The sequence below is a fragment of the Corvus kubaryi genome, unplaced genomic scaffold (genome assembly GCF_017639235.1).
Source record: "Corvus kubaryi isolate FWS band 111438036 unplaced genomic scaffold, C.kubaryi_AGA036_p1.0 37385, whole genome shotgun sequence".
Lineage (NCBI taxonomy): Eukaryota > Metazoa > Chordata > Aves > Passeriformes > Corvidae > Corvus > Corvus kubaryi.
This window is the reverse complement of record NW_024581127.1, coordinates 33,135,050-33,398,669: the sequence shown is the minus strand read 5'-3', so window position 1 is coordinate 33,398,669 and position 263,620 is coordinate 33,135,050. Positions and strand designations below refer to the sequence as shown.

At 41.2% G+C, this 263,620-nt stretch overlaps 2 protein-coding genes and 2 long non-coding RNA genes across 17 annotated transcripts; 1 reads left to right on the top strand and 3 right to left on the bottom strand.

Moving 5' to 3' along the window:
- Positions 1–51,654: 51,654 nt before the first annotated feature.
- LOC121668552 lies at positions 51,655–55,181 on the bottom strand. 2 transcript variants are annotated; one of them, XR_006017445.1, is made up of 3 exons: positions 55,101–55,181; positions 54,907–55,016; positions 51,655–52,629 (listed from the first exon to the last, which is right to left on the bottom strand). It is a non-coding gene; the product is annotated as an uncharacterized LOC121668552 (long non-coding RNA). The 2 variants fall into 2 exon arrangements; XR_006017446.1 differs by having other exon boundaries at positions 51,655–52,626.
- A 2,283-nt stretch (positions 55,182–57,464) lies between these two features.
- On the bottom strand, positions 57,465–60,789 carry LOC121668551. Its single transcript, XR_006017444.1, has 4 exons — positions 60,223–60,789; positions 59,443–60,118; positions 58,659–58,848; positions 57,465–57,996 (listed from the first exon to the last, which is right to left on the bottom strand). It is a non-coding gene; the product is annotated as an uncharacterized LOC121668551 (long non-coding RNA).
- A 1,437-nt stretch (positions 60,790–62,226) lies between these two features.
- On the top strand, positions 62,227–256,210 carry PTK2 (protein tyrosine kinase 2). Of its 13 annotated transcripts, XM_042036271.1 has the most exons (37): positions 62,227–62,317; positions 77,748–77,806; positions 103,560–103,586; positions 146,771–146,997; positions 159,315–159,481; positions 165,441–165,528; positions 179,189–179,268; positions 180,761–180,823; positions 185,421–185,475; positions 189,095–189,235; positions 189,960–190,037; positions 191,028–191,135; positions 192,076–192,193; positions 198,700–198,730; positions 201,160–201,212; positions 209,687–209,770; positions 210,926–210,943; positions 214,614–214,670; positions 216,042–216,062; positions 217,109–217,206; positions 219,901–219,985; positions 222,775–222,875; positions 224,163–224,278; positions 225,086–225,186; positions 226,071–226,160; positions 227,437–227,641; positions 233,697–233,808; positions 236,035–236,121; positions 237,288–237,425; positions 238,730–238,861; positions 246,074–246,136; positions 249,016–249,055; positions 249,713–249,819; positions 252,077–252,085; positions 253,357–253,512; positions 253,965–254,045; positions 254,964–256,210. In XM_042036271.1, the coding sequence occupies exons 4-37, from the start codon at positions 146,803–146,805 to the stop codon at positions 255,171–255,173; spliced, it is 3,288 nt and encodes a 1,095-aa protein (XP_041892205.1). In that variant the 5' UTR covers positions 62,227–62,317; positions 77,748–77,806; positions 103,560–103,586; positions 146,771–146,802; the 3' UTR covers positions 255,174–256,210. The 13 variants fall into 13 exon arrangements, with proteins under 13 accessions (XP_041892205.1, XP_041892206.1, XP_041892194.1 ...); XM_042036272.1 differs by lacking the exon at positions 103,560–103,586; XM_042036260.1 differs by lacking the exons at positions 62,227–62,317; positions 77,748–77,806; positions 103,560–103,586 and adding an exon at positions 121,890–122,291.
- Positions 256,211–257,079: 869 nt separating this feature from the next.
- Positions 257,080–258,342, bottom strand: RPLP1 (ribosomal protein lateral stalk subunit P1). Its single transcript, XM_042036273.1, has 4 exons — positions 258,172–258,342; positions 258,003–258,077; positions 257,780–257,897; positions 257,080–257,197 (listed from the first exon to the last, which is right to left on the bottom strand). Exons 1-4 carry the CDS (start codon positions 258,241–258,243, stop codon positions 257,118–257,120), a joined length of 345 nt encoding a protein of 114 aa, XP_041892207.1. The 5' UTR covers positions 258,244–258,342; the 3' UTR covers positions 257,080–257,117.
- Positions 258,343–263,620: the final 5,278 nt, after the last annotated feature.

Below are 263,620 nucleotides of genomic sequence, written 5' to 3'. Positions count from 1 at the left end.
TTTAACAATACTCTTCAATGATATTTAAACACACTTAGACATGGTCATGAATTAACCTTCATAATCTCCATTATGAATTCATGGGTAGCATACTTACTACACAAATTAGTTACTGTTAGATGTTCAAGCAATCAATTTCATGCTTTCTCTCATGCTTTGGGCTTACAAAAATATTTACAGAGCTCTCTCGTTAGCTTTTCTCAAATCCTTCATTAAAATTTCTTCTGCAACAATAGAGAAGCCTTGGCAACAGCTCATACCCTGTGCTGGCTGCCTATCACACCCATCAGGATTGCTTCACCGTTGCCTTAAATTCCCCTCCGTGACTGTACCCATCTGTTGTTTCATGTCTTACACCTCAAAAGCAATTTGGGGCAGGATTAGCTTTTCATTTCAGATTTTTATTGCTTCAGTCACAATGGGATCATTTTCTGTGACAGAAATTCCAACATGCAACATGCACAGTAGTGAACAAATGGGGAAGACAGATAGGGAAAGGCAAAATGACTTGCTTAAAATATCCTGTGAAAGCTGGGAGTCAGAGTACTGTTCATCTTTCTGTGTTTGCATCCTTTTTCTCACAGCTGTCATCCTTCTCATTACAGAGGAAGTCCAGGCATTCTAGCAAGGATGAAAAATCAAATTTGAAAAAAAAAAAAAAAAAGGAAGATTACAATGGATAATTCTAGGGAAAGGGAAGAGTTACTAATCCCATTTCCCAAGGGCTCATAAATACGAGCAAAGCTCATATAAAACATGTCATGGGTGCCTTTAACCACTAGGAGCCGTATTCAGACCATCTCCCGCCTGTAACGGATCTGGCAAATTTTAGCGTTTAGGTCAGAGGAATAGAATAATACAATTGTTTAGATTGGAAAAGACCTCCAAGATCACGGAGTCCAACCAGTTAAGATCTTCCACCATCCAGGGCTGGAAGATGCTGTAATCACCTTGTCTCGGTTTTTGAGACAAAACTTCAGGAGGAAACACTCCGGAGTGTCTCCTCCGAAGGGAAAAGGGCCTCCCCTTTTCCTCCGTCAATGAGACAAATGGGTCACAAGAAGTGGGAAAAAGAAACCAAACTGTTTATTGACACACGAACAAAACAGGGTAGAACAGGTTAAAAAACCCCTCAAAATACAACAAATGCCCAGCGAGGGAACAGACACGTGGGCTCGGACCAGCCGGGGCAACCCCGCAGGCTCCCGGACCGGCGAGGAGGGGAGGCAGTGAGGCAAGGGGAAGGAAGGGGAAAAAAGAACAAGAGAAAAACCAACAGAACCTTCTCCCAGCTAGCTGGAACGCAAAGGAAACCCAGAAAAACAGCACTGCGCTCCCGGCGCGCTCCTTCCCAAGCCCTGCCCAGAGCCCCCAGAGCCCCCCGAGCCGCTGGGCTCAGCTGTTAAACTGCCCCGCGCTCAGGCCCCGGGCCCGGCCCCGGGTCCATCCTAAAGCCACAGCGTCCTTGGGCACTGAGCGGATGGTTAAGGAATAAAGCGGCTTCAGAACATCACCCCAGGACACATCTACACCTCATTCATCCTTTTGTTTGGGATTGCCCAGAAGGCTCAACATGTCCCAGCCTGACCCGAGTCTAGAGCTTAGGCTCTGCTTCCAGTGTAGCTTTCCTCGCTGTCCCAGTGCAATCCCATCACACCCAGCACAGACAGCCAATATTGGCAGAGCTGGAGGGGAGGGGAATTTGTTCTGCTGAATCTTAAACAAAAACTTTTGGCAATATTTTTAATGAAGGTTGTAGGCTTTTCTGGTTCTGGAGGGGTTTGTAGCTATAACTCAGGATGCCATTTCAGCTAAAGGGCCCATTCCCATTAATGACCCACCCTGTTTTCACAGCGCTCTGTGGTGGCAAGCATGGCTTGGCTGGGATTGTTAATTGCTGTGAGTTAATATATACTTTATTGCCTTCAGTTTGCCTGAAAACATGATGGCATTTGGCATTTGTTTGTTTTCAATACTTGTTCTTGCAAAACTTGGAACGTCCCCCTTGGGGGATTTTGCACTCCTGTGATATTCACCATTTCAAAGCTCAGATATCCCAAATGACTTTTGAAAAGTATGCCAGGTCACCTGCAGAATGACTGGAATCTCTCTATCCACTGCATGGTTACCAAACAGGCTTGAAAATATGAGAAGCTTAATGAAAAAAATCCTGATCTCTGCCGCTTTCCTCAATCAAATTCTGTCCAGTCTGATCAGTTCACACACACACAAGTCTGCAGGACAATTCACAGGCTGGTACAGAATTAAAAATCTCAGAAAATTATTTAGAAGCCAAAGCTTTTGTTGGCTTTTTCGCTATCCAAGGAAGTCAATAATATACACATTTTTAGATATTATAGGCATGATTTATCATAGCAACTTCCACAGCCTCACCACACCGGCCACTTCCCTGGAAGCTGAAATACATCATCTTATATTTCCTTACTACAAATGTGAATGAGGACCATTAATTATGACACTTTGAGAGATATTTAATTTCTGTGTGATGCAGCAGGATTGCAGAGCTGTGCGGTTCTCACATAAAGAAGCAGCACTCAATGAACATCTGAATAACCTACAGATTAAACTTGGTCCCATGAAGTTTAGAGTTCAACAGGTATGAGCCAAACACCACTTGGTACAATTGCAGGTATGAAAAGCAGCAGCACTGAAGGCATCCTTAGTGAAGGGTGTGGAAGAGACTGACCACCGTGTGCTGTTTCGATGTGGCTTTGAATTGAAGTGCTTTGCAAACCTCTGATTAGAGGGGTAAATTTGGATGTTTTGTTAAATAGTATATGAATTATTTCAAAGATCAGACTGTGTTTGCATCATGTGGTGTGGACACACTGATAGCCTTTTCTAAAAAGAAGCAAAGACATAGCTGTGCACCAAGTTTTTCTAAACCAGTTACAAAGAGAAGTCTTCATAGCAACCTGCAAAACCTGTAATGTACTTGCACAGGTAATTTTTGAGCACCAGTACCAGTGAATCCTGGTTTCCTGAAGATTTGTGCCCTGATTGACTAACTTCAAAGCAAAATCACCAAGTGAAGGTTTTCCCATAATAGCAGCACCTACAAGATGTCCTTCCCACCTGGATTCTCTAATGATGCATGAGTTTGCAGCCTTTACTTTACTAGCTACGCATACAGGTGCTTTGTTTTTCTACCCATCTGCCTGTTTCACAAAGGCATGAACTTCTGTTCAGCATTTTGCCCTTCTGTCTTATGTGACTGAAAACAGATATAAATATTATTAGCAAGAAGAGGAAGGATGGCAAAATCCACCAGGTGCCATGGTTCTGCAAGTCTCCACAGAAAATCAATCAGAAAATAAGGAATTTAGCTCCAGCCAGCATCGGAGAAAGACAGGAAGACACAGCTGTCATTAGACAGAATGAAAATGCTCTGACAGTACAAAAGAACAACTATTTCACTCTCTGTGCAGGTTTCTTTCTGGGCAGCACAGAATATCCAAACCTTTTCCTCTGTAATCCAGCACTGAATGGACTTCTTGCTCAGCTTGCATATGCTGTTGCTGTACGCAGGAAGCACCTATGTCTTTATCTGATCTTCATGTCAAAAAGCAAGGATAGATAGGTAAATTTGCAACATCTGCTTTTTATTCCCTGCTTAGAGAAAATAAATTCTGTTGAGGGGGCATGGAGAGAAGGGCTGACAACTTTGTGGAGACAGCTCAAAACCTCCTTTGGCTGCATTCCCAGTAGAAAAACATTCACTGTCATGATGTTAATTGTATCACACACATCCACACCTTTTTGTGCTTTTCCAGGAGTTAATACTGGCTGTTGCAGATCCAGCTCTGGTGGCACAAGCCTCCCTACTCTGCAGGGTTAATGTCTGCAGACAAGTGCACAATCATTTGTTTCTGCTCAGCTGCAGGGACAATGCAGACACAGTTATGTGCAAACAACTCCTCGCCTTGTAGGCAGCGAGTCACATGCCTGACATTAAGTGTAAATCATGTGCAATCTCATCTCTGGCCCTTGTCCAAAAGCCTGCTTACCCTCCCGTATCTGAATGTACAGCATTAGGTGGCACTGAACACCTCAACTGAAACTCTGCTTGGTTTTATTGGAGTAACAGATCATAGTTCCTTTGGTCTTCACAGGCCCACAGGTGGGAACAGCCATGTTGATCCCAAACTACACGCAGAATGAAGTGCACTTAAACATTTTACTGCATTACTACACCATCTTTACTTCTAGCAACAGTTCAGAGACTTCCTACAGGGCCTTGGCAGAACCTGGCCCCCATGGCCTGGTAGCTGTGGGTAGCAGGTGGCCTGAATTGCTCTCCTAAACTCAGGGTGCCCTGTTATTCCATCTGTCACTGACACCATAAGGTATGTCCATGCTATATATTACACCTGCTGTGCAGGGTGAGCTGCCCAGCTGGGACTGCTGCCTGCTTGTGGGTTCCTCCAGCCCTCCCTTCTCTATCCTCTGGATCACTGAGCAGAGCTGAGCACAGGGATCAGCTGAACCAGAGGAAGCAGCAGCTGAACAGCAATTAGGAACGGTTCAGTGTCATTCCAGCCCACCCCACCCCACTCCACCAAGTTCTAGCCCTAGGGTCTCCTAAAGCCTTTGACCCTTGGCTAAGGGGCTCTGTGGCCTAGGGATACAGGTTTTATGGTGTGATCAACAGGGCCAGGTTTAATCTGTGACATGAACACAGCCAGAGTAAGCAGGTGGGTGAAGTTTTTGAAGTTACATATTATAATAAAGTTATAATTAAATATACACAATTATAGCTATTTAGACCCATTCTAGGAGGTTGCTGAGACCCACCTTTGAAATTTTCTGTTTGACAGTCCAAGTGCTGTTTGTGCACTGCCTACATAGTGGCAGGGGCCAGCACAGCACTTCACCTGGGAAGAATTTCCTCCAGGCTCCCGTGAGAGCAGAGGTTGCTCGTACCCATGGCTCAGCAGAGCATGAGGGCAGCTGAGTGCCATCCCCTCGCTTAACAGGCTCTGAGATGTGGATACTCACTAATTTAAATATTCTGGCTAGAGGTTGTAGCACTTCAGATACGCTTTTTAACTTCAAAAAAGGCACACCTGACAGCACAAATTAGTCACAGCTAAGGAGAACCTAAGAAAATGCATTAAAATTAGAGCAAAGACTTGGCTCCCAGGAGAGACTAGTGTTTTCATTAGCTGCAAAGTACAGATAAGATTTTGTGACTGTTTCTTATTTACATTTTGAAAGCCAGAGTTGCTGGATATTCCCTTCAACTAGGAGCTCTCGAGTTGTTTTCCATGATTTCTGCACTAATCACTTCTCTTCTGGAAAATTCAATTCAAGCCCATGTCTAATCTAATGTAGGGAATCTTCAAGGACCTGAAGGAATTCTTTTTGCGTCTGTCTATTTTTGTATCACTAAAACATTTTCCTGCTCCGGGGGCCTGCAACAAAGTCCTTGCTGTGAAATTCTTACCATCTGAGGTACAATGAGAAGGAAAACTGGAGGGAAACATCCCTCTTGCAGGTTGTGGGAAGCCCTTGTGGGCCAAGCAAGAACACAGACACACAGGTGCCAGACATGACCACCTCTCACCACTCGTGCTGTCCTGCTGCAGCTGGAGCAGGATATTTTGCCAGGAAGGAAATCACCTCCTCACCCCGGTGGGATTTCACCCGGTATGCAGATGGCTCTGGCGTGATGAGAAAACCCCACCACTTCCTAAGCAATTCCTCATCCCCCTCCTGTACCATCAGCTGCTGTTACCTCACTGCTGAGGCTGCCCACATTTTACAGGGAGTAAAAGGCTGCTGGGCAACTCTCTCAGCCCTGCCCAGGCAGCAGGATCTGTGGGATGAGCGAGGATCTGGCTACAACAAGGAGATCATAAGGCCTTTGATTTATGGTACTCTGCCAAGAAAGGATTTCATTGAGTTATGTTCAGGACCACTAATTAGACTGTTTCCAGATGTTGCCCAGAGAGGAACTGTGAAGGATGAAAGGAGGTGGTGGATTTGGTATTTTTATAAAAGGGAGAAGTTTGTTTTCTGACAGCTGGATTGCATTTAAACAGCTTGGCAAAACCTTACCTTAGTTTTAGAGACACGCTTTGCTACAAAGCGATTTCTGCTACAAAAAAAAACTCCACTGGGGAAATAGGTTGGGGTTTATACAAATATTTCAAATTATTATTCTAGCAGAGGAAGTGAGAAAAAGACCAGCTCAAAATTTCTCATTGTCTTCGCCATGAATAATCCATCACTGTCTGTCACACACAGTACAGGTGGATGGGAAGGGAGGAGATGAGCTCCTGCTGGACCAGAACATGAGAGTTCAGACTCAGAAGAAAGTTCTTTGGTGTTATGGTATATGGAGGCAGAGCTTAGCCAGCAGTGATGTCCCAAGAGCACAGAAAACCACAAGATTTTAATAACAAAGACAGAATTGTAGCCACGAAGAAACAGTTGGTTTAAAGGACAGATAAATTACAGTCTGGCCATTTACCTGAAGCCTCAAATCAACACATTAATCAGGTGGGGAGAAAGGAACGGATCCCAGCATGAAGGAAGCGGACAGTGCCAAACCCAGGTCTATGAAGAGAAATTATCACAGAAGAAGAACATGAATATTAATTTACTAATGAATATTAATTTGTGTACATGTGGTTTTTAGGTGCTTGAGATAAATCCCATTTGAGATGCATTACCAGAGTCCTGTGCAGTGCTGGGGAATTTGCTCCTTAAATTCAAGGCTGATATCAGAAACACTGTGTTCATACATATGAGAATTTTTGTAGATAGATTGATAGATAGATACAGTTTTTCACTTTGGAGAGATGGCAAGTATGGTCTGTAACAGCTTTAAATTGCTTAAATTTTATAGTGGACTGAAAATATGAGGTGAGGGAAATGGGCTGGACAAGGATGAATGACTCTGGACCAAAGGGTTTGAGTAAGGTAACTGAAAGTAAGGATTTGAGCGAGAGTTCCTAAGATACTGGATCAGGAAAAGAGGTCAGGACCTGGGAGATTCCATGTCAGAGCATTACTGTCCTTTCCATTGCAGCTGAGATAGCAGTCTCCAACTTGAGCTGTAAGCATGGGAGCTCATTCCTGGTGACAAATGTGTTTCTTTCTGTCCACCCTGCTGCTAGCATCCTGCATCACCTCTCACGTGGCTTTTGGACAGGCCCTGGAAGATGCAGCACTTGATGGTTCTGGTTGTGAACTGCCTCATGACTGCAGAAGCACCTTGTACAGGCTGTGCTGAGGTACCTGCCAGACTACCTGCCCTCATCCTTCTCCAGGCAGCAGCAGACCTTGCCTTTTGTGTGTGGGCCCTTCGGCACGTGGCCTCTCCCTGCTTCCTGCAATATGGAGGGAGATGATCTTTTCCTCTCCTTGGGTCCCTTCCCTTCCTCCCTCTGCATGGGCGTTGCTGCCCGCTCGCTGCAGCAGTACTGGATACCAGCACTGTGAGTAAAAGCTGGGAGACTACCAGCAGAGGAAATGCTTTGAAAATGAGATCTCCTGTGTAGAGGAACAGGCTATTTTAGGAGCAGATTGTGTTGGAGATATGGGCTGGGACAGGATTATTGCAGCTGCTGAGGGAAGTGCTGCTGTATCCAGAGCTTCCCAATAAGCAAGGCAATAGATATCTCATAAAGAAACTCTCCAGTTCATCAGCTCCTCTCCTCTCTTTGTGGCATGGCCTCTGGACTCAGATGTGGTTTTCCCCACCACAGAGACCATTGCTGGTGTACAGCAATGTAAGAGACCAAGCCCACCATTCGCACCTTCCCAAAAGAATACAATTTCCACACAAGTTCCAAATTACAGCAGAAAGAAAGGGTTGTCCTGCTGTCAGTCTGAGGGCAGCACAAAGGAGCATGGTAACACAAAATTCCAGCAGTTCTGGGCACATTTAACAACATTATTAAGAAAAATTCAGTCCTGAGCAGCTCTGAAGGAAGTAACACCCCATTGTCTGCCTCAGATTCACAGATTCCCCTTCTAACTGCAGCTCCCCAGCCATTTAAATTACTTCTGATAATTAAACATGCTGTGAAAGCAGCTTCAGTGCCTGTCAAAGCTCTGTTGAGTTTCACCAGAGATGCTTCAGCTGAAGCCTTCAGTTCTTAAATTTCTGGTAAGTGGTCTGTTGGGACTGGCAGTGCACATACGTTTGTCATCACCTGTATCTTCAGTACACAGGTCTTGCCTGCTGAGGCAGTGGTCTCCAGCCTGCAGTACCCAAATGCAATGCCAGTAGCCTGACCTGGTGTATAATTCTCTGAGCTAAATCTACGAGCAGGAGGAGCTGCAAGCCAGGCTGCAGAGGCCTGCAGACCTTTGTTGGTCAGCGTGCTGAACAGTCACTCCAAGAATTACCTGCAAATTTATTGCCCTTCACTGTAACTTGAGAAGAACGTTGCTGTCTCTATTCTCACAGAGATTTACAGCTCATTCTGACTAGAAATGGGGCTTTTTCTCTTTTTTAATTGAGTGATCTGTCTTTTGGAGAAATATTTTATTTTGTGCTGCATGTTTCAAGGTCTTTCACTGTGTCACTTCCACTTTATTTAGCCACCCTGTCACACCAGCCTTGTGCACTCCCTGGTCCACTATCCATGGCAACATTCACTGCTCGTACATTTATTTTTCCTTTACGCAGCTCCATGATTCTTCCCAAACTGACTCTCAAGACTGGAATGTGGCCCTAAATTAGGCCTTATCTACATGGGAAACCATTCCAGAGATTTTGGGATAACTCCTCTCTGTGGAAAGCCTTGGTGTAGCATACGTGTGCACAGCTGGGAGTTATACCACGGAGCTGTCACAGTTCAGTGTGCCTTTGTGCCACGATAAATTAGGATAAGCACTGACTCAGGAAAAGTCCTTGGCTATTACTGGAGAAAGGTCAGTTGAGAATTGCGTTCGCTGTGTGGCCGCATCCAAAAAGCAAACATAGATGAGGCTATATAAAGGATGGGATGAAGGGTTATATAATTCAGTTACACAATGTATGTGATTGCTGTCATCAGAAGACGGTCTTCAGTGCTTGTTAGTCTGTTTCAAAAATAAATAATGGGATTGGGGAGTTCAGGGACAAGCAGCGTTCTCACAGCGATAAATAAAAAAACCTAAAGGATTGGAACCATTTATCTGGGAAGGAAGGATAAGATGTGATAAATCAAACTATGAACAGTCTAGGACACATGGATTAAGAGTGCCTGTTTTCCCTTTCATATAATAAAAGAGCAAAGTGTCATTCAAAGAGATGAGAAATAGCAAATTACGATTTTACAGAAGCACTTGCTCGACATAGTTACAAAACACAGAGCACTGGAATTTACTGAAAACCAAAACATGAGAAATCTTGATGTGGTAACAGGAACATATGCAGTTGCAACATTGAAAACTAAAAACTTGACCCCCAAATCCAGAAGGGAGATAAATGCTTTGGTATCTATTTTATATAGGGAATTATATTACACCATCAGGAAAAAAGAGATATCAGGGCTTGTTTCCACCCTCTATTGACATCTCCATTACTAAACACTCAGAAACAAGTGATCCCACCAAATGGCCATGGATCCAACAGTACAGTGATGTCTGTGTTCCCAAGGAACAATAACAGCTGTGAAGGCAAAGGAGCTGCCTCTTATTTCCAGAAATGTGTAACGTCTGTCTATTGTGCCCATGCTGGTGCTTGACATGGCCACACACACCAGAGCCACTGTTCAGAAACAACTTCCAAAGATGCCAGTTCAGTCGGTGAAAAATGTTATGTCTGAAAGAGCTCGAATTTGGTGAACTTTCATCAGAACTGAATTCCAGCTCTGGTTGCCCTGGAAACACTGGGATGCTAAAGACACCTCATCTCAGAGCAGCTTTGTCCAAGGGGTTTGCTCGGCACTGAGGCTCCTCTCAGCCTCTGCAGCACTTTCTGGCACATTGACTTCAGTTTGACTCAGCAACTGCAGGGTGGGTCATATTGCTCCTCCCTGGAATTAATACTGGTTCATATCCAGCCCAGACCTTTTGAGCTGAGTTTTCTTAGTTCAAATGCACATCTGTGCCATATGGCAGCTGCACCTGACTTTGGATTCCTCACTCCCCAAGGTGGGTGTCTCTTATTTGCCTGACAAAGTGGCACAGGGAGCTCAGACAGTTCAAACCCATCCCAAAAGAAAGGGAATGGTGAATAGCCTTCTGGCCACTGTATCACAGTTTGCTACCAAACACAGCTGCTCTCCAGTTGCATTGTGAGATGGATCCAGACTGACCCTGCTCAGCTCCATTATGAGTTTCCCCCTGATCTTTCCAGCCCCCTGACCTCTGTGCTACATGAAGCTGAGAAACTGCAGGATTCATTGATTTCATTAGGAGTTATGTGTGCTTGGTGCCTCTTGGACCAGGACCATCTTTTATCCTTTTCTAGAGGATATTTTGTGGCCAAGTTTCTCCCTCAATCCCAAGGTTTTACAAAACTCTAATGACAAATTTATGCAGCCAGAATCTATTTCCACAGGACATTATAGGAGTTAATCACAGAACCATTTAGGTTGAAAAAGACCCTTAAGATAATTGAGGCCAACCATTAACCCATCATTGCCAAGTCCACCACCAAACCATGTCCCTAAGTGCCATGGCTCCATGTCTTTTAAATACCTCTACGAATGGTGAACCCACCACTCCCTTGGACAGCCTGTTCAAATGCTTGACAAGCCTTTCAGAGAAGAAATGAAGAAATTTTTCTTAATATTGAATTTAAACCTCCCCTGGTGCAACTTGAGGCCACTTCCTTTTGTCCTCTCACTTGTTACTTGGGAAAAGAGGCTGAACCCCACCTGGTTACAACCTCCTTTCAGGTCATTTCAGAGAGCAATGAGGTCTCCCCAGAGCCTCCTTTTCCCCAGGCTGAGCATCCCCAGCTCTCTCAGCCACTTCTCATCAGACTTGTGCTCCAGAACCTTCCCCAGCTCTGTTGCCCTTCTCTGGACATGTTCTAGCACCTCAATGCCTTTTTGTAGAAAGCATCAAGTACCTCAGCCTATTCCTCATCCTTTGTCATTTATGTTTTCCCCTGCATCCAATAAAAGATGAAGATTCTTCTTAGGCATCCTTCTGTTATGAATTTATTTACAGAAACATTTTTTTATTGTCTTTTACAGAAGTAGCCAGATTAAGTTCTAGCTGGGCTTTGGCCCAAATTAGACATTTTCTCCCTGCATAACCTCACACCATCTTTGGGGTCTTCTGGAGTTGCCTTTCCCTTCTTCCAAAGGTCATAAACTTTTTTTTTTTTTTTCCCCTGAGTTCCAGCCAAATCTCTCTGTCCAGACAGGCTGGTCTTCTTCCCCTCTGTCTTGTGGCACATGGGAACAGCCTGCCCCTGTACCTTTCAGACTTCCTTCTTGAACAATGTCCAGCCTTCCTGGACTCCTTTGCCCTTCAGGACTGCCTCCCAAGGGACTGTGTCCACCGGGCTCCTCATTTTGGGCCCTCTGTCCCCCTCAGAAGGGAGTCTCCTATGACAGTGACCCATCTTTATTTCTTTATGGAAGCAGCTTTGACTTAGGGTGACTTAGCCTTGGCAACACTTCCAACCTGGAGAAACCATTAACTCAGGAACACTTCCCACCTAGAGAAACCATCATGCTCATCATTGTTCAGTTCCACTTGCAGAGCCTCCTACCTGTTACACTGGGGTACCTGGGGAGGTGGGGCAGTCACAGAGGAGACGTCCCTGCTGTGCCAGGCAGGGGCTTAGTGCCACTGCTCCCCGTCTCTTAAGTCGCTCAGTTCAGCCAGGCAGAGAGAGGACAAGTAATCCTCTGTGTCATCTGTCCTGTCTGCCTCTGGGCCTGTCCCAGGGAGGGTAGAGTGTGATTCCAACAGTCTGTTTCTCTCTCAGACTCCCTGATAATCCTCAAGCTCCTCCCCTCCTCCAGGAGCTCTGTCACTCTGTCACTGGGGTGTCTCTCTACCCAGGCACACTCCCACAGGGATGTTCACTGGTCAAGCTGGCAAAGTCACAGCACCCTGCCACATGACTGCCTTAATTAATCATGATAATTACTGTTCTCTCTGGAGGGCCTTCCACTCCAGAATTTCCAAAAGGTTTTTCTGCACTTGTTTAATTGATGGCCCTGCTCTGTGAGGTACTTGATACCTGTGACCATGGTGAGTCCCACATTGATAGAATGAGGTTAATAACAACATCCTGTTTCCCTGGCAGAAGGTTTCAAGATTATGGGATGTTCACCTTAGAAGAAGCAGTAGACCATATCAGTATCTAAGTAAAAAGAATCATGGAGGAAATAGAGGCAGAGTAAAGCACCAGAGTGGGAAGCTTGACTGTCCTCACTTGCTGTCAGGCCACCCCAGTGGCACACCAGCCAGAGGCCACCCAGAGGCAAAGTGGAATTGGAAACTGTCTGCAGGCAAGGTTTCCACAGAAATGTTTCTGGTAAATGCATTCAGACCAAAAAGTCATTAGGACTAAACACAAGCTTTGGTTTAGATTTTTGTTTTCTCAACCTATCCAACCCAACATGGACTTCCCAGTTGTTCCTTAGTAACCAGTCCATATGTCAGGATAGTTAAGATTATTATGTATGAGGTAAAAAACTTGAGATTCAAACAGCAGCCCATATCTACCTCATTTAGTCAAGAAACGCACAGAATTTCCTCCATTTTTATTAATTCTTTTACATAGATGGGAGGAAGTATCATGGATTAAAAATCATGAAACTGTCATCTCTGCTGTGGATTTATTGTCTGGGTAGAGAAAGAAGCAATTACAGTTAAGGGAATGGTATGAAAAATAACTGCTTCTGAATATTTCTTTGCAATTTTAATCAATGTTAGATATAACAGTGGAAAAGTCAGTGTTTATATTTAATGTCTAAGTTCATAACTCTGCAAATTATAAATTTATTTTCAGGTAAAAGCATTGATAGGGAGCACATTCCACATTCAGGATGAATGGCTAAGATCAGACAGCTATGCATGCTTGATCTTTCATGTCCTTGAATATGCAGGGAATGAAAACAGCATCACATTACTTCTCCAACTAGGTGGAAATAACACAGCCCTAATGTTGAATCAATTCACAGAATAAACCCTGTGAATAGCTGCTGAGGAAATCAATAGGAGGAAACAGTGAACTGAACATCTATTCTCCAAATGGTCAGAAAAAGGAAAAATAGATTGTGGCTGTCCTGGTTTTGGTATCCCTGGAAAATCTAGGCCTAAAATCCCCATCTAGATTAACAAACTAATTAAGAACCAAGTGAGGAGATGATGAAGAAAGAAACAAAGGAAAAAATTGAAAATAAAATAACATAGAAAGAAAAGAAATAGAAATAAAAGAAGAAGGATGATGGAGGGAAGCTGGGCAGTTACAGAGAAGCAGTAGCAGTAGAGATGATGGGAGAAGAGTATCAAGGGAAGAAACTGTTCAAAAGAGGAGGGTTCAAGGCAGCAGGTAGAGAATAAGTTCAATATTTTTCTTTCTGATAAAAGATGGGAGTGCCAGCAGGAAGCATCCTGTAAGAGAAAAAACTGTGAGATGAAGAGGACAAGACCTCTGAGAAGGTAGAGGGAGAAAAGTGCCAGAAATAAGCCAGATGTGACCGCTAGGTTTTATGTCCTATATAGCACAAGCCTTAAATTTCACCTGCTGCCCTCTCCCTTTTTGACAAATGGCAGATTTTCCTGAGGTGATACGGTCTTAAAGACCCAAAAAGCTGGAAAAATACCTTGGATAGCTGTGATCTTGTCTGTGATAGATGAGGGATTCCAGGGACAACATGACCAAAAGAGGAGGACAGGACAAAGATGGTTGAAAGGAGTGAGAGTACTCAGAGGTAATGGAAGGGGAGGGTCAGAAAAGAGAGAAGTGTCACAGATGAGTCAAAAAAACTGAGTGTAAATAAAGGTTTGTGCTGGTGGGAGGAGAGGAGGAATGAGGCTAAGAAGGAGAGAAGGAACAGATGACTGTTCTAATGTGAATTAAGATGACATCAGAAAAACTGTCTGTGCATTGATACTTACACAGCAACCAGTTTGCCCAGGCTTGAAGCCAATGATACCGTCCTTTGGGAGCTGCTGTTCATCAAAGCCCTTTAGTGCAACCCCAGAAACCGCCAGTCTCTCCTTGCCCTTAATTTGTTTTAATGGAACACTTTTCCTGCCTCTTCCTGTGTTTTTTAGCAACTCCTTGCAATCTTTCTTTATCCTCAGCACCTGAAGCAAGTGATAAGATGCTGGTAACCTTGTTTGTAATTTGCAGTTCATTAGAAGTTCAGCCTACAAGGGCAGCACTTGTGTGCAGGGTGAATTGTTGAGCAGGTTGTTTGATCTGAGCTTTGTCTCTGCCAGCCACTTTAAGGTGCTACCTAATCCTGATCCGTCAGCACTCACTGGGGTTTCCTGGTCTTCAACTCTGGTGTCAGTGGTGATAACCATCAAAACGGGGGAAACCCCCAAGTATTAGCTGCACAAAAAGCACGAAGTTCAACACAACATCAGTGAGAAAAACAAGGGGCAGCCGAAGATGAGCAATAAGATTAAGAGATTTATATATGAAAACACAGAGAACCCCATCTCCACCGGGTACACTGCCCTAATCATATACACAGTGTCCTGATCATATATATATTGTATATATGTCATATATACAGCGTTCTGATCATATATGCTGTGGCTTAGTTGTATCCAGGCAGAAACCTAACACCCTTCTCAGCTGTTCTGGTTTCCACTGTTGCTCCCCAAACAACATCTTTAAGCACTGAAAAAAGATGCCAGAAGGAACAGAGGCAGCTCCCTCATACCCTGAAAGAGATGCAGGGTTTGAGCCTGTCACATGGAAAATGTGTCCTCCAACACAGAATTTCTAGAAAAGCTGTGGCTCAGCAGCACAACTCCTTATCCATAATCTGTGCAACAGATGCACCAAGCAAAGCATCTCCTATATTGTCAGCTGTTGCTTTAGACTCTTGTATCTCCACAGTTTGCTCTTTTTTCTTTAATCTGCTGGATGGAGGTAATGAATATTTAAGTACTCGGTGTAAACCCGTCTGTCCTGGCGGAGTGGCTGGAGCTGCACAGAGCGGCAGAGCCGAGGATCATTGTAATCTGCTTGATGGGTGGTTCTGCCTGTGGCCAAATGGATTCCATATGTGAGATCATCTGTCATGCAGAATGCACCATCATTAGTTCCCTTTCTAGGAAGTCCTTCTGCTCTCCTAGGTGAAATACACTGTCACTGACCCCTACATGTTGATTTGCCATGACAGTGCCTTTATGGAATGAGCTCTTTGGTGGCTTTTAAAATTCAAGTGCTCCTGTTCATTTTTCTGGACTTCAGGTAGAGAATGTTGCTATTTCATTAATTTTATTCTTGATGCAATTTTAAGCCTCTGCACAGAGATCATTGGAGTGTCCAGATATCTTTGCAAAACATCACCTTGGGTGAGGAGAGTAGGCTGGATTAAAGATACGCCATACCTGTGCTTTTAATTTCAGGCTTACATCATTACCAAAGAGCAAGAAGCTGATATTCTGCAGATCTGTGTAACATAATGGACAGTTTATAGAAGCCAACATTTTCACCCTTTTTTCTCTTTTTATAGGGAAGGCAGGTTCTCCGGCCCAGAGCTGCTTGGAGGATTGTATATGAGAGTGGGCAAGTTGGCTGTGGAAAGGGAGACTGTAAACCACTCTCCATGTCTCCTGGGAGTGGGTCAGGTGTAATGAGTTTAAACTGAAACCAAATGGTTGTTAGAGATGGCAGAACCCAGTTTGCTAGAGAGGACAGTGGATATGTGTCTGGGAAGAAAGAGTGTGAAAACTCTGGCACTGGCAGTTTGTCCAATCTATCTCTCATCTCCCAAGGATTAATTGGGAGCTACTTCATTTGGATGTTTTACCATACAGGTTTTTAACTTTGCTTTCCACTGTTATTTAGTAGCAGATGTTCAGATTCTGATTTTCCAAAGCTACCCAGTTGTTATTAGGTATAATTAACACCAACATCCTTAATCCATAAGCCTCTTTTATGTTCGATTCAGTCCTATTCTGTTTACAAAATAAAACCTTCATGTGAAGACCACCTCTTCAAAAAGCAATTAGTAATCCCAGCTCCTAGGCCCTCCCTGTGAGGAAGAGAAATACTTTCAGAATATGGAAAGCAAGGAATATTACTAGGGCATGTAGCTGTTTGCTCTAGCAGCAGTACAACCTAGCTCTTACAGCTCTCCAAATTTATAGTGCTGAATTAATTACTTATCCATGTATCTAAACTCAAGTATTTAGTATTTAGTTCAGGGAAGTGATTAATATTACTCAGAAATACCAGTTTATGGATCATTGTCTGTAATCAGGCTGTGGTAGTTGAACAAGATCCCCATTTCCTGTGGTTGACAAAGGATTATTCACATAGGATGTGCAGCATAATTGAGTTAAGGTTATGGGAGCAAACACACCTTCTGGAATTTGCCCAAGCTGAGTCACATAGTTTGGTAAAGATAAAATTGCATAATTTAGGGGTATTTTTAAGCCCCTGCACTAAACAAACACCATGGTCATGCATTCTGAAGAACAACAATGTGATAGGAGCAGTCTGTTCACACTAGGATCTGGTTAAATAAATTGGAAGTGCATTGCAGTGTTTCAGAGGTTTCAGTTCTAAAGCTATTTCAAGAAACCCATGAGGATTTCACTAAAAATCTGCAGCTGCAGTATGTACAGGCAAACAGGATGCTGTTCTATCACCAAAGGAATAACAAACAATTCCAAAAGAGGGGATAATTTAGTTAAATATAGCACTTGAAATAATATACCAAGAATTCACATCTTTTGTGATCATTCTACCTTTTTAATGCAGTGGATAGGAGGAAAATCCTCAATCTTCTAATGACTGCAAATGGTGTTCCCATAAAAGAAATGAAAATTTGGAAATAATAGTCCAAAGGATGGAATGAGCACAGGCTGATGGAAATGAGCTGAAAGAAAATAGCACCTGAATGTCTGAGATCATTGCATTATCTGCTTCCCAGGCCAGGTCCTGGACGTCTGTGCTGGTTTTGCCTGGGGCAATTTTCTTCATGATAGTGATTATGGGGCTGTGTTTTGTATTTGTGATGAAAACAGTGTTGATAATTCAGGGATGTTTTCATTATTGCTGAGCAGAGCTTACACAGCGTCAAGGCCTTTTCTGCTCCTCATCTCACCCCGCCAGTGAGTGGGCTGGGGCTGCACAAAGAGTTGGGAAGGAACACAGGTGGGACAGCTGACCCTAAGTGGCCCAAGGGGCATCCCATACCACAGGACATCATTCTCAGCATGTAAAGCTGGGAGAAGAAGGAGGAGTGGGACATTCAGAGCAGCAGAGTTTAACTTCCCAAGTCCCTGTTCCATGTGCTGGAGCCCAGCTTTCCAGGTCATGCCCAAACACCTGCCCATGGGAAGTAGGGAATTAATTCCTTGTTTTGCTTTGCTTGCATGCACAGCTTTTGCTTCCCCGATTAAGCTTTCTCTGTCTCAACACACAAGTTTACTCACTTTTCCAATTCTCTCCCTCATCCCACCAGGGAGGAGTGAGTGAGCGGCTGTGTAGGGCTGAGTTGCTGGCTGGATTAAACCATGACAAGGTTTTAAATGCACAGCAACACTGAGAAAAATGTGCAACACTGACCACTGTGAAGGTGCTGATGGTCAGTGCATGAGCTTAGTCCCTGATTTAGTGCAGCCCAAGAACCAGTTGTCGTCTCTAAGATTCCTTTTCTTATATCAGCCAAAGCAGATGCTTCGGGAAGAGAGTAAAAAGCAGACTCCCTTTTTGCAATCATGTGCAGTTCAGGGACTTCCTGACAAGGTGAACTTGGTATGTTAATAGCCCTCAATCTCTCTCCTCCTCGAAGAGCCTCCTTGAAGGGGTGCTTTTGAAGCCCCATCAGCTTTTAGTTCCTGCAACACACTGTGGCAGGAAGTTCCAAAGTTTAACTACAGGCATGAAGAGTCATTTCCTTCCGTTTCCTTTGAGCTTGTCCTCTCCCACTCAAAATCACTGCTTCCTTCTTCTTTTATTGGAAAGTGCAATGAAAAATCAATCTCTTCACCTTCTCCATGATGTTCATGATGTTATAGATTTATCCTGGTCATCTCTTAAATTGAAGAGATAACGTATTTAGCTCTTCCTTACATTGAGTAGTTATGTACTTCTTATCAGCCTTTTAATCCTCTGAATCCTTTTTCATCTATTGTTTCCTTTTCAAGTGAGTGGACCAGAGCTGCTCACAGGATTCAAGCTAGAAGAGCCATAGATTTATGTATTTATATAATAATAAATTATAATTTTTAAAAATTTTATTTATTTAGCAACATTCTCTGTTTTGAGCTCTGTCCCATTTCCTGACAATTCCCAACATTTTATTTGCTTTATTGATTGCTACTATATGCTTAGCTGATGTTTTCATGGAACTATCTGTTGCAGCCCCAGCTTTTCCCTCTTGGCCAGCTCAGAGCCACGTGTGAGCTGAGGGCTGCTTTTCCCCTCAGACATCATTTCTCTGTCCAGTCACTGAGATTCTGCAATTCTTCCCACTTTTGAATCATCTTTAATACCCAGAGTACTTTAATATCATGACTAAATCTTGTCACTTTACTGTTTACTCTTTTCTGGTTCATGAATGAGTTTGTAAGAAAATAGCCCATACCTCCAGGGGACACCACTGCTGATCAGCCTCTACCACAAGACCTGACCATGAGCTCCCACTCTCTGTTTCCTGTTTTTTTAATTCATTCCTTTTTTATTCATCCAGGGACCTTTCCATTTACGCCTTGACTTTCCTTAAAAGCCTTTGGTGAGAGATGCTGTCTGCAGCTCTCAGGAAATACAAGCTGGTTATATCAACAGGATATCCTTTATCCAAAGGCTTGTTGACACCTTCAGAGAACTCCAGGGACTGTGGCAGGGCTTCCCTTTATAAAAGCCATGCTGACTTCCACAGCACATCACAATTACCTCTGCATCCAATAATTCCTTTTTTTTCTGCTTCCTACAAAGCAGCAGCACAATACCAACCCTCTCTTCAGCTCCTTATGCTGTTGAAGAGCTTACACCTCATTTTAGGCTGAGGGGCTGGGACAAAGGTGGTCCCACTGGATCTGTATTTTCCAGACTCGACTTTCGGGTGCTGGAAGTGCAGGAGTTGTGGGATATTGTTTCCAGAGTTTCCCCTTAGTGTTTATTGTTGGATTTGGTCAGGTATAGAAGTGAGTGCATGGCACTCAAAGAGCAGCACCATTTCCCCATGTCAGGATTCCTCTACCTACCCCAAAATTTTACATGCAAAATTCCATGCTGCAGTCAGTCCTTTCCATTTTGTCAGAACTGAAAGATGAGCACTTGCTTCCCTTTGTTTGCACCTCCAAGGGGCAGGAAATGCCTCTTTCTCACCATGTCCCCTAAAAACCTGGGGGTGGGGAGTCCTGCCAACGAAGGGAGGAAACACCAGACAAGTTGGTTGCTGGCAGCTGCTGGTTGCAGTCAGTCCCCAGGGAATGAGGTTATTTAGAGTATGCTGGAATGAGTCTGTGCAGTGAATCAGGAGCACAGTCTCAGCTCCCAAACAGAAAAACCTCTCTGTCCCTTTTCAGAGGGAATTTCATGCAGGTGACAGTCTGGTTTCATCGAATAAGCCAATATGAATTATTTCCTGATCATATCCTTGATGATTTTCAGTTTTGAGAATGCTTATTCATCAATCAATTTATCTGCACTATTTGCCTGGCTACACCATCTTAGCAGTCTCATACCATTCTTCTTCTTGGGGTGGTGTGGTTATGACTTCTTTAAATTTTGAAAAATATTGAAAGAAAATAAATTATGGAGAAATAACAGCTGCTAAACAGCTCAGAAAGGTCATTTCCTCAAAAATAAACCAGAGAAAGGCAAACAAGCATGCTCCCTTCCCATGAGGAATACATCTCATCCTTCTTTAAGTTTGAACAATTTTTGAATGAAGTGAAATACCAGCACTTTTGAGACTTGCACTGACTGCAGAGATCTTTCTGGACCCCTGAGCTGCCCAAGGAATGTATTGCTTTGAGTCTTCTTCCAAAACCCATTCTCACATATTTCACTGGGCTCCCATCACAAAGCTGACCTGCCTGGGAAGTTTGAAGAGGTGTAAAAATTTTAGCAGACACTGGTAGGAACCAGCTGCCACACTGCAGAGTGACTCAGGCTACAGAGCTCTGCTGGCAGGAGCACAGATATGCAGGAAGCAAACCTTGGTCAGGCTGAGTAATCCAGATGAGCACAAGAGCAGCACCTGAAGGCACGTATGTGCTGGGTGTGATGCACAAGGTTGTACCCCTGTTTCCTTGGAGAGATGATCTCAGTGGTCTGTGTTATGGCTGCCCAGTACTGTGGCTGTGAACCACTGTCCCCTGTCATGGAAAGAGCTTCCACCTGCCTGCACCAAGGGAATCGTGTCCTCCTTGCCTGCCATTCCTTCTATCTTTCTCCCAGCCCAGGGATGCTCTGATTAGCAATTCAAGAATCCTCTGGTTTGTCCCAAAGGTTCCTGAGATCAGGGTAGGCATGGGAGGCTGTGGGGGACATGGGATATGAAGGTTGGCAAACCTCAAGACTCACTTTATTGCTTATCTCATTCCCTTAAGAGGGGCAGAGGTAGCCTGAATACCACCTGATTTACCATCTCCCGAAGAAGAGAAAAGATTGCATTTGTTGAAACAAATTATTTTTGAAACCAAATTCAATACCTCACTTCTCACACTGGAACTAAAGGGCAGCTGTTACAGGATACGCAGCTCCATAGGGGTCTGGGTAACTGTGATTTTATTAAACACTGGAGCCAACCTACTTTTATGTACTGCCAAGAAGGATGTCCGGCTTCCTGATGCTGTCCCTGACCCCAACGTGCATCCCACAACTTCCCTTTCACCTCACTGCTATGTCTCTGACCCACACTGTGCCAGTCCAGGGAGCTAAACCATCACAGAGCCTTCTGTGGTTTTGTGCCACAGAAGGTTTTTGCTGGTGCAGTTCCCAGCAAGAGCATGCAGCAGAATCAACACATAGGACTTAGTGGAAATGTGCAGCCTGGTAAGCCTGACCATCCTTTCCAACAACACCTACCTGTTAATTAGGATCACAAATATAATTAAATCTCACTCTCAACCTCCTAATACCACTGTGCCATGCAGAGAACAGCAGTGGATGCCAGGGAAGAAGCAAAGGGCTGTAAGGGGAAGGAACATGCACTCATGAATGACTGTGAGAATTAATTTCCACCATAAAATATGGCTCATAATATGAAATGTCTGTGAACCATCTCAAAACCTTGTCCTCTAGCAGTTAATTTTAAAAGTATTAGTTATGGCTTGACATCACCTGGGAGCAGGCAGATGCCTCACTGCACAGCCTGACCAGGGCTGCAACCAGGGGAACCTGCAATCCCATTAAGGTGTGGGGGCACAAGGACCACCAGGGAGAAAAGAGGAAATGAAGGGCACCGGGTGAAGCTCCTGATGGCAACAGGTGCCAGCATGTGGCTTAGTAATGGGCACCATGTAATGGTTTGCTAGACAGGGAGGAGGGAGACCCTCCCATGTCTGGGAGTGAAGGGACAAGGGGAATATCTGCTTGAAAGTTTTCTGGGAGCATTTCCTACCGCTTCATCTCATGGAGACAAGTGGAGAAAGGGCAGTTGTTAGGGAGGAATCTGAAGGAAAAGGTGTGTTACAGTGTGTTACAGCAGGGATACTGCAACACATGTATCAGACAACGGGGCCCTGGAAAGAAATATCTATGGACCAATTCGTGGTAGATGTTTCAGAGATGTTTATTTCTCCAGCCGCATGGCCGGGATCTGCCGAGGAGCTGCTCAATCACAGGACCCGAGGGTCCTTGCCCGCGCAGGGGAACACAAAACAACCGATGGGGAACGAGGCTGACCAGGGGCAGGGAAACTCCGTGTCTCCCCCCCAGGGCCCCTCTCCCAGGACCCCATGGCAGGGGGAGAGACCCCGACAGCCCTGCTCGCCTGGCTCCCAGCAATACCTTGTGCTGCTGCAGGCGTTGATGCAGAAGGCAAAGTGTGCCGAATCAGTGTGCAAACTAGGGGGTGATAGGGACACATCTGCTGCCTGGAAAACTGACCTGGAGGGACAGGGAGGGACATGAGCAGCTGGATGTGTGAGCATGTAGCATATTGATTAGTGAATGGGCTCCTGGAGCCATCACAGCTGCAGCACAAATTACTGAGAGACACTTCAATGAAGAGGAAACTCAGTAACCAAAAGACCTTTGGAAATACCATCAGAAGATGGTTATTTATAACTTGCTGCCAAAACCATTTCATATTGTTTGCATAAATTACCTTGGCTTGAAGCCGAAAGTTCAGAAGCTGCCAAGGGCAAAGCCAGACACAGGTGTGAGCTCACAAGAGGCTGCCAGTCCCATGGAGTTAAGCTGGTCCCATCATGGACAGGAAAGATCTAAAGAAAAGCCAGGGTGTGAGAAGAAGGTGCACGGGGCTACCAGCTTCCCTTGGGCATGGTGCTGAGCTAGGGGCTTTGTGTGGTGACAAGAAACACCTCCAGGGGAGCAACATGGCCTAATCCTGTGTGTAACAGACACTGTGCATCCTTTACATGCAGCCCAGTGGATCAATGGTGTTATTCTGCTCCAAGCAGTACAGCAGGAAACCACTCAATGCAGACACACTTTTACATTCAAATCATCCCACAAAATAGGAGGCTTGCTGTCATTCTCAGACATGCCACTAAAATTGCACTCAACCCCCTAACCCGTGTTTAAAGAGAAATGATTCAGGTTTCTCCATTCTACTATTAGGCTTAGGAATAATCTCTGCTGCACACTTGCATCATCCCCAAGGTGTATGTGCTTTTCAAAGTCATCCAGTTCTGGCTCTTAAATAAGCTGTTATGTACTGACATCCTCTAAACTGAACCCAGAAGTGTTTACTGGACTGAAAAAGACATCACCAAATGGCTTCAATATCAGCCTAGAAGGATTTCTGTTCTTCAACAGGCACTAAATGTGTCTGAAAAAGCAGCAGGCTGCAGAGCGTCTGCATAGTCAAATCACCTCTAAGAGGCTTTGTAATTGCATTCAGTTCTGCTGTGCTGGAAAATGAGGATAATAAACTCAATGTATTACACTTACACTGGGGCTAGACTCCATATAGAGTGGTAACAAGAAACACAGGCTGAGGTTTTAACTGCAGTTAGTGGGGCTCAGCACTTTGCTTAGTGGAAAAGGAGATGCCAAGTTACCTTAGTTCCCTTGAGAGTTACAACCATGAGCTCCTAGGTTCCCAGAAGTCCCCAGAGATGGAGGGTCACCTATTTCAGAAAGAATCACAGGCTCATAGAATGGTTTGGGTTGATACTCAATTTTACTATTTTTGTCTTGATTTGCCTCATTTTCATTTCTAGCTTTTATTTTCCAGCTCTGTGCACGTGAACTGCACTGAGGAGTTTACTAAGAGTTTTCCATACGATCCGCCAAGAAGTATTGAACACATTTTCATTAACATCTTCTCTGTGCATCAAGTTCTTTTCAACAAAAACTAATAAAGAGCTGGTCTTCTACTATTTTTAGTCTGTTTTTACTGCACTGGGGATGGAGATCTGGGTGGGTAAGTCAGTAGTAGATAAGTGAGTGAGTAGACAAGTGAGTGAATAGATAAGTCACTCCAGTGAGTTTCACTTCAAAGGAGTCCTTTCCCTGCATGCCATAGGCTGGCAAACACTTTCTCTCGCTGCTATGTCAATTTGAGCAATCCCAACATCTCCTCCTGCTGCCCACTCAGTTGTGTCAGTACAACATTCCGTGGCCTGCCCAATAAATCCTGCAGAGATCGATCTGGGATAATAATAACCTGACCAAACATGACTCTCTTTTTTTTTCTTAAGCCCTTTTAACCCTACTTAGCTCAGTGCTGCCACTGAAAAATTACACACCAAGCTGCACCAAGAGCAGAGGGGAATAAATTTGAAAGTTGGTTTCAAATTACCTTTGTGAGTCAACCAGCCACATTGTGGTATGGAAATTCAGTTCAGTCTCCTGTTCTCATTTACCACCAAACTTGGGTCAGAGAATCTGCAGCCCCACAAACTCGCACTGTAGTTGTAGCTCTGTTCCAGGCAGAGCCTATTTTTATGTGCCACAAAACTTTCAGCAAAATTGGTCCCACCACGGAAGCAAAAGCCCAGTGAGAGATGCTGAAATCCTTCTGCAGCCCCTGGGGAGAGCAAGGCATTTTGTACAGACAACATGACACCACAAACACTAACCCAGGGGATGGGTGGAATGAACCAAGAGGAAACACAAAACCCATGGCTGCACCAGAACATCATTAAGGTCCCTTCCAACCCAACCCATTTATGATTCTAAGACCTCCCCTCTGTGCAGCCCATGAGCTACAAAATGGGCCCCTCTTGTCAGCCTGGATTTCGAAGCTGCTTTCCGGGCCCCAGCACCGAGGTGAGGAGTGTGGTGTTCACCAAAGTCATCCTCAGCTGGTTTGTCACCCTAAGTGCTCTCTCTGCTTTTGCTTAGGGACATTCAGAGGAATTCTGCAGAAGACTTTTTGGATCAGGCAATGACACTTGGAGTATGATTCATCTCACCTCACTTTAACAGCTCACGAAAGGCAGGGCTGGGGTACAATTGTCCATCTGGACACCCAGTGCCATATGGGCTACTCTGTGTCACCCCAGACCTCTATCCAGGGCTGGCAGGTGTGACACTGAACACACAGGAGACCTGCACATTCTGCAGTGACAGCCAGCACAGCTTTTGTCACCTTTGCTGAGGCACTTAATGTCATCCAAGACATCCACATCTGAACTAATGGTCTGGGTGCTCATTAAAGATAGAAGTGGTCCAGTCATTGGCATTAAGTATAGAGTATTGTTCACACAAACCATGCAGGTGTCTTCTTCAGGACATTAATTACACCCTGTGTTCAACTGACAGGTGCCTCTCACCCTACTGATTGCAAAAGTGACCAGGGTGCGTTCCCAGGACCCACCCTGTAGATCCACATTTAGTCAGATGGATTCTGGCACTGGAACAGGCCCTCCAGGGCAGTGGTCAGGGCACCAGTCTGCCAGAGCTCAGGAAGTGTTTGGATGATGCTCTCAGGCACAAGGTGTGATTCTTGGGGCTGTCCTGTGCAGAGACAGGACTTTGAGTTCAATGATCCTTGTGGGTCCCTTCCAGTCCAGGATATTCTATGATTCCATGATTTTATGATCCTATGTCCAGAAGTTTTCAGGATGTGGTAGCTGCTTAGGTGGGGCTGGCTGGACTGTAACTCCACCAGGATCATTGCTTTAACCAAGAAGAATTTGTGGCTCAATCATTTGAACCTCTCAGGTCACAGACTATCACCAGCTGTGATGGCAGTAAAATTGGATGTCTTGTAGTGGTCTTCAAAGCACTTGGCAAAGTTCACTACAAAGACAGTGCCTTATTCTAAAATAGTTGGCTGAACTGGTTTGCAAGTTGCTGGTTCCAGTGCAGGACCCTCTGAGGCCTTTGCTCCTTGGATGTCAGAGGAGAAGGTCATCTTGGGTCTTTAAGTCTGTTGGTGGCTGTTACCTGACCACTGCCAGTCCAGTGCTCCTGAAATTGTTGACATGGGCCACAGAAGGTCAGAGTTCCTTTCCCCAGGCTTGACTGGGAGCTCCAAAAAAGCCTGCAGAGAAAGTCAGCATGAGGTGCAGGAGCCACTTCTGACTCAAAACTCAGAATTCTGTCCAAGTTTGGCAGTTGTGCTCTCTGGGGTTTTCACGCTTCACATCTCCTTCTATGCTCATTTTCTCATCTGCACTGTATAAAACGCTACAGGATCTCCCAGTGCTCAGAACTTGGATGATCTTTCCATCGCACTTACCTGGAGTTGCACTGCAGCCACCAGCTCATCACTGGAAAGTTTCCAGCCACGCAGCTCTCTCATGCCCCACATTTCCTTCAAGCTTGTGGGATGTTTCTGTACAACCCAGACTGTAAGTCCCTGCCTAACACGGACTATTATTACACTGCCTGCATCATCCGTTTGCGTGGCTCATTCGAGACAAATCAAATAACTGGGTACTGCCTCATGCTGCAGCTTAAATTAGAAAGAATAGACCACAAAACCAACTGCAGCGGTAGCAGAAGTGCCTATAAATAAAGCAAAATGTTTCTCTTAGAAACCTTTGTGCCACAGAGGGAAATTGTAGAAGTGGTCCAGGATATTTTTGTTGCTGCTTTTTAATTTGAAATTTCATCGTTGGAAGCGCTTGCAGACGCAGAGGGTTGTGCAATGTTTTCGCTGCAGTACGGCAATTGCTAAGATTAGCACAGTAACAGATCTTTTCAGAGTAAATTGCATATAATTAATAGGAAGCAGGAGGAAAAAAGGAATAATTGTATTTAACCCAAATGCAAGTTCAGTTCTCCCAGAAGGTGGAACCAGCACTAAGGCCATGCTGAAGACGGGCCCGTTCCATTCAGCTGGGTAAGGAACAACCATTATGTGCCCATATTGCAAATTTTCATTTCCAATTTGTTTTAAAAGTGCAGGGATGTTCAAGCTGGACTTTATTTTAAGCCTTTCCTAGCAACGGTAGAGATTATTGGTTTGTGCTTCTGGCTTGTCTCCTATCCAATGTCAAAACAAGTTAAAGCATTAAAACAGCATTTCCCTGTGAAAGAGCTATAAAACATCTGTGCAACACAACTTACATTTTAGCCAAACTCTTTTGGAGTCCGTGGTTAATAGGGGACCTAAGTGTCCAACAGGTCAAGGGAGGTGATTCTTCAGTGAGACCCCCCACCTGGAGCACTGCATCCAGCTCTGGGGTTCCCAACAAAGGAGACATTGACCTGTTAGAGCAAGTCCAGAGGGGGCCACAAAAATTATCAGAGGGCTGGAGCCTCTCTGCTCTGGAGACAGGCTGAGAGAGCTGGGGTTGTTCAGCCTGGAGAGAGATGGTTCTGGGGAGACTTTAGAACCCCTTCCAGTACCTAAAGGGAGCTTATAAAAGAGAGGGGGAGTGACTTTTTTTACATGGGCAGATAGTGAGAGGACAATGGGGAAGACCTCTAAACTAAAAGTGGAGATATTTAGATTGGATGTTGGAAAGAAATTCTTTACTGGCACTGGCACAGGTTGCCCAGAGAAGTTGTGGATGCTGCATCCCTAGAAGTGTTCAAGGCCAGGTTGGATGGGTCTTTGAACAACCTGGTCTGGTGTAAGCTGTCCCTGCCCATGGCAGAGGGTTGGAACAACATGATCTATAAGGTCCCTTCCAACCCAAACCATTTGATGATCCTATGACCTGTTCTGAAGCCTCATGCCACATTGCATGATGAGCTTCCATCTTCCCTCCCACTGAGGCACACAAATTTCCCAGTGGATCGTTGTGTGCAGCAATATGGAGGGACAAGTCTACACACCTGCTTCACTCAACACATTTCTCAGCTCTTCATGTCCCCACACTGACATTCCTCCCTGAAGCTGCTGCAGCATCCCAATATTGCCAGATGCACAGCTCAATAAAAGTACCAAAATAAATCATTGCAGGCAAGGTTTCACTTAGCTGCTGTTATTAATCATTAGCAATAGCTATTGCTAATTAATGTCATTACACATCATGACTATTAATCACAATCTGCTGATGCAAGACATATTGTCTCTAGTAGATAAAGAGGAAGAAAGCAAGTGAGCAATAACCAAACTCGAAAATTATGATGGGCAGCGTTGGCAAATTCACATTGCACACTTCATGCTAAAACACATCAGACAATGTCCCTGCCTTGGTTACTGCATCTCAGCTGTGCTCAAGCAATGCCATTTGTCACAAACCCAACAAAAATGGGCATACAGATTTGATATATTAACTTAGTAGATGACATTTTTTGATGATACAAGCTCTTAAACCATGGGGGAATGAAACTTCAATTAAGCTATCTCATCGAAAGCACTACACTGCTCCCCTAAGAACACCCCAGTGTTGTCACCTTTACATCAAGGTCTTTCAAAAAGGATTAAACTGTTCAGTTCTAATACAAGCTGTTGGACTGTATGCAAAAATCCCCAAGGAAGTGCCCATGACATCTTTGCTAGGTAGAAGGTGTGATTAGCTGACCCTAAAGATCATTTGATCCATGAAGTCCACAAAATGCTATGGTGCAGCAAATCATAAAGTGCTGGGTCATTAGGAGGTGTTTGTCATTAGGATTTAAGCACTCATTAATCACTTTCTTTTTTTCATTATAAGGAAAGAAAGGGAAATTTCCTTCTTTTTATAGTTTAATCTCAAGTGAAAATTTAAATGCAAGACTGGAATCAATTCTGTAGCTCACAAAATTGATTTGCCCCAGACCTGAATTTGCAATATTCCCCTTTAAGCAGGCAGTCAGAGCTGCGAGCACTCCAGCACTCCTGGTTTCCCTGTGGTACTAGAGAGAGCTCATACAGAGCCTTCAGGTACCTGCCTTCACTCTGATGGACATGGACACTGCCTGCTCAGCAATGAAATCGCTATGCAGGAAGCTCTTGGTAGTATTTATACAGCAATTCCCTGCAGTAGGAATCTCACAAAGGTGCAGTGCAAAGGGCAGGGCACATCTGCTGGCTTTGGGTGCGCAGACTCCGGGGGAATGCGGTGCCGAGGACAGTCATGTGGAGGAAAAGGAGTCAGCCCTCTGAAACGAGGTATTTCTGCTGCACGTTCGGACGGCCACGTCTCCATCTGCTGTGGGAGAAAGGGCTGTTGGTCACAGTGGTGAGCTCATTAAAATGAGATCAATAGAGATTTAATCTAATGCTGCGGATTACTCGAAGTGGAATGCTCAATTAAGTGTGGAGAAAAAAAAAATGTAACACATCAAATGAATGGCCAGCTGATTCCCCTGCTTTATTTGGATTTTAGCCCAATATCGAGGAGGGCTGATAAGCTAAAGCAGAGCTGTGAAAAAACAGCTGATGCTGGGGGTAGCGGTCACCAAACACCAGTTAAATATGCCACATCATTACTCACACATTTTGCAGTGAACTCCACAGGTACAAAGAGTTTTGCTGGGATTATATACTTCCAATTTCCACTTCTGTTCACACCAGTGGCTCTAAGAATATTTGAAAGCTGCTAAGGTGAGGATTTGCATAAACAGGATTTGCCACGGCTTTTGGAAAATTGGAAGAGTTAAGTGCGGTGAGCGCTACAAAATTTGTCTTTTCTTTGCAGTTCTTCTGTAATCCAGCCCATTTCTCCCTCCCTGCTCCCCCACCCCCAAAACTGAAACTGCTGCCACCTCCCCAGCTCCCTCACCTCTCTGAGCAGCAGCCACGCGGGGACAAAGAGGATTCTGTTTTGAATGAAATATTTTATTCTGAAGGCACGAAAATGTGGGACCAGGCAGAAAGCCAGGAAAAAAGAGAAGAGAAACATATTCTTTAATTAAAACAAGCATTGCTTGCTTTGAACTATGAAAATCATGTTACAAAAAAACGGAGCAATGAATTCCTGCTTCTGGAAGAGAAGAACGCTCTCCAGCCCCACTAAACTGCAGTCCTGCAGGAGCAGGGAGGAGCACGGGATGCATTCCCCAAACTCTGTAATTGGCAGGCACGGGGGGCCCCTGTGCTGCTCACAGAGAGAATTCATCCCAACACGAACAGCTCTGTGGCCCGTTGGCACAATTTCACAGCATTTTTTTCTTCCATCAAGTCGCATTTAATCTTTGCCCAGACATTTCAAGGCAGAGCTGTCTTATTTCTCCCATTAGGGCAGGACACCTTCCCACGCCATTCCCCGAAGTCAGAATTTTTGGGAGCACAGCAGGATGAGGTCCAGCCAGTCACAACCTCCCTCATAAGTCTTCTCTTCCTCTAGGAGCCTCACCATCCCTAAGGCTTATGATTGCCTCTGAGAAGCTCAGCAATTTGTCATCCTGAGTATTCTGCCCAAACTTTCTCACTCTGCCCCCTCTTCCTGACCAGGGGGGTTGAAAAGACCCTGAGGCTGCACACTGTGAGCAGGGGATGGAGCAATGCTGCCTCTGAGGTTCTCCATGTTCCTCTGTGTCCTGGGTGGGAAAGGCCAAGCACAGAGTTGTCTTCTGCTGCTGGTTGCCACCTACCCATGTGTACTAGTTTGAAAGCAAACCACTGAGAGACTCAACATCAGAACTACAATTTAATAGGAAAATTAAAAATAAATGCAGCAGTACAGAAACACTGACAGAGTCAGGATACAACCTGACACCCGGTCGGGCAGGGTGGTGGTAGCAGTCCGATGAAATGGTGGCTGCAGTCCTCCTGAAGTGATAGATGTGGTGCTGTTGAAACAGTGATCCTGTAGAAGGGTCTGATCTTCCTCTGAAGGTCCAGTGGTGGTTATGTAGCTCTCGTCTTCTGGGAACCCAGTAGGTAAGGGCTGACTGTGGTCTTCCAAACCTCAGATTATATCCAGGTAGGAATGCTTAGTTCCTCCCCCTGGGCGGAGCACCTCACAATGGGATGATGTAATTTTAGGAGTCATGCAGTGAAGCTGGATGGCCCATTAACAGAAGATATCTCCCAGAGGGAGTTACCAGGGATGTGTCATGGAAGAAATAAAGAACACTGCCCCACCTGGTTTTAACAGATGGTGATAGAATACATACTTTTGGTTACATCTTACATTGTAACCTAAGACACCATGGCTATTTCTTTTCTATTTTTCACTGTTGTTATGACTATTTATCACTATTATTGTCATTTCTATTTATCTGTGGTCTGGGGTGTGCAGCAGGAGTTTTCCTCCTGCTCCCCCCCTGCGTTCCACATACTAAAGAAGGAGTTTGTTTTCTAGAGTGGTTCATGATGGGCTCATGGGTAGGAAAGCCCAAGCAGCACCTGTGGCTATAGATTCCTCAAAACAGCTGACTTTGGTATGTTTTGTTGCAATTCCCCACCAACTGGGAACAGTAGTTTTGCAGACCCCCAGCAGCAATCTCTCCACTGTCTGTTCTTCTGCAAAGTTTTTCTAGAACTTTTGACAAAGTTTTTTTGAACTCAGAGGGACAAGAGCCACACTGGCACTAGGGGGTTGCCTTACCTCATCTTGCCCCAAACAGGGCAAAATGCCTGTGGTATTTGTAGGCTCTCCTGACACTGCTCACAGGAGCCTCTCAGCTGATCCTGCAGAGAAGAAACTGTTCATCTAGGATTACAATGCAGAAGGTGCTCAGATGGTTACTCCATATCAATGTCTCTATAGCAAGCTGGCAGAACAGCAAATGAAAAAGAGCTGTTCTAGGATGAAACAGAGAGATTTGATAGAAATTTTGTCCAAAGTCTTCTCATGTATTTATATGGAGGAAGAGCATCCTGTACTTGTGGGGTAGAGCATCCTGCCTTGTCCTGGCACTGCTGATGTCATGGGACCTGCTAAGCCCTGAGAGGAGCCAGCAGGGACAGGGAACCTACCACAAGAGTTTCAGTGCCAAAAATGTCCCCACCAGTGCTTCTGGTGTCAGAACACTGTCAACAGTTTGTAAAGCCTGGGCTAAAAGCTCCAAATAAGAATGACATTTGAAATGCAAAAAAAATCCTACATTTCTTGAATCTAAGCTCCTTAACCCCGTGATGAACACACTCCACATGCCAGCAGGTGTGATACTTTCTGTGACATGAATAGACATGCAAATGGAATTCAGCAGGACCTACTACAAGGTGCAAGGAAGAAAAGCTTGAGGGACTCACTAGTTGAGTGATGGTGACTACAAAACCCAGAAGGCTTTACCTTTGTACAAATAAAACAGATAAATTCAAAGCAAACAGTACTCCCTGGAAAAACAGGGTAAATTATGAGGAAAAAAAGCACAGCAAGATTTATATATAGCATAGATCTGCATGCTTGGTTTTTACAGTCATAAATTCAAGACTTTCTGTAATATTCTGGCAGTGTTTTGTCTCAGGGTTATTTTGAGGCTGTTAGGGACAGAGAGTGCCCAGATTTGATGAAATTTGAAGCGGAAGTGAAGGGTTGCTGGTTCCACCCTGACCACGCAGTCACCTTGCAGTGGCCAAAGAGAATTGGCACCAGCCCCAATGCCTGTGTGATGTCTGTCAAGTGCCAGGATCAATACCTTCATGCAGCAATACCACTGTGGCTCAACTCTCCTTTAGGCAGCTGAGCAGTATCTGATGCTTCCATTCACCGTATACTTGCCAGAGTCAGCAGCAGGGGAAGCTTTAGGAGATGAAGAAAAATGCCCAAGCCACGGTGTTTTCAAGGAGAAGAATAAGTAGCAGGACTCAATCCTGAATTGGTACAGAATCTGGTAGGTCTGCACAGCCCCAAGCACCCTGCATTGTCCCTGGTCATGCAACTCTTTAAAAACAAGCAACTTTTTGCAATTATTTGCTGGCACTCCATGAAAAGCAATGCCTCCTCCAATTCTTTCTTTCTGGGTTTCTTTATTGAAACCAGACATTCAAAAAAATCCATTTCTATTGGAAACAGGACATGAGGACAGTTTTTGCCTGTGTGGCAATTTTTTTCTTGCGATTTGCTCCTGGGGACAGCCTATTCTTCGCCAGGACTTGAACAATGAAGGTCTCAAACAAAGGCGGCTCACACAGCTGGGGAAAGGATGCTCGAGGTCAGGGTTCCTCCCTTAGCCCCTGGTGATGTCAGTGGGGTGGGCTGTGCTGGTCCTGCTTTCCTGGGTGAGACTTCTCAGGGAGCTGCTTCAGCAAGCACCAGGGTGGGAATTCCAAGGCACGAATTCCAAGGTCTCCTGCAAGATGGGGTTCGCAGTGCTCTCAGACCTGTGGGGTTCAGGCCCTTGTGCTGCAGAGAGGTCACTTCCACCAAGGTCAATCCTGGGCTGAGGGGTTCCCTCCATCACTGTAATCTGACTCCTCTGTAAGAGTAATTTTTAAGCCACAGGTTAGACTTTCTGGCTGTGTTGGGATTTTTAAACGTTTTCTAAGCAAAATCCACCATTTAGGAAAACACACACATACAGAAATGCACAAATATGTATTTTGTGTGCAGCACTGGAACACTTAATAACACTTTTTTTTTCCCCTTTGGACTCCATGCCCCTCTTTAACATGGAAAACCCATTTGTCTACCTCATTGGATACTGAGTGGATAAATACATTAACTGCTTTGAAGCACCTTGGCCTCTTTTTTTCCTAGTCAGAGCATCAGCATATCTGCACCTCAGCCAGACTCTGGGAAAATCAGTGAACCACGTAAACCACAACACTGTAGGGAGACTGAAGTGAGCTAATGCTCAGTTCACACAAACCATGTGGTTATTGAAACTCAAGATGAAAAAGAATTCGATGACAGAGCCAGGTAAAATTGGCACGTTTCAGTGTATTCGTGTAGTTAAACTCCTATTTTCCCTGGCAAAGCAAGACACATGGCAAAGACTGTCATTGCTCTCTCTGTTTTTATTTCATCTCTGTCATTCAGGGCCAAAATGCCATATTTTGTGGGAAACTTTGTCCCTTCCATCCAAACCGTGGTGCCTGGTGCCTCCTCTTGCTGCTCTGGAGCCTTCCTGCCTCAATTTCACAGGTGCAGACATTTTCATAAAATAGTAGTGAGCAAAATCCCCAAAACAACCACCACAAGCAGACACATTTCCTTCTGCCATGTGACTTGGGAGGGACCTTACACTTTCAGGACAATGATTTCAGTCTCTGGAATCTTCCATAGCGGGAGTTCAGCAGGACCTAAAGACACTTCTGTCGTTTTCTAAGATGATGTGATTCAGGTGTGCAATAGAGCAGATTCTTGTGGCTTCATTTGGCATCAGCTTACTTTGAAATCTGGATGTTGATGCCCTGTAGGGGAGTTTTTGACTAAAGGAATGACCCAACATTAGGCATCACATATCTTGGGATGGCTGTGCTGTTATTTGTAGATAAAACCCTGGGTGCTTTCAGCTTGAACTCAAAGGGCCCCATGACAGATAACAGAAGTCCAAAATGGTAGAAAAATTAAGCATTTTAAGCCTTTAACGTGAGAAGAATTTTACCCCAGTGTCCAAGTGTACAAGCCTGCAGGTATGCATTTATGCTGTTAAAGTTGAGGGGAAAATTCCCCAGTGGTGGTAGAAATAAAGATTCCTTCAAGCTCCTACACCAAGAAATGCCCTTGACTTAAAAAAGAGCGTGTCTGGAGCATGATCCTGCAGTTCAGGATGGACAGATATGGAGATGCCCTCTCTTTGCCCCTGGCAAAGAGGTTGAGCTTTTTACTTGCAGCACTATTTGATATAAATATCCGTTTTGTGGCAGCAGAAGTAACCTACAAGTCCTGGAGTGGCTCCATCCCAGCTTGGGACTCTCTCCTCACCTCTTACATTTGTGTATAGCTGGAGGCCAAACTGGAAGTGTCCCATTCCCAGTGAACTGCTATCACAAAACCACGTTTATTTTTCATCCACTGTGTTTGCAAGTGGGATGTTTTGGTTCTTTCCTTCTGTATATTTAATGTATTTTTACTGCTGTGACAGAAAGGAGTTTGCTATCGCCAATGCATCAAAAATCAAGTCAGCACTGGTGGGTTTGTTACCTTCTGGTAATGTCTGTGTGAGGAGTGCAAGAGAAATACTGAGTCCCTGAGCAAAAAAAAAAACCATTCCTGCCTGCAAGGACAGGTCCCCCAGTGCCTCTTTTTGATGGTGCCAGCCCCAAAGCAGGTGACAGCTGAGCAGACAAGCACGGGGCTTCATTTCTCTGTTCAGAACAGAATGTGAAATGCAGTCACTTCTGCTGGTTGGGGGCTACCTGTTACTCCTAAATTTTTTAATAACCTTCTCAACTGGAGCCAGCTTCCCCTTTGATGTGGTGCTGCTTTCATTAGTACTCGTTCAAGATGAATACCTGATTAGCCATGGGGAGCTGAAGGGATTTATTCTTCCCCTTTTTCTTTCAACTTTGATAACTCTTACTATAGACAAAGAGCCCCTGCACCCTTCCTGTGTTAGAAATAAAACAAGGGGTGTTAGGCCAGAGTGAGTTTGTCCATGTCTGGCAGTTCAAATGAATTAAATCTCTCAGCCACAGATGAACTTTTTGTGCAAGTTTCTTCCATGCTGCACTTGGTGGTGTTTTCAGTCTTTTGGGGCTCTTCTCTCTCAAATCCAGGGCAGAATGGCTGGGAACAAGTATTTCAGTTCCCCTCAGCACAGAGGCACTTCTGCACGAGGACCATGAGGGATTTGTGAGCACACAAGATCTTACTGCAGGTCTGAGTTCTACACCTGTAGGAACTGAGCTCTGCAGATGGATGAGTTTCAGCAAGGTCATTCTCCCAGTTTTCTGAAACAGACCTATCAACCCACTGGGAAATAGCCCTTCTGAAATGCCAGAGAGATCCTAAATGTCTTTTCATCCCTCCTTTCCCTGGGAAAGCACTGTAATAAGAGACAGGTTATACAATATTATATGTGAGTTCAAGGAAAGGGCTGCAATTGGGGGGAAAAAAGATAAGAAAGCTTTGTTTACCAGAGAACTCCTAAGAAATAAAGTCATCTGACCCCTTGCAAAAACTTCACAGATTTCTCTCTTTGATTTCCTTCATGATTTTGAAGACAGAAGACATAGTAACAAGTACTCAGAGGCTCTCAGAGATGCTACAAGCTGTTGCCTGAATTTCAGGCCAGTTTAGACATCATTTCTTCTGCCTTTCCAGAGCCCATCAATGTCTCATTCTAGATAAGTTCAATTATTGGTGCAAAGGGAAAGAAACTTTCTCCTCTTTTGGAATCATAATGTAACCACAACAGCAAGCACTTAAAGAGCCATTCTGCACAGTGCCAATTTGCTCTCTAAAATATTGTGTTACAGCCAGGCAATGGACACATGGGAAGCTAGTGATTTGCCTGTTGCCACTCAGCAGAGCTGAGATGAGGATACAGGTCCCCTGAGGGGGATGTAGTGGCATAGCTAGAGGCAGCTTTGCATAAAACCTCCAGCCTTTTCCACAATATTTTGCCATTTCACAGTATTTCTGATTCTGAACTTATTTTTCCCATTCTCCTAGTAACATGCCAAGACTCCAGGACCCAAAATTCCCATCTACTGGCTCTAACATGGGGTTTGAAAGATAAGAGACTCCACACAAAAGCAGAGAGCTCGTTCCTCAAGTGCATCTTGCTGGAACCAGCCTCACCCAGCACCCTGCTGAGTCTGTTCCCTGTGGCAGACAATGCTGCATCATTCCAGGAAACAGTGTGGAACATTGAATAAACTTTGTATAATCAAATATCACCAGTGTTCTTACCAGCATCTCGCAGATTCAGAGGACCACCAGCTTGATTCCAAGAATGCACAGCACAATCCCCTCCTCTAGTCCCATTCCCAACCTGGTGACCTGGTGCTTTCCCCACAAAGCACACAGACACAGATGGGATGTCTGCCCTTGGCTTCTTTTGGATAAACTAAACAGACAGAGCTCCTACATCTGGCTACAAAGCATTTCTGGTGGTCTTTGGTGTTGTCTCCATCTTCCCACTTCCACCAACACCAGCTCAGCCCAGTCTTCAACCTTTTCTAAACCTGAACATACAAATGGGATGCAGCATTTCAGCCATCAAAGGCCAAAATTCCCCCTGAGCTGCTCCCAGCTTTCCCTGGCAGTGTGGGGATAGGGTAGCTTTGCATCAGTCCACTTTAATGTAGATTTTATTTGCCCCAATCAGTTTATTAAGTCATTTATCTCATACTGAGTGATATCCTGCCTTTTTTGCAGGATGGGATTTTAATTGAAATTGCCCTCTCACATCACTGTGAAATCAAGGTGGTTGGTCAGCTGGTAAAATCCTCTTATAGAAAGCCCAACTTTCATTCTTTTTATGCTGCTTCAATCCTGGGAAATTATCCCTTTGGAGCTACCCAATATATTCATAACTGTGCCTGTCCATCCTCTGCCTCTGTTGAAATGGAGTCCCAGCCATATGTTCCTCAGATACCAACCAATCTGTCAGAATGGAATCTGAAATACTGTTATCTTGTGTTGGGTGCAATATCTCCTGGGCTAGAAAATGATCACACATCATTTGAGGAACTTCAAAGAGATTTATTTCTGGTTATATGAGACTTCCAGTATACATCTTTATGATTGAAATCTCCCATTACCTGGTATTTCTTTCCATTTATTACGGATAAAAGCTCCAGGAGCAGCTCACCTCTTAATGTGAACCCATGGTCTGTAATCCCCTTTACAGGCACCACACACTCACCTCTCACTACACCCCCCCCCAACTTTGATAGTTACAGCTTTAATATCTCTGCATTTAACAACTAAACGGGTCACGGTCTCTTTTCCTTTCTTTTTCCACCTTTTCTCTTAGGCACACTCTGCTGTTCACACACAAGTTTTAGTCAGCAGTTTTAATGCTCCAGTCATACACATCAGCATCCTCTCACTCCATTTTGCCAATTATATCCAATTTCTTCTAATTAACAAATATTTGCAATTCCTGTCATTGTCAGAAACATGAAGAATGAAGGAGCAAAGTGTTCCTACAGCTACTGGAAATTAAACTATTTGCTTGGGCACCTGAATTGCCTCAATGGATGAAACAAATCTGCCAGTGGCATTTTGGAAGTTGCTTTCAGGCAAACCACTGCCTGCTTTCAGGCAAACCCTGCTGCACCAGGCAGGGTGATTGAGGAGTGCTATTAAACATTGTCAGTCAGACATCTGGGGAGTAATAAATAAAATTCATAGAAGAAATAGGATAAAAGTAGAGAGCTACAGGGGACTCTACAGCATCTGCAGAAGACATTCAGAGCCAACCTTCTGAGCATCCTGCTCCAAGGAAAACCCTTTGCCTTTGTTTGGGCCCCAGCAGGAAAGGATGTTTATAGGTTGTGTCTTTTAAAGTACACCACCACTGAGTCAGAGCATGTGTTTACATTTGGTTGTTGGGTATTTCAAGTATCAGCACAAATTCAGGGTGGGAATCAGCACAAAGTCCAAATAATAAATTACTACAATGGGAAAATAAAGCAATGCAACTTTGTACTGATGTGACAAATTTTAGTGCTGCAAAGCTGATGGGCAGCAGGACAAGTCTGTGCTTGGTGATGCACCTGGTGCAGTGCATCTGCAGTGGTTTTGCTCACAAAGCTGAGCCCTGGCAGGTCCATGGGATTTAGGGGCAGAAAAACACACATGGTGGTACCCAACACCACCTTATCAATGGAAGCAGATGTAAACTGGCCAGAGAGGAGGTGTAGCAGTATTTGCTCCAGGAGTAGCAAGCAGGCATTACTGAAAAAACCAAAACTTCTCAAAGTCTCTGAAAACACTCTTCATAAGCACAGCAAGAAGGGGATGGGACCAGTTCAAACCAGCACTACACCAGAAACTGGTATCCCTCTCCCTGAGGAGAGCTGGGGAGTAGTTCTCTCTTGTCAGACCAAAGCATCTTTGAAATCCTCAACCAGACCAGGAAGAGTTAAAATCTTACTGCAATTCATGGAATCTTAAAACAGTTTGGGTTGGAAGGGACTTTTAAAGTTCATCCAGTCCAACCCCCATGCAATGAGCAGGAACATCAACTAGATCAGGTTGCTCAGAGCCCTGTCCAGCCTGGCCTTGAATGTTTCCATGGATGAGGGATCCACCACCTCTCTAGGAAATATTTCTCTGTGTTTCATCTCCCTCTGAGTAAAGAATTTCTTCTTAATATCTAATATCTATTTTATATCTCTATTTTTTCTAACCAGCTTCCAAGAGCCTGGGCCCATCTCAAGAGAAATTGGTCTCACCTTAGTGGAGAGGCTTGGACATTGTGAAACACAAATAAATGGGCAGCAGAACCAGGTAAGAGGGTTTGAGGTGAGATCTTTAAATAAGCTGGCCCTGTTTTCATCAGGAGGGCCTTATGCACTGTTCAAAATTACTTCCTTCTGTTATGTTTGTTTTATTCTGTGTTTTTATACACCGCTGATATGGTGGAGCCCTGCCAAAAAAGGATGTTAAAATGCCAAAAGGAGGAGATGTTCTGCTGGAACCTTTCTAAATCAGTGGAAGCCAGGAAGCAGGGAAGCCACAGGCACTTCCCTTTGTGCACAAGTTCCAGCCCCAAAGTGCTGGCTCCAGAAGCTGCATTTTAGCTAACCATGGAATTAAACCCATAATGGTTCATCATAGCTTTAAGCAGGTGCACTTTTAGCAAGACTACAATTGCCCTGAGAGAGCTGCAGCCCAAAAAACCTAAGAGTCCAAATCCCTCTGCAAAGCACTAACACTCAGTACTAATTTCACACAGAAGACCTTTTTTTGTTTGTTTTTAACATGAATACTGCCCTTGGCATCCTATAAGACATGCTACATTCCCATGGGGATAAATGGAGGTTTGTTGCAGCTTTGACTGGTCTCTTGTCAGACACACAACATCTAATTCACTGCAGTATTTCTACTTGTTCTGCTCTGGTTGGATGTACATACTCCTACCATTACACTACTCCTCCTAGCTGGGAGGGTTCAGATCTTCTTTGATTACTTTATCTCCTGTAAAGCAAATGAAATGGGAAAGGAGCTGGAGATTGGTGTGTGGCTCAGCCCCAAGGCTGAGGCAACATATCTTGAGGGACCTTTCTGTTTTTACAGAATGGTATTGTGGGGTTTGCCCACAGGGAGCACCCAGTCTCTCTCCTCTCATCCCAGCCTGCAACTCTCCTATAAGTGTCTACATCTAGATTTGGTTTATGATTTAATCAGGAAAGAGAAGCAGGTTCAGGAAGGATGTGGTTCATCTCATCTTAATTTTGGTGTCTGAACCTGCTTGGGTGAACTGCCCCTGGGATGAGTCTTTGCCATCATCAGTGAAAAGGGGAGTCCAGATGCTCAGATGGGGCTGTTCTCATTGTAGACCTCACTTTTAGGTTAGGTCTGAGGGAAAATGTAGAGACCTGGCCTCTGATTGTCCTTGCTGAGCTGGGAAAGAAAGACTCTCAGATACAGTGCATAAAACCCTTCCCTTCCCACAGCCTTTTCCTCTCTTGTCAGTGAGATGACATTTATATTCACACAGCATTCAGCACAAGGCACCCCCACCCCATTTCATCCTTGGGCACCGCTCTAGTAAAAATAATAAACAGCTGAGTGTGGCAGTGGGGTTTGGGAACGATTCCAGCTCACAGTTAAAGGACAGACCCGGTCATTCCTTGATGAATAACAGCATTTACAGAAGGCCTTTCACCCTGAGGTGCTTCACAAATTATAAACATATATCGCCACATCACAGAACAGGCTAAACAGCCAACTTCAAAGTTTCAGCTGGGAAAATCCCACAGCCAGCCCAGTGCAGGGAGACACCCACCTGCCAGATAGCAAAAGGCAAGGCAGTCCTACACACACGGAGGGGCTGCTGCTAGACTGGAGGCATGTCCAAGCTGCATTATCTTTCTCCTCTCTGGAAGTTATTTGTATGGTCTCTAAATGCCTGTGTTTAAACAATGTCACTCCTCAGTGCCAAAGTTGAAACCATCAGTGTTTTATTGTGTTTCAACATGTCTGTGAGGTCCATGTGATTGTTCACCTTTATTTCCTCTCCAAACAAATGCTCCTCTCCATTTCCCTCACACGTGCTTGTGCCAGCCACAAACGACTGCTGGTTGCTGCAACTCTACACCAGTGCAAAGACCCGAAGGAGAAACTAAAAATATGCATAAAAGATGTATAAAAATGACAACTACAGGAACTTTAAAAAAGATGGCTCAGGAGTTTTAGCCGAGTGTGTCAGGAAAATGCAGCTTCCACAACTCATTGTTACACCTTTGAAAACCTCAGAGAGCGAAAGAGCCTGAACCTGAATATGGAAGTGAAGAGTGCACTCTGAGGGTGGGTAGGGAAGGACTTCAAAACCACCTGTTCCAGGGATCCAGCACCTTCCCTCTGACAGCAAACATGGGACTGAAATGCGGATACTTTTCAGCATCATTGACCATCACTGACCACCCACGTGTTTGTCCAGCTGTCTTCAGGAACCTGGAGAGGGATCAGCAAAAGGAACCTCATGTTCCAATTAAGTGACATTTTTACAGAGGAACCACAGGATAGAAAGTTTTTAAAAAGCCAATGATCCAGAAAGAAACTTCAGCATCCAGCTGGTATCCTTTAGTTTGCATCCACCAGTTTATACTGGGACTTTTTGCTTTCTAAACAACCTGTCCCAGTGAAGATCAAGAGGCTTCAGAGCTGGTGGTGAGCACAGAGCTTTGCAACTGGGATTTTTCCCATTTTAGGTAGCACAACACATGTTCATTCATTCTTAGCTGCAGCAGACTGAATCAGCAGACAGATGAGAGAGTAGCAGGATGCCATTATTATTTCTTTATTATTCCCCACTCAGGAGCAGATGGGGAATAATAAATTTAAATATTTGGATGTAACTGTCCAAAGAAAAATGCAGGTCATGCAAAAATAAATGCTTCTCAGGAGTGTAATTTATGAGACTAAAAAATAATCACAGAAATGAAATATGGGAATCCCCAAATTTGAGACATCTAGAAACCATCTGACCACTTTCTTCCCCCTCCTAGTTTTTCCCAGTGGTCTGACTGCACAGTTAGTTCTGCAAGGCCAGGTTTGGTTTGAGAGTGATTAATGATTACCAGTAGCAACAATTCTTTTCAATCCCTTCTGGAGATCAGGGGAGGAGAAAAAATGCAGTTCTGCCTCATGATTCCTGCTCTCAGCAGAGTGGGACTCTTGGAACACCACCGGGAGCTACAGGTGCAGCAAGAAGATCACCAGGAGAGGTGATTTGCTCCGTCTCCCAGCTGACCCACCTGCTTCAGAGCTGATCTTCCTTTTCTTCTCTGTTATTTATATGAATGAACTCCTCCCCAAAGAGTTTGCTGAGTGATAAGAACACAGATCATCCATTACCCACCTTATGCTGGGTGGCTGCTGTGGTTGGAATGAGATTTGCATGTGGTCAGACACATGGTCCTGCAATCTCAGCCTCCCCTAATTGCGGATTAGCATGAATCAATGCCTGGCTGCAGAGATGTTGCCTTCCTATTTCGTCCCTGTAGTGGTTTCTGTTCTGGCTGCTGCTGCTGAAAAATCCTTGCTTTGCAATCAAGCTGAACATGAAAGTGTTATTGGGCTTCACCAGAAACGAGTCAGTTCTAGGCAGCAGATCCAGTTCCCAGTGGAACAGCCTGGCCCTTGCTGAGTTATGCTCCCTGTGCCAGAGTTTCCTGTTTTCTTATGGTCTTTGGAACTTTAAGTTATATACAAGCATTAAATCAGACTTTAGGTACACTAAGAAACATTGAAATTATAAATAATCTCATGCTAATAAATGTATAGAAATAAATAGCTATGGAATATTGAAAAGGTATCTCTAGAGTCTGTCTTCAGTGTAGCACAGTGTAGAAGACATGATTATGCATTCTTGTGCCAAGAAGTGAGACCATGTCATGCCTAGACATTATCTCATTAGCATCCTGTTCATTCTCAAATCTAAATCCAGATAACAATTGTTTAATTTTAATTTTGTGTCTATATATAATTTGTTCACTGTCTACCTTTAGGTGAAGTCAAGACATCCAAGGCTGCTGCAAACACATGAATTTCATTCCTGCAGCAGACGAACAAATTCTACAAGTCCTTTCTCTGGGTTCAAAAGGTGTCTTTGAAAGGAACAATTTTTAAAATTACACTCTTTGCAGTCAAGGAAATGAATGAATTTGTGCTGACCATACCACTTACACGTCACTAAAATATGTACCATGACCTAAACCCTATTCCTTCCTTCTCCATCAGGGCAAATACATTAGGAGCATATCATGCATGTGAGATGCTGCTATAGTTGGAGAAAGGAAAGACAATCTGATTAATCTAATTCCCTGATAAAAATCACACCAAACACCCTTGGGGAAGAGGATAAGCATCCTGTCTCCAAGTTTCATTCCACTCATGTTGCCCTCCAAGTGCTGGAGCAGTCACTGAGGTGCTGCGCTATGTTGATACCTGAATGGAAGGCTGAGGTTACCTCCAACATGCCAGAATTTCTTTTATAAACACCTTCAGCTCACAAATCCTTCATGGAATTACAAACAAGAGGTTCTCTGGTTACAAAGGGGTGGCATTAGTCCTGGAAAATCAGGCTCTCCTCCAGGACATCTCTCCATGGATCATGTGGGCCAGCTTCTGAAGAGAGAGCCTGAAACACCAGCACTGTCTGCAGTAACATTTCACTTTGCCAAGAGCAAGGCTGTGGGGGCAAAGATAACTTTTATAATACTGTGCTGCTGTGCCCACCTTGCTGCTGATACCCAAATGTGGCAGTTTAACTCTGTATCTCCCATTACCCTGGTTTTAATGCAGCTCAGGGTGGTTTTGTGTTAGATTTCAAGTCTGACTGATGAGGGAATTGATGTTGGGCTTCTGTAAGAAATTTGTCTTGTAACAGTACAAAATGTTGATGAAGTAACTAAAACAGTACAAAACTACTGTGAAACACATTAAGTGGATTAAGATTTGGCTAACTTCAGGTCTTAAATATTATTATAACCAGACAAATTTTCTTTGAGTGGGTGTGTGTTTGGACAGATCCCGTAGGGACTACTTCTTGGCTCTACACTATTGTATTTTATCAACAACTTAGGAAAAACCCCTTTAAATCATTATCAACAAATTTTTCAGATGAAAAAGGCTGGGAAAATGGTCAAAAGAAGGAATCCAGGTCACTGATGCCAACGGGTAGTTAGCAATCTGAAGGTAAGCAAGTACAACCAAGTTAAGTCACAACATTGGAGAAAGAAGATATTGGCTTGGTGGGGCTGTGGTGGTTCTATACTGGAAAGTCATGACCAAAAAAGGGTTGCAAGTCATGGTGAGTAATCAACTGTCCATGAACTGACCTAATCTTTGTATGTGTAAGCAGAGGAAATCCAGGGAGAAGAGGGTGATAATGTTGTCTGGGTATTCCCCGTCTCCTGAAACTGCTGCCAAACCATTGTGCCCTGCTCTTGCATCCGCAAAGCAAGGGGAGGCTGAAAAGCTGGAGACAATTCAGGAAAGAGGCACAAGAATGTACACAAGTCTGAGAAAGATGACTTTCAGGGAGCGATTTAAGGAGCTTGGTCCATTTAGCTCATCAAAAGAAAGCTAAGGGGTGGCTGGACACTGATCCAAGAACCTCCAGGGAGAAATTCAGTATCAGTTGTCTTTAGTCTCACTAACAGGAATGTCCCATGCCACCAGCCTTGGTCTGAGTTCCCACACCAGGTGCACAGCTTGGCCATGTCCTGCCACCTTATCAGGGGGACACGCTGGCGTTTCTCTCAAAGAGAACTCCAGGTGCCTGGTCCAACCAGAGCTACAGCACATTCTGACAGGTCCTCCCAGCTGATTCAGCCAGGGACCAGAGGAGCCTGTTGCACACCAGATTTTCAGTGTGAATGTGGCCAAAGAATTTGGGGCCAGGATTCTCCAGCTCTGTTTTCATTCTGTGGTTTTTGTCTCTGTTCTGATCCCGGTGCCAAAGAAATGTTGCATTGTTTGAGAGATGTGAATCTGGTGGCATAGCCTGTCTCAGGACAAGCACTCCCAAAGCTCTTGTCTGATCTCTCAGGAGAGTAGCTAAACCAGGAGACAGAGATCACGGGCTCAGGCAGAGAATTGCTGTGCCTTTTCCCCAAAATCCAGGAAGGATTAGGCACTGACCACCTTGAGCAAGAGAAACAGGAAAAGGCTGGAGAGCAGCAACACTTCAGAACGCTGTACATGAGAAAGACATTAAAAATAAGTTATTTACTGGGCCCATAGCATTTATTTCCCTCATCCTACCTGCCCCTTTTGGAGACCTCTTATCCCATCTCTTCAAAGGCCAGTAGCCAAACACGACAGATACACAAAGGTCAGATGGGTGGTTCACATCAGGATGACTCCATCTGGCTGCAGATCCTGCCTGGAGTGCAGTCCCTCCCTTTGTGTGGGGGTTTTCTTCTCAACTCTACTGGGAGATGGCTGGAAGCACAATGAGGGGAAAAAAACAAAAACGGTGAATACGTAACAGGAACAATTTGTTCTTGGATTTAGGGCTGTCCTCGGACAATATGTAAGGCAGTGTTTGAGTGAAATATTTGACTAACGATCCCTACAAGGATTGGAGTAATTAACTCATAACTGGAAGTGATGCACAGGGATATGGAGAAGTTGGAAGTGGGTGTAACAGAGTGGGATTACGACAGTAGCTGAGAAAAGCCCACACCGTTGGAGGTAGCTTTTCATAGGAGAACAAACTGTGAAGAAAGTACGTGTCGAAGAACAAGCTGGATGCTTTACCACACTTTAAAAGTGTCTTTAACACATTATAAGAATGTGCTAAAAACAATGTTCCTGTATTTTGCAAGCTGCATATTTTTAATTGCAGCAAATTACTGACTTGCACAAGCTTTAGGCAGCTCTGCTGAAACTCAGGCTGTTATACTTAAGAATGATTGCATTAACTACTTAAATATTCAAACACTGGTGAATAAACAAGTATTGTTCTTTGTAACTTCTCAATAAATTGTTGCTTCTTCTGGTTGAACCTTGTGCTGACTGTAAAGACAACTTTCTTATGGCACTGCTAAAAGCTTCTGTGCAAGTGCAAGAGATAATTTGAGGACTTTTTCCTTAACTGCCCGCTCAGCTGAATCCTCCACAACTGCTACATTCCAAAAAGGGCAAAATCGGAGCTGTTTGTTTATTTTCTCTTCAGAGGGAAAACGAAGCTTTCCAGGGAGGAGCAACTGCAGCTGAAATGAATTCAGCATCACAATGGCAAAACAAGAAGTGCATTCATGTAGCAGCACGTTCGAGCCCCTCCGCAGTGTGGTTGCTATGGCGTCTGTGGGTGGTGGTGGAGATGACAGGAGATTCTCAGCAGAAATGCCAAACCACGCTCTAATATATCTCATACTGACCTGCTATTAATTCAGTGGCTGCTCTTTTATCATAAAAGGAAAAAAAAAAGATCAGCTCAACTTTCACTTCCAGAATGAATGTGAAATTCAAACCAGCAGTGGCTGCAGGGGTGTAAATCACATGACAGAAACTTTAAAGGTCGGGTTTTTTTGTTGCTGGGGCTTTCTGAAACCATAGAAGGATTTTAAGGAAATGGGAATAAGCTGATAGTCACACTAAAAAGTGTGACTGTGCACTTGCCCATGGATTTTGCCATAAAATGTAATGATTGCAAGAAATGTACATTAACTGAAGTACGAGGTTTTAATTCCTGTGAGTTTTTCCTAGGTGGATATCAAACCTGTAGCAGAGCTGGGTATTTCTTTGGTCCCATTCTCTTTATTTACAAAAACTTAGGAGGTTTCTTTTCCTTGATCTGGAGAAGAATCAATAAAAAACCTTAATTCTTGGTCCTTTTCCTTGTGACTATGCTTACCATCTTTGTGCCAGAGGCTGTGACTTCTTTTTCAGCGCCATGGAAGCTGTTTTCCATCCATGTGTCCTGCACATGCCTTTGTTTGGGCAGGGACAGACATAGTTTTGTGTAATTTCAATTATCTGTATCTTTAACGAAGATGACTGGCTATTTACAGTTATATTAACTCTAACACAGCCCCACACCAGCCTTGTGTATTGAAACACAATTATATAGGAAGCAGAAGGTATGGATTTGTGTTTGCTACTCCAGGTTATCCTTCCCATGAGCATCCTGTTTGGACCATTCTAGTGGATGATGGCTTTGTGCATGCAGGGAGGTGACACCCTTCCTGCAGGCACACATTTTGGAACTGCTCTGGAGTCTGGTATCAACAGGAATTCAGGTTCTGCTGGCACTGGGATCTTCCCAGGAGAGCAGCCTGCCTTAAGCCTGGGCTTCTCCGATGGTTGCGAGAGGCTGTTGTGTGGTGAAAGGTGGGAGTAGGACATTGGTGCTGCTTGCTCTGGGGAGTAAAACCACATCACAAATCAGCTCAGCAGAGGATGTGAAACCAGCTCAGAGGTGCCAAGGCTTGTCCTGTCTTTCCCTGCATAATTTCCTGCCCAGCAGATCCTGATCAAGGTCACAGCCAGGGATTTGCCTGTTTCCATCAGCCCCCAACCCTGGAGCGAGCCTGAGCAGGGAATACTGGCACCATTCACAGAGAGCACACAGGCTCACTGCACAGAGGCAGCCAGGGATTCTCTTGTTCTGTACAAGCATTTCAGTTCATCTGCCTTTTTCATTCAGGAGCATTAACCTACAGTCTAATACAATTATGTGCTATATGCTCTTAAATTTTTAATTAGTTACATGAACTTGAGAGCAAATGGTCCCTTTTTCCCCTGATACACACACAGAACTCCTCTCAGCCTTAATAGGGATTACATGGGTTTATCAAGTGATAATAAAAGCCTAAACATTGGCTTCTCCTGACATTTACTGGGTAATTCCTGCTCTCAGCACACAGGGAGTGTAACTGGACACTGTTAAGGGCAACATAATGAGGAGAAAAAACATTTAAGGTTAATGCTCAGCTTTACCCATGTTACATATGTGGTTCTTTTGGAAGTGTTACGACAAATCTCACAGAAGGAAGCAAATCAAAGGAAAAACTGAATTAAAAGTCATGGGTGGGTGTTTTCTCCCCTGCAAAGGGCACATCTGTACCTCGAAACATCTGGGTGAGTGTCTGTAGGAGGCTGTGTGTTGGAGGCTGCAGGAGCAGAGCGGGAGGCTCCATGCAGCACCTCGCTCTTGCTCTGGGGGGAAACTTGAAGGGATAACAGCAGCTGGGCTGCTTTGAGCTATTTTCATGGGCCTCCAGTCTCTTGTCAGGCAGGCGTGAAGCAACAAGTCCTTCAGTGCTACCTCGGCATTCCTTGGGGCTGGAAACAGGGTTTGTTCCCAAAGGGTGGGACTTACCTCTCCCAGCTTCAGCTCTCTGCAACACAGGTGCCTCCCACGTCCCTAAAGCCTTCTTGTCCCTAAAGCATCTAAAGTCTTTGCCCCATTACTAAGAAATGAAACTATTGCACCTAAAGTTCAGTGACAACAATTCCACCTGAACTGTGCATGAGTGTCCCTGGCTTCTCCATGATTTCTAGCTACAAAGCCATGGCCTGTTTGTCCCCCTGGAAGCACCCTGGTTTTTAATGGTGAGAAGAAACTGCTACAAATGGGTGTGCACAAGAACTCCTGTTCTGTCCAGGCAGCTTTGGGACAGAAAGGGCCACATCATAAACTGGATTATTGAGACACAGCCATTGCCACAGTTGTTCAAAACAAACCATTTAAAAATCTTTTCTTAATACCAACATTTTTTAATGCTTTGAGGTCTGAATTTTGTATTAAGAACTTACTTTCTGTGAGGGTTTCTCGTGCAACACATGGAAACATGGCCTGGATGTATTTGCTATGCAGGTTAAGTGCGGAGTCTCAATATTGTTCTCCCAGCCATTTCTGATGTGCCACATCAGAGCTGACTTACAGAATAACAGAATGGTTTGAGTTGGAATGGACCTTCAAGATCATCCAGTTCCAAACCCCCGCCACGGGCAGGGACACCTTCCACTAGACCAGGACTTTCAAAGAGGAAGCAGGATGGGAAGGGAGCACGGAAACACAAGAAAATTTATTCACTGTTCGTACAAACTCTAGTCACTGCTTAACCACCTCCCAGAGAAAATCAGATTGGTGTTAGCAACACCCTGCAGATCTGTTTATTAGAAAAATTGAACAGGAAAACCTCTGCGTGACTCCTGCAGGCTGAACTGCTGTTGGACAGATGCTGAAAACTGATCTACCCAAGCACCCCACAGCTAGGAGGGACACACATTTATTGTGCCGCCGTAACACAGCTCCATGGAATAGCCATGTGATCTGCTGCCTTTTATGCAGTGGCTGAAATAAAACAGGAGAGGATTGGGGTTTTTTTAAACTTTCATATTGGAAAACTTGCCTGTTCCAAGGGGAATGTGGTGCAGGCTCAGCTGCAGGCAAATACAGCCAGAGGCATCCCACACACATACCAGCACATACACAGGGAGCCATACACAATACGCAAACACCCTGAAATCCCAAACAAATATCTCGAAAATCAGTTGTGCTCTAGAGGGAAAAGGGGCCTGCCCACACACACAGAATTAACAAGTTAATTAGCGTTTAAATATTTCCTTGCAAGCTCTGGCACTATTACTGCTCCAGTGAGTGTAAAACTAGCAGGAACAAGTGGCTGGTGGAAGAAGAATGACTCTGGTTTTCAATATGCTCTGATAAATGATAAAAATCATGCAGGCAAACCGTGCATGGTTTTTATTACAGCTTTACTGTGGCATGATTGGGAATTGAGGGAAATGCTTCTTTTTAAAAGCATATTCCTTTTGATCTAGCAGTGACCTTTTAATATGTTCAGGTCCCTGCAGGGGAGACAAAGGTACTTGTGGTCTTGTGTAAGAAAGGATGAGGAAAAAAAGGCACTTCAAGATGACATAAAAGCAAGGATCAGCCAAGGGGAAATAAATTTTCACCCTCTGAAGTATTTCACCAGACCTGATGATTTATTCACTTTGATACATTCCCCTGTGTGACCTCATGGTGGGATGGGGTTTGTTGGCTCTGCCAAGAAGACTCACCTGGAGCTAGAGGAGATTGGGGTATCTCTGTTCTAGCTGTGGGCAGTGAATTACTGCTCACCTCTTCCTGCAGTTGTTTTAATATTTATCCACTTGGGAAGGAAGCTGTGATTTGTTTTGTTATCTCCTTTGAGTGCCACCAGCTGAGGTAGTGCTGGGAGAATCAGAGATGTGCACAGCACCTTGCTGAGGTTTTTACTCTCCCTTTACTGCTAGTGAACAACTCCCATGGGAATAGATGGATGGTGGAAAAGAGCATGGATTTATACCATAATCACCACACCTTGGGCTTTTGTAGTTTCTTTTTTTTTTTTTAATAGAATAGAATAGAATAGGACTATTTCAGTTGAAGGGGACCTACAATGAACATCTAGTCCAACCACCTGACTAATACAGGGTTGTCCAAAAGTTAAAGCCTATCTTAAGAACATTGTCTGAAGTTTTTTAACTCATTGGTTTTTAATTTACCCTTAGTTTGCCACGTTTGTAGGTTGCCTCTGAAGCAACCTTTTGCACCACTTTTGCTGCAGGTATTGAAGCTGTACATTTCTTTTCAGGCCTCTGGGGACTGAGTTATAATTTAGGTGCTTCTACTTTCAGAAACATGACTTGCAAGTCAAAATGCAGTGTCCTTGAATACTGCATTTTAAAAAAGCATGAGCAGTGAAGGGTTTGCAGGCTGAAGCACTCTGTGACCAGAATATGTGTTTACCGAGCTAAGAGTCTGGCAAATAGTTTTTCCACAGGACCAAGGCTTTATAGAAACATGCATCAAGGAGGGAGAGGGAAAACATGACCACTTTAGTGCCTAGCAATTGCTGCTTGCATTACAGTGGTGACAGCCCAGTCACCACTGGTGACTTCACAGTTTGCTTCTCTCGAGGGCTGATAAATGGTTTGATTTTATGTGAGATCCTTTATCTAGAGAAGTTCCCTCGTATCCACAAGAATCAGATCAATGTTCTGAGCACAGCTGCAGCAAGGCAGCTGGCTGCCATCAGGATGTATTAATTCACCTCTCAGTGTTCTCCAGCTTTGCCACCAACTCTTTTTCTGACCTTGAGCAAGGCATTTTATCCATTCAGGTACCTCCTGATGTGCCTGCAGATGGGCACATCAGGATGGGTGTCTTCCTTCTTTCAGTGACTGCTATCCATTAGCTAAATATGAACCTATAATGTGCTTTGAGCTCTTCAGATGACATATCACAGTAGTGCAGGTGTTACTGAAACATGCAGGTAGAAGCACTGGATGAAAAAGTCTTTCTGGAAATGACTTTCATGGCCTCGATTGCCTGTGTGCAGGATTTGTCCTCAGTGGATTCTGGACACAGAGGTCTGAGTCTGGTTTTTTTCTTTTAGGCAAGAAGAAGAGGATCAGCAGTGAGAATATGGCCCAGAAAGCAAATTGTGTCCTGAGCTGCATCAAAAGCAGTGTGGCCTGAGCGAGGGAGGTGATTCTGCCCCTCTGCTCTGCTCTGGTGAGACCCCACCTGCAGAGCTGCATCCAGTCCTGGGGTCCAGCACAGAAATGACATGGAGCTGTTGGAGAAAGGCCAGAGAAGGCCACCAGGATGATCAGAGGGATGGAGCAGCTCTGCTGTGAGGAAAGGCTGAGAGAATTGGGATTGTTCAACCTGGAGAAGAGAAGGCTTTGGGGTGGCCTAATTCGGGCCTTCTAGTACCTGGAGGAGCCTCCAGGAAAGATAGGGAGAGACTGCCAGGGCCTGGAGTGACAGGACAAGGATAAATGGCTTCAGACTGAAAGAGAGCAGGTTTAGATTGGCTATTAGGAAGAAATTCTGTATTGTGAGAGTGTTGAGACACCAGAACACGTTGCCCAGAGAAGCTTCCCATCCCTGGAAGTGTTCAAGGCCAGGCTGGATAGGATTCTGAGGAACCTGGTTTAGTGCAAGCTGTCCCTGCCCCTGGCAGGGGGATTTGGATCTGGATGATCTTGAGGGTCCCTTCCAAACCAAACCATTCTGTGAATCTATGATTCTGTGCATATTCCTTAATTTTATTAGAAAACAGTTCATCCATTTAACTGTAAGATAAAAAGTAAATAAATGGAAGTAAATCTCGAGAGTTTTCTCCTTCCTTCTGGTTTGCACAACTGATAGGCACACTTGTGGGCATTTATCTTAAAACTTTTAATTATATTTAAGAATTCTATAAGGCTGAGAAACACAATACATTTTTTTTTTTGCCAGACCGGTTCCACAGCCCAGTTCCCAACCCGGTCCCTCAAGCATCTTTACTGACACTGTTACAGTGCCCAGGGCTGGAGAGAAAAGCCAGGAATGAGAACACTTTAACTGAGTATTACTTTTGAGGACTTAACATTTCCAAACCCTGTCCCAAAGGACTGTCTCATCAGGAAACTGCAGGCCCAAGAGCACTAAAGGTGCAAAATGTATCTGCCACAACGAATGATCCCTGACCCTACACAAGGAAGGCAGGAACAGGAGAAAAGAAGGGAAAGGAAAGAACTGTTTAACCTGTACAACCTGGGGGAAAAGGCAAACACAACACCACAGACAGACTGTTTAGTGATTGAATTCCAGTTCAGGATCAGGCTCATCCCATGAGGTGGTTGGTGGCAGCAGGACACTGCACCGATGATTTATGAGCTTCCTTTCAGTTCCAACATTCAGGATGGTCCCAATCTATGTCTGCCAAACTTTTATCAGGATACAACCTCAATCCCAAGTATTTCCTTGCATAAAGATAATAATGGATGCTAAATAGTAGCATTTATTGTAAAATAAATAATAAATATGAAAAAAAGCAGAAGATAAAAGTCTTGCTCCTCAGCTGGGATGAACAGGGCCAGCTCTGTTCGCTTCTGTGTCCACACTGTGGCAACGAAGGATTTGGTTCAGATAAAATTAAGCACCAAAAAAGGACTTGATCTTCTTTCCCTCTAGGAGTATCATTAGCTCCTTCCTTAGTCCTTTCTTCCAAAATTCTGCTGAAGAAGAGAGGAAAATGGATGAGTCATTGCAAAGCTGCAAATATTTGGCCAGTCTAACAGAGTAAAAGCCGTTCTCCTATAGAATCTCTTCCTCTGTGGGCTCACTGCGGTTTATTTTAGCTCATGAATGAATGTATCAAGTTGTCTCTTGAAATTCAAGACAAATACTTTAATTCAAAGTGAAAAGGCAAAATAATGAAGGATTGTTGCTCTATGTACTTAAAAATAAACATCATCAAGCCTGTATTTAAGGATGTCAGATATTCCACAGGTGACTTTCCGGTAATTCTAATACTTCACACTACAGCTGCAGCATGAGAAAGACAACAGAAGCCCAAATTCCTCATTTATTGCGGTCAATAGCCATGCATTTGTGTTATTTTTCTGAGGCGACATTGTTCAGCACAGTAGCTTAAAAATAACACTCCTACTGCTATTGAATTTGTTCTTTTTCATTTTTGTTTCCTGTGAAGTATTTCTCAGGCAGAGACTGACTGAAGTGGGGCAGGGACTGGATCTATCCACAGAAGAACAAGTGCTGAGGAATTTCTCCTAATTTCTACTAGATGTAAATAAAACTCCTGCAACTCTTCATCAGCCCTAGAGAAAGGGTGTAGTCTGTGCTGCAGGGAAATTACAGATAAATGTGAAATTCCAAAAGCTCCACTGCCAAACTTGATGTTTATAAAATTCTCTTCTCTACCTTTCCACAACCACACTGCTTTCAAATAGGTCAGTGGTTAAATCTCTCAGGTGCTGCATTAAAGCAACTTGTGTAAGAGAGCAACCCTGTGCACAAAATATTGGAAGTTAGACTTCTTTTGGGATACAATTACTTAGGAAAAACATAAATAATTGCTTTGGAACTTTTCAACTCACAAAGAGAAATCCAATGGTAAGAGTGAACACATGCATTTGCAATCAAAATAGCAACAACTGGAAAATTAATACTATTTATATTAATACATTTTTGTAAAAGAGGAGTACTAATTTATACCATGAGTAGCTTTAAATTGAAAGAGAGCAGGTTTAGGCTGGACATTAAGAAGAAATTCTTTACACGGAGAGTAGTGAGGCCCTGGCAGAGGTTGCCTGTGGATGCCTCATCCCTGGGAGTGTTCAAGGCCAGGCTGGACTGGTCTTTGAGCAACCTGGGATAGTGGAAGGTGTCCCCACCCATGGCAGAGGAGTTGGAACTGGATGATCCTGAAGATCCCTTCCAACCTAAACCACTCTGTGATTCCATGATTCTATGAATGTGTACCACTACAGACAAGAATTTGCATTTTAAGCATGAAATCTGCCAAATGTCTTAACAGGATTTTTAATGACATATTTATACATATTTTGTAATATATTTATTACTTCTCTTTATTACATTTTGGTCACATTAATCTGATTTAAATCATAGTGCAAGACAACACTTAACAGGAGCATGAAAAATCTCTACACTTGCTGCACCTGCTTGGTAAATAAACAAAGCAGCTCAGCCTGTAACTAATTCAACATAAACAGATATTTTAAAAAGTCTGATACAGGAGCTGATCTAGCAGCATCAAAACAAAACAGTAAGGAAATCTTTGCTTCTCTGTTACACACAGCTCCAGTACCTCACTGAAACTAGAGGAGGGTTTTTATTAAGAGAAAGATAAGAGGGTTGGGAAAACAACAACTGTAGGAAGAAAGAGAAAAAATCTGACTTGTACACTTTGTTTTCAGTGTTCAGCAGCTTCAACCACTTTTCTGAACCTCTCCTAATTGTAACCCCTGGTATCTACCCATAGGATCACATTGCTATGCCATTTTTATGGACTAGAACCAGAGGCATCAAAACCCTAAATGACATTTAAGACCGCATGAAGTTCAGAGCAGATAAAAAGACCTAACACTGCACTGCTGGTTCTAACTTGTAAACAATGTGACAGCTAAAATCCTGTGTATCTGTTATGCTGAGAAGTAATGCTCTTACAAAGTTAATATTGTGATGTGTAAAAAACATGTTTCTAAATAAACAGGGTAACACTTCAAGAACAGAGGGAGAGAAACATTTCATGAACAACTTCTGATTAAAAGCTTTATTATAGAAGATACACCTGCTGTCAATTCACTTTTCTATGGCTAATGGTGACACTGATGCATGAATGTTAGATTGCCACAAAGTGCAAACCTTCAGTGCAAACTGAAATGCACCTGGCAGGGTGAGATGATCTTTCAGGTCCCTTAGCACTCCATGATTCTGTGATTTTAAGTCAAACCACAGGTCTTCTCTCTCACCTTTTTTTTGGTGTGCAATATTCTTGCTACAGAGTAAATAAACTCAGGTGAGGTATTGAGGCAGTCAGACACAAAGGCACTTCAGAGAACACCTCGGAAAATTGTTCTGCCTGTACTGAAAGAACCAGGGCAGAACTGTGAGCTACATGGAAACGAAAACGATGTCTTCTAAACATACCTGCTATGGTTTTTACCTCCATGCTTTATCTGTTCCAGAGGCTCTCTTCAAAAACTTTGTTTTACTGCAAGAGCAGTATCCTTTTTCTGCAGAACCCCAAATGAGAATAAATGATCAATTTTTAATTAGGCAACTGAAGAGCTCAAGACACAATGCTCTTTTATTCCATTTTGATTCCAGCTGTTAAAGCAGCACAGGATGAACAAATTAGAGGAATGAGAGAAATCTTTCTCCCTCCTGGCTAACTTAAATTTATGAGGTCACTGATTCAGTGGTTCCCAAGTAATGATTTCATGTGGACAGCAGGAACTCTATGCAGCCATTGTAAAATTAACTCATACAGGTCAGCAGCATCTTGCCCAGAACTTCGAGTAACTCTTTTTACCAAGAGGCGACTGTAATGCAGGAGGATTTTTTCTGAAACAGGATAGAGGATAGGAAACCCTGAGAGCTGGAGAGGGGCTTTTTCCAAGGGCATGTACAGATAAGAACAAGGGGGAATGGCTTCAAACTGACAGAAGAAATAAATTTGTAGGTAGTACAGATGAACAGACAGATTGGAAAATAAAGAAAACATTGGAAAGATCAATATTCATCTGCATTCAAAATCATTCACTAAGTGTGAGATTGATCAGCAATGACCACTAATTCCCACAGAAAATAGTCTCCCTACTTAAAGTATTTGGGTCTGTGTTGGAAAATAAATTTTCAGAAAATGATCCTCTGGTACCTAAAATGTCATTTGAAGCGTCCAAAAGAATTGCAGAAAGGGGATCTTTCCTTTTGCTGTTTGCTCAGATGTTGAAAAAAATGTGGAAGAAAAAAAGACAAGTTTTCTCAGATGTGGTCATTGTAACCTTTTAGCTGACGGGCATTCAGAACAAGTTAAAATTATCATATATGGAGAAAGCTTAACACAGTCTTAAAAATAAAGAAGTGGAAGTGTTCTGCACCAGTCATCCCTGCCCTCCTTGCTCGCTGGATTGATGTCCTGGGGGCCCAGTGGAGATGGGAGGATTGGATCCACACACTCACATCTGACTGCTGTACGTGTGCTGAAATTTGCATTAAGTACAAGAATCCCTTTGATCAAAACATCGCACACATTTTACACATCAAGGGGCTCTAGGAAAAGTGTAAGCTTGCAGAGCAGCTGGAGGAATTTGGGGAGGGATTTGACAGAGAGCAGAATATGATGCAACTGTCACAGTTCCTGCAATAACCTGACTTGATATTTTAATGACAAAGAACTGGGACTGCATAAGGACAAAATACATTTTAAAAATTAGATTTATTGATAGCAGTTTGAATAAATAAAAATAAAATAATCTCAGGTTGGCTCAGACCTAAACAAGCTGAAAGGCTATGTCTTTACTGGGAAAGCCACCAAGTGCAACCCTGGAATGTAAGCCCTGGGGCTCCAATGCTGGCAGTCCCAGGAGTGTGCTCCACTGACTGGGCACAGTCCTGAACACCCTCCTTCCCTCCTGAGCCTTCCTAGGAACAGTGGGCACCACAGCTCAAGGCAGCAAAATGACAGAAAACAGCAGAATATAAGCCAAAGAATTCACATGTTTCTAAATGTCCTTAAGACCTTTGTGCTGCTGGGTCTCCGGAGAATGCAGTTTTAAAGTACATGGCTTGATTTGGCTCAGCAACAAATTTGCCTGAGGTTTGGTTGGGAAAGAAAAAAAAAAAACCAAGAAGTTGACTTCAGTCTTGGAAGACAAAATAAAACACAAAGACATGATTCTGTGATGGGAAGTTCGGCCCTTCAGGATAGATCATGGATTTTACTTCCCTTGCTGTCGCACCAGGGCTCCACCTGAGAGAGTCCTGACTTCATTCCTTCCTTGGAACCAGTCTCACTAAGCCAGTGTGGGATCTTTCCTTTCTTTCTAGGAATCAAAGCTACCAGTCAGGAGAGGGATTTTGTTTGATTTTCTGGAAAGATAAATAAACTTCTGGGTCCCATGACTGCACCTGGTCAGCTGTGGGGTCAGGTAAGTGTTGTATGGTACCACTGGGGCAGTGATGCTGCAAACCCACATCAGAAAATGCAGACCCAGTACTGGGAGGGTTCCCTTCCTGCCATGTTTGGTTTCAGCCAGTTAAATCCAGAACAGAAATTGTCTTGTTTTTGTTTTGTTTTGCTTCCCACTGGGAAATCTAGGAGGTTATTACCCTGCCTCTAATTAACACATTAACATTTGCTTTGGAGGTCTTAGTTAACAACAGCAACTCATCAAGTGGGTCCCCCAGCTGCTGATTTGTTTTTTTTCACACCAAATTTTCTACCTGAAATTTCCTTCCTGATCCTGTGTGAGTTTGCCAGTTTCCCTTGAAGCTTTTCTTATGAATTTCTTTGCATTTTGTTTTGTTTAATAAATTAGAAAAACCTCCACTGGTGACTTTCCATTCAGCTCCTACTTCAGGCACTGCCCAATGCTGATACAATGTTTTATCTTTTTTTTTTTTTTAATCCAAAAAGAAGGATAGATGTATAAACATTCACATTTTGGTGCCTTTAATTTTATTTACTACATACTTTTCCTTCACCAATGCCAGAGTACTATGTAGACTCCTTATATATGCAGTTGACTTCTTCATCTGAGATTGATTTAGGTGATTAAAAAAAAAAAAAATCCTCTTACAATGAAGGATGTTCCTGTGTATTACGTGAAATATTTACCATCTTGTCATTTTTGCCTTTCTTTTTCCCCCCCAAATCCCCCTGTATTTCATCAGCACAGCTTGAAATAGCCCTGCAGTTCAGAGCTACCTGCTTGTTCTGGTTCCTTTAATGAATATTTACCATCCTGCAGAAAAGTGGAGGATGCCTGGCTGCAGCTGTGCTCCCAAACACCGGAAAGAACTCGTTCTCTTCAGAGCCATTACCCCCAGCTCCGTCACTTAATAGAAGGAAAGACAATACATGCTACACCATAATGAAATTTCCTACCTTTTTGTTTATACCAGGTTTAATAAGCCCTGCAAATTAAATGAGGTAATGGCATGGACTGCTCAAATAATACCAGTAGTATTAAACTAAATGTCATCCCTCCATATTAATCATTTCATAATTAATTATAGGGGACAGTTGTCTTTTCCACCTACCAACAACCTCTGTGTAGACAGAGCAGGCGAGAAAATAATTTTACATTTCTACAAAAGTTCTCAAGAATCAGAAGAAAACAAGGATCTTACAAAACAGAGGAGCAAGTCACAACTTAGAAAAGTTTAGCTGAGTCAAGATTTGGGCTAATTACCAGGGCTCTCCCTCAGTTAATTGAGAAAAATAGGGGTAATCAGACAGCAATTCATTGGATTCTCAATAGGCTGGATGGATGGATGGATGGATGGATGGATGGATGGATGGATGGACGGATGGATGGATGGACAGACGGATGGATGGATGGATGGATGGATGGATGGATGGATGGACGGATGGATGGACGGATGGACAGATGGATGGGTGGATGGGTGGATAAGCTACTGGAAGTGCCCTTCTCATAGGCAATTAGTTTGGATCAGGCCCTAAAGTTGGAGGGGAAAAAATGGCAGAGTTTTGTACCTGGCTGCCTTGTAGCGCTGACAGAATCCCTGACTATTGCCCTGCTCGCGCCTCAGGAGTTTTTGCTGAGATATCAGTTTGGATAATGAAGTAACTTCACTGGACATCACCACAGCTCCCCTCTCCCACCTGAGAGCTCAGATCATCAGCTTTTATGGAGCTTTCTCAACATTTGACTGAAACCTGCATTCTGTAACACAAAGGAGATTCCCTCACATTTTTGTTGAAGTCAGTACGTTGCTGAAGGCTTCTGCTTTTACAAGCAATTTTCTGATGAAGGAAAGGAACAAGAAACAAACAAAAAACCTGTCACCAGAACCTGAAATAGAGCCTTTTCAGGATTTACTACAAACCATCAATTTGATAGATTATTTTGGGCTTGCCTTCATCCCATTAGAACCAGTGGGAAATCTCCCAGGGACTTCAGACAACCCCCTTTTTTTTCCATATGAAAAAGTGAAACTATTAAAAGATAGAAGAGAATGTAAGGATCAGACTCACTGCTCTGGATTTAGTCTCTCTCCTCCATAAATCACCTAAATAACTCTTTAATAGTTTTTCCACCTGCAAATTGGAGAGAATTGGTACCCTGATGTTGTCCAGAGAATCTGCAGAGCATAAAGTTCTAAAAATACAGGAATAATAACTATTTATTAAAGCAAGGACATTTGAAAAAAAGCCTAAATGAAGAATGTTTATTAAACCTTTATATGACATCAATAGGACATACAATGCACGACAGAAAGTAGGTATTGCTGCTGTCCCGAATGCACAGAATACAGACCTGGAGAGGAGTTGTTTGCTTTTAGGCCTGTTCATCCAGGGAATTATGTGTGTTTTTGGCAACTCAAATACTGTCTCAGCTTTCCAGTGTGAAAAATGGGGATAAGTATCTTCTTCACAAGTTTGCTCAGAGGCTACAGCACTTTGACATCTTTGGATGAAGGAAGAAACAGAGGAGAAATGATCAGTAATTGGGATCAAATGCTGGGAAGGGTCATTTAGTGCAATTCCCTGCTGCTGGTAACAACTGTATCATAAAAATTTATGAAGCTCCATTTTCCCTTTCATTTTCTGTTTCCAGTATTTATACCACCCCTTCCCTGTATATTAATCAGAGCACACACTCCTATTTCACTCAGTCATTTCCTTCCATTTTTACCATTCCGGTCCTTAGGAGCATTTGATTTTTCTGGTGTGTTACCATGAATATCGTCTTTATTGATGTCTCCCAACTTTCTGTCATCAGTAATTTTAATTAGCACATTTCTACCTTTTCTGGCAAGAGCATCAATAATGATCCCAAGACCAATAATTACAAAATAAATGAAATAATTTTTCCCTTCTTCCTTCCTTCCTTCATTTCTGCATAGTGGTCCAGCTTCGGTGGAAAGGGTAGAGTGTATTTGGCATCCTGTCTCCAGCATATCCAACAGCCTTCTGGTTATGTCCCAGCATTTCTGTAAAAGATGAATGGGGATTGCTATACTGCTGTTTAAAAGAGAGTTTCTAGGAATCATTTTTATATGGTGCTCAATGCATTTGTATTATGCTCAGAGCTTACCTAATGGATTGGCTCCTGGAAGGGCTTGGGCCATTTCAGGTGGGATTCACCTTAAAAACTGTGTTTGCAATCTAGGTCCCTACATGTTCCATGTCTCCCTTGAGTTTCCTTTTGGTGCCTGGTAAAATAAATGTAGGTAAATAAATAAATGGAGGTAAGTTTAAGAGTGGGACTTGTCTTACCCTGAAGTAACTGCCCAGGTTTGATCAGTGAAATTCACATTCCAAACACCATTGATTATATTGAGTAGTTCTCCATCAACCTTTGTGAGATGCAGTCCAGGAGCTGGACTTGATGGTCCTTGTGAGTCCATCCAACTCAGGATATTGTATGATTCTGTGCCCCTGCCTCCAGTTTCCAGACACACTGTAACTTCCAGAGGTGGAAGTCCGGGATCTGCTCAAGCTCCAGCTGCCTGGGGCAGGCAGGACAGCAAAAACTGAGTTCAGCTGCCATGAGAGACAAGGGAAAGATTAACAGAGACATTTATTATTTCTGGCTCTTTCCCAGAATCACTGAATCATTAAGGTAGGAAAAGACCTCCAAAATCATCAAGTCCAACCTTTGACCAAATACAACCACGTCAACTAAAACCACAGCACTGAGTGCCACATCCAGTCATTTCTTGAGCACCTCCAGGGATGGTGATTCCACCACCTCCCTGGGCAGCCTCTTCCAACGCTTGACAACCCTTTCCATGAAAAAATTCTTCCTGATGTTCAACATGAACCTCTCTTAGTGCAGCTTGAGGCCATTTCCTCTTGTCCTGTCACTGGTTGCCTGGGAGAAGAGGCCAACTCCCACATTTTATCTGGAATGTCCAGCTCTGGGCTCCTCAGTATGAGACATGGAGCTCCTGGAGTGGGTTCAGCAGAGACGATGAAGGGACTGGAGCATCCCTCTTATGAGGAAAGTCTGAGGGAGCTGCAGCTGTTCAGCCTCGAGAACAGAAAACTGAGAGGGGATCTCATCCCTGCCTGTCAGTGTCTATAGGGAGGGGTCAGAGCATGGACCAGGCTCTGCTCGGTGTGGCCAGAAATGGGACAAGAGGAACGGGCAGGAACTGATGCCCAGGAGGTTCCACCATTGCCCAGAGAGGGTGTGGAGTCTCTTTCACTGGGGATATTCTAGAAATGTCTGGACACAATCCTGTGCCATGTGCTCTGGGATGACCCTGCTTGAGCAGCAAGGTTGGACCAGATGACCCCACTGCGGTTCCTTCCAACCTTTCCCATTCCATGATCCTGTGATTTCAGACTTATGTTATTAAATATACAGAATGACTGATGGGCACTCAAATGCTGTGGTCATTTTAAAGTAAATTCCAAGTATTTCCTTGAAAAGAACTATCACAGAATCACATAACCACAGACCGAGTGAGGTTGGTTGGGACCAAGTGGGTCACAGAACACAGAATATTCTGAGATGGAAGGGACCCAAAAGGATCATCAAGTCCAACTTGTAGTGGCCCATACAGGGATCGAACCCACAACCTTTGCGTTATCAGCACCAGGCTCTGACCAGGGTCATCTGGTCCGACCCCCTGCTCAAGCAGGGTCATCTCAGAGCACACGGCACAGGATCGCGTCCAGACGGCTCTGGGATACCCCCAGGGAGGGAAACTCCACAACTGGAATATCCCAGTGTTAGAACAAGGGAACAACTGTGCCAGCTGGTGCCACTGAGCGAGGACAAGGCGTCAAACTTCGCCTCTTCCCGAGCAAATTCGCCAGATCCCGTCAGGATCTGCGCTGCCTCGGGGAAGGAGCGAAGGAGAGAAAGAGGGAGGGAAGGAGGAGAGAGCCCTTGAGGCGGGCGCGGAGACGGGACGCGCCCTCTCCACCTCCTCCACCCCGCTCCCTGAGGGGCGGCACCGTGACCCCCCCGCAGCCATGTTGGGGGGGTAGCGGCGCATCCCATGGTGCAGCGCGCCGGGAGGGCGGGGAGAGAAGGACGGAGGGAGGGAGGGGAAGAAGGAGGGAGGCGGCACTGCCCGCGCAGACCCTTCGGAACCTTCTCCTCCTCCTCGTCCTCCTCCTCCACCGCGGCTTCTCCTCTTCGCCGCAGCCCCGGAGGCGGCCGTGCCCGCGGCGCGGTGAGTGCTGGTGGCGAGCGCTGCCCGGGGAGGGGGCGGGCGGAGCGGCCCCGATTTACATCACGGGGAGGGGGTGTAGGGGGGCAGCGGTGTCTCCTTCTGTGTCCCCCGCCCCAACCCCCGGCTTGGGGAGCGGCGACGGCTCCGCAGGGAAGGGAACATCGTCCGTGGTGCCGCCCGTTCCTGTGTCCTCGGGGAGGGGCTGCCGCGGACACCGGGGCGCAGGAGGCACCGCGCGGTGGGCTGGGGGTCTCTCTGGGTACGGCCGCTTCCCTCCCCGGGAAGGCAGAATGGGAAGGGGATGGGAGAGGAGGAGGCTGCGGGGAGAGGTCATCTGGTGCCCCGCCTGCCCCGTCCCCCTCCCCGGGGGATCCGGCCGCCCCCTGCGCCCTGCCCGCCCCGCAGCCCCGGCCGGTCCCACCGGATGTGTCGGGAGGCGGCGAGGTGGAGCGGGACGGTCCGTAAAGTAAACAAAGGGAAAGGGAAGGGAGGAGGAGGAGGTGTCCCCTCGCTGCCGGGGCCGGACCGCCTGGCTTTGCCCCTTCCTCTCCTCAGGCAAGCGCGTAAATCCGTGGCTGCCTCTTGGAGCCGGGGCGGGAGCGCAGGGGAAGTGGTTGAGGTTTCTTCTCTTTAGGATTTGGGGCTTTCTTTAGGTGTATGGGCTTTGGGGGTTTATTTTTGGTTTGTTCTGGTACTGCGCTCGCTGGGACCGTGTGATCCAAAGAGAATCGGGGCAGCGCTCCGGTCCCTTAACCCGGGGACAGCCCCCGGCGCCTGCAGCGGGGAAGGGGAGCGAGCGTCCCCTCAGCCCGGCTCATAGTCGGCCCGGTGGTGCCACAGAAGTTGGATCACACAGAGGAGCCTTTGCACTTCTTGGAGAAATCTGATATCTTTTCGTTTTCCGGTTGTAAACCTGATTTTGGAGTACAGTGAGAATTGCAGCTGTAACAGAGAATCGTTCTCCTCAAATCCCCGCGACTAATTCTGAAGCATATGCTGTACATTTCCAGTTCTCACATTCATTCTCTTCCCAGACCTCCTGTGCTCTGATGATGCTTTTTTTGGGACAAGGAGTAGACTTTTTTCTTTGTTTTCCCGTTCTTTTTTGTTGTCTTCTGGCTGGAGCAGTGTTGGCTATGTTGTTTCTGTGTTAGCTGCCTCGCAGTCAGTCCTGTTCCAGTGCTTTGGGAGCAGAGTATCCTGCAGGCCCTGGCACTGGAGCAGCGTCAGCCTGGAGCCCAGTTTTTGGCAGTTTCACTGGGATAAGAGCAGTGCTGTAGTAAAGGCATTAAACAAAAAGTTCACTTGAAAAGAGAAACATTTGGGAATTCATATTGAAGTATTTAATGCAAATGTTAGTGTAGGAGTGAAGTGATATTGCAGCGTCCCTTTAAAATTCACATTCCTTTGGCATTAAATTGCTTGATATATTTTTTTCCCCCTCGTGGATTAATTGGAAAAGTCCTACATTCCTCGAAGCTAATCTGCCTTTGTCGTCTCTGGTTCTGTTAAACCTGGGTAAGGTCAGGAGTGCAACTGGATTTGGGCCAGAAAATATTAAATGTTACACAGTTATTTGGAACAGTTTGTTATCTCACTGATGTTGTCCACGTCCAAAGTTCCACCGCTTCCTTTCTCTGCCTGGCCCTTTTTTTGTTACCCTTGAAATCAGGCTGTTACCTTACCCCCCTTTGTGGGAACACCTTTGTGGTGTGATTTGTGGATGGGGAACACAGCCCTTGGGTTTCTTAAAGCAGGGTTTGTGGCTAAGATTCTGTACAGAATGTGTGTGTGTCGAGATCGATCCGTGCAGGAAATTTAATGGTCCTAAAATCTGGGATCCTGTTAACAGAACAAAAAGGGAAGAGGCACTGGTTGCTGGAAAAATTGCCTCTCACAGGACTGTAAAACTCTACAGGCAACTCAGCAAGAGAAAAACAGTTCTGAAATTAATTTGTCTTTTGTGCTATTATGTCTTAAATGCAGTTTTCGTGGAACATGGCTGGGATTTATGTTTGTGTTGGTTGACCTTTTATTTTGCAGGAAGGTTAAAATGTATACATGAAAGGAAAATGACACAGTGCTTATTTGTCAAAAGCTCTAAGCTTTTTTTGGCCTCAGCCTTGGGTATTATTAAAGGTACTAAGCATGTGTAGTGACACAGCAATCAACTAGTAGCCTGTTGGAATACTTCATCCAGAAAGGAATATTCTTAGAATAGCGCTCATGTCTTGAATGTGTAATTTGCTGAAATAGCTTTAAAAATTCTTTCAAGATATCTAGTGATGTGACTTTGCTTCAGACTTTGTTGTGGAAAGGGCTTTTTTTTTTTTTGGTAATATAATGGTTTGCCATATGAGTAATAGTTGAATGGGGGATCTCAGTATTATGAACTCCACCAAGCTAATAGATATTTTGGGGAGGATGACAGGAGGAGAGAAAAGCAGGAGTGCTCTCTAGGGATTAAGTAGTACAAGAGGTGGCTTTAATGGTTTAGGAAATTATCTTCTGCTTTTTTTATGCATCTGTGAATGTGGTGGTTTGGAGGTTTTTTCCTCCACTAGGAGGGTAACTCAAAAATCAATAATTTATTTGTTGCCATTTGTATAACAAAATGATCTTTTTTTTTTTTTTTTTCCCCTGGTAGGGACTGCTGTGTGTAGTAGAATGGTCTTTATTTTGATATAATTTGTAATAACAATACAGGCTTTTCCCATTCATTTTACATCTTTTAGGATTTATGGAAAAGTCCTTTTCCCTATGAAAAAGAACCTTCTGTCTTCTCAGAGCATAGTTTTGAAGAATATTGGTAACTATAAATAGGTTGTAATTTTGCTATTAAATCTCTGTAAAAACATACAAGATTCGAATAGTCTCATGTGGTTTTATTTATCTTAAATTGGACCTTTGTACCTTTACGTTTTATGTAGATTATTGCCTAAAGTGTATTTTCACATTCTGGATAAATGCCAGTAAATGGGCAGGAGGCAGTTTAAAAGGACACTCTCGTACTGGATTCATATTCCAGATCTATTTCCTCGTGTGACTGATATTTAGCTCCATCAGATGTGGATTCCAGACTAAAGGTGTGTTTCCTCTTGTCTTGTGTTAGGGTAATAGTAAAGTTTCAAGTACCACTGAAAACATGGACATACTGACTTAATTTCTTGCGAAGGTTTTGATTAGAGGTCAGAATTTTAAAAACTGCAACGAAGAAATCCTTACTGCATCACTTTAAGTCCTTGTATGGAATAAGAGCAGAAATGATGGAGAAACCTTCTGGAAGGCAATTTAGAATGCATTTATTTAGCACCTGAACTACAGTGATCCTTGTCTCCTTGAATGGTAACTTTTGCAGGATAATTGTGTGCTAAAAGCTGTCTTTCTAATTCTAAGTGTGGAAAAAACCCAAACCTAGAACCTTGATGCAGATTACTGCAAGAGCAGAGTTTGTTGATTGTTCGCGATTTCAGGTGAATCTCTTGGTTTGTTTATAATGCCACTTAAAAGCCTTGAAAGTTGTGTGTTCTACCAGTGTTCAATGAATGTGGTTTATTGTGTCTGTTACAAAGACATGAAGCTGAAAGAATGGGAAATTAAGTGGAAAACATGGTATCCATATAGATACCTGGTTTTAAATAGGGTTTTTTGAGTGTGGGAGAGGAAGAACTTCTGTGGAGATAGAGTAGATCTTTCTGAAAGCTTTCATCCTTATGTCCTGCTCTCCATATTCAGGCAGTGCTTGATGGCTAATATGAAAAACTGTTGAAGAAAGTGGTTATTTAGGGGCTGAACAGTTTAAAAACTTGCAAGTTTGGGTTTGTAGGTTTAAATTTTTATGTTCTCTGTCCCATTCCTGTATAACGTCTGTGTTCTTTCCACCATGTAAGCTTCCAAAATAGGAGTTTGTTGCTTGTTCAGCATTGTGTTCCTGGTGCTGGGATCCAAATCTTGCATTTGGGTAGACTTCTGAGTGTTAGGGCTTTTATTTAAAAAAAACCCACAAAAATATAATCAAACAACCAAAAGCACAAAAAACTTCGTGTGGCTTTACCTGGTTTTCTGGATTTGTATTAAAGCAGGTGCAAAAGAGACAGCTGTGATTACCCAGGTGTGTGGTAGCTTTCCAAGCACCTCCATGCAAATTTTAGCAGTTCGTGCACCTTTCAGCCCATCAGAGGGATGTGTTCTTGGAGGGAGTTGACTCAGGGAGTTGTGTGTGGAAGAAAAAGTTTCAGAGGCGGCAGAAGAACCACAGAAACTGATTCTCTTTGGCTCTGACAGTGCTTGAAACGTAGAGATGCAGCTCAGTGGTGGTGTCAGTGGTTCAAGAATTGAGAAGAAAATGGAGAATAGTTTCTGAAATCTGGTTTACAGGGTGTGAATGCAACTTCCGTCAAGTGAAAATCAGAATGGAAGAGGTAATTAACAAATGCTGAAGGCAACAGGCTTTGTTAGAGAACGTCTGATTCACTTGCATTAGTGTGAATTTTGGCTGCATTTAAATGTTCTTCAGCTCTGCAACTGTCCATGGCTGAACTGGAAAAACTCTCCTGGTTTGGATTTCGTTTCTTGCCTATGGCTTCAAGACTTTTTTCTGCCATCTGATTTTCTGCATCATCCCTCTGCCCCTTTTTATGATGTTCAGTGCAGAAGGGGCATATGGAAGAACTTTAAAGTAGTTTTGGTTAGCTTCCTGTTGCATGGAAGCATTACTTCTTGTTTTTCTTCTGGGAAGGTGACCTCAAGCACTCAGCTCTGTTTCATTTTGCTGGGTTCCAACTTGGTAAGAGTGTAATATAGGTCAGTTTAGAGTTAATCCCTCTAATGCTGACCCTTTCCCTGCCCATGGAACTGTAATTTAACTCATTTCAAGATCCCAGACTAATTTCCTTGCTTTTGCCCAGAAGTGTGTAAGCAAAACCTGTGCGTCAGTGTCCTGCAGCCACTACTGTCGTTCCAGCTATGTTGAACAATAAATTTGGAAACATTTAGCCTGTGTATGTGTCAAGAGTCCTTAAATGAGGCACTTGCTGTCTTTGCAGAGATAGAAGTGACTGAGCTGAAGCTGTTCCACAGCTTGGGACAGCGAGAAAGGGGTCAGAGGACTCTGCTGATTCTGAACTGCTCCCACTTCCTGCTGCCGTGCTCGGACCTTGCATTGTTTACCCACACATAAAAATGTGCGATTCCTGCTTTTGTTTTATTTTGGTTTGGAGGAGGGGAGAGGGAGAAGACTATCTGAGCCTCTAAAGTGTCTTTGGAACGCAGAGATAATTTTTTCCTGTAGTCCCATTGAAGTTTGTAGGAAGGATTTGAAGCAGCAGATTTTTTCCCCCCCTTTTTCTTTTCTTTTTTCCTATTTTCTTGCGGCAAATGATTAGGTTTCAAGGGGATACCAGAAGTTTAATTTAGGAGAGGCTCAGAATGAATTAAATGATGTATTTTGCAGCTGTGAATGCGCCTCTTTAACCAGGTATCCACTTCTTTTCCAGGCCTTAAGCACACCTGGAATTTTTACTGATAACAATCCATAGGATGTACAGTAGCCAGTAAGGTCTCTGCTCCATTAGCATTTAATAGGTAATTTTCTAGCAGTGCATCCAAGGTTACTTCTATTGAAGGTACTGGTGAGAGACTTAGAAATCCCAATGTCTGAGTTACATCCAGTGGTGGAGATTTACATCAATCAATACCTGTTTTATCCCGTCTGTTGTAGGTTTTATGTTCAGCATGAATGCTGAGGCAAGTTTGTTCCCAGTAATACTCTGCAGCTTTGAGATTCAGAAATTCTGTGATCTTCAAAAGAGAATTTCCTCTTACTGATTTCAGGCAATCTTTTAAATTCTTTTTCTGTGAAAGATAGTGCGAAAACATGAAATCTGCCACCATTTTCCTATTTGCACACAGGTACCTGTTCTTGATTTTTTTTCCTTTGGAATTGGGCAGTTCCAATCTTTCTGTCTTCAGAGGGGAAAATAGTCTATGTTCTGGGTTAGTATGCTGGAATTTTTATTGCCTGCTTTTGTTCAAGTAAAGGTTAATACAGAAAGAAGAAAAATAAAGTTAGTGTTTAAAAGAGTACGGTTCTTTTTTATTTTTGGTTAACCAACCAAGTTGTTTACCAGTATTTCTCCCTGCTGTTTCTAATACACTTTTCAAGTACAAATTCCTTTTGCTGGCAGCTGAATGCTCTTGTGGTTCTTTTATGCCTGAGCATACCTCAGATTTTAGCAGTCTCCTCCTCCATCCCCTTTGCTGCTTTACGGATGCTCTTGTAGTGGAAGCTGTTTACAGGCGGAGGTACTTGTTCACAATGGATTTCACAGTCTAGGCACAAAAGGGATGTATAACAGGGACCTTTGTCATTCAGTTGGTGGAACTAAGTTTTTGTAAAGAGGTGAACTTCATACTTTATTGTATAAGTCCTATCCTCTCTTTCTTCACCCTTTTCCCTCACCAAGTTCCAGAACTTGGTGAAGGTGTTCTTGTATTTTTGCCACTGTCTAGGACCCTTCATGCGTGGTAATGCTGGTTTTGTCCGCCAGTGGTGCAGAGAGGTGGGAACCACCGACACAGCCGCAGTGTCAAAAGTTGAGATAATTTTATTTCTCCTCCTGTGGCGGCTTCTTTTCCTTTCAATGGCAGAACCAATTCAGCTGCTGTGCTGTTGTTTATTCCCCTTTAATATAAGGGCAGTGAACCTGGCACAAAACCACCTCAGTTCTGAGGTGCTTCCTGTGTAGGGTTTGAAGTGCCCATCACAAGGAGAAGCAGAAACAATGGTGTTGGATCCAAGTTGTTGATTTAAGGTGCCATCTTACAGCTTGGAGTGAACCATGGCATGGCCATTGCAGTTAATTCATGTTTGTCAGTGTGCTCGTTACCCCTCCTCATGCCTGACTCAGAACTGCATTTGCTAAATAAAATACATTTTGTTTTACAGGTATGGCAGAAAAAGGGCTGATAAATAATATGTACGTACAATTGTACCTCCCGAGTAATGAGCCACAAGTTGGAGAGTTTTAATCTCTTGAGTTCCATTTTTAATTATATAAAAAACTATTTAATACTGTTACATTTTTAACTTGTTTTCCATTGCCAGCTTTCACCCAGGAAACCTTCACAGACTGCTGACATGTGTTGGTCTCTCGCTCTCAGTGAATCTCTTTGCAAATGTTACAAATTACAGTTTCAGTTCTTACTCTGGTGTTAACAGCTCCATTATGGGAACACTGTTAATTAATGGCTAAAGAAGTAATTCTGAATTTTTATCAGCTCTCATTTTCTATTTCAGGCTTAAGCGCTATATCCTAGAGGCTTCTAGATTTCAGTTAGTTTATTAATTATCTTGTCATTTCCACTTCAGTTTGTATAAATCACAAAGCCAGCTGTTTTCTGCACTTCTTCAGCTCTACAGCCTCTGTTCCTACTCTGCGTTTAGTGCATTTTGAATTTTGTTGTTCAAATGTTCTGCTCAAAATATGCTTTTAAAATCCTACAGGAGCTGAGTGAACTGGGGAGTGCAAGTGATTGATTGATTGATGGGTGCTCAGTTTGTGATTAACCTTGTTCTGCTGGTGCAGGTAACAAAATGCTCTGCTGTGGTGTAGTGGGGGGGGTAAATAATTTTTCTGCTAGATTCAGCACTGGTAGGTTTTAATTAAAATTCTGTGTTCAGTTTTGGGCACTGGACATCAAGAAAGGGTTTTCCTCTTTTGGATGCTTTTGGTAGTAGATGCCTGAGAATACAACATCCAAGAACTGAACAAATTAAGATGTTAAGACTACAGAGAGATAAGAAGTTATTCCCATGTGTTAGGCCACTATGAGGATGAAGATGATAAAGGATTAAAGGGACTAAAATGAGAATTAGTTGACTTAAATAATAGGACCAAAGACATGGGCTGCTACTTGGGGAGGAAGACATCTAATTCCAAGAATAACAAACCACTGAAATAGATTAGGGAAGGGATTCATCAAGAACAAATTAGACAGCAGTCAGAAAGGGGATGCTGTTCATTCCTACCTTAGGAGTGGCAGTTTGACAAGGTCACCTCTTGAATCCTGTCCAGCACTGATTTTAATGATGAGAACAGGTAAAGAATGTGGGGTTATTTGCAGAATTATGGTGATAATCAAAAGGTAGCTGACAGTAACCCCAGCAGCTGAGAGTTCTCCCTGAGCTCATGTGCTCTCTGTTATCTCTCCGATTGCCCCAGACTGGGCTGTGGAAGAGGGCTTCAGTGGATCGATGCCGCGTTTGTTCCTGCTGGGTCCCTCATGGACCGCTGAGGCGGCGCTTTGCCAGCACCCACGCGTGCTCACAACCTCACCTTCGCAGGCAGTCGCGAACAGCCGCTCACACACACAGTCTGTGCACGAACGTTCTCTGTGTGTGATTCCGAGGTGTTTAATGACAACACACCCGAAGAGAGCAGAGGCAAGAAGAACCGCCAAACTGAAAGCCTGTGCCAGTTTTATCCCAAAAACTCCCAAAGGCAGGCAGAGCATCCAAAACCTATAGTCTGAGGGCTAGGGGGCAGAGGCAAGGTTGAATGACATAACAGGGCCCAATGGGAAAAGGGATGGGAGGGGGGGAGAGGACCAGCGACCAGCAGGATCTAGACAAAGAGAGAACTTTCTAGCACAGTGTTGTAAGGAGAGACCACTTTTAAGGCAACTTGGGGGCTGTAAAGTGGACTTAGCCACTGCAACACAGGGCAGCTTTGATGTGAATCTGTTGAAGGCAAAGGTTGTGTTTCCTTTGTGGAAGGCTGGAAAGGTCACGGGGAGTAGACCTTTTCTGTAAATGAAACTGTAGTGTTCTACAGATGCAGATGTTACCTAGATATGGCTTGGAAAACAGAATTATAAACTGGTTATTGATGTTACCACAATTAGTTTAGTTGCTGTTTTGATCCAATTTCAAGGAGTAAAACAGGTGAGACTTTTAAATTGTACAAACAAGTTGATAGAGTGGCCTTAGGATGACTTTTCTTATTTCTTTTAGTATTGTCCTTTAATTAATCATAGTATATTATTACCTATTAATAAGATGAGCTTTGTTTTCAGAATAATAGGAATTTCTGTTGACTCTTTCCTTTGTTTTTCTGTCAGTCTTTCACTCTTCAGTATAATTTGTATTTGATGTTTTACCACTAGGCTTTGTCTTAATCATAACTCACATGAATCTGTTTTAAATCAAGTCAGAATGTTTCTCAGCATTTTGCCATGGAAGGAACAAGTTGCTACTGACATTGGGAAGCAGAATTAAGTAATCTTTAGTGGAAATGTGTATGAAGACAAAATGTGGTAATCATGGCTGGCTGTACCTGGTACAGCTGCTGCTGAAAGCTGGGATTAATGGAGCTGCCTGCATTTGAGATGATCTTTAGGAAGGAGTAAATGCATGGATCTGGTAGCTTTTTAATCACTGTGTTAAAAATTAGAGGCAGAAGCTGTTGAAATTAACACTTCAGTGCTGCATCTGAGGCTTCATGGTGCCTTTAGGCTAAAAGGTGAAGCTAAGAGTGTGCGTCTGTGCAATGTGTGTGAACTTGTGTAAACTGCTGTGGTCTGGGGAAATAAATGTCATTTAAGAACCCCTGAATTGGTGTGGAAGTAAAGGGAAGCCTTTTCTTGTCATCTGCATTAAAACCTGTTTCATCAGTTCTAAAAACACATAGACTAGGTACCAACTCTTCATTATCAGGAAAATAATAATTTCAGATTTACTTGGTTTTTTTGTTTAGGATTGCCTTTGTAAATTGTGGGATTTCGACTGGTGGCTTGGGGAAATCTCCTCCAAGGAGGATTGCAGTTACTATACTCTTCAGTGCATATGCACAGAAACTGTTTTGCACGTATTAATCAATGGTTGTCAGGAAAAATCAATCAATTTCCGTAAGTGAATAATACTGTTTTTATTTTGCCCATGTATTTTGATAATGCAGTTTGAGGATTGAAGTTTATAAGAGAAACAGTGGGAAAAAAAGTATATGGGATGTGGTTCTCTGGGGGAATATTCTGACCCGGTCTCTTCTTGAACACTTTGTGAATATTAGATTGAGTTTAATATCTCTGTTTTTTGAGTGGTGGATGGAAAAAAATATCGGTCAGAACCTCTGTAAAACTTAGTCAAAGAATGGAGTTAAAAGGAGGAGTGGGATGTAAGACTGAATTCACTGCTGTTCCATTTCCTGCCTGGGGTTCCTGACAGTATTTCATTTGTATAAGAAATTGAGCTTTGGTACTGTGAAAATTTGCTACCTACATGAATTTATTAAACAACCAAGTGAATATTTTTAGAAGATTAGGTCCCTTTAGAAGAAGCTGGTGTGCAGTGCATATGATTAATCCTTGGCTGGAGATTTAAATGAAGTGAAAGTTTAGTTGTGTCATAGGCCCCCAAGCCCCTGCTCATTCAGCTCAGTGAAGGGAGGGTTTCTTTGTGTGACGGCAGCACTGTTCGTCTCACGCTGTTCCAGGGCTTCCAACAGCCAGTGTTGGGCCTTGCTCTCCTTTCATCAGGAGAGGAGAGGGAATTCTTCAAGACAGGAGTGTGTAATGTTGGCTTCATTGTACAACTGAATCAGCTTTTTCTTCTCGTAAAGGCAAACAAAACCTTTAAACTGTTTCACAATCTGAAGAGAGTATTGAACAGAGCTTCCCTTCCTAGGAAACAGATTTTGGAATTCTGTAATCTATTTATCTGTGTGACTTTTTGGTGTTAAATGGGAATTGCATTGAAGTTCTCTCTTTCAAAAGTCTTTGTTACCTCTGTTGAAATAGATACTGAGCCCCAGTATTCTCAAGTGGAATAGGAACATTGGTCATATTATACTGAGGAAGAGATCATAGAGTGAAAGTACAAGAAGGGTGAGGACTGCACAAGTTGTGAAAATAAATGTACATAAAACACATTTCCTTTAATACCTTACTCTTGAAGTTGATAGAAGTAGAAAAACAAGGCAAGACCTTGTGGGCAGCTGGGTCTAGGTCAGTTTTGGAAAGGCAAAAGGTGAGTTAGAGAAAGGATTTGGAGCACAGTCAAAAGGAAGTGGGGAGGGGGAGAGTGGTGCCCATGTGCCTATAGTGTGAGTACTTAATGCACAGCTGTCACTTGAAATATGATCGTTTTTTGCACTGAGTCTGTGTTGCAGCAGTTTGAAGTGTTATGTTGAACTTGTGTTCTGTGTTGTTAAAGCTTTGTCTCTTTGGCTCATTTTTTCTGATTACTCATGTGAATAGGGAGTGATAGTAAGTATGGACTCTTTTTTTTTTTTTGGTGTGTTTTTCATATATGGAATTGACATCTTACTGAAATTTGCACTTCTTTCTGCAGTTTAGCTATAGCAATCTAGTTAAAAGTTTCTGCAGAAGTACTAGTGGTGTAGCTTACAGTGGCCATTAGGGGACTGTCTTTTGGGGTGATGTGCTTAGGCTCTGTGTTTGGGTCCAGTGAGGTATCCAGGTTCTGCTTTATGGACTATATCCTTCTGGTGACCAAGCCACTAAGCAATGGCAAGATGAAATTAGTGCTTGTGTGCCAATTATCCTGAAGCAAGACTATTAAATGCTCACAGCATTGTCCATGCAAACACTGCTTTTGAGTCGGTCTAGAATTCAGTAACTGCCCTGACTGTTCTGGGGCTTCTCCTGAAGGCCAGTGGTCATTTATTCACAGATTGTTCTCAGGGCTGTGTTGTAATTATTCTTTTGCATGGGTGTGTTTTTGGTGCTGCTGCTGAAAGTGCTCCAGGCAGGTCTGCTGCCCTCATTGCGTGAGGTGTAGAGGAGTAGTGAGATAATCTATGGTTTCGTGTATGTACAAGTTGGAAGGCACCCAAAAGGATCATTGAGTCTGCCTAAGGCTTGGTGCCATGACTGCTTCCTTGGGGAGCCTGTTCCAGTGACTGACCACCCTCCCTGTGAAGAACCTTTTCCTCATATCCAGTCTGAATTCCCCCTGATGCAGCTTCATCCCCTTTTTTTGTGTCCTATATATATATGTTCATCCAGTCTGTATTTTTTCAAAACACCTATGGAATGCTTCATTTCTATCTTGTTAAAAAACTAAAGCTTAGTTCCTTTCTGCTTCCTTAAAACAAGTGACTGGAGAGTAATTCCCTATGAACAGTGTACAATTCCCTAATGGAAATTTGTTTGTGGTTGCTCAGTGACTGCCAAAGTTCACTTGATTCAGTTGTTTGTGCAAGATACAGGAGAGTACAGCTACAGGAATAATAACATTGCAGATAACTTGGCTATAGGCGTCTCATCTCTGCTAAAGAAGATATTACTTGTGCCCAGCAGTTGCTGTTCTCTTCTTTCCCTGCACTGACAGAGCTCTTCAAGTCTTTCCTGTCTTCTGTGATCTTTGTGGAGTTTTCCTTTGCCTCACTGTAGAGCCAAAGGGGCATCATCAGAGACCAGATTAAATGCTTTGTAAGGATAAAAACTTTGCATTGCATAAAATTGTTTATTTGCTTTCTTGCTGTGGATCAGAGTTAGGAGAGGGAAGTGAAACAAATAATGTTGGTCTTTAGTGGTCCATCGTTGGTTTTGTGGACATTAAGGTCATTGCTGTGTTGAAGTGGAGTGGAGAATCTGGGAAAGCGTTGAAGGAGAGGTATTTGTGTGTGAAGAGAGTGAAGAGGACAAGTTTTCTTGAAAAGTGTGATCAAAGAGCTTTAAAGCTCACTGGAAACATGAGGAAGCTGAGGAAGGAGCTCCGTGCCTAGAAGATAAATTAAGATTTTTACTCCTGGATACTGGTAATTGTCTAATGGCTCAGTGGTGTGGTTGGGGAAGGAATCAAGTTGGAAAGGGAATAGAATGATCCTGGAGGACAAAACTTAAAATTTCAGGCTTTGTATGTGGATGTTTAGATCTACAAGTAAATTGTCTTTTAATTACAATTACGTAGGATTCTGCATTGATTTTAAGAGAAGAATAAGGTATTACAGTGATAGATAGAACAAGAAAAAAGAAGGAAGCAAAACTGGACCAAGTGGGTTATTTGCAGCTGGTTGGGAAAAGTCTTAAAAGGAATAGTTTTACACCACAAAAAATCATTAAATTTAACATTTAAATATTGTCACTTTACTTTACTGAAAACCTTTCCCATGTGGAAAAAGGTAGAGAAATTTCAAAAGCTGTGAAAAATCCCCCTCCCCTCTAATTTTTTCCCCCTGAGCAGATGTACTCGTTTGGTTTTTTTTTACTTTAAAGAAACTATTTTGTAAGATAAGTAAGTTTTTTGTTTTTTGTTTTTTTTTTTTTACAAAAAGTTGAAATAAAAGCACAAATCTTCAACCCAAACCATTTTTTACATTTAATCTCCTTTTGACCACTTTAGAAGCTTTCAGCGTTTTATCCCTATTAGAAGGAGACTAATTGGTGTTTTAAGAAGTGTTGAAACTGGTTGGACTTGAGTTTAGCATAGGAGAGTTCTTGTCACCACTTGCTTCCTAAGTAATTGATGAATGAAGTAAATCAATAAGTAACCAGTGAAAACAAATACAGGGAAGGTATGTCTGGAAATGGCTGTTGGTGTAAGGGGGAAGAGATGATCAGTGTTTGGATTGTCCTGAATACCTTACTCGTAGCAGCTAATGAGCAAACGAGAGGCCCTTTATCTGTCCTCTGGGATTGCCTTCCAGCATCAAATCAAATCACAGTGCCATGCATTTGTACACTGAATTTTACACACATGGGTGATTCTATTGAAAATCAGTGGGAGAATTTGTGTGGAAAATTTAACATGCCTGTAAGTGTTTGCATTATTGATGCCTCAGCAATTAAAATAATATTTTTCTAGTATTTGGTGCTTTTTTGCTGCTGCATGTAAGTCCCATGGTATTGCACACACAATTATTTTAACAAATGTTTTGAGGGTGCTACTGATGTAACTTCCCAGAGCAGGGAAAGGTCATTACTACTGGCCTTGGAAATTAAAAGTAGCTTTTGCCTTATCAGAAAACATCTTTAGTTAAATCAACAAGTGCACGGGTTTCTCAGTGTGAGAAATAGTTTAATGAGCAATTTGCCTTTTCATAAAGGACTTGATATCATTCCCATTGTGTTAATCATTGGTGTTTTTACAAATTGTCCCAAATCATGACTAATTCCATAGAAATGTTCAGAGCAGACGTGATTCTGGGGAAAGCTGTCGTTTGCCACTCAGTCTGGCAGAGATGGTGGGACAATCTGACTTAGCAGATTCTGTGTTAACCATAAATCAGTATTTGGAGGCAGTGCCATTCATCTTATGTAGCACCATAAGAGCAGCCCAGGTTCCCGCTGATTTTTTTTCTCCATGGTGTGGATGTATGTTTCAGGTAAATGTCTGTGACACTTTTTTTCTGGTTTTCATGTTGAAATTAAAAATTAAATTACTTTTCTTCCACCACCAGTTTATTACAGCTTAGATGGAAACTTAAACTGTGCTAATTTGAACTTTTTATGTTACATTACGTCATGAGATTCTTTTGTGGATATCTTTTGGTGGCCTTTACGTGTGTGGAAAATTAAGTATCTAAGATGAATAAAGTTTGGGAAACAGTTCTTAGAAATCTAATTTTAAGTGCATAATATATAAGCTTGGGCTTTCTAGTGGTATTACCTTTGTCCCTATAGTATATATTTGTTTGAAAGGGAAAGAAGAAAAACAACTAGCAAAGTAGTAACCTCAACTCTCTACATTACTTGGCTCTGGATTTCTTTTAGATCAATTGTTTCCTTTTAAGAAACAAACCCACAACTTTCTGTGTATTATGTCTGTATTGAGCAATATCTGTATATATTTGTTACTTCAGCTGAGATCTGGCTTGGCTGCCCTGTGATGCACATACCCTGAGGAAATAAATGCTTTTCACTAGTTCCTCCCACACACTTTTTATTTTCCAGGGAAGCACTTTCTAATTCTAGATCTGGATGCTGCTAATGTTTTGAATCACTCATCAGGGTTTTCAGCGCTCACTTGTTTTTGCCATTAAATGTATATTATCAGTAATAAAGGTTCATTTCAGAATCCTTTAACCCTTCTCCTCCTTCAAAATAACAAATCCATATAACTAGGGAAATTTTTAGTTTGCTTTCATGGGACCAACAGGATTTCAGGCAACTTGCTTTGTAAGATGTCTGTTTTGAGTTCAAATATAAGTCCCTGGCTTCTACTTATACAAACTTCTTCTGTGTTCTGTTCTAGGTTGGGTTTTTGTTTTTTTTTTTCTTTTCCTAAGGATTTCCAGCTAAATAATCTGCACTTGTAAAATAGGATATGTTCTGCAGCTGGTTCCTTAGGGAGGTTATCTTGTCTTCATAACAAGAATATCAGTTAATTTGCTCTTAAGTTTTTTTGATGTTTGAGTATTTTGACATTAGTTAAGAAAATATCCTAATGAATTCTAAATGTTTGTTTCAGATTGCATGTTTCATCCTGTATTGAGCACCTGCTGCTGAGAGCTGGAAAGTCTACTTAGGGTATGTACAACAGCTAATGATTTCAATTTCACACAGAGGTTATTCTGGGTAAAGCAGGTCAAGATGAGATGTTGTTGTTCTTTCCTTGTAATTATTGTTGAAAATCCTGATTGTTAAACAGTGGGTGTTAAAACAGAATTTTTTTTTTTTTTTTTTCTCCTGAGCCTCCTGGAACTGGCTTTTCTCTGACAGCCTGTTCATGGTCCTTCCATTCAGCCTGAGGGTACAGAGGTGGGCAGACCTGTGCAGCAGTTAATTTATGGTGCGTGGGAGGAGTTTGTAAGGTGTTTTATCACCTGCCAAAGTCCCTTGGCTGAAAATTGTCTGGCCAGTCCCATGTGCTGCCTTTTGAAGCAACATACTAGTAATTCTCTGTTCTCATGTTCTGCTTTTCTGTAGTACAGAAAAAATGGGTCTTAATAAAGTAAAATCTTTGCTGTAGGGGCACTTGGCCTAATCTGAAGAAGTTTAACTGAAAGCAGGAGTAGAGAAGTTACAGTCACAGTATTCTTTGTACTATAGGAATTTATTTCTGTTCTGCATATTTTTTGATTCCTTTTGACCCCACCCCTCCCAGGGTGGATGTTTATACTTGCAAACTTAAGTTTTACTCCTTAGTATAGTTGGTATTTCTAACTTCTGCCTTTATTGCTGCTCATGTAGATGGATGTTTGGAATATTCTTACGTTTGAGTGTGGCTAGAATAACTTGTTGGATCCTTATTTTTTCTTTGTGGTTTGGTTCCCCCCCCCCTTCTGCAACCTTCCCTGTGGTTGGTGGTTTGGGAACATGTATTAAATTACTGGGGGTTTTTTTCCTATTGCTTAGGCACTGGCAGGTAACAAAATTCATCTCCTGCTACTTCAAGAGCACTTTTGAATCTAACTTGTGCTTGTGGTTGCCCTTATTTAAAACTTTGATATCACCTGCTTTAGAGTCGTTAATGTTCTTGCCTGGACTGTGATACACTTGAGAACAAAGGAGATGTGGCTGCTTGCATTTCACATGGAGCAGGCCCCTAATAGGACTTCAGGCTGTGATCTTGTATCCATATTTTCATCTTCAGGAATCAGTAGAGGGTCATTTAATGTTTCCTGACGATCTAAATTTGCAGGGGTAGGTATCTTTATTCTTCAGTAGCTTACTTCTGGATGTCGTCAGCCTTTTTAAAACTTCTGTTTTCAAGTTTATGGTGAATAATTGCTTCTCCTTTGCAATTTCTCCCTTCCCTTTTCTGGTATGGGATAATGTTTGTTTATATTACGCAGTTAGTTTTTTCCAAGGAATTCCGTCTACTCTCATCACTCCGAAAGACAAGTCTGAATGGTTTAAAAAATAGTAGTATTCTGTTTTGTCACTTAAATGGGAAAAAACCCAAAGTATTTCAGTTGGAACCAGTACTGATATTTTTATCAGTTAAAACCAAAATTTGTAGCCTTATGCCTCATGTTCATTCTGACTTATGATTCAGATGGAAACCCAGACACTTGAAAAATATTTCCTCGACATGGAAAACTAATAGTGTGGGAAATCCAGAAAACAAGGAGTTGGGGGGGTGGGAGCAAAGCATTTTATCGTATATAAAGGTGTGCAAATCAGATCTGTGATTTCAGGGGGTTTTAAATGCTTCCTTTAATTTTGTTTGACCTTTTGAAAGGAACAGCTCTGACTGTTGTGATGTCACAAGCGAAAAAGTGCACTTGTATGTTTTGTGAACTGAAGCCATTTGCTCCCTGGAGTACATGGTTCCAAGTGAGTCATATCCTGGTAAAACCATGACAACAAAGTATTTATTGGTTTGTTAGGTAAATATCTTGCAGTACCTGCCTAGATAAGACTTTATAGAAAACCAGCTCAGTGAATAATAAGGTTGTGAAATATAATGTAGAGTAAGAGGAAACAGTGAAAAATTATAGATGTAAATTGCAAGTACTTCTGACTTGTCAGGTTTACATTGAAGTCTGTGTTTTTTGGGTTTTTTTTCTGGCTGAGGATTTGGTAGGAGGAAGGAATTAGTGCTACTTGCTCTTTGAAAGTAGTATTGTATATGCAAATACTGAAATGACAGTTTCAGTGGAAGTGACAAAAAAATGTACTGCTTTATAAACTGTTACTTTTTGTATTCTTATTGCAAAAAGTCAAGCTGTTCCTTGGACCATGAAAGTCTTTTCATTATGTGATCACATGCTTTGTTCCACAGAATCACGATCTGTTTACTCTCAAAATACCCTGTCTATTCATGGCAGTCTTCAAGCCCTCCTCTTACAGGATGGAGTTTTCCTGTTAAGTGTGCTGTGGTAGTACTGCCTTCACCCATTCATCTTATGGCTTTATTAGTATTTGTACTGGATGGAGTCACAGAACTTAAGATGAAAGGTTTCAGCTTAGGGTCTGTGCTCTGACATGCCTGCTTTTGTTGTAGCATTTAAAATTTGCACTCAGAGCAGATCTCTTGCTGATTTGAACAGCACCTGAAATCACTTGGCAGTTCTGTGTTTAACTTCCCAGGTAGCAAGGCATAAAAGAAAGCAGGAAACTTGACAAAATGACTCTGCTAACATCATCCAAAATCCCTGAATGCCTGGAGAAAAGGAGGCTCAGGGGGGACCTTATTGCTCTCTACAACTCCCTGACAGGAGGGTGTAGCCAGGTGGGGTCAGTTTCTTCTCCCAGGTAACAAGGGACAGGATGAGAGGAAATGGCCTCAAATTGCATCAAGGGCAGTTTAGATTATGTATTAGGAAAAATGCCTTCACCAAAAGAGTGGTTAAGCATTGGAACAGGCTGCCCAGGGAAGCGGTTGAATTCCCATCCCTGGAAATATTCAAAAGATGTGTAGATGTGACACTTTGTGACATGGTTTAGCAGTGGCCTTGGCAGGGTTGGTTGATGCTTGGACTCAATGGTCTTAGAGATCTTTTCCAACCAAAATAATTCTATGATTCTCAATTAGTGAGTGCAGAAGACACATTATCAATAGGAAGAGATTATAAGCAGCAGTTCTGTTTAGCTTTGTAATTCTGACTTATTCCTCAGGCCAGTGTTTGAGCAGGGAATTGGTGCAGGCATTCTGTAGATAAAAGTAGGTGTAATTTTATGTCTACTTATTGTGTGATTTCAAAGATGCTGGTCAGCCACTGACAGTAGGTGCAGCAGCACTTCCACCTAAGGGGCAGCTTCCAAAGGATGTTCTCTGGATTGTATCTCTACTGCAAACACTTCAGGTGCTTTCCAACTTCATGGTTTTATTTCAGGTGGAATTAAGCTCGTATTGGATGAGAAATCTTGTTGTATCCAGCATAGCACTTGTTTAAATACAGTATTGCAGATAGAGAAATTAATGTTCCTTTTTATCTTTTATGGTTAGAAATATTTTCCTAGTGAAATCTCAAAGATTGGGGTTCTTTATGTAGTTTGGATGTTATGCATGTTTTAATTTTGTTTTAATACATTCGGGGCTTTTTTCTTGATACAAAATTCGTTTCAGAAGATTTCAGTTGGCACTTTAAGGTGTAAAGAACAACCACTCTCTTCTCAAGTATAAAGCTAATTAATGGATGTTGCTCCTTGCCAGTAAGACCTACATGCTTATAGCTCCTCCTGGCTTCTGGAAGTGGAATTTTGCTGGGCATCCTGACTGGTTTGTTATTCTGGACTTCTGGGTCATTGCAGAGAGGTTTACTTTGCCACCAAGGTTATGATAAACTTCAGCTTCTTCCAGGCAGGCTAGGCTCACACGTGTGCGAGTTCAGTACAGAACATCCTCTTCTCTCAGGCTGGGCCCTTCCAAGGGCTCTGTGCTCTGTCTGTGCTGACAGGCACCACCAGGGTTTTCAGAGCAATGAATGTGGATGTAAGGAACACAAACCACTCCATGTGGTGCCTGATGCCTTTCTGAGCTCTGTCCTGGCTTTTGCTTGGAAAATAGCTGATACTCCTCAGCCTGTCCCCAGAGCAACTGTTGTCTCTTACAAGGAAGTAAGTGGGCTTGGGGAAATAAATTTCAGTGTTTGGGGTATTCTCCTTCATTGTCTCATCCCTCCGTGGAGTTCAATTAAACTTCAGCCTGCCTGGAGTATCTTGGAGTATGTTATCGAGGTAGAATGAAGTAGAGTTTGTCTTCCCTCTGAAGGTGCCAAAGGTCTTCTGTATACCAAACAAAATATTTGTTTTGGTTGTTAGCCCTCTGGTAAATGTGAATAGGGAAACATCAAGCAGAAAACAAAGTCTGACTCTGTAAATAGTACTGCTTTGTAATGCAGCTTGGATGGGCCTGTAGCAGCACATTCTGATGATGCCAGGGATAGCCATAGGCAGCTGGTGCTGCTCCTTTCCAGGCTGTTTGAATGGCAGATTTAAATAATGATATTCTAGTTAATATTTGAAGTAAAGTTTGTAGCTCTGCTTCTTTGAGAACACATGGCTTGCTCAGTGGTAATGTATAGCTGGCCTTTGATCCTGCATCTTGGTTAATGGGCTATAGTCTGTACTGGCTGTTGTTTACTGCAGGAAATGCACAAAAATGTTTAACATTGGCCTAGGAAAGTTTCTAAAACAGCAGGATATTCTGAATCTTTGAACAAAACCATTCTTGTACAAAATAATCAATGATAATGTGCTCCTCACTGCTAGGTGGTAGATTTCTTAACTTTCCAGTATGTCTGGATTTCAGATGCTTAATGAATCAACTCCCTATCAGTCTTGCTCATCCAAGTATGTTACCTTGATTTTGTAAAAAGAAAACCTGAAGTGAATTTTCTGAAAACGTAAAAAGACCAAAATTCAAACCAGATGGATTCAAAGCTTTTCAAGGCTTCAAAATTTCATTTTTACCTGTAAAACTGAGTGAGGCTTTCCAGTCTTCCTGTTCTCTTTAATGGCAGTGTTTGTTACTGGTGTAGCATCTTGAGTTGTAGTTACAGGACACGTTATAATGAGTGTCCTTACAAGAGAAGGAACATTAGGGGATACAAACGTACTGACCTGTCATAAAATATTTGGGGAAAAAAAAACCAAAAAAGGCCAGCTTGATAGGCAGCAGGATCAGCAAGTGACAGCCCAGGGGCTGCTAAGGTTGGTTTGTGTGTGCTGTGGTAAGGGAAGGATCTGGGTTATTTCCTGGCAGACATTCATGGAGAACTTCCTCTGAAGGGAAGCGGGCTCAAGTGCACTTCCTGAAGTGTGTTTTAATTAGTGCCTCAGAGGCAGGGAATTTCACTCCTGGTATTTTACCCTAGCCCTTATCAGCACTGTACAAAGTAAAACCATTACTTGTCTCCCTCCTGTTTGGCACACCCTGTTGACAAGTACCAACATAAAACTGCTTTTATATTTATTTTCCCCCTTATCTCAGTAGTCTCATTAGAATCACAAAATACTCAAGTTTGAAGGAACGCACAAGGATCATCTAGTCCAGCTCTAAAGTGAATGGCCCATATGGGGATCAAACCCACAACCTTGGTTTTATCAGTATCAAACCCTGACCAACTGAGCCAATAGTCCTTGTTCCCTTTTGATTTACTAAACCCTTTCTGTTTTCTCTGGTATTACTGTCTTGCTCATAATCTCATTCTGTTCATGCAATGTTGGTTATTCTTGCTTAGTTTTAAAGCTGATGGAAAACCATGGGATGATGCTGGAAGCCTGTGATGTGACTCCTTTCCTTCTCGTGAGTTTCTAAAACTCATCAGTTACTTGTGAACACCCAGTGTAAAATGTTTCAAATCAGCCTGATTCCCCTTCATGCATGGATGCCTGTAGATAATTTGGTTTGGTTATTCTCTATTCCTTTGAGACATTGCATAGGTCTTCCTGATGCATCACAATTCCTTAGATGCCAATTTCTTTTGAAACTACTGCATTTTTGAAAGAATGCAGTGTTTTCATGTGCTTGAGTTTCATTAAATCCATTTTCAATAACAAGAATTAGAATTTTTTTTTTTTATGCTTTTGTGTCCTGCCTACACTTACTGCTGTCTTGGGTATAGAGTAGGACTATGAAAAGTGATTTATTTTATTTCTTTTTGACCAGTAGCTGTGTATCAGTACTTTCTTTTCCAGGCAAGAAGTAAAGCAGACAACTTGAATTCCCTGGCAAGAATCCAGACAAATGCAGCTTGGGCAGCATTTTTTTATTAAGAAGGAGGAAGAATGCACAAGGAGACAGTAAGAGTCTATAACCGCACCTGAAAATGAATGTGTTAAATGAGATGAAAGCTTCTGTACCAAGAGGGAGCCTTGATCACCTAGCAGGAGTTAATAGCTGTCCCAGGTGCCACTGAAATGCTGCCCTTTAACAACAAGTGGAAGGTTTATTGTTAACAGTCCACTCCCAGCTGTGTTTTGGAAGGTGCAGTCTTTAAATTGCTAACCAGGTTTCCCATTAAAAAAAAGGTCATTTCTTATTTTAGTATTTAGATTGTGCAGAGCAAAAGGGCACATAAAAAGCCATGGTTGTCAACAGGACTCCAAGTTTGGCATTCCAGGTTATTTTTGTATGTATTGTAAGCAGGTGGCTGTGTTGTCATTTCCCTCTTTCAGGATCAGTCTACCCAGCTGAACTTTTCGGATAGGAAGGTAAAAGCTTGGCAGAATTGTAGAGAGTTTTAAGGTCCAAAGGAATTGGGACACTGTAATCATCGAGTTCTTCCTTCAGCCTATTCCTTTATTCTAAATGATCTCTGTTAAGAGCAATATCCAAAAGGAGTGGTAGGATTTTTCTAATAGTAAAAATACATGAGTAATATACTTCCTTCTGTTTCTCAAACTCTTTTTGTGTTGTTTTGCTAGCAGTAGTATTCCTGGTAGTCTAAACCATATTGTATCCTAGTTATTTTAAACAGAAGAATTCAGCTGTATTCCTATGCCTTTAATGTGACTGATGCTGACTCTCGTAAATCCCTCTACATACAAATTTGCACTGGACTTTTAATATGGTGAATAATTTACCTTAGAAGCCTCTGCATAATTATTTTTGGTTGGAAAAAATCCCAAGCAAGCAGGATGTAAATTTGCACCTCCCATTTGTGTGATGTTTGGGGGTCTGTATGAATCCTTCTTAGATACCTTAAAAAAACTTCCTAGGCATTGGATGTGTTCGTATCCAGTTTGAGACTTATGCTTCTACTCTATGCTAAATCCTAAACAGGAGTGACCCTAAATGAAGGTGGTCATTGAACAGTGACTTCTGCATCTTCTTTTTGGGGGGAGGCAGTTTTTTTGGTGACTTTGTTTTTAATTTGAGGCCCACTTTCTCTAGCAGATCTGTAAGTAGTAAGTAGTCAATGATCTGTAGGAATGTAAGTAGTGAATGAAGAATAGAACATTTGGTGTTGGTGGTGAAATCTGGGCTTCAGTTCAGAGTTTTCCTCTTGATAAGGTCTGAAGAGAAGCCAAGCCAAAGCTACCTGGAAGATTTTCTTTGTGGGGGTTGTATGTGTGTATAAACATATGTGGTGTGAAACTTTCACCAGCTATTCTTCAGCTCTTTAAAGGGAAGGGTTAAGTAAGAGCTCCATAATAAATCCAGAGTTAGTGACATAAAAATCACTGAATCCTGATATTAATACAAGGAATTTGTGGTTTTGGTGTTAACTTTTGGTAATAAACACTTCGATTTGAAGACATTAACCTAATGCAGCTCTCCCCCCATAAAGGAGAAAGGAGGACATAAGGGAAACAGTAAATTACTTTGCTTAATGTCCTGAAGGTCTCTGTATTCATATATCCATATGTCCAAAGAAACCACGGAGTGCTGCTGCCATCTCTGCATTATCTGTGTACCAGGAATGTGAGAAGTAGGGGTCAGAAGATGCCAGTTTAGCTTTTCTGACTAAAACTCCCACTGAAGAATTAAAGAAGATGTGTGATTGTGATATTCAGGGAAGCATCACAGATTGAAAAAGTAGCTGAAATGTACAAATAGAGAGTTAATTTTTCTGTTGGCATCTAACGCTTTTCTGATGGAAGTTCTGCATTCCATAATTTTTAGTGGGCAAGGTGTGGAAGCACCGAGGTGGGGAAAGAGTGTTGCACTCAATTGGATGGCTCTACAAAGTCACTTCTTTCAAATTCCTCACCTGGTTTATATTTTTAAAGAAAACATTTAATTCCTCAATTTGCATCTGAACTGTGAAATATTTTTGTCAGAAGAAACCCTAATTTCTGTGTTATTTTGGTGAGCTAGGTGGAGTTTAAAATCGTTGCTTTAGTATGTACCTCTTTTTTCTGGTTTTTTTGAAATAATTTTTCAAGATAAATTAGTGTGAACCTGTGGACATTTGAAAAGCAGTTTGTAGGAAGGATACAAAGTTTGGCCTCAGGTCTAAAATTTTTCTAGTTAATTCTGGAAGATTACAGAAGCTGAACAAAAGGCTGGTTGCTTTTGGGGTGGTAGAATTACTATTTTTCTCAGACTCTCAAGTGGCAGCAATGTAGAATTTCTGCAAATTGGCCCAATTCAGTGAATCCTGGTTTTCATGTCTTCAAGCATCCATGTTTCTGTGTAGCTGATCTGGTGACTAATTGAGGTCACACATAGTCTGTTCAGAAAATCCTGGTAACTTTCCATTTTCTTATTTTTACAGTTCTCTTGTATCATTAAAATTGCCTAAAATGTGTTTTGAAGCAAGGACATATCTTAATCTGCCTGCTGTATCTCAGATTTCTGAAGAATGCAGAAATTTGAAGGAGGGATGGGGTCAGGGATGTGAACAGCCCAAGGACAAGAAAACATCTCCAGTCCTACGATACTCCTTGTGGTAAAAAGAGAAATATACAGGAAAAATATGGGCTTGGATGATGTAAATAATGATACACATGAGCCATTTGTAACTTAAATGTGGTGGTTGTTCACAAATATTTGTTAAAATCAGGAGGTGTTAAAAGAAATTACATTGAAATATTCATCTGTAACTGCTGAGGCTGTTGGTAGTGCATGTTGGTATTTATTGTGTTTTGTGGTTTATAATATATACTTTGTACATAGCTTCTGATACATTTTTAACTCCTACACTGACTGCAAATTAAATATTGATTTGTGCATTGCTGGGTTTGAGCTTCAAAGCACTTCTGAGTTGTGGTTAATTGATCTCCAAACTAACACATGGAGGTTCTGAGACCAAGGCATCTGAATTACAAATTACTCTATGTCCTACACATGTGGTTCATGTATTTAACCAGTTTCACAGACTTAAGATTAACTAGTTTTGTTGTGCAATTTGTTCTTTGAAATGCCTGTAAATATGAAGGGAAAATAAGAATAGAACAAAGTAAGACATAAGCTACCGCTGGCAAGTTTTCTAATACAAAAGTAATTTTATTTGCATGTAAAATATTTGAAAATTGCACACTTTTACCATTGACACTGTTCCACTTGTGTCATTCAGTTTCCTAAAGACCTCAAAAGTCCTTGATTTTTCTGGAGCTTTCAGTCACAAATGTCAGTATTTAGGCAGTAATGAGGGCTACAAATCCAGGAATGTTCCAAAGATAGGTTTCCACTCACTTATTCTCACGACTTAATACACAGGAATTAAATAAATTTAATCATCTGTCATGTTTTACTTGAATGAGAGGATTTTGCCCTAAAAATAAATTTTTTTAGCTGCTGTCTGAGGCCATGAGAGTTGTTTTTAATACTTTATGCTACATAAAAGTATTTGGATGTGTGTTATTTGGTTCTTAATAATGTTACAGTTGGCCAGAGGACAACAGATGTAGCGCCGTCCACTAGCAGTTTATAAGGAGAGAAAGGTGTCCATTCATGATTTGTATGGGAGGGAGCATCTTTAAAACTGTTTTGTGGAAAAAAGTCTGTATTTGCTTAACCCCACTGCAAAACCCAACGTATTTGCGTTTTGAATGACCATAGTTTTAGGGTTTGGCATAGAGGCTGAGGAGACAATGAGGAGTCAAATCCTGTGGAACTTAAAAGTCCTGGCAGAATAAAGTCAGTCCTTTGTTTCTCAGTGTATCTTGGTATTTTTGTACTTTGAGGAAGATATGGAGGAGTTGGAACTTGATAATATTAGTATTAACTTCTTCAAAAGCCAAACTTTTCAGAAATGGACATTCTGGATGTAGGACACTTCAGGAAGGTGAAACTCAGTGGTTTTTGCATTCAAGTGCTTTGGCAAGAGCTTTTGGGTTGAGTGGCAAAATCACTGCCCAGCCTCAAAGCTGCACTTTGTGATTTTTTGAACAGTGTCTAATTAATTTGTAGACTTTAAATTTTAGAGCTGTAGGTTATTAGTAAAGCTGTTGACATTGTCTAATGTCTACAGACAGATGTGACAATGTCTTAATTAGAAAATTCTGTGTGGGAAATACCTAAAATCTTTTTGGTTTTGTTTTTTCTGAGGTGAACTAAATGAGTTTTAGCTGGTACACTGTAGTCATACATCACTGGGTTAAGGCTTTTAGTGTCTGTTCTCTGTCAGAGGTAGTTTGGACCAGACGATGCCCTTGTTCCCTACGCAGAAACTCCCTTGGACAGGATGAAACCACTGCAAGTCACCACCCCTGACATCCCACTTTGCCTCTCTCTATGGTTGTTTATTTATGACAATATTGTCTGTTACATTGGTTTCCTAAATAACGAGGTTTGTGCTGCTTGCCATCTCACTGTTATCCTCTCCCCCATATTTTTTTTGGCCATAAGCGGGTTCCTACCAAACTCTGCACAGAGGCAGAAGCTTCAAACCACAGCTGAATGGAGCTGCTGATTTCAGGCTGCCAACAGCAGCATTCACACCCAGGATCATGGAATCATTTAGGTTGGAAAAGACCTCTGAGATCATAAGTTGCAGAGGTCTTTTCCAACGCAGATGATTCTGTGATTTCCCCTTGGATATCCCCCAAACTTGGTACACTTGGAACTTTGAACCATCCAGAGCACTCTGAAGGAGGGGGTTGGGGAGTCAGGTGAGTTTCATGAGCTGTGCTGGCTTTGGGATAAAGGGACCACAGCGATGCTGGTGGTGCCTTCTCCTTGCTCAAGGGTGTTCTGAACACTGCCACGGAGTTGAATATAAGGGTGTGTGGTAAATAATGCTTTGTTAATCTATTCAGAAAATTTTCTCAATTTTAATTTTAAGTTTGGCATTTTATAAGAATGTGCTGAAGTATTTTAATATTTTAAGGAGGCAAAATCATGTTGGTGGTGAGGCACCGGCAGAGGTTGCTCCGAGAAGCTGTGGATGTCCCATCCCTGGAAGTGTTCGTGTTCAAGGCCAGATTGGATGGGGCTTGGAGCAACCTGGTCTAGTGGAAGGTGTCCCTCCCTGTGGTGGGTGGGTTGGAACTTGGGTGACCTTTAAAGGTCCCTTCCAGCCCAAACCATTCTGTGATTCCAGCCTTGCTGGATTACTGGGGAATGCTTTAGGCATCTGAAAGACCTAATCCAGCTGGGTCTGTTCCAAGGACCTGAGGAGTTCAGAGGTCAGAGTTGCCCAGTATACCCCAAACTCTTCTAGCAGATTTCTGTGGTTTTTCTCTTGGCTATGGAGGCACACTTCATAGATTTCCTTTGGGCCTCATGACTTTTGTTACTCTGTGATTCAGGAACTGGGGAAAAAGGAGATAAATGGGTTTAGTTAAATTGCGTTGAGGTGGCAGCAGAGTTAACATCTGTGTCACTTTGGTTGAAAATAATTCTTTTTGGTCCTTTGAACTTCCTGTGGTTTGCTCTGAGCTTTCAGTGTCCTGTTATTAAGAACTTGTGCATTTCTTCTTCTGTGGGGCTGCAGCAGACAAATACAAGTAGAAATTATTCCAGCTCCAGTTCTCTGACAAGTCGTTTGCATATGCAGCCTGAAATTCCTTTGTACTGTCACAAATGCTTAGTTTGCAGGATGACAAAATAAATATTAACTGTACCAGAGCTGACACTGGCATAAGTACACACTGCAGTTCTCTAATTTGATCTCTTTCTTCATATCAATGAAAAAAGATGTGTTCAGAAGTTCCCGAAGTACCGGCATCCTTGTGCGGTACCTCCTTGATTTTGTGCCAGAATTACTTTAATATATTCAAGCAAATCTAAGTTTGTGTCCACTCTGAACCTGCTTAGATCTTGAAGGGCTTGAAAATGAATCTCTTTAATAATTATTGGAGATTTGAATAAGGTTTTTAATTTGGACCATTTTCTTTCTCATTTATGCCTCAAGCTTGAACTCACATGATATTTTTCAGGGTGAGTCTTATGATATGTTCAGGAGCAATTTGGAGAGGGAAGATTGGGGAACTGCAGACCTTGATGAACTCAATGTTTTTTCAATATTTTAATTTAAAAATTTTAATAAGCTTTGCATATGTATTCTGCACATTATGTGAGGCAGAATATATAGTTACAATGTATGCTAAATAATTTAATGTGCTTGGGGTACCTGACACTTCACACATGATAAATCGAAAACTAGAACATAGAGTAATTAGAAAATGTTCGCCTTCTTCACGTTACTGAGGTTGGAAGAGCGTGAAACAACTGTCAGTTCAGCTCTGGATCATCATTGTGACTAAGTTCAGTTCTTTGTTCTCACTTGGGTGGGATTCAGTGGCATCTAACTCTGTCCAAGTTGGATCAGAAGCAGAGAAAGCTGGATTGGTTTCTTTTTGCTTATCTTCCTTGCTTCCATGAGCAATGAATGATCAGAAATGGAAAAGCTTTTTAGAGAATAATCCTCAAATAATATATCCTTACTTGAAATAACCAAAGAGGTGAGCTGGTGTTTTTTCATTCTTGTGAAATGGTGGGGAAAGGAATAAACTACAGTATCAGTGAAGAATTTTAAAAGCTTACCAACGTTTTTCTTGGTTTAGGCCTTATTACTGTTGCTGTCCTTTCTTACGGATTATACTGTGGTACAAAAGATTTATGTTTTTCTGCTTCTCAGTACTCATTGCTGAGGCAAAAGCCACATTTATACTGTACACTCCTTTGTGGTTTTGAATTCTTATCTTTGTGCAGAAAATACTTGTTCACTGAGTTCAGCCTACACAGGACTGTACCAAATACACTTATATAATTAGGATATTTGTGGCTCTTTTCTATTTATTCTTAAAGGACTGCATCATGATTTGCTTTATGCTCCAGCCAGCTTGGTTTACTGATATGGAGTTGTTACACATCAGCAGGGTAGGTATTCACCATTAGTATTGCATTTTATATATCAACAAAGCAAGTTGAAGTAAGATGTAATTATACAAGTGTATATGCTATGTAATCCCTTGACATAAATGGAGAGACTTGTTACCGAAGTATTTGTACTTTTCAAGTGAAGCAGCGCTTTTTCTTAACATCAGCAGGAATAGTAAATTTCAGATTGTTTTAACAGTAGATGCATTTTGTATTTGATTTTTCTTTTCCAAGAAGTCATGTCTAGGTACAAAATTATAATAACTTTAAAATCCATTTCAAATAAACTTGTAATACTCTACTTAAATACTTACAAGGCAAGTCAGTTTCTAAGGGACTTAGTGATTCTTAGCTAAGAAAGTAATGAGTGTGCTTTGTGAGCAGCATGCTGTCAGGATTCCTCTCCCTGCCGCTGCCCTTTAAATTGGCTTGTTACTTATTTACGAGGAAAATTGGTTTGACAGCCCTGAAGGCAGAAGTGTTCCATTCCCAGTACAAGTAGTGCTGTCGTGCTGTAGCCCTGGCCATGGGATGAGAGGAGCTGCTGCTTTGAGAATCAGCTCCAATCCCAACCTGGGACCGTTTGGGTACCTCCAGCTCTGGGGCTGAGCTGTGGATGTGTCTGCTGAAACTTGAGTTATCTTGGAGCTTCAGATTGTCTGTAGAGACCTCCAAACATATTTATGTGGCAGCTTTCTGTCACTGTCTTTCCACCTTCTGTGGATAATTTAACTAGTTTAAATTGAGTTTTGGGCAGGGGTGTAAGGTGTTTGTTATTTCATCCTGGACCTAGAACGTGTTCTGTTCTGACCTGTGCCCTTATCCAACCTGAGTTTTGCCAGGAACCTACACAGGCGGTGTAAAGTGTATATAAATGAGAAGTTGTCTTTGCTGTCCTTGTTCCTTTTCCCTACTGTCTGTGGAGTTTGTCAGCATTGTACAAAACAGTGTTTTAGGAGATGTGATTTCAAAAATCACAGTCAGGGCTCGTGTAGGAAGCGTGACTTTGGTTAGCTGCTGGGGGGTAATTGCAGCATTAACTAAAGCCCACAGCTTTTAGACTTAGAGTTTATAGCATATCTAATATTTATCTGCCACCCAACGTGTAATGAATCTTAAATCTTTCCGCAAGTATTTCTGGTGGTCTTAATCTGTTTCATGCCAGAGGCAGGGAGAAATAATGCTTTCAATTTTGTCAAATTAAGTTTTTACTGTGCATTAAATTGATTAAATAGAGCAGCAGATTAAGGCGAAAAATACTATCTTAAGTTGCAATTCAGGGCTGATAGAATCTTAATGATGCCAAGCTGAAATTTTTCAGTGGGTTGTGAAAATGAGAATCCATTAATCATATGTGCTCAACTTCGCATGGTGCCGAATTGGAAACAAACTTTGCCTTGTTCCCTTTGCTGAGATGAGTAATGGCTGAGCTGGGAAGGAGCAGCCAACGGGATATGGAAGCTGCACGTGTGTTGTGTTCTGTCAAACTAACTGGGTCTCCTGTTTGATCAGGTTCTTGCAGAGAACAGATGTGTTGGGGGGTTTCCTGTTACACCAGTGCTGCTGTCTTCTGAGTCGCTCTCCGACGGCTACATGACAGAACCAATTAGGAGAAGAAAGCCCGTCTCATGTTGTGTGCTGCAGTTCTGTCTGCACTCCTGTTCTCCCACTATCCCCTCTTTACCTTCATAATCTACTGTTGTCAGTCATTTCTTTGGGTTTCTTTGTCCTGATGTATGTGTGTATTTTTCTTTGCCTGATTTTTTTTTTTTATTCTGCCCGTGGTTTCTCCCTGCCTCACTTGTCATCTTTATTTGCTGTCTTAATTCATTTTATGTCTATTTTCCATCTGAAAAACTTTATAAAAGGGGTCAGAGAAAGCAGAGGAGATGCCGGGGAAAAGCTTTTTCTCTATTTCTGCTGGTGCATCAGCCTTGTGGTGTGAGGAGGGAACCAGCCTAACACAACTAACATGCTAACATGCAACATAATAAGAAAAAATAATTTTGTCGGTTTAGATGAATACATAATGTATTGCTCTGTAATGACTTTTCTGCCCTTTCTTGATTTGTTGTCTTTACTTCTGTTGCCCCTAAACTCCTGTTTACACCCTGACGTAGGCTCTGTGTCTTTTTGGCTTACAAAGAATTGTGTATTCTTGTGTAATGATAGAAATTTGGTTTTATCTCCTTGCTAATTCTTGTTGCCTTGTGTCTGCTGTGGTGTTCAACAAATAATTTACTTGATCTATATAGTTCTTGAATCAATGTGTTTTTGTAACCTTGGTTTTGGAAATATTTTTTGACTTTTTATTAAAAAAAAAAAAAAAACGAAAACACAGAAAACCACCAGAATGACAGCTTGCAGCATGTTGTACCTCCACTACAGTAACTGGAAGCGGTGTAATCTGTGTCCCTGGGAGGATGTGTAAGACTTGTGGAAACACCCAGATGACATTAAAGGAGTTGTTCCTGTGCATATGGTGGTGAATTTATTGGACTTTTTCTAGCACACTGAGTGTCCTCAGTTCTCTTATTTCTTACATGGTTAAGATCCAAAACTGTCATGTCTCACTGCAGAACTGATTTCAGCCTCTGTAGCTCTGGCTGTAAATGCCTATTTGTTGTGAAGGGATGCTGTGCTTCACTTTGAGAACAAGCTCCAGCTGAAGCAAATTCTTTCTCCATCCATAGTGTCACTGTTGGGCTAAGAAAACCCCGGTATTCTTATTAAAAATCTTACCTTATTATCTTATTTATTGGGGCAGGTTTCTGTACAGAGTAAAACTTGTGCAGCTGCTGTCACTGTGAACACTTTGGAGTAATCCCACTGTGAGCAATAAAATGTTATTTCTTAGGCACTAAGTCACTTTTTTCATGGATGGAAGTGTTACGCCCCCCCCCCCCCGGTTTTTTTTTTTTTTTTTTTTTTTTAGGTAAGAACCATGTGTGTGCAAAGGTGATAATCTTGTTAAACTTCTGACAAACTATTTCGTATGTGTTCTTTACTGGAAAACTTTTAAATTTTTTCTCCCTTGCTCTGTGCTGGCTGCATCTGTTATCTTCAACCTCCTTTTACCCATCTGTAACTTCAAATAAGAAAAACTTAAAACTTCAATTCTAGCTCCTGAAAAACTGCTGTAACAATGGAATCCATGTGTGGGCCAGAACCATGGAAACAGCATAATTTTACAGTGGTGAAACATGAAAGGAAGTGACTCGCCCAACTTTCTAAGAATTTGTGTTTAAACAAAAAAGCCACCCAAAACATGCAAAGTACTGGTCTAGTATCCCAAAAAGAAACTTCGGGTATTTTTTCTGTTATATTGTTAATCTATTACTCTAAATCTTTCTAACTAGTTATCGTTTTAAAACCACATCAAAACCCTCACCTCACCCCCTCCCCCTCTAAAAAAACTCCCAAGAAAGCAGTTTTCTTTTACCGTGTGATCTGGGATGTGCAGCTCTGTTTTGAGCTTTTTAATATTTTGCCCGAGGTAATTTCTCCTCGTTCTCTCCCCTTCCGGGTTGTGCCCTTGGCACTCATTTCTGTACATGGAAACACATCTATTTTACATTCTGGAACACCTTCGTGCTCTGTGCTAAGTTCCTGTCATACCTAAAGCACAAACCAGCCTTCGCTGACATGCAGAGCTAATTTGTATTTCAGTGCAGGAGCTACACAATCCTGTCGCCTTTTGAAGGCGTGGGTGACTTGTGGTGGCACATTGTGTGTCACAAGTCCTTCACAGAAAATGACAAGGGAGCTTCAATCATAGCAAGCAATGTCAAGACAATGTTTCTTGAAAGAAAAACATCCACTAAAGCTCTCACTTGGAAGAACAAGCACTCTGTAGTACACGTAGGGGGTAGCAACACACGTATAGAATACATGTCTGTAGCTTTCCCTAAGCCTGCCTGAGGGCCTGAATTGTTATGTTCATAAAATGTCACAATATTTCTATCAGGATTATGTGATCACAGATCATAGTGCTGGAGATATTCCTGATAGATCTGAACTACTGCCAGCACACACATGTCCCTGCTTAAACATCTTAAATGCCTTTAAAGTTTCCTGGGCTTGTTTAAACACATCTCCTTTTGTGATAAGCCATTAAAGGGTAAGAATATTCCTGTAATGTGGCTGAAATCCTTAGAACAGTACTTTTGATTGAGTAGGTGTTCTTATAGTTGATGTTTAAACTTGTGAGTTCACAGAGCTACAACATGTTTAAGAGTATGAGAATCATAAAATGATTTTAGTTTGAAAAGACTTAAGATTGTTAGTTCCAGCTGTTAACCCAGCAGTGCCAAGGCCACCACTCCACCATGTCCCCAAGTGCCACATCTACACATCTTTTAAACACCTCCAGGGATGGTGGCTCTGCCCCTTCTGTGGGCAGCCTCTTCCAGTGTTTGACTGCCCTTTCTGTGAAAGAGTGTTTCCTAATACCCAATCTAAACCTACCCTGGCACAACTTGAAGCCATTTCCCCTTGTCCCCTTGTTTTTTACTTGGGAAAGAGACCAACCCCGACCTGTCTCCAGTCTTCTGTCAGGGAGTTGTAGAGAGCGATAAGGTCCCCCCTGAGCTTCCTTTTCTCCAGGCTGAGCCCCCCCAGCTCCCTCAGCTGTTCCTCATCAGGCTTGTGCTCTAGCCCCTTCCTCAGCTCTGTTCCCTTCCCCGGACACGCTCCAGCACCTCAATATCCATCTTGTCATGAGGGGACCAAATCTGAGCAGAGGATTCGAGGTGTGGCATCCCCTGTGCCCAGCACAGGGGGACAATCACTGGGCACAGTGTTGCTAATACAAGAGATGCTGCTAAATGAGAGCAGTGACTGCCCAGCCCAGCACTGGGCCTCGATGGCAGCAGAAAATGTTATTTACATAGAGTTTGCATGCTTGGCCCAGTGGCTGGTGCCACCTCTCTCCATGCTTTCTCTTGCAGGAATTGCAGGGAGCTCAGTGCCAGCTGTGGAGAAGGCACTCTTACTGGTTTAAACCTAATCTCAAGTAGTTTCCTCAGATGCTCCCTACTGCTCAGACTAGCAGGATTTGTTGAATGGTGGTGCTGCATCTATTTGCTATTCCTCTTCTTATTTTTTTCCTCTCTTCTTCCTCCACCCCCTCCACTTGTGCTGTGATCATGTTCACCCTGAGCCTCATGTCCTCCCTGCTGAGAGGCCCCAGATTTGATATTCTGGCCTTCCTTGGCAGCTGTTCCATCCCTCAATTACTTCAGCTGCCCAGCTCCAGACATCTCTACCTCCTTCCAGTGCAGAGACCAGAACTGGACACAACAAGTCGATGCTTTATTGTTTTGCACAGTAATATGTTTAAGTACCATGTTTTCAATGCCCTTCCTAATGAGACACAATGTTTTATTGCCTTTGGCCAGCTACTCCAGTTTGAGCTGATGATTTCAGAGAAAACAGTGACTCAGCCTTCCTCCCGCAGTTGGAACTGGAGAAAGTGCAAGTGTTACTTGGTTAAGGAGGTATTGCTCAGAATTCTTTCCCTAGATGTATTACATCACTGCTCTGTGCTGAAGCGTAGCTGCTGTCTTAGCAACTTGCTTCATTTTGTGAGATCCTTGTTGGTTTTTCCCCCCATTAATAAGACTTTTGCTGACCTATAAGAGCTTAATATCACCTGCAGACTTGCAGAGTTCACTTACCCATTTTGTGATGCTGAATAAAACCAATTATGGGGGAACTACTCCATCCTCTTCTCTATCCAAACCTCTCTTCCCCATAGGCAAAAGGTGCATATAGTACTTGTGTAGATATGAGACTAAATTCTTTATCTGAGTTGCTTAGATACTGCATGTTCTGTAACTCAGTATGTAATGAGATTGATCCCGCCTGCCCTGAGTAATGACTGGGTGATTTCTCTTGCTCTTTGTAATCTCCTTAAATGTAACTTCCACCAGAACCTTTTCATTTAATATTCTACCGTTCAGTGTGCCTGGTCGAAAATTTGGCTCCTGGTGACTGCATGGATAACTCAGTGGTCATGCTCAGTGATGTGGTATAAATGAATTTGAAGTGTCAAGGTGCATGCAGAGTTCAGCTGAGATGGAGGAAAACACAGGTGGATTATTCTGAGGGTCTTAATCAGAGTTTGGATTTTCTCAATTTCAAAAACTAGTATTTAAGAAGCATAAGCAGAGTGATTTTGGAGGAGTATCAGTCGAAGAAGGCAAATTGAGATTTGAAACTGTTGCATGATTTTATTTTTTGTGTAGATGCTATAAATTAAGGAAACGCAATACTGATTTTGTTTTCAAATGGGCAGAGGAAAGCAGGTACAAACAGAAGAGTGGAGTAGTGAGAGGAATGTGATAAACTGACAACAAAATGAGAAGTTATTGAAACAGATACAAACTGAAGGTGTTCCCATTCCCCCATATGGGATGAGTTAGCTGATGTGGTTTTACTGGTGTAAATCCTCAATGCTTTTGCATATTTTTAAAGCCATCTGAGGTATATCACGATGTGGTGATCATCAAACCATAGATGTGCCTAGTACCTGTTTTATCAACGAAACATATAATTTGAAAAAACCCTTAGTGTTCTGTGCAGTATTTCAGTTGGTCCTCTCATTTTTCCTTGCTAAATTCTGTGTTGCTTTTGTGTTTCAGAGGCAGCAGCTTGCCTTAGAACTAATAACTGGTTAAAGAGAACTTCTCAAAAGCACAGCACAGGCTGTGCACGTTGCAAGGTGTCACAGCAGTTCATTGTTGGCCGCTTGCTCGTTAACCTTTTCAGCAGACAGAAATGAGAGCATTAAATCATTACTGCTGATACTCACAGCTGAAGCAAAGATTTAAACCAAGATAATAAGGAACTCCAGTGCAACGTGGATCTCCTGTGAAGTAGGGCTGTAAACACAAGATGTGTGGTTTTGTATGCTGAATTTCTTCTGATCAGGCCAAAGCACAAAAAAACTGCTGCCAGGTTTAGTGGGTGGAGGTGTCTGTCCTACAATTGTCCCCCTCCATCTCTCCCCAGGGTAACAGATGAAGATTTGCAGCTAAGCTGGATGTTCAGCTGCTGCTGTGCCTAAGGCAAATGCAATAAATATGTCAATTGGGGGAAAGACTCTAATCTAAGTAAGCAAATGGTCGTTTTAGTGCTGTTATGACTGACATATGAATACTGTGTCAGGTATTGGTGTTTGGAAATCGGGGCAGCTACTGAAAGCCAAAACAGCTGGAGCATTAAGACTTGTAAAGATAATAAAATGTTTAGGAAAAATGGGCCTTTACAGTGAGGCACTTCTGCTTCTCATTCTACATAGCTAGTATATGAAAAGATTTTATTGAGTTGCATTGAAAATTGCCCTAAAAATTGTCTTAATGTGAAATGATATAATAAAAGGTTGTTAACATTCAGCCCTGCATATTGCTAAATTAGAAGGAGGTTGGATGTAGGTTACAAATGAGATGCACTTTTAATGATGAAGGGGAAAAAATACATATATGGAACAATGCAACTGGTGGTTTATACAATCTTTTAATCATACTGTAAAACTTTTTAATAACTTTTCCTTAGTGGGTGTGCTGTCAGGATGAATTCATTGCGTTTCCAAGGTCTTTGTTCGGTAGATCTGATGGTCATGGATAAATCCTTCAGTTTTTCAACAAATGTAATTTTACAAAGCATTTTTCTTGAAAGACGACTTGTGTTTTCTGCTTGCAAATGCTCTGTAAAAAAAAATATTTTTACAGATGATGAGATCTCAACTTTGTTAAAGATCAGAGGAACATCCTTTTTAGCCTGCAAGAGAATATAGGGAAGGAGGCTTCGAGGTGGTTGGATCCAGCCTCTAAGATAACATCCTTCAGGACCAGCCACAAAAGACTAAAAGCTGAATATGCATCTGTATTCCTAAATTATTTTGGTGCTGTGGCTAAATAGGAAAATTGCATTTTATGTTGAGTCTGTGATATTCCTCATATAGCTGGAAGGATTGTTGTCCAATGACATGTGCTGCTTGGCTTCTTGGAGACTGTGGTCTGTGGTTCCTTGTGTGCTCTGAGCCTTCACTCTTCCCTGGAAAGAGAGATGTTTGTGAACTGAATATCTGAATTAATTTCAAGGGAATGCTGTTAGGATGGAGTCAGCCAGCTCCTGCTACAGGAGAACAGGATTAAATTTCTTGTGGTGTCCTGCTTACCACAGCTCTGGAAGGAGATCAGTGCTGCAGATGGGGCAGTCTCTGGAGTTGTCCATGGAGCCATACTCTCATTTTATCTTGAGGCAGGAATAGGAAGCTTGTTGCAACGGGGATGTTGCAACACACATATCAATCAACGAGGCCCATGGAAAAGAAATACAAGGACCGATTCTTGATGTTTCAGAGATGTTTATTTCTCCAGCCGCATGGCCGGGATCTGCCGAGGAGCTGCTCAATCCCGGACCCGAGGGCCCTTCCCGCGCAGGGGAACACAAAACAACCGATGGGGAAGGAGGCTGACCAGGGGCAGGGAAACTCCGTGTCTGTCCCCCAGGGCCCCTCTCCCAGGACTCCACGGCAGGGGAGGGATCCCAACAGAAGCTCACAAAACATTCCTGTTTTTGATGATTAGATGTTACTCTTGGAAGGAAGATTTAAAGTTGCAGCTCCATTTCTAAGAAAACATTCGGTGAAACTCTGCAATGTAAATGGCATAGTTTTATAAAAGCAAATACAGTGGTAGAGAGATCCGGTCCTCAGGGCATCCATAAATCATAGAAAAAACTATTGGTTCTGGGATCTACACAGCCTGTTTGAGGATTGTAGTGCCCCAAACCATCTCAGTGCATATAGAAGTAATAGTAGTATTCTTTCTTTAAAATATTGTCCTTTTTGTTCCTCGGTGAATTAATCTATATAACTGGTTTACGTGGCAAGTTTTCTTTAGCTGAGGAACTTTGTTATTTTGTAGGACCTCTAAAGTAATTTCAGCTTGTTCCTGGTCTGTTATAATCATCTGTGTCCAGTATTACAGAAACCTTGCTTGGGAAGGAGCTCTTGAGGCCATCTGCTCCATCCTCCCAATATCTACATGGGGATAGAACCAGTTTCCTCTGAGAACTGATTAGCCTTTGCAAAGTATGTAAAAGTTTGGCTATGATAAAGAATATGATGTGAAAGTAATTTTTCTTTCTGCCTGTTCAAACTGGCAGTTTGCTCCCTGCCAAGTAGCACAGTGAGATACTTAAGAATATAAATGCAGAACACGAGTGATCCCTTGAAAGGATCAGTAGGAGCAGAAGCACTTGAAATATGATTCATTTTAGATTTCACTTTGAAGAACTACTTTGGAGCAGATGAAAAAGTAAGATTGGTTCATGTTGTACAGCTGTTGTAAATGTGGTTTGTGTGACAGCACTCCAAGCATTCAGAAACTGAGTTGTAGGAGGGAGAAAAGTCAGTCCAGGCCTCCCTGATATGAGGGAATCCTTTCCAACAGGACAGCTCTCCAAAATGCTCTCAAGCCTCTCATTTTAGTCACAAACCAGATTAAACCCCTAACTTTGGGTTTTTTCCTCTTCAAATCTCAGCACTGGTTGAATTTCTCTCTAGAGATTGAAATGCTGTAGTGTGCTTCAAAAAGAGGGAAGTTTTACACAGCAGAGAAGGCAAGTTTGTATATGGAGCCTGAAATGAGTAGCAGCCTAAGTGTGTACTCTCAGTTTACCTCTCCATGAAGGAAGTTTTTAAAGTGTGGACAGAATCCACTTGTCTTTTTTCAGTGTTAGATGTTAAATGAAAAACCATATTTGAGAATAAAGCTAAGAGGTTTCAAGCCAGAAGAGAGTGAGCTGGGGAGATGGGGTAAACTCAACAATAAGAAATTCCTAAAGTGACTCCACACTAACAGAAACACCTGAAGGTAATGAGCATTTCACTTATTGTTGTGGTGTCTGTATACACAAAGGAGCGGAATTGTTACTTTTATCCTTGGAACTGTGAAGTATTTATTTAATTTATGCTGTTACGAATTGACATTTCTGTAGTGGCTGGTGTTTGCTAAAATTAAGATACATCAGCCTGTAAGGACTTAGTGCTTAATGGAAATAATAGAGAAATCCCATACAAGTAACCTGCTAAGTGCATATATGCAGTTTTGAGTATACTGATAGGACCTTCAGGCTTCCATTTCTTCTGTCCAACTTGTTTTTAGATCTAATGTATGTCAGTTAATGGCAGAAAACAGTCTCGTGCACTAAATTGTAATAGAAGAAAGTGCAGTTGCAGGAAGCTGTTCAGCAGACTTGTCCCAGAGGTGCAGCAGCTCTTCAGTTAATGCACTTGTGGGACTAATTTGCAGTGGAACATGGAAGTAAGAAATCTTCACAGTGTTTGACTTAAATATAGCAGCGGTGCTGATGGTGTCAGTGCCCCATTTGGGAAGGTCCTGGTGCAGTAACAGGATCTGTGTGAACGCTGGCAGGGAGAGATCACAGCGGAAACAGCAACTCAGGTGTTAGGAACAAATGCTGGGATATGATCAGGTCTTTCTTAAAAATATGTGTGTGTGTGTGTCTTAGCTGCAGAGCTTTGCCCTGTTTAAATCCTGAGATGTAAACGATTGTTTTCTGCCTGTGTGTATATAATAACAATAATAACGTATTTTTCTGGGGATTATGTTTACTGTTATTTTCCTGACATCTGTTGTGTAGGCACATTTAACCAAATAATCTGCTTCAAAAGTAATAAATGCTGCGATAAAACATTCCCAGTACACAAAATTTAAAATATTTTAATGCACTTTTAAGTGTTTGTAGTAACTTAAATCATTTGATAGTTGTTAATTATAAATTGAATTTACACATTAGTTTCTATCACTGTAGAAAAATTAAAATCAAAAATGGCATTTTCTAATCCACAGTTTTAGATGCTTTACTCATGTGGCTGCAGTTGTATTGTGTAGCCTAGTGACAAGCAGGAATTTTTTTGTGACTTCATAAAGAAAAAGAGCATGGAAACAATTAAACTTATACAAACAGAAGAAATGATGCAACCTTTATCTTCATGTAACTTTCCAAATTAATTGTCACTGCAACATCTCTTTGTGATGGAAGAAAGCTCCATTCCGTATGTGCTGATTTGGATTCTGTGCAGGAGCTGTTGGGTTTTTTGCTTCCCCCAGTTCTTGTGTCTCCTTGGCTGCATTTCTCCTGTCTTGAGGCATTTCTTATATGTAAGATAGTTTTGTTCCTAACTAGACAGCATGATGAACATCTTTTAAATGTACTTTACTATCTTTTTAAATATTGTGTTCTACCAGACTAAGGCATTCAGTATTTTCTTGGGGGGCTTTTTGTGATGTCCTGTTGCCACTTTGATTTCATGGTTTAGTGTGTTTCAACTTTGTGTTGCTGTTTCATCATCTCCTCAGAGCAGTGCAGTTCATTTTTGAAATGTTTAGTGGGCTGCCTTTAATTTCAGGTGTAATTCTCTTTGGTATTCACGTTTCATCATGTTTTCCAGCCACAGACATGAATTGTAACAATCTGTTGGTGAGAGCAGGGCTAATAAATTTATTGAGCCTCGTTATTTCTTCAAATAGGTAGCAAAGCCGTCACCATCTGCCCCGATAATCTCTGCATCTGTTTCAGCTGCTACACCTGTGGTTAAAGTTCAGTTTCCATGTGGATTTTGTACCCAGTGTGACAATTTATTACTCAACTTTGCTGTTTCCTTTAACCAAGTAACTGTGCAGACCTTTTCCTTAGGTTCAGTTCAGTTTTTCTCTCATTTGTTTTATTGGTTCCCCTTTCTCATCCCCTCTCACTTGTATTTATTTTAGTTTTCATTAACCCCTTGACCTCTGTCCCCAGTCCATGTCCTTACGGACTTGAGTAATTCTTTCTTTCTAGTTCTTTATGGGTTCCAGTTTCTGTTCTGAACTCTGATGGGCACCTCAGGTCCCAGTCATGATGATGTGTACTGAGAGGGCAATAGAAAAGCAGGCAGGGACAGTATAATGACTTAGAGTTTAATATAATGTATACTTCTTTAGTGTATAATTTTTAATATGTTCCATTTAGACTCTGAGACAGTGGTCATTGTTTGTAGCTCAAGACAGCCTTAGCATTTACCATAAAAATGTTCAGCAACTGTGTCTAATGTGCCTTGGTGACAAAAATCAGCATCCTTTCTTTTAATATTATTTCTTCTGTTCTATGCTTGTCCACTTGAAAGCTTAAATGTTTCTCTAAAGATTTAAGAATAAAGAAAACATTCTGTAGAGTCCTCTTTATTTGCAAAGACTATCCCTGACACTTTTGAGCTCTTAAATTTTGTAGGTGATGATGGTGAATTTTGTATGTAACACTTAATTTGTGCATAGTGACCTGTATTCTGTTGCAGTAATTACACTCATTGCCTTCAGTATAATCTTTGTCCTTCAGTTAGGTGAGCAAAGCATAATCCTGTTAATGAACAGGGTGAGACAAGGAAAATGCTTTTGATTTGCATGTGGCATTCCTGGCAGCCAGCAAATTGCTTCAGATAATGTGCTTTATTAAACAAGTATGGCCTTGCAGAAAAATTATTAGGCCAATGCAATTGTAGAGCTATTTTTTTCTTCTGTTTCCAAATGTATTTCTTTATTGTTACAGATATTTCAAGACTTCCCTTGCCAGCAGGTAAGTTCTCCTTTTTTCATTTATGTCTTGATGTGACAGCAGGCAGCTTTTAAGGGCTTGCTTACCATATAGTCATGCTTTTATATAATCAGAATATCGGTTCTTACTGGCACTGTCATGGTACTTAGTCATGTGGGGATCCGAGGTCAAAACAAAACCTGTTGAGGTAGAGATTTTTTTCCATTTAAATGGTGTATTTTGACAAGGGGAGGAGGTAACTGAGGTGTATTTATAGGCGGTTGTTAAATATGCGTGTGAGGTAGTTAATGCTTAAAGCGACTCAGCACAATGTGGGATACAGCTGTCAGGGGAGCAGATTAGGAGTAGCCACAAATAGTATCAGTGGTGGTTCAGAGGGACAGTGTGCAAGGAAATGGGGATGGGGGTTTATGGATGCAAGGAATTTCCCCAGGTTATAGTAGGGAAGGTAACAGAGTGTTCACTTGGCTGGGGTCACAGGGGACTTGTGTCCGAGCTGCTCTATTGGACTCTTCTATCAGTGGTGTTTAAAAATTTAAAAAAAGCCCTAAACATAAAGACAATAAAACCCACCAAAAACACACACTTCACAAAAAATCCCAACCCTGCTGACCTGATTTTTTAAAATAGCATTTTTTGTTTATTGTTTGTTACATGTGGTCTTTAACAAAGTTTTACAATTCATGCATCCGTTTGTGCTGTGGGCTCGAGTTGTGATGCAGAGCTCAGAGTGAGGATGTCTCCTGTTCTGTGGCAGATGGAATTTGTTCATCTATTCCTTGTTTGTGCTGTGGAATCCTGACTAAAGTGCACTTCTACTCCTGGTTGATCAAGGGATTGGGTGTTAGGCCTGCTGCCTTTTATCCTTGCCCTCTGCCTTGGTGATTTTGTGTATGTACCCATTCTTTCATTTCTCCTTGCTGATATTAATACCTGCTCTGAAGGTAGCTGCTCTTTCCTTTTGGAATCAAATGGCAATTTCAGTTAAAAGCTTGATACATGGTACTTTGTAGTCTTTTCCACAAGAACTTTAGAGCAGCTCTTTTGCAAAAAAAATCATGTTTTCTTGGAGCAGTGAAGAGAAGTCTAAATGTGAAAGTTTTCTTTTAAGGAAGATGTCTTCAAAATGATTTTGAATGCTGAGAGTGATTGTCAGGCAGGCAAGTGCTTATGGAAAATATTGGAAAAATAAATACTTGGTGTTTAGGTCAGGTTGACAGGAAGATAAGTATTGTTGTACGGGGTTTTTCTGCAGCTTCTAGGACAAGGATGTATGATGAAACAACTTCTGAGTTTATATTTGGGACTTGAAGAGTTTGGCTGGTGTGAATCTGAGTCACAGTGAGATTATTCTTTTCAATTTGAGTCTGTGTGTGGGAGTGTCCTAATTGTACTCCTTAACTGTGTCTTGGAAGTACTGATAGAGGGCAGAAGGTTTCCCAGGATTTCGAAAGGATGAGCTTTTCCCATGGCCTGGCAAGAGGCCTTTGTAGAGGGTATAAAAACTACACACCGTGGCTTACCTGTAGCAGAGATCTGGTAGTGCCCCCTGGTAAGGGAACTAAGGAAACTTGTTTTAAAATCATGCTTAAAATACTGTCAGAAGGGAAAGATGGAGTCCCACAGAGGTCTGAATTGTCCTGTGGTATTTACAGTATTTTTATTAATGACCATGAAAATGGACATGTTGTGCCTTTATCTGCCAGTTACACCCAACACAAAGAGTTACGAGCGCACTGGATGATGTGATTAAAATTCAAATGAAATTTGATAAATTGAAAAAGCAGCCTTGATAAAAGATATAATATAATTGAATAAAGATGAGGTTCTGCGTTCAGATGGGAAGTTTTAATCAACAGAACTCATCTTTGCATTAAATAATGGTATTTTCTCATTTCAGGTTTTGAAGAACTTTTTTCTACTAGGTGCTGCTTTCAGCAGTGGACAATAGATGTCACTAGAAATGTTCTCACTTTGCCACCTGGTTTTAGTGCTCTAAATTTTCATCATAATATGGGGAGGTGGGGGCTTTTGCAGTGTTTGAAGACTTTGCAATAAGGAGGAGACTACTTCAGGTGGTGTCTTTATTGTAGTGTCTTCTTTGAGGTTGCATTATACATAAATTTGGTATAGTCAGTGATATATCAAGGTCATCCAGAACACTTATTTCATAGCAAAACCTTGTAAAGAAGGATTGTTTCTGAGCTGGAGAATGTATTAGTTGATGAGGTTGTTAGTTAAATCATTACTCAGGAGAGTTATCCTGAATTAATCTGTATCCCTGCTTTGAAGTTCATGGGTAACTTGGGTTTTTACTGCCTTGTAATTGAGGCCATGGAGATGAGCTTAGAGGATTTTTGGAATGTGAACCAGGAGGGGCTTGGAGAACTATTTGCTAAAATATTATCATTTTGAAGGTGGATAGAGAACACAGTTCTCCTGTCTGTAAGGGAAGTTCTCTTGCAACACAAGTGTGTTCACAGCATCCCTCAGGGCATGGAAGACTGGTTTCCTCTGGTAAATGCAGTTAAACTTTCTCTGTTGATCCTGTTGGGATTAAAAACAATCCCTCCTGGATTTTGTCATGCTCTGAATTTAAAACAGCTCTAGCATCTGTGTGATGTAGGTGACTTTTCCTAAGAGCTGGTCTTTTGTTCCTGATCCTGCAGTGCAAATGTGTCTTCATTACCAGAATCAAGAAATAGTAAGGAAGCAAGAAACTGTATCAAAGAACTAGAGGAAAATAAAGACAAATATAAGAAATAAGCATATACTGGAATTTTGGTTAAAAATTCAATAAAACATTATGCCAAGATTGAATCTCAGGTACAGTTGTTTGTTCTTGATGACTCCTCCAGATAGTAGCTGGTGAGTCAAATAAAATCTTGCTGACTCCTAGCATAAAATATCGAAAAATTAATAGGAAATAAGCATCCTTTGCCTGGTTCTAATTTCAGATATACAGCACATTTTAAGTCTGATGGTTTTGTGTTCACTTTTTGCTGTATAATGTACAGTTTAGGTGGAAGCACCATTTGCACACAGTCATTGTTATCTTGAAATATGAAATGGTTTTGTAACTATTTTTACTTCCAAGTTCTCATTTAGGACAAAAAAAAAAAGTTACATAATTTCAGCTCAACCTAAAGTTGTTTCTGAATTTAAGGCATGTCCTCATTCAGTCTGTTGCTGTGTTTGGCCTTGCTGCTTACACTGGGCCTGCTCCTGATCCACTTAATGAAATCAGATTCATCTCCTGGCACTTTCCACAGCCTTGGAACAACCTCCTGCTACCCCTTCCTCTTAACCCACTGGGCAGGAGATGGGGTGTTTAATGCTGTGCTGTGTGATAGATCTCCCTTACCCTAAATCTACACCTGCCTGTGTGATGAACCTAAATACAGCAACCAGAATTTCCAAAGCCCCAAAGGGTTGGGTACTTCCTATGATGTTAAAAGATGGAAAATTAAAAATTGGTTGAGGTATTGCCAGAGTTGCAGTAGGCAAGAATTGACAGAAATAAGGTTATGCAGAATTCTTAAAATAAATGTTCACATGTATTACAGAGGGTAATAAATTATGCAATGATTATTCATGCAGCTGAGAATAAACTCAGTAGCATGAGCAGAGAACTGTTGATAATATCCCTGTTTAAAGGGGGGGGAAAGGTAACCAACTGTGTAGGCAGAAGTGAAAGAGTACAAAATAGTGGCTTTTTGATTTGTCACTCCAGTTTTAAGTAAGAATTAAATACAAGCTGCATTAAGACTGAACAGTTCCTCTCATTTCAGAATGCCTGGCACTGTGCTGAAGGAACTATACAAGGAAACATGTACTTTTCCCTCTAAAAGCTGTATTTTCAGTAATCCCTTCAAAAGTCAAGTATTTTTTCTTCTAGGAATCGTTGTGAATGTTACTAAGAATTCTGATTTTCATGCAACAGTAAACTTAATTTTCATATATTTTTAATGGCTTGAGTTATGATTTTATTTGTGTGATGAGTATGGAATTGAAGACATCTTAGTTTATGCAGTATTAGTGCTGTCAGTTAGAATAGCTGCCTGCATGCCCTGTACAGCTCTGAAGATGTGAGAAGACTTTTCTTCTTTTGATGCAGATGTGCCCTATAGCTTTAATTCTTTTCACTACCAGTGAGGCAGGTGCTATTTCTAGTTTTCCAAATGCCGTATCATGAAACTGCTATTACTACTGGATGAGGTTATTGCTGACAGAGCTTCAGTGTCACTTGGAAGAAGTTTCTCTTATTTGTGCATTAGATCTTCCTGTTTTAGAATTCTGTTGAACAGTTTTAACAGGTTAATAATCTCTACCTCATAAAATGCATTTTCCTGTTGTTGTATACCTCTGATATTTGGAAAAGCAATGTATTTATCCCTTGTAAGCTATCACTGTTGATTATCTCATTTTTGTGTTGAATACTTGGGGAGATGACCACTAAGATCTTGACATGAAATCTGTGTATTTGCCAGCTTTTCCAGTGAAATTTTCTTGGCTTATTTTGGCTGTGCTTTTGACACTGCCCTCTTCCCTGCATTCCCATCCATATTTTATGGCTAATTGCCCAGACAGGGCAAGAGCAACAGCATGGTTTGTTAAGAAAAACATCTTTATTAAGGAGGGTGAGCTAAGTAGTAGTATTGAGGTGATGAGATGTATTAAACACCTCAAAAAATTCTAAGTTAGCTAAGTTTTAGTGTTTTTCCTTTAGAAATTTGAGCCTGACAGTCCAGACAGTTTCCAGGCCATCTCACTGTTCATTTATTCAGTCCATAACTTCATCAGTTTGTCTGTCAGGATGTTGTCATGGGAGACAGTGTTGAAAGTCTTGCTGAAGTTAAGAGAAATGACAACTCTTCATTTGCCAAGCTTGTATTTTAATCAAAGAAGTTCATTAGGTTGATCAGGCATGTTTCCCCTTCCATAAATCCCTGCTGACTATTTCTGATCACCCTATTGTCCTCATTTGTTTAGAAATGGCTTCCAGGGTTGTTTGTTCCATCAGCTTGTCAGGAATGGAGGTAAGGGTGACCAGCCTCAGTTATCCAGATCCTCCCTTCTTCAAGTTCCATTTGCTTTCTTCTGGCTGTCAGGAACCTCCCCCATTTTCAAGGGCAGTCTGTAAAATGATTTGTAGTTAAGCAACTTGCCCTGGCTGCAGAACATTGTTTTTCTGGGAGTGCATATCGGGATGGAGGAAAAAGGGAGGAGAGGGAGTAGAAGAAAAGAAGTTTCAATATAGAGAATTGAGAGTAGTATTATAAAAAAAAATTCAGGACATAAACCAGGTGTATTGGCAATGATGTGGCACCCCTGGTATCTGCTCTAGTCTGATTTGATGCTCAAAGAAAGCGAAATTTGATATATTGGTCTCTTAATCGGACTATGACATGGTTGCATGAGTAGGTAGGGAGTAAGATTTGATGACATGAAAGGTCCTTTGAGTCCTCTGCCCCGTGTCCCTATGTATGTTAACAAGCTGGATCAATAAAGTCTGACACTTCAAAATAAACAAAAAAGTCAGCAATTCAGCACATTCCTCTACCATTTCCTGTCTGTAGCTCTGGCTTCCAAGGTTTTGGAGACATACACTGCTGTGAGGATTGTTCTTGCTTATTTCTGGGCAGTCATCTCAAAGTGGAAGAATTCCAGTAATCAAGGGTGCATCACATGTAAATGTATCACTTGAATGTATAGTATCTAAGATTTTTTGTTTGTTTGTTTGTTTTAATTTCTGGTTTAGGACAAATGGGAAATTATGCTTCTTTAGAAAATGCTTCTTTAGAAATTGATACTACAAATGATGTCTTTAGGAACCATGCTGTTTGGAGGGATAAGGGTACTTTTCCTAGGGAAAATTGTTCTACTTATTTTTGCAAGTGACAAAAAAAGGTGTGGCTGCTCCACCCTGGATAACCTGAAATATCCTGAATTACAGTTATGCAACTCAGCTTTGAATTAAGTCAGCTGGACATACGCTTCATTCTTTTAAGTAGGGTATGTGTATTCCCTAGTTTGGGAAGTTTGTTTTAGAAATAGTAAGATTATTTTCTCGCTGAGGATCATGGACAAGAAGCTTGAGCCTCAGTGTCATGTGGGTACCTGGTGACACTCCTCAGCCAGGTTTACCAGGAAGAGGCTTGTTAGTCTTTCATCTGAGAGGTGGGTAATTTATGTCTTGTGTAAATAAGGGTGTAGGGAATGGGGATCATCTAGTGCTTTATTTTAAACATCCTAACAGTTGGCATTCTTCTAAAAAAAAATAAATAAAGCAAGTTTTTGACAGAACTTTTGGACAAAATATAAAAGAAGAAAACCTTGAAAATTCTTAGGGGGTTATTTTTTGAGGGGGGGGGAAGGGGACACCTAGGACAGAAACTATTGAATCTGAACTACAGATTTTTGTTGGTACAATATCAGAGGAATTGCAGTGGAACTTAGAGCTCTGTACTACATGCTGTCAAAAAATAAATAACTTGTAGTAGTGTTTTGCTTGGAACAGGATGCTTATGTACTCTGAGAAGATGTTTACCTGTTGTGGTGTCAAAGGAATACAGAGCGAAAATGGTTCCTTGTGGGTTCTGTGCTATTTAGATATAGGTGGATATCCAGGACCTGGCAGTTCACACTCAGCTGAGGCATTCCCTAAGTGAGGAAGGTTCATTGCACTCTGTACAGCCACATGTATGTTCTTGCTGGCAAACTGGCTGGTGGTGGTTGTGCAGAAACAGCTGGAGGGGTGTTGGTAAGGGTTATTCAAATGATGTACCTGGAGATCTGAATTAAAATTTTTTCTGGTGATGCCTTAGGTTTTAACTTTCATATTTTTGAAATCCTGTACTGCCTGGTGTGTAACTCTGAAGTTTCTTGTAGCCTGTTAACTTCTGCTCTCTCATGCTAGGTAGACATAATAAAGCCTCTCCAGGCCTGCTCTGCAAGGGCACTCAGGCTGTCCTAGGCCCAAAAAGTATAAACCAAAAGCCTCTAAAGGGGGGCAAGCTTGGGAAAAGTACATCATTAACTGAAGGATTAATTGGAGAATGAACCCTGATATGCAAATGAACCAGACTTAGAAAAGTGTGAAGAACCTGTGACCTGTTGTCCATCTTGGGGTCCATTTTTGGCAGTAGCCTCTGGGCTCCCCAGGGCGTACCTTTGAAGGCCTTTCAAATGAATACCTACCTTTATTCCCTTATTCCTGTCTAGTCTCTGTTTTTAGGTGGCCACTTCAGGCATCACTGGACTCTTCCAAAGTACAAAAATGGGATATTGTATGGTTGCAAATTTTAGAAGGACTTTTTAAAAGGGTTTTGGTAAGTGGTTAGGAATTTCAGAATTGTTTTTTACTTTCATAGTAGAAGGTTTTTTGGTTCATAAAAGTTTTTGGATAGGCAAGTTAGGGGATGTGTATCTGCTAAGAGTGATTGGAGAATTCATCTATCTTCTTTTACAGGAGGAAAATCCAGAGCAGAGCCAGCCTCGCACATGGAGGGCAGTGAGCTCTGATCAGGGCATCAGGATATTGGGAATGAGACTCTGTTGCTCCTTTACAGCACACAACTTTCAGTGGCAGTCACTGAAAGTGTCTTATTCTGCTGCAGAATTACTTAAGGAGAAGATGAAATTTGGCAAACTGAAGAGTCCAATAATCATGGTACCTAAATATGTGTTCTTTAGTCTGTTCTGCTGATGCCCATGATGCATTCACTCTGTTTTTATACAACTGTTCCACAGAAAGTGCAGTTTCTGTGAATTTCTGTAACCCCTTGCTGTAGTGTTGGTGTGTTACTACCCAGGGTTTTCACAGCAACAGCTATGGAGTAAAGGAAGGGTGGGGATAACAGTATGACTGAAAGAAAGAATTTGAATATCAAGCTGGATCTTGTGTAGTTGTGTGTGTTTCATTCTGCGAGACCTGGGCTGGGAGTGGCTTGGGATCTTCTCCCAAAATACACATGAGCTTGTTTGAAGAGGAACATGACTGACTACAGTGAACCAAGAGGAAAAACATTGCATGGTGAACTTTAATCAACTATTTTGTTGTAAGTTACGCCTAAAATGACCATAAATAAAGGATTATATGATCTTTCCTTTAGTTTATTTTTCTATCCTTTACAGCTCTTAATGTATGGTTTGAATGCTCTCCTTGTGTCCTTAGCTCATAACTTATTTGTGCTGGCTTTGTTTGCTCAGCAGAAGAAAGAAAGTAATAACAAAAATTGTTTGCTCAGCAGAAGAAAGAAAGTAATAACAAAAATTGTTACCTATGGCTTCCCCCCCCCCCCCTTCCCTTTTTTATTTTCAGAAGTTTAAGAATTTTAAAGTTCCTATTTAGGAAAATACCCCATCACCTTATGATAGCTGTGGTGTCTCTGGCAGGTCTTTTCCTTGGGGATCACTAATTTGAATATGAAAAACTGCAAAAATTATTTTGTCAGGTATAAAGCTGATGTTCTTCAGGTGTTCATGTAGAAGGGTCAAACTTAAAAACAACAAAATCTGTTCTTGTAGCAAGTACATTTTTCCTCAGGACTTCACTCTGATGAAAGGTCAGGATAACAGAAGTGGGCTGTTAAATGCCTGTGCCTCCATTAGTGCGCTGGAATTACACTTGAGATGGATGTGAAACTTCCTAAGAATTTCTTATATTGTTTAACTCTGGCTCAAAGATGTTTTCCAGATTATATCTTCATGCACTAATTATTCCTTTAAGAAGATCATTAAAGTTTCTAGTTATTGTCCATTCAGATCACTTACTGGAATGGTTTCACATGTTTTTGTTGTTTTTTTTTTTATGGCAGTCTGTGAGAGTTATCTGTGATAACTCTTTTTTTGAAAGACTTAATACAGAGAAATACTAGAACTGTATTTCCAGGATTAATAGACTTTATGTTGTGATTCACATTGTTTTCAGATGTCTTAGTGGAGCAAATTTTCATGGATTTGAAGAGCAGCTTAACTAATATCTCTGATCTCTACTATAGATCTCTGTGGTGACAGTGACAGGACCCGAGGGAACGGCCTGAAGCTGTGTCAGGGGAGGTTTAGGTTGGATATTAGGAAAAGATTCTTCACCCAGAGGGTGGCTGGGCACTGGAACAGGTTCCCCAGGGAATGGTCACAGCACCAAGCCTGACAGTTCCAGGAGTGTTTGGACAACACTCTCAGGCACAGGGTGGGATTGTTTGGGTTGTCCTGTGCTGGGCCAGGACTTGGACTAAATGATTCTTATGGGTCCCTTCCAACTCAGGATATTTTATGATACTAATGAAAGGTTAGAATGCTACTAAGGCTTTTAGTCCCAGTAAAAAAATATTGATTGATGAGCACTGAAATTCCTGCTGACTGTTCCCTGGTCATCTACGTGTCCTCCAAGAGGTGGAGTAAAAGGTATTACTGAAATTTGGGGCTTTACTATAGAGAAGGGTGAGGGAGCCAAATGATGCAGTGAGATGTTAGAGGCAGTGACTACCACTGAGGTTCTGGAAACATCAGTAATGTAATTATTGAGATTTTTATACAGAACTCCTTAAGGTAGGGTATTAAATAGAAATTTTAAGGACAGTGATCAGGCTTTGTCTAATGACCTGCATCCTTCAAGATTTGAGGGGGTGAAGGAATTCTGCTCTTCTACCCCAAGAGAGATGTAACTTAAGTCATTCCTTGAAGATATTTAACCTATTAAGATGACAGTTTCACATCAACTTCTGCAATTTAAAAATTCTTACTATGCATTTATTTTAGGGTTCTTGAACTTCCCTATTCCCAGTTTAAGTTTATGACACTTATTCTTCACGTCTGTGTGGCCGGACAGGGTTTATGTTCTTCCTCTGTTTATACATTCACTGATTTTTTTTTTTTTTTTTTTTTTTTTTTTTTTTTTTTTTTTGTCCTGGTCTCATATTCGCTTAAAAGCTTTAGTACTGAGTCTTGGTTGAAATGGATCAGATGGGGTTGTGAAGAGCAGTACCAGAGGTTTTTGGAAGTTGTGTTTTGCAGCTCAGAACTGCACAAGAGGTGAGCTCTTGGCCCTGTCAGATGCTATTACATGCTGACAGTGTTGGCCCTGTGATGTTTGGTAAAGTAGGTCATTCAGGCTGCCATCAGAAAGGGTTTTTTTGGTTTTTTGATGTTTTGTTTACCATCTGAAGGCATAAGGTACTTATTTAATATCCTTTCTTCAGATCTGAAGAAAGGCTGTGCCCAAACATCTCTTTCCCAGCTGTATGAGTTGGTTTTGTACATCTTGGTCTTGCCTACTTTCATTTTTATAACAGCATTCTTGCACATGTGTTTTCAGCTTCACCAAAGCGCTTCCTCTTGTGCTGAAGTTGTCAAGTCAGTGGGTAAAGTTTACTACACTTCAAGCTCAGCTGAGTTTGGAGCTGCAGAGCAGAGGTTGCATTGGTCTGCTCATCAATTTACTGCTATGAAAGGATGCAGAGAGGGGATATGTGCTGTCTTTGACACACTGAATGTTGTTTCATCGTGTTTCACAGCTGGTTACCTCAACTGAGTTGAGTTGCATTTGGTGGTGAACTCCTGGAAGCCTTTTTTAAAACAAAGCAACAAGTTCTTGTGTTTCTGAGCTCTTTGATACCACTCTGCAGGCATTTTTCTAGGTAAACAGAACTTGTTCAGCAGAACTGTGCAGTCTTGTGTAATTGGAGGAGCAAATGAGGCTAGGTGGATTTTGCATTGAGTAAAAGATTTTGTGTTAGCTGAGGATGACCTTTGATTCCCTGTAACAGCATAAAATGACAGCCTGAGGAGCTGCTCCTTGAAAGTTTATTGCTGTTCTCATGAAGCAGCGATGTAGCTGAAAGCTCCTGAAAAGTATATGTCCCTTCTTGGTACAAAATAGGAAGAGGGGTGATTAAATTGAACAGGAATTGAATTTTCTGTGGCTTAGAGGTTCAGCTACACCTGGCCTCTACTAGAGGTTCTCCTAAACAAAGCATCAAACTATTTTTTGGAATTTTTCAATCCAAATTTTGCTAATTACAAAGGGAAAGGGGGATTTGTGCCTATTTAACAATATTTTCTTATTTTTTTTAAAATACGCTTTTCTTTGCTTAATAGCTCAGGCACAGAATTTGCTTGGTTAAAAGAGCAGCCTTAATGTTAGTGTTATAAAACTTTAAAAAGATGTTGTGCAAAAATTAATAATTAATTTTTAATTTTCTGTTTTCATAAAACTTGAAGGGTATGAGCACTAGCTTGTTGATTTATTCTGTGACTCTGGAATTTTAAACTTAAATAGCTCTTTGTTTCAGCTATAAGAGTTTGTTTATGCATCAGGGATTTATGCTATGCTCATCCATCACTAAGAAATACGATATGAACTGCTCCACCAGTGTGTTTTCATATATAAATTGAATAATACTGCATTATTGTGAGGTCATGGGTTACTGTTTTATTCAGTTTGTAATGGCATTTAATAGTTTGGGAGTCTGAGGAGTTGCCGATGTTATATCTGTGGTTTATGTAACACTGGGAGTCAGGTATAACTTTTTGCTAGAAAGATGTTTGCAACTAAAAATGGTTCGGTGAGCTGTTGTTCTAACTTTGTATTTGGCATCTGGAGGAGAAGCAGGACAAGGAAGACACGTCCAGATGACACCATTTCGGGTAAATAACTGTGCCCTACCTAGCTGCACAGCTTTCTTACTTCCTTTTGTGCAGTTGGTTCTTAGATAGATGAGAGAGAAAGCAGCCCGGATACACTGAGAAGAGACACTGAAGAGATTTGCTGACCCATAAGCAACTTCATTTTCCTATATCCCTCTCAGAAGATGTGGCTAATCATTTCTAGGTTATCCTTGAATTGATAAAGGTTGATTTTAAGAAACATTTGTAAGGTCAACTGATCCACTCATGAATTCCCTCCACTGAACAAAAGTAATCCTCACAGAATGCAATTCCTTTAAACAGCATCAAAGGGCTCGGGTCCTTCCCCTTCAGATACCTTCTGCTGTGTTTACCTCATAAATGGAAGGTTTTCACCATAAAAAAGGGAAGTTTTATAAGGTTATAAGTCAAGAAAGGTTCTGGTGACCATTTGGATTGCTTTGTCTCATTCCTTCTCCAGTCACCCCACATCAGGGAAGCCAAACTGATAAGCACTGTGAATCTGTCACAGACCAGTATGATCAGATTTTATTTTGCAGTAAAGTAAGGAATACTGTGTGTAGGATTCACTTTTTCTCTTTTTTTCACCTCTTCTCTCCAGGTCTCCATGAAGCAGATTTTAGCTTTAAGCAATGGAATAGTGAATGAACTTCTCAAAGATGTCTTGAGGATAGAAATGGTTTTGTTGGGTCGATTTGTTTTGTAAATAGCCTAGAATAAGAAGAAATAGAAATTTTGAATCAGTGTCCTAAGGAAGGAGTAATTTTAAACCTTTTTCAGCTTTCATGGCATTGACTGTATCCTTCTCTACAGTAAAGCCTTCAAAAAGTAAATGGAAGGAAGTGGGAGAAGATGAGCGGCTTAGTCCACCCACAAGGAAATCTGCTACAGCTTTCATGCCTGAAAACTAATACAACCCATATGGGTTTAAAAAAATGGCTAGTCTTTATTTATGGAATAATAAAAATAAAGTTAACTTAGTGGTCCTTTTAACATCTGGTGTCTTAACAGCATAGGCTGGGAGGCTGCATTGCTGTCTGCTCTGCTGCACAGCATCACAGGATCCCTTGGGAAGGGGAGGTATGGGAAACCTCATTAACGCTGCATTCCTCCTGCTCTCTCCCAACACCCTGATCTGTTTTGCTCCCCACCTCACTACTACCAATAGGTTAAGATTTGAAAATAAAACCAGTGAATTCTGTCAACTACTATTTTGAAATGTAGCTCAAATGATCATAAGGCTAAACAGGTGATCATGCTCCAGAAGGTCACAAAGTGTTGTTTTAAAACCCTGCACTTTTTGGGAATACCAAAAATTATCCTACTATTAAGCTTACCAAATGGAGAAATACAACAATAAATTGAGTATTGGACTGACTTTTTGCCAGAAGAATGTCTTAAGCAGAGATTCTCAGCAGTTTATATTCTAGAATGAGTTTATATAAGTGCTCTCTATCTTTTTTCTTCAGGAGAAAAAAGGCCTAATGTATTCTGGAGCATGGAATTAGAGTTTGCTCATATTGCAAAGTTTAAAATGAATTCACAGTGGTGATGCTGCTTCTCAGTTGTGCTGAATCATTTCTGTTGAAAAACTGGGCTTGGATTTTGACACTCAGAGTAAAAGATCTTTTTTTTTTCAGTTCTGCCTGTCAGAATGCTCATAGTTAAATAAGAAAGACCATCTCTGGTGGCAGGGTAATGAGGACGGAGCGTCTCAGTCTTCAGAGACCCTTGGAGGCCATGGAGCCCATCCCCCTGTTCTCCTCTGTGCTCTTTGGCAAAGGGTGTGTAGGAGGGCAGTGAGCTAGAGAAGGTGTGGGTGGGAGGGGAAAGAGGTTGCTTGTGGGCAAGGATGATAGCTTTAGAGACCAGGTAATCCAAGGTAGATTTCCAAATCAGCCTTAGCAGACCTGAGCTTAGAGTAAGGCAGAGGTCAGTTGTCGTTTCGGATTTGTTGTAATGGCAGTGCACCATTTCTCAGTAGTTCCTGTGAACAAAGATGATGCTTGTGTGACTTTGGCTAGGGGAAACTTAGGGCAGATAATATTTTCCCCTTCTAAATAATGCATACACCCAAAGAATAGTTAGAATAATTTGAAAAAACCCACACAAAGAACTAACTTGAGGGAGTGAAGATGAATGAAGATTATGGTGCAGTTACAGTGTCTGGACAGCATGTTTGGGGAATTCTGGATACTAACATGGAAAGCAAATTAATTTGGATGCAGAAGATTGTCACTTGATCAATAAAAATGTTTTAATTTTTAGAACATTAATCAGGCACTCTCAGCTTTATAGGCTGCAATTGTCATGGTAGAAAGCATTTGTGGCTTTACCAAAAAAATCCTGCACTTGTCCTGAGGGTAAACTTTGTTTGAAAACTTTATCAGCAAGATGAATGCAATGAACTCATCTTCCATCTCCTACGTGAATATGCAGATCTCCTTCAAAACAATGCCTTTGTTCTTCAGCTTCTAGTAATTACTAGAGGGATGAACCAGTAGCCCATGAAGTGGCTAAGACTATGAATTATTGAGTCCAAAATAATAATAAGCATCACCATCATCATCACAGAATGGTTTTGGCTGGAAGGGACCTTCAAGATCATCTACTTCCAACCCTTATGGACACAGTCACCTTATACCAGACAAGGTTGCTCAAAGCTACATCCAGCCTGGCCTTGAACACTTAATGGGATGTGGTATCCACAATTCCTCTAGATGTGTATCATCATCCTCACAGTGAAGAGTATCTTCCTAATACTTAATTTATACACATCTTCTTTCAGTTCAAAGCCATTCCTCCTTGTCCTATCGCTATGTGCCCTTGTCAAAAGTCCTTCTCCAGGGCACTGGAAGGGGCTCTAAGTCTCCCTGGAGCTTTCTCTTCTCCAAGCTGAACAGTCCCCACTCTCTCATCCTGTCTCCAGGGCAGAGGTGCCTCCAGCCCTAGTGCTGCTGATGTTATTGCTGTGCTCTGGGCTGTAGCTCTTCATTTTTGTTATAACAAGAGAATGGGCTGCTCTTTTCTCTCTTGGAGGAGATCTCTCTGTTGCTGATACGTTCATCTGGTGGCTGAGGTGTCGCAAAAGAGGAACTGAAAAGCAAATTTCTGTTCTGCTGTCCAACACTGCTGTGGTACCGATCTGTCTGTTTACGTCACAGTTTCCAAATCCTGAGCTCAGTTTTGTTTCTCAGGGCAGTGGAATTTGGACAAGTATTCTCTGTTTGGTTCTGTCCTGGTCTCCTTCCCAACAGTGCTCCAACTTGCCAGCCAGTTTGATCAAGATTTGATGAATAGAGATATTAACTGATGTGAAAATATTCAATTGAATAGCAGAGAGTTCCTAATAATGCCATTTACTGAGGGAGAAGCCATGGTCAGTTCTGTGCTGATGAGACCTCTGGGACACCCCAAGGACATAACCGTGGAGAAAGCCAAGGTTTGCCAGTTTGTCTGATGGGTGTTTTAGAGCTTTATTTTTGTTTGGATAAGCTTGAGTGGAAAAAATTAGACAACCTTTTATGTGTCTCACAATCGTTAAAAAAAACTCCAAAACCCCCAAAACAAAACAACAAAAACCCCTAAACCAAAACTGTTGAACCCTTTGTTCCCCAAAGCTTTGTGATTTTTGAAGACGACATTCAATAGGAGACAGGCTCAGCACTGCAAGGAAAATTAAAATTAAAACTAAATACCTGGATACAATTAAAAAAATGCTTCTGACTTTTCTCCTCCCCTTACTTTCTTACTTTTAAAAGATGATTCTGATAGTCAGTAGTCTTTAAAAGCAGGCTGAAATTGAGCAACCAAAATCATAGTCACAGCAGAAAAGTCTAAACTTGAATTTCCTTGGGGCAAAATGCCATTTCTTAGTTGACCTTGGCCTGTCTGTTGTTATTGGGGTAGTCTGAGCTTTTTTTCGGTTAGAATGTGTGCTTCAGGAAAATGGCCAGTGCTTCTATATGTTCTTAGTAAAAACTTAAGCATTCTTTTTCTACAGTAAGTATTTTTTTAGGATTTTCTTTGATAGCTACTATCATCATCGCTTACATAGAGACTACTATGCAGATACTATCAGTGTGTGTCAGCAGATGCATCTTGCACAAGAACCAACATTCCTGTTCCACAGTCCTAATTTCTGACAGATGTTTCTTACCTCAGTAAATGGTATAATCTGATTGGCATTACTTAAAACAGATTACTTTATATAAATGCTACTCAGATACGTACTTGATGAGCAGTATTTATAAAATTTTGTAAATACTCGATATTAAGTGTACTGGAGATGTATTTAACTTTTCAAGTTTGTTTTTTACTTTGTGCCTTGTCTGTTGCTCCATCCCTCCCTGACTTCCTCCCTGCAGCTTGGAATTTTGGAGTTTCTGAATATCTTCAGAATATAAATTTTACATTTTTGGTCTTTTTTTTTGTGCAGGAGAAGATTATCATGTTATTTGAAAGAAGAGAATGAGCATATGTCTACTGTGTACTTCTTACAGTAACAGATACTAAGTATTTCTTTAAAATCTTAGCATCAAGGAAGCACTTGGTTTATGTGAAAAAATACATCTTGAGAGTGTAAAATTCTGGATAGCTTCTAAAATTTAATAAAAAACCTCTCATGCTATGAAGTACTTAGTTTTCACCTTCATTTTGTAGTCTAATACAAAAACAAGAAGGTATGTCCTTGACAAGAATGAATATAATACTGGTATTATATGAGCAGGCAGTATCTCTTGACACTTGGATTGATAATCTGTATTAGCCTCATCTATTAAAAGAGTAAAGAATACAGAGAGTCCACACATTCTGTTTATTAAAACTCTCCTTGGCAATGCACTTACCAGTTGATACTTAAAGGGTTTTGTTTTCATGAATAGAATTTAATTTAGACCTTCCCCCTTTTACCTCTTGATTTTTAAATCTGTTTTTCTGGAAAACATTTTCTTTTTATGGAAGAAACACTTTATATATTTTTTTTTTACACCCTAGAGCACAGATCAAACCAACTTAAGGAAAACTGAAGAAGTATCTGCAGCTTTCCTTTTTCTAAGGAAACAAGTCTGACTTGCTCAAGGTCACCAGGGAAGCCCACGGCTGGATGTGTAAAAAGCAGCTTTCCTGCCCTGCCAGCTGCAGTGTGAACCAGAGGGGCACCGAGCATGTCTGTGCCCCTTCTGTACCCACACAACTACAGCAATTGGGGGTTTAAATATTACTGTAGCATGTTTTGCTTTATTATTGAAGGTAAATCTAATCGACCTTGTCGCTGGAAGGGCTTGTCTGTCTGTGTAGCACTGAGGGGCTTGGAAAACTTCATGGTAGGGGGAGGAAGGCACCCAGGCATGTCTTCAGTTCCCTTTGGCTTTCTTCAGCCCCAGAAAGAGCTTTGTGCCTGAGCAGTGATGCAGAACATCTGATGGGCCTGGTTGTGGCCTAATCTCTCTCTCTCTCTTTTTTTTTTTTTTCCCAGTGAATATTTTTTCTCATTTAAATAGAGAAGCAGACAATACTTAAATGGAGTTGCTGCTTCTTTTCTTCTTTTTTTTTTTTTATCAAGAATTTTGACATACACCACTAATTCTGCAAGGCTGGTCAGTATATTGAGAAATGAGATGGCAGTAAAGAATGGTAATTAAACATATGCTGTAGACGAGTGCATGCTGCTACAAGTAGGCAGATAGGTTAAGTTGAAGGCTGCTGGCTTTAGATTAATTCCCTTTTGGTTCTAGTCTTGGATAAGCCTTATGCCTTACTGCTGAGGGCTGGGAGTGAGAAGAGATTAACATGGAATATATAAAGAGCTTTAATGATAAGTGTGAGTTTGTTCCTGTTGATTTTAATACGTATTTTAGCTGAATCAGTTACGTATAATTTTTGTGAAATACTTTGCTGTTAGTAAAACGGATATTTGCTTTATTTCCACATACACATTCTGCCTGTGTTTATTGTAAACATAGGCTTTCACAGTGTTTATACTCACCATTTTACGAGAAAACTGTTTGTAAGCAGTTTTGATGTTAGGTGCTGCAAAGTTAAGAAGAAACAAAGGCCGTTCACCATCTGGGGGGGGGGGAGTGTTTGAGGTGACCTTTGCCTTCTGATGAGAAGTGAATAAAGAAGCCCCGGGTTTAGAGGGGGCTGGATGTGGTGGCACTGAGTAAGGACTGGCGTGGGCTGCGATATTCATTCTTTAAGGCAAATCAGCACTGCTAGGGTTCTTCCATCCATAATCTCGTGGACTGAGGCAAGTGCTGATGGAGGGTGTGACCCCTATTCCTGCTGAAGTTTGGGGAAGTTCTCCAGGGTTTATAAGGAAGTTCCCGTGCGCTTACAGGGAAGTTTTGCGCTTTTAGGATGCCTGGCGCTTGTGTCAGTAAGCGGACACAGCAGATGTATAAAAGCGATGGCAGAACGCGGGTGCGGGAGGGGAAGGGGCGGTGCGGGGCAGTCGGGAACAGGAACATCAGCGGCGTCGAAGTGAGGCCGGTCCGCAGCCGGGCTGGGCGGTATTTCCAGCGCTCCCTCTTTGCGCAGAGGGTGAAGCGGAGGCTGCCGGGCGCGGGCAGCAGACGGGGATTAGCATATTAATGGCAGCCGGGTAATCGCCTCCCGCCCCTGCCCGCCCTCCTCCGCAGGGCTCACTCCGCCTCGGCACCGCTCCCGGGGAGGAGGAGGAGGACGAAGAGGGAGGAGGAGGATGATGATGCTGCTGATGCTCCGGGGCGGGGGGAGATGAGGCAGCGGCGCGGCTTCCCCGCTGCGGAGCGCGCTGGAGCCCCGGGCGGGCCGGGGGACCGCGCTCCCCCCGCAGCCAGGTGAAGCCGCACCGCCCCGGGGAGGGCCAGGGCTCCCTCCTCTCCCCGGGATCCGGCACGTCCAGGCGGCTCCAGCCTCCCCCCGCAGGAGCCCGGAGCGCTGAATCGGGACATTGTGTGCCGGAGCTGGCCGGCATCGAGCACGCTCCGTGTATGTGGCTGCTGGAGGTGGCCGGGCAGCAGCCCCCGAGGCGGGCAGGTGCGGGCTGCATGGAGAAAAGCGGCTGCAGCCCATTCCCCATGTGCTGGGCTAAAGGTACAACGACCTCTTATTTACATATAAGTGTATGTGTATATATATATGTATGTATTTTCCTCTCCCTCTTTAATTGAACGTTTTACCACCTGTGGTTCTATGGGGTTTTTTCCTATCAAAGCCAAGCTAGAAAATAAAATATTCTGGTCATGCGCTTGCAGTGCGGAGCTGCCCCTCCGCAGGAACTGCTTCACCTGACAGCTGGGATGCTTCGGGTTTTTTTATTTTTTCTCCCTCTGCCTTTAGGAATGATTTGAAATGAAAAGAGCGCTTGAGCTGTTTGGTTTGTACTTGCCACTGATGTGAGGATCTGACGGCTTTGTTTGTGATCTTGGTATGTTTAAAGCTACTGCGAAGATGACTCTGCTTTCACTCACCTTTTAGAAGAAGTAGTTTTTTAAGTGTCTGATCCTGATCGTAGGGAGCGTTTACAGTGGAAGACTCACATCTTTTTACTTGATGTCTGAATTTGCTACCCCTGTTATCCAACCCCAAACCCAGACAATAAGTAGCCACAGAGCATGAATTTATTACAGTGAGAGGGTTGGACTTGAAATTGAGGCATAACAATAGTTAGATGGACATGGGAAAGTCGTTCACGTGATAATCTTATTTTGGAGCCCAAGACATTAATATTTACCGTATTATCATCTGGACGGTGTTTGTATATTGGAGTTGTGGGTGTGAGTGTACAGGGATTAAGGTTGAAATTCGGTTAGTAGCCATAGAATCAAATCTTCCTTAGATGGAAAACAACTGTAAGAGGTTGAGTGTTGCTGGTTGTAAGCATAACTTGCATCGTGCTCGCTTTCATTTCAGTGTACTTTCTTTTTTGGAAGAGAAACTGGCAGTGAAGTATTGCGTCACCGTAATCTTGGATCACGGACAGCCAGTTACTTCAGAAGTTCAGGGCAAACGTATCTGAACTCAGGATTTAATAAGCATAGCTGTAGGCATAGCTGATAATTAGTTGTCTTGGGAAAAATAACATTAAATTCATTTACAATTTTTATTGTCTCATGATTAGGAGGACACACGAAGAAGCATTTAACGCTGTCTTTGTCTTGCCTGTTTTCTGCACCTTGCAGAAATGTTCAGGCTAAACTAGTCTTCGCCACACGTTGACATACTACAGTAGCACATAGAGTAGAAGTGACTGAGAAATGGGAGAACTTGAAGCACCACACCCTGGTCTCATGAAGTGCAGAACCTGTCAGCTCACTGGGGAATAATAGTTAGTAAACAATGAGTAATGGTAGCTGGAAACAAAGCTAAAACACAGTGTGCTTTGCTCTTAGTAAAACTTGTTTACTGTGAAGGGGTAACAACAATGCCAGATCTGTGTACCATAAATTGGATAACGAAAGTATTGGATGAAATGGGGATTCATCTCCCTGGACTATTGTGAGGGTCCAGATGAAGGCACCTCCCAGAAAGTAACTTTTAAAACTAGGGAAGAAAAATCTTCTGAAAGCAAAAGCAAGATTTTGCCGTCTGCTATTAAGGCTGGTTGGTATTGAGGTATCAGTTTTTTTCCCCTTACTCCAGTCCCAGAGGATGCCCCCAGCAGGGGATGGCTGCATTGGGCCACGATAAAAGGTATTGATTTCCCCCCCCCACCCATTCCAGCAACTAAAATGAATGAAAAATGATCCCACCTCTTCCTCTGGTCGCCTGTGGTCTCAGAATATAACTTCTTCAGGGAAGATTGCTTATCCATCCCCTCTGCTCCAAAATACGGAGAGCAGCCCTGTAATCTCTGTTTTTCACGTTGCGGGAAGAAGGGGGACACCAGGAGTTGCATAAGAGGACAAAGGCACCAGGATCCTCACAGCTGCCAGTTGTGATGATTTCTAGAAAAAGCTACATTGCAGCCTCCCAAAAAAATAGGACAGATGAGAAATAGCTTGAGCTATATTTGTCATTGAATGGTGGCCATGCCTTAGTTGATGATTACTCTGTGTACTGTTCACCGGCTTAACCTTAGGGAAATGAGACAGATCTGGCCTACTTTGATAAGGGCTGTGAGATATCTGCAGTCCAAGAAAGGTAATATATTAATGAGAGAACCATTTAGTTCTGATGTCTTTATTCCGACTCTTTGGTTTTTCTGCTAAAGCTTCAGGTTACCTGTAGCAAAAACGGATAAAACTTTTAAAGTATTTTATAATGTCTTAAAAAGTTATCTTGATGTGTATATTTTATTATCCGTAACTTCTTTCTAAGTGCTCTGTTCTCTTTTGAATGGGACAGATTAAGCTTTCATTGTACCAGGTGGGATCTCAGCAAATGTTTGTTCTTTGAAAATGCTTTGAAATATTTCAGTAAGTCTGTTCATATGGAGCTTCCACTTTTTTTTAGCATTCTTAAATCTGAAATTGTCAAATCTTCTTAGCGATAGCATGGGATGACCTAATTGCAGCCAGTTCTGTGGCTCTGTCTGTCGGACTGCACCAGAGAATAAGATATTTGCTTGCTTTAGAAAGTATTTGTGTAAATCTGTGATGTTGGTTTTTTTGCCTCCTCTTCACATCTAAATCTAATCTAAATAGTGTTACTGAATTGAATAATTTAGTCTAGATCTGCACACTCCAGATTTGAGGGTATTCTGATGGGTGAATGAAGGGGAAGTGTGTATTTTGTTGCTGGTGTTTTTCTTCTCAGTAAGTCTGTATTACTTTAGTAAGGAAAGGAGTAAGACATTTTTGGCTGCTTCCTCCCTCTCATTAAGTAATTTGAAACTTAAAATCTTAGGCCTTGTGGAACAATCATCGTGAAGCTCAGTTTCAACTTTGGGGGATGCTGAAGTGGGTGTCTTGATCCCTGAGCAGTCACTACTCCTTTCCCAGCTAAATGCTGAAACTTTGTGCTGGGATCATACAGGGATGTTTCCTTTCTGCCTGTAACAACAGACTGGAAAGTAGTCATGGATCATTAAAGACTTTCCTCTAACTTCTCTGAACTTTGTTAAGATCATTAGTACCATAATGTATTGCACTTTGACTTAGATACTTTTGCTGGTGAACTTTTTTCTTGTGTTTCCTGTGAATTCCTGCCATTTTAACCTTACACTATAACTGAGTGGAAGCAGTGTAAATGTGGCAGCCAGGCATAGTTGGACAGCTCTGCCTCAGGTCAGTGAATTATCCACCCCAAGGAGGAGGAAGTTTCTTCTGAAGAGTTCTGTGTAGTCATTTATGAAGAATTAATTGATGTAGTTCAGTGTGTGGCATGTGAATTATTAGTGCAGGGTGACCACAGTCCTTGAACTCAGCCCTTCAAACTAACATGGAAAGTCTATAGTGGCTTAATAGAATTAAGCCAAATTCAGTCAAAAACCTTGTCTTGATTAAAATAAATATTAAAAAATTTAACCTGTGTTGTGAAATGTATCCAATCTACTGGGAAAGAGTTTTGCCCTGTCTATTGCAAATCTTGCAATCTTTTTAAAGAGAGAAGCAGTTCCAAGTTAAATGTTGTGGGTTTATTTTCTGGTGAGCCCTGCTGATTCAGGGGGTGTGTTCAGGTGGAACCTGCTTGAGATGTGTTGAATATAAGCAAGACAGTTGGATGCATAAGAGAAAAGTTCGGAGCTGTTTCTTTTTCATCTCCATGTCATAGATCTCTGCTGTTTTGCTAACAGAGTGATAACTTTCAGTCCAACAGGCCCTTAGGTTTTTAGGTGATAGGTGATCACTAAGAGGGACACGGTGGTAGGAAACAGAATAAGGGAAGTTGCTGATACCTTGTAGGTTTCAACCTGAAGGTTGTAGGCAGGTAAATAGTCTCTAAAGCCAGGTTTCCTGCTTCTTTGACACAGACACTGTATATGTACCGTAGAAACATAATGGCTTTTGTGTATTGGAAAAGGAGAAAAGCCATTCTGTTTGTATGAGTGTTCTGCTGCATCTTCACAGTGAGCTTCAGTTGAAGTGACTGGTGGGAAACATCTACTCTTGCACTTTTAATGTATCTATAGGTACAGTTCAGGAGTGACATAAGGTGCTTTTTCTTGGTGTCTGGGGGCATTACAACTAGGAAAAGTCTGGTCTGTCATCTGACAGTGTTGTTGACTGACTACATGGGCTACATCATTCATTTCCTTCTAAATTGAAAACTTGCCTAAACTTTTGTTAAACTTAATATTAACTTTGTAGCTTCGTGGGCTGTGAGACTTGCAAATCATAAAAAGCATCTCTTCAAATCCTGGGGTTTTTTGGAGGTTTTTGTAGAAAGAAGAAACTAACGTTAATCTCATCAAACCACTAATTTTCAAAGGCAGTTGAAAAAAGTTCATAGAATCACAGAAAGGTTTGGGCTGAAAGGGACCTTAAAGATCATCTGTGTAGTTCCAACTTCCCTGCCATGGGCAGAGACACCTTCCACCAGACTGGATGGCTTAGAGTATCATATTCCTGATATGCCTGCATATATTTAAACGTCGAAAATAATCTGGAAAAGCAAGGGGGGTTCTCCCCTTCAGTGTTACAGCACAGCACGTGGTAGCTCAATATTCTTAAAAATACAGGAACTTTGCAACTCTGGGAGTCTGGTGCATTCCCACCGGGGTGATTTGTTCCTGTATTCAGAGATGACTGGAATGGAAGATGGAGCTTGACATATTTTTACAAGAAAGGAAAGTGATTGTTTTAAGGACTGGGGGAGCATTTGGCGTTCCCTGGGTAATGGAGATGTATGATCTTATCGATTGTAGCACCTGGTAATGAGCCAGTGAACCAGCTTGGAATGAAATCCTGAGCTGCTTGGTAAAAACCTAAAACTTAAGTAAGGAAAACAAAATGTTTTAAATATCTTTTTAAAGAAGCATTAGAAAAAAAGGCCTAAGAGAAAAGTGTGGAAGTTGGCACTCAAGTGAATGTTTCGTTGTTAGAAATGATGCATTAAGCAGAAAAGTTAACCAGGAGTCTGTAGCCCTAATAGCTTTCTTATTCAGTTTATATTTGAATTTTTTTTATCACAAGTCCCATTGTGTGTGTATATCTTTATTTTCTGTATGTAAAATACATCTACAGACATATGCATACTTTTCCTTGCCCAGTTAGCCTGGCAACAGTTGCAGTATTGCAAAATTAGCACCTGCAGATCCCAAAGATGATCTCTTACCTGTTTTTGTGTTTCTAGCAAATGCAATTCATTGGGCAACTCCTCTTCCAGCAGAGCTTTTATTGAAAGAACTATGGTACTGAAATTAGCTTTTGTGATTGGTGTTATATTTGTAAGAAATGTATTAGCTTGTCTCAATCCTTCACATGCTGTAGCGTTGCTGAAATAGAATAGTTGCAAATTCACGTCTTGTAAAAATTTTGATGTGCCATCAAAGAGTACATACTTTTTATTAATTACCTGGAAAAAAAAACCCTCACTAGTATTCCTAAATTTATGACCTGATATGGATTTCTTCATGTAATTATTAAAAACTTGAGACATTATAGATTAATATACACTATAACAATGCAGTAGGCAAGCCTGTACAAGCTGCTGCATTCTATAACCTGGCACAACAAACAAAAGCCAGACACAAGGAAATATCTTTGTAAATGTTACATTAAAAGAAGCTTAAGTACAGGACATCATAAATGTATTTGATTATCGGAGTTAGAAAAATATTGTAGCATTAATGAAGATTTCATTGTCATGCAAAATCAGTGAGATCACTGCAATATCTCCTGTTGAATCCTTGTTGAGAACTGCGAGTGCCAGTTTTTCCTGACAGGTTGTCAAGGGCAGAGGTTGCTGAGGTATGGAGGTAATTGAGGGGTTGCTGAGGTATGGAGGTAACTGGTGGTTGCCCAGCACTGGGTGATGCTGTATTTATTGGCATATGGAAAGAGGGTTGGATTTGCCTCTTCTGATATTTAATGTAGCTTACATAGATAGTAAGAAAAGCATTTCTGTGTGTATTCAATCCTGCTGAGTCATTTCATTGAAAATAGCCTGTAAACAAGCTCACTTTTTTCATTTATTTGTTTGATAATCAAGGTTTGTTACTTTGCCAGAAGGGAGATTGCTTAATCCTTTCCCAAGCACCATCACTGCTTTCTGAAGTAGTGTTTCTCCTGCCAATGGTTGCAGATCCATAGCAGCAAGCACTAGGGGTTTGTGCTGTCTTTTTGTTTAAATTGGAATCTGAAAATGAAGTATTGTCCCTTGTTTTACTGAGGAAATATCTAAGGAGAAACAGCTTTTTCCTAAGTCTCCTCATCTTGAATAAGTACAGGAGTAAAATCAGTGTGACCTTCAGTTCTGCTGTGACTTGGGACAGCTGCTCACAGCAACTGAGCACCTGTAATGCTCTGGACAGGGAGACATTAACAGGGGATGAGTGTAAGGACTGAAGTGTGGCATTTTGAGACTGAAAGCTGAACTTTTTAGTTCAGTTTGGTGTGCTGTAGAACTAAAAGTAAAACCAGACTTTCCTCACTTGAACAATACCTCTTGATGAAGCTAAATTAATTACTTAATTGCTAGTATTTGGTCATGGATTCCCATACTGGTTGAGTTTTCTCCTTTAACATCCATATAAAGGTCATGGAAGCAAGGAACATTTTCATCGTAAGTGATCGCAGGGTGAGTAATGGTCTGTGGTCCTGTGAAATCTTTATTCCTGGGAAGGAGAGTGGGAAGGAACTGGGTGTGTTCCTGCAGCTTCTTAGCTGATTTTGGAAGATATGTGGCACTAAGATTTAAACTCTTCTCATAGGCTTTCTACTAAATGTTTGCAAGTCAGCAGCGATCTGTTCTTGCTGGTATGGGGAGATAGTAGGAATCATGTTCCTGAAATCTCAGTGTATTCAGCTCAAAGGAGGTTTTGTCTAGTCTGTGTCAGGATGGTTGGTCAAGATAATCTGAAGAATTGCAACAAAGATACTTTAGAGTAGAGCAACCTTTTCAATTTGATCCTAACAAATGATTCCCATGCAACAAATTGCATTGCCAAGGACTTGAGAAGCAGCTTTTTGTCCATTCAGGTGTGTGATTGCAGCAATCTTGACTCATCCTGGCAGAATTAAAACCAGATTTATGGTTGTATGTAGCTGTACCTGTCAAATAGGAGCATGTGTGTGGTGCAGATAACCATCCCAGCCCCTTCCCAGAGGGAAAAGGCACTGCTCAGGTGACAGGGAGCTGTGTATCTGTTCCCAGTACAGAGCTAATTCCTGTGTCATGTTTATCACACGAGCAGCAAAGAAATTAGGATTTGTGCCCCAAGATGTTCAGTCGGTGTCCTCTGGCACGGAGGTGAGATGGGCACGTAGTGGTGTGGTGCCTGTCAGGTCAGTAAGTTAATGTTCTATCAACTAACCAGATTTAGTAGAAGGTGGGCTTTTCTGCATGTGTTCTGAACCTAAAATTAAAGGGATTTTGTTCTGCTTATAATTGTGAGGACTTAATGCCTGGGGTTTTCTTACACAGAGTTGGGAGGATGTCATAGAAACCCAGAATGGTTTGGGTTGGAATCTCAAAGATCATTTCATTCAAACACCCTCAGCCATGGGCAGGGACACCTTCCACTATCCCAGGTTGTTCCAAGCCCCATCCAACCTGGCCTTGAACACTTCCAGGGATGGGGCAACCACAGCTTCTCTGGGCAACCTGTGCTGGGGTCTCATCACCCTCACTGTAGAGAATTTCTTCCTTGTTCCTGTTCTGTCCTTGAAATGAAAGATTTGCCCCTTCAATCTTTTGCTTTAACTTTTATATTTTTTAAATAGATAACACGTAGTATTTCATAGAGTATATAATACAAAATATAAAGTATATTACATACTACGGATACTGTTTTATAGACATAGGATATATAAACTGAATATATGGATGCAAGGCATCATCAGTTCTTCAGTAGGAAAATACCCATTACTTGTCTTCTTTTCAGAGTAATTTTGGTGGTTGTATAGGTTCTGGTTTTATGTGATACTGAACAAACTTTTTGGTGGTTTCGGGTGCACTAATTTAGTTTTCCTGGAACAAGCTGTGTGACCTGCATTGACCAGTAGTGTTGGACTTCATGTTTGAAGTACCAAATCTGCACATTTAATATAATTTAAATATCTTTTGTCAGTCCGGAGGTGCAGTAAAAACGCATTTGGAATAATGCTGTTATCTGCCACATCTCACTTCTCTTCCCAGCTCTGGCTGGGATACATTTGTGCAGTTTAAGTACAGTGTCCCGCACTGATGAAAACCAAGGTCTTGCAGTAGGAACAGGAGCACTTGTTGTGGCGGTCAAATAATTTCTGTGATAAACCCTCCTTCAAGTCATCTTCCGCTCAGAATTATCCAAGTCTTTATTACTCATGCTGAAATCAGTCTCGAATCTCTGAAGTTGCTCATCCCTAAAATTTGAAGGGAAAATAGTTGTGCTTTTTCTGTGTCTGGTCTGGGAGGGAGCAGTGGCTGTTGGAGATGGGAGTAAGAACGAGCTGGAATTAAAAATTATCTGAAATCAGTAACAAGCACACCCTGGATACTCCTGGATACGCAGCAAGGTCATGTTTAAAATTCCTGTTTCATCCTGTAGGAAAAGCCAGGCAAGTTAAAACACACTTAATGTTTATCCAGTACAAAAAAGCAATGGCAACCAGTCACTTCTGTTTAATCCAGATTTATCTCCAGTTTGGTTTTTTAATGTCAAGCCAATGTAAAATAAACCAAGGTGGGAGGTTTTGGGTGTAAATATCTCAGGAACAAGAAAAAATTCATCAAAATGGGGTCAAATCTCTTGTATTTGAAACTGGCAAGATGGGCTCATACTTGGGTCTGTATTTATAAGTACACAGAGGTCAAAATTACTGGCGGAAGGATTTTTACATTCAGATGTCTCTGGTTACTTCTGTGGCTGCAATGTCTTGTGCATCTTCAGGAGAATGAGAAATGAAGGCAGCTTTGAAACTTGCAGTCACAAATCTTCTGCCTTTCCTTAGCATGGTATTGGGAAATTCAGGGAAGTGTAGTTATGAGCACAGTATTTGGAGTCATCAAAACAAGACGGAGAACACCAAACCTCAACTTGAAATGGTTTTTCGTGTCTGCCAAGAATAATAATTTTATTTTATGAATCAGTCACTGATGCCTCGATCCCATCAGTATTTTCCTGTTCAGTGGTAGCAACATAAACAAGAGGTTGCAATTTTTTGGAATAATGTTACATATTGGGAAGTGGGAACCATTCTCTTTCCCTAATGTGGGTATTATCATGAATTTCAGTTTTGTTTCCGTCCGTGGTACTCTTGATTCTTCAGCCCTAGAATAATCATACAAAGCAGTAGTTAATCTATAACTTTTGTAGGTTATTACCATAAAACTCGTGAATATTTTTCCTTCTCTTATTAGGACTTTCCTTGCTCTGTATATCCATTCTGAACTCACATTATTAACGTTGCTCCAGTTTCCTTGTAAATGGAAATAAAAATGTGCTGGTCGACTTCTTTTCTCAACTAGGAAAAGTATTTCTCAGATCAGGCAGTAGGCAGGACGTGAGCTGTGCCCTTGTCTGCTCACAAGGACAGCCTCCTGCACTGCAATAAAGTTGCTCATAAAATGTGTCCTTTGTGACTGACTGGGCAGTTTTTATAGGGCCGGGTCCTTTCAGGTGCTGAATGCTTCCTCCTTCTTCATCCATGTGCACTCAGGTATTCCAGCACTGGACACCCATCCATTAACACACTTGTGTATTCCAACCTGCTGGGAATCCATAAGGATGGGCATTGCTTTGCAGAATTAAGGCCCTACTGAAGAAGAAAGGTGGACCTTGAACACTTTAGGTTGTTGATTTGTTAATTATGGCCTGTGTTTTCTTTGACATTGGGGGTACAGTGTAATTTGGCACTGAATTTTTAGATGGACTATTATTTTTTGCTTTAATTATTACTTCTTTGTGTGTTTCTTTTTTTCTCCTTCCTTTCAGGCCACAGAGGTGCTGTTTGTTTTATGACTGTGAACTGTTTTGTTTAGCGTGTAAGAGAAGATTATATAAATGTTATAATAACTTGATTTATAAGTTCAGAGATTTCTGTCAAAACAACATGTTCATAGGCATAGTCCCAGCATAATTTGTTATCTCTCTTTAATCTTAATTTTGTTGCATTGAAACAAACAAACAAGGAATTTAAGCTTCTCCTGCAAGATGTCCTATAAGAATTGACAAATTCCATCCAAAATAATTTCTCTGTAAATACCTTATATTGGTATACACCTTTGCTAAGTGCCTTTTAAAACATCAAGATCAATCTGTAAGTTTAATATATGCTGTACAGCAATATATTGTCTTTTTTAAATTAGACTATGAAAGAACAAATCCAATTTTAAATTTATGTCTTGCATCTGGAAAATGACGACAAAAGTAGCATTTTTTTTCTGGACATTTGTGCCGTTTATAAAAGCAACAACTCTGATTTTAGGTTGTTCTTTTGAATATCAGATTTTGCAGGTGACAAAACTTAACAATGAAGACAGACACACCAGTAAAATAGTTTAAATTTTTTCAGGTCCTGTCCTTTTAAATGCTATTACAATGACTGAATTGCTGTAGACAAGGGAAGATGGATAAGAGATGTTTTTCATAAATTACTTTGTGTATCATAAAAGTGAAGTAAATAGAAACTGAACCAGGGTTGCATTTAGTTTTGGTATTGTTGTCTAAGTCTCCAAAATCTTCATGGTTTGAGTTTCTTTTAATTAATTAAAACAATGATTAATCTTGAGTTGTCTAGTTAAAAAAAAAAAAATTAAAAAAAAAAATTGAGCATGGATTGGTGTTGAGAAAAGTCTTCCACAGTTCTAGTTGGGTGCAGAAATCTCAAATCTAATGAAGAATTCTTGAAAGAAATGGAGCTTTCTGACCTTGAGCGTGGTAGAGGATCGTTAAAATGAATGGGGAAATGGGGGTGGGCTGTGCTGCCCCTTCTGCAGTGGAGAAACTGTCCGGATCTGGTCCTGGAGGGGTTTTATTTCTTACGGCATCACCCTTTCTGTGCCTATCTCACTTCTGCTCGAAGTGTCACAGTCTATGCAGCTCAAGTTCTTGCTGTGAAAAATACTTTTTCCACTAAGAAGGGTGGAACAGGGATGTTTTCTGTCTCTGACATCTTAAATGAGGAATTAGTGTTGCCCATTAATGAATCAGAATTTGCTCTTTCTTAAAACTTTTTAAATGCGTAGCATTGCAGCAAGTGGAATGTAGTGGCTTGGGGGTGTTTGTTTAGGGTCTTGATCTTTATTTAAATTTAAAAATATATATATTTATTTTGCCTGAAGGGGTAGAGTAAACCATGAAGTCTCATCAAGTATGCTGCTCTGTACCCTTCTTTGTATTAGTAAAGGATTCTTCTGTTCACCTCTCAAAGTGGGAAAACTAATTTCCTTCTGGAGTGTGAAAATCATTTGCAGCTCATTTCTTCGGAGCAAATCATATTAACTCTTAATGTCTGATTTTCCTCTGAGTGGTGTTGTCTTTGACAGAAGAACATGTCTGTGTTTTAAGTGAGCTTTTCTCGTCGAATTCCTGTCAGCCATGAAACTCACTTGCTCAGTGAAATATTCTGCAGCTGATTAAAATGTAATGAAATCATGTTTCTGACAAATGCTGAGCGTCTTTAAAGACCGTACTTCGATATTTGCAAAATAATGGGAAATAATTAGAGGTTAGTTGTGCTTATGCTGCCGTTAACTGCGCCAGGCATAGCTCAAATTAACCTTTTCCTTTACACTTCATTGTAGTTACTTGTTCCAGCATGTGTTCTAATGGTCTCTGGCCAAAAAGAAACGCCACATTACCTGTTAAAAGTTACTATCACCTCTTTAAATTCCAGTGCCTGGCACCTGTAGATGGTGCTATGATAGTCAGTGATCAGCCGTTTCGTTGATTTTGGTGCAAATTACAGGTGTTCATCAGGTTCCTTGTATCAGATGCAAACAAGCCTTACTTGTCTATTCTGTTCCTGGAGAATTCCATCAACTTCTGCCTGTGTTAAAGATTCTTGGGTTTTTTTATTGACATCTGTTCATTTAGTTGGGCAAACTTGTCTGGGTACCAGATAATAGTTGATACATGTCTTTAAATAAAGAGGAAAAAAAGAAGTTTGAAGTTGAAAATGACATTCAAATTTTCAATACTGGGATTTTAACCAAATTATTTTTGCCTTTAATTATTGCAGTGGAATAGTTTCTCTCCTCTCATACCTGTTCTCTGCCCCCCCCCCCCCTGGGTCTCTCCTCTTCACCTCCCTCTTGAGCAGGTATTGAAAATCAGTAAATGTTATTTAATAGTTTAATATTTGAGGCTCAGATACATCGGTTTTGGACTGTGAACCCCCACCAAAACCAGAAAAAAAGAAGCCTGGACTGATTTATTCTGTCTTAATGTGTAAAAGCAACGCAAAAATCATTTAAGCAACAGCAGGAGGACTCAGAGGGAAGCAAGGGCTCCATGGTTGGGAAAAGTGGATGAAGAAACCCTTGGCAGGGAGGAAAAGGGTAGCAAGTTCTGCAGCTTTGGCAGCAGCAAGGACAAATTACTAAGTTGGTGAAGCAGCCTGTGGTGACAACTTACTTGCCTTTAAAAAATTAGCTCAAACCTCTGTACAAATACACTCTTCAGAAATAATCATATATCAGTTTTGTAACTTCTTACTGAGGCATGTCTGAGAAACCAGACAAATTCCTTTATTGGTATTTGGACATCAAACTATACATGAGAACTTAAACTGTGTGCAAGAGAATATTTTATATTTTTTTAAAAACTTGGAAAATATTGCATGAGTGATGGGACATCTTTAATTTTCTTAGGGCTTTTTTAAACATACTTATATGAATCCTTTTAAGGATTAGAATATACAGTGTAGGTTTTTGGATGTGTTCACAGATGGGCTTTTTTTATAGGGTTGTTTATTTTTCTGATTTTTTTCTATAATAAAAATGTTACTTGACTTCTTTTAGTTTTCTGACTTGATGTCAGGCTTTTCCAAGCCTGGAAATCATCATCTTGCACTGGCAGCTATTGACTTGATAAATGTAGTCTATGAGAAAGCTGCCAAAGCTGGTGTATCTGTATTTTCATCTGAACTTTTTGGAAGCCCTAAGGGTTATATTTGACCTTTGGAACAAGTCCAGAGGAGGCCACTAAGTTGATCATGGGGCTGGAGCACCTTGGCTATGGAGACAGGCTGGGAGAGTTGGGAATGTCCAGCCTGGAGAAGAAAAGGTTCCAAAGAGACCTAGGAGCCCCTTGCAGTGCCTAGAGGGGCTCCAAGAGAGGTGGAGAGGGACTTGGGACAAGAGCCTGTAGTGACAGAACTCGGGGGAATCACCTTAAGATGAAGGACAGGCACTTTAGATTAGGTATTAGGAAGAAATTCTTTACTGTGAGGGTGGTGAGGCCCTGGCACAGGTTGCCCAGAGAGGTTATGAGTGTCCCATCCCTGGAAGTGTTCAAGGCCAGGCTGGATGGGGCTTGGAGCAACCTGGTCTAGTAGAAGGTTCCATGGCGGGGGGGTGGAACTGGATAATCTTGAAGGTCCCTTCCAACCCAAACCATTCCAGGATTCTGTATTTCAGCTTCAACAACAGAAGCAAAAAGTTAAGCTTTTATGGATGTTCTTAATGTAAAAAAATTATCCCATCAGTGATCCAGTCTCTTGGACAGCATCTCCTACTTGTGACTCTCTCAGAAGACTGTGTGAGCAAGACTGCAGTCTGTCCTTATGTTTCTTCAGTATCCACTGCATTAGAGACTTTTAGAGAATCTTTTAATATCAGTTTATCCATCCTTGTGGATTTTGTAAATACTGATCAAGCTCTTGTCTGGAGTCCTGCCTTTTTTAGGTTCCCTTCACAAGGCTCCTGCTCTGCCCCTTCATTATTTTAGTTGCACTTTTCTAGACTTTTGGACAGTGCACAAGATGTTCTGGAAATTCCATTGACTTTTCTGTTGCACCTTGAGGCTAAAATAGAAAAAACTTAATCCATAATTGTCTATTGGCAAGGGGTTGTGTGATGCTGAAGATACCAAACACCCACCCCTTGCCTCTAGTAAGCACTGACAGAACCTTTTCCAAGTCACAAAGATCCCAAAGACCCTATTTCAGGCTAAAATTAGTAATGTGATGAAATACTGTATTCTTTGGTTGGAATACTTAATAGTTTCATCTGTTTGTACAGTTTTTCCTAATGCTAGCTACTGTTGTTTGTGTAGGAATTTGATTCTAGGTCCCTCTGACCTGTGAAATACTTGCTGCATGTTTGTAGTGTGGAAGGTGTATTGCCTCAACAACATCCAGGTTTTGTGCAGAAATACTTTTATACATATTAAAGGCCACATAGTCCTTGCTGAAAGAGATTGTTCTTCTTTTTTCTCTCTAGCTACTATGAAGTATTTATTTTAAAATAAATTCAAGCACATTAAGAGCACAGATTGCAAAGATGTAAAAACTGCTTCCTGAAGCTCATGTGCAAAGGTGTTTTAATTGCCAGATCCTTTTGGATTGTATTCTCAGGCCAAGTCAATTCAGCATTTTAAAACTGCATGTGTTTAAGTGCATCCCCCTCCCCAACTAATATTCCTGTATGTTCTAATAGAGACTTGAAAGAAGATGGATTGATAGCTGTGTTGGCTTACGGAGGTGTCTTGTTTGTGTAACACCGACTTAATTTATTACCACCTGCTGTTTCTGCAAATGGTGAGATTGTCGCACACAAATTGCATATTTCATCACTGTGATGGTGGGAATTGATTTATTGTTTCCAGGGAAATAATTGAATAGAAGAAAAATGCACAATGAAGTAAGTTGCATCTTATTGAGCTCCTTAATGCCTGTCCATGATCAAATATATTCTAAAAAGGTGCAGTAAATTCTTATGGGGGCAGTGAAACCTGCTGACTTGATGTCTTCAGGTTTGCTTGAATTTCTCATCCATGAAGATGTTCAACCAGTCACCCCCTGTCTCCTTTGATACCCTCCCATGATGAGGGTACATGCTGCACACCCCAGTGGTTTGGGACCTCAGTACTGGTAGGTCTGTGCTGGTGTCTGTGCTGATTCACCGCAGATGGGCTGTCACAGAACCCTCCAAGACTCGATTTTACTCCTGTTTTTGAAAGCTGTAACAGTTGAATTGGGTATTTCTGATATTTCTGACCCCATTTCCTGTTGTTTGAAATTATATAACTGCCACTAATGAATAAATATCTCAGGGTTATCTCAGGTGGAATGAGATGGACTAGATGGAACGACCCAAACAAGTTGCTTTAATGGAAGAGGCTGACGCTGGTTTTGGCACAGGCTGGGTTGTATTTATGGCTTGTGTGTTGCCAAGCATGATGAGGTTTTGACCCAGGATGTCTCCTGTCAGGGGAGGTTGGAGAGGAGATGAAAATAGTGCCACATGTACCATGATTGATTATTCTTGTGGAGTTCCTGCATAATTCCTTCCACAATTGGAAGTGGCAAAACAGATGAAGCTTAATTGTACTGAAACTTACTGTAGGGATTGAACCCACCTCTTCCAGGTTCCAATTAATTTTTTTATCACAGATCAATATTTTATCCTTTTAAATATTAAATTTTACTTTCATAGAACTTTCTTGAAGGAAGCCCTAAAATAAATGTGTTTTGACTGGTTAATACAAGTTGGAATAGCTTTCTTCCCCTGGTTTAAAAACTTCAGGAAGTAGTGACTCAGTTGGAAGTAGAATGGTGTAATTGCAGCTGTTACCTTATTCAGCTCAGAAGTTTTAACCTTTCTGATGGTTTGTGTCTCAGGCAAAGCAAAATTTTTAGCCGATGCAACATACATGTTGCAGATTGTTCTAGAAAAAAAAAGAAAATACATTTTCTAACATCACTTCTTTGGTAAGCTGTTGTCTGACTCCTGTCTCTGTTTACTGCATGTTGAGGAAACCCCCAAAACACACAGTGAATCCACTTTATATTGTAATCATCTCATTTAAGTGAGAGCTTTCCCTTAAAATTGTGAATTCCTTATTTCTCAGTGCAGTGTAAATGTTGAACTTCAGGACCTGTAGTATATTAAACATGCTTTAATCACTCTAAACTCAAGGAAGGTTCAGTAGCCCTGTGTTAGTAGATTGAAGGTAAAAGACTGAAAAATGCTTTGGGTGGAGGACAAGGGTGTTTTCTTGGATGATGCCAATTTTTAGAGCTTTTCAGTGTTGATGGTTCAATTCAGAGACTTAATGAAGCATTCACTGGAAAACCCCACAAGAAACCTCACAACTTCATTGGGATTAAAAAGAGCAAAACTAGTGAATGCCTTTCCCATTAGACATGCAGTGCACAGTACAGAAGTCCCTATTTTTGTGGGGAGAGTGTGGGGACAAGGGACCATGTCCAAGGGAGAGTTCCAGCTGCAGTGAGGTGGTGAGTCCTGGGGTTAGATTCAGCCCTAGACAGCACGTCAGGAGCATCCACCTGGGATGAAAGCCCTGGTAGGGAATTTATAAATCCTGTTCTGATACAAGGCGGTATGGAATCATTGGTGCTGACTCCAGAAGTCTGAAGAGGGCCCTGATGATCTATTTGGAGTGATGAAGTGTTTTAAATTGTTTTTTTAAGGCTTTATTATGTTTTGTTGGTTTTTGTTGTTATTCTTAATAAAAATCTTGAAATGGTCCATACAATGTATGTTTATCTGCTTCTAGCTTGACTTAGGTAGAGTACAGAGTAAAGAATCACTTTATTCTTCATTTCTACCTGTGTGCCAGAGGTTGTAGTTACTGGCTTTGGAAAACACCTGAGCCCAGAATAGGCCTAAGGAAAACTTCCTACAGGTCATTGAATTTTGTAATAGACCATTGTCATGCAACAAAGCAGCCAGGCTGTTGTCATGCTGTCCCTCTTGAGCACTTAACTGCCTTTTATCTGATGGTTAAAATTATTTAAGAGAGTTAAAAATTAAAAGATAGTTGGAACATTTTGAATTATAGACTGGGATGGTGTCATTCAGTAATACAAAACTAGGAAAGCCAGGGTAAAATCAAATGGTGGCCAAAGCCAAATGTGTCAAGCCTTGATAGTGCATAGCCAGGGTACTTCACTGCTCTCCTCAGCAGCTTCAGGCACTTCTAGTTTTTCATTGCAGAGAGGCACACTTGCATCATCACCAATTCTTATTAGTTTTTAATATTTTAGAAAGACAAACTCTTCCTGCTTGTATTTGCTTCTAAAGCTGTTTAGAAGAAGAGCTTGGGCTATGTGGGCTCTCCTTGGAGCAGTATTTCAGTAAGGAGTGTTAGGAAAGATTATTTGAATTCATACAGCTTACTTCAGTCTCATTTCAATGTTCATAGGAAGGGCTGCTGCCAATAAACAGTGCAGCTTCAAAATATACAGAAATTAATTTTAATCTTTATTTTAAAATTGCACAGTTGTTACTTGCTCATTTCTGTGGTGACTTTAGAAAGAAAACTGCACCCCTCTAACTCTCTAGAGCTTGCTAGAAGCAAGCAACAGAAAATTGAAGGGGAGATTAGTGTTTATTTGAATTTCAGTGGTGCCAAGGGACCACAGTGAAAGTTCAGAGTGCTGTTGAGAAATTAGACAAGTATCTAACTGGATACTGTGTTCTAATTAAAGCTTGTACAGACATTGATTTTCTTGTATTCCCAACATAACTGATGTTTCCTCACTATTTAATTTTTTAATATTAAAAATAGAAAATGGTGTCAACTCCAAAGGGAATTGCTGGTAGCACAGATTATGTAATGTTACAATAAAATTGGGTTAAACTGGGTGTTTAAAGGTACATTAGGACTTAATCCTTTGGATTTTTAGTGAAAAGGATGGGTGGTGTTTTGAATGCAGGGTGGACAAGTACAAGACATCTTGGGACATTTGAAAAATTGCTGCTGGACAGGACAGTAGTTTAACCATTGGTTAAACTATTTCAGTCCCCTGAAACTTTCTCAGTCCCTTCATCCCAAGGTGCAGCTACGCAAGTACCAGCTACTGCTTCTCTGGCACTCAGCAAAATCCACTCCAAGTTCTTAAGCAGCCTTTGTCCATAGCAGCTGTACAGGGAATATGCCCTTGTTTCATTTAATTTAGGTGATATACTTATTTATTTATATTTTTATTAACTATTGATTTTTAGTGAGTTACACTCGTCTTACATTTACAAGCCCAGGATTGCCATATTGCTTCACTTCATGTGGGTCTGGTAGTTCACTCTGTCTCTGAATTCCTCCTTCATGGTCCCCTGAACATTTAATCTACTAAAACATTGTTATAATTGAAATAAATGTTCCCATATTGGCAATTTGTATTGCTAAACTTGTTTTGACTTTGGTCTGTATTATCTTTGAACTGTATTGAGACATAGATTTAGTAACTGTTCAGCAATATTCCCTGAGGGAGGAAAAAAATGGAATTGCCAGTACTGTTTTTCCATTTCATACTGATATAGTGAAGTACTTACTGAGACGATTTAGGCTAAAGTAGATACTAAGAACTTGATTTTAAAATTGTTTTAATGTGTCTGGCTTTATGCTTTGACCTGAGAGCCTTGATAAATGCTTTTGGCTACAACTGTTACACTTGAAAATGCATATATCTGGAGGAGTGGGGAGAAAGCAGTGACCAGGAGAGGATTAAAAAGAGGCAGCAAGATAAATAAATGTGTTCTTGGATGTAGTCATAGTGAATATAACCAAAAACAGTGAACACAGCTGAAAGGCAGGGTAAAGTGGAACAAAGGATTGCTCCTTTTTTCTTCTGCTTTTGAACATCAGCATTAGCTGAAAGAAAAAGTACGAGAAAAATAAACTCAGCAGGGAACAAGCAGGGACATTCCAACGTGTCTTATGGAAATAGCTGAAATTACTGAATGTCTTTGAAGGCTAAAGTGATGATAAGAGGAAAAAAATAGCCCTTCTCCTTTCTTTCCACATTCGTCCCTAATTTGAAATCACAAACCTAATGGTTTTCTCAAAGTTTCATCCTTAAATGTGTAACAAGATGTTGACATCAAGGAAATGTTCAAAGAACTTGTTGCACACCTGGTGCATTTGCTGCTTCTTTCCTGTGGCATGGTTGTGTTTGTATCAGGCGATGGAATACCAAAAGTCAGCAATGTGCTGACTCTCAACACAGGCCCCAAAAATACAAGCTTTGTCATGGGGACTGTAGTTAAAATTGTATTTAACGCCTTTCCTGTCTGTGAGGTTGAGATAGTCAAGTTAATATTGGCAAGGTGAGTTACAGCAGGATTTAATATGAGCTGTGAAAATGGATTGAGCTTGAAATGCACAACATGTTTACTCTCTGATGTGAGATGTATTATGGGTAATTTATGGTTTTAGAGTGTGAAATAAATTCTTAATTTAGTTTTTATCGCCAAATAACAAAATTTCAGAGGTTGCAAGGCACCTGTGGAGGTCTGTCCAATGCCTCTGCTCAGACCAGGGTCAGCTACAGCAGATTGCTCAGGACTGTGTCCAGGTGTGATTTGAATATCCACAGGTGGAGATTCCACAACCTCTGGGCAACCTGTTCCAGTGTTCAGCCACCTGCGTAGTGCAAAAACTTTCTCTTAATTTTTAAAATGGGAATTCCTGTTTGTCCCTTCAGGGCCATTGCTTCATGTCCTCACTGGGCATCACTGGGAACACTCTGGCTCCATATTTACTGGTATTCATACACATCGGGAAGATCCCCCTGAGCTTTTCTTCTCCAGGCCAAGCCATCCCAGCTCTCTGAGCCTCTCCTTGTGTGAGAGATGCTCAAATTCCTGAATTGTCTTTGTGGTCCTTCTTTGGACTTTCTCCATTATGTCCTTGTCTCTCTTGTACTGGAGAGCCCAGCACTCGGTACATCAATCCCACCAGTGCTGGGTAAAGGAAAGAATCACCTCAGCCTGATGGTAACAAAGCACAGAAGCCTGGTGGTTTGCTGGACACATTGCTGGCTCGTGGTTGGCTTGTTGTCCATCAAGACCTCCAAGTCCTCTGGAAAGCTGCTTTCCAGTCAGTCTGTCCAGTAAAGCAGCGTTGTTTGTCAAAGGTACAAGCAATCTAAAGACTTTTATTTATTTTAATAATTGTAATATTTGAAAGTATTTTAGGTCTTGCAGAAGGATTATTACACCAGGACCAGAGAACGAAATGAACTCTGAATTTTCATTGTACTTTTATACCTTCTTAACTTTTATAATAGATTTTATGGATTCTTGCGGATTTGTATAGGTTTGGATTGAGATGGACCAAGTTACTTTGCAGAAATGCCACCTGGAAGGGGCTTTAGCTCATAGATGTCAAGTGCCTTCAAGCCTAAGATGGGGATCAGAATGTGGAGGTTAAGCCATAATAAGATTTTGTGATATCTACAAAGGACAACATGCAGTCACAGTGTGAATAATTACAGCTTGGTTCCTTGTAACATGAACTTGTTAGTGCTGCATTGTTGGCCATCAGCCAACACAAATAAGAGAGAGTGTTGTATATTTTTTAAATTATTTCTATTGTATTATCAAACTGCTGGTGTTGAAGACATTATTTACGTTGAAACCATTTCCCTTATGAGATGTCTCTACTATCACTTTATTAACCAATTTGCAGTTAATTGATTTAAATATTTTTTAATGACTTTTGACTGTCTCATTAGTGAAAATGATTTAATTTCTGAGTACTTGAAGCTGGTAGTGAAACGTGACTTCGAACTTTGATTGTGCTACTGGAAGTCGTAACACTGACTTCAGCAAATGTGGGGATGTGTCAGGAGGAGTCACATTGAGAGGGAATGACTTCTAGAAAGATTCAACTTGCCTAAATCTCCCACCACAGTACAGAAAATCCATCTGAAAAATTATACATCTTGTGTTGTAGTCTGGTAGCAGCTGAAGCATCTCAGCAGACTCGCTCCGTATCACCGGGCCAGGGCTGCCTTGCTTCGCTCCTTCCCCAAACTTGGAATAATCCTTGACATTACTGAGAAATACCGTGTGATTTCTCTGAAGTGCAAGCACTGGGAGAGCAATAGTCTTTCCCCTTGGAAGCTCAAAGGGATGCTGGCACAGAGCCTTGCATACAAAGTTTGACCATGCTTGACTTTAGACCATTAGCCTTTTTTACCACAATATCCAATAAAATACAGTAGAATTAAGTCATAGAATCATGGAATGGTTTGGGTTGGGAGAGACCTTGAATATCATCTAGTTCCAACTTCCCTGCCATGGGCAAGGACTCCTTCCACTAGACTGGGTTGTCCTGTCCAGAATTTCTGATTTACGTCTAATCCAAATCTGCCTTCTTTTAGCTGACTGTCGCTTGTTTCTGGCCCATGGCAGCACACACTGCTTGTCTGTTTAATACCAAGAGGACTAAAGCTGCTCATTTGAACTGAGATGTGTAATGGCAGCATTACACACCAGTCTGGTTTGAATTTAGAACAGCCCGAATAAGCACCGTGGTGTTGTTATCTGAGCTTGCTTTGTATTGTAAAACAACCTGGCAGCTCTTGTAAAATAGTTATTTAACAGCAGCTGTGTTTTACAAAGTTTTGGCCTGGGGCAGAGTTTTACAGTCACATTACAAGCTCAAACCCAGGGGCTGGTTTTAATGGGGATGTTAATAGGTCCATAACCGGAGATATGGCATGTGTTTCTATACCTGGAGCTATCAGATTTATTGCTATTTTGGTGTTTCATAAAGTAAGCATTGGGCTTTGTAAAAGAAGTTACAAGGAACCCAGCGATGATCAAATTCTGAAGGAAAACTGCTATTCTAATTTTGTGGAGGGGGTTGTTTAACCTTAAAAATAGAGGTTTTAAAAATCTCTGTGAAATACAACCTTGTGAAAACTGACCCCATACCCAGTCAGTCTGATGTCTAATTCCACATTTCGATGAATATAGAAAAATTATAATAGCGTTTTGCCTGCCTATTGAAATTACACCTTGTAAGAGCACTTCAGTGTGTAGGTACTGGAGTCTTGAATTGCTCTTCTGTTTGCTGCTTCCAAGGGATGTAGATTGTCCATATTTAAGCCTGTGGCCAGACATCTAAATGCTTGGTTTGGTGTTTTCCCGTAGCTTTTCTCCCTATTTTTCAGCCACATAAAACCTATGAATGTGTGTATTAAGTGGATGAAGTGTAGTGAATTAATAGAAAAGCAAGCATGCTTTTGGTTGTCCTCTATGAAAAGATTACTCATTTTGCTTCACTTATCCCTGCTGTTGGCTTATGTAAACTTTAAATAAAGCTCAGCAGTTTCACCAGTGACCTTGAGGTAGGGTGGGTTGTTATGAAGGAGGCAGAACATCCTGCACAAAGTCAGTGGCCTTGTCTGAGCCTGAAAACTGCAATTTCATTCCTAGCAGTTAGACTGTTGAAGGGCTCTGTCTGCCTGAATGTGTCCTGGTGAAACTCCCCACCCTGCGGACCTTTGGGGTTTAGCAATGGCTATTTTAACCTTACAGGAGAGGAGCCCTGCAGTTTGCGGCTTGCACAGTCTTGTCGGCTTGGTGTTAGTTTGCCAGAGGGGAGATTTTTGTGCCTGTTTCAGCTTTAAAGTCAATGTTTGTGTGAAAACAGCTCGCAGGCTCCTTTGGTGAGGAGAAGTCAAAGAGTTGCTGAGGGGCTCCCGGCATTTTCAGATCTATATCTGTTCCTGAGAGGTGAAGAGGAGGAGAGGCTTTAATGTGGGTGAAAGGTTGGCTTAATACATTTGTATTGATGGCCAGAAAAGAGGAACAATAAAGATGTAGTGGTTTCTTGAGTTTTCACACAGATCTGAAATTCTGGGAGGTGGGGAAAGTCCCTCAAGGGTCAGACACTGGGGGAGAGTTTGGGAAAAGTGTCTCCTTGGCTTCTCTTACCATCTTCCCTGAGGGCAGGCCTTTTGTCCGTGGGTGTTAAGTTCTTACAGTTCTGTTGGTTGAATGCAATCCAACCATTTATTCAAGAAGTAAGGACATCCTGCCCAGATGGGCTGTTGTTTCTTCTTTATCTGGTGGGTCTGAATTAGATAGATGCTTAAGACTTCCAGTCGGGTTTTAGCCTTGCAAATGTTGTTATCTACAGTCTGAAGATTTCAAGCCTTGATATTGCCGGTGCTAATTCCTGTTAGCTGAGCTCATGGTGTGTTTTGACGTGGCTGGTGTGATGACCAGCTGCTGCTGGGGGGGAGATGCTCTCGCTCACCCTGACTGCCGACTGCTTCTGCTTCTCTTCCTGTTTGGCAGCTTCAGGCAGCCGTGGTATGAAATTAAGCCAGCCTTGAAAATCAAATCACCTGTTTTTATGTTTTGGGTTTTTTCCCCCCTGGTAGTTTCCTGAGCCAGTTTTTGGGGAGGTCAGCAGAGCACCGTGGCGGGTGGCAAGGCGGTGGCTGAAGCTCTGAGGGGCAGCCAGGCATTACGGGAGCTCAGCTGGAAGCAAGGATCTCTCTTGCGCCTCTCAGTGAAGTAAGCCAGGGCTCAGGCGTTCAGTTTACTACCAGGAAGGCGTTCAGAGCACTATGCCAAAAAGATCGAGTTGAATTTATTTTTAGCTTCTCCACATTTTCAAAACTGCCTCCCCGCTGGCTGCTCGCTCTGAGGAGGAGGAGGAGGTATGGAAAGCTCTGTGCACTTGTCCAAGCCCTGGAGCAAAGCCCTGCTGTCCTTTGCTCTCTTCAGCCAGCAGACTGGAATGATGCTCTAGACTGGCAGGCAGGGAAGAGGTACTCTTTGCTCTTTCTCTCTTGGATTGCATTGATTTTGCAGACGCCATCTGCTTGTGGCTGACTAATTAGGAGCAGTAGCCAAGAGGCAATTTTCTTCTCTCTCCTTCGACATGCAGACTTCATAACATGATCTGTGCCTTTTGCCACCAGATTTTGAAATCAGGCTGGTGGAAGATAAAACTTAGTCACTTGTTCAGGAATTGTTGAGAGGAGGGATAGCTGTGTTCTTAATGGTTCCTCACTGAATAATGAACTTAGATCTGGATGGTTTTGTGTCCCACTGGTTCCCAAAATAGCATAAAATGAGTGAAGTTTTCAGTGTTTTAGCCTTGGAACAGGAGACCCTGGTGCTGGTGTGTGGCTTCTTAGTGGAGAACCTCCAGTTCAGTGCCGGGTTTTCCTTATGCCTCTTTAGAGTTGTAAGACCAGACTTGGCAGATTTTAGGGATGGAAACTCCTGTTCAAACTGAAGGCTGTTGTTTGATCTTGAACGTTTTTTCTGGGACCCTGGGTTAAGTCATTGAGAAACAAACGGAAGAGGTTTTGCGAAAGATACCATTCTGTAAATGATGGTGGTGTTCAAGTTCAGGTCACTTGCTCCAGGAGGCTTGCAGTCTCTCTGATAATCAGCTGGGTAGGCTTTTATTCTTGTAGATATGTAATTTTTTCAGTTGCCTTGCAAAAAGGAAGTGAATCTTCATGGTTTTCCAGTACATGCCTCGTATGAAGCAGAATAAGATTCACGTATAACTACGATTAATTTCTTTCTTGTTTCCCTTTCCCTAGAATATGACAGATACCTAGCATCTAGCAAAACCATGGCAGCAGCTTACCTTGACCCAAACTTAAATCACACCCCGAGTTCAGGTGCAAAGACTCACCTCAGTACTGGGATGGAGCGTTCCCCGGGGGCCATGGAACGAGTCCTAAAGGTTTTCCACTACTTTGAAACCAGCAATGAACCGACCACGTGGGCCAGCATTATCCGGCATGGAGATGCTACAGATGTCCGAGTAAGTCTGTTTTTAGCATTCTTGTGCCATTTTTAGGTTGTTAACTTAAAAAATGGGAGGTAAAAATCTGGAGGCAAAAACACTAGAAGTTTTGTGGTTTATTTTAAAAGAATATTGACCTGTTGTATATTTTGAGTAAATTCAGAAGCTTTAAGTGGTACCAACCTGTGTGACACCTCAAGGCAGGAATGACAGCTGGGATAAAAGTGACATTAAAAAACATTTTGCATGTTTTAAAAAAATAATAAAAAATGAATGTGTTTAATTGTAAGATGTGTGTATTTACATGTTTAAAATGTTTAAATATAAATGTGTACATGACTTAGGGAAAAAAATACTGTTAGGAATATTCCCCATAGTGTGGGAAAACGGAGCTCTGAAGAGTCCCTTTTTTCCCCTCAGAAAGTCCATTTGTCCATCCTCTCCCTCCTGGTGGTCACCTGCTGCTTGTATTTTTACAATATTGTTCTTCAGTTCATCTATGGGAAAAACCCAAAGGTTGTAACTTTTTAAAGAATAAGTGTCTGTAATGTTAGAGTTCTGTGGAAGTGTTATATATGCATGAAAACACTTTGTGACCTTAGATCCTTTCGAATGCTGAGGTTTTACCTTTTCTGCATTTATTTCAATTTTTGAGGTATTGTGGTATCTAAACTGTAATGAAGCCCAGTTTAATGTGTCAAATGCTTTTGTGGTTTGCTTGTTTTTTAATTATCCTCCAAAAGCAGAATCTTGCAGGGTGGTAGGTGGTGTGTGGGGTTGTTCTCTGCTGTGAGGTTCTTGCTGTAGAGGCAGGTTCCCATCTGCTCCTTCCTTCCAACAGTGCTTCAAATGCCACTACAAAGATGTGATTCTGCTGGAGGGAGAGAGTTGTCACAGAGTTAAGGAGACTTATTTTCTCCTTTTGCCCTCTATTAAGTTTCCTTTGCGCAAGAGAAAATGAAATTTTAAAATAAAAAAGAGTTTTGAGTGTTTATCTCACTTTCCCACTGTTTATTTCCTATCATGGCTGCTTGTGGGAAGGCCCAAGAGCATTCCTCAGTGGAGTAGGTCTTGTGATCTTGATCACAGACCTGTGAAATCCAGGGATTTTCATTGGTGGTGATCAGAAAATCTGTTTCTTGTCAATTCAGTAAGCTCATATCTGTGGTCAGGGATAATTTGGTGAGTGGACAGATCAGAGAAACAACAACCAGAAGCATTATCATCAATCACATACATTTATTTTACGTGGAATAAGGTTTTTTGGGTGCCACTTGAAACGTTTTTGCTCCCTGGCTTAAGTACAATGGTTTGCTATCTCTAATCTGATTCATTTGTTTCATAAAGTGCATTACTTGGTACAAGAGGAGAAAAACTATCTCAGTTTGTTTTTAACCTCGCAAACCTCTCCTGTGGATAAATGTCCAGGGCTCTTAATGTGGTACTTTCAATAGAGGCTATCTTTTCAGAGAAGTATGTAAAATCCTGGAAAACAAAAGCAGAGATTAAATCTGTTTCTTTCCAGCTCAGAAATACCTGTGGTTATGGACTTTAAGGATACAAAACTTACAGTTGCTGTAAGAAATTCAGTGCTGGGTTCAGTTCACAGTTATGTATCATTGTTTAAAGCAAGAATATGCCTTTTTTTATAAAAGCACGATCAAAAGAACAGGCAAATAGCAGTTACTTGAGGCTTGCTTTAATTTTTAATTTTTACTTGTACTTTTAATTGGATGGATGTTTCCAAAAGGAGTGGGATTTTTGTATTGTTCTGTCCTGATAAAGAACGTGATGGGTAGCTGTTAAGCTTCCTTCTTTTAACAAATGTCCTCCTTTTGTAATTTTGTTAAACTGGGACAGTGACTGTTGAATGTGAATGTGCAGGTAGTAAAGGTCTAGCACTGATGTATTACCATGACATTTATTTTAGAAACAGTAAACCCTTGTTGGAGTACAAGCCTACATTCCATTGGAATGACTGCTCTTCGACCAAGCTGAATAATTTAAGATGAAAATAGCCTGTAAGGTTTTTATGCCTCCTTTTGTGGAGGAGACCGTCTGCCATAGAGCTTCCAGTTCTTCTGAATTACAACCTGAGGGAGGAGTCTGGAGCTGGATTTGTTTCCAAGGAGCTCTGAAGGAATATTCAAAGGTGAATGTCTTTGAGACAGCTCTGCAATTAAAAGGAAAAGAAAAAAGGTCTTTTGGGACTACTCCATGGTCAGCACAGCTGCTGGGACGTTAGCTAGGGAACATTTCCAGTATTTGGGGTACATTCCCAGTGTTCAAAGTCACACTTTGTCTGAAATCTCCAGATGAGCCAATTAAAGGTGTTTCTGCTGCTAAAGTCAGAGGACTTTATAGAATGTACCCAGGGAAAGTAAAGTTGGAGTTTTCTTTCTAAAAAAGAAAACTAACGAAATCCAGTTTGCTTTTTGTGAATGAAAAGGATGTGTTTGACAGCAGTGAGGAAAGGGCATTTTTCTGTCAAAAAAAAAAAAAGGAGGAAAAAAAATTGCATCCTAAGAGCAGAGTAGAAACAGTGATTTAGCTGTATGCCTTCCACACAGAAGAAGGCTATAGTCATGAAGGAAACACTTTTCATTAAAACTCAGGTGGTTAAGCTCATATGAACAGAACTCAGCTTTCTCTAGGAGTCCCTTAAAAGGCTAGACTGTGATTTCCTTGCTGTTTGTCTTAGAATATCTTTCGCCAAAGCAACAGTGTGGCTACATGTAGGCTTTGCTTTGAGGAGAACTTTGGGCTGTGGACTTCTGCTTATTCTGGACACATTTAGTCCCTTAAAGACAGCTGTTTCCTCAGAGGGTTGAAGGCTGTGTTCTGCAGTGGATGCAAGAGCAGCTTCTCAATTCTGGGAAATGCTTTCTTGGATTTCAAAGAACTGGCATGCTCTCTTTACCCTCTTTTTCTTTGGTGTTATACTAAAGGCATTTCCAAAAGAAAGAAAAGGCTTTTATGAATGTGCAAACAGTGGTCTTCTTCTGTGAATGTGTATGTAGACACAGCCACGCATTTGCCAGGGGAAGAAAGGTTGTTTATCTTCATTGTTTATGTTGGTATGGCTTGTTTGGATGTGGTGTCTAGGTGCTTATGCACAAAGAGGGATTTCCAGGCTTTGGGCTTGGAGAGAATGCAGGACATGCTCTGCCCTGCTCCCAGCCTCAGGTGTGGCGTGTGAGGAGGTGGGTGTTGCTGAGATGGAATTTTTTGGTCTCAAGTGCACCCTGAAAGTAAACACTGCCACCAGGTCTTGATCAGCACTTGGGAGAAAATGACCTCTGTTTTCAGATGTGGTTGAAGCAGAATTGTAACCGAATTTTTAAAAATAAAAAAAGAGTGCAATGCATTTAGCAGATTGAGGGGGTAGGGAAGAGTTGGGGTTTTTAGAAAACAGGCATTAGGAAACCTTGTGTGAATCCTTACAGGTGGCTTTTGGTGAAGTGCAGATCTTCTGCGCAGTCTCCTTTTCCACCCCAGAGGTGGCCAGCTTGCATCCATTACACCTCCTTTTTTTAAACTTCCAGCCTTTAAAGCTTGTCCTTGATTCTTCACTAGTAGTTGTGAGAAGTAAAGACATTATTTATGTGGAAATAACAACTACAAACCTCAAACCAGGTTATTGCCAGACATGCATGGTACCTTGATTCTCAGAAAGTTGTGTTTTCTTCCATTTTTGCTACACTGTCTAAAACCTAAGCTGGATAGAGGTAGCATTAAAACTTTTAACCTGTCAGCTTTGTCCTTAGTTTTGTAGTTGGGAGAGAAGCATGGTTAGAGCTCTTGAACAAATAAAGATAGTGTTCAGGGTTCTCTGTTCATAATTCAAATGTCTTTTTCTTCCTTTTCTGTGCAGTACCACCTTGAAATGTCAGCTTCCTTAATATTGACAGAATAAGAACTCAAAAAGCTGAATTAAAAAAGAACATCCTTAGCTAAGGGGAAGGATATATCTAACCTTAAAAAAATTGAATGCAAGGAGCATGCTTTGGCTATGTCCCATCCATCTAGAAAAAGACCAAAGCAAATTCATCAGCTTCCCTACCCACCTGCAAAATCTTACTTCTCACAGGTAGAAGGCATGGATGCTTGTTGGAAGTTTGTGTATTCCAGTCTGTTCCCCAAGCTGAGCTTTTTAGGGGAAGGGCTGAAGCACATTCAGCTGGGTCTTCACTAAAGCAGTTTATTCAGCTGTGTTACTGTGTTCGTATGTGTTGCGTCTTTTTTCCTGTTTGCCTCTCCCATTCAGTGCATGCTGTACTTTCATCTATTGGCGCAGGAGAGCAGAGTATTTGATTGGAGATCCAGTTTGTGGTGGAGGATTGGAAAGATCCTGTAGTGCAAAGGTCTGTGGTTCAAATGCTATCCTAGTTAAAATGCGTGTTTGATCTGGCAGCTGTGCCAGCTTCCTTCTTGCTGTTTGTTTTCTCATGCTACCACCGTAGTTGTGCTGGCATAGGTGGCGTGGCTGTTTTGGCAAACTCAGTCCAAGTTAAAATGAATTATTGTTTTGCTGATGTCTTAAATCCAGATCAGTTCTGTAATCTTGTTAGCTGCATTGTCTTGCAGACTAACACAGCTGAGAAGGCTGGGGGGGGAGGAAATGCCTGCTTATGCTGGCACAGTGCTGCTACTGCTCCTACTGCAGCACGAGTGAATAGAGTATTAAAGCCTTATTGATGAACATCCCTTCTCATCCACAGCATCATTCCTGGTTTCCAGCATTTCCCAAGAAGGATGTTGTCTGTTCGGGAAAAGGGCAAGAGGCTTGTCAGCCCATCCTCAGTTCCAGATGTGATTCCACTCGTTCACCTTCATCTCTGTCCTCCAAGTCTCTCCTCTCCCCCTTTTTCAAACCCATGTTATTTAGAGCCAATATCTGGACAAAAGGTGCCAGACATCTACTGTGGCTAGTCTGGAGCAGAGCTGGGCAACACAATACTGATTCTGACTGACTGACAGGTAGCCAGAGGTTGAACTCACTGCTACCCAACTGTGGAATGGCCAGATGTGCTTATTGCTTCTCAGTTCCTCCCAAGCCAGAAGCTTGAAGAGGTGTAGGAGAATGGGCATGGGGTAGAGCTGCTCTGGTATATCTACTCCAATCTGTAAAGGAGATGCAAAAGTATTAATTGGATAAGTTTTTATCTACTGGGTTTCTCTTTTAAAATGGATTCTTACTAGATTTAGTAACAGGGGTAGCAAGTTGGTCACACAAAGTTCTGTGGAGAGAGGCTGTGAGCGCTGGCAGGAGTCAAAGCTGGGTTGGTATTTTTGGTGAAGTCAGCTCTTTACAGCACCTGTTGTGTATTCAAATCTCATTTCTACATGTGTACAGTGATACACGTGCTTTGAGGCAGTAGAACTATCTGATGTATAGAAGCAGACTGGAGTGCAGCGATTCAAACATCAAATAGATGTGTGCAAAAATGTATAAAATCATTCCTGGTGTAGTATAAGAGCTAGAAAATTGGTACTATTTACCTTTTTTTCCTTCCTTTTCTCCGCTGTGTGCCTGCATGAATTGTACCAGGTAACAAGGTGTGGTTGTATTGTTATTTTGTAGGTGCCTCCCTTCTGAGAACCTGAAAGGTAACAATAATTCAAAATGATGGATCTTGAAATGTAAACAAAAGGTATATGGTACCATGATAATCAGTATATTACAAGACAAAAGTACCCTTGGGCTTTAGAATGCCTCTTTTACTTGTGCAAAATACTCATGATACCCTTAGATGAGACACACATGCAAAATAACATTTTAAAGCCAATCTAAATAGCCCTTCGGCATTTTTCTGAAGAAATCTGTATCTGTAGGTGGCTTCAAGTCAACGTCCTGCATCAATGTTTAAGTGTACAAAAACTGGATCCAAGGGGGCTCTTAGACTTTGCAAGTTCATCTGAGGATAGGGAGTAGTGAAATAATAGAATCACAGAAAAATCTGGGTTAGAAGGGACATTTAGAGGTTATCTATTCCAGCCCTGCTGCAACATTCTCAACTAGATTGGGTTGCTCAGAGCCCAGTCTAACCTGGCCTTGAGTGTTTCCAGGGATGGGGCATGCACCACCTCTCTGGGCAACCTGGTTCAGTGTTTTACCATCCTCATTGTAAAAAAACTTCTTCATAATATCTCGTCTAAACCTACTCTCTTTGAATTCAAAGCCATTTGCCTGTATCCTATCACTTCATACCCTTGCAAAAAGTCACTTTCCAGCTTTCTTGGAGCACTGGAAAGGGCTTCAAGTTCTCCCTGGAGCTTATCTTCTCCAGCCTTAGCAGCCCCAACTCTCTCAGCCTGGCTCCATGGGAGAAGTGCTCCATCCCTCTTACCATCCTGGTGGCCTCATCTGGATTTGCTCCAACAGCTCCATGTCCTTCCTGTGCTGGGCCGCCAGAGTTGGATGCAGCTCTGCTGGTGGGGTCTTACCAGAGGGGCAGAATGCCCTCCCTTGCCCTGCTGCCCACGCCGCTTTGGATGTTAAGCTTCTGGAAAACTAAATTTATGGTCAGCTTTTAAAACAGCGTTGCATTTATTTGGGAAGTGTGCAGTAGGATCAGAAAAGTGCTGATTAATCCAACAAGACTAGAAAGCAGGGCTGTACCAGCTCTGCTCTGTCAGCACTGTCACCGTGTGCTTGGAAGGTTCCTTGTGGAATTCTGTGTGGGCGTGGAGGGGTATTTGGTATGACAGATACGACTGTGGCTTGAATATGAAAAGCTCTGAGGCACTTGGGTGGATGTGTCGCTTGAGCTGAGGTGTCTCTGTGCTGGAATGGCGACAGGATCCTGGCCACCAGGACAGCCTGTGTTCAGGCAGTGGTTTTGATATTAACTTGTTGGGCTTCAGGGGCAGAGTTCTTGTGCAGCCGCATCAGTTTCCCAATCTTGTTTATCATGTGATACACAAATGTGTTTGCTGGATAAGCACAGTAATGAGAGAAAGAGGAATGTGGGCTTTTTGCTTTGACTGTCAGACACAGTGTTATCAGAGGACAGCCCAGAATTTGGTGTTGTGAGCATGTTCTAGAGTTCTTCTTTATGGAAATTATAAATTAATTTTCATCAGACTGTTGCCATTTACTTTTGTTCAGCCCCCCATATAAATCTGTCATCAGGACTTAAAATACTTGATATATTAAATATTGTGTTTGACATACTTGAAGTGCTGCACAAACATTAGCACGCTGTGCCTATGTCAGAGTTGCTACTTAAAGACTTTTTCTGGTGCAAGAAACTTTCTCCTTCCTACTAAATAAGGAAATTAGGTTTGTAGTCACACTGGGAGTATATTATTCTGTCTTCAGTTTATTCATAGTAGCACATCAGTCCTGTTAATTTACAAGCAAGCAATTCATTTTGACTCATTTACAGAAGCCTGAAGTATTATTGATAAATACTGGGAGAGCCAAGGGTACTGTGTGCCTTTCAGCCTTTCTTTGGTCTGTCTTGATTTTTCAACGTTCTCCTTGATGTACTGTACTGTAAATTCTATTTTTGGGCACATCCTCCTAATTAAGGGCAAATATTAATCTATTTTTTAAATTAGCTGTGATGTGTATCTGTGGGTCCTTTAGACAAATGAGTAGAAGTGACTGCAATCCAGTTTTCTACCTATAGAAAAAGCTTTTTCTTCTTCTCTCTGGGGTAAAGGGAAGGAAAGGTCAGCTATCCCTTGCCTTTTGATAGGAAATTCCTCTGAAGGCTTCCCACTCTCTCTTGCTCAGCTGTACTAGTCTATTTTATGTTCAGGATGTAAATGTCAGCTTCGGAAACCTAATTAAAATCAGTGTGATTACGGTAAACCGCAGTCAAGTGGCACATGATTGTGTGACTGCCTTGCAGTTGTGGGGAGCTGCCAACAGACACATGAAAACTCCTCATGGGAATTTATATTCATGTAGGGATCCCCTGTACCCAAAGTGAAATCTCATTCTGGATTAGGTTTCTGCTGGAGTCAAGCTCTCCAACAAGTACTTCTAGCTGTGATTGAGGTCAGAAGTTTGTAGTCCAGGTTCAAACTGCTGGTCCTTACCTGTTTTTTCCCCTCAGTAATCCGTCTGAGGAGCTTCCTGAGCTGCAAGGCTGGTTGCAGTAGAGTCTGGAGAGATTTCAGATTTCTTTGGCCGTGTTTCCAGTTAAAAGATTGTGGTGACGTGTCTCAGCAGGATGCTGTAGCTGCTACTGTGCAGTGGTTAAGCAGTTAACTTGTTAGTCTGGAAACTTCTGATTAAGCATTCTCATCACTGCCACAGAGAACATTGGGCTGCTTTGGCAGGGCTCCTCACAGAGCCACCATGGAAGGCACAGAGGCTGTCACCCATCCTGGAGTGATGGCAGTGGCTTTGTTGGACACTTCAGGTGTCTTCACTGGGTCTGTGGAGGTTGCCCAGGACCTGAGGAGATGCAACATGTTATTTGCTACTTAAGGGAGTTAAATGCACTGGCCTGATGCTGGCTGCAGCGCCAGTGCAAGTCTTGGGGATTAATCTTGGACTGTTTGGAAAGAGCAGTGAGGACTGTGCGAGTCCCTGGGGCTGGATGAGCTGCCGTGTTCTGCTGCTGGGTTCTCCTGATGGGATGTGTGGCTCTAAATGTTTGAAAATTCAAATTCTCTGGTTTATTAATAAAAAAAGGTATATAAGCAAATAGATGTTTTACTAGAGAGGTCTCCCTTGCAAACCAGCCATTTTGAGCGTCTTAATCACCATGTTTCCTAATTTCTCCGGTTTTTGATTCTGACTGGGGGTTGATAGCACCTGGAATGAGCTCTGCAGCTTTCCTGAACAAGAGAGAAGAGAAGCACTTAATGTGTTTGTTTCACATAAAGCATCACTTCTTCCCTCTTGACAGTACATGGCTTTTTAGAATATATTTTCCAACACCTGCACTTGACCTCCTTTGCACCCATTCTGCTGTCTCCTTAGTGTTTTTGCTGACTTTTTCTTGAGTTGCAATACGTACTAATTGTTGCTAATTATTTTCTTGGGGTGACAGCAGCTACCTCGCCACATACCCTTCTTATGTAATTCAGAAGATATGTCTATTTTTATTTTTTATTTTTGATTCTGTGATAGGTTGAGACTCGATGATACAAAAAGGACAGAAGCTTAAAATCTCTCTTGATTTTGGCAGGAATTAGGACACCTGACTTCTTCAGTCGTTTTGAAATCCCAGCCTGAAGACTAGAGAGGGTCTGAGGTGCCCATCTTGATTCTTTCCTGAGTAAACACTAATGGTTTCAGCTGAGCCTTATGCATCAGTAGTCTTAGTGGTTCATGGTCATAGATAATTTTACCACAATTTTTTCCTTTCCAAAGCCATTTCTTATCACAGCAGGCGTAACTATCATCTAAGAACATGTACCATTTTCATTATCAACTGACAGTGTCAGAGATGGGGGGAGGGATGGATTTCCAAAATGTAATGCTGTATGTTACACGCTCTGTGCAGGGTGCAGGAAAATATTAAAATGAATGAGTCTCTTCTGTTTGCATGTAGAAGAGCTGGCACCGTTCCCTTTGGATGAGAGCTGGCCTGCCAAAATGTTAGGCTTTACTAACTAAGCAGAGATTGTCCTTTGGGTGAAGAAGAGGTTAAATATGCCTCTGTTGCTTCTGAGAGTACTTGGTGGTGGTAAGTGTTTCCAGGGATACAGGCAACTGTTCTCCTTTGTAGTTTGTGATACAAAGAGCCTCAAATGCAGGCAAGAAACAAACTTAAACAATTTACATTTAATTCAGATTTAAAACCGTTCACTGATCTGATAATAGACCTTTGGAATTGCTGGGGAAGGTTGCAAAAAGTGAACTGCTTTAAGAGGAGACAGGATGAGTAATTGGAAGAGTTTCATTGTAGGCTGATGAATGACAGAAACAATGCTTGGCTTGGGAAATCCAGTGGGATAAAAATAGTCTGAGGTTAGGAGAGCACTTGGGGGAAGTGTTCTGTGTGCTTGCCTGGTGTTGCCTCATCCCCTGGCACCCATCTGTGGCCACTCTGGTTCCTCCTGGAGTTGTTTTACTGACGTGCCTGCAGGGAGTTCTTGTTTGCATCAGACCTTTGTTCTGGCAGCTTGGGCACCTTCTGGCTGTCGGGACAGGCTGTGGCTGGTGAGTCTGTGGTGCTGCCAGCTGCTTGAAAGCTTGGGTTTGCCAGAGTGTTGTGAAGTTCCCCTCCCACACAATACCATTCTCTGCAAGCCTCCTGCTTGCTTTGCTGCTGCTGTTCATCTTCCTTCAGGTCTGGCCTCGCCATCCACTTAGCACTGGATGTCCAGCTCCAGGGCATGGGAGACAAGGGAAATTGGGGGCTGTGGGTTCTGAAGAAAACTGATGCTTCTGAGGATGCTCACACTGCTGCTCTCAGACACAGGGTCCTGTTGGGCTTGATGGAACGTCTTCTAACTCAGTCCCCATGAACTTACTAAACATGGCTTGTGTTTCCTTCCTGTAGGCTTGAAAGAATTGTGTTTTACATTTCTCTGTGCACTGCGTTGCTTCTGAAAGATTATTTAAAGGTTGCAGTTTGAGGGGATGTGTGAGCTGATTTAACAGCTTGATATCACCTCACCAACAGCATGATTCCACTCCTACATGTGTCATCTTCCCCCTCTATTCAGATTTAGTGCTTCCTTAATTCTCTTTTTGCAGTTAGTTTTTTGCTTGCTTAATTTGTAGATTCAGGATTTTAAACAATTTCTTTGGGGTATAAAACAAATTTTGGGAAGCAATCAGAGTCGTTTAGGTTGGGAAAGACTGCTTAGGTCATCAGATCCAGCTATGAACCCAGCATCACAACCAAGTTCACCACTGAACAATGTCCTCAAGTGCCGCATCCTCATGTTTTTTGCACTTCAAGAGTTGGTGACTCCACCACTTCCTCAGGCCAGCCAGTTCCAAGGCTTTTACCCTTTCAGTGAAGAAATTGTTCCTAATACCCAATCTAAATCTCCCTTGGCGCAGCTTGAGGCCATTTCCTCTCATCCTGTCCCTTGTTACCTGGGAGAAGAGTCTGACCCCACCTGGCTACACCCTCCTGTCAGGGAGTTGTAGACAGCAGTAATGACCACCCCCCACATCCCCCCCCCAGGCCTTCTTTTCTCCAGGCTGAGCCCCCCTCAGCTGCTCCTCACCAGACCTGTGCCCCAGACTCACAGTGTCATCCTATAGAAAACCTTCTCTCTAACTCACTGCAGAAGGCTCCTCTGGCTCCTGTAGAACTTCCACTGGTTATGTGGTGACGTTTATCTGGAATCCTGAGCAAGAACCAGCAACTTGCGCATCTCTGCGTGCATCTGTGTGCGTGTGCGTGTACTTATACGAGTGTTTTCAGTAGGAAATTTTCAGACCATTACAGGCACAGAAGCAAAGGCCTGTGAATTCCTGAAAGAAGTGTCTGGGAGCAGCGATAGCCCCTGCTCCTGCTGAGCTCTGAGCTCTGGCCGGCGGGATCGGCCGGCAGGATCTGCCGTCTTGCAGGGAGACACGGCTTCCCTTTGACGGGGTTGTGAGGCAGCAGCTCGGAGCTCCTGCTGGCTCCCTAATCGGGATAAGAGCAGGACAGCCTGGCACGCTGCACCTGAAAGGTTGCTCATCCCTGCTCCACTAACACATTCGATTTTTAGTTACTGCATGTCAGACCTTTCTGATGTCTGACACGGCAATCTGCTACGGATTTATGTAAAAGGTTCCTTTCTTGGGCAAGAGATCCTCAAGCTCTGAAATTTACCTCAGGGCAAACAACCTTTGTTGTGTTTGAGAATGTTCCCAAATAATTGTCTCTTGCCTAGTTTTCTATAAAACAAGGGATCTGTGCTTCATTTCCAATGACTTCGGGAAGGAGGGGAAAGGAAACCAAGGGGCTGTGGTGTCACCTGTGAAATCCTGGCTGTTGGGGCACTAAAGAGGATGAAAGTCCCAAGATGATTTTCTGGTTCTTGATGGAGAGCAACTTTTAAAGGCTGCTGGTGGGTTTTCTTGAGCTAATAAATCTTGCTTTCATCCACAAACCTGCTTTTAATATTTTGGCTTTTATGTTATTCTGTTTTACATAGAGGAAATGCTGGCCTAAATCTGATAAATGCATGGAACATATTTACTGATGTTTTCTGAAGCCGTGCTAGGAAGATTTCAGCCATTGTAACTAGATGTGTGAAAGAGTAGCTGACAAATATGTTTAGTATTCTTAATAAAGTTTCTATCTATGTGCTGCTTAGTATTTTGTGTAGGGTATTACATGGTAATAATTAAAATTTAAAAATTTATATATATATATTGTATTTTACAGCTTGTGAGGAGTGTGTGTTTTCTCTTTTAGGGCATAATTCAGAAGATTGTGGACAGTCAAAAAGTGAAAAATGTGGCCTGCTATGGGTTACGGCTCAGTCACCTGCAGTCTGAGGAAGTTCACTGGCTACACCTGGACATGGGGGTGTCCAATGTGAGAGAGAAATTTGAATTAGCCCACCCTCCAGAAGAATGGAAGTAAGAGTATAAATCTGTTCAATGTCAGTCATAAAAGTCTTTTTGCTTTGTTGTAAAAAATATTCTGTAATTTGTTTTACTAAGAAAGATCCTTTTGTAGTGGAATAGAGGTGATGGAATGGGGGAAAACAAACCCACCAAACTTTTCACTAGGAGCTGTGAGCAATGTTTTGTTTGCTTTCAGAGGTTTTTGTTGTTGTAAGGGGTTTCCTGCAAACTGAGGAGAAACCTGGGATTTAGAGGAAGCATAAAATAGGAACAGAAATATCCTAGTCATTTGTGCTGAAATCTGCAAGTTTTGTCATACTTAAAAGTTTTAGGGCAGGAATGCTATTCCTAGTTGTGGTATAAGCACACAGCTGCAATTTTAAAAGGATAAATCTTGTTATTTAAATAAAGCCAAAAGGATATTGTTAAGTACTGGTTGTACTTATCTATAGACTGAGTAGGAGAAATGTGATTTGAAATGAGTGAAATGCAGTCAAAAATAATTTTATCCCTCTGCTGTTGAAAAACTTTTCGGTTGTTAAACTAACTTACATTGTGGCCCAGAGCAGTAAGTGACCTCTGCCTTCCTTCTGACTGTGATCTTCTCAAGTTATACCAGGAGCAATGAACAGTAGAAAGATAACTGCAGAATTTTGGGGGTTTTTTCATAGCCTGGGCACATTTGCTGAGGTTTTTCATGATGCTGGTTAGTTGGTTAAAAGAAGTCTCATGACCTAAGTTTCTTCAGCTTTTTAGGAGGGTAAGCTGGTGGTCCACGCTCAGGAGAGGAAGGGAGGAAACTGTCCACTTTCCTGGTAGAAGGACAAGAGGAAACTAAAATTTATTTGCAGAAACACACAGTAGTCTACTAGAGAAAATGGGGAGCTCACAGTTGTAAAATACCAATAAACCAAATAGAGATTAAACCAAAGAATAGATTACTGTGGTTGCTAGTTCATTGCAGGGGTGTTGTGCATCTATTTCAGTGGTTTATGTTCATAACCACAATTTGTGCACAAGTTGCTGGCTATTTTAAAGGCTGCACATACCTTCTGCAAAATTACTGTAAATATTCTATACTTAATTTCTCATAAATGGAGTTACTATATTTTAGCAGATTTCACAGTTGGCACGCTTCAGTTTATAAATTCTCTTTAGGATCCCAATTTTAACAAATTCCACAAATTCAAAGAAATGAGGAATGTTTAAAACCTGGGCTTCAAGAATGTTGCATATTCTCTTCTATGCATTGTTTCTGTGATCTAGATGGATATTTTCCCTCACAATAAGTTTTTCATTGATAATACTGTGAAATCACAGCTTAGAAAGGAGGAGATTCCTGAATCCTTCCCTTGCTAGTGGTGCTATCACATGGTAGATGAGATGTGAATAGTTAATGGTGTGGAAATTTGTTACTTAGTGTACCAGTCTCAGTTCCATTTTTATTAGGCAGTACAACTTGCATGGTACACATTGCAGAACACACTTAATTGGTTTTAAAAACAAAGTCAGATATTGTTTTGAAGCTTGTGGAAAGGAATTGCGTAAAATGCTCATGAAAGAGCTATGATAAGATGTAAATTATTCAATACCTTTCCAAGTGTCATTTAATGTGTTATCGAATACATGCTGCCTGACATACCTTTTAAACCCTGAGAGATTTGCTGTGCATAATCAAAATGCTGCTGTCATATTTGTAATGCCATAACACAAAGTGTCTAAGATCATATGACAGTACTTGTAGAAATATTTAGATTACTGAAGGGGAAGTAGTCTTGGAATGGTTCTTAAATTAAAAGCTTCCTATAGTGTTAGTAAACCACTAAATGCCTCACATGCAGTTATTTTATTTTTATCATCTGAATTAAAGGGTTGTGTATTCACAGTGTTCAAAAATTAGATCTTGGAATTCTCCTGGACTAATCCAGTTACATGAATTGTCAGTAGGTTGCACACAAAAGTTACCAGAATAAAATCTATCACTCACCTGGGTGAGCCAGAGTTAGCAGGATCTGGGGCTCTTAAATCATAGATAACACCAACCTCATCATTTTGTGTAATACTGGGCCTTGAACAGCAGTCACAGCTGCTGTCCTTTATGTCTCCAAAACTGCTGTGTGCCAGAGCGCTGTTCGTTTTGCTGGTCTTTTGTGTCACACAAAAGAAATACCAAGAGGTTCCCATAACAAGTTGTGTGTGTTGGAACACCCTGTTCCCCACAGGGCAGACACCTTCTAGCTCTCTAGTTCAGGTTTGTAAAGCAGGTCCCTGTAACCAGATGACATCCCAGCTGTGGCTCTGACAGGCAGGAGACACCCTATGCTCAGCAGTCCTGGACTGTGAGTTTTGGTAGCTGTGATACAGAAGCCCTGGCAGAGAGGTCAGATCACCTGTGGCATGGTTTAATGAGTTGACCAAGTTGATCTAACAGATCTGTCCCTCTCCTCGCTGCACTGTCTTCTCTCTTCTATGACTTCCAGTTATCCAGTCCTTTTCCTTTCCTTCTGTGAGCCTTAATACTTCTCTAATCCTTCAAAGAGCTGATTGAGTTCATTAAACTCACACAAGGCTTCTCCTTTGTCCACCCTTTTTGTTCTCATTTTCTATTCTGATTCCTTTCCTGTTGATGTGAACTGAATCAGAACCTGCTGGAGGCAAGGTTGGCATTGGCAAGATGATTTCTTTCAGGGACACAAATTCTTAAGAGTTGGATCATCCTTTTGTTTTTGGCTCCACCAGCTGCCCTGGTAATGCTTGTTGCTGACAGGGAAGCTCCCAGAACTGCCTGGTGGTGTTCACTCTGCTGTGGAGGGTTCACTTCACTGTACAACTTGTGAACTCAATTGATGCCCACCTTTGTGAGGTGTGGCAGAGTGTTTCTGAACTCCAGTACAGGGGCAGAGCAGTAAGAAGAATGGTGATCTTCTGGATATAACTTATCAGACATTAGGGGAGTGATCATCAGGTGAGATACTTGCTCTGAAAGCAGACCTGGTTTGTGAGAAAGGGACATGTCATCCTTGTCAGTTGGCTGCATTTCAAAGACAGTGAATTTAGAGGATATTGAATCGAGCCCATCCTTGAGTTGGCCTTTGGAAGTCGGCTTCTTCATTCCCACAGGCCCAGGCAGAGATTAGGTTATAAATAGGTAATGAAGGTCACTCACTGTGACTGTCCCAGCTGAGCTGCTTTGCCTTACCTGATTTTCTCATGAGATCTTGTTGCAAAAGCCAGCACTTTCATGGCTGATCAGTTAAGAAGACATGTCCCTGTAAAGGAGAGAGATTGATTTTCATATGTTTATTTTTTTTGGTTTTTTTTTAATCCCAGAGAGTAATGGTGTTCTGCATCCTACAATCACAGAATCATTTGGGCTGGAAGAGACCTCTAAGGTCATCAAGCCCTGTGGTTAACCCAACTCTGCCAAGGCCACTACTAAACCATGTCCCCAAGTGCCACATCTACATGTCCTTTAAATCCCTCCAGGGATGTGATGCCACCACTTCCCTGAGCAGCCTGTTCCAATCTTTGACATCCCCTTAAGGGATTTTTTCTAATATCAAATATCCAATTTTCTGATCTGTAATCCAGTATAAACCTCTCCTGGTGCAACTTGAGATGGTTTCCTCTTGTCCTATCTCTTGTCACTTAGGAGAAGAGCCTGACCCCTACCTGGCTACACTCTCCTGTCAGGGAGTTGTAGAGAGTGATATGGTCTTCCTGAGCCTCCTTTTCTCCCTCAGCTGCTCCTCATTAGATTTGTGCTCCTGGGGAGATTTTGGTTGGATATTAGGAAAAAATTATTCATGGAACGTATTGTCAAACACTGGAACAGGCTTCCCAGGAAAGCAGTGGAGTAACCATCCTCGAAAGTGTTCAAAACAAGTGTGAATATGGCACTTGAGGACACTTGTTTAGTGGTGAACATGGTAGTGGTGCTGGGTTGATGGTTGGACTTGAAGATCTTAAAGGTCTTTTCCAACCTTAAGGGTTCTGTTGTTCTAAAATGCACTGGATTATAAAGCCCCCGAAAAGGCAGGAAGTCTTTTACACAGACTTGGTTTTTTTCCATGTCAGTCTCTGCAGTTGTGTTCAGCAGTAGATTTTAGTGGATATGGCAGAATAAAAACCAAGAGAGGCTCTGCTTTTCTGCAGTTGGATAGTGTGCTCATGCTGCCTTCTCTCCCTGACACATAAATACCTGGAAGTACAATTTGGCTGATACCTAAATTTTAGTAAATAACTAGTTATCTGCTGGGGATCATGAAATATAAAGGCCGATCATCAACAGAAGGTGATTTCTGTGCTTCTTCACAAATGAGAGTTTGTCTTAATTGTGACTTTAAGTCTTTTTTTATCTGTGTCTGTTTTATTGTGTCAGAGAACGGTTTGGTTTGAAAAGGACCTTTAAGGATCACCTAGTCCAACTCCCTGCCATGGGCAGGGACACCTTCCACTATCCCAGGTTGCTCCAGGCCCCATCCAACTTGGCCTTGAACACTTAAAGGGATGGGGCAGCCACAGGTCCTCTGTGCCAGGGTCTCACCACACTCAGAGTAAACATTTTTTCCTTACGTGCAGTGTAAATCTACTCTCTATCAGGTGTTCTCAGCCTCGCCTGCATTTCACTCTTTAATTTAAGAACATGTTTTCTGTGCACAGGAATTATGAAATACATTGCCATACTACAACAAGACCATTCTAGTATTCTTTGCTTATATACGGGGGGTGTGTGTGTGTATTTACAGTTTCCAAACTTTAATGGCTTCTAACAGGACAATGTATTTTCAATTATTTCAAAGCAAATAATATTTTATATTTTTTATTAGATATTGCAACATCTGCTTGCAGTGGAATCCTAGGCAACACTTACCCCTAGGAAATTTTTACCAAATTGCCGTGTACATCTTGATTACAGGCAGCTAGATCACTTGCTGAAAAGAAGTTCTTGTCCTGCTGAAACCAACAGATTGAAATGTTGTAATATTTGCTCTTATCACAGGCAGATTGTTAAATATACTTACTTTGGGAAGCACTGCTAAGAGTGTTAGAATATGCTGTGTTGGCACAGCCCAAGGGATGGAGACATTTATTATCGGACTTTCATTGAAGGAATGTGTCAGAGGAGGAAGCAAACAGTCTGTGTCAAACATCGTGGGCTGTTACCACAGGACAAGCAATTATACTAAATTTAAGGATTGAAAGCAGAAGTTTAGGACAAGAAATAATACTAAATTTAGAGGTTGAAAGCAAAAGTTTAGGTTTGATAAGGGATACAGATTTAGTGTAGGTTATGGGTCAAGGCTCATTCTGAGTTTCCCTCACTTCTGGTGTACAGTTAACTTGAAAAATATGACTGTCAGGTTCAAAACTGTTTAGTTTTTGCATGTGTCTTGATGATAAATAGGGGAGCAGGAAACCTTTTTACAGAGAAACCCCTCCAAAACCTATGGAAAATCCAGAGGTGAATATTAGAGCATTGATCAGAGAAGGAGCGGAGTCCTGTTCCTTGTTCTCCTGTAGGATGTGGGTCCCTGCTGAGTGACACTGTTTGTCACTCCTGGAGCAGTGGGATCAGTGTTTTAAGTACCTGCTTTTGAGAACCAGAGATAAAAGCTGTTGCCAGGGGTCATGTCAGTGGTTCTGGCAGCTCATCTGTTGTCACCTAACTGAGGCCTCCCTTCCCATGGATCTGGAGCTTATCTGCTCCAAGTCCTCGTGCTTCAGTCCTGTCTGAAGCTCTGAGAAGGCAGCAGGGCTCTTAAGTTTGCCTCTGTTACAAAGGTCCTTGGTAAGCATCTCTATGAAATGTCAGGTACAAGATAAATGCCAGTTTTGTTCTCTTGAGTAATCAAAAAGGAAATTTTCCATTAGGTTTCTAAGTTTGTTTTGAGTTTGTTTGTATTTTTAAGAATGTTGGGAGGAAATATTAATATTAATTCCGCTCAACACTCTTCTTCTTGCTTTTCAGGTATGAATTGAGAATTCGGTACTTGCCAAAAGGATTTCTAAACCAGTTCACTGAGGACAAACCAACTCTAAATTTTTTCTATCAGCAGGTATGTTCAGTTCTACTGCTTTGTCTTTTGCTGATTTTGCTGAATTTATAAAGCTCGGGGTTTGAATATGTGGGTAGGATATTACTGCAGAAACAGAAAAACGGAAAAAATTTAAGGTCGCATATATATAAAGCAGAAAGGCCACAAATCCCATGACATCTTTCTCCTTGAGAAGTTGTGAGGAATATGTTCCAAAACCAAGATAATTCTGCAGGTAATAATTGTGCTAACTGAGATAAAATTGACTGTTGTTCCACTGGCTTCTTACAGTTAATTCACATTTGGTTAAACTGCTGAATTTCTTTATTTTTGCAAGTGTAACTGACAATTGCACTACAAACCATCAAATGTTTTTTCCACTCACATTTTTAGGTTATTTTTTTGGGTTTAAAATCTCTTCTGGATTACTAAAACTGCATAATAGTCAAAGTTTCTATAAACGAAGCACGAAATTCTAATTTTATTCAGTTAAATGATTTTAATCTGCTTTTAGACTGACAAGTTCACGGTAAAACTTCCTGGGGATATTTTTTAGGGGAGTCAGGACTAAAATGGCTACCCTGTCCTCTAACTTCAACAAGCACAATTGTGCAACGCACATTCTTGTCTTAAGTAAATGACTTTTAATTTTTTTTACCGTGTGATGCAGCTTTTGTATTGATGTGATACTGATACTGATAGGATGAAGTTGACTTGTGAAAAGACAATTCTCTTGCAGTGCTTCTCTGGGCTTAGCATTCTAGTTTAAGTGATTTGTGTAACATGGTTTCAGCCTAAAAATGTCTGGGTTTTGGTGAGTTTTTAGTGTAGTGCTGATAGGGCTTCTTGTACAAACAACAAAATCATGTTCCTTTTTCCTTTAGCAGCAAGGGACTTCTTCCATACTGACTTTAAACACAGATTTGTGTTTCCCGTGGTGCAAAAGTGGGTGATGAGCTCCACAATAATTTCCTAAACTCCATCACTTACTGTTCAACACTGGAAAGCCTGCAGTGTCCTCTCGTTTCTGCCTCAGGGAACTGTTTCTTTAAAGCAAGGAGTTTGAAATCCCAGAGGAGTATTTGTTAACTTTTAACTAAATTTGTAGAAATCATTACAAACAGATACAAATGGCTCAGATAGAAGGTTTTTGAAGGTCATCAGGACCAATAGGCAAAGCAGACAGCTGCTTGTATTGGACAACGCCCTGAATCACAGTGCTATTACAGAGTGAAAATCAGATGTTCTTCTCTCCTTGCTCTGCACACCATCCCATTTATTTTCTCTTCCCCTTTCTTCTTCACCTTATAGTGAGGTATTTCTGAATCCAGTTCTTTAAAAGTCACTGCTCTTTGTTTCGGGGTGCTGTAAGGTATTTGGGTCTCTGTTGTCATGGAAATCAGGTGCAGAACTTTCCAGAGCTATCCATGATTCTGCTTTGCTCCATAAATTTCACTTGTCCTCTTGGATAAACTAGGACAATAACTTTTATCTGGTAAAGTGTTGAGGCAGCAGCAATGACGTATGAAAAGAAGACAAGAGAAGAATTTGAGCAGTAAGTCTGCATCATAAACCAGATCTACAACAGAGGAGGGGTTAAAAAAACAAGGAAAGATGATTTTTCACGTTCTGTTCCTATATCAGTGTCATTCCTGCAACATTTTAACATCTTTTGCTAACGACTGCTCAGTCAGACACATCATGTTGTGTGTAGGCAAGAACAACAGAATGAACAGAATTCATATGTGCATACATAGATATCCTGAGCTTTCTGCACAGAAGTAACTGTCAGAGATAAGGAGCTAGAACCCAGTTACAAAATTTCAAAAATCCAACAGAAACACCACTTCTGTAGTTAGATTGGCTTTTCTCAATGTAAAAATCAAATACATTGTTATCTTGGGTGTTATAAATGAGTAAGAATAGATTTTTGTGAGGACCAGATGCCTGTGACTTTCTTGTCAGGATGAGACTGGGAACCTTATTGCTAACTTGGTAACATCCAAATGCATGTTTTCTGTCTTATTAAAAATGTATAGCATCAAATTGAAAAGTTCATGGAGAAGGAAAAGAAACATGGTTACCTCTGTCACCCATGGATTTTGGAATTGTAATGATTTTGTTGAATCTGAGTTGCACAGCTGCAGCATTGTTGAAAAAGAAAGTTTAAATCCTCAAGTGATGTTCATCTTCTGGAAAAGCACAGAACATTTTGTAAAGATAACAAAATGTTACCTTAATCACTGTCAACAGACAGGGTTTATTCATCCAGCTCACCCAAACCACAATTATCAAGCTGTTAAACCCAAAGCTGGCACACGTTTGTGCCTTCACATGCATGACTACTCCCATTCACTTCAGCGAGTGCACTGCCCTGTGCAAATTGGTGCATTTCAGGCTTCTCAGCTTGGGCTTGATGTGTGAAATCACTATTTTCTCCTTGGTTTTTCACTGTTTTAAGGATGCTGTGACCTCTCTTAGTTTTTGAATATTCCTTATCTTCAAGAGTCTCTAACAAATCAAGAACCTGTGATCGTGGCGGTCGTTCTGCCATCTGCGGTGGGCGTGAGCTGCTCTTAATTGGAAGTGTAAAGTAGGGCACTTAATGAGACCTTTCATTCTGCAATCTGTACAGCAAGGGATTAAAATTGGTGTGTGAGAGCAGGGGGAAACCACACAACTCGTTAATAGCATCAGAATCAGTCCCACTAACGATGCCATGCAGTGCCTCTTGTGCTCAGGCTGTGCCTCAGCTTTGAGGCCAGAGATGGGGAGAGGCTGATCTTTAGGTCATTCCCCTTCACTGGAGGAGCTGTGTGTTCAAGTCATGTCATTTCACATCCCATTTGAGAGCTCTGATCAACAAACTAATGTTGGAACTGTGTCTTTTTGTTTTGTTACTGCTCTCTTTGGCAGGTGTCAGAGGTAGTGGGTGACAGGACTTCAGGGGTGTCTTCTCTTTTTTCAATCTGTGGAGCATTTAGGTGGCGATTCTGCATCAACTGCATTACTCCCCTGGGCCTAACTGCTTACAGTTTCAGCCAAATTAGGCAAATTGGATCCCACCCAGTGCTGTTGGAATTGTAAGGCTGAAGTATTCAAAAATCAGGAAAAGCCAGATTTATGGTTGTCTGCACAGTTGGCAGATGCTCACTGCATTGGTTTTGTGTGCCAGCCTTCAGTTGTGTCCTGTGGTATTGAATACCCAAATCTGAACCAAAGTTAGCTCTAATCCCATCCACAAAACCTTAAATGTGAAGTTCAGTGAATAAAAATACTGTAAGTTAAGTTTTATCAAGAATAGCATCCTTTTTTTTGCGTGTGTGTGTTCTGATGACTGTTTTGTATATCTCTAATGAAGATACCTGGTTTTTTGTATGATTTTTAAACATTTTTCAGAGAAAACAAGTGGAAAGGTACAAAAGGAGAATTTAAAATCGCAGGTTTTGAGTAATTAAATACGATTTCACCATTTTCCTGTCCTTTTTGGGAGCATTTTCAGTTGCTTTAAGTAAGAGTTGGTGAAATTCATAGTGTCTTCCTTTCCCTGTGTTCCAGTGACGTGGCTGTTGGGAAGTGGAAATAAAGGGGACAGGTTTGGTTTCTCTAATTTGCCTTAGTAGCTGAGTGAGGAATGAAAGCCATATCTCAAATCAAGATAGAATACAGCTTTTAAAAACATTCATGTAATGAGAATCAGACGTAAGCTACTTGAATTGCTTTCCTTTTGTTGTGGGACAAGAGCCTGCACACATTTATCCTTGAATAACATGTTAGCCTGCAGTAATTGGAGATGGTTTATCCCTTGATGAAAAGGGAGTAAGCATCTGTAAGGGGGGTGGGGGCAGCTCTTGGCATCAGCTGTTCCATTGTTGCTGTCCTTGTGCTTCTAACAGAAGACTTTTAAAGTAACTTTTTGGGGAGTTTTTTTAGATCCCAGTGAACAAGAAAAAGTTGTTTTTATCAGTGTGGAATTTTTCTCTGCTGCCTCGTTTAGCCTGCAGTATGGAGCTACCCTGGAGATGTTCATATATATATAATAAAGGAGACCATAGGACTGAACTGTGTTTTGAATTTGCTTTTTAAAATGAACCAGAGTTTGTGTAATGCACAGGAGAAGGAATTGCAAGCAGGGTATGATCTCGAAGTTAGGGCAGGTCAATGATGCCCTGAAAAAACTGAGCTGAATTCTGTGCCACGAGGGCTCTGTGTCTCACCAGGCAAGTACACTGCGGGTTCATTTTCATAAGAAAACTCCTTTTAAAAAGAAAAGAGAAAAAAATTATACTTTTTGTGATTAAAAAAAAAAAATAAGGGAAAAACATCCTCTAAAAAGGAGGAGAAAAAGTTTATTGTGGACACTTGGCACTTTCTTCTCTATCCCTGTAGTGTCTGTAAAGATTATGTTCACACTCAAAATGTATTTCATTAAATGAAATATCTCTTTATATTGTGACAGATAAATACATCATGCAAATTAAATTGTTTTTATAACTCTGTCCCTGACACATAGGAAATTTTAAGTCCAGGCAATTACTGTAATAACTTAATGATTAAAGTTTTATAAGGCTTAGGTGCATGATATGTAATTTGAAGTGCAGGCTGGGAATTAGACTCTTTAACCTAATTAAATAACAACATCTCTTACTCCATAATAAAAATAGGAGACCTAAAACAAATGACTTTGACAGGAAAAGCTTTGTAGGAAATGAAGGACATTGGGAGAAAAGCTGGCATTGTTCCTGATGTTGGCAGCCTATTTAAAACAAAAAGCCCCCAACAAGAAAAAAAACAAACCACCCAAAACCCAGCAGATCTTTCATGAAGAGTTAATGGCTGAGACATAAACTGTGCTCTACAGGGAGGTGGCAATCTAAGAATTGCAGCTGATTAAAAAGTTACTAAAAATTTTTTTTTTTGGCAAAAGTACAAATCAAACGGAACTTCTCCTGTCCTGCTCTTTACAGCTTGAAAAGACAATTTTAAGTGAGATTTCCTTGACGGGGGTAGGTTTCTGAAGTTGCTGAAATTCACAGTACCCCATAAAGTACTAATTTTTTCCTGTAAAAAGTTGATTTACACCCTCAAAACTATGCTGGCATTCTTGTTTTAGGCTCTGCTGTTTGTATAGTTGTGGAGCTACTTTGGCTACAGATGTTGTGTGCCCAACGTCTGCTTTCCCTTGGTGCTGTATGGTAGGAATGTGAAACTTTCTTGTATTCCTTAACACCTCCTAAACGGCCAGCCAAGCTCAGGCCAAAGGGAAAGGGCTGCTTTGATTTAAAATTTCCACCTGTCAGCCAGAGTGGGCTTTTCTTGAATTGCTCATAATTCAGCATGATAAATTGAAAATGCTTGGGACCAGGTTTCCATGTATTGATGCATGGATATGTCTTCATTAGTAGTCTGGAACAAAATGTTACTACAATTAGTATATTAAGTTGTGTATAACAAAAAAAAAACACACAAAAAAAAGTTGATTTATGTTGATGCTTGGACTTGCTTGATCTGGAAACTCAAAATTCTTTGTTGGAGAGGAGAAGTATAAAATTAGCTGAGAGCAAGGCCTGTTTAGTAGGTTGAGTTCTATATGGCTCCCAAGAGTCCAGTCCTACTTTGTGGAAAGTCTGCAAGGCAGCAGTGTCTCTTGCAGTGACATCTGGAGCTCAGCCCACTTGGACAGACGGCAGCATTTTAGCTGCTCTGCCCCTAACAATGCCTTGTCAGAAGTTGGTTTCCCCCCCAGCCCATCTCTAATGCCCTTATTATTAACAGAGGACCTTCCAAAATTAGTTAGAGATGTCAAAGATCACCCCGAGATAATATAGAGACTGTGACCTTGGGACATGAAGAGGAGGAGCAGCTGAGGGCAGATGGCAGATGAATGTTATCCTGATACTGGATCTGGGCTTTTAACTCCCCTAGATGAGGCCAAAGCCCTAATTTTCCCTAGTATTGACTTATCTCCTATAGCAGATTTCAGATGGGTAAATAGGGGTGGGAACACATGTGTTTCCCTCCTGTGTGTATTTTAAAAACTACCATTATGATTATTAAGGTGGCTCCTAAAAATACTGATGACATTAGAAGCAGGCATTGGGCTTTTGTGCATATGGGGCTTCATTCAGAGCAGATGAGGCACAAATCTTTCAGGGTTAATGCTGCATTAGATTGCTAAAGCTGTAGTAGTGAGGGTTGGGACCCTGTTCTTTCAAGCTGATTTTGTAGTGATGAAAATTTGGTGTCCCACATGAACCTGCTGTTGGAAAACAAGGATGGAGGAGCAGTTTGTTCCTTACAGATACCAGGATTTATACTGGGTGACTGTTCCACATTAACCCAGTCATGTGTCTGTCCTACAGTAATTCTGTGGTGTGTTTACCACTACAAGGAGCATTACAGCTGAAACCAGAGAGCATCTGAAATAATTCTCTTTGGTGGGATACCATGGAAGGAGCTTTGTCATGGATTGGGGTGGAATTGTGTGTGGCCCCTGCTGCAGGTGCAGAGCAGAGCAATGTCCTTCATTTTGAATGGGAAATTCTGGGGAAAACAAATGTGCTGTATACTTGGATTTTTATCTTGGTCACAAAAGTAGTTGCTGAAGATCCGTTTTTCCTATGGATATATTGAGATATTCTGGTCTTTCATTACAGAAGCTTGTACTGGTAAATTGCAGGAATCATTTCTCTTGATTATGGTAGGATGGGTGTCACCAGAAGTGTTGTGTGTTAGTGTAAAACAAAGATACTGTTTGAACTCTGTAGTGGCTGAGGATGAACTATAACATACAATATCTAACACCAAATCTAACACTTCCAGAGTTAGAAACTTGAGTGTTTAAAAGCAGGTACCAGAATACACCTGAGCTGTTGAAAATAAATTCAGAGAAATTACTGAGAACAAATAAATTATTGCATATACAGGACAATTAAGAGGAAGGTTGTATATTTTTAATATAAATGACACCAACTAAGCAGAAGTACATTATTTCCCAATATACAAAAGCACCAGCTAAAAACATTTGTGTAGAACAAATGGATAAGGAGAAAATGATGGAATATAAATCTTTGTTTTCATGCTTCATTAAATGACTGTAATTACTATTTGTGTGCTATGTACTGAATGGAGTACAGAAGACATTTTCTTTGTTTGGTTGTTTATCTAAGTATCTCATATGTTGTGATGATTCTTTTTGGGTAGGGTCTTAACTCCTCAGTGGGAACTTAGTCACTGAAGGGTTGTTTAAATGCAGTGTTCAAAGCAGTGCAAATTTGGGAAAAAAATAGAAATAAAAAAGGACTAAGTTGTGTAAATAGGTCATAGACATTGAAAGAAAAGCAAGAGAAATAGATTGCTTATTTTTAAACTGTCCTCCTGAAAAATGGGAGTTTATCCTGTGGGAAATTTCTTGGTAACATTAAGCTGGGAAAGCCAGTAGTGGCTAATTATTGGTATTTGCCCTTTTTGAGACACCATTTGATAGTACTGTTGCTAAAGAATTTCCACAGTATTTATGCTTGAAAACTCAATGTCAAGTTTTATAGTTTTATTTAATAATTATAAGGCTATAAACAAGTTTAAACCTGAAATATCTTTTTAAGATACAGTATCTAATGCCTTCTTTTTTTTTTTTTTTAAATCCCTAAACTGGAAAGCATTTGCCAAGTTCAGAATTATTTTACTGTTGTTCTTAATAAAGAAGTCTAAATCGAGCATGGTGTGTTTTTATGAACTGCTTGTCAGCCTGGGTGAACCTTCTTCTGAAATACTGCAGCTGCATAAAAAAACTTGTGTGCAGGAAAATGAAGCAGATGGCTTTTGAAAGTAGCAGCTGGTATATAGAATACGAGGCCAGTGCTAGATTTCTCCTTAAATCATAGCATAGGGCTGTTCTCTAATTTCTCCATCTTCACAAACATGGGCTTTCCTCTGTTTCCAATTTTTATTTTAAATTGTTCAGTCTGGAATTTGCTACCCGTTTCTGTAGCTGGGAAACTGCCCATTATTTCCTAGTAAATTTGGAGAAGTTAGAAGTGACACCATCAGTAATTTCCCCATTCAAGTAAAAGAAGTCTTGACATCAGAAATGAAACTGGGCTTGTGTTTATGTGCCCAACTTCCATGTGGGAAAAGCTTTTTAGTTCACGTTGTGTTCACCTCCTTTCTTTTGTTATGATTTAGGAGTATCTTTGAACTTTTAATGCCCAAAAAACTGGAGACGGAAGAGAGATTGCTGTTCTGGCTAAAAGATGAAGAGTGATAAAAAAAAATTTTTAAAATATTACTAAGAATAGAAAGTATTTTAAATGAAGTGACTTGTTGTTGAATATCAGGACAGTAATAAATCAGAAAATACGGTGTAGGATTGTGTTGGATTTCAAAATCCTTGTTTTGCTTTGGATATGACTCTGGCGGGGGGTCCGATGTTGGTCAGCACCGGTGTGGCGCGACCTTCCTGGAGAGCATCCTGCGGGAGCAGCTCTTCCAGGGGCGTGGCCGGCCTCGCCGGGCAGCCGGGGATTCCAGCAAGTGTAGGGATTCCTCAGCTACAAGTGATTCCAGCTCTTGGGATTCAGCTCTTTGTGAAATCACCCGAGGTGGACTCGGGGACACAGATAGCGGAGCCTCGTTTGCCTGTTCCGCAGAGGCAGCTTTCATTGTCCAGCAGCCCCTGTGAGGGGAAGGCCAGGGACAAAGGCTCCCTTCTCAGGGGCAGAAACAGGGGCTTTTTATGGGAATGGCAGGGGGTGGGGTAGAAACCGATTAGCCAACTGGGTATAGGCCATTACCATATAGAAACAAGGCATGCTGGGCGTGGTTCACTTCGCCACCGTGACCCACAGGAAGGTTGCTTATCTCTGGCGTAAAGTCTTTTTGCCCTCAGGCGTTTCTCCTCCAAGGGAGTGCAGAGGGCCCCTGCGCCAAGGGCTCACAACCCTCCGCATATTACTGCCCTTTCTAAGCATGTATTCACTGATGGTGATGTGGATTCTGTGTGTGGGGGCAATGACAATTTTGTTTCATTTTTTATTTTATCAGAACATGTACAAGACTTCTTTTTCCTACCTCTGAGAGGTGCTTTTATGCTTGGCATTCCTATTTTCCCCACGCTGCAGCCTTTTTTTGTATCAGGCTGTTTGTAGATGTTGTGGCCAAGAAGTCAACTCCTAATGTGAAGTGTAGGTTGCACTTTAATTCTTATTTGCCACCCTGTGAATGAGCAAATTTAGGTAGAGTTGCTTCCTGTGACACTGGCACTGCAGTAGTACTCGCCTGGTAGCCTGAAGCAGTTTTTATTTCCATTATTCCATGTTTAATGGAACTTAAGTAGACTAATCCTTTCTCCCCAAAGCATGCACCTGCTTGACTGTAAATCTGATTTAAACTTGTTAGAACATACTAAAAAAAATCCGAGGGAAAAGGTTCTTGAAATCAACACAGCAGTTTGCAGCAATAAATTATTTTTGTCTCTTATCCTCCTTTAAACTGTTTTCCAGTGTATTTTTCTCAGGGAGTTGAGATAAGCACATTATGTGGGAATACAGAATTAGTAAGTCAGTGGAAGCAAATGTGTTACAAGCAACATACATCAAAGTGACTCACTTCAGACATCATATTTTGGGTTTTGATTGTTACCAAATAAAAAATATATAGGATTTTAGCAGTGTTGATACTTGAATTCTTAATCCTAGTGTAAATCCAAGTGTTTGCCTTGTTGATATTTTTGCATTTTATTGCTATAACATTATGACTATAAAGTATTGGAGATAAATACAGACTTAATGTAATTTTATCATTGCCAGAGCATCTGGTCTCTAGTATGGGGTATAAATAAAGTAACGGCACACAGGTTTAACAGCAGCATCTTAAAGGCTTTGTTGGGCTCGTGAAAGGGATCATGGGTTGCTGTTTTGGTTTCTTGTTTGGCCACTTGGGTTTTTGGGGTTGCTTTTTCAAAACCAGATTCGTGTGACAAGTTTATATAAATACTTTTGTCTTACAACCTAGGTAAAATTAAGGTATATTAAATAGCATCCTACATTTTTTTTCTGGTTTAGCCTTTGGAAAGGTCCCATTCTGAACAATTAAACCGGGGAGGAGACGTGTGGCAGTGGTGCTTGATCTGCTTGAAAAGGATGTGTGTGTGTATATATCTATCTGTCTGTCTATAAATAAATGTATTCTTCAGCTTCTCCAGGTATTGCACACTGTTAACTGAATTTCCAAGCCATAGGTTAAGGTCTGCACACACTGTCAAGGAGTATGACAAGCTCACAGATAACAGGATCTCCAAACCCAACAGAGGAGGATTCATCCTCCCTCTTTAACATACTTCTGAATTTGTAGTCAACAGAAAAGAACTGATAGATTTTGTTAGATTTCTAAGAGTTCGTTTTTTGTGCCTTTGTATGTATGTAGGCTTTGTGCTCTTGAACATGGGGCCTTTGTTTGTCTAACCCAGAAAATATTCTCATTTCTCTCAATTATATTAACAATAATAATAATAATAAAAGTTATAATTGAGGAAACACAAAAGACTTCTTGGAAAACTATTCAATTGCCTTGTGACAGTGCATTTAATTACCATTAAATTATCTCTTGTCTCTTCCACTTAGTATTTGCTCAGGCATTTTCCTTAGGAGGTTGTGCTGAGCCTCCTGTGAAATTCTTATCTAATCTCTGCACAGGCATTAGTTCATGCATTGATCTGATGCCATCTCAAAGAGAATAGTCAAGCAAAATTAAAGGTGATAAGAGAAGTTCTCATTGGTATTCTGGGAGTAGAAATTGAATCTGCCTATTTTCCTTTTTTCTTGCTGAATTGGAAAGCAGAATGTGTGCAGGCAGGTTTATGAAGAAAGGAGAAATATAGTAGGACACTGTTAAATCCAGACCACTGGATTCTGGCCACAAGTTTCCTGAAGCTTACAATCTCTCTTTATAACTCACAAAATTTAAATACTAAAATAAGTAGGTGTATATAATATAAAATACGTCTTTTTCCCTTTCCATTTTGTTGAAACGGGATGGTCTTTTACATTTTCTTAGTCAGTATCTGATGCCTGTAGTTGCAGAGTCACGCTAGGAACATGACTGGACAGCTCACAAGCCACAGGGCAAGAGGAGATAAACCCCAAACTTTAAATACTTGGGTAATGTTGCTTATTTATTTATGGAACAGTAGGCTAGCAGTGTTTTAAAATCATGTTTGCATGAAACTGGAGATGCTCTTAAGCTGTTTAGTTTAACAAATTGAGTACTGGGATCCACAAGGCAATGAGTTGTGAAGATAAATGAATACACATTTGATCATGATACACTGGATCTTAAATTAGCATCGTTCCTGCAGGTGGAAGTTTTGTGTGTCAGGACTTAAAAACTACTTTGCTACAGCCAGTTCTTCTTGTTGTGGGAATGGGAATGGGAAAAGGAATAGATGGATAACAGCTCTGAAATTTCCTGGTGATGCAAAATTGTTGAAATGGTTCCCAAAATTGAACGTGCAATTTAAAAAAGAAAAAGTTTATTGAAATACAAGGAATCAGTCAATTGGTATTTTATTTGGGTGGGTGTAAGGCAGGTTGGCCAAGGGATTTTGTGAACAGTTTTACTTGCTCGGTGAAGTAACTTTGACTGTACAGGAAGGTGAATTCTCAGGAAAAGGACATGAGCATTTCTGGAATTTGGGTATCCATATACGATCTGAACTCATGTTCAACACTTCCTCTCCTTTTGAAGTATCCCCACGCAGAGCTGAGGATGAGGAGGGCTGTGCTGTTGTTCACCACCCATGTGTGTTTGCAGAGGTCATTTATGGCAGTTCATGGAGCCTGAAATTCCATTCCTGATTTACCTGCCCTAAGCTTGTGTCTGACAGTTTTATGCAGGACCAGTTTGATGTCCTTTCTCATGAACAGAGATCCTGGTGTAATTTATTACATTTTGTTGTTTATAGGATCATAGAACCGTTTAGGTTGGAAAAGACATGGAATATCAACCATTAATCCAGTGCTGCCACATCCACAACTGAACCGTGTCCCCAAGGGCTCCATCCATACTTTGAATGCTTCCAGAGATTGGTGCTTCCACCACTCCCTGGACAGTCTGTTTCCAATCCCTGACCACCCTTTCAGTGGAGAAATCATCCTAATATCCAGTCTGAATCCAAGTATTTAAAATTGTGCGCATAATGAAGAGGAGAATTATTAATTCATATTGTGTGTATTATTAGTATGGGAATACAGAATTAGTATTTCCATATGTGTGTACAAATAGCACACTGCATGGTGCTGAAGGGCAATTATTCTCCTGTCTCATTAGTATTTGTAGGAATTGAATTGAGAAGAGTTAAAAGCTCATTATTTTGTCATGTTGAGTGTCTGTATGAATTCAAATGCAAGAAGCTTTTTTCTCATGTTTAAGCCATTGTAATAATTCATTTTCATTTTCTCACTCCTGCACAGTTTATCATATTTCTTCTTTCATGTCTTTTAATAACAAATTAAAACTTTCCATGCAATTCAGACCCAGGAAGTTTTTAGGGATTTGTTACTTTGTAGTTGGAGCAGGGCCCAGCTGCCACACTGGTGCTGAGGGAATGCAGTGGTGGATTCTCACGTGTTCTGAGGAGAATGCTGAGTGGAGAACACCTCCAGCTGTTGGATCCATTGCTATAATTTCTTATCTTTTAAGTTATGTATTTCCTAGCAGTAGTAGTTTGAAATAGTTGTTCTTATAACTTGTCATCACTCAACAAACCCACTTGGTGAAGTGTGTTGCTTTCATAGTGCATCATCTCCTCTTTGATCTGCAAGTCAGTCACGTGGATTTTTGTGGTATTTCGGGCCTTGCTGCAACTTTAGGATCTCAGTAGCAACTTGATGTTTCCATAAGAGGATAACAGGAGCTGTTAAGGAAAAACTGTTGAGATTTGTTACTGGTGCAAGATTTGCAGTGAAGTTCTTGGGCACTGGTTCTGTTCTCTCTTACTGCCTGGGTTTTTTTGTTGTTGTTAGTTATTGCATAAATTGCTTACTCTAACATGGTGAAAGTATTACCTAAAAAATAGGATTCTTCCCGCAGCCATGTTGGTAAATAAAAAAAAGTCCACGACATGGTGATGAAGATTTGAAGTGTTTGCTACTGTAGATCGTCATCATCCAGTGTCACTCTTGGTTCTTCTTGCTAGTTCAGTATTATTTTATGCCAGTGTGCAGTACAGTTTGCACATACTACTCCATTTACTTTTATTTTTATTTTCACTGTAATTCCCAGGCATTTATCAGTTTTATTTGCATGATTAGATCCACCTACACAATTAAATACTATTGACCAGGATGATTCAAGAACACAGCCTGCCTTCTCCTAGCTGGAATGCAGGTACAACCATCTGCTCAGTCCTCTGTGAATTTTGATTATATTTAATAAAATGTAGCCAATATTGACATATATAAGGAATTTTTCAATCAAGTTCATTGCGGTTCAAATGTGTTTCTTCCCAAAGTGCCGCTCATTTATGGAGAATATAAACACAGATTCTTTTTTCTCTTCCTAGACTGTGAATTGTTATTCCAGAAAATTAGGATGTATTCATTTGAAAGTTGTTTGGGGAGTATTTTAGTCTGTGTTGGCACTGACCTTATCTTTCTGTGATGCCTACCTGCTTCTTTTGCTGTAGGTGAAAAATGACTATATGTTAGAAATAGCAGATCAAGTGGACCAGGAAATTGCTTTGAAACTAGGTTGCCTTGAAATCCGGTAAGCTCATAATTTAATTTATTATTCAACATCTTTCTGACTGAATATATACAGTAATTTTGAAACTGCTTAAAGTTCATCAATTTCTGACCAGTAGAGTTGAATAAAACATCGTAAGACATTTATTTTCTACAAAGCAGTTTGAAGAAAAACTGAATAGATTGTATTGTAACTAATTTCTAGTGATTTTTAAATTAACATTATTTTAAAATTTTAATTAATTACCTCTTGATACTGCCTTTTGGGTGAATTCTTCATCTGAATAATTCAAAGGCCTGTAGAGTACATGGAAGTATGCTTAAAAAAAAATGCATCTGTGGTGTTATTTAGCAAATAGTCTTGTGATTCTGCATATATAAATCCTACAGCTAAAGAATGTAATTATAGATAAATGCTGCTACCTTTCCTCTCTGTATTTGCTCAATTTTTAATGTGCTGTTTTGAAATGATTAAATCTTAAGGATCCTTTTGGGTGTTTCTGGTGTTCTTGTCAACTGTATAGACAGCTGGAAAATAAAGATAAGTATATCAGATTAAGAGATCCTTGAGAGAGTTCCCAGCTTTGAAATGCATGTGTTGGGTTTTGCTAATTTATGGAGAATTTCCAGCCTGAAACATTTGCTTTAGTTATGCTGATGTCTCGAACAGGGAGATTAGGAAAGAAGTAAAATTGATAAGAAATGAATGGCAAATGTAAACTTGTTAGGAGAGAATAAAAGTGTCCTTTGAACAGTTCTTTCCAAATTAAAACAAAATTTAGGCTTATGAAATTTTCCAGGTATCACAGGAGAACCTAATGCCTTTGTTAAAAGTTTTGCTGGTAGCCCCAGAGAAAACAAAAATTCTTTGTGTAACTGCAAACTCCTTACGCACTTACAAAATCATTGTGCCCTATTTCAAAACATGTAATGAATATAATAATCCACGATTATGTTGTCAGCCAAGTCTTACCTTCCCTGGTTCTCAAGCTGTGGCTCTTCAGAGCATTTTGATGAGATACTTCTTGTAGATGAGCTACTGAGACTCTTAGAATGAGCATTACTGGTCCATTTTTCTCCCTGAAAATGATAATCTCAGCCTTCTCCTAACAAAACTTTCTTATTTATTCATTTATTTTTTAATGTGAACGTGTTTGGATTGAAGCAGTTTTCATCACTGCCTGCTTCCCCTGGTTCTCCCTGTTCCATGCACAGAGGACTCTCACAAAGAAGTGCAGGTAGTGCAAAGAAGTGAGGTAGAAGGAGCTGCTGAAGGGCAGCTTAGGTCACTTCTTTTTGTAGCAGCACTGGTTTAAAGTCGTTCTGAAAATGCAATTAATTTGTAAAATAAAAATCTGATCTGTTGAGGTAGAATAATGTACTTAATACTTAGCTTTTAATTCATTCTGGCAATGTTTTCTGATGCTGAGTAGAAGTTTTGATTATGTTGGTGTTGTAGTTTTAGGCTGAATTATCCAATAATTGTTGCTTTCAAATATTTTTCCTGTCTTCAGGAGATCCTACGGAGAGATGAGAGGCAATGCATTAGAAAAGAAGTCCAACTATGAAGTGTTAGAGTAAGTATTGTGTTCTAGCTATAGGTTTGAACTGTCCCTTCCCTGCATCAGAAACAATAAATTCAGTTCAATAACAGAACGTTTCTGTTGTAGTTTTCCTATCCCATCAAGTTTAAGATGCTTTAGTATAAGAAAAGGATGATGAAACCCATTGAGGTGTAGAAGTAGGAAAAGTGCCTTTAACTCTGGTCTAATGAAACAGGTTTGGAGTTGTTTAAACTTGATCAGGAGGCTTATTATGATTTTCATCAATTTTGCTAATGTTTATGGGCTTTGCCAGCTCTGGTTGTAAAGTGATTTTGTTCCTCAGTGTTTTTTCTGTGCCCAGTTCCTAAATGTTCTTCTGTGCCCAGTTGCATTCTTCAGTTGTGACTCATCTGTGGTAAAGTTTGAGTTACTTGAAAATGTTTGTGGTATTGTTTTTCCTTCTGTTTGCTCCGTGTGGACTTTTTCTGTGTTGTTACCTTGCAGTTAACAAGGTTAGTGTTTGTCTGTGTACCACAAATTTTGAGGAGACCAAGGAGCATCCTTGTACTGAAATACTTTGTTTGCTTATTCATGTTGGACATGAGATGACTTCAGTTCAAACAAGCCAAAGTCCTTGAGAAGCTTCAGGGATTGAAAACTGGTTTTATTTGTATTTATATAATGGATAAAGTTTCAGACATACATGCACCAATGATATGCTCATCACTACTAATTACCCTTATGAAAAGATGCTGTACAGTTGAACACAAAATTGGGATAAAAGGTTGGTGCGGCATTGAAGTCTTTATTTTTTAAATCTTGTTTTTAATAACACGTGTGCTAACTTTTGGAAGTGTGAAATTGGAGCATTTGGAGGAGGAAGTTAAGATTTTATACCACAATGAACAAGTTTACAAGGATTTTTGAAGAATCTATGATTTTAATAGGTAAAGATAACTTTGAGGAATAGCCTGCTTATTTGTAGAGTATTTGGTATTTCTGTAGTGCTCCTGTTTTATGCAGATTTTTTTTAAAGCTTTGAGTTTGTATGAATTAGGGATTTTTTTTTAATTAATTTTTTTAAATACTTCAGTTTTTTGCCCTTAGCCACTAGTAGAAACATCCTGGTTGAGGAAACACATCACAAAATGAGAAAGTACTAATAAAGATAGAGGGGATGAGCAGACAGACAAGACTAAAAGGGGATATAAAAAAGATCTGAAAGTATGTGAATTATGGTTGGTGCAGTTTATGTTCAGTAAGAACTTGAGCAGACTATTTTTAAGTCAGTTTTTTGGCAAATCAGAAGCTACAAGCATTAGTAATTAGGTTAATGACTTTGGAAACAATGAGACAAAAGAAAGCTGGGTCATAACAGGTCACACAAAGTATAAATTAATAATTGAAACAGCTGAGAGTTCCAGGACGACTCATTGTGGTGCTGCTTCCAGTTTTACAGTGATTTCTTTCCTTCAGTCTCTGTGTTTGTTAAACAGTGACTGCTTTGGTAGGAAATAACTGCCTTGCTGCTGTGAAGGACAAAGTGAAGCAAAACCTTGATATGCAAAATGTAACAGCTGAAATGCCATGCAGAATTGGACATGGAGATTTTGCATTTCAAGAGTTTTGGGTTTTTTTGAGAAGCAATATGTGATTTGTATGGGATTTAGCTGGGAAAGATGAAGGATAAAATCACCTTAAAGTGACTATAGTAAAGATAATTACAGACTGGAAAGGGTCTGCAAAAAGTGCCAGTGATCCCCAAAATGCGTTAATTTGATCTTAGAACCTTAATAAACCATAAATGTTTAAGTGCACAAGTAATCTTTATTGCTCAAGTGAGGCCTTTTAGGTTTTTTGAGAGGGGTGTTGCTAGTTTTAGTACATCATGAGGCACTTAACCAGCTGAGGGCAATTTTTAAACGGCCCTTTTTTGCATTGGGTGTGATTGCTCCTTGCCTGCCTTTGTTAGATGTCTATTTGATGTATATTTGTCTTTGATCAGATTGTCATACAAGAACAGATCTGGATGGGAAGTGGTGGATAGGATCAAACTGTTAAGTAGCCTTTAATAGTTGGGCCTTCATGGAGTGAAAGAAGATTTTTTTCATAATAAATGTGAAGCCTGTTAGCAGAGAACAGGGATAATTACAAGTACAGAAGTGGGAGCTATAGGAAGGAACAGGTGCAGCCACGATTTGGTAAAAAGCATGTTAAAGTCTATTATGTTAATCTAACATTACTTTTTTTGTTGTAACTTGAATTGAGGTGAAAAATACATTATATATGCTGCCTAAAGCTGCTTATCATTGTAAGACAAGCAGTATCACCTATCCGTAGTTGGTATTTTATTAATCATATTGAAGTTTGTACATTTAAAAAATTGAATTTAGATTTAAGCCCACAAGTAGGCTGGAGTAGATGAGGTTAAATACAAAGCTGTAGTAGAGCTGTATGAACCAGGCTCTCAGTGCTCATTATCTCTTGTTGGCAGTCAGAAACCAGATGTCTGAGTTCTTCATCCAGAGCCCTGAGTTGGTGTCTCCCTTGTTGGCCATTCCACCCCCACACAGCACAGCTGGGAAGGAGTTTGTAGGGTTGTGTGTGTAAAACTGTATGTTCCAATTTCCAGTGCTTATTCTCTTATTTATAGGTACCCTTAGGTTGTTGTTGGCCAAGGCATTAAATCTTTGTGGTTCTTTTGTTGAATTCTCCTCCAGCAAATAAATTTGCTGTCTCAGCTAAACACAGGAAATGCTTTATTAACAAGTTTTGTTAAGAGTTTTGGTCTGTTGTACTCTGCATAAGAATTTCTTCTCAGTTTGTTGCACCCCAATCTGTACAAAAGGCTGCTCTACAACTTGTTCTAGTAATGAGTCAAATGAGGCTGTGGCAGCTGTGTGCTGCAGGACTGTTAAGATGAGGGATACCAGGGTGATGGAAGGTGCTTCATTTCAGAAGCACCATCTCTCTCTCAGATGCTTAATGTTAAACTAATATATCCCTGTCAAAATGTCTTTGCATATTATTTAGATGGTAATAGTGTGTTAGAATCATTTAACTGTGTGGGATGATAAACCAAGTATCATTTGCATTTGAGAAGAAATGCATGGAAGGAATTAACATTTATGAAAGTTTTATAATCCTGCAGCTTACTGTCATTTCACAGATGCCAGTGCTGCACATGAAAATTCTGCTTCTCCTGGTTGAGGATGTTTTTAGTATGAAATTGTATGCTACTCATCTTCAGAGAGCTTTAAAAATACCCTGGTTTATTCTTCTGAGTGAGCTTTTTATATTGACTTTACTGTTGGCTTTGTTTTTGTGCCGTTAGGTAGCAGTAAATAAATCCTGAGTATCTCCGCTTGCTAACGGCTTTTCCTTTCTTTGCCAAATGTAAGAATTCCAGATGTTCTTCCATGTATGTTCAAAGCATGCAGTCATGGAAAGCTCGCTTTCATACTTGTTCCAGAGGCAGATAAGAATGTTTGAAAGAGATGGTAATGTCCTAAATTTAAAGGAAAAAAGTCAGTAACACCTGTGAACTATAAATCTTTTTCCTGTTTATACTTTTCTCTTAGTTTTTCCTTTTTTGAATGCAAGTTTTTTGCCCTTGGTTGTACAGTGGTATCTTCTGCCCTAACATACCACTGGCAGCTTCTCGAGCACCTTGTTTTGAAGCTGATGTTCAGCTGTAGAGACACAAATGCATATCAGACATAAGCTATGTGCAGCACATCAGAGCCATAGAAATGTTTAATGGCTCTGGCTTTCAGACCAGGGGTACAACCCAATTTAAAAGTGTGAACATGAGCTTGATAAATTCAGTTTACAAAATCTGAGCTCACAGTCACCTGATTTACAGTTGCAAAAAGTGAGATTACTTGCAAGAAAATGCTGGTAATTTTAATTTGCTCAGTATGAGTTAAAAATAAATAGTAGAAATTTAAACAACCCCTTAATTATAATGCTTCAAAGGGTAAAACAGTAGTGAATTGCACTCAGCATGCTTACTGAGGTGATATGATGAGTATTGCTCTATGGATTCCTGGATTCCTTAGGCCAAGTTGGGGCTCTGAGCAACCTGGTCAAGTGGAAGGTGTCCCTGCCCATGGCAAGTGGATGTTCATTATGGTTCCTCCCAGCCCAAACCATTCTCTAATTCTGTATCTCCTACTTCATTCTAATAGAGGTTTATCTGCGTTTTCCACTTTCATGTTGTTCCCTTCTCACCTGACTACAAGCTCTAAGAATATTTGTTCTGTATTCTTTAAATTATTAAAACATGTACAAAGAGCAGTTTTTATTCTCAAAACTCCTCTGTGCCCAAGCCAACATTTAAAATAACAGACTTTCCACACAGGTACCTGTTCAAATGCAAAATCCTTTGGGATTTTAAACTAGAAGATGCTGCTGTCCCACATTTGATGTGGAGTAGCTGTAGTTAGAGTTTTAATGGTACTGTGTTTGTTGCTCTGAGATTGTCAAGGACATTGCTATGAAGATTGTTTAGTAATGTATATGCTGGTTAAAAAAACAAAACAAAAAACAGACCCAAAACACCAGCCTGAAAAGAGAAATATAATATTGCACAATGGTTTTGATATTTATGCTGTATTTTTTCTTTCAGGAAGGATGTTGGTTTGAGACGGTTTTTCCCGAAGAGTTTACTAGATTCAGTGAAGGTAATTACAGCTCCAGTCAATCCTATACTGCTGTAAAGAAAAGAGTGTCAGAAATCTGAAAACTGCATTTTAGTTTTCACTGTACAGTCCTAAGGGAATTGCTGTGCAGTTTTGCTTTGTGAAAAAACATCCAAGCTGTCTGTCGGATTGGTGGGATCTAAATCCCAGTAATGTAGCTGGCAGGACAAGGATAAAGTGATTCACATGGCCTTGCTGAGTGCTGTGAGAGGGGCACAGCTCTGCCTCTCAGACCTTGGGGGTAAAAGTACAAAACAAGTCCTTGGAGCCTCTTGTATCAAATAACTTTTTTTTTTTTTTTTTCCTTCCCTAAAAGAAAAATGAGACTTCTGGAGAAAGAGGAAGGGGACTTGTAAGAAAAAAGAGTATTTTACTGGGAACTTGATAAACCATGTTCTGCCTTCCTTGCTCAAGACTATCCAAGTTATTCAAGGAAGATTTCCAGTAATTTCTGCTTATGTTAATCCTAGCTGAGACTATTAACATTACTTGAATCTCGCTCCCATTGAAGTCCATATGTTCTCAGAGTAAAAAATGCAAATTTTTCTCAACATGTGTTGAAAAGGGGAATTAAGAATGGTCACCAAGTATTTTACATTTATAGGTGCCTCGATATGAATGTCCTGGTAAAATATCTCTTACAATTCATACATGAAAGTATAAATCACAAATTGCTATTTTGGAGCTGGTTTTGGTAAGCAGTGCTTTATAGAAAGACTAAAATTCAACTTCAGATTTGGAAAGAATCTGCATTGTGATTTAAATGGGTAAACACAAAAGGTCTGTCATGACAGGGTTTTGTTTCAAAAGACTTTTGAAAATCAGAAGCTAATGAAGTCAAGTGGATTTAAGTAATCCCCTCTGCATTTTAATTTGAGCAATTATCTGAAACTGTATTTTCTGCTAACGGGAAAATTGTGGTAAAAGGCTCGAGACGTAAAAGTATGAATAACTGTCTCAAAAATAATATTATGGAGCCAGAAAACTGACTGACCAAGAAAACTGCACTTTGGAAATCCTGAACTGGGGAGAAAAGAAGTAGCAAGAATTGCCAGAAGGTAAAGCTGAGTGGAACCTTGTAAAGACATGAAAAAAATTGTTGGACATATGAAGAAGAAAAACAAGGGAAGGAAAAATGTGTCTGCTTTTTAATGAAAATGAAATCCCTATTCAAAATAGCACAGGATTGGTCCAAATTCTTAAATTACTCTTCCACTTTGTGGAGACCAGGGAATTTGAACTGGCAGGCAAAGAAGGGTTCCTGATAGCCATGAAATATAAAAATAATTATTTCTCTCAATTCTCTCTGCCTTGAACAAACACAGAGAGGGAACAATGGTTCTTAGACATGCTTTTAAGAGCAAGTTTTCAGTGCATTTTGCTTGAAGTTGCCATTTGCAGACATTTCTGATAGATGCTTCTGTTATGGAAAAGGTGTGTTTTGGGGACTGTTCAGCCTGGAGAGGAGCAGGCTCTGGGGAGACCTGAGAGCTCCTTCCAGTGCCTAAAGGAGCTAAAAGAGAGCTGGAGAAGGACTTTGGACAAGGGATGGAGTGACAGGACACAGGGAATGGCTTCACACTGACAGAGGGTGGGGTTAGATTGGATATTAGGAAGAAATTCTTCCCTGTGAGGGTGGTGAGGCCCTGGCACAGGTTGCCCAGGAAAGGTGTGGTTGCCCCATCCCTGGAAGTGTTCAGGGCCAGGCTGGATGGGGCTTGGAGCAGCCTGGGGTAATGGAAGGTGTCCCTGCCCATGGCAGTGGGGTGGAACAAGATGGTCTTTAAGGTCCCTTCCAACGCGAACCAGCCTATGACTCTAATGGACTTTATAACTTTACACCTTGCTCGTATCTTAAAATTTAAAGTGACCAATTCTTCTTGGTGGACTGAGAAGAGTCCGATAATGTATGGCAGTATTCCTTGCAGTAAAAGTGATGCTGGAATTGGTCAGGAAAACATGGGCAGAGCAAAGTATGTTTCATCAACTGAGTGGCTGAAATACTTGGGACACCTTGAGCTGGCAAATTCTTTCTTATTTTGTTGTGTCTTGCTCCTGGTATTTGCCAGTGATAAGCTAAGGCTGAGGGTTGCAGTTCCCTTGAAGTTGGTTTTCTCTGTAAAAATAAAGATAACAGGGAGGTACAATGGAGGGTGTTTGAGTCCTAACAAAGCCTGAGGCAGCTCTGGGTGCACGAGGGAAGTTTCCTGGCTGCCAGGGGCTTTCTTACCCTGTCCAGTTCTGCAGCCACTTTAATGATCCACCTGATAATTGGTTCTGCTAAATTGACACAATAATTCGAAATTACACCAAAGTCACAGATTTCTTTGTTAATTTGACAACATAGTATGTGGTAGAGGGTTTTTTTCCAACCTATATGTGCATCATTGCAAAACAGATCATTTTGTGCATATGCAACACCCTTGGATCGCTGCTACTGGAGTAACTCCCCCTGAACACTCCACATAAACATTTCTGGCTGTTTTGACTTCTGAGTGTTCTGTAAAGGCTTGCTAAAAATGAGTGCCTAATCTGGCTGGAAGTGCTAACAACAAAAGGAAGTTGGTATTTGTGTAGTGCCTGTAGCTGTTAACAGGCAGTGTGGGAGAATAAAGAGTTTTACTGCCGTTAAAATGGGACATTCAGATATGTTTGGATGGAGGACCAGTGGTGATTCCTGTCTTAACCTTGACATATTGCAAAGAAAAGCATGGTTTTGCTTTCTGTCATTATTGTTAGTTGGAAGATGTATTAGAAGTGGGATTTTAAGCCCATTCAGTCACTTTATGCAGATGTTTTTATTCATAATTCTTGTTGGCTTGTTCAGTGGGGGAGCATCTTAGAGATACTGCTTCTCAGATCCTGTTTTTATTTTCATATGAGTGGCTGCCTTTCCAGGGATTATGCATTATATACAGGCAGATAATTCACTTTTTTAAAATCTTAGTTTAGCTCTTCTTTGTGCTGCTCTAAGTGGTTATTTCTACCCTGAAAACAGTTAATAAAATGCTGGACAACAGAGTTAATACAGTTTAATTTGAATGTTAAGTTTACTTTTTACATGCAGTCTACTATTTAAATTTCATCTTTTTATATTGAAGCTTTTTTTCATATTATCAGACTGAAAGAGTCCACTTTATTATGGATAGTCTAAGTCACTGTGTGCAGAAATTAAGATACAGCTACAGCTGGCTTGTTATTACCAGCTAAGAGAGAGAACGGTGATTTAGATTTAAAACCTCATATGAAGGTATAAATTGCTGTGGTTTTGTATTGGGACACAGTTCAGAAGGTGGGAGAAATGAGGAACCTAGAGCAAATACTCCTGGAAGGGTTAACATGTGGTCTTTATTATAACTTACTCAAAACATTATTAGTTAGATATCCTTGCTATAATATAGCAGAAATAATTTTGATCTTAACTACAAGTTAAAAGGCAGACTTGCTCCTTACATTTTGAAGCTCTTTTTTTTTTTCCTTGAGAATTGTCTGTATCTCATTGATAAAGACACTGGTAGTGCTACTAAGTGACCAAGACTCTTAAAATGTCCCTCAGTGATTAGATTTAAAATATTTGTTCTCTACATGTTTCAATACACAGGCCAAAACACTACGGAAATTAATCCAACAAACATTTCGACAATTTGCCAACCTCAATAGAGAAGAAAGTATTTTGAAGTTCTTTGAGATCCTCTCTCCAGTGTACAGATTTGACAAGGAATGCTTCAAGTGTGCTCTTGGTGTAAGTAGAGGAATGTGACAGTCACCAGAATACGTTCTGGAGTTAGAAATCTAATTGCTTTTGCTTAGTTCTACAGTAATTGCTTACTTAGTTCCTGTTTTCATATAGAAACATTAGCAACATTAGCAACAAGTCATATTTATTGATTTTATTTAGGACTTTCTCTGTTGACTGCTTAAAAAAAAAAGCATCATTCATTAGTTGGGTAAGAATTGTATGTAAAATTAAACATTTTTATTGATGCTTTGTTTGTGAAGGTCAAACACTTTTTCAGCTGTTTCCATGAGGAAATGAGACTTCCCAACTTCTGTTTGTAAATTTTTCTCTAATGCCTGTTGATCTCTACCTATTTCAAGTAAATTTTGAGGAAGGGCCCTAAGTCTGGAGGGTTTGTGAAAATGGAGACTACAGCAGGAATTAAAACTTGAATATCAGTGTCCATGAGAAGAGGAAATGCAGGAAATCCATAGTTCTCATGTAGACCTAAGATAAAACACATGGAAATGCAGTTTGAGTAGCAGAGTTCCCCAGGAAACCAGTCATGAGGGCTTTTGCCACTTACAGAATTACTTGATTTTAATATAATTTTAATTTGTTTGAAGAATTGAAAAGCTTGTAGATATTAATTACTATAACCTGTAATTATAATTTTGGAGGATAGTGTTCCATAGCAAGGCCTTGTCTTACTGTTGAAATTTTGCCCTTTCTCCTTTTGACTCTCAAGTCAAGCTGGATTATTTCAGTGGAGCTGGCAATTGGCCCAGAAGAAGGAATCAGTTACCTGACAGACAAGGGTGCAAATGTAAGTCTGCTTCTGTTTTGTGGGGCTTTTTCTCAGTCACTGTGTTAACAACCACGACCTGTTGTGAACTGAACATCACAGAAAGGGGAGTGACAAGTGTGATCTCAGGGTTAAACACAGCTGAGCTGGGAGCTCAGCATGTAGAGCTCTTAGTCAGATATTAATTTGTGATTTGGGATCAGAGGAGAGGCACTGGTGTTAGGTACAGAGTCAGTGTCAGCCTTAGCACTGAATTTGTGGGCTTTTCTACCCAGTGAAGCGCTCATTTGCAGAACTTGAAGCATTGGTGGGGACTTTTTACCAATGAAACGTGAATTATTCTGAGTTGTTCTCCTTCTTAGGAATGTGTAAATGCAGAGCTTGTTTAACCAGTTTGTGTGCCCATTTGTGCAGGCCCTGCTTATTTACTTTCTTCATACCCTTCTCAGCCTTTTCCTTACCTGATACTGACTGTATTGCAGTATTTCCTGTGCACCCCCACGGTGCAAGGGAGCTCTGTCCAGACAGATCCTTCAGCAAAGTGTTTGGGAACTTTACAACCACAACTTAAGCTGAGCTCATGTCCAGCTTTCTATTGAAATGAATTCAAAAGTAGTGAAAAGATGGGGGAATCAGGAATACACAGCTAAGAACATACCTTTTCCAGCAGTCTGGAGGGATGTTGGGAATGTGTCAGCACGGGTTCCGTGTGGTTTTTACGTGTTTAGTTTTCTCTGTTGACATCCAAGAGGTTGTTCCCACTTCGGGGTGCATCTGGTGTTACTCAACAGTGACCTCTGTGGGCACAGCGGAGCTGGGCTCCTTTTCCAGACACTGGATATTTGTGTGTTGTTAGCCAGTGGTAATGAAACTCCAGAAAGAAACAGAGAACAGATCTCTGCAGGTGTAGTTTGGAGATCAAAGTCTCCCTGTGCTTTTTCAACACCAGGGATAAAGGCAGGCTATTTTGCTGTATTTTTTTTCCTCATTTTTTGCACTGTCTTTCTGCAGCCAACCCATCTAGCAGACTTCAATCAAGTGCAAACCATTCAGTATTCAAACAGTGAAGACAAGGACAGAAAAGGGATGTTGCAACTGAAGATAGCAGGTGCACCTGAGGTATGTTATTGACAGTGGTGATAAACTTGCAACTAACTTTGTTTTTGCTTGCAAGGAGTGGGATTTAGTATAGTCTTAATGTGGATATTCTCTGTATTGGACTTTTGTTCCAAGTTTGGTTTTAAAACAGATTTAGAGTTCATTACATGTTTTAGGTTTTGCATCTGGTGCTTGTAGACTTTGGTATTCACAGAAGAAGCTTGATATAAAACCAGTATCTCTTAAATGCAGTTTAATAGCAGCCTGTGCATATGTACTGCATCCTAGAGAGGAAGCAGCAATTCCACTTTCGTGTAAAGGGGAAATGTGAAAGCAGGAAAATTTGTTCCCTCATACTACATGGAGGCAGTGCTGGAAGTGAAATCAAATCTTTTCCTAGGTCCAGTGCACCAGAAAACAGTGGTAGAGCAGGATTGAGGGAGAGTGGCAGATCAGTGAAGAGGATGATGAATGTTGGTGGTATTAAAATTAATAGCTTGTCTGTGTGTCTCTCATCTCTTTTTCTACTGTACATATTTCTTCTTTGAAATTGGGAAGGGTTGTTTTTAGGCCAAGAATAAATTGCTGCAGAGGGCGGGGAGAAAAGATACCACCTGTAAGAACTTTAAGGAAAAAACAGCTCCTTCAGAGTTGTCTTAATTACAAGCCTGAAAGCCATAGCAGTTGTATTCAACAGTGATTTACACTTCATAAGCCCAAATTAACGCTACATTTAGGTGGAGGGTTTTACCAACTGTGCTTTCTGGGCCTCCTGTTTGAAATTTGCTGCACAAAAGGCAAAGCAAGAATCTCTCTGGTGGTTCCCTGCTCACCCATATTCTTCTGTTTACGGTTTGCAGGCGTGTGTAAGGTTCTGATGCAATGACACAGCTGTTCCCCTCAGTGTTTGCAACTACAATAATTCCTCTTTGTTGGTGCCTTGTTTTTTTCCCTTCTGTAGCCTCTGACAGTGACAGCACCATCCTTAACCATTGCAGAGAACATGGCTGACCTGATCGACGGCTACTGCCGGCTCGTGAACGGAGCCACGCAGTCCTTCATCATCAGGCCTCAGAAAGGTAAGGAGAGCTTCATCCTCACAGCTGCTCAGAGGTTATTTTGCATTTGAATACAAGACAAGAGGTAGCAGCAGGACCCTCACTTGGAGGCTCTTTTCTTTCTGGGAGGAGCCATGAGAAACACTGATAGTAAATTGTCACTCCATCAAAAATTGCTTAGTGGTCGATCATTAAGACTGGTTTCAGTAATCCGTGCTTTACACTAATTCCAAACTTAAATTGAAGAAGTAAATTATAATAATTAAAGGCACTCCTAACAAGGGTTCGTTATCTCATAAAATGATTCCCTAATATACAAGTGGAAATTCAGAGAGGTTGGTTAGAATGCGTTTGGATAAGGTTCTGACTGGTGATAATTATGTAGTTTCTGCCTTTTCCTAGATACTCAAAACATCTCCATTTAAAAAATAAAAAATCTTGAGAGGTCTCATGAGTTTCTCTCATAAAGTAGAAGTAAAGCAGAGATACATTTTATAGTGTCTGTCAGTTGTTTTTGTAGCAACTCACCAGGTAGAAGCAGTGAGATGACGTTACAGGTACACCTAGTTTTAGAGAGAATTTAATTAAATTTATTAGAATTTTCAGACAGCTTTAATTAATGAAAAATTCTCAAGCAAAACTGTTTAAGAATGAAATTTTCTTCTTCCCTGTTGTTCTCCTTTTTGCTCGTGGAAATTCATCCAACTTTCCTGCTTTCTAAACAACAAACTATTTCCTTTTTCCCTCTTTGAAAGGGAAAGAAGAAAGGACATAAACTGTCCCAGCATCTCTTCAATGTGAAACTGAGTCTCTTTTAGCCACGTTCTTGCTTTTTTCTGCCACAGCTTTTCCGTGGGGTCATGTTGTTAACATAATTCAGGTCTTTTCCAGGTCCATGTATAACATCCTGCCTGTGCATGGCTCAAAAAATCCCCAAACTTACATTTGGTCATTCAGTAAAAAAGAGATGTGATCTTCGGGTGTTAGATGTCTTGACAGCAAATGGCAATTGTTCAAATTATTCTTAAATTTGCATGGGTTTTGGTATTTCTGACCCTTAAGTGTGTGTGAATGGCCTTTAGCTCCAACACAAGCAGCTAAGTTAAAACCTGTGTTAGTTGTGCAACCTTACCTCCACACAAATGAAAATCTTCCCTCTCCACACAAGTGAAAATCTTCCCTCAACACATACTTAGCTCTCCAAGCTAACCTGGTGCTCAACTCAGTGATGATGAACCATTGGTCCCAAAATCTGACACTAAAAGGATAAACTAGCTATCAGTGATAATAATAGTTTATTGTTCTAAAAATAAAATAGGCATCACAATCCAAGATCTTCATGTCCCTAGACTTGTCTCTGGCTGTGAGTATAGGCCTTTTGTGTCTCTTGTTTTCTGAGAAATCATGGTTTGGGGTTTCCTATAATGATTATTCACTCCCAAAACTTTCCTTCTTGTGCCACTGGATTGGCTGTTTTCCAACCTGAGCTGTTGTAGCCACAGTTGGTCTTCTAAAACTTTTTCATGTCTTTACACATGACCTCTTCCCTGAATTAATGGATAGCTCTGACTGTCTCTGCTTTTCCTTTAGGGGCACATGTGGACTTTGTTGGGTTCTTGCCGCTTCCACACTGGTGGTGGTGCCCATCAGAATTGACTTGTTCATTTGCAGTTTTTCTTCCTAATTCCTGTCTTGTTCTGACCTTTCTTACCAGCAGCTGTTACGTCTTCTAGGCTCACTGAGCTCTCTGAGGGGCATTATCTCTGATTTGCCTGTGCCTTGCACTGAGGTTTGCTGGTAGGTGTGAATGCAGGATAAATCAGTGCATTTAATGCAGGGTGTTTATTTGTGTGCTATTCTTACAACACAGAAATTTAACATGGAATAAATGAGCAGTGATTGAACAGGAACATCAGGTAGCACTTTGGGAATACTCCTCTTTATGTACACATGAAGAGAACCCCTCCAGTTAAAATAAATTCTGAGTTTCTTTTGTCTTGGGTTCCTTTTTTTGAAGTGCATAGCAATACTCAACATATACATTAATCATTTTATGGGAGAGCTGTCCCCATCATGATCTGCATTCCCAGATCCCTCCCACAGTGACCTTTGATTGTATAAGACACATCAGAAACAAATCATGAAGCAACTCTTGATCCCACAGATGTTTTATCCCCTTTTTGAGCTTTCCCATCCCTTCTTTGTTGTGAATTTACATTTATTGCAAGTGTCCTCGTAAATTGTCCTTCTTTATTACTAACAGAGCCTGTTTTTGTGAGACCTGTCATGCTATCCAGTAATGATCCAGTCCCTCTTAATTTGGGGAGAGCACTTGGTAATATTTAAGATATGGACAGTATTTGGCATTTTCCCATTGAATTTGTTTTATTTTTCATAAATATTTTGATAGACCGGTCCCTTTAGACCAATATGGAAACGTTACACTTAATATTTTTATTTCCATTATCACACTTACCTCTTACAGGCCAAGAACACAAAAGAAAAAATTCATAAAAAGTTGAACTGATTATCAACTTTTAGGTTATGGAGTGTTTATCACTCTCTACAACTACTTGAAAGGAGGTTGTAGCCAGATGAGGGTTGGTCTCTTCTCTCAAGTAACAGGACATGAGCAAACAGGCTCAAGTTGCTCCAGAGGAGGTTTAAATTGCATGTTGGGACAAATTTCTTCACCAAAAGGGTGGTTAGGCATTGGAACAAGCTGCCTGTGGAAGTGTTCAAAAATACCAAAACTAAATAGTTCATGAAGTTATTCATTTAAGTACTTTTTGTTTTACACAGATTTATCCTGGGCATCATTTTCATTTTAATGGAATGGCAACATGTGTTTCCATTCTTAGGAATGCTACCTCTTTAGTTTGACCCCTCACTGATTTTGCTTTCACAATAATTTCAGTCAGATGAGGAGAATTTACATTCCTCCTGGCTGGGGCCAATGGAGCTGCCTGGGACCTGCTGTGTCCAGCATGGAACTCTGCTCCGAGTGGAAACACCTGGACAATCCAGTGGAAACCCCACTACAGCCATGCATATCCCATTTCTTTAAAAGAATATAGAATTGGGCAAAATTGTTGTGGGTTTCAACTTGTGAAAAACAACATATGCCTTAACTGGGATGCTGTTAGTAAGAAATTTTGACTTCAGACCTGCAGGGGTACTAATGAATATTTGGTATTTTATTTGGGATATAAACTGTAAAAGGATGAGCACCAAGTTGGGCAGCAATGCCTGAAGTGAGCAGTTTGTATCCAGAGAGCGCGTAGGCGTCTGCAAGATCAGGAGTTCCATGCAGATTCTTTTTTTCTTTAATTATATCCAGTGATCGAGGAGGGGAAGAATCACAGAAGAATGACAGAATAGTTCAGGTTTGTGATACTTCTAAATTTCATCTAGTTCCAACCCCCCCTGCCACGGGCAGGGACACCTTCCGCTATCCCGGGTTGCTCCAAGCCCTGTCCAAGCTGGCCTTGAACACTTCAGGGATAGAGCAGCTACAGCTTCTCTGGACAACCCCATTACTACAACCTCTGTGCACCTCTGGTACTACTTAATAGTGCATGAGGTTTTTTTGATTCCTGGATGCCTTTTTGTGGTTTTTTTTTTTTCCCAAACATCTGCCTGCTTTTTCAGTTTCCTTTGTCCTTTTACAGCCCTGCACTTGACACACATCTCCAGCAGCCGAGTGGGATGTGTTGTCCCTGTAGCCAGTCCCTCTGCAGGCACCAGGCTGTGGCTTCCAGGCAGTTCTGGGTGCTCCTTCCTTCTTCCCAGGGCTGAGCCTGCTTTGTCCAGATCTGTCAGCCCCATCAGCTCAGAGGACAAAGGTCCAGATCTGTTGCTCTGATGGTAATGAGCACAAAGCCAGTTATATCTGGTGGAATTCAGCTGAGGATGGTGAATAGGGAGATGATCAGGTGGAACGGTTGTGGATATGGTGGCCCCATGCGTGTTGCTCGGTTTCCCAATGGAGCTGGAAGCAAATAACTCATTTAACTTGGGTCAGTCTTTGCTTTTCTCTGTCTATCCCTGTTTTTTCCTCACAGTTTTCCAGACTGCTTCAATGCTTGTCACCTTTCCTTCACTTCCTTCACTTTTCCTTCAATTCCTTCACCTTTCTTTCACTTTTCATCTTCTTTGAGCTCATTGAATGCATCATGCTACTACTCAACTTACTGTGTAAGATCACTTCTATTCACATTCTCCCTATCTCACAAAGTGCCTAGAAAGGATTTGCTCTTACAATGGAATCGAGATTTGGTTTTGTTATGATTTATTATGTTTTATTACGATCCTTGCTTTGCATTTTTCACTGATAGGAAGCTGTTCAAAAAGTGGAATGAAGGCTTGCAGGAACAGAATGAGATTCTCTTCCTTAAGGAAATTTAATACCACACTGGAAAGTCAGATTCTCTCTTTATCTCCTTTAGATCCTCTTTGATAGGTAGTATTTGACTTGGGCACACACTAGCAGTTGCCACCTGTGGTATTTCTTAGGAGGCTGGAGGAGGGAAGAACAGTCAGATCTGATCTGAGCTCAGTACTTTGAACATATGAAGCATTGTGGCCCTGCAAGTATTATGAAATAATTCCTATCAAGCGTAATGAAATCATTCACTGATCTTTCTGAAGTCCCTAAATATGATACTCCACAAAAAAAAGCCCTAGGGGAAATTAAAATTCCATCTTTAGAATGCAGTTTGAATACTGTACAGTTAACACGCAACAGAGCTACATATTAAAGAGCAAGGAGAATTATTTTGAATAGCTGCTTATTAATTGTGCATCCATTACCTTGATTTAAAAATACAGAATGATAAGGTTAAATTTACAATTTAATGAAGTTCTTTTAACACAGAGGGAGACTCAATGTTCCACCAGTAACACGTGTGATTAAGCAGCACCATCTAAGCCTTAAATCCGTTGCCAAGTGTAGGAGCAGCGTTGGAATAACCAGCAGTAGCAGCATAACTTGGTGTAAACCAGAACACAGGATGATTTCACAACTAATAACTGCCAGTTGTAGGTGTGACATAGAATTTAAGGTTGAGTGTTCTTCACAGCCCTGGGGAGGTCTGCCTAGCAGTGGGCAGGCCTCTTGTGCCTGTTTCTTCAAACTTGATGTCCAGTTTTCCTCCAGGTTGAATCCTCTCGTGCCCATTACAGTCTCTCTTTTTTGGGTACCTGCACTCCAGTCTTTCATTGCCAGGCTGCACCTTCACGCCATTGGTCTCATATTTGTCACTCCACACTGCCTTGTAGGATCTTTGCCTTTTGTTTCCTTCCCCAAAAGGTATCATTTACGCTAACATACCACAGTACCTTTATCTCGCACCTCCTTATATAATCTTACTGTCCTTGCTCTGCCCCCCAGTTTCAGGTGCTTGCTCTTGTCACTTTGCTGAGCTGCTCCACATCTTCCAAATTGCAGCTTCTGTTTTCCCTTCTTTTCTGCAACTTCCCTTTCAACATCCCCCATCAGACAGATCAAAACAGACTGATGGTGCTGAGCCAAATGGTGCTTTTCTACCTGTAGACAGCAAAAAAATGTACCAAAACAGTGTATTTTGCCACGTTGAGTGTGGCTTTTGGGTATCGAGCATTTCTCTGCTCAGTCCCTTAATACACAAAGCTGAGACTGTCATTTCCATCTATAATTTCTGGAAATTTTAATTTGTGAGAAAAGTGAGAATTTACATGATTTTGTGTAAACAGTGTATGTCATTATTTTCTGCAAGTGTGGCCATTCTCTCAGGTCGCTTTATCAGAGCTACATTGATTTAGAGAGTGAAATATGATTTAATTACCCATCTTCTCTCCCTCTCTGCATACTCCAAATATAGTGAAAAGGTGTTTTGCTAAAGGATTAGTAACTTCCCCACAGGAATACCAAGTGTTTAATCAAATCCAATAGGAAAGAAACCCCTTGAATAGGTACATCCAAGCTTTTATACACATTGCCATTTTCAAAGAAAGACTGGCAAGGATTTGAATATAGTGTACAAAAAGCTGACTTACTCCCTGGCACAAAACATTATTATTCTATAGTCTCAACCCAGTGTGAAATCAATATGATAATATGTGCTTTAATGATTTATTTCAGTTGTCTTACTTGGAAATCCAAGTTGGATTCAATTGTTTTATTTATATGTTAGCACTTAGGACATCTTGGAGATAAAAGAAAAGCATTTCTTACTAGAGAGATGAGATAGTGTCACACCTTCTGCAAGTGATTTATTGGAGTTATTTGTTAAGAATAAAAAAGAGCTTTTATATTCTGTGTATGTTGTTTCCTCAGATGAGAGTTTGCCTAAAGGTCTGTATCAGTGGGTAGAAGGAGTTGTTGATATGCTGCTCTTTATATATGTATAGAGCATTCTTTTGAATCACCTCCGTTTCCCTGAGAGGTTGTGATGATTATTGTTTCAGGCACGTATATATGTCACTTTGAGAGAGGTTATTTGAAAACTTGTAAAAGCTTTAATCCTGTTTTCTTCTTGTTTACACAGAAGGTGAAAGAGCTTTACCATCAATACCAAAGTAAGTTCTGTGCTTTCTTTTCTTATGTATTTAAAAAATTGTTTTGAAAAATAGTGATGCTTTCAGAACTTTCTGCATGTGTCTAACTTTTATTGTTGCTTTTGGATTCCAGGACAAATAGCAGGTAGGGCATAAAAGCCTCACAGCAGTGTTAAACTACAGGGATACCAGAAAGAAAATCTGAGACAAAAAGTGTTTAATGCATCCATCATATTTGACAATAACAAAAGCAGGATGTTTTGGAGAAGACTTGACTGAGATTCAGGCTATTTCTTTTGAGTCCATGAGTAAATTTAGTGTATAGGAGTGATGCTGAACAGTTTGTGAATTGTGGTTTCAATCTGTGAGTCAGTCTGTGGTCATCTTTTTCCTAATTGTCCCCTTTTTGGCTTATGTGAAATACAGAAAGTACTCTTTTTGCTGCTATCATAAATCTGTCATGTGTCCTTCTTTTAATAAAACTTCCATAATGGGGCCAGTTGAAGTTGGGATATAGGTTCAGTGTAATAAAGAATAGCAGTTATTAAATATTCATATTGCATAGTAAATACCTCATTATTATTTTAAATATAGAAAAATTCTTCTCCAATAAAATTGTGGATGCCTAGAAAACACCAATCCTATGTCAGGCAAACAGAGATGCATTTTTTTCCCTGGTTGGTTTTATGGTGATACTTTATTAAAGGTGTGCTGAGACAAGTTACCTGCATCTAATAATTCTTAAAAATTATGCTAAGACACCTCTCTGCATTTTTATTCTTCCCAGACTTAAAGGTAAATAAGAATAAATTTCTGATTTAGCTCTGATTCAGACAATTCCTTCTGTTGTTGGAGTTGTTGGTCTCTAATGTAGGCAAGCCTTTAATCCTTCCTGGTGATTGTCTACTCCCCTGGTGTCAGTGGCTGGGTCTCCATCCTCTCTGGAAGCTATCATGTTTGTCTCACCTTTCCATGGGCAGTTCCTTGTTGTGGCCTCCTAAACTCCAGTCTTTAAAGCAAGACACTTTTTGGATTTTTTTTTCCTTTTTTTGTAATCTGACTGTTCTCAGTGGCCACATCCAAATTGAGTTTAGAGTCATACATCAGCAGTGTCCTCCTGGAATTTTATCAGGTGCTGCCACCCCTGTCCAGTAGCACGAGGTAACTGCTGAAAGACCCAGTGACATTTAGTGGTTGATGGTGTTTTACCTCCTTGTTTTTATTTTGGGACACAGGGGCTGTGCCTGCTTTGACCCAGTCACCTCATTTCTTCCTTTATTTCTGAAGAAGTTCAGAAGTATTTTTATTACTTTCTTAACTACTGGATGGAGCATGGAATACAGTTTGTTCCTGAATTAGTGATTACACACAGGTTCTGCTGCAGCCCTCACTATTAGGCAGCTTTCTCATGCTGTAGAAAGAGAGAAGTTAAAATTCAGGGAAGAAAAGTTGAGGCTGGAAGCAGTAAAATCAGTAAATTTAGTGTGCACTCAAGAAGCAGGAAGACTTCTATTTACTTAAATAGGCACAAGTGAGAAACACAGAATAACATTCTAATTACATAAAGCTTAACCCTTATTTATTTGTAAGGATTTCTGGGGTAAAATAAAGTTTGAAGGAAAAGCTTCTTCTCATTTTTGGAGCAGTTTACCAAAACTAAATTTGTGCACTTGAGTCTGTTTAACAAGAGCACCACACATGCTCTGAGTTTGGCAGCAGAGCTTTTATCAAATACACAAAACTACCAACCAACAGCATCTTGCATCTGGGAAGATTTGCCTTTGACAGATGAAATTCCTGATTTCTGAAGGCATGAAGTGCAGTGCGCTCTTGACCATTGAAAATTTTGGTTATATATGTAAGTGATGAAAAATTGAGACTTCGTTAGAATTTCCTTTTGCACATTTATGTGTCATATAACATATACATAACGTATACATAACATAATGAACATTTATACATAATGCGCAATACATTTACACGTAATGAACAATATATAATATAGACATGACATAGTGAACATTAAAACATAGCTACATTTAAATGCAATTGGTTTTCTTTATTTAGCTGACATGTAAATTAATTCAAAATAGTCCAGGATAAGTAATCTTACAGACAGAAACTCAATTCACACTCTGTTTCCCACAGATCACACAGAAAGTAGAAGCACAGTCAGATTGCACACATCTTGAAAGTGTGCAGTTTAGGTTTTGTGTTTTCCTTCAAATTCACTTGGTTTCTGTGAACCATGCTAATTAAAAACCGCTCTGGCTCCCCCAGACGGGACGAAGTGGTAGATTCCTCTCTGCCTTCTCTCCCCCTCTCATCCTGTGGCTGGGGGAGGTGGCTCAGCCCTGCTAATTACAGTAGGTGCCTGTTGGGATGAATTCCCAGTGTTAGTGCCTGTGAAGAATGTACAGCATTCAGCGCTTCCAACCTCTGTTTTCCAGGCTGGCCAACAATGAGAAGCAAGGAGTGAGGTCTCACACAGTCTCTGTGTCAGGTAAGGCTCATCCAAACTCAGGACCCGAGTTCAGTTCTGGAGCTGGCAGATGTGCAGGCAGCTTTTCCACTCGCTGCTGCTCCAGGGCTACTGACTGCTGCAAACTGGAGCTGTGCTGCCTTCGTAGAGCAGTTTCTAAAGAGAAACTTTTATGCAACAGCCACATCTGTGCAGTTACTTCAAAGCCAGGCTGCTTGTCAGTATTTCCACTTAACTTTGTGATGAAGTAGAATGTCGTCGGCTAGAAGTGAAATTACCTGAGTATGTGCTAATTGTGAAGGAGCAGCTTTGAAAAGGGAAAATATGCAATTAAATATTAATCGTTGCTTTACAGAAAGGAGAAACTTAATAGCTGTTTTTCTGTAGCTGTTTAGATAAAAGCATTTAAGTTTTGCTATTGAAAATGACAAGTTAATTGAAGGATGGGTATGTGAGGTAATACGTGTTATTTCTGTACCTTATAGGCTTCTAAGATTTCTCTAAGTTACTGTGGGGTTTTTTTTATGCTTGAGGGAGAACATTTTTCTGTTACAGAATCTTAAATAATTTTGAAGGATTGATTCAGTGTCTTAGTAGGAAACTGTATTTCTAAATGGGTATACAAGGGGTATATAAGGGGACTTTAATGCAAAAATGTTTCTATATTATGATCTATTCCTATAGGTTTCTAGTATTTGGCCACAAACTTGAGGAACCAATACTGTGACTCAGTGGATTTCCCACCCCTGACTTAGAGGGAGGCTTCAGCCCCACTTTAACATTTACATGTGCACTCAGTGGCAAACACTCAAAGCCCCAACACATTTCATACAATAAGGAGGAAAGACATGTAGACATTTGACTAATTTCCTGCTTCTCAGATTCCCTTTCCCACCCTTTCCCACTTTTAAAAGGTGTTTCAGATTGACTCCTTGGCATAGGAAGCTCAAGTAAACAGACATGGCAAGAAAATAGGTGAGAGGGTCTGGAGTTAAAATGAGGATAAAGCTGTAGTGGGGTCATAGAGCTTCACCAGTTACTGTGGCCTCTTGGAGTCAAATAGCAGCTCTTCTTCCTTCAGTGCCTGTCAAGCAAGTATGGTAAATCAGGTAGATAAGAATAAAGCATGGGCAGCATGTTCTCTTTTGATTCTTATATATGTGGCTCATTTTAGCTGTTAAAAATGTGGAAATTTCTGAAGTGATTAACACTGTGCTTTTAATTATTCCACTCACCCTCAAAAAGGCTGATCTTCAGGATGAAAACATCATACTGTCTGCAGCCTCAAATTTTCACTCCCTCAGTTTTTCTGAGAATGCTGATAATACTTCTAATAATAAAACCAGTAATAAATGCTGACTTCACAATCGTTTCTTGTTGTCACTCTGACTTTACAAATTTAGGTATCTTCTGCTGATGTTCTCTGCCATTTCAGAGCACAAACACTTCTCTTTTAAAGCAGCATTTTGAAATTAGTATAGGGAAATCAGTTAGAATACCCCAGCTCTGGCATTCAGGGCATCACATGAAGGTGGACGAGGGGGAAATGAGAGCTTTGCTGTAGCACCACAGAAGAAGCAGAAGTTGCAGTGCTGGAGGTGAGCTGGTTGGTCAGGTGAATGTCAGGGACACTGAGCTGCAAAGCTGGCTCCTGTTAGCAGTGCAGTAAAATTAAACCAGAAAATACCATTCTCATTCTTGCCAATATCAAAATCAGAACCAATTAGGTATTAATTCTTGTGTTGTAGAAATGTTTTATATCTTTCCACAATAAAATTACTGTGCTTGATGCTTGTTTTTATACCATGTTACAAACCACTGGAAACACTAATAATGCTGGAATGGTTCAAACCAGTGCATTTAATATTCAATCTCAAGGGTTTGTTCTTTTTGTAATATAATGACAAAGAACATAAATACCTTTTTTGTTGTTGGGTTTTTTCCCCTCAAATTTATTTGAAATACATGGAGTATGTCATTGTATTAAATTTAAACCAGAGGCAGATTGCTGAGATTAACTCACATGACAGGGGTTATTCTCAGGAGCTGCTTTCTCTAAGAATCTCTTGAATCCCCAGAGGAATCAGTTTGCTATAAATGAAGTAATACTTGATGTAGATGTGGAGAAGTGTCACTCCTGTTGTCAGATGGAACTGATCCATCAGTGTGGAACAAAGGAGGCACCAGCCGTGCACGGTGCTCAGCTCAGCCCAGTCCCAGGTCAGCAGAGCCTGAGAGCAGCCAGGGCAGAGCCAGCCGTGGGGGTGCTGCCGTGGGGTGCAAAACAGGAGCTTTTCTCTGGTGACATTGCAGTGGCTCAGAGCCAAAGGTTTCAGATAAGATGAGCTTTTGTAACTCTCTGACATCTGTTAACTGCTCCACGCCTTCGATGGTTTAAATCGTAAATTAATTCTGCTGTTTGATTTCACTGACATCACTCCCCTTTTTTTAGACCTCTCCTGATGCTGAAGATAAATAGCAAAAATCTAAAATAAAGATTCAGCAAAAAAATTAAGAAGTCAGGTATATTTATAGTATTAACACACTTAGTTCGAAAGGGAAGTTTTACAGTGAGTTCCTCGCCACAGTTTGGGGAAACCAGCAATATCCAAACCCAGTGTAAAACATGATTTGTTGGTCTGAAAGTTCAGGTATTTGTCTGAAGCTTTGCAGGTTTAGAAAGGAACCTGTTAGTGAAAGACACCTTGTCTTTTTGTAATATTTATTAACATACCTTGGAATATTTCTTGTCTAGCGAAGTAAAAACTTGGGCTTTTCCAAGTGCTCCAATATTCCAAAGCACACAATGATAGAAGGTTTGTAAATCCTCTTGATTTTTTTTTTTTCCCTTCTCTAAATAAAGGCCTTTTCAAGCTAGTGAAGGATGAAGTTGGTTTCAGGAATCCAAAGCAGCAAATTTCTGGATCTGGGAATCTGTGTGTCACCGAACCAGGTTTCACCACACACCTTCTGCTGCTTCTGTTTCTTCTGATGTTGTCTACCTTGCTTCCTCAAATTCTCTGTTCCTGCGGTGGACACTGTGTGCATCTGAGATGCCTGCCAGATTTCCCCTCTTTTTAAAAGCATATTTGTGTGGGTATAACATTATAAGTAACTACAAATAAGCTAAATTAAATTAGTTGGATTTTAGATTTCTTTGGTAGTCATCTGATGTTTTGGCTGAAGCTGCTGTGATTCACCAGAAACAATGCATGTTTTTAGCTAATAAGTAATTGCAGCTTTTACCTCCTTCTCCCTCTGCATCTGTCTTAACATTAAAAAAAAGTTCTTTGTACTGAGCCATGAGTGTACACTCAGGAAATGGTAAGGCTAAACGATTTGCTCTGTGCAAATAGTATATCAAATGTGTAAAAAGCAGCACACCAGTTAACTGTAATTTTATTGACTGTATTTCCACTGTTTGGCTTGGAGACACCTTATTAAAATGCTCTGCTCTAGTCTAAAGGAACTTACTTTGGCCAGCAGTTTGTTTTTAAATAGCAAACATTAACCTTGGTAAGGTGATCTTATATTTCCAGATACACATATTTCCAAAAATAATAACTTACCCGGTCAATTATATATTACAAAAAGTTCTTCATAAAATGAAATCAGTACAGCAGTAGCTGCTTTCTCTCTTTTTACATAAATTCCTTCTGACACAGTTCTTTGGTTTCTTCTGCCCTTTCTGTGCTTATGTAAATATGACTAGGAAGAATAAATATGCTTTTGCATCCCTTGGCTAATCGCTGTGCCTCCTTTGCCCTAGAGAATTAATGAATTTTTTTAATCCTAGCTCAAATGCTACTTTCCATGCAGTGCCACAGAATATGACATTTCAGGCCTGTGTGTTTCAGTGAGCATTGAACAAGCAGAGTATTGAACAAGTCTTGGCAGGTTCGTAGCAGTGCTGGGTTGATGGTTGGACTCAATGATCTTAAGGGTCTATTTCAGCCTAAAGGCTCCTGTGATTCTAAGCAGCCCCTCCTGGCATTCGGATATTCAGGTACTGTTATAAAATGATGTTTTTGTGGGGCGGGAGCTGTGAGTGGGAAGGTGGCAGGAAGGGAGAGATCAGCTCAGTAGCCAGCACAAGGAATGTGTCTGAAAGGGCTTTTAGGATGTGCCACAGGGTTAGTCCTGGTTAAAGCAGGTGCTGATTTTACAACTTTAGTATGGGCTTATTTGGTGAAGGAAATTAAAAGGTCTCTGAAAATATGGTCCCTGTTTCAGCTGATAAAGTGTTCAAGGCACCTGAGTAGCAAACCCCAGGACACATACCTTGAAGAGGGAACTAGGTGTATTAAAGAGAAACTGGGTTGTTATTCTGTTGCCCAGCTGGTGCAGCTGCTGTGACTAACATAAGCAACATTTTAAACTCAAAGGGGCATAGCTCTAAGTGCATCATGAAATGATGGTAGGAGTTTCTAACAATTCTAGTTGTGCCATTGCCTCTCTATCCCATGGTTAAGATATATTCAGTAACATGCCCCATGAAGGAGAAATTTGATCTCTTGGAACAAGTTTCTGTATAGGAGCTGAAGGATTTTAATATCCTGAAAGAGGGGCTTCTCATCAAATGTCCTGGTTCTGCTTTAAAATCACAAATTTGTAACATTATATTGTTGCACTTAAATCACACTGTGATTAACTCTTGATCCTGGCAGTGAAGTGAGAGTTCTTCTCTAAGGTGCTGCTTAGGAGCAGATCCTGTTTGAAGGAGCTGCCAGTTTAGTAATGCCATTCAGCTGAAATTTCAGTTTGAATGGAAAAAAAATCCTGTTTTGAAGGAGGTAAGCCTGATTTAAGTGAGATTTTATCATGCAGAAAAAAACCTCTGTGGTATAGTTTGCGAGTAAAAGAGACTTTCAGGAGGTTTCCTGTAAAGCAGAAGCCAAATGTGAAAACACAACAAACAGGAGAGGAAAAAAAAAATCTGTTCACCTGATGTCAGTGTTACACCACTTCAAAGTGCTCTGAATGAAGGAGATGTTGGCATGTGAAAGGACCTGTCTGTCCCAGGGGTGAGGCTGATCAGCAGCAAAGCTGTGAGCAGGGTGGAAAGACAAATACAATTTTATTGAATCACTTCTGCTTGCAGAGCACAGTGCAAGCTCTGTGTCGCGATTCCTGTGCTCCAGATAAAGGTCTGCCCTGTGCCCAGGTCTAAAAGAGTTTCTTGTGTAGGACTTCTATTACTTAGTTCCCTTTGAGTTAGTTGGTGTGGAAAAAAAGTGTCCTTTGCTTGAGGTTGAAAAATTGGCACTTTTTTAATGTCCGTTTTCTCAAGACACTCTAAAAGCTGAGAAGTGTAAGTAAATTTTTAGATGAAAAAATGTATCTTGAACACTTAGGACTGTGTCACAGCTCAGCTGTGTTGTACTCCACAGCTCACTTCTGAAAAGAAAGACTGAGAGTCTTGCCATAAATTACATAGTTACAAATTCAAATTAAGTAGTTATTAAGTAATTTGAGGAATATAAAGACTTTGTTAGAGCTGTAGCTCTGCCATATGGTCCCAGCACGGGGAGACATTCAAGCTTAAGGTTTACTGCAGATTAATTTTACAAACCTTGAGCAAGTCATTAGTCTCCAGGTTCATGGAGGAGGGAGTTGCTTCTTAACTCACCCAGCTATTTCACTGATTAATATGATAATACAGTTGAAAATGCCCTTAATGCTAATAAATTGCAGTATTTCAAATTCCCATGACAGTTGAATAGACTGGTGCTGTTACTTTTTTATTCTGACTAAAAGGCTTCTTTTCATGCTTAAAAAGACCAGAATGAATTGTGGTAACATTCTAAAGAGATTTCTTCCATATCGGTGTACAGGAAGTTCCTGCATTGATTCCATCAGCCTGTGGTGCTGGTTAAGGAGTTCTTACTCTCCTGTGCTCCTCATTTGTGAGCCTCTCATTGCATTTGAGCAGACACTTCTGCTTTGCAAAGAGTGGCAGTGTAGTGTGGCTGGAGAAATGTTCCATGCAGGTTTGGGGGTTTGTTGTTTGTGTAGAAACATATTTGATGTGACAACCCCATAGTGCTCATTTTAGTTCAAAAGCTCAAAAATCAATAGATTTATTCTTTCTGCAGGTTTTTTTTCCAGAGTTTTTCCTTAGACTGGTTTAAGAATGTACAACCAAAGTAGAATGGGATATTATCAGGTTCAGCCTTCCAGTATTTGCTATCGGCTCATACAAGGAGCTCCAGTAGGAACTGTCCTGTAAACAAAGGGCAGTAAAAGCCTGGTTTCTTTCTTTCTAACATAGTTACTGCATAGCAAGTGATTTTTGCCTTATTTTTGCCTTTTTTTTTTTTTTAACACAATAATTTTAGTGAATACTGAGTAGAAGAACTAAATAAGTAAAGAAGTCCTGTGCAGTTTTCAGCAGCATTCTTGAGCACCAGTGATGTCCCAGCTGGAAGCTGGTGAGGAATGGTGGAAATCCTTCTTAGTAGTATTCATTTCATTAAGGTATTTTCTAGACTTCTGGGAAAGTGATGGAGCTTCTGTTTTTAAAAATTTAAAATCAACTCATTCAAATCAACTTTCTTCTGTAGCTAGACTTGCAGATGTGGTAAGTTTAAGACATCTTCATTTAAAGCATCTTCCATTCAGTGTGACAAAATAGTTGAACAAACTTCAGACAGTAAATCATAAAGGCAGAGTTTGAAAGGCAAGGGAGGAGTAAGACCATCACATCACAGGGCATCAGGGCATGCACATGAGGAATTAAAAACACCTTTGCCTTTGCAGTGTTCCCTTCATTTGAAATAGGTTAGTCAGGTTTCAGCAGCTTCTGCCAGCCACCTGTCAGTGTGAGGGTGAGCAGCATTTCAGCACTTCAGGCTTAAATTAGCTCTGTAGCCTGAGCAGGCAGGTCAGGAGTTGAAACATCTCTTTCCTTTTAGATGGCTTGCAGTGACTCTATACCTGTTCTTCTGTTTCAGTACAGAGTGTTGGGTTCCCTCATTCTCATGTCAACACCTTTTCAGTAGTTACTTAAACTAGGTGCAGTATTTTTTCCTTTTCTTTCGTAGTATATCGGAAGCTTTTTTTGAGTGTTACCTGAGGCTTGTGCTAGAATGACAGTGCTGAAAATTGTCTGTCGTGATGTTAGGAAGAGAAGTCCCTTTGGGAGTATCAAGGGGGAGAACTCAGACTGTTCCCCCTTAAATTGTCTTAAACCAAGACAAATGGAAGTACTGATACACTGAGTCAAGCATTTTGCCCTCTCCTTGCACCTCTTTCAGTTTTTAACACTGAATCTGATTAATGTTCTGTCTTTCTTTCTGATATGAGCATTTTCCCACTAGATTAATGAATCCTGTTTGCTCCATCACCCAGCAGTTTTTATGATGTTTTTGTTGGTTGTTGAAGTTTTTTTATTAAAATGTAATTCTCCTTTTCTACCTTTCCTGCACTCTTCCCACCACTGACTGGTTCACTGTCCCAGTAGCTGCTGCTGTGGTACTGGGCTTCTCTTTTAACACCTGAACCCCCAGCCTGTGTAACTCCAAGTGGCTGGACCTCACTCTTGAGTTTTGGCTGTGAAGAGCTACCAGCAGCAGGATACAGGTTTTTTATTTAATTGGCTTTTTAAACCACTTCTCACATTTCCTTAGAGAGAGGAAAAAGGAGGAAGCAGAGAGGAGCAAACAGGTAACAAGAGAAATAAAAGGAGCAGGTATCCTGAGGTGCTGAGTGTCATCTTGTGTCCTTTCTCACCTCATGGAATCAGTTGTGGCTTCTTTGTATTTTTTCCTACTCCACTATTTCCCTCGTCCTGATAAGCGTTCCTGATAAGCACTTTGCTAAAAAATGCAGTGGGGTGACTGGGAAAGGGGGCAGTGAGGACAGTGCTGTGGGGTGTTCACCCAGAGATCCTTGCAGAGCTAGAATATCCATTGGCAAGGCAGGTCTGCACTGGAAATAAGACACCAGTGGCAGATTTGAGATCATAAAATCTGTCAGTGCTGTATTTCAGGAGATAGAGAAACCATGTTTTTTCTTGTTCTGTGTAACCCTGCTATGTGAAATACTTCCTTTGTGTTGTTTTAAGGGTTCAGGTAGTCAATACATACATGTTTAAGTCCGGTGGCTGCCACTTGAACTGGAATATAGCTGTAACACCATCTGACAGAATTTAGATGGGAACCTTGGAAAAGCAGGTTGCATTTCTGGGGTAGACAATATTCTTTGTGTTGTTGATGAATGGTCTTCATAGTTGACAAAAGCTGACTTTTTAATGGGTTCTAGTCTCACTTTTAAAAACTGAAATATGAATTACTGTAGAAAGGAATTTGAAGGAAAATACCAAAAATGCTTTAGAGTTTCAGCAACCTTCGTATTTTCATTTGGGTATACAGAATTGTAATGTAAACCTTTATGTTTGTTCATTGTAGATGTTCTCTTCAGTCTCTTCTCTTTTATTTCCAAATAATTTGTTTCTGTTTTTTTTTTCTCTTTCCTTTTCTTGCCTCTTTGTAAAGGAGTCAATCACTGTCAGCATAAAGTAAAGAAAGCTAGACGCTTTCTGCCTTTCGTCTTCTGTGCCCATGAGTCGCCGCCCAAGGGTACTGCTCTGCTCTTTGTCTAGGCTGCCTTATTAACCCAAAAGCTGGATATACTAACTCAGTTACTGTTTGTAAACTACTTTAGCCTCCGGTAAACAGAGTTCCAAGAATAATTTCCTTATGTTTTCCTCCTGTTGGATTGGATTTGTGTGCAGCATCACCAGCTTGCTGGTCCCCGTTTTTATGGGGAACTTGTTTTCGAGCATCATATGCTACAATGACAAATATAATAAATTATTTTCTTTGTTTAGTTACGCAGCCCTTGTCTGCTGTCTTTTTTTTTGTTAATATATTTTGACTTCATTCTTGGACCCCTGATACAGCATGCTTATGGATGAAACAGAATAGCAACAATAAGCATCAGCTGAGATCACTTTGAACTAAACACAGAATACAGTGATGCTTTTGGCTGCGTACTGGTCCAACCCTGGTCTGGACCAGTTTGGCTTTATTAGGGGTAAGAAGAATTTCCTATTATCTATAAAATCTGTCTAAAATACTTGCCTTAGCTTGTGCTGTGGAGTTTGGTGTGCGGTAGGGCTGCTGCAGTACACGTGGAATCCAGTGTCTGTTTGAAATCTTCCTTGTAGATTTGCTCCCTTTCCCATAGTTTAAATTTCAGCCTTGTACAACTGCACAATGCTCTGTGTCATTAAAACTTAGATGGTTCCATTTCTTACTCATGTCTTGGTGATGTCTCAGGAGTGCATTTCTTCTGGGAGGGTCAACACCAACTCTGCTTATCCAAAGTCCTCAGTGTATGTGCAGAGTCAAGTTCAGCCAACTCATACGGCTGTAGGAGAACTGCTTTAAAGTATTGAATAAACCTAGAAATTGACTTTTCTTAGCAATGCATTAAAATAACTAGTTCCAGTTCCAAATTTAATTTTTGGGTACCTTTGTGTTTGAGAGTCATTAACTCTGTTTCATCATAAAAGCTTCTTAGAGTGTGTCTCTGTCCCTTGGGTTTTAGGTGAGAAGTCTTAAATTCTGCTACTTTTCTGGTTTCTCTTGAGTCAGGTATATAAGATAACTACAGTCTGAATACTTTTGGATTACTCATGAACTTAATAGTGTATTTTCCCCTCCCCCTTCTCTGTCCCCTCTCTCTCCCCCTCTTTTTTCTCTCTCCTTGCATGCCACCTGGATCTGCAGATGAAATTAGTGGGGACGGTAATATGTTTTCTAGTCTGTGTGTTACTAACGTGCAATATGCAACTCTTATCTCCATATACCACTTAATGCACTTTTCAGTAATACATTTTATACAGCTTTTAATGTTAAAAAGTGGTCTGCTTTGGGTATTAGATGATAAATACTGTACTTTACAGGCTGTGCAACTAATGCTTTCTGCTAAGCTGGAATTGGAAAAGGAAAAATTCTATTTCAAACACACAAGGATGTGGTGGTGCATGTGTTTGCAATGAGACTTGTGGCATGATGCAAAGGTTTAGAGGTTTGCAAGAGTGTCCAGTTTGATTAAAATGGTTATATCATCATTAATTTGGTCAGTTGGTGAGATCAGTGGATGTAACACCTGAGAAATGAGTCTACTGAGTAATGCTTTAAAGGCATCAAAGTGCTCCTTGCATTAAAAGAATCTGTACAAGATAGATTAATGCAGATAGAATACATGAATATGAACCAGGTTTCAGCTATTCAAACTAATTATTTTAAAGACAGATTTTAATGTTTGGGGTTAAAAAAACTTTGAAACTTACTACAGAATATTTGACTGCTGCAGGCTTCGTAAGTCTTTTTTCCTCTGAAATCAAGTTGGGTTTTGTTTTTATAAAAGAGATTTTTAGCTATTTTTCTAAAGGATTCCATCTGATGTTGGGAAAGAATCAAACTGCTGCTACTGATAGCATATGTATCTTTATTCTTCTAAGTAGGAGGCACTAAAAGGGCATAAAAGCAATATGCAAAAGAGGGCGATAAGAGGAAATAGAGATCACGTCTTGTGACCTTCCTTTCAGTAAAATATGAAGGGGGTATATTAACTTTTCATCTCCTTTCCTTCAGATATAAACTAAATATTAAACCACATAGTTTCCTTTCTTTTCTTAAACATCAAAAGGACATTTTTTGTGTCATAAATTTAAAAATTTTATTTCAGATACTACCCCTACATAGCTTTTTACTGGAACTTACCTTCTTTTATAAATTACAAGCTTTGATAAATAGGAAAAATGATAAAAAAGGGAAGTTCAAAAGTGTGGTTAAGGTCATGGATTAGCTATTATGGGTTTAATAGCCTAGGATGTTTCTCCCTACAGTTCAATAAATGCATTCAGACTTAGTAAAGCTCAAATTGGCTCATTCATGTGTGTGACCACCAGTACCTTTTCCTGAAAGCAACTGTTCATTTTGCCATCTCCAAGAATCATAACAAGTGATGGTGCTGGGTTTAAAAATCCAGGAGGACAGCAGTGATGAGCCCTGTTGTTAAATCTGAGTTTTTCTAGACTTGCCAAGGACATCTGGAATTGCTGCTTCATTGGGAGTTTTCAGCTGTTGGGAGTGCTGTAACACATCCTCCTTTGTGGAGCAGCCTGGAGAGCCTTGCCCAGCTCAGTTTTGCTTTAGGCTCCGTGTAGGTTCTGGAGTATCTCTAAGCAGACACAGTTCTGGATTTAGGAGAACTGGTTAGAGTCTCAGTCTATGATTAATCCTGGGCTCAAGCCCCTCTGTGAGGGGGGTCAATTCTCTTTAATTCAGAACACTTTGAGTCTATCAGTGTGGATGCCTTGACTGAATTTTCCTCTTAATTCCCAGACACAGTGCCAGACATATAAATGAATTAATTTTTTATATATTCCTCTCCAGAGTGCTAAATGTGGAACAAGAAATATTTGTGTAGTGAATTGTGTACATTTAATTTATTTGGCTTGATTATAAAGACACTTCTGGTTTCATGATGGCTTTGGGCAATGTATCAAAACCATGTAAAGTGCTCTGTGCTGTTCTGAGAATGCTTTTAGTATGAATTAACTCATTAATTTAAAACAGAGAGATGAACAAGCCCTGCCATTGATCACATTCTGAAAGCACTGTTCTGTAACCTACTGTGACAAGCGTGCGGGTTTTTTTAAGTGGCACCAGTTCTGGTTTCCAAACTTTGAAAATTTTTCTTAAGTATGCTTAAAATAGCTTTCATCCAGCCCATTTTTCAACATAGATAAAGAACTTTCTGATACTCTCAACAAAATCCTATCACAATATTAGAAGGAAGTAGAGTGATTTATCCCCATCATGTTGGGGATTTTTTTTTAAAGCTTATTTTTACAAAAAACATTAGTTTATAATGTAGGGAAGAAAATATAATACCAAGAAAGAGATAAGTGCCTCTGGAGCGTGCTGCCTGTTCGGAATTGTGCACTGTCTTTATAATTTACTGCATTTTTATTAGGTGACTTGTGTTTTGCTATGTCCCAAATAGAAATTGCTGAGCAAAAATTTAACTAACATGAAATTTCCCAGTTCTGCTTTTACAACACCTGGCATATTCCTACAGGAGTTCAAAAGAAAAACCAGCTTTAATTTTATTTAAGTAGTAAAAAACTAGGATCATAAAATTGCACTAACTCCCTGAAGTGTGTTGAACTTCAAAGGTTATAGGCAGCCTGTAGTTTCCTGATCATTGAATATTCAGTTTGCCTGAAAACTGAGCCTCTTGCTTATCTGTGTGTGTAGTGTTGATGAGCCTTGCTCTGGTGTCAGGGTTGGCTTGAGCTGAGGGACCATCCCATCCTTTTTCCCACTCACTGTAACTTTGTCCCAGTCCAAGCCATGGGTCTAGAAACGATGCCAGGGAGCTGTAGGGATGTATCCATATGCTCCAGGGCAGATGGGGGAAAAGGGGGAGGAAATAATGGCTTCCAGAGGCTTTCCAGTGTGTGATCACCTGAAACCAACCACGAAAACTAGGGTTGAAATTACTCAGTTTTGAGAACTTCTCTTTGCATTTGAAGTTGGTGAGTAGAATTTGACAGCCTTGAAGTAAAAAATGAACCCACTGTTGTGGACTGGCTTTAAAACCCCTGGAGGAATTGATCTGACCTTTAGGAAATGACCTGCACACACACTGGAAGTTCTTTAGGGCAAGAACCTTCTGATGTGACTTGACACCATTTAAACCATTTTGAGAACAGATGATGTAAAAGTTGCAAGTTTTAAACAGAGGAAGAAGTGCACTGTCATTTTTCTGATAATTTTGGGAAGTTGTTTCCAAAACCTGTCCATGAAATCTTGATTCTTGACAGCAAAACTAGTGGTGAATCTCCACTAAACAAGTAAAATTGCAAGACAAATGGTTGTGAGAGTGTGGCTTTAAAAGGTCTTTGTGCTCTAGAAGACTCTGGGGTAAATAACTCACCTGGCCACACTGACAGTAAGGGGATGCTGCCCTGGAACATCATTGGTGTCTTCTGCCTGTTTGATGTAAAAAATAGCAAACTGTTATTCACACTTTATTGAAGGTAAAGCAATTTAACTCATTAATAATTTTTTCTTCTTACTGCAATGGAATTCGCTGTTAGAAAGATTCTAAGTCAACAGTTTAGATGGGTCCCAATTGCAAAACTTGAACTTTTTTGAATACAAATGAATCTCCCTTTTCTTCTTTTTTGAGTGTATCTATGTGATGTAATAAAATTGGTGCTGAGATCATTATCATACCATGAATTATGCATGAGCAAGTTTTAGTCATGCTGTCTTAAATGTGACCCAGCAATGCTGAACTTGGGGGTTGGGACATATCAGCCTTGATAAATTGGAGATGTTGTTCTGGAGAATTGTTTTCATCTGCTTTTCCCAAAACTCTTCAATTCCTCCTTTGCAGAGACTGATGACTATGCAGAGATTATAGATGAAGAAGACACTTACACAATGCCCTCAAGTAAGTGCCGTGGTTAACTTGGGAACTTTCCTATCCAAAAGCTTCCTTGGTTTAGCAGGGACTGAAATATTTCAGCCTTATTTAATAAATGTGCAAACAAAATGTTCTGGTTTCCTGCTATCTGTGATTTCACAGTGAAATTCTTTTTTTATCACAAAATGTGGATTTTTTTTGATTGTGATGCTGAACATAACACTTAAAGATTGGATAAGATCTCTGTGATAAGAGCAAACAATGTGGCAAGCTCTGTGCATTGCTGTTTGGCTGTATCTCACCTTGCTCTGTGACAGACATGGCACTCTCCAATTCGATGAGAGAGGAAAACTCAACTGTACCACATGCAATTTTGTTAAAGATGAAAGACTTGGGGAACAAAAACAAAAATTCAAAGTTCTGCTGAGTCTTCATCTTTGAAGTAAAAGCAGTGGTGCTGTAGCCACCACAAGGATTTTGTGTTACAGCCTGTCTGAATTGTGATACAATCCTAAACCGTCAACGCCAGTTCATTTAACGTGAAAGTCCAATACTCTGATTTTAAAAGCTGCATCTGGGAAATTCCAGTTGCATTTGGGCAACCAAGGATTTCTCTGGAAGCAGACAATCCATTGATGCAGAATCCTGCCAAAACATTGGGTTTGGTCAGTGTGAGAGGGGAGGATGGTGCTGAGCTGGGGGCACATTCTGCTGAGGGACCGTGAACTTACACGGATTTCTGAGCACACCATGGGGCAGAATGTTTCATGATCACTTCAATGTTCACAGCATCGTTTCCACTACTGTGGAAAATCTTTGAAAAGCAAGAATATATGTTTTGAAACACATATATATATTTGAACATCAGTATTTGAAAAGCAAGAATATATGTTTTCCAGAAATAAACAGAGCATTTTTACTGTCTTGCAGCTAAGTTACTATATGATTCTATTAGCATCATTTCAGGATCAAAACATACTGTGATAAATTACATCCTTTATTTTGGTAAACAGATTCACTTTATGTAATTTATTCCCCCCCCCCCCCCCCCAATCTTTTTATTTAAATTCTCATGGAAGTAATTACTTGTGGGCCCAGCCCTGGATGTGCTGAACACTTGAATATGGCTTCAATGCAAAACCCAGGAGATGGGCTGTGGAGGGAAATTTCATTAAATGCTTTGCTGGATTGAAGGGGACTCAAGTGTTCAGCTCCCAAAGGACTGAGTCAGTAAAGATCACAAGAACAGACCTCTGACTTTTGCTAATGTAAACTTAAAATTGCATCAGTATATTTTGTCTTTTTTTTTTTTTTTTATGTTAAAAATGTTTGTCCTGTTTTGATTTTAAGAAGCTCTGTCTAAGTAAGCATTTGATTTTTCTCTTAATTGCACTGCAGAAAGCTATGGAATAGATGAAGGTAACAGGAGACCCTTTACCCATCCCTGTATGCTTGCAGTTTGGAATGATGTGGAATTTTTAAGCTTACTATTCACTTTCATTTAATAAACATTATTTATTTATAGTTAAACCAGTTAGCTTTGGGATTTTAAAGAGGAAAATGCAGTAATTAAAAAAAGAGATGAAAAAGGCATCACCTTGTTAGCCAGCTCTAGATAACATTACTTCTGTAGTGTTAATGATGTCAAAGTCAAGGTTATGAAGTGCTAAGCTGGTTGGTTATATTTTTTTATCTGAATGATGCAAGTGGAGATGAAAACATATACTGTGCATGCTTTTCTGCTATTCCTGAAATATTTTTTCATGTCTGCTAGAAATTTAATTGCAAATGAAATCATTCAATTGCAATTGATTAAATGTTTTGCTGAAGTACTGAGCCATTTTTATCAGTAATATTCTCAGCCTGTTAAACCATGACATTAACAAAATTGCATAAGGCCACCAAACATCTCAATTCCACTTCAGTTGCACACTGGCAGAGGTGTAGTGCACTCAAAATTTCAGTCTTTCATTTTATTCTTATTTGCCATGCTCTTGTTCCTGTATTTTTTTTCTTGCAGTTACCTCTTTAAAAGTTCTCTGGGCTCTTTTGATGGTTCCAAAATCTAAAATACCACATGGTGGAGTTCTCTTAAACAGCCAAAGGGATGTGTGCTGAGGCTGTGTCTTTGGTGTTGCCCTGAACTGTTCGTGTGCTTTGTCTTTCACCAGCTGTAATTAAAAAGGATTTAATTACGTTAATTGCACTGAAATAAGTGCATAGTTAATTTAACAATGTTGATTTCACAGTTCCTTTCCCGTTGCTTTGGTTCAAACTTCTAAGAGGTTTGAGAGGTCTCCACTGTGTGTGTGCAGCATCTCTATAGGTTGGTGTGCAGCAAATGTTAATCTTAGTTATTCATATGTGAGACATTTGAGTGACTTACTTTGAGTTTTGTGTCTTGTGGATTATTTCCTTGCCCTTCAGCAAAAACTTAATATTTCAAGTCTGTTACATTCTTGTAGCCAGAGATTATGAAATTCAAAGGGAGAGGATTGAGCTGGGGCGCTGCATTGGGGAAGGACAGTTTGGAGATGTGCACCAAGGAGTTTACATGAGCCCGGTAAGTCTCACTTCTCAAATGAAAATAAGCAATAAAACTTTTCTAGGTTAAAAAAAAAAAAAAAGTGTATTCCTTAGAGGTCTTGGTCTGAATCTTCCAGAATGAATAAAAAATTGCTCCAGCGATAATCTCACCATCTCTCTCACAGCAAAGCCTAATAAAGTTCCTATGTTTTACTGAAATAAAATACAAAATACTTGAACATTGATCCAACAAAATCCCAGTGCACAAGAATCACCTCAGTCAAACCAGGGAGGTTGGCAGGACTTGTGTAATTTAGGATGGTGCTTATGAGTTTTTCTAGAAAGACTAAGATTTCAGTTTAAATAGATCAAAAAAGTTTGTGTAAAACGGTAAGAGAAAGCTGCAAAAAATAGTTAATTTCAACAAATTTCAAGGCTTACAATAAAACAAATACGTGATTGTAAAATGAAGATTTATTTCATGTTAGAAGAAATTGCTGGAGTTTTTGATACATTATATAGGAATTCTTGTAGACAATAATCTAATTCTAACTTCAGAAACAGCTGGTTAGAGTCCTGGGCTTGGTGGGTTAAATAAGTCTTCAGTGCAATATTTAAGTAAATAAGGGTAAATGTTCTGTTTCAGACAAGTTTGAAGTCTGGTCTGATACCCTTACTTAGAAAGCACATCTAATATACTTCACATTGAGAGAGATTCTTATTTTTAATTTAATTCTGTCCAAGTTAACAGGAGTACCAAGGAGTAAAGTTTCACTCACTTGGGCCATGGTGGATAAATCTAGAGCACTGTAAAACTAATTAAAGACCCTTTTCTTGGGGACTGTTGCTTTGAAAATGTTGGCTGTCTCTATTATTTTTTGTGAATTGGAAAACAGATTTTACTCAGGCATCTGTTACGGTGGTATCCCCACTGTAACAGGCATCCTGTGCTGACATTTTTAAAGAACAGCCTGTTGATTTCTTTTATTAATAAAAGTTTACTACATTTAAGGCACTGGAATATGTGAAGGTGAAACAGAACAGTGATGTCATTAAATTTTAATGTTCTGGTCACAGAGTGTAACTTATACTCTGGGAAGAAATCTTACAATCAATGTAAGATTAGTTCCAGTGACATGGTAGTGTTTCCATGTATATGTTCAGCTTGAGTGCAAAGATATAGGGGGTATTCCATGCCTCTTGTTCTGCTAGCTCAAAGCTGAATCTCAAAAATTCCAATTATCCCTGTTCATTGCACTTGTAAAGCCCTGATTCTAGTGACTGTGCAGCATCCACCTCTCCTGGCATGCTGCTTTCTCCCAGGTATTCCTGAAGGATCAGAGCCAGGCTGTAAGTGTAGGGTACTGAATGGGAAATGGGTGTATAGATACAGGATCCTATTGGTCAACTGTAAGCAGTAAGATTGTCTTTAAAGGCTGATTAACTGTGGAATTAATCCCAAAGTGTTATTTAAAGTACCATTTGCTGCTCAATACAGAAAGCGTGGCCCGTCTGATACATCCTCACTGGTTTGTGTCTTTATCCAAAACCAAAAGATAACAAAACCCCAGTATCAGGCCTTTTCCAACGTTTATTCTGCAAAATGTCTTTGCTGGTTGCAGACACTGAGATTCTTCCTTTTGCTCTTTTTGGTTAAAGGATATTTCAAAAATTTGATGTGTAACACCAGGATAGGGATGGGTCTGGCAGGCATCCAGAGGTCTCATCCCCAGGCTGATTGTTCAATCCTGGTTTCATAAGGGAGTAAAATAATGATTTGCCATCAGTTTTTTTAGTTAGTTTATGGGCATTTGATGTGTGAGAAAAGGATTTAATCAATGTTTTCCTGCAAAGTCAACTTGAAGATCTCTTTTGTGAGCAACTTTGAAAATAAGACATGTAGCCTGCAAAATATAAATACTATTCTAATTCTGGTAATGTTTGTCTGTAAATAGATTTAAAACAGAGCAAGCATGAGCAGGCATAGAACATAACTCTGAATCTTCATCTTCTACTGGCCTTAAAAATTGGATGAGGGTATTGAACAAGCCCATACCTATTGCAGAAGCTTGGTTTTAAAACACTTCAGCTACTCTCAACCCATCAAGAACTTCTCATTTTTCAGTATGCGGAGGGTGAGAAATCAGATGGGAAAGTCCATTTGATTTTAAATACATGTTGTTCTGTTCAACTTGGTTTTAAAGCCTTGATCTAACTGATTGTGAAGATAATAATGTAAAAATCTTTGGTTTACTTTCCTTTGTAGTTTGAGTTCACAGTTACAGCCAGTCTTTCCTCTGAGAGTGCCCCAGAAAGTCCTTCATTTGGCTTTCTGGGTTTCTTGCTTGTATAAGCCAAGTGTGGGTTTTAGCCGTTATCTCCTTTTTTCCTCTGTTTTTGCTACTGTTAAGATTTTACCGTCCTCAATGATGCTAAAAAGTTTACAGTACTATTCAGTTAAACTTACCATCTTTTGTCATAATTTTTCCACAATTTAACATGGTTTAAAACATACTAAATATTTCCAAGACACATTAGATGTAAATATTGTATGCAAGGTGTCTTGATTATAATGGTATTTTAGCACTGAAGCTTTCAACATGTTATTTCTCAAGTAAAGGTATTTTATTTAATAGTAATTTTTTCCAAAGCAGTTTTGCCAGAATCTTGAAGGATGAAGAATTTTGTTTGATGGGTTGTATTTCAGCTATTTCTCAATAATGTCTTTCAGGAAAATCCAGCTATGGCTGTTGCAATCAAAACATGTAAAAACTGCACTTCAGACAGTGTTAGAGAAAAATTCTTACAAGAAGCCTGTGAGTATTAAACGACTTCTTTTGGGATCACTTTTGTAACTACTCCTTGCAAAGACTAGGGCCACCTGTGCCAGAAACTTCTTACACTGATGTAAATATTTTACTGATATTTATTACGCCTGATGTTCTCCCCTCCTACAATATGTGCCAGGGGACTGCTTTACATCCTTGCATTACTACCCATGTATATGATTGGATGTGGGTTCTTTAATTTTCCGAATTGAGTGGTGATGTCTGACTCCTGTAGGGCTTTAGAACCAGTTTTGGAACATGAGATCTGATCCTCTATTTCCTTCTTTTTTCCTCAATGAATTAAAAGACACAGCAGTTTCTCCACTTTATTGCTTTGGAAGGTCAGGTAGTTGTCTTTGCTAGAAATGTTGTGTCTAAGAGAGATCTGCTTTGAAAATTCAGAATTAAAATCTGTGCTAGAATAGACCATTTTTCTAAATAATTGCCCACAAATGTTGCATTCCCCAAACAGGACATTTCACGTATGAAGGAAGGCTTTTTGTTGAGGTGAATAGGAACAGAAACTTTTGTAAGAATATTAAAGTTACTGATTCCTTTATTGTTTAGTTTTGCTAGCAAGTTCAGATATGGCACTTAGGCCTCCATTTTTGCCTATTATCCCCTGCTGTTGTATACCTCTAAATGTTGTAAAGGTATTGTATTTTATCAATAAAGTAATTGGTTATGGTCGGATGTTACAGTATATTTTATTCACTAGTCCTTTACTCAAGGATTTTTTTCAACTTGTTCAGATCTGTGTTCATAGCTAATGGATTCTTATTTTTGAATGTCAGATTTTTTGTAAATTACTGTAATTTTTTCCATTGCATTTCTGTCTGTTGGAACAGTAAATACCATTGCTTACAGTAACAACTCAGCAGTCACAGGTAGGCTGCTGTCTCTTGGCAGTGTAGAAAATAATTGCTCATTGAATGCTGCTTGTTATGCTTCAAGTTTAACAGATTAGGAAATGCCACTGTAATCAACATGTAAATAGTACTTTTCAATTTTGATTTAATAGTTTTGCCATTTCTTCTTCTTCTTTTTCATTCTAATTCCCATCTGTTGCCTTTGTCTTGTGTTCAGATTGCAAACTCGCTCTCAGAACAGTTGGTTATTTCACTGAATTAATAAATTTATTTCCTAGTATTTTAATACTAGGAATATTAAGATATTTTGAGGTTTGCCTATGGTGGAGTTTTCAACACTGAAAAGATTTAGCAGCTGTTATTGCCTGTATCACATTTCACCATGTTATTTATTGCTTTTTATTAATGTTTTAAGCTATGTCAATGATAGGGATGTTTGCTTTGTTGCTTTTTTCTCTGTATTATTCATAACATTAATATTTTAAAGAATATATGAAGTTAGCCTGTGAAGTTCCTTTGCAGGAAGGTACGTTACTAAATCATTACAACTTCTGGCCCTACAAACAGGATTGTTCAAGGATTTTTGTTGGGGTTGCTGTGTAGCCATGTACAGAAGTAGAATTCAGAGCTCATCAGAGTAGAAATCCAGAAACACCTCCTGGTTTTTAGCTTGTGGTTAGTTTAAATTTAAGGCAGAAGAAAATGGGTTTTATTCTTGCCTAACTTGAGGCAGACTGAAGCAGACTTTGCAGTTTGGTAATTGCTGTGTATTTCTGCTGACACTACAAACTGCAAGTGTAGAAGAGAAGGTATTGAAGGGTCAAATGAAGGATGTTTGTCAACAGTACATAAAGGATGTTTTTGCCATGCCTGTGTTGGGAGAGATGCTGCCCCTCTGCTCCTCTCTGGTGAGACCCCACCGGCAGAGCTGCATCCAGCCCTGGCGTCCCAGCACAGGAAGGACCTGGAGCTGTTGGAAGGAGTCCAGAGGAGGCCACAGAGATTCTCCAAGGGCTGGAGCACCTCTGCTGTGGAGCCAGGCTGGGAGAGTTGGGGTGTTGAACCTGCAGAAGGGAAGGCTCTCGGAGACCTTGGAGCACCTTCCAGTGCCTAAAGGATACCTACAGGACAAATGAGGAGGGACTCTTTATCAAGGAGGGCAGGGGTGGGACAAAGAGTGGTGGATTTGCCTGAAAGAGGGCAGGTTTAGATTAGATTTTTGGACAAATTCTGTGAGGGTGGTGAGGTCCTGGCACAGGTTGCCCAGAGAAGCTGTGGCTGCCCCATCCCTGGAGGTGTTCACGATCAGGCTGGATGGGGCTTGGAGCAAGCAAACTGGGGGGATTGGAACTGACTGATCTTAATGGTCCCTTCCAGCCCAAACCATTCTGTGATTCTATGATTCATGTCATACTGTATAAAACATACTGAGACTGCTCTGCTGGGACTGAAATTAACTCCAAGGAAAATCAAATGATGTAATGATTAAATAAGATTTTTGTTTATGTCATAATCTGGCAGACGTTTTTTCCAGTAATTGAATTATACTGAGTGTTTCTTCCTACCTCCTCTTCCAGTAGAAAGACACAGATTAACTGGTTGTGCACTGGTTTGAGAGGGTATTTTATTCACTTAGGTTAGAGGCGGAGCCTGACCTGACTGGCACCTTCCACAGCAGTTTGCATTTTTGTGAGTGAAGAACAGCACAGCTCAAGCAATGAGTGTTTCTTATTGCCCCCAGCACATGGAGTGACCAGACATTACTGCTTGCAACAGTTGTTTCAAGTTGTTTCAAGTCCTGCGATTATATTTTCTGGCCATGGGCTAAATGCTTCTTAACCAACAGCTTTATTTTTGTTTTTAAAAACGGTTTTATGTAACACACTGAACTTTTTGATTTCCTTTTAGTAACAATGCGTCAGTTTGATCACCCTCACATTGTGAAGCTCATTGGGGTTATTACAGAAAACCCAGTCTGGATAATCATGGAGCTCTGTACTCTTGGAGAGGTATGAAAAATCCTTGTGCAGTCTGGTCTCTTCTCTTTTAGCTCACTGAAAAGGCTGAAAAAACACTTCACAATACTAACCATACTATCAAGCATGGTATCTTACTCCTTTGCAGACTTATGAACTCAGAAACAGGAGTGGCAGCTTTTGACTTTCTCCTCTACCGGGAGAACTGCATCAGCTCATTCCAGAGTGATTTAGTCAGAGTTTTCGAGCATTCAATTGCAGTTCCAGAGTGAGAGCATGACCTCTGTCAAGATGATGATAATGTGATAATCAGTTAAACAGCATTTGCAAACATACCTTCCAGAAGTGAAACTGCGCATCTTTTATTCTTCCTCAGTAATGCTGCATTTTCCCTTGAAACATTGAATTTCTTACCTTTTTTTTTCTTCCAGTAGAATATCTGCAGCAGAGGCCCTAGATAAGATGACTTCCCTCATTATTATGTTTTTTGGATGAATGCTTTAAAGAAAACTAGTTCTCACTTTTTATAATTGATTCGTTTTCTTTGAGCCACACGTTTCTGAAAATGTGAGCTGCGGTGATGTTTCATACAGCATTATATGATTGTCATTGCAATTACCAAACTGCAATACATTTAAAAATAAAAAAAAAAAAAGGTGGGATGGGCAGAACAACCTGTAGTGGAGAAGTCATTTTCTGTCAGTAGATTTCCTTTCCAGTGCTCAAGTCACTTTTCAAAGCCTTGTTTTGATTCATAAGGACACTCCAGTGCCACCTTCCAGGAGGTCCTGCCTGCCTTACACTGGGAATATAGCTTACAAATATTCTGCACTGATACTGGCTACTCTGAGCTAAATACAGTTGTTTCAGCACATGTAGGTTAAAACGAATTATTAAAATAAATGCTTCTAAAACAATACTGATGAATCTGTGTTTGGCTTGGCCAGGTGCTGTTCAGTTCTGAAGTGGTTTAGGCCGTAAATGGAGGCTGCACTAAGGGGTAGAAAAAACAAAAAGTCCAGGAATGCTTCACCCTGGAACAGCAACAGCAGATGCTTTTCAAAAGGAGACTGAAAGGAATGCACAAGATTACTAGTTATTTTTTTAGTTTAACAGTTTTCATGTAGAAAAACTGCTTGAATTCTAATGCAGTCACAGTTCCTCATGGGAAGTGGTTTTCTTATCCAGCCTTTAAGGGAATTCAAACTCGTTATTTCATTGATACTCATGTAAACCTTGCAATTTGAAATATGCCTTTTTCAAATTTCTTTTTTTTTTTGTCCTAATATCTTTCTGGTTTTTTCTTCTTGGTGCAAAAAGTTGAGGTCATTTTTGCAAGTAAGGAAGTACAGCTTGGACCTGGCCTCTCTGATACTCTACGCTTACCAGCTTAGCACAGCTCTTGCCTACTTAGAGAGCAAAAGATTTGTACATAGGTAAGATTTCATACATATATATTGGTATTTTTGTATGTCACTGCTTAAAATTTTAGGGAGTGTCAGTTTTGCAGCGGTTTCCACTAAAATTACACCCTTTTCAAGGGTGACACCTGCTGGTTCACTCCTGGATTGACTTGGAGCTGGTGCCGGATTTCAGTCAGAATCGTTTTCAGTTGTTGCTTTGTGGTTACAGTATTTTTTCAAGCTGTGAGTCAACTGTAATCTTTCAAATACAGAAAAGCAAAACAAGGGCAGATGGCTTCTTAAGTAAAGAAGAGGGGAAGTAAAATATTTATAAAATACAAGTACTTGCTTAAAGAAAACGAACCTAAACTTCTTTTACGGTGTGTTTTGAATTTTATTCCCTTGAATGTGAATGTGAGTTTCTAGGGAGAAGAGACTGGCTTCAGCCTCTTACTGTGTGCAATTAAGAGGTCACAGCACTCCAGTTGTTAAGTACAATTAATTTTGAACTTAAGAAATTTATTTGTGTTTAAATACTCACTAATTCTGTATATGTGTTGTCATAATGTATATGCAAACACTTACATATAAAGTAATAGCTTTGCATATATATGTAGATATTTATATTAAAACATTGTAAAGAACAATGGGGGAGAAAAAGAGGCTCTGGGAGGACCTTGTTGTTCACTACAGTGAGAATTTGAGCTCCTTATTAGGAAGCCTCATACGAGACTGAGCTCAGAGTTCCTTACCTTTGCAGGGCAAATTTTCTTCAGGTGATGATACTTCACCACTTTATGTTTTAAAGTTACTAGAAATACTGTCTCCTCTGTTTGGCAGGGATATTGCTGCTAGAAATGTGCTGGTATCTACCACTGACTGTGTGAAATTGGGTGACTTTGGTTTATCCCGATACATGGAAGACAGTACTTACTACAAAGGTGAGCTGACCCTCTGGATCCTTCTTGCAGGCCAGTGAGAATACGGTTGTTTCTCACATTACTGAGGAATTGACCACATTTCCTTGATCTAGCTGTTGCATTTGTCTAAAAAGGCAAGTCATTCAACAGTTGAATAATGGCAGTAAAGTCCTGCATGTGCTTAAGAAGAAGGATCACAAGGTGTGATTTAAGGTGCAAAAGGTAGCAAATTCACGTGTAGGTACAGATAAATGTTGAGTTTGTGTTGTCATTGTATGCTTCATATTTCACATGCCACTGTACTAGGGAGATTCAGTACAAAACTGCCTTTGAAGCCTACTTTTTTCCCCATTTTGGATGGAATACTGAGCTTTGGTGTCTCCAGCAGCTGAGAGATGTCCTGCAGTGCCTGATAGATGGGAAATGCAGCAGGAGAATAGAGATTGCGTGTTGGGTAGCATTCCAAAGCTGGTCTATATTATTAAACCATGAGTACATAAATCTCATCTTTAATATTTTTCTGGTTTCATATATTTTAAATTACCCATTATCTGTCCTCTTACACTGTGTTATGTTTCCTTGTTTCATTTGTCTCACTTTGCTGAGCTACATTTTATCTTTTTAATTGCAACGGTGGAAAATAATTTTGACATGATCATTTCTTGGTGTGTTTTGGGGTTTGTTATTGGGGTCTTTTAGGGGAGGTTTGGGGGATTATTATTATTATTTTGGGTTTTGTTGGTTCATTTCTCTATTTCATGTAAAGCCAAACAACATAATATATTGATATTTTAAGTGCTTCACTTGAGATTGGTTTTGCCTATGAATTACTGCGTTGGGAACAAAATCTATTTTTGAGATCTGTAGTGAGGATAACAGCCTTCCCTTTCTTGCCTTCCCTGTAGCTTCCAAAGGAAAATTACCCATCAAATGGATGGCTCCAGAGTCAATCAATTTCCGACGGTTTACCTCAGCTAGTGATGTGTGGATGTTTGGTAAGTGAACTCCAAATGGCGAGGGTTCTTTGTGTCCTCTTGGAGAAGTTTGGTGTTTCATTTTAACTGCTGTAAATGAATAATTTCCAAATATTTGTCACAGTTTTGACTGTACATTCTGAAAATCCAGTTTCTTCCAGCATGTTTTCCATCTCTGTATTTTTCTTTCCTTTTCCTGCTCAATAAGCCTGAATTTTCATGGGCCTTTTTACCTCTAGAAAGAAGCTGGCAGAAATGAAGGTACAAGGAAATTACCACATAGTTATAACAGAGATTATTTTTATCTGTTGGTTTTGGTTATGTTTTTTTGTGTTATACTGTTGTCCTTTGTTGTTTTTCTTTTACATTTTGACTTCTTTGTGTTCATACATGTTTCCTTGCTTAATGTGCAGATCATCCTATGAGATACCCAATTTCCAGATCCTTAATGCTAGATTCCCACTTAGCTTGTCTTCTATAGCTCCTGGCCTCCTACAAAATACAACCAGAAGCTCATTAAATATAAGGGTAAATGGACATATCCTGAAACCTTGATCTTTTTCTCAAATATACAACATTTTATATGAATCTGATGAGCTGTGCTCAAGCTGGTGCTGACTGCTGGCCTGTACAGACAGAACACAAGTTGTGTTCGGGAGCAAAGGTGATGAGATTTGGAATAAGAGCAGGACAGTCAAGTAACAGGTTTACTCTCTTTACAAATTAAAATTTGAATGTTTTTAAGTGAAGGGTTTATAATAGTTTGAACAAAACTCTAGTACTGTCAGAGTTAGAAAAATGAAGCCTATGGAACATTCTGGCCCATCCTAAACTGACAGACCATGTTTCCCTTTGAGCTTTTAATGCAGTTTCAATAGAAACTGGTTTATTACATGTTTTCAGCACAAAAAATGTGGATGAATGCCAGCACTAAAACACCCTCAAAGTGAAAATACACTTTACGTGTCGAAACAAGGCACTTGGAAGGTGTCAGAGGGAAAAGCAAACACATTCTGCCTCATAAGAAAGGAGATTTGAATATGAGCAAGCACTGATTAAGGGCAGGTAAAAGGCTGTGTGAGCCAGCTGTGGGTCACTCTGCCTCATCCATAGGTGAGGCTGGTGCTGTGTGTGTGATCCTGCTGTAGTCACTCCCCTGCTACAGGTAAGTCCAAAACGATTCCCTAGCTATATATTTTGGAAGAATATTAGTACAAAATTGGGGTTTGTTTCTCTTTTAACAGGTCTCATTGTTTGCTCACAGCGAAGAAAATGTGTTTTTGTGTGTGTTCCTCAGGTGTGTGTATGTGGGAGATCCTCATGCACGGGGTAAAGCCCTTCCAGGGAGTGAAGAACAATGATGTGATTGGGCGGATCGAGAACGGTGAGCGGCTCCCAATGCCTCCAAACTGCCCTCCCACCCTCTACAGCCTTATGACCAAGTGCTGGGCCTACGACCCCAGCAGGAGACCCAGGTTTACTGAACTTAAAGCACAACTCAGGTAGGGTTTGACTTCTGACAGGTGATTTCCTTTGTTCAGAAATACTTTTGTTTTACCTTCTGTTCCAGTGTTTTGGTTCTGTGGAAAATGCGAGGCACGGTGTATTGAGTTTTTATCTTCAGAAGGCCAGGTTGTTGCTGGTCTTTGGGAAAACTGGGCCTTATCTGTTAGAGAAAATTCGTTAATAAATTCAAATAACTGGAAATATGAATCACCTCCTTTCTCTCCCAAGAAAAACTCCTTGTCTGACTAGCACTTCATTTATAATTTTAGCAACAGTCCTTGGGGAGTGAGTTAGAAAGAATTAAGAGTGATTATCTAAACAAACATGCCGTGAGCTTCTGGAGTAGAGATGTATCTTTACTTAAATAAATGAAGCATCAGGTGAATGCTCTTGGGATTTCTTTCCATGCCATGTAGCACAGGAGTTGCACAGAGACAGCTGTCCCAGGGCAGTTGCAGAGCCTGCAGTAAATGCAGCATCACAGACAGAAATTCCTTTGCCCTTTGTAAACCAGGATATAGACTGCTTTGTGTTTATCTTGGAAAGAGTGTGAGCACACACCTTGGAGAGCAGTCTAAATTCACACCTTAGTTTATTCTGCAGCAATATATTCCAGTGTCCATATCACCTTTCACCAGCCCCAAAGTGGGAATGATATTTAACTTTGAAACATCACTGAGATAATGTGCAGGCACATTCGATATTTGTGACCAAACTGGGTCACAGACGTGACTTTTGGATTTTATGACTGCTCAGGATGTGTTTGCGTAAGTCAATACAAGCTTTGAGTACCACATAGGTTTTGCACACTGACAGTCCACACTGGGATTTGTTGTAATTCATTGCTTAAATGATTTGGTTTTATTTTAGGTCTTGCTTCAAAGTTGTGCTTTGTGGCATGTTTTATTTTCATAATACCATTTTTTTGCTTTCACTGAATGTGCACGGTTCAAGATAATTCACTGGTGATTAAAATGAGGAACAATTTCAATATATTTATGACGCTGATTCAGACCTGCTGTATGGAGAACTTAAAGGCCTTTAAAGTTCTTTCCTAATTCTTAAAATTTCATACAGTTCCACCGTCTGTTACTCTGGGAGCTCCTGTTTAGACTAGTAATTTGTAGAACTAAGGGAAGACAACTTTTCTCACAAATAACTTCCCATCCTCTTCACTGTGTGGAGTTAACACAAAGGGAGGAATGTCAGGGCTGGACAGGCTTTGCAAGGAAAAGATGTGACACAGTTGTGTGATTTAGGTAATAGGTGGAAATGGGTAATTCACTTGCTTTTTCTCTTTTTTTTTGACTCTGAAAGTACAGGATGATTAATAATTTGCAGCCAGTTGTACTGATAACTTAAAGCTGGTTGGCACAGATGAGAATGAAGCCCTAAAAAATGACTGGAAGATGGCTGTGGTGTGTAACCCCAAGCAGGGAGTGTCTCACCAGGAAGGAAGGAGGATGAGTAAACCCAGAGTGTGCCCAAGAGCCTGGCTGTCCTCAGAACTAGCACTCAGGGCATGCAGGAACGCAGGGTCTTGTTGGTTACACATGAAAATGTTTCCCAATGTGCATGGGTGAGCTCTGAAACAGGTCACCCAGAAAGACTCTGGAATTTCCATGCTGGCAGATACTCAAATTTTGATTGGAAAAGGCTCAGAGCAGCTGGCCCTTGCTGTGCAGGGAGCCCAGCTTCACCAGGAGACTGGACTGGAGACCTCCAGGCATCCCTTCCATCTCATTCTACGTGAAAGTGTGGAGGGGTGTTTGCTCCTCTGGTCATGCTGGGAGATTGAAGCATTGTTTAGAGGGCAGCCTCTCTCCTGCAACCCTAAAAGTTTTTACTCTGTTCCCACAAAAGCATGGAGCTTTCTGCCACTCCAAACCAGTGACCTTTATCTCCCAAAGTTAGGCAGCGTGGTTGTCCTTAGGGCTGCTTTGCTCTGCTCCAGACAGAGTCAGCCTCTCGCTGGAAAGGTTGCCAATTCCCTGATGCTGAGGCAGTCTCAGGCAGCTAGGGAAGATTGGGTTTCAAAACTCAAATTCCCATGAACTTGCAAAAACAAGCCATTTCCCTGGTGGCCTTTCCCTGTGGTGTTGCTGCTGCTCGTTCTGGATGCTGTCCAGAGTAGTCTCTTCAAGCTGAGAGCAGACTGGATGTTTGCTTGGAGCCAGATACAGCACTGCAGCATTCATTCCTCTCTGGTTTAATGAAAAAAACTCCTTGGCTTTGGGAAAAATCTTCTGCATCTGGAATAGCACTGATGGGAGCATAAGAGTTTCGCGTGCTCTCTGTTTTTTGATGCTTTTCCCGTCTCATAGTAACAGCTGCTTTGCCCAAACTGTATTTGCAGCTGATTGTGCAAGGCAAAGGTGCTGATTTCTGCACAATTTATGTACTGTTGTTTGTTGCTACATATGAATTTAAGTACTGTTATTAGGGTAGTAATTTTATAGCATTTGATCTGTCTGAAGTGGATGTGGTTGAGTCAGTCTTCCCAGCAAACACAGAAACAAATGGGTGGATTGTGGATTTCCAAATGTAATTTATCCTCGCATTCCAAGTCCCTTTTCAAGTGGTGGAGGGGGGTTAAAAGTCAGATTAGGTCAGGGCAGTGAGGTACTATCCTGCTACTCCTGCAGTTCTGACTTGGTCAGAATTAGAATATAGGGCATTTTTGATTGGGAAGCGTGTGTTGCCTTGCTGGTTTTGTGTAGAAGACGTTTTTTGTCTTGCACTACATGGTAAATAATATAAAAGGATTTCGATTTTAATTTTAAACTTTCAAATGAATGTAATTTCATGACATTTTTCACTCTATCACTGGAACAAATTTTCTTTAAAGTACCTTTCATGAACCCTCTTGCTACAAATAGCAAAACAAGCAGCAGTTGCATCATTGTGGAGATGAGTGTCCCTGTTGCCCATTGTTTTAACAGTGCTTAACCCCACTGGCATCCTGGAGCTGCAGGTTTTCCCCCCATAAAAAGAATGGGGGGGGGGGGGAAAGAGACAGATTCTATGCTTTTAAAGTCTGGTTTTATGACAAGAGTGAGATAATTAACTGATGAGAACTGGACTTGAGCTTTTTGTCACTGCATTTGATGTAGATCCTGAAATGTTGCTTATAAATGAAAGAGAGAAAACTGCTAAGAATGGAGGCAGTTTGAGTCCTCTTCTTTTATGGCATTCTGACAAAAAAATACTATAACACATAATTGAAATACATGATGGCAGCTGCAAAATGCTTTGTTATTCTTCTGTTCTTTGACTGTGACCATTAGGAATAGTCCATAATCCATGTAAGAGTGCTTTCAGATTAGAACAGTATGTGCAGATATGCTCATCTGCATCCAACTTTGCATTTCTGGTGGCAGAGAGAAAGAAAGAAGCTGCTTGTTGGGGATCAGCACTTAAAGTAGGTTCCCACACCACTGTAGCAGGAGACACTGGTGCTGCTGTGCCTTTCGGAATATGAGGATGCAGTTTGTTGTTTTAAATATTCCTACACTGAAAGTCCCCATAAATGTTTCCTTTTCGCTGTCACAGGCCAATTTCAGTAAAAAGTCCTTTGTAAATTAAATAAGTTAATCAATTATGCAAACTTGTAATAGTTGAGATTTTTCTTGAGCCTCCACCTCTCAAAGAAGCGGAATTAAGTTTGTATGTGCTACCTCAAGGTTTGCTAGGGGAAGCATAGGGATAGAATTCCCTGCTTGCTCCTCTTCGCTGCTAAAAATATGTACAGTTTGGGAAACTATGCCTAGATCTGACTTCTCCTGACCTTCTGCAAATTCTAGTAAACTGTTCAGAGAACTTGAGCAGCTGCACTGAGGAAACGTCAAAAATATCTCTTGGCACACTCTTACTTCATCCACAGACCGGTCTTCCCTTTTGAGAAAACAAAGACCTTTCTGTGAGTCATTTATATTCCTTGTGGCTTTTTTGAGTAGTGCTTCTCTGAAGCATTTCTATTTTATATTCTTGTCAGCAGAATCAAGGGCATTCAAGTACAGATGCTGCTGCAGCCCATCAGCCTCTGACCAGGCTGCTCTGGGCTGCTGGGAAAGAACCTCCTGATGGCGCAGGCAGTGGGAGAGCAGGGAGGATGAACTGCAGTTGTAAAGCAAAAAGCTGAGCCTGTGTTAAGAAAAAGAAATAATTTCAATAGAAATTTTTCGTTTCTGGTGATACAAGATGATGGTTTTGAACACTGGGGCATCACAGATAAAATGCCTTTGATAGCAAAGCAGAGAGAGTATTGGGGTTTCATTCCTTTTTATGGAAAACCAGGACTGCGCTGTGACAAATTCCACGCATGGCCCCAAATTGTCAATAAGCCATCTCTAAATTTAGCCAGCTGCTACCAGCCAACTCTGTTCTATTCTTTAGCTCAGATTAGAGCAAATACTGTATCAACAACCTGGTTAAAAATCTGCATTTTCTTCATTTTTCATTCATTAATCTGGGCAAATTTTTTTTGTCTTGTTTTGTTGTGGGTTTTCTTAATCCTGAGGCTTGTCTTGAAAGATGATAATCATGGTTCATGGCTGTGGATATGTGTTGGCTGCTTTCTCATGCTACGTAAAAACACTGGATATCTGAAGTGTGACAGCTTTAAAGCAGGGGGGTTTTGCTGGTTCTTCATGGGTTCAAGTAGGAAATCTTGCATTTTCCTCATTCTGAGGGAAGAGAGAGGTAAAATAGAAAGATTCCCTCCGTTGAGCTGTAGCTGTGTTTCCATGGTAGTTCTAGCAAGGGTGACTCTTGCAAATAACTTGTCTGATTTTGCTTTTGTTCCACATTCTTGTGTTGCTTCAGCAGTGATGGGTTGAAATTGCAGCAATAGTTATAAACTTGATTTAGCTGCAGTGAGACGAGATGACTTCTCTGCTTTTTAGAAGTGGCATAGTTTGGGGTTTTTTTGGCTGACTAAGGAGAAGCAAAGTTCTCATCTCCAGCAGGAATTTATTCTTGAAATAAGCAGTGAAGTTCCACGATGAGAATAGATTGCTGGAGTTGATCTCATCCCCTCAATGAGTAATTCTGGGTGGTTGTTTAGCAGACTGAACAGGAGACTATAAACTCAGAACTTAGCTTTGTTTCTGGAAACTCCTGAGTGATAAAGAAGCTGGAATAGCTCCTCCACAGGATTGTCTTTACCCTGGGGATAGCGATATGGAAATAATCTACCCTGCTCACATCTCCAGACTGTCCGCGTAGCGTGCGGCTCCAAGGAATTGGCAGCTCCCTCTTTCAAAGCTTCGTTCTGAGTATTTTTCAAATGGCAAATATCCAACATTAATAAGCCACATAGCAGAGCTGGGAGGAGGCTGGCTGTGGGGGCAGCAGGAGCACATTCAGCTTCAAACAGGCTTTTTAATAGTCAGAACAGTGGTGAGTAGCAAACTGGTTTTACTACTGTCTTGTACTTTGTGAAAATGCAGCCTTTTGACCTGAATGCTTAGAAGCTGAGTGAATACTGTCAGATCTTTCTGTTTTGCTAAATTGCTTTGCTGAATGTGTTCCTGGTTAGGCTAAAACGTAAGAGCTGAAGAAGTATTTTTGACTGCTTTCTTTAAAAAAGGAAAAAAAAATCCCAGTGATCTGAAGCTCTTAAGTTTCAGTAAAGAACATTTTCGGTTTGTTTTGAACCTTTGCAGCAGTTCAGTAGAATATTTTCTTGTGAAGATAAAGCTTTCATGCAAGTAAGTGCTTGATTGATTGTCTTTGGGGACTTCTCTGTGTAATTGCACATAAAAAGAACTGTTATGAAAAAAAAATGTGTGCAAGATCAACCACAGCTTTCTGAAAATTTGATGCTGTTTTTGTTGTTAAAACACCCTGGTAATCCTATGGAAATATTTCTTTCTGATCCTGGTTTTCAGAAACAAAACCAGTGTATGTAAAAGAAGTTTGGTTTTCAGTAATTTTATAGCATTTCAAGTTAAGTAGTGTTTATTATTCTGAAAAATGCAGGAGCTGTGGGGAGAGGTTTGTTAGTCACTGAAACTGGAGTTCTACTTGATTACAATATGTTTTCCTTAGTACAATACTGGAGGAAGAGAAGCTGCAGCAAGAAGAACGAATGAGAATGGAATCCAGGCGACAAGTCACAGTATCCTGGGACTCAGGAGGATCAGATGAAGCTCCTCCCAAGGTAGCTAAGACTGCAAATTACGTGTGTTTAAAAAAAAACAAAAAAACCAACCAACCAACCAAAAAAAAAAAAAAAAAACCAAAACCAAAAACTTTTTCTGTTCGTTTATTTCTTCAAAGCCTCCCCTGATGGGTTTGTTCAAACCATGGCATTCTGGCCAGTTCTGTCCCATCTGGGAATCCTTGCCTGAAATGACCCAGCTCTGCTTGAGCTGTGCTTAGAACTGAGTCGGGCTAGGATACTGCATTAAAGATTTTCTGTTTCTTCTCTAACTTGTAAAAGACACCCATAGCTGCCACAAAATCGTTTTCTGGCCTTTCCTTTTCCCTCCTTTCTTGTAGCACTCCTGTAAATTGTTCTCTGATGAGCTCTCAGGCCAGCGTGAAGTTTATTTATAACACATTAGTGATGGGACAGAAGTCAGCTAATTGCATTTTCCTTCTGCTGGACAGAAAATTAGGGGTGTGTTTCCAAGGAACGTACGTGGTTTAGTTTCCACTTAATTTTCATTTCTGTCCTGTTTGGATGTCACTGATGTGTTCTGCAGCTGTGGGAGTCCAGCCTCACCAGTTTCTGAGCCCTCTTCCCTCTAAATGACTTGTCTGCTTGATCTCGGAGTTATTTTTGCAAGTTGTTACTTGAAAGTTTGAGCCTGTATTTTGAAGTTTAATTCTGTGCAGTCACCACTGCATTGTCTATGTCCTGAGAGTTTGTGGTGAATTCCTGGAGTTGTTACACCCAGGCTCTGGAGCTGATAATAATTCCAGGAGTACTTGTGTGGCACCTTGTGCTGTGCACATTCCCCAACACTCAGAGAAAGGCAACTTTTTGGTTTTGGTTGCTGTCCTTTTGTTTTGTTACGTTTTGGGGGGAGGAGGGTGGTGGTGGTGGTGTGGGATTTTTGTGTGGGTTTGGGTTTTTTTTCTCTTTGTTTCTGGGAAACAATGTTCCAACTTACAGAAGCAGATAAACTGCATAAATTGGACCAATATGCTGTTAATTTGAAATGAGCACCTTTGTGTGTGATGTATGAACTGAAACACTTGACCAAAGGTGTGTTAAAACTGCAGTTAATTCTGCCACTGGAGTTAATCTGTTTTGAAGGGGTCACTGTGTCCTCACTGTGTATATCTGATGCTGTTGTTGGTTAGGTTTATTATACACTACTTTTGTGTAAAATATGGATGTGCTTAATAATGGCATTGGAACAAGTTGAGTTTTGTAAATAGCAGTCTTTTAATTATTATCTAATTTTTTCATGGTGACAACTGATTTTTTTTTTTATTCTTGTGATGATCCACTGTAAGAGTTGCAGATGATTATAGGTCTTAAACTCCTACACATCCTCAAATAATTCCCAGCTATCACAATCCATACTGTGAAACTACTTGCGTCTCTCAGTGGTATTTCTGTTAGAAATCTAAGACAGAAAACATCCTAGTCCAGAATGATAATGAATTTTTTCCTCAAGCAATGATAAATTCTGCAGTGTCCATTAATGTGGTTGCCTTTAACTGCCAGAAGGACTGAGGGAGCCCTTTGCAGAATGATGAAGTTTGGGGCTTTTTTCCCCTCTTTGGTTGATTTTTCTCTTCCTGAAACATCCATCAGTGCTATTCCTTATTCATAAAGAAACCCTCAGCTATATCTTTGGAGGTTCAGAATAGGATCAAAAGCACTTTCCATCTTGAGGTAATTAGTTACACAGAAGTTAATTATCAAACTAACTTCATACCTCAGAATACCACATGGAAATAGCCGTGCAAACAAACCAGTTTGGTTTGTGTTATTCTTACTGAAGCAAAAGGATTTACTTTTGGGAACAGTCACAAAAGCAACAAACTACCAGCAAAAATTGGAAACAAAGTTGTATTGCACCTGGAAATTTTTTAAGAATTATGTTCTTAGCTGATGTTCTCTCTAGAGTTAAACAGCACAGCGCAGGTCATGGAGTGCAAGCAATTAAATGAACACAAAGAATTCACAGAGCAAGCATTATTTATTGACATCCTGAGCAAACAATTCAGCTTCATCCATTGCCAAGCAAAAATGGAGGAAAACTTACTTTTAGGTTTTTTTAAAAAAAGTGTTTGTAATTATAGGAGATCTGTTTTGGGGTTTTTTTTGGAGTTTGCCAAACCTGTAAATATTTGTCTCACTGAAACATAATTTTCTGGTTTTAGTTTTGTGTGTTTAGTGATTCTAAAAATTCCTTTTTGTTTACAGCCCAGTAGACCTGGTTACCCTAGTCCCAGATCCAGTGAAGGGTTTTATCCAAGTCCACAGCATATGGTACAGCCAAATCATTACCAGGTATTACATTTAATACCGTGCATGTATTTTTTTTTCAAATGTGTGTTCTCCATCTTAGTTGCAGCTGGTGGGATTGATGCACTTCTTTCATGGTTTATTTTAATTCAGTTCTGTTCACAGAGTTTTGTTTTACATAGAAAAAAAACCCAAACTGAGCCTGGTAGGTTTGCTCCAGATGGCAAATATTTCCACATCTGATGTGGTGCTCAGATTCCTGAAACGAGTGAAACATCTCCATATTTATTGATGGAATGTGGTGTTCATGTTAACATTTGTTCTGAGCTATGAAATCACTTGCTTTATAAAATGGCATTAACTGGGGGCCTTTCCTTGGGGTCATTGGTATTTCATTTTCTGTGTCCTGATAGCTGCTGCCTTCAGCTCTACCACATTGTATACTCACAGGTTTTGCCTTTCTTCCTAAAACTGCTGAAGAAATTTAGAACAAAAGTTTGTCGTTGTACATCGTAGAGCAATTTTAGGTTTGTTCAAGGCTACAGCCATATACAGCTGTCTCAGTCAAGGGGATTTTTTCCATGAAGAGAGGGAGGTTTTCATTGATTTAATAAGTATTTCAGGCTCATTAAAACTACTTGGATTTTCCTGTGGAGAAGTTCCCAGGCCACTCAGCTCAGCACACTAATTACATGCTGCCACTCAAGCCTTAAGCCTGTAACATACAGCAGGGGGTACATTTTTATGGGGCTCTGTAGGGTGATGTTTGCAGGCTCCTATTAACTGGAACATGAGCCCTGCATGTGTAGCTCTTATATATGTATCTATAGATTTTGTTTTGTCCTCAGAGGGCTTTGATCTCCTCGACTGCAGAGGTTAGAGCACGCTCTGATGCCGCTGGCTTGATAGGCACCATAAAACAGTTATCCTCAAAAGTTGTATTTCTGTACTGTTACACTTATTCTAAAATAGTTATGTTATGATGGGTGTCCTCTAAGACTTAAAACAGAGGTGTCATATTTTGGCTCAGCTTCTTTCTTCTGATGTTGCTTCCCCTTCCTCGTCTCAGTGACTGCTTGAATTGAGTCATTTCTGTGCTTTCATGTTTGTTGTCTTGAGGGGGATGTTTTCATTATGGGGAAGCACAGGTCTTACTGATATCTCTGGTTTTCTCTTTGTTTTTGCCTGGGTGGGGTTTTTTGCCCCCAAAGGTGTCTGGCTACCCTGGTTCCCATGGGATACCAGCCATAGCAGGCAGCATTTATCCTGGGCAGGCTTCTCTACTGGATCAAGCAGATTCCTGGAACCATCGGCCTCAGGAAATATCAGTGTGGCAACCAAACATGGAGGTATGGTGACCTGACACATCTGTTACTGTGTTCTGTACCGTTAAATACACTTTTTATTATTATAAATTGTATTACGTCTGTTATTTAGGTAGATCTGTTATAGGAAAATTGAGTTGTTCTGGTGCTTTTTAAAATCACCTCACTGCAGTGGGCTGGGAGTCAGGACTGAATTGTTTTTTAAACAAATCCTTCTATGTGAGGCTGGCCATGAGGTGTCACCTCACGTGAATTCTTGATGAAGTTGTTACTACTTATCTTAACCGAATGATAGCAAATATTTGGTGTTTGTTAAGAGAAGGCTTTACTGGAACTTTGTGCTGTTCATAGAGTTGGGAACACTCACGTAAAAATACCTCTTGGGAGATATCCAGCACAGCTGAAGGATTGAGTCTTCTCTATAACTTACCCAGTAGAGAAGATGAAATGGTCTGAAAGACTGTTCCTGAGCTGAATTCCTTCTGGGTGCTCTCCAGCCTGTCATGATTGCACTGAGCTGCTGAGGAACATCGAATTAATTCCCCCTTTAACCTTGTGTCTTTTTTTTCCCCTTCTCCACTGTTGTACACTTTTTTATTCCATTTTTTCCTTTCACAAAGATTCAGTTTCTGCAGCTTCTGTTTTAAATATTTTTCTTCTCTAACCAGCTCTATTCCCTGTGTTCCTGATAAACATTTAAGTGATAACTGAGATCTACATGTTAAATACAGGGAAGTTTGTTACCAAATTTCCCTTGGCTTTTTTAAAAATACTAACTTATACACTATTTCCTAATGATTTCCAGACAGCATTGGGGTATGGTGTGTGGAGTATTTGTGAGCTTAAGGCAGGCATAAATATTTGGTCAAAAATTCATTTAAAAATGCTTTTGTGACATGTTTTGCCAGTGTTGGCTAACACTGAATAGTACATTTGTTTTGATTTTAAAAAATGTATCTTGCAGCATTTAATAACTGGATGGTTACATTATTGCTCAAGACCAAGAAAACAAAATTGATATATCTGGGTTTTTTGTCCAACTTAAATGAAGTGCAAATACAGGAAGTGACAACATTGCTGAAAAACAGAACAGAATCTTTCAAATCGTTTTTGGTTGCAGTGACTAAGAGCAAGGCAGATAAAAAAGGGCTGGAAAGAGTGTCTTCTGCTGCTCTGCTTCAGTTTTTGAGGAGCTGAAGAAACTCTGCTTGACTGCTGCTGAGAATTTTGGCTTCTAAAAATCTTTTCTTTTGTAATCTCTTAAGTTCTTGCACCTGTTCATACAACTTTTAAATTGTGAGACTGAACAAACTTCCTCCGGATTGTAGGATTCAGGCACTTTGGACATCCGAGGGATGAGCCAGGTTCTACCCACACACCTCATGGAGGAGAGGTTGATACGACAGCAACAGGAGATGGAAGAAGATCAGCGCTGGCTTGAAAAAGAAGAACGATTCCTGGTAATTCTTTGTTTCACAGAGCTTCTTAATTCCTCCTGATTTTTGGTTTTGTATTGCAGCTGGCTAAAACTGGTCACTTCTGTGGACTGAGAAAATTTACTGGACACAGGAGTTGCTACTAAAATGTGGGTTTTAAAATAAGTGTTCAGCTAGTGAGTCTAGTGTCAGATACCTTGAACAGCTGTGGCTTTTGGTGAATCTCATTTTATCCAGTTGAGTGTTTGTGTGGGGGAAGTTGTGGGTATAATTCTGTGCCCATCTAGAGGTTGCCTGTTTGCTCTTAAAGAGATAGATCTGTGTGTACTCTATCCCTAAAAAAGATGTAACCATCAGCCATCTAAGGGCCCTGGCTGTGCTCAGAGTTGTAACCAGTCTTTCCCTGGAGGAATAATGCCACATGTTAGTGGGAAGAAATAGTATAAGAGGGAGCTTTGTGAGGAGGGGAAAAGCTCTGAACCTCACCCGGAGCAGGAAGAAGAAATCATTGGTAATGGGATCTGCTGATGCTGTTTCTTTGCAATTCCAGTTCCTTGTTGTCAGTGCCACTGGTGTACGTTTTTTGGTTCAGCTCTGGCTATCCAGTTGTGAAAATTCGAGTTGTGTGTTAAATTTCTCCTACATGAGGCTGATGGCTACATATGGAGCAGAAGGTTGGAGTAGAATGTTACCAGGAGCCTGTGGGTGCCCGAGCCTCACAGGACAGGTGGATAATTCACAGTGCTGTGGTGTGGGTTGTGACAAACATCAGTCCTGTGCTTGATCTTAGGCATATTTCAAGGAATGTTTCAGTTTGGAAATCTCCTCTGTGTTAGCTACTGGTATATGCCCCCATGTCCATGACATCTTCTAGCTGAGATCCACATTGTGCCTGAGCTAAGAAGTGACTTTTGATTAATGGGTGTTGAAACTGGTTTCCTTTGTAAGTCCACATGGGAATTTGCAGTTTCCCATTGGGATGACAGCAAACAAACCACTGTACCCAGATCGCTTGGTCTGAAGAGAGGGAGGGGAAAGGAAAATTTCTTCCCTAATTTAGGCATTAGCTTTTCCAGTCTTATGTGGCACCAGTTGCTTGTGACCTACACAACCCAAGTCAAACTCATCCCACTGACGGTTAAAACTTTAAAGATGGCCAAGAACTTTTTGTGGAATTACGTGTTTTCTGGGAATGAGGCATTGACATTGCAGGTGGTGGCAGTAGGTTGTGTGGGAACTTTCTGCAGAAAACTTCCTGATTTTTTCTGCAGAATAAATGATGATTATTTGTAGTGTTTGTTGATTCAGTCTCTGTACCATTAGGGTGTTTATCATCCCCTAAATTGATGTTGAGAAGGAACTTGCTGATTTTTTCTTTCATCTGTAGTACAATCATAGCATCTGTTTGGAAGAGATTTGCTGTGTTTCCATTTTGTGTTAGTTTTATTGTGAGGAAACACCATCTCTCTTGCATCTATTCTGTTGAGGAGTTGGAATCCATAAGAGACTTCAGTTCTTTTTCTTTCCACATTAATATGTTGACTGTACAGACTTTGGGGTTCACCCTTGAATGCCTGTTACAGATTTACACCTCATGTCAGGAGCCACAAGGTGCCTGTGAGGCCACAGCAGGATGTGTGTCAGGGGAATCTTCAGTTTATAGATGGTTGTTTCTTGGAAAAGGAATGTGGCTGAGTTTCTAGGTTAGCCCTGAGGAAATGAAGATGTGGAAAAGTCATTGTGGGGAGTCACTCTTGGAGACCTTGCAGATCTGCTGAAGGATATCCACAATTCAGACATGAGAGCTCAAACATGTAATAATAAGCCATTTATTGAGGCATTAAGGCCATATAATGATGTCTAGCATAGAAATAAGCCAGATATTACACACACATGCTCCTTGGCTGCTGTCCTCTAGTCAGTGACAATTAACATTTCTGCTCTTGGAAGAAGGGCCTTCCCTATTTTCATTTCAAGTGATGTAGGGAGAAGAAATCTGGCCCTCCCTTGCCTGCTTTAGGCAGGCTTCAAAGAATATTTGTCCTTTTGAGCACAGAGAATAACAGAGTAGAGCCGGATAGTAATATTTAACTTATGTAACTATAATATTTAACTTCTGTAACCATGTGTAGTGTTTTCAATGTAAACTGTCTACTTCCAAAAGCTGCTCTATTTACTCAGTCCTCGGGCTCTACAGCACATCCCACTTGTACTGCTGAGAGTTGGACTCACAGGGGATCACTGCAAATCATTTAATGTAAGACACTGCAACAAGATAAAAAATCCTCTGTGGGTTTCTGTTAGTACAATTTTTGTTTCCCCAGAGTAACACCAACTTGCTCATGACTTGAAATTTATTGCTGCTTCTGCAGGGAGAAAATACAACTCACAGCACGTTATACAGGGATAAACAGCACTGATGCTGCTGGAAGGGACTCTGCAGATGGGGAATTCAGTTGCAGTGGCATTGAAATGGAAATGTGCAGGTCTTTGGGGAAATTATCAGTGTAAGCAGTTTGCCTGAAACCGGTCCTTGGAGAACATGGGGATTAGTCAGTACTTGAAAGGATAGAAATGTGCAAGCTGCAGCCTTAACAGAATCCAGAATTCTGGAAATTCTGCTGTAAAAAGAGAAAACAAACAGGTCTCTCCTCGTGGGAAGCTCCTGAACAAAAACAAATCTGTTGTGTAAAAGCTGAAGAGTGAAGAAGTGCTTAATTCTAAATTGTACCAAATACACTCATTGGGAAGTGAGGAGAGAATTGGAGGGGTTGATTTTGGGGGATCGAGGACTGACAGTCCCTCACACCCCCTGACAGGGAGGGGAGGCAGCACTAGGTCTGGCGGCTTTGATGGATGTTGATTAAAACTTTTGATGATTAAACTTTCATGCTGTCTTGATAGTAGTGCTGTGGAGGTGATCCTCTCCAGGAAGGACAGAAATATGTGAATTATATTTGGGAAAGCTGAAGTGGAGACACACAAAACATTATTGCACCTAAAGTTTGATAGAGATCACTACAGGACACAGTCTCTGTCCAGGGCACATTCAGGTGGAAGATGAAATGCCTGCACTTCAAACAATATAAAACAATAAAAAATTATCTTTGAACATTTTACACTTTTCTTCTTCTAGGCTTATTTAATTGCCTGCTCCTTCCTTTATATGGAGTTTCCAGTCTGAACCTTTCTTTCTAGCTGCACTGATGTTATGTGCATTATTTTTAATCGTATAAATAAAGATATGTATGTGCATGCCTGTTAGTAACTCCTCAGCAGACAGAACAGTTTTGTACTAAGAAATTTATAGTCCTTTCTGGGATAGCTTAAGAAGAAATAACTCACATAGTTTCCTTATCATGCTTGGGTTTGTTTTTTTTTTCTCTGAAATTCCCACATAGTTGTGGTTTTGTCCTATTTTGACACTGAGAACTGCAATTCAAGTGTAATTGATGTGAACTGTTACTAAAATAAGAATTTAATTTTTAGCCTGAGAAAATCCCACCAAGACATTGCAATTCAGCATGTCCTGAGAACTCCAACGCTTACATGTTATTTTATTAGCAAGTAACCAGAAATACTGGAAATAAAGTAGATTATGTCCCAGTTTGTCAACGTACACATCCTGTCTGAAAATTCCTCTTGACATTTCCAAAGATTTCAGATAGTAGGCTTCTTTATTAGAAAAAAAATCCATTTACTTTTGAAGGACTTTGTTTTTCTGCAAGATTTTAACAACATACAGTTCTCCCTCTATGTGGTTTTTTGAGCGTCCAGAGCCATGGCAGGGACTGGAAAGATGGCAGGGTGTTCTTTGGGGCTGTGAAATGGTGTGTGAAGTACAGAACAGGTTTGGTGTGAGGCTGACTGTGGACCTAGAGAATGTTGCATTAAACAGCTCAAGGTACAGCTCAAGGATCTCAGTATTAAAAGTTCAGCAGTGCATTGCTGTCATGGCAGCATGGGGGGCTCAAATTAAATCTCTTGCAACTGCACAAGAGTAAGAATTGCTGCTGAATAATACTTCAAAATATGATGGGAGTTTGATCATCAGAATCACCTTTACTGTAAAATAGTTTGCCTTCTGACATTTCCACGTCTACACAAAAGAGTAAATCAGAATATCATTTAGTCAAATGGGAGTTGTTAGAATTTATTCGAACACTAAAGTCAATAAATATATAATTGTGCCTTTTCTTAGTCATTGGACACAAAAGTTGAACACTTTCCTGTTTTTCCATGTGTTCCTGACTACCCAAGTTTTGATGGGGCAGAGGAGAATGTTTGTGGAAGTTGAAAGAAGCTTATGTACTGCTAAAGGATTTTTTTCCTTATTTCTAAGGTGTAGCTGTGCAGGTCACTGGGGTGCAGCTGCTTGGGGTCACTCAGGTTTGCCATCACCCCCTGGCACCTGGGATCTGCAGTTTAGGATCAGGTTCTTGGAGATGCCAGGGCAGCACCACTGCCCTCCACAGTCTTATTTTTGTGGGGGTGGTCAATAGGACTTGGTTTGGGTTTTTTTGTAATGTGTGAAGCATTTGTCAAGTTAATAATCATAATTTTTGTGATATTTTATGAGCATTTGCAGCCTTTCTGTGCAGCAGTTCCTGGGCTGTGGGTTGTGTGCTGTCCATGTATGGGGTGTCCTGAAGGGAACTCAATGTGCTGCATGTTGACTGCTGGTGGAGACTTGGGGAATGGAATTGATGCTGTGACGTGGAGACTTTGGATACTGGAAGGAGGGACCTTCTTAGCAAGATGAGGAGGAGGAGAGATGGATATTGTGTCTGCTAATTTAACTTTTTGCTTGTATTACTAGGAAAAAAACCCTGTTATTTGGACTAGTGTGCATTTTTGTGCTTCTGACTCTTTAAAAATGCTTAATATTTCATTGTCTGTGGGAGTCTGGTCTGAGGGACATGGTCTAGATGGTCCAGGGGAAGGTGTCCCTTTCCATGGCAGGGGGTTAAAGTGAGGTGATCCTGAAGGTCTCTTCCAACCCAAAGCATTCTATGTTTTAAGGTGCATCTTTTGAGTAATAAACTGCTATCAGTGCAAAGAGCATTAAAGCCCCCTGTGATAAAATAGCCTTTGGTTATTTCCAAAGAGTTTGGACACTTTCCTGGCTAGAAATGAACGTGAAATGATGACAAATTGTGAGCATCAGTGTAACAGAAATGTAGTTTATCATATGCTTTATATGGATATTTAACAAGGATAGCTGTCACTGTTACTCCCAGAGAGATGGCAACATCACGACTCAAGTCCAGGTCAGATGATATGGCCGAAGCGACCTCGTTTAATCACCCATACCTTTGATAGCATGGTTTGCAAAAGAGAAATTACATGATTGGCCCTTGGCTGGCCACCCACCGCAGTGAGTGGCTGAGCAGTATAACCACCCATTTCAAAATATTATTCCACAAGACTGGAAACAATTCCACTGTTCTCACAGCAGCCTGCAGGTGTAGTCCATCCAGTTTGCATGAGAGTGAAAGCTTTCACAGAAAAGCTGTGAGAAGCTGGATTTCTCTGTTTCTCAGCTAAAGCATGAGAAAGGAAAAACTTCACAAATGCTTCAGTAGCTGAAAAATTCCTCTGCTCCTGCCTTTTAGCATCCACGGATAGCTATGTGCTTTAGCTGAAAAGTACGATGAGAATCACGGCTTTACCTGTCTAGTGAAGTTTCAAGCATACTCATGTCAAATGAGACTTTAATCAGAAAAAATTCCTTCATCATAATAAGGAAATAAACTGGAGATTAGTCAGCGGTCTGTTTCATCTTAAAATCTGCCACAAATTCCTGGAAAAACATTAGTAGACCACTTGTGTCTGTTTCAGTTCTTAGTGTTTAAGATGGGGTTAAATATTTCCCTGTCTGATACAATTAGTCTATTTTTAATCTGCAAGTTCTTTCAGGGAGTGGCTGTCTCTGTCTGTGCCTCAGTCTGCAGAACACTGAATGAAAACCCCAAATATAAGCCCTCTAACAGCCTGGCAGCACAACTGGACTATTTTTAATGACAAAAGATCAATATCAGTGTGTTTTTGCAGGTTCCTTCTGCCCTGCTGGCTTTTAGGGTCATTTAGCAGGATATGTGAGTTGGAATTATTCTTTAGTGTTCTTAAAGGAGGAAGGGATCTCAAATAGCTTTAAACAAGAAAAGGATATATTTGTCCCCTGAAATTAGCTCTGAGAGAACATGGGGTCAGTTCAGTGTGTTTAGTTACACTTACCTTTCTCTAAATAAAAAATGTGTATTCTCATGCTGTGTGTGACCATTTTATCCCTTGAGTTATCAGTGACTCCTCATCCAGTCTCATAGGAGAGAGTCAGATAAATCCTGGTTTTAAATGCCAGAATTGGTGCACTAGAAACACACTGTAATTCTGCTGAGCTTGTGTCTTCAGATCAGTGTTAACCTTGGCTTCACATCCTCTATTCCTTTGTCATTCCATGTAATCAGTGTTGTCCTTGAAGAATAAATATACCTGTATTTGCTGCAGAGATGAGTGGGGTTTTCCTGTGCAGGCCCAGGAGCTGAACCTTAGGGGTTCTTGTGGGTCCCTTCCAATTAAAGATTTTCTATGAAAAAAAATGAGTGGTTTCTGTGTGGGAAAAAAAAATCAAAATTGATGTGGTTTTATTTTTCCTTTTAAAAACAACCAAGCCCCGGGTTTCTGTATTGTGCTTAAAACACAGAAAATAGAAATTTGTTTGTTGCTTATATGGGGAGAAAAGGGCATCTGGATAGCTTTGCTGGCTGGCTGTATCCAAATGGAGTGTTTAGAGAGCTCCAGTAATTGGCCCCATTTGCTTGGAGAGGGAGCCAAGTACATATAAGCCATCCTGGGGCAGGAAGTGGGAATTAATGTGCAGCATTTCTCATCCTGTGGTTGGAATTTTGCTGTTGGGAAGCAAGCTTCTTTTTAGAAAAAAACCCAACTTTTGCTGCCTTTGAGAAAACTAAAATGCAGGTTTTCCAGTGTTGTGTTAGGGCAGTGGTACTATGGATATTTAGTAGAGCATTTTTACTCCCGTGCTGAGGGCGGGTGCTGGTGGAGCAGCCGAGGCCCCGGTGGCGGCAGCGGGGGCGCAGGGACTGCAGTGAAATGACATCTGGATTTGTCAGTGTGCATTTTTACGGGATTTCCCTATCTTTACACTGCCTCCAAGCTGAGGGCACAACTCTGGGTAAGCAGAGCACAGAGTGAAACGTTTGATTTTTGTTTCAGAAACCCGACGTGCGGCTCTCCAGAGGCAGCATCGACCGGGAGGACGGAGGTCTCCAGGGCCCAGTAAGTGTGGGGGGGATCTTTTCCTCTCCCAGCTCTTCCTCCAGTTTCCTGGTAGAACATGCTGTCCACTGTCTCGGGTGTGGGAGATGGTTTAAAGGTTTTGCTAAACGTTTCCACTGTTACTACATGGTTGTACAGCTTTCCAAGAGGCTCAGCTTCTGTGGGAACAGCAGCCACAGCAACGTGGTTCATGCAGCACAGTTCATCAGTTTGGGGGATTTGGGGTTAGTTGGTTGGGTGGTTTTTTTCCGCCCTGAAACTGTTCTTGAAACAAATATTAAAATGTTTCCACAAATATGTTGCAATAAGTGCTCATGTGCTGTAGAATTGGGCCTTTTATTTAAAAAAGTGGATTGTTTTCTGCAAGTTCTGTCAACAGGAAGCAAGATAAAAGTAACTTTTGCAGTTGTTTAAATAGCTGAAGGGTTTTCTCACAAGGAATGTAAATGTTGCTGTTGTGTTACCCAGAAATGTGTTTGGGGTAAATGATCCACTATGAAACAGTTGGAATAAACTCCACAGCCATTCCTTTATTCCCAGACAGCAGCTGTAGCTTGAGTGTTCTTTCTTAGTGGCTTAACTCCTGTCTGTTTAACTAAAACCATCTCTTCAATTGTTTAATTGCCATTGGAATCTCTGCATCATACCGATGGAAAAGGGGGATTAGGCTAGGGACTGTTAGTGACACAAACCTGGTGCTTCACCCACTGTTTCTCCCCAGGGGTCACCTGTAAAGTAGTGGATATTTTAAATTCACCTTCCTGTTTCATTTGGGATACGACTGTAAACTCATACTTCGGCTTCAGCATTTCTTCACTACTTAAAAATTTAGGGATTCTTCCTGCATTTGCAGCCAAGACACAGTCATGAATGAGTGTAATAATGACACACTGCAGCATGGTCTCTGGAGACATTCATGTCTGGAAGCTCTTAAGATTTTTTTCCATGAAATTTGAGAAGACTATTAGTTACTGTTAGGCCTTGGCTGTTGTTGCATCTTTATATAAGAGCAAGGAAAGTGTTGCTGCATTTTGTGCATTTTGTGAAGATGCTTTGAGATGCCAAGGAGATTTTGAGGTCTTGTCACAGGTTACAGCCCCAGATCCCAAACTGTTTCTAGGGGAAGTCCTATCTGCCCAGGCAAGGTAGTACAAAGTAACACCCCATTTGAAAGAGTGTGAAGAAAACACTTCGTGGTCATGGACAAAATGGGTTTTAAAAGAGACTCTAATTCATGTTAACGACGTTTCTAGTAATTTGATCTTGGAAGTTCTCAGTAGATTCAGAGCATAACTCTGGCGTCATTTGCAGTGGGAAATGCCTAATGCTGCTGTGAGTCAATATGAGTTTCTGACTGAGAGGATGAGAAATTGGGCAGTGATACAAATGAGAAGTTAACACTCACATTTTGGTAGTTCCTGACTGATCACATTCTTTTGACCTCTACTTTCAATACGCAATTTTGTGGAAGTACAAATGTAAGAATTGTTTTAGTGGGATTTTATTGTCCTCCCTCTCTTGCTCCCTTTCTTTTCCTGTGGGGTTATCAGATTTGAAATAGGTTAACAGCACGAATCAAAATTAATGACATAACTGAATGTCTCCACTTTGTGTCCCTGTTTGTGAGGTGACCAACCTCACTGAGCAAGAGACCAATGTAATTTCTGGTTCTCCTATTGCTGTTGCAGTTTTTAAAAAGCCCTTTTTGTGGTGTTGTCCAGGTGAAACTGTGGTCAAGCTTTGTCTCACAAATTCTCTCCCTGCGGTGGTGAACAGCATCTATGTAGGGATGTCACCTGTCCCTGTTTCTAAAGGCTGTACACTTCCTTTGTCCACCTAAGTGCTAGAAGATCCCATCTCTGCCAGGCCCTGTTCTGTCCTGCGTGTTTGACTTCCAGCAGTCTGGAACTTCCCACTCTGTGCTCTTAAAGGATGGCTCTTAAAAAGCACCTGACATCCATGGACTCCAGTTCCTTCAAAAGCAGATTCCCAAGGGACGTCACTATTTCCTGGAAAGAACCCAAAGTCCGCTCTCTACATAGCAAAAGTTTTGCTGGATTTTTTTCTCCTATCTCCAACAATTTGAAACTCAACTCCTTTGTGGTCACCATGACCAAGGCAGCCACTACTCACCACTTTGCCCAAGAGTCTCTCTCTGTTTACAAACAAGAATTCCAGGAATCACTTTTCCTAGTCAGCTTCCTTAATACTTGCACCAAGAAGTTACCTTCACAGAAATTTCGTGGACCTCTTTGTGTCCACTGTATGATATTCCCAGTTGAATTTTGGGAAGTTAAAATCACCCCCAAGGGCAAGGGCAGTTGATGCAGAAGTAATTCCTTAATATTGTGCTGACACTGGAGCTGCTCACCCTGGTGACCGAGGTTGGCAGAGAGGATGTATGAATGCAGTTATCAGGGAAAGTCACTTCCGTCTGTTAATAAATTCTTCCAAATGAATAAGCAAATGGACCTTGACTAAGAGCATTGCAACAAAACCAAAAAGCAACAGCAGGAAGTTGTGGAGTCTCTCGTTGTGTTGCCATTTCTCCTTCACCACCATGACCTCTACAGTTGGATCTGTGGACACAGACTAAAAATACCTGTGACTGTCCCACCACCTTTGAGTAGTAAGGAAGGGTGAACTGTAATGTCGAGGCCGGGGGTGTTGTGAGCGCTACAAAATACATGCAGATTCTTTTCTTACTTTCTAAGTAATAGACCTGTAGTGAGGGACTGACGATGGTGAATCAGGATATATTTTTAACCGGTGGGAAATGTGCTGAGAACTGTCTGCTCTCAGTATTTGAGATTGAGACAGTGCTTATGAAAGCTGTGAGCACTGCAATAACTACTTTATATGTTTATTTTATTTTATAGGCTGGTAACCAGCACATATATCAACCTGTGGGAAAACCAGGTAAGCAGTAAATGCAGATACTGTCATTTTGAATCCTTGATTACAAATCGTGCTGCAGCAGTAATGAACAAAAGTTCATGGCAGTATTTCCATACAGGGTGAAACTCAGTTCCAGGTACTACACATTGATGTTTGTGTGCTGTGTGTTCAGGTTCCCCGTGCAGGCCTCAGACATACAGTCAGCAAAGCCAAGGAAGTGTTTAGATCAACAAGCAGGAAATGTCTAGAGGAAGCTGAGTCAGAGTGGGAATTCACCCAGTGTGGAGTTCAGACATGTAAAACAGCAGTAGAAACCTAAAGCTGGGTTTCTTGGTCTCAAAAGTGAACCACACCCAGGGTTGCTGCCAGGAAGAAGTCCAGTTTACCCAGGCAGACACAGCATGTTGGCACTCAGCTGTGGTACCAGGGGTGACACAGGTACCAAGTGTGCCCAGAGCAGTAGCAGTTGCCCCACAAGAAGAGTTTCAAAGTATTTTACTAAAACAATCCTGTTCTCATAAAGTGCAGCTCCCACAAACAATGGGTTTACTGCAGGATGCCTAAAGATGTCCACCTTTGCAGAGGAGGGCACGTGCAGCCTGTGCAGTGCTGGCAGACCAGAGGCTGCAGGTACATCTGACACGTTGGTGCTCTAAAAACACATTTTTTGTCGAGCAGATCACGCAGCTCCGCCAAAGAAGCCTCCACGCCCCGGAGCCCCCGGGCACCTGGGCAGCCTCGCCAGCCTCAACAGCCCCGTGGACAGCTACAATGAGGGCGTGAAGGTAGGTGAAACACCCCCAGCAAATGGAACATTACCAGGGCCACGTGAAACACCCCCAGCAAATCAAACATGACTGCTCCGAGGTAGTTTGGTGTTCCTGAAGTAGAGATTGTGGAAAGCAAAAGGCAACCAAACTTCACAAGTTAATGTTGTCGTGGGGCAAGTGTGCCCTGGCAGCTCTCCAGGGGAGTGGGGAGGGAACTCAGGTTCTCTCTGGCTGTGATTCAGTGTGTTCCTCACCTAGAACCTGCCCATAAGGTGAGCTTATTTCTAGTTTAAAGAGTGTATGAAGTGTCCCAAATGGACCCAGCTCCCTGCTCAGGAGGAAGGAGCACACCCAGGGATCCCAGGGCGTGGTACCCAAGTCTCCTGTCCTTGGTCATAGGGAGATGAGACCTGTCCAAACTGTGGTGCTCAAAAAGCTCTTGCTGCAGCATCAGGGCTCCTCAAACCCTACCAGCTCTGGGAGACAAGGGAAGAGGGGAAATGGGCTGTCTGACCTGAGAGTGAGATACTTCCTGATGTCTTGTTTCATCTCCCATAAATAGCAGTAAAGCCAAAACTGAAACTCAACAGCAGTTTTGTAGCAGAGGTGCTGCAGGGTGCTGTGTCCTGCCCCTGCTGCAGTTGGTGTCCACAGAACTGCTCCTTAGGAGCACTCCCAAATGTCAGGCACTCCCAAAATTATCCCTTTGTGTGCTGTTCCCTGCCTGTGGGACTCTGCTACCTTTCTAATCTCCAGGAAACAGCCCTGCCAAGCCTGTAGTAAAAAGCAGGAATCTATGGTGTGGTGGCCACAGCAGCTGGGATAAGTGACCCTTATTTTAGGTGCTTTAAGAAAATATAGAAAAAGCCCAGTTCATCTGAACATGAAATTCAAAACCTGCCATCAGAGCAGTGTGTTCAGCACAACTTGATCCTAGTAGCCACTGCCAGCCTGTCTCAGTCCTGCTCTTGTTCTGGGATTATTGGAATGTTTAAGAATCAGTGTAAATATCCAGCAGTGGTGAATTTGAGCAGGATTATTTATTATAATCTGATGCCAGTGCTTTACGAGCTGCCAAGCCTCAAAAAATGTCAAAAAGCAGTAACAGATGTGTTACTAAACTTGGCTTCTCTAAAATTTCCTTTCTAAATGCTGATACTGGAACATAAAAAATGTTTTTTGAAAACAAACAAACCTGAACAGCCAGAGACATCAGTAATGACAAGTGAACAGGATTTGTGTACTAAATAGCTTTTTGAGTAGGAAAGAATGGCTGATTTTGATTTTTTCTGTCCAAATTTTCTTGAAATTGGGTTATGTCCCTTGAAAAAAACAGCCCATTACTTTCTGGCATAGCTTTTTTAATGGCTGCAGTCCTTAAACTGAAGATGCTTCTAGGGTTCATTTCAGACTCCCTTTTCTGTACACCCAGTTCAGACTCCCTTTTCAGGGAGAACACAAATTAAGAGGATTGGAACTGCCTGCTGTCGGGAGCCTGCAGGGCAGGCTTTAGGGAGCTCCTGGGTGAGGCAGAGTCAGCCAGTTCCATGAGGAAACTCAGGACTTCTGCAGAGCAGTGGTGTTGGGTTTGGGGATAAACAGAGAGAAACCAAGTGCGAAGAAACACACTGTCCATAGTCTTTAAAGTTTAGGGCCTGGAATTCCAAGGGTTTGGGTATCACCTAGAATGGGTTCTTGGTAGTTCTTCACCAAGATTGTGATGAGTTATTGTGAACAAGCCCTGCACAATTAAATGACCGTGTATTTCCCATCATAACTAACCTAAACAAAAAGTTTCAGAAGGATGAATACAACATTTTCTTAAATGCATCGAGTCCTGGACTGTTTGTGTAGAGGGACCAGCAGTGCTCCCAGGACAGGTGGTTTCCCAGGCCCTCTGCTCCACTCACCACTCTGCTGCTCGCCAGACTGGCTTGCTCCTGTCCAGCTTTGCATGATCTCATGCCCATGTGTTTAGTCAGGAGGAAGCATGGGGTGCATGGCAAACCCTTCCACTGCCCACACGGGTGCACAGCAGTCGCTCTGTCACACAGGACCCAGAGCTAACCCGAGTGGCTGCCGGTTCTGGTGAGGATGCATTTTCGTTGCAGGCTTTTTAACTGGTCTCTTATTGCTACACATATTTTGGGTTTGGTTTGGTTTGGTTTTTTTCTGTTTTTTTCCTGCTGAGTTTTATTAATACTGTTTTTCTTTTTTTCCCTTCTTTTGGTAAATTTCTTTAACTTCCCCCCCACATTCTGCTCAACCATAGCCATGGAGGGTAAGCAGTGCGTGAGCGTGTGTGTACGTGCCCTATTCCAAAATGTCTTTGCATGTGACTTTGCCAAATGACTGTTTTAACTTCTTGATTGCTGAAACTGATTCAAATCACAGTCTTTCCCTGCTGATTGAGGAGATTACAGTGTTCTTTCTCCTAAGGTATTTTCTGATCAATGCACTAGATTGAATCGCTGTAATAGCTGTTGGTACCCACTTAATGAAATGCTACAAAATTGAATAAAATCATGTGCTGAATGCTGCACTCCTTCGTTAGAGAAGGTCTCATCCAACTATTTCACAGTTTCCTCAGGCAGGGTATCAGGTGCTTGCAGTGAATCATTTCTGGAGCTGGGACCAGTCTTGAGAGCAGCAGTAACCCAGTGTAGGGAGCTGAACCACCACGAACCATCTCAGATCCAGGAGAAAATCAGGAATTCTTTAACCCTCTCACACAGAGTGGTTTGGGCATCCTGTAGTAGGGAATAGCTGCAGGAAACTGGGATGGTTATAGTTTTACAGTTCAGAGATACTGAAGACCTTACAAAGGAAGTTGGCAAAGTTTCTTTCATTTCAGACCTGGGATTATTTCAGTCTGTCTTGGATTTAACTCCAGACATATCCGACTTTGTTGGAAGTTCTGCTTGAGTAAGGACCACAGGATTTTTAACTTACTAGTTTTTTTCTGATCTCTTGGAAATCAACTGTCTAAAAGCATTCCATGTTTCCCACCTGTATTGGTGACACCATTTTTGTTAACCTGCTGTAGATTTTTCTCTAACAATAATAGTATCATAGAATCATGGAATTAGGGAAGGGACCCTCAAAGATGATCTCATTCCAGTTCTCTCTTTAACATATCAGTATGTTACTATGTGCTCTGACGTTATTTTGGAGCACAAAAATCCCTTCTGGAATGAGGAACCTGATACCTGTTGTCCTCAGTGGAACTTGAACCACTGAGACCTGTGAAGTACTCAGTACTCTCTCATTCCTCAAATTATTCACTTCTCTGTTGAAGGAGTTATACTGGAAGCTTTTCAGGGAAACCCTGGTAGAAGTTGCCCAGTGTCTTTTCACAGGTTCAGTCAGAAGAACTAAAAGAAACTTCCATCAGCCTCTGGAGCCAGCGTGCTCGGCCAGCTCAGGGCAGCAGCGGGGCCGGGCGGGGGCTGTGGGGAACACGGGGAACCTGAGCCCCTCCCGGCAAGTTGGGAAGAGGCTGAGCCCCATCTGCTGGGCAAGGGAGGTTCAGCAGCCCCTCTCTGCTTGCAGATTCAGCCGCAGGAGATCAGCCCTCCTCCCACGGCCAACCTGGACCGCTCCAATGACAAAGTCTACGAGAACGTGACCGGGCTGGTGAAGGCGGTGATAGAAATGTCCAGTAAAATACAGCCGGCTCCGCCCGAGGAGTACGTGCCCATGGTGAAGGTACGGGGCAATGCTTAAAGTCGGGCTTTATTCCTTCCCTGAATGAGGTCTTCAAGTGGTGTGGGAGAAAATGTCTGGAAAGCTGGAAGTAGAAAAGCTTTCTGTGTTCATGGGATGGGTGACTTGTGGTCAGAGGTTGGAGCTTTGGATCCTGTTCCCAGTATTGTGGACAACAGTGCTTCATTCCCAGCTGGCCTGTGCTTATCCAGGGTGTTGAGTTATGTGCTGTCTTCTCCACCTTTTCACTTTTTTTGAGAAAAACTTGTTATTAACCCTTTGTCATCTTGTTTTGATGGTGATAGACAAAATTGCAGGTGGGATTTTGAAGTGCCTCAGGCGTGTTCCAATTCACTCCTTATCCAAATGAGTTAAATGTATCCACTGTCTCTTGCACTCTTAAAATTCTGTCCTCCATTTCTTCCAAGTTTATTTCTTTAATCTTTTTTTCGTAGGAGGTTGGTTTGGCACTAAGAACTTTACTGGCAACAGTAGATGAGACCCTCCCAGTGCTCCCTGCAAGCACCCACAGAGAGGTACGTGGAGCTCTGCTCACCTGATGCTCAGCCATTGCCTTCCCACTCAGCCTCAGCCACTTGGGACAGGTTTTGGTGCTCCCTTCTTGGCACAGACACACTTTTTGGCTCCCTGAGCAGTCTGTACTCTTGGGTTATAATTCTGCATTAAATGAATTTTATTAAAATTGCTGCATGGACTTAGGCTTGGTATTAGTGAGGATTTTCAAACTGGATAGAGGTGTCACCCAAAGGAAGGTGACATAAACCCCAGTATTCCAAGGCAGGGAGACCATCTGGGGTTAATTCTTAGCACAGATGCCATCTGTCATTTGCTTGCTTGCAGACCACGCCATTGAGCAGGTAACTGAGCAGAGCTTGGTGCAGCTGGAAGGTGGCCTGTAGCTCTGGATGAGGAGTGACTGAGAGCTTTCAATGAAGTTCAGGAGTAAAACAGTTTTTCTCCAAAACCATGAACGAGTGTGGTACTGAGAAAGCAGAGAATGGTTCTGGAAGTGCCATCTCAGAGGTTCATCCTGACTTAGCCATGTGCTTAAGCAACCTGTATCTGCCTTCTTGAGCCATTTTATTTTTTAGAGCTACTTCTATGCTTTAGAGCTGCTTCAGTAATAAAAAGAGTGATGCTAAAAGGGACATGAAAACCCATAACAAGCTGCTAATGCCAAGTTGTGGTTTAAAATCTGCTACTTGGGTGTTGGTGCTGTTTTACAGTGGGTGGTTCAGCAGCTGGCAGGGCTGCTCCTGATCTCCACCAGGCATGGAGCAGCAGGTGCCAGATTCCATCTGCTGCTCCACGTGGTGCCCACAGAAACAGCCCAGTTTCAGTCAGGAATCCCAAGCAGGGGCTGTGGCTCTGGGATTGCTCTGAGTGCGGTGCTTCAAACACCCCCCAGGGCTGATGGGGTTGTCTCGTTGCAGATCGAGATGGCACAGAAGCTGCTGAACTCGGACCTGGCTGAGCTCATCAACAAGATGAAGCTGGCCCAGCAGTACGTTATGACCAGCCTGCAGCAGGAGTACAAGAAGCAAATGCTGACAGCTGCTCACGCCCTGGCTGTGGATGCCAAAAACCTGCTGGATGTTATTGATCAAGCCAGACTGAAAATCAGCCAGTCCAGACCGCACTAAGCACTGAGGGAAGAGCATCATCAGCCTCGGAATTCTGCTTGTGACAGGATGTTCCTTCACCTTCCACCAGCAGTGAGGATTAACCCAGTGCAGTCCTGGCCTTCCAGCACCTCTCGCTTCCAGACCTGCCCCACGGCCGCTGGTTCTCTCATTGCAACAGTTTAACCAAGTCTTTCTCGTGGAGCCGAGCTGGGCTGGGATTCAGAACGTGGCATTATCAGCAGATGAGGTTTGTACAGCAGCCCTCAGGCACTCAGAGCCGGGGGCACAGGGCAGTTCACACCATCGCATGGGACACGCTTCGCATTGAGCTGCCTCCGGGTCCCGGTCTCGGAGCCAAAACTGTTGGAGCAGCAGATGGGAGAAAGATATTGTGAAGAATTCGGGGAAACCTCAGGGCTGAGAATTCTTGCCCACAGTATATGAACTATCCAGACTGGAATTTTTTTATTAGAACACTTACTTCGCAATATGCTAATCACGATTTACAGAGAAAAAATAAAAAGCTATATTTTCAAGACTTCAGTCATTTCAAGACAAACTAAAGCCCTCTTCATCTTCCTGCCTTTTACTTTTATGTGACTGTGTGAAGCATTTGTTTGGAACTAGCTGTAGGACACAACTGAACACTCGTCTTTTTCACCAGGATAATGTGCCAGTTCTTTTGTAGCAATGTTGTTTTCCTTGGAAGTGAAAATGCTGCTTTGTACCAGAGCAATTCAGAGCTGCATTTAGAGGAGATCTGTAACCATTCATGTCCCCCATTTTTATATAATTTATGAAGACAGATTAAAGCCATGACGACTATTTTAAACCCACTGTAGTTAACTAACCCACCCTTTTGTCTTTCTTGCCTGGGAGGAGTTACAGTAGAGCAGTGTAATTAGATTTTCCTTGGTTTTCCAGTTATGCCATCTGTTCTGTTAAAATAAAAACCACACTCCCTTTTTGCTGTTGAGGGGTATAAATTATTCTCAGGAAGAATATAATGAACTGTACAGTTACTTTGACCTATTAAAAAGGTGTTACCAGTGAAACTCTGAGTCTGTTATTTTGTGTGTGTGCACTGCAGAATTCTTCCCTGGGTACCTGTGTCTTTTTAGATATAAATGAGTTGATAATACAAATACCTGCCATCACATCATAAAGTTCTTATATAAATGTAAAAGATGGGACAGTGCAGAGTGCATCAGTGTTTGGTGTGGATGTGGAACAACTCTCCCCAACTTTGGAGCCCTTCTTACACACAAATTTTGTAATGCCTCAATGCTTTGGAATACTATTTGGAACACAGCCCTTACTTACCTTGTTCAATTGCTCTGGAAAAGTCCTGTTCAGAAGTTATTTATGAAATACATTCTTTTTAAGTAGCTCCTTTCTAGTGCAGCATTACATCACCTCCCACACCCACCCTTCAAACCAGTTTTCAGACTTTTTTTAAAAGTCTGGAAAGGTAAATACATTCTACACCTTTCAGAACCTCAGTCCTTCACCTGAGAATTGCAGCCTTTTCCCCCACTGTGAAAAGCCCCCGACTCTGCTGTGCTGCTGCTGCCCCTGCACAGGTGCCATGGGAGTTGCACTGCTGCTGAAACCAGAGATGGCACCACAGAGGCTGCAGCACTAGCAAACCCTCAGCCCTTTTTACTGAACACGATATCCTGCAGCTCCAAGCTGTCACCACATCCCTGTGTGAGCTGTGCTCACTGGGATTTCATTCCCACCTTTGTCCAGAGGCTGTGGGTGCCTTTAGGAGCCTTAACTGTACTTCTGAAGCACCAAAAAAAACCTGACAAGTTGTAAAGCCCCCTGCTGAGGACTCATGAGAGCGATTACCAGGAGCTGCAGGTAACCTGGCCATCGTCCACCCAGCCCCCTTCACAAACATCCACCTGAGAGGCACGAGTACAAGTAGATATTCTTTAATACAGGCAGGTACAAAACTTAGTCAAAAAGACCAAAGCCCATGTCATCATCAGATTCCTCTGATTCTTCCTTCTTTTCCTCTTCTTTCTTCTCCTCAGCTGGAAAAGAAAGACAAGATTTATCTTTTTATCTGCTCACAGAAGTCACTTGTCACAAAGGATTTCACATACAATGACCGTAACATCAAGCATGAAGACCTGAGCAGTCCTAACAAGCTAAGCCAGCAGCCCAATAATAGTGTCTGCAGTATTAGCAAAGTGGCTTCAGAATTCATTTCTATCAAACCTTTAAAACTTTAAGAAGAGATGCTAATATACGATCCTGATGACATTACAGGAAGAGCAGTCTTAATTCTGAGGGAACACTAATCCTGTACACTGACTTTATGTGCCAGCCTTTCTCAATAGAAGGGTGCTTTGACCGAGAACACTCACACAGATACTGTAAGGCAAACCTCATGAACACAGCTTGTGTCACTGGTCCTTGCAAGGTTGTGGCTGCCCCATCCCTGGAAGTGTTCGAAGCTAAGTTGGATGGGGCTCAGAAGAGCCTGGTCCAGTGGAAACCGTCCCTACCCGAAGCAGGGGGGTTGGAGAGATACGACCTTTAAGACCCTCCCAACCCAAGCCGTTCCACGGATCCACGTTTCCGTGCCTCGCTCGGACACGGCCGCCACTTACCGGGGGCGGCTCCGCCGGCGGGCGCGGCACCACCCGCGGGAGCGGCGGCAGCCGGAGCCCCTCCACCGCCCGCTCCCACGTTACAGATCAGGCTCCCGATGTCGATGTTCGCCAGCGCCTGCGGAGACCGAGAAGCGGCAGCGAAGCCTCGTTAACACGGGGGGGTGTGTGGGGGAGAGCCCCACACGCCGCCCCTGCCCGGCCCGCGGCCCGTCTCGCCCACCTTGGCGAAGAGCCCCGGCCAGAAAGGCTCCACGTTCACTCCGGCCGCCTTGATGAGCGCGTTGATCTTGTCCTCCTGCAACGAGACAGTGGGGCTCAGAGCCCGCCCGGCCCGGCCCCTCAGGCGGCCATGCCGCGCGGCCGCCGCCATCTTGTGCGCCCGCACTCACCGTCACGGTGACCTCGTCGTCGTGCAGGATGAGGGCAGAGTAGATGCAGGCGAGCTCGGAGACGGAGGCCATGGCGGGGCGCGGTGCTGGTCGCCGGGTGGTTCGGCCTTAGCTTCGTACGAAGGACTCAGCACCTTGGGCCGCCGCGGAGCGAAAGGGGCCAGGCGCCGCGGCCGCGCATTTATAAGAGCACCGCGTGTTCGTCATCGGTGACGTCACCACCGAGCCGCCGCGCATGGCGGGTGCGCGCGCGCGCTCCTTCCGTTTTCCCTTCCCTCCCCCCGCCCCCCCCCCGCCTTTACCCCTCACCGCCCTCACAGGGAAGAATTCATTCCTAAAAACCACAAACAGCCCTCCCCCAGCCGCTCCCCCAGCACTGCTAGGCCCACCCGTGTCCCCAGGTGCCACATCCACACGGCTTGTGTATCCCTTCAGGGGTGCGGACTCCATCGCTGCCCTGGGCAGCCCGTGCAAGGGCTGGAAAACTCTGGGGAGGCAATTTTCCCAGTATCCAAACTAAACCTCCCTGGCACAGCTTGAGGGACCCAAGCCCCTTCCCCCCGCCCCCCATTTCAGGTCTCACTGGGTCGCTAAACACTCCATTTTCTATATGTAATAAAATGGGAAGAAAAGGTGCAGAATAAGCCCTTGGTACAGAACTGTGTAGCCTGATTTTTTTTCCACCTGAACATAAGGAACAACTTCTTTCCTGTGCAGTGACCAGGCACTGGACAGATTGCCCAGAGAAGGTGTGGAGTCTCCCTCACTGGGGATATTCCAGAACTGTCTGGACACAATCCTGTGCCATGTGCTCTGGGATGGCCCTGCTGGAGCAGGGAGGTGGGACCAGATGACCCCATGGTGGTCCCTTCAACCTCACCCATTCGGTGGTTCTGTAATTCTGCGATTCTGATGGCCTGAGCTAATTCCAGAGTTTTGCTCCAAAGGAATCATCAGATTGTGAAAAATAAATATTCTCTGGGGTTTTTTTTGGTCTTCTTGACAGATGTGCATTTGATGAGCCTTGGTGGCTGGGTAGATCATGGAACAGATTTCCTAGAAGCTGTGCTAAGGCACTCCTGGAGGACAGGGAGGTGATTTGGGACAGGCGTGGCTCCATCAAGGGCAAGTCCTGCCTGACCAACTGAGGGGCCTTCTATGATGGAGTGACCACATCGGTGGACAAGGAGAGGGCTATGGATGTCACCTGTCTGGACTTCTGTAAAGCCTTTGACACTGTCCCCCACAACTTCCCTCTGCCTAATTGGAGAGAGATGGATTTTATGGGTGGACTCTGTTCAGTGGATAACTAATTGGCTGGATGGTCACATCCACAGCACAGTGATCAACTGCCCAATGAGATCAGTGATGCATCCCTCAGGGGTCTGTTCGGCACCAGTATGACTTAAAATCTTCATTGAAGACATGAACAGGGGGATCAGGTGCACCCTCAGCAGATTTGCAGATGACTCCAAGCTCAGTGGTGTGGCTGACATGCCTGAGGGACAGGATTCCATCCAGGCTGGACAGGGCTCTGAACATCCTGATCTAGGTGAAGGTGTCCCTGCTCATTGCAGTGGGGCTGGGCTGTCTGCCTTCAAAGGTACCTTCCAACCCAAGCCAAGTAAGTCAAACTATCAAAAATAAGCTTAAGGAAAATTATTCCAAAAATTGCAAAAAACTTGAAAGCTCAGAATCCTAAAATGACAATTTTCTATTACCAGCAAAGTGTATCCAACAGCCTGTTTTTGAAGTGCTCCTTTGTAGAAATCTGAGGATTTATTAGACTATTACAAGTAAAAACTGAGGTAGGCAAGAAGGACCTGACCTCTAGTATCCACCCCTCCCTAAGGATCAGAAACAACTGAGAATTTCACTAAACAAAGACCTAACACTACTCACTGCTGGAGATGATAAATGCAGAGTTGCAGTGCTTAACTTGTGGGTGCTTATACCTATTAGGGAGGTCACCAGCTCTGAATTTAAGCATTTACTTAAACTCCTATTCAAGGCACAGGGCAATTGTCTACATTTTTATACCTAACTCAAAGTAGCAAATAAATGCACTTTTCCATTGGGATGTAATATCCTGGACCCTCTGTCATTGCTGTGTGCTTGAGGATGGGATTTCACGGGGACTTGCATGAGCCTGCCTTGTCTGTCCCTCACTCCAGGGTTGCCAAGGTCTCTTGTGCAAAAGCCCTCAAAGCTGTCCCAGTGGTCCATGAGATGATGATCTGACTGAAAAGTAGCAACAGAGAAATAGATTCCTTCTCAATCAAATAAACTTGCAAATGATGCTGGCCTGGGAGATGAGTACTGGAAGTGTGCAAGCAAACAGTGAAATACAGGTTTAGTAGATATGGTTTTGTAACAGTTCTGATGTAACAGTCTTTAAGGTAAAAATTATTAGAAATGCTGATGGGTTGTTAAAAAATAAAATATGAAGACCTAAAATTTAAATGTGGCATTCACATAAGCTTAGGCTTTGGTTGGCAAAGATGTTAATTAAATGAGATTTGCCTGCATCCTTGCTTCATGGCTGTCTTGCTGCATCTGTTGAGTGACACTGATAAAGCTGCTCTGTAGGAGCCCAGAATAAAGTTCTGATGAAAACAAATCACTGTATAATAAGAAAGAGAAACACCGAAAGAAGCCCCAGTTTGCTGCTTCCTAAAGTTCTTGGGAGACTAGGTATCTGATCAGGATTGCTGGTTAATAATACTTAATTAATTAATTAATATTTAAAGCTTAATTAATAAAGCCAGTTAATAAAGCAGACCAAGGATCTAGAAATTTGCAGTGGTGTGTGCTTTTCACCTCTGATCCTGTAACAGTCTGTACTTTTAGTGTCTAACATTGCCATCCTTTTGGAACAGAAGTCTCTGTTCTGGATGAATCTACAAATAGATGGAGGCTTAAAAAAAGCAACAAAACCCCCTTACATTCTTCTGTGTATTCTACAGTCCCAGGGTAGTGAGTTATTTCCAGGGTGGTGAGGTTTAGGACGATGACACAGCTGTGTACTAGCAAGATGTTGCAGGGTCACACAGGGCTGTTTTCATGATAAACAAAACAAGTAACTTGGCTATGAAACTTCCCTGAGGTGGATCTTTGACACTTGGAGGATGGATGGTAAAGAGCAGTGGCAGAGATCTGGCTGGATGCGCTTGTGCATTGCCAAGAGAGATGAAAACATCAGCAAAATCCGTCATTATTGTACAGAAAGCAGTCAGTCCTTAGCACCTCGTCCTAAATCATCTGTGAGTGTGCAGCACTACGGAGCTGATGCCTGATCATTAGAACATGACCAAGGCCACTGGTGGTCATCAAAATGGTCAAACTCAAGAGGTCTTTACCAAGGACACATGAAGTTTATAGTTCCTTTCTCTTCCTCTGTCCTTGCTTAACTATTTTGTTGCTGCTTATAACCTTCCTGAGGTGACTCTTCCCTTCTTAAGCTGCCTCTCTCCGGCTCTCAAGGCTTCAGTTTATCAGTGAGCAAAGGCAAAGTGTGGCCAGCAGGACCAGGGCAATGACTGTCCCCCTGTACTCAGCACTGGTGAGGCTACACCTCGAGTCCTGTGTTCAGATTTGGGTTCTTTGCTACAAGAAGGACATCGAGGTGCTGGAGCCTGTCTGAAGAAAAGGAACAGAGCTGGGGAAGGAACTACCTGACAGGAGGCTGTAGCCAGGTGGGGGTCAGTCTCTTCTCCCAGGTAATAAGTGACAGGATGACCTCAAGTTGTGCTCAGGAAGTTTAGATTCACTATTAAGAAAAATTTCTGCATGGAAAGGATTGTCAGGCATTGGAACAGGCTGCCCAGGGAAGGGATTGAGCCAACAGCCTTGGAGGTATTTAAAAGACATGTAGGTGTGGCACTTAGGGACATGTCTTTTCCTTAGTGAACAGTCTCAGGTACAGTATTTGCTTCTTTAATCTTTTTGGAAACTCCTTTTCGTTCCTAGTTGGGTGTTTTGGTTGTTTTGTTTTTTTTTTTTTTCCTTGTAACCAGGTTATTACAATGAAGAACAAAACTCTGGTACTGCTTAAAACTGTAATAACCAGCATGTGTAACACATCCCCAATAGGTGGTGCTGCATCTTTTCCATCATGTTGAATTGTTGCATTGTTGGCCCTGATCATCTGGAAAAGTTGTGGGTTTGAGTGATTATTATCATTGGTAATCTAATGAGAATAAGTATTTTTCATTGGTTTTGTTTTTTAATAAATAATTACTGCAATCCATTTGACAAAAGAAATCAAATGCAGCTTTGTAACTTAGTAGTTGGGACAGTCATCTGATTATAGAAAGACATAAATCAGGTTTTGGTCCCTCCACCATGGATTAATTGTGGTTAAATCATTACTTGTTAAAATAAGAAACAGTTCCTGAGCAGGGGACCAGAACCCTCAAAGTCTTTGTAAAATGTGAACACATTAGAGCACAGAGCCATGGACTTCTTCACTTTAGTTCTGATTTTAAATTCTTATGCAAAGCAGAACACAGAATATATGACAGATCTAATGCATGTACTCCAATATAACATCTTAAAAGTTAGGCCAGTTGAGAGATGGCAAATATAAGCTTAAATCCCCTCCAAGTCAAGAATAAAATTTACATCTTTCAGCTCTGAGCAGAAATTTTTGCTGCTGTATCATTGTAAGCAATGACTGCCATACATTTATAAACTGTGGGGTTTTAATATTAATTCAGTTGAAAATGGTAAGGGTTGTTACTTAGGGAGGTCAATGTATGGTTTCTCATCAAAAGAAAAGCTTTATCATTTGTCACTGGCCTATTTGTATATAAAATATTTTCCCTAGATTGCTGCTGCTGCTATAAATGATTTTTAAATGCTGCTCCTAAATACCATCTTTGCTTCCAGAATGATTAGAACATGAACATGCTTTTTTCCAAAATTAATAATTTCTTCTGTGACAGCTATCAGTACTGGGAAATGTCATCTTGAAACCCAGCAGTTAAGACAGGTATTGTGCCCAACAGTCCCTCACTTTTTTTTTCTTTAGAAAAACCTAATTTTAAGTGTTTAAGCATCTGTTCTTATGCTACCATATAATTGTTAATACAGTTTATAAAGAGCATGCATAAAAGAATGCTGTTACAGAGCTTTCAAACCTCTCTTTCAGAACAAACCTTTTCAAGAACTGAGGCCTTTTTTGAGTGAAATGGCCCAGTAAGACATAATTAGGTTTCACTGTGCTCCCAAACAGCAGTTGTCAGTGACAGAAGGCATTGGAAATAAAACAAGTGACATGGCCCAAAATGAGTGTGTGAAGAGAAGCAGAAGAAAGTTGGAACTCTCTTTCCTCAGATGCACAGAAATGGTGCTGGAAGTGCTCAGTACCATGAAAATATAGCTGAGGAACAGCAGCACTTCCACATGGGAAAACAGTGCCTAAATAAAACAATTTAACTAATTCATT

Coding starts and splice junctions, on each gene's coding strand:
- PTK2 (XM_042036260.1), top strand. CDS start 122,189: ATGTGGCTGCTGGAGGTGGCCGGGCAGCAGCCCCCGAGGCGGGCAGGT. Junction 179,269..180,760: donor CTAGGTTGCCTTGAAATCCG/GTAAGCTCATAA, acceptor TCCTGTCTTCAG/GAGATCCTACGGAGAGATGA. Junction 254,046..254,963: donor CTGCAAGCACCCACAGAGAG/GTACGTGGAGCT, acceptor GTCTCGTTGCAG/ATCGAGATGGCACAGAAGCT.
- RPLP1 (XM_042036273.1), bottom strand. CDS start 258,243: ATGGCCTCCGTCTCCGAGCTCGCCTGCATCTACTCTGCCCTCATCCTG. Junction 258,078..258,171: donor ACGACGAGGTCACCGTGACG/GTGAGTGCGGGC, acceptor GTCTCGTTGCAG/GAGGACAAGATCAACGCGCT. Junction 257,198..257,779: donor CGCCGGCGGAGCCGCCCCCG/GTAAGTGGCGGC, acceptor TTTCTTTTCCAG/CTGAGGAGAAGAAAGAAGAG.